The sequence below is a fragment of the Phalacrocorax aristotelis genome, chromosome 9 (assembly GCF_949628215.1).
Source record: "Phalacrocorax aristotelis chromosome 9, bGulAri2.1, whole genome shotgun sequence".
NCBI classification, from domain to species: domain Eukaryota; kingdom Metazoa; phylum Chordata; class Aves; order Suliformes; family Phalacrocoracidae; genus Phalacrocorax; species Phalacrocorax aristotelis.
Window position 1 is genome coordinate 20189166 of NC_134284.1, and position 204001 is coordinate 20393166.

The window sequence follows — 204001 nt, forward strand, 5'->3', positions numbered from 1 at the left end:
CAATTTTAATCTTCATAAACTTCATTTCCCAGGTAGCATTAAGTACTTCCAGTCCTCAAAAAGATGAAGCAAAGGTTTTCTTTCCTGCCCTAGTGATGCTGGAAAGCAAATGAGCCAATAAGGAGAAAGCAGGGGGAAGAAGCAAAAGAGCTTGCTTCAGAGAAATTTAAGAACAAGGCACATGAACCCTCACCCCTACTAAAATAAAAGACCAAACTGCCAGTGGCTTCAACAAGGTAAGCATTACACCTCCAAACAATACAATTATTTTTATGTTTTTCAAACTCCTCAACATATATATAGCTTTAGCTTAGCACTGTGAGGCCTCAGCTGGAATACTTTTCACAGTTTTGGGCACTGCACTTCAAGAAAGATGTGAACCAACTGGAGAGAATCCAGACAAGAGCAACAAGAATGATCAAAGGTCCAGAAAATGTGATGTATGAGGAAAGACCAAAAGAATTGGGTTTGTTTAGACTAGAGAGAAACAGTCTGAGGGGAGACATGACAACAGCTTTCAGACATGTTAAAGACTGCTGCAAAGGGGAAGATAAACTGTTCTCTATTTCTACTGGAAGTAGGCTGAAAAGCAATGGATTTAAATTACAACAGCGGAGATTCAGATTAGCCTTTAGGAGAAACTTTCTGTTGGTTACAGCAGTTATACCTGAGAAGACATTGCCTATGGAAACTGTGGGATCCCATTGTCTGAGGTCTGGGTACTGGTGTAGTGGGGTCTGCTTTGTGGCAGAGGCATGAACAATAAGACCAGAACGAGTCCTTTTCAGCTTGTTTCCCCAATGTTAGGGACGTAGGAGAGAGACTGCATGTGAACAGAACAATTCATTTTCACTGAGAAATTTGGACAGGTCTGAGCTGAGTGGTCCTTGAACAGATTAGCTGCAGCCTTAACTACAGTTAGTATCACTACCTTATAACCACTGAAAACTGTTTGCAACTACCACACTCAGGAAAACAGCGAAAAATAAAGTTCTGCTTCTCATATGCTCTGATGTCCCTGGACACTATTCTGGCAGTGGAGGCCTGTGTCAGAGTCTGGGTGTACATAAGCATAACACCCTAAACTTTGTAAAACATATCAACCAGTGATAGATTTCTATGAACTCTGTTATATAGAAAGATTTAATACAGGAAGGAACCCAAACATGTGACATTTCTTTAGAAAGTAGAAGATTACATAGCACAACATATAGTTTGGAATGAATTTGCAATGAATTTTAACTATAAAGTAGAATCAAAGAAAAAACAGGTGAAACTAAGACAAATGCAGGGTGAATTGAAACAAAGTGCCTGACTGATAATTCCAGAGTTAATTGGGAATGTAAGTTAGCACTTCTGAGATCCCTTGTTTCAGTAGGTGGCTTTTTGTTTCTGCTTCTGCGTGTTTGTCTGCTTTCCATTTATAATTAAAAAAAAAGGCAAGATTGCAAAAGCCAGCTTTTTCCTCAGTTTCTTTGGTGCTTTTTGCTAAGCAGCCTTGGAGCTACAAAGGTTCACAGTCTTTCAAACATAGACTCATACCCTAGAAGTGTTTACAAGGGAAGGAATAGTCCTTAAAATATATGACCACATAGAGAATCATATGGGATCTGCTGACGATACATCTTCAGATGTCTGCATCCTGGTAGGGACTGTGCATGAAGAGGCCTCCCTCCTCAGATGGGCATAGGTCACCGGGTCTGTGGAAATACTGGTTTGGTTTAGAGCTGCTATACGTACTGGCTTCTGAGGAGAGAGTTCTGCAGAGGAGGAACCGTCTCTTTTATTTTAATGTTTCCAGGGCACAAACTCAAGGTTTAGAAGGAGTACTGTGATACGTATATCCTCAGCCGGATGACAGAGCTTCCCCTGAAGTTGATGACGGTGTTAACAGTGATCATTTCCAAGTCCAACTGAATAGTACGGGGCCCCTTCACGGGACGGGTCATCACCAGAGTAGCGCTGATCGGTCCCGTTTGCTGTGCACAAAACAAGAGGAAACAGGTGAGATTTGAAAAAATGGCTCTTGAAAACTATCATCTCAGGTGAGAGTGCATTATGCCATTGTCTTTGAGCAGCCAAAATTGCACTTTCTGCTGCACTGTTAGAAGCTACTGCAGTTCATGGGAGAGAGTGCTTCATTTCAGCATTTGGCTCCATTTCAGTGTATGAACTGTCACCTTCTAAAGTTTGTAAAGCCTTTGGGAGCCCTGCTCATAAAAGGAGCTATTGAATATAGAAATTTGCTATTGTCCAAATGGAGAAGGGTGAAAACATGGATTTAGGGTATGCACAAGCAGTGACAGCTTTTTAACATTTTTTTTCTGTGTGTGTGAGATATTATTTTCTTTGATGTAAACAGCACTGTTACTTTGAAGCAGTGAACACCAAGAAGGGGTTATGTTAACAAAGCTTGGAGAACAGCTGTTTGTAAGTGAACAGGATCAGTATTTGATGCATAATTATATATGTTAATGTTGCAAGACCTTACCCTCTGAAGAGAATTTTGAATCTGTGAAGACACCTCAGAAAAACCTGTCTTTGAGTAAGTGGAAGCAGACCTTTGAAATATCTGGCCAGAACAGTGGATTATGAGCAGTTAAAAATCAGAGCTGCTGACTTTAAAACCAAGTGCAATTTGTTTCCCAGCAGAAACGCAAAGCCGGACCTGTTTTACCACAAAACGGCCCTTTGCATTACCTCTGCTCAGAGAAGCCTGGCAAAGCTGCGAGGAGCGCCCCGCGGCCCCGCTGCCCCCCAGCGCCCCTTCCCTCCACCTGCCGTGCTCCTGCTTCCTGCAGGAAGGAACAGGCACCACCTGCCACCTGCCAGCCCAACGCGGGGATGAGGCTGCTGCCAGTGGAGGGAAAAGGACAGCTTGTGCGAGTGGAGTCGTGTTTGTGACAAGGGAATGGGGGTGTGAGAGATAAAGAAAAGAAAACTGGCAGACTTAAGCAAGGATGCTGGCCGCTGGAGCCTTAGAGTCTGGTGGATCAGCCGAGAATGAGGGGAAAATGTTGGTGGGATCAGTAATGACTTTGCAACAGGAAAGCTCTTGCAAGATACAAATGATCATTCTTGGTCCACTTGTCATTTTGGAATTTTGAAACATTTTATTTTTTTTTTAACAGTGAGAACCTGAGGTTCTCGGGAGGAATGCGTATTGGAATCTACCAAAGCCCATCACGCTACTGGTTTCTGTGAGGAAGTGTGGGAACCGTCAATAGCCACTGAACATCACTTAAGGTGAATATCAAAGCCAGGTTTTGCCTAGGGTTAAAAATCAACCTTCTGAATGCCACCATCACTGGTGGCTGTGCCTCATTCTCTGCAGACACTTCCCACCACCCCTGTGTGTCAGAGGTGCCATGAAGGTGACTGGGGAACAGAGATGTCTTCTGAGGAAAATTCAGATTAAAAAAAAAAAGTAGTTGCATTTTCTCTAACAGTAACAACATAAAATGTGTGCTCAGTGAAAAAAAAACCATAACAAATGAAAGCAAAGAACCCAGAAAGTCAATTCATGGGATAAAGGGGAGGTGTGGGGGGGTGCTTACTTTTTTTGGTTTTGGGGTTTTTCAGTTTCCAATGAAGAGTTTAATAAAACAAATGAGAAACATCAACTCTTTTAGTGATGATTACTGATTATCCGTCAAATAAAAAAGGGTTTGGCACAATAGTTTCTCTTGAGCGTGGGAGTCTGAGCTATTCGTAGGCATGGGTACAGCCCTGGACTTTCCTGAACCTGGTTAAACAAGCGTGTTTGCTTTGGGTAGGTTACCTGCCTGAAAGAGCCAGCAGCCCCTGCAGAACAGAACACTACTCTGCATGTCTGCATGTAAAAATGCCTTGTACTGAAGGTTTAAATGATATTCATTAAAAAACCGACTTCTGCTATCAGAAGGATATTCAGCTAACGAGAAGATATTCCATGTTTTCTCTCAGTGAGCACCAGACTTACCCGCATGTAGAATTCCCTGCCCTCATTCCCTGATTTGATTTGGAAGATGTAATATGCTCCAGGGTAGCGAGTTGTTGCTTGCATCTGAAAAATGTCAGAAGGCACAGACCGTCCGGACACCATATCCATCACTCTGTACAAGATGGTGAATGGCTGATCTCTGCAACCGGCATTTTCAGCTGGGCACATGCAGCGGCTAATTGTCAGAGAGAGGATTGTCAGGGGTTACAAACTGCTGTAATATTTGATTCATTATATGCAAATACAGTTGCATAAATAAATAGATAAATAATGTTGTCGATCAGCTAAAAGAATCAATGACATTTGTAATGAATTTTCTCATTTTTAGTACTCTGTGTTGCTATTCTAGCCTACCTATATCCCTGCCTTCTTTTTCTTGCCTTCTAGGCCAAAATATCTTGGAATCCTTTGTCTCCTTAGATCACTCAAAAACCTGTACTTTCTTTAAAGCAGTGCTACAGGTGTAGAATACCCAGTACATGTTTGTTCTGACAGTAATTTAAACTGAACTGTCCCCAAAATAATGGTAACTATTGGATCATTTCACTGGTGGTGCTACATAAATGTTGTATTCTTTGTTTAACGATCTTTTATATACTACATTAAAATAGACAGTGAGACATCCTGGATCAAACCAAAGCTGTAGCATCAAATGCAGAGCCTTAAGGAAGAGCAGGACAGCAAGCCAAGCATCCGACAGTTCTACCCACAGCCTCCAATTGTTTGTGACTCAGGAAAGTCTTGAAACAAAGATGTCTTCTGTATATTCATCAACCCTTAATGCATTTCTTATCCACCAGCTTGTCCAGCTTCCCTTTACACCCACATGAATGTTTGGCATCCACAGCCCCTGCAGCCAGAAGCTCCACAGCCCCCTTCACCTCTCTCTGCACTGCCCCTTGCTGACTTCGTCTGAGGCTCACAGCTCTTCTATTGAAAGGAGAGTGGCCAGTCAATCCCTCCTCATCCTCCTCACGCAACTCAGGGTTTCATATGTGAACCTGTTCATGGCTGAAGAGTTCTAACTTAGTTGTTTCACACAAGGAAGCTATTCCATACTTTTGATCATCCTCATTGCTCTTTGTGAACCTTTCTCCAGTTATATTTCTTTTGAAAGGAGGGGAAGGAACCGCACAGTCTTGAAGATATGGGTATACAATGGCATGTGCTCTAAGGATATTCTCCACATATCAACACCTCAAATTCAGATTGCTTTTCTGACCTCTAATGAGTACTACAGACCATGGAACTATCTATAGCAACCCTCAAATCTCAGTTTGGACAGATAATGATCAGATCAATGCCCTTTATTTAATTTGTGAATTTGGGATTGTCTTTTTCCTTTACATTCATCTAAACTGAATTTCATCAGTCATTTTTATTGCACGGTCATTGAGGCTCCTTCTGCAATTCTTTTCTGCCCACCCTTTTCTCTACTGTCCTCAGATACTGCTGCAGACTTTGCCCATCTCATGGTTTATCCTCTTCCCCAGGTTGCTACACATGTCGGACAAAGTAGATCCAGCTCAGACCTCTGCAGAACTTTACTGTGAAAGTTGAAAATTTAATAACATACTCTATTTATTTTTTATCTTTCAACCTCTTATTCTTCTGCACCAGGGACTTCTCTCTTATGGCTGCTTAATTTCAATAATAACCCTATGTGAGGTTCTTTTCAGAAGCCTTTGGAAACCCAGACAGCCCATGTGCCCTAGCCACATGCTGCTGATTTCGTCAGAGAACTCTAACAAAGTTGTGAGGCAGGATGTCCCTTTACAAAAGCCATGTTGGAGAACTTCCTGGAAGAGTTGGGTCTTTTTGCCTATTTTTTCTATAACCTCCATTACTGACACGAATTTCAGACAGTTCATCTGGCACATCCCCCATAAAAAGGCTCCTGGCATTACAAACACCCAATTCGTTCCACAGGAAACACAGATGCAAGGAATTCACTTGGCTTTTATACTGACCACTTCTAGACATATGCCACAAATTAAATGCAGTCACATCTAGACGGAAGCCAAAGCCACCAAACACAAAGCTCAGAGATCAAGAGCTCTGGTGCAAGCTGATCTGCAAGGACTCTATGTTGGGCTCTGGGGAGTTTAGATACAGACGCTTCATATATTTCAAATTCCAGTTTAAGACTCGACCACCTCTGAAGGTAGGTAAACCCAGAACTGGACAAACAGAATGTGTCCACTCCTCAGCTGCCATAGTTCAGAAAGCATTGTAAAGACATGAATAAATTATAATGGAAAGAAGCTGATTCTTCATCTCTTGCCTTCCTGTAAAATACATTAGGCTACCAAGCAACCCCAAATAACTGGGTTTAGTGCAAACACTATGGGTGAAATACTTTGTGCTGCAGTATATAGAGATCTGTCTGGAGCTGAAATATTTTGAGCCCCAGGCAAATAACCTACAAAAATGTAGAAGAAACAGGTAATTTTTAGAAATGTGGGATTTATTTTTTCGCTTGCTCAAATAATTTCAAATTTAGGCAGTTACAGTGCTAACAGCCCCATCCAGACATACCCAATTTCTGGACAAGACAAATCAGTCTGTGGACTTTTCAGAACTTTTAACCTGTAAGCAGTAGGAAACTTCTTATATCCTGCTATGACTATCATCTAATATTTCAAAGTACGTCCCAGACATAAGCTAGTTAATATTTATGGGAAATACTCATAAACAGGTTGCGTTTGAGCATATATGAAGTCAGTTAGTAATGTAAGTAAATGTCTCTTATGACATTACAAACCTTGCTGTTTTCTCTACTCACTAAGTGTTTTTCCAGTCTAACTTCCCACACATCTGAGTATCATATCATATCCCACCCGGTGACCTGGTAAGGAATTGCAATTTATTATTTTTATAAAGCTTACCAATGGTAAATGCAGCAACAGCATGTATGCATAGCTCTCTAGACACACTGCACGGCTGTGTTGTAAAAATGCAGCTTATTTCATTCATTCTAGATACACTTCACATGGATAGAATTGGCTTTTGTGGCTGTGGGTATGTTACTCACTTCTCATTAATCTGGATATAAGGATCCTCGCATCTTACTGGGTCTAAACATTTATATTCTCCTGGGATATTGAAACACGTTTGCTGCAGAGTGCAGGTGAAGTTTCTGGTTTCACATTCATTGATATCTAAAACACAAGAAAGAAGAGAAAGTCTAAAGCAGAGAAATATGTGCAAGACACCACTCTTGCAAACCAGTCTCCATCTAAAGGAATTGCCCCAAAATTCATAACACTTGCATCATGAGAAGCAGCCTTTTGATAACTGGCCCCTCATTTAAGATCAGTTTTTACTCCATGCATTTCTACTTACTGGAGCATTCCCATATGCTAAGTGCTGCAAAAATAGAAAAGAAACTGGCTGCTCAAGGTCTCTGACCTTAAAAAATGGGAAAACTAGAGAGACATGTGCAGCATAGAGGAGAGCTTCTGAGGGCTTTCCTGTGTTGCTGTTTCCTAATCAGTAAAGTCTTGCTTAAACCAACACAGCAATAGACCTCAGTGGGCCTATTCATGTGATGACATTCTTACCAGAATTACATAATTGTCCCCTACAAGTATTTCACTGTGCAATGCCAAGACCAAGGATCTTGATCCTTGAAAACCCTTTCCAGACACAGGACCTATTTCCTGGTCCCCTTGGGTTTTAATCAGCACAGGAATGTTCTTACCTTGGCAGCTTCTGCTATCATCAAGCAAGTTATAGCCCGAAGGACAGGTACAGTAGTAAGAACCAGGTGCATTCACACATTCATGCTGGCAGAGGAACTCTGAGAAGCTGCATTCGTCCATGTCTGCATTGGTAAAACAAAGTTTAGTGTCTTTGGCTTTACAGTCAAAAGAGCAGTCCCACAGGCCATCCAGACTACGTGCCCATCAACCCAGCTGGAGGTTGGCACCCTCCAGCTCCCTAGAGCTCTGCAGCAACCTGGCAAAATGCTATACAACAAGTTCTTGGTTAAACATTTTTCTCCTAGGGAAACCAAAGCTACTGCTGAACACAATGCATGGGATTTATTTATTTATTTTTCTTTTTTAATACCTGTCACCAGTTGGCCGTGTTTTCAGTTCTGTTTTACGTCAGAGATAGAGCTACTCCAACAAAAAAGCTGCAACTGTAATTTGAAAGGAGAGACTTGGCAGTAGTTTTCTTTTCTTTTTTATTTTTTCTCTTTTCTGGAGAGCAAACTTCCCTTTCCCAGGGCCACATGGGTCCCAGCAGAACTCCAGCAGCCAGCCCTGGCTGTTTTATGTTTCTTAGCCTCTAGCCAGTTACTTCCAAGACATTCCAGCGAGACTACAGAGCTCATCCCAGCTTGGGTCAGACCTATTGGAAGACCCGGCCATTTACCAGATACCTAGGAAGCTAAGCAGTCTGTCAAATCTCTGACTGAAAGCACAAATTGCACTCTTTTCCCCTTGCACTCATGAGTTGACCAGTCATATTCTGCAGAGCTGTGCTCAAGCGAGAAAGACGAACTTCAGAGCTGTGCATAGAGGCATGGTTGGCAGAGGGGAAAGCACATGCAAAGGCGCTAGACTGAAGAAGGCTGCAGTTAATAATTTCCTTATTTCCCAGTTCAGGGGAAGAAAGAAACAAAGGCCAGAGCCCCAGCCAGGAACTCCCAAGTTCTTATTCCCAGCTCTGACATGTTGACTCTCCCAGGCAAATCACTTTTACTCTTCAGACTGAACTTCCCTTTCTTCTAAATTTGGCTCAGTCCACTTTGGTGGCTTTATAGCTGCAACCACATTACCAAAAGGGAGATGAAAGGAACTCTACACCTATTCTACACCTTCTAGGCCATGGACTAATACAGCGGCTGTTGAAGTACATCTGGATCCTTGGTGTCTCACAGGAGTGTCCTCCTAACCAGGCATTCCATTTGCAAGCCTCAGCAATGTCTAGTGATTGCTTGTGAAGTGAAAGAAGCTCATCCAGAGAAATTTTACCTGCTTCGACAAGCGTTTTCTTACACAGATTTGTCAGGAAAAGGTTTTCTGCTCTAAATCTGGGTGGTGGAAAGTCCCTTTTGCTGGCTTGACTCTCAGACACGAATGAGGCTCAAGCACCACCCTTCCTGTCACCATTTTTCACTAGCAATGTTTATGTGACATTTCATTGAACTGAACTGGTTCAGTCTCCCAGCTAGCTCACAAGCACATAAAAAGATGCAGGAGTCTAACTTAGAAGCAGAAACTCCATTAGAAAGTAGAAAACTTAAGTTAGGTGTTGCAGCTCTAAATGTTAATTGCATAAGACCCTTTATAGATTTAAGTCTTTGTTCTTTCCTGTATAATGAGGAGGTTTGCAGGGAAGAACAGCTTTGGAAACACTGATCTATACACATACTGCATATCACATGTCTTCTCTCTCAGAAACAGCATGTTACATCTGTTCACTGTAAATTATAAACCAAGTATTTTCCAGGGTGTTTTTCCTCTCAAGAAATATTGGCGGGATTCTCTAATTTTATCAGGCTGTGGGAACATTAAGCACAGAAATAAGTTTCGCCTTCAATTAAAATAAAGCAATAAAATAAAAACAAAAATGAGAGCAAAAAATACGGTGACATAAGCACAGTTTCTTCTGCTATGTGCTGAACAGATTAGCAATAGCTGTACTAAGAAATCCAATATTTTTTCTGAAGTGTAGCTGGAGCCATACACAGGAAACTGGGGAAGTTTTCAGGCAGAAGTGTGCAGTCATAAGAGCAAGAGGAAAACATGCATTCAACAGACAAATGGAAAAGTGCTTTATATAAAGGTATTTCTTTAATCATGGAAGAATGTTCCAGGACTATCCTTCCTTTACTTGCTCTAATAAAGCTTCCAGTTCAGCATTACAAAGCATTTTCTTATGTTTTGCTGTTATCTTGGAGCTATTTCTTTAAAACAATTTGCAGCCCTCCTCCATTGTCCTTTTCTGGGTATGTGCTGTGTGCTTTAACTGGAAAGATCATATGAATTGCAGCTATCCTGCTGCTAACCATGGACCAAGGCAAAAATCTTTTAAAAAGCATGTACAAAACAATACACTGGAAAAAGAAAACTTAATAGAATTAAAGAGACCAAAACAATAAATAACTAAAGACAGTTACCACTGCAGTTAACTCCATCAGCTTCCAGTTCATAGCCAGGTTCACAGCGGCAGAGAAAAGAGCCGTAGGTATTGACACAGGTCTGAGTGCAAGGGTTTTCACTTGTACATTCATTCACATCTATGGGAAAACAATGCCCAATGCATCAGTGACTTCTCCCCAAACTCTATTTTCAGTTCATTACTGTAAAGCATTTCAAAGAGATTAGCTGTACAGTCAGAATGATTTGTTCTGAAAAAATATAACCAAGTCAGTATTGTTTATTGGGATTCAGACTGATGCCTGGAAATAGCATGTTGGAAACACAACATAGGTGAAATGAAGCATCTTGGGAATGTCTTCAATCAAAAAAGTAACATGGAAGATGGGGATGAAATATTTATTGCAAATGCTTCTGTCTTTATCCTGCAATTTTAAAACCATTGAACTGATTTTGACAGACCTGAGACAAAATGCAGCAGGATATTCCTGAGGAAGATAATGCAATGAGGAACGGTCCTCATGAAAGCCTATGGCTAAGACAAAACCAATTTCTTTTTCCCTTCTAGGACATTAGGAGCTTCTGGACATCATTAGCACAGACCATTTCCTCTGGCATGTGGAAAGATGCTCCCTGCTTAGCTAGGGAGAGGTTTTATGAAGAGGTTGTGTTGACTTTGATTGAGGTAGCACATCACAGCAAAAGGTGGTCTTATGCTCAGGACCCTAGTTTGGAAATTGGAAGACTCAGATCTAATTCACTTATCTGACAGTTTTCCTGTCTTAGGTGAGTCACACAGCCTCATATTTAAAAGTGCCTATACTCTTGGTAACTTCAGTGAATCGGGTAACCCTAAATTTTAGGGGGCTTGAGCCTCTGTTCATATTTCTCCTGATACACTGGTCATGTTGCACCTGTACCCCTCCGAGGTACTGCGAAACTACAGAAATATCTCAGGTTGACAAACCTATGAACATTTTCAAAAGCTTGGGAAGTTTAGTTTCAGAAGTTAGGAAGGTTACTTGTATCCTAAAAACTAAGCAAGTTTTGAGGGTGTTGCTGTGTTGGGACTACCGACTTCAGTCATGGTTTACCATACACAGTACCTTGGCATGATCTTCCATCGTCATTAAGGGTAAAGCCTGGGTTGCACGTACAGGAGTAGGAACCGGGCACATTGGCACACAGCTGCTGGCAGTAGCCGTAGCGACATTCATCTATGTCTATAGGTGGGAAAGACGAAAAGAAGAGTGGTCTGCATTTTCACATGCAGGCACAAAGCAGCAAACACACTGAGTCAACGGTACCAACAACACAGAAAGAACCCAGCATACTGGTTACAGATATAACAGCCAAACTTTCAGGTGTTCAGACCCAGAGTTATAGTTAAAATACATCTCTACCCAGAAGAACGTAGTAATGTGTTTTTATTCACAACTGAAATCTGTCAGTATATCCTATGAACTGTTTGTCATTGCTGTAATCTTCAGCTTAATGTGATGTCATCGGGAAGCCCATAGTCAGTCCCTTTAAGCAGCTATCTCGAAGCACACCTGATAGCTGGCATAGCCTGTCAGCACAAGCACAGCCAATGTCATAGCAAAGTTTTTTACCTCCACATATACCAAAACTAGTCCCTAGAAAAGCAGTAAGAATTTTTTACTAAATATTTCTATTTTTAGAAAGGATATTCTTTAAAGACTTTTTTCCGAACAGTCACATTCACATTTTATATGAATTTTTGACTGACAAGTTATAGACTCTAAAATGTAAACAGTAAATTTAATGCCAAAATAGCAGTTTGGGCTGAATTGCAACATTAGCAATACATGTAACTGACTGTTATAAGCACAAGAAAATGCTGTAAGATACGTACGATGGTAGGTGCTAGATGAATTTTGCCCCTGGACTAAGAACTGGAATGAAACACCTGGAGTAGTTGTCATTTCCAAGGCTTGCATTTCCTTTGGTATCAACTGGCTTTTGATTTACAGAGATTTTTTTAATGGCTACTCTCAAAATGTTGAAGTTAAGTTTGTGCGTAGTATCTCCAGTCAGTTTGCCAGAAGGGGCAAAGCAGGAAGGCATGGTTTTTGGTGAAATGACCCCCACCATAGGTTTCAACGCACGTGAAAATCAAAATAATGGTATTCTCCCTATGGTTCACACGTATACATATATATATATGGATGAATTCCAGCAGTTCATTATTTGTTAGCTAAATTGACTGCTTCCTGTTTTAGTGTTAAATATTAAGAATGTGTTGAGAAACTGAATGCTTGAATAACTTCAACATTTACATCATGTGGTAATACCATAAAAACAACAATGTTGTGAATTTGTTGTATAAGTAGCTACATCCTGCAATTCAAGTTTATATTGTTGGCCTCATTGGGGCAGTTTTGCCATAGAAAGTCTCAGGAAACCATTCTGAAAATGTCAAAAGTCTTGGAAAGACTCTCTCTATGTAAAATAACAAGGTCACCGACGCTCAATTTTACCCTTACTAGCCTTTTTCCCCACTGCATTCTAAACAGCAAGATAACCTAAAGGCCAGCATCAGCTATGGTATGTACACCAGCAGTAGGCTTGGCCCAAATCCTGCAAAGAGTGACATGGGTTTTAAGTAAATTAATACCTCATTTCACTGACACAATACATTACTTTAAATACATGCTTTGGCTTTTGCAGGACTGTTACCACAAGAGTGCTACTTTTTGAGGATAAGGACTTTTACAGGGCTGCTTCTTGTGAGTGGGTTGTGTGGATACTCCTGTACTGGCTCTTCCTCTATAAACTTTACTGGGATAATTTCGACAGATAGAAGTGTAGCTTTTTGTAACTGTGGTTTAACTAAGAGTGCACCAAAAAAACTTGTCTCTAAAACCCAGTCCAGCCCTCTGATTACAGTATATGGTCTTTTATTGCTTTATGTCTGCAAAAATCACTCCTCCAAGGCCAATGGAAAGTATGGAAAACAGACATTTTTTGACACTTAGGGAAAAACATAGCAACTCTAAACACAATTTTCTTTTAGCTCTTTGCATTGCCTTGTAATAATCCACCCCATGATTACTTAAAGTGGGATGTTATTGCCTATTTTAAATAGCATAAGCAGATACTTGAATCAGTTCAGCGATGCAGCCCTTTCAGATCTCTGGTATAACCATCAAGCAGTAAAGTACTTTAGATCGATTTCCAAATCCTGAATGCTGCACACAACCCTTTTGCTTGAGCTGTAACTGGGAGAAATTAATGGGTAACAAAACAAGTGATGCAGGGCATCACTTGCCCTCCCTCATCCCCAGCCTATCACATATGACTGCACAACCACCAGCACAAGGTTTTTTTGCCCAAGAGAAGAGGAATTATGAGAGATTAAGGAGCAGGGGGCTTGGAGACTTCATATCCTAGGGGAACTACAAGACAGTGACTCCCCAAAGCAGCTATGGCTGCATAGACCCCAGCTTGAGCAAGGCTCAGCTCTGTTCCTGCCAGGTGACTTACACAGCAGCTGTTTACAGTAGTTAAGAAAGCAGCTGTGAGTCAGTCTTTCACTGGAATTGGTACTTGGGAGGAGAAAGTTGGAAAATAACTAGAGAGGCTCCAGGGATGAATGGGCAGGGAAAGCCCGTTCTCCTTCCAGAGGAGGTGTTGTGACAGGACAGCCCAGCTCCGCGGAGCTGGCAGGCAAACAGCCTGCGCCAAGGGGAAAAAAAGAATAATAAGCATACTTAAAAAAAAAAAGTTGTATCCTATCTCCTAGGTCCCATCTGTGTATCTAAAATTAACATCTACTTCATTATCCCATGAGCATGTCAAGTGAGGGGAATGGGCTGCAGGAGAGGGGAGCTAGAAGGTTTTCCCATGCTGTTTGTTGAGCGACCTTTTTTTCAACAGGGCTGAGCTAAAAGGATGAACATTGCTGCAAGGAAAATAATAAAATTGAAATAAAACTGCTTGGAAGCTACTGAAACAGCACCCACTTCAGAGGTAATTTTTTTCTCACACCCAAGCTAAAGTGTTGGTTGAATCTAGGGATTTACCATCCTGTTTCTTGGTGTCAAATACTGATCCCATTGGGTCCACACTGCCATGGTGTGGAAAGGACAGGTCTGTTTGGGAATAAATCTTTTTGTATACATGCCTGTGATTGATTTTAGATGAAAGGGAATCCTTCAGACTGAGAATATGGAAATCCCACGTGTTACATGGATGCTAATCATATGGCATTTATATCTACATTTTTGTTCTGCGAGAAAGTCTCTCTGCCAAGCGTACTGTTGGCCCTTACAAAGATAGAAGACAGTTTCCACGTAGCTGAAGGTTTAACTGTGTACTTGACAAGGATGCTCAGTGACATTATTTCAGCTATTCACAAGTATGCATACACAGATGCTCAAATGCCGTATTGCACAAGGTTTTTACCTAAACACTGGCCTTCTAACAGCCAGTAGCCTTCAGTGCAGGAGCAGGTATAGCCGCCCTCAGTATTTATGCAGATCTGGGTGGGGTTACACTGGTGAGAATCTGAAGCGCACTCATCCACATCTGCAACGCAGAAAGAGAGCAAGAAAATATTAGAAATGGCAACAACAAAAGATTGTTCACAGGGACTTGCACTGACAACGTATACACTGGCTCCAAAGTGTGGTGGAATAGAAACGATGACCATAACCTGAAGTAGAATTCATAATAATAAATTTCTGAGGGCAGTGAGAACTGAGGGTGCTCATCAAACCTCTCCCTTCTGCAGATGACCCAGTGGCTTCCAGAGCTCCTCAAGAAAGGGATCACATTACCTCGAGCTTTTAATTACTTCCATATTTGCTTTGCCACTGAGCTGCAATTTCTGTGCTACAGGGCAGTGTTCAGCCCTAGGGCAAGGCTGCTAGAAGGGCTATATAACCCCTCTGTGGAGTAAGAGATGAACACAAGTGTGAAAGATGTATAAACACAAATCAGACGTATAAAAAAAATTACTTCCTACCCCCACTGATGCAGATTATCTCATTGTAATTTTTCTGACAGAAGGTTCAACAAAAATCAACCTTTACCTGACAAAAAAAAAAAACAAAAAACCCACCAACAAAAAACTGGCCTGGAATCAATTTCCTGACAATAAAACTCTTTCATTTTGTTTTTACCATCCTTACTGTTTTTAATGTATTTAGGTTTTTATTACAAACCCTTAGGATGTTTTTGTTGTGGGCTATTTTTTTCTTTTTTTCTTTTTTTTTCCTTTTTTTTTTTTTTTTTTTTTGTGAAGGAGGTGAATGCATTCCTACATTTACATAAACCAGGACCCTGGAACCTAACTGATTAAAAATGCCTTCAGAGTCAGAAGTTCAGTTTGAATACCTTCTTGCTCAATCTTTTCCCTGATGTTTCTGGCATCAGGTTTGCCCCTAGATGTCGGAAATGGAAATATGAAAAGATAAATTGTGTCATTTTTTCAGCCAAATCAGATTTCTATATTTTATTTATTGATACCTAAACTATTTTTTATCCCAGCATGCTGTGCACTGGCCTTTGCTGAAATACTATATCATCCAAGCAATGCTACTCCCTTGATCCCCCCCTGATTCTTATGAACCCAGACTTTGTTGGGTCATGACTGAAAGTATCTCACAAACACACTGGGCTGGAGCAGGCAGCAGAGGGCAGGAATTACGTTTCAGTATCTGCCCCTGAGGCACCTAGCACAGCCAGTTGGCTGTAAAATAACCAGCAGGCATGAAATAACTGATCCAATCTACCACAGCAGCATATCTAACATATTCAGATATATAAATAAATACATGCATATTAGATATATGTAGAGAATCTACAGTTCGTATCTTGCAAACATCTGTACCAGAGCAATTTATGGTGAGTCAAAGCTGGTAAGATAACAAGAATGGCACAGTTAGAGGTAATTCACTCTGTCAGAAATCAGTTCCCATGTATTTATTGGCCAGGTGAAGGTTGGCAAAATGGTGGGGGAAGTGGGAAAGGGGTAAGATAACAAGTCTAGACTATGTAGGTACATAGACATGTTGTTCAGTTCAGCTATTGCTTCTGCAATTGGGCTAAAAAATCTGGATCCTCCCTTCACACATTGTATTACATATAATTGGTAGCATTTGAACGCAGATTTTATCTAACCATAAATTTAATAAGAATGACATCAACATTTTCTAAATGAAAAAGCTTACTAGTTGTCATGCTTATTGTTTTAGGAGTGGGACCTTGGGATCTGGCCAATTACGCTGTTTCTAGCCTACCCCAAGCTTAAAAAGGAGGTTTTCATTTTCCATGCTCCCTGCTTCCAGTAATATTAGTAGATGAAGCACAGTGGAGACAAAGCGAGGGTCAGGGTCTTACCACCACATATAGTAGCAATACTGTTCAAAGACTATAGATCCTCCACTCTCTGTGGTGCATCTTTCTTGCAGGGGTACAATATGCATCCTTCACCAAAAGCAACAGGTGGCTATGTGATTGGTTTTGTTCCTGAATCATCTTTGTAGTAGTTGCATGAACAGCAGTACAATCTCTCTGGAAAAATAAGGCATTGATCCTCTTTTCTTTGCTATCTACCAAGAATATTTCTTTGCTTACTCCTAGTCTTCACCTTTTGTGGTGGTATTGGAGACATATTTCCATTTGACTGCAAAATTTTTTACAACAGAGCCTATCTGTGGAGTTCCTGCTGTCCCTAGAAAACCCGGTCAACGTGAAGTTGTCTATGCAGAACACCTGGACTCCGCACATTTTACACTGAATAACACCTCCCTGACTTCATTAATGAAGTTTCATGCAACCAACAGGTATAAACAGCTTTACTGGTAGCATCAAATCCTTTTGTTTGGGCCTGAGCGCACACACCCAGTTCTATATTAGATGTCTCTGGCTTTCTCTAAGATTGCCCCTTACCATGATGCACCATTAAACTCTGACAGACCCAGCCAATGCAACCAAATCAATTATTTTTGGCAAGCAGCCTTCTCAGTTCAAGCAGGTAGTATAATCCCAGACTGCCTGCCAGGTGTTATTTACATTATATGGGATCACTAAGTGAATATTTGCACACTGAGAAAAATGACGGTGCAACAATTGGCTAACCATTAGGTATCCTCCTGAAGAATATCAAAGCTGGGAGGCAGAGGGTGCCTTGCCCAGTCCATTTACACAGTGCAGCATACAGTGAGAACTGGTGTGGTTGGTAAAGTCAATAGTAGACACTTGACAGGGAAAGGAAAATAAAAACCCCAAATTATTTCCACTAGGGAGAATAAAATTTTGAGATGTTGTTGATAATGGATTCACTAGACTTAAGTGCCTATAGCAACTATATCAAAACACTCCCAAGGCATTTTTGGTTGAGTGGAAAATTGCAAGCGGAAACAATCTGACAGCTAGTCAATAATGTGTAAATCATTTCTTATTCTGGTTGCACAGCTTATTTCTGTCCCATCCAAACATAAATCTTAAGTGTGTTCATGCCCTGTGAATATCACTTCCAATCTCATTTGTACCACCTCTGCCCTTGTGATGGGTCATACACAAGACTAGAGTAAAACTGTGGTGCTAAATGTACATGATACTAAACTGTCAGTCGTTTTGTAGGCTCAAAGCAGATAAGACAAATTCAGAGAATAAAAAATTGTAAGGACTACTCAATACAAGGATAGAACATGTGGCTAACAAGTCCCTGAGATGCAGTTTTCTGAAGCCTGGAAAAATGCCTTTGACCCAGCATAACTTGTGTTGCAGGTCTTCACCATAGAAAGACATACAGCAATGAGTTGCCTGACCTCCAAAGTAAAGTCGAATCAGCTGGAGAGCAGAAGAGTTACTAAAGTGAAGCAAGCTAGCAAGAAACCCTAGAAACACCACTGCCCCCCATTCAGGGTGTTAATAGATTGTGATATTTGATTATTTCAGCAGCAATACCACAGAAGCATCAGATGGTGTCACCCACCACTGATTTCCAAGGATTGTTTTCATTATACTGCACCTGCTTTTTAGCACCTTTCATCGCCAAGATCCTTAGAAAACATTACTTGCATTCCACAAGCATGTCTAGGTTTTACTCATAGTTAGTGTTATTGAATACCTCTTCTGTGATTTTGGCTGGATTACTCAGTATGTGGCTACAAGAAGAATTGCCATGAGGTGAACTAGGAAGCAGATATAAATTAGACCTGTCCTCGGTAAAAACAAAGGTGCCTAGTAGTTGCTACAAAGGACAAGAAACTAGCATGGTGGCAGTGAGCACACTGTAACTCAGGTGCTGAGAATTTACCCCGTGGGGACTCATCCTTGCCCTTCATCTTCCACTGCCCTGATTTCTATTTGAAAATGTGGATTACAGAATCTCTGCAGTCTGATGTGTTCATAGCCCCAAGCTCTCTAGACCCTGTTGCTTACTAACCAGGGATTTGAAGGGATTTTCCTCTTTCTGAAAAATATATTTCTACTAAAGTTTAAAACTCAGTGCTGGTTCTACAGCACCTCTTCTCTTCTGTTTGCATACCAAGCCTGTCTTCCCTTGCTCCGTGTCGGCTTAAAATCAGGACCTCTCTGTTTAGTATCTAAAACTGTTCAGGGCAGGGCCTGTCCTCTTATATACAGAGCCAGTTCACAATTAGTCCGTTTTCATTTGAAGCCATCCTATCCTAATACATGTGAAACTATACTATGAAACCCTGCAATGTCCAGCATGGTGATAAATACCAGTGCCCCAGGAAATTCAAGACTAAGGAATTAAAGGACTAGCCTGTGACCACTCAACAAGACAGAAGCAAGAACAGGTCACAGACTTTTATGACTTGTAGTCTTTCTGTAGCCCAATACAACCTGCTCCTATTATGTGAACACTTAAAGATACAACTTTTTCAGAAATATTGTGCAGCCTCTACATTGGCAAATGACATCTTAAGTAAAAGATAAACCATCATTCTGAAACAATTTTGTTCTACTCGGAGACCTCAGAGGTATCAAGGGCTCTTTCAACTAAACCCACAATGTTACTGTTCTACCCCACCAATGGTACATTGAACCTCAAAGTTTCCAGTAGTTACTGAAACAGAGAAAAAACTATTGACACAGTCAGCGGCAAATTGAAAGATTTATCTAGCTACCACACCTCTTCTTACCCTTACTGTTGCTGTGGAATTACATATGAAAACAAGAGGATGTTAAAGATCGTTATACCTAATCATTTGGAGTAAGTCAAAATTTTCCCAAGAGACTCGTGACTCTGGGTGACTCCTTAGAGGTTCCTGATTTTGAGAGAGCAGCCATTCAGCACTTAAACACATACTAGAGAACCAAGGCAGGGCAGGATGGATCCCTGTTCAAAACTTCTCTTGCCAAGGAGTGCTTGGCCAATGCTGGCCCTGGATGTCTTGGCTCTTGATTATGCTGCTGTGTGCTATCAAATTAGCAGTCATCTATATTCTCTTATCCATCCTTTCCGTTGTTGTGTTCACATTACTGCTCCCACAGCTAGTTCCAAGGGCAGAAGTTAGGGCAGAAGTTTGGGCAGAAGTCCAGACTGAAATTCAGATTTGATCTGAAGTGGGAATAATTAACTTTGTTACTTCCCAACTGAATCCTGAGAGCAACCCCACAGCCCATCCAGACCACTGCTCTCTGCCTCCTAAGAAATACCACCTAGAATGAATACAGGAGCCTCACGGCTTGAGGTCATGAGATGAGGTCATCTTTGGTTTACTGACTGAATGAGAGAATAGGTAGGCAGCATCTCCTTATACATTTGTCAGGAAGCCCTTGCTGCAAGAGTCTGAGCCGGAATACTACAAAATTAACCACACCCCTCTCCCTTAGCACACTGTGTCTGCCTTAAAAATTTATGGCTGTGGCGGATGGGTCTAGCAACCCTGGGGTGTGATGTTCTGTTTACTTGACATTTTGACAGAGGTGAGGTGGCTGGGCTAATGGGGCCTGGGGATTGGAAGGGTGGAGAAAGATTTTTTTTTTAATTTCTGGCTGACTGGCTGCCTTTTGTGGGATGTGATGTGCTGATGCTTTGTTTTTATTGGTACCAATTGTATTTTTAATGGATGGCAGGAAGCCTGGTGAGTGGATAGATATCATTTACAATGTCAAAAAAATAAATGTACTAATTGTGTTTAGCATGCAAATTACTGGATTTGTGTTTTATTATCTGTAAAAGCTAGCAGTAATCTTCATGGATTCTTTAGAATTTAGCCACATTGTAGAATGATGAATGAAATTTTTAGTTCATTGCCCATACATTTTAAAAAGCTGAAATAATTTAAAAGCCATGCATACAAAAAAACAGGGCAGCATATTAATATAATCAGAAAGAAAACCTAGATGTCAAACTGCAGCATAACAACACATCTCACCAGGGATACTAATTCTATCAGAAGACGTAGTGATGTTTTATACTGACTCATGTCCGCAAAGAATGCAGGACCGAGTCCACTCTCATGTGTATCAATAATATCAAAGACACTGCAGCATAAAAAGAAAAACAATATTCTAATCTGTTGAATTAAGACCAGGCGTATTCAATATTGCTCAAACAGAAGAGGCTAAAACTAGGAGACTAGAAATCTCAAGAGAGAATCATAACTGTGGAATCATGCTGTGAGTGTCTACAGGATCCTGAGGATCTGGGTTTGGTCAACTGTTTTCCACATTTGGGATAAAATGCAGATGATCACAAGCTAGTGGATTTACTAACCAAGAAGTGAACAGAACTCTTATATAGAAGTAATTTGCTAGGTATGGTGGGCACATTTGAAAGTGCTTTTCAAGGCAGATGAATGCAAGGTCAAATCAAGAGCAAAAAATATTGGTCATGAAAATAACTCTGGGGTCATTAAAGATAATAACTTGAACATGAACTTTTCCTGACACAGTGTTGCTGAAAGGACAAGCATAAACATGAGAACACTGAGTAGACACAGGAAATTGCTCTTACCAGTGTATATTGCATTAGTAAAATAATTACTGAAATACATTTCTGGTGTCAACATTTCAAAAAGTGATATTGCAAAGAGATCAGGAAACCTCCAAAGAGTAATTCCAAGTCACAAAAATTTGTGTTAGAGAAAAATAATGCTCTAATAATATATTTAAGAAAATGTTCAAGTTGTATTTGCCAGTGATCTCTATACATCTTCATGGAAACAAAGTTTTTAGCTGGAGATGGTCACTAAAGCTAACAAAAGACAATGGGATGAAATTCAGTGTTTAGGAGACAAATTCAAAATAAAAATAAGGCACAAACTTTAGTACTACTACTGATTACTTTAGGGCCTTATACCTAAGAGTATTTCTTATTTGGAATATGCTGTAGCAAAAAACTGTTCTTGGAACACCAGTTGCTGGGTAAGGTTCTATGGCATGTGTCACAAAAAAATACAGATTATATGGTCAAAGTGGTGTCTTAAAGTCTTCATTGAATGATTTAATATCATTCAACATTTCATTATTTTTATCTATATCCATAACAAACACATCAGAGATTTTCTGCTTACCTTACATCTCTTTTCATTTCCCAGGCCATTAGGAGATCTATCGTGGCCAGTGAAACTACTGAAAATGAGGACAGGAATTTGTAAAGTTCTTCCAAGTAATTTCTCCTTTGCAAAGATTTAAATGTACTCACATGCCACTTTTTATTTATTGTTTGTACTTTTATCAATAAATTAGAATTTTAGTGAGAAATATTGTACCTCTAATGTTTGTAGTAACTGCAGAAAAATTATGGAAAACTTAGAAAATGCTGATAACGTTCTTATGCTAGAAGACGTTGAGTCATCAGTCTATGGATGCTGGGCATGACAACCACCTTCCTTTCATGACACGTAGAATGATTGCATCTTCATGAAGCATGAAGCAAGATAAAGAGGAAGAATCCAAGATATTACCACAACCTATTGAATCAAAGAACCCAGAGAGGACTAAACTGCAGATTAGGGGAAGTGGATGTTCAGGAAGTAGATTGTTTGGCAAGTCAAATGACTTTAAGAGGTGGAAAACCAGTGGAGAAAGCCAGCAGACAAAAGAATAAGGAGCAGAAGTGCTTAGGAACTGGACCCACATGCTCGCTGGAAGATGAGGTTCAAAAACTGTAAGCAAAGACACTGTTTGCCTTTCTTCTGCTCAGAAGAACAGGACTTTTTGAATAAAAAGGACTTCATGCATTAAAGAATCCAGAAGGAAACACAGTCCTTAAGATCAGCTCATCAGTGCAGACACAATATCAGACTCCTTCAGGAAAAGACTTTCCTAACAAAAAACTATTTTTAAAAGGAAAAAAAGTTACATAAATATATTGATGAGTTTCATTTCGGTACTTATGAGCATGTGGTTATATAACACATGACAGAGTAAAAGCTTACCAAAGAAGCTCCATCCCAAGGAGCTGATTTGCACCTGCCACTACAGGAACAAGGAAGACTACTGCCTTGTTACGTCCATCCACTGGTGTTGAAAGTGGTGGGATTTGTGACTATGCTTATCTGTCCACAGGCATGATCCATGCTCCGGGTGCTGTGACCATTCCACTCCCTCCATGACAGCTCCTTTCCCTGTTGGCTGGCAAGGTGATAATGCACCTACCAGAGAGCTATCATGGAGGGACATGGAGTTACCATCTCTGAGCTAGAACCACATTCTTGAAGACTTTGGCGATTAGAAGGGAAACTTTGCTTGGACTCTATATTCAAGAGGGAAGCCAATGTGGACAGCAGATTTCCAAGACGATATGCTTTTGGCAATGTGCACTGTTTCGCAGATGGACTGTTACATTTTGTTCTATTTGGAACATATTTAGCATGCATGACTTCCTTTCTTAAGTAACGAATTCTGATAATCGTGCCACAAATTTCTGTGGGTCACAGTAGTAGCTGTGGTTGTGTTTCCTTCTTTTGACCAACCGTTGACAAAAATAGGTAAGTTTTTGCTGTCATGATTATATGAGAGCCATTAGCACCACGGGGTTCAACACAGTAAGGGTGAAGATTAATTTAACTGTTGTGGGAGCACAGGCCTTGCAGATCAAAAAAAGTTTGCCACGGGAAGTTGTCTTCGCCCTTCTAGTAGGAGGTGTGGGTGATTTTGGGGCCTTACTTCTTTATTTTATTCTGTCTGTGTTTTAGTCCTGCTGTTGTATCATCACAAGCACAGGAGCTCACCCTGTTCTCGAGATGCAAAGTTCTTCCAGAGACGCTCAAGGCTGCTATCTCATTCCAGAATCTCTGTCTGCTCAAACACTGAAGCTCATTCAGTCATTTATAACCCTCAGGGCTCCATTTTTAAATAATACAAATATTGGACGCCTATTTTTTATAGGAATAATTGCAAGCCAGGACTAAACATCCGAGCTCAGTAACATGGGTATCCGTTCCAAGATTACTTGGAACAGACACTTTCCCCAAACTTCTCCCCCATTCCTTATTTGGACACTGAGAAATAATTTCCTCAGTAGTAGATTTTTACTCAGTGAAATCACATGTTTTCTCAAAACTTTTTTTTCTCAAGATAATTATATTTGATAAGAAAAGGGGAGAAATAACAATGCCACATTCCTAAAGTGCAGACTGAAGCCAAATTCAAACTGCTGCTGTGTGGGGTCAGTGGTTTTTTCCAAGGATGACTGACCCTGCTGAGCTTGGACACAATCCAAGACAACTCCTTAAACACCTGTTTAATTGCATAATGCAGTGTCTGAGGACTGGCCATTGATTGCTGAATTCATTTTCTATCTGCATCCTATACCCATTATGTTATTGGTTGATTGCTAAACAAGGATTAAAGTGTTTTTTCACATAGATGGTCAGCCTGGAAGTAGATACTAAATAGTGTGAGGCACAAATCTGTAATGTTGCTCCTTCTGCCTGGTATGAAAATTGCTCAACATGTGTCACAGGTTCTAGATTTCCTGCCAGCTATCTGAGCCTTTCCTTAGCTAGCACACTTTTAACATTTCTCAAAGATGATAAACAACAGCTAAACTGTGAAGGGACTTTGCTCTCTGAGCACAGCTCTAGTCTTGCTTTTGTGATTGAGATTTACAGGACAGCCATGCAGATAAGTGCATAGCAAGGGGACAAAAGGGGCAGCAGTCTCTTCCCCTGCTGCTCAGAACAGACCTGTGTGTGGTTCATACACTTGGCAGCACCTGCATGACCACAGCTCCTCGGTCCCACCAATTACCAGGGCTCCCTGTTGGTACAAGATCACACTGGTTCTGTGGACTATTTCCAGTGTCCTATGAGAGCTTTTGCACAAATGCACAGCCTGCATGTTAATGTTGGGAAAAGAAATGAGACAAACTACTGATTTCAGTTAAGGGCTTTGCTTAAACGTGGAAACTCCATGGACTGGAGCATAACCCTACTCTCTGGAGCTATGATTTCCTGTTGCAGGTTCTGCAAAACTTATGAAATCCATGGTCAATGCATGTGACCTGTGAATCTCAGTTATTTCCCCACTGCACTTACGCTATTCCAAGTAGCTGTGGTACAGCAGAACAAAAGTGACCCAAGTACCCCACTGGAGTGCGGTAGAGATGTGTTAGCATCCCACTGATGACACTGAACCTGCTGAATTAGGAGGTACCAAGCAGTTGCTGCTCAACATAGTTTTGCCTTCATCAGCAGGAAACATAGTTTTCAGCTGAATAAATGGAGCCTTACTCTTATATTATCTCTTTCTCAAAATTACCTCTTTTGTATGCCCATATGCTACACTGAGATATGGGTGGTGAGAAGAGCCAGTGAGCACTTACTGAAAATACTCCCAGCTGCTGGGAGGTTGTGAGTGGCACTTTCTGTTGCAATGGAAACCAAAAAGATGTGCAGTCAGAGCGAGGAAATGCACACTAAGAAATTAAACCATACTTCTAGCAAAATGTCCTTACAGTCCTCCCTTTGCTGCATGATATAAAACAGTCTCATGCAAGAACCTCTAGAGAAGGCTTATAAAATATCACAGGGGAGGAGTAGAACCGTTAACACTGAAAAAGTGAATTTTCTATGGCTGAATTGTATATTTCTCTGCAATTCTATGGGATAGTTTAAAAAGGCCCTGTAAAGAATAAATATATTAAAAATATAGGAGTTTAAAGCACTATTTAGAAAGCTTTTAAACATGTCTGTGAAATCCTATTGGCTTCTCCTCCAATAAATTCTTTCAAAGGCTTTTGTGTTAGGGTAGAGAGCATGAGAGAACTAAAAGAGAACTGCTATTCCCACTTCTGCTCCCCAGGGAGCTTTGAGAAATCACTAGCACAAATAGTCCAGCCAGATGGTTTAGCCAATTGGTGGTCAGTTTACATTTCCTCTAATAAGTGAACTTCTTGACCGTACATTTTAACTGAGTCATTAAGAGCTCCTTTTCCAAGTGTTTTGGCAGGCTAAAGAGATCTGAGACTGTGAAAAGACCACAATAACCAGTAAAGAAGAGAACAGCCCTACTTTTGATATGGCAGAAGAAATTGATCCAAATGGATCCAGAAATTAAAGCCTCAATGAAAACAAAGGGATCCAAATATCCACCTGCAGGATATAACAGAAACTTCTATTGGAAGGGTTGCTTTGGACGTGTGACATGGCAGAAGATTTAACCAGTGCTCAAGCATGTTGTGCAAACAACTGTGGCAGTGAAGTATTGGAGACCAGAAAATACAAGAGAGATTCTAGGTGTGCAATATGTACATATCCCTAACGAGAATTCAATATGGATTCTCTAGTCACTCTCACAAGATACCTTGGATATACACAAAGCATGTGTATAAACAAGGGATCTCCTTTAGGGGAAACTGCAATAGTAAATATGAGATTCATCACTAATCTCTCACAAAGCTTCAGCAATCATCACCAGCATCTCATTCAGGAATGGTGTGGATTCAAAGCTGCTCAGTTTGAGAATGCAAGGAGGCTCCAGCCAGAGGTGGCAGACCTGTAGATTGCCTCATATCACTTGAACTGTGTCAGTGAAACACACATGCAATAGTGACTACAGTGCTTTTTCTTCCTCCAAGAATGTAAGTCCCTATTCCCAGAGCCTAGCTGATAAAACCAGGGGAAAGAGCCTGGCTGCACCAACAGTGCTTGCAGACCATGGTCTGGACAGTGAGGCAGTTTTATACTTGCTTTAGAGGCTCTGTAGAGCTGACCAGTTATACATGACTCAACATTCACATCACTAGTCCACTCAAGCATAGCCACAAGGTCTTCAGGCAGTGGGAGTCAGAAGCCCTTCTTAGGAAGGGAGAGTTTCAGATCTCTGCCCATGGCAGCAACCCTTGCCAGCTGCTCTAGGAGCCGTCGTGATTGACTACAAAGAGAGTGTTATGCTTGGCACTAAGGGCATTGGGGAGCTTATCAGGGGAGAAAATTGTTTTTCATATTTCATCTGAGTTTCAAATCTGTCCATGTGTCAGCATGCTTTATAACAATCTCAAAAGCACCACAAAGCCAAGGTAATTCTTCTATAAATGTTAGGGCTTTTTGGGCTCTTTTGTAAGCAAAGAATGGGTAGTGGACAAAAGCCAGTGGAGAAGAAAAATCTTTGAGACTTATCCTCTGCAAATACTGGCTTCCAGGCTCAGGCAGCTGTGTCCTCATTACTGTTAATAGCAAAGAGCTATGCATGTTGGGCAACATTCCCCTTTGAGTGTATACATAGCAAGCCATCTATTTATTTATTTCTGTGGTGGTGATCACTGGAAAATGCCTATAATCCCTGCTCAAATAACTGGCTTTAACTCAGGTTTGGCATTCACTGGTTTGTAATGATTGAGCCACATTTGCTTGCAATGTTCCAAAAATTGCCACCAGCCAACTGGATTGCAAACCTTCCTAGCTAAATAAAAACTGTGTGGATATGGGAGGTTTACTTCGTTCCAATTAGTGTGCGATGTGGACGTCTACTGGCAGCTCTCCTGCTCTTCTTACTCTCAGTTCATGGCTCCTTGGAAAAAGAGGTGTTTCATCTCAAAGGGCTTCCTTTTTCCTTTTTCCTTTTTCCTTTTTCCTTTTTCCTTTCCCCTTTCCTTTCCTTTCCTTTCTCCTTTCCTTTTTCCTTTCCTTTTTCCTTTTTCCTTTCCTTTCTCCTTTCCTTTCCCCTTTCCTTTCCCCTCCTTTCCCCTCCTTTCCTTTTCCTTTCCTTTCCTTTCCTTTCCTTTCCTTTCCTTTCCTTTCCTTTCCTTTCCTTTCCTTTCCTTTCCTTTCCTTTCCTTTCCTTTCCTTTCCTTTCCTTTCCTTTCCTTTCCTTTCCTTTCCTTTCCTTTCCTTTCCTTCCCTTCCCTTCCCTTCCCTTCCCTTCCCTTCCCTTCCCTTCCCTTCCCTTCCCTTCCCTTCCCTTCCCTTCCCTCTCTGTTTTAAAGCCCATTCAGTTGCCTTTATTGCATAAATTAAGAAAGAAGTTTTCAAGATTTGTGTAATCCTGAGATAACAATCCCTCAAAGCAGATGTGCTGAGCCTTTAGAGACAGAAAGTTGTGTTTTGTATAGCTCCAGGAACTGCCAGGTTTGAACAGGACCATGAGAGGTTCTGGATGTTTGTGAAACTCACTGGCAAGACAAGATGTGAGGCTGAAACTACAGCAAAGAAAATTTCTAATAAAAGTCACCTAACACTTGCAGGAGTCCTGTCCCCTGCCTGTCAATCAATAAATCAATCAAGATAAAGGAAGATCTTCTTTCCCTGTACTGATCCTGGCGTAAAACAGATGTGTTGATCTGGATGGCCTTGACTGAATTTGCACTCCGTGAAACTCAAGATTCACTTCACTGAAAAGCTGAGAATGACATCCTTCTCTTCTGATTATTGCTTCTACTTCACTATATCAGCTTCCATCCAACGATCATACAGCACTTTAAAATCAATGCTAAATCTCAGGTCTATGTGACAAAGAGAATATTACTTTCATTTTATGGGAGTCTTAGATCAGTTAAAGGCTAGAACCAGTATCAGACACAGGCTCCTGCACTTCAGGCACTGCAGTCTCAGAACCATTGCACACAAGGTATGTTGGAGTTGACCTCTGGAAGTCATCTGGTCCAAGTCTCCACTCAAAGCAGGGGCAATTCCCTTGCGTTTCTCAGGGCCTTCTCCAGCTGAAGTTTGAAATTCTCCGAGGATACAACCTTTAGCCATAAACTTTATGAATCTCTGTTCCAGTGTTTGGCCACCCTCACAGTGATAAAATTTCTTTTTATATCTAATAAGAATTATCTATATTGCAACTTTTGCCCGTTCTTGTCCATGTGCACCTCTGAGATGAATCTGGCTTCATCTTCTCTACACACTCCCATCAGACAGTTGAAGACAGCAAGCAATACAATTCCCTCACCAGCCTCACCTTCTTAAGGCAGAGTAAACCCACTTCTCTCAACCTCTCCTTGTACGTTATGTGCCCCCTCCCTCTAACCACCATGGTGGTCCTTTGCCGGATACCTTTCAGTATGTCCATGTCTTTCTTATACCAGGGAACCAGTATGACTGGGAGAACTGGGTGCCTGTGAAGGCAACAGGAAACCACTGCACACTGAACTCTCTCCTGGAGGTAGCTAAGAGAAGTTACTTAGCATGGATGTATATACAGATGAGTTGTAAACCTTGTTATCAGTGTGGTTCATCACAGCTGCAATATTTTGTGAATCTCTGCCTAATTTCTAGAAGCTGTTGAGGTGGGAGAACTATTTCATTGGATGCTGTACAAACACAACTAGAACCAGGACTGCCCTACTCACACATACAGATCTGCACATTTTTGTCCCCAAAGCTTCAAGGTAAGTTTACCTGCTTTGCATCAGAATTCAGAAATTGCTGACTAGTGCTAAAGGCTGAACACGTGGACAGTCATATTACAAACATCACAGGCAGTCCCACCGGCTCTTACAGTACCCATGAAAGCTCAGAAAGACAGATGTTCACATCAAGCATTCCCAAGCCAAAGGGTTCAATTCCAAGTAGCCTCACCTGAAAAAATGTGTTCTGTTTAGGTAATAATAATTTAAAAAGAGTAAATAAATAACAAAAAAGGCAATGTTCCCAAACAGCAGGAACATTTAATGTCTGTGGTTGTTCCTGGAGAAAACTCCTGCTCTTACTCTCCAGAAGGCACATCCCAGTGAATTTTCCATCATGTGGGCCTCCTCTGGTGAAAAGCTAAATTAAATTTTTTTCCCTTTATCACATTACTTTCCTTTATTAGCCTCTTATTAGCACAAGGTCTCTTGTCATACTCAGTCATGGAGGAAAGCAGGTACATTTTAGAAGGCACGACCTCCAGCACAGAAGCATGCCTAGAAAATCCTTAGCATGATTAGCATTTTACCATTTGTAGTCTTTCCAATAATCTCCAGCCAAATACTGCAGACAGTGCTTAATTCAGCGTCTCACATCCCTCCCCAGGTCAGAGGGAATGAACCACAGATGGATCATGTATTTATGAAAAGTTTTCATGTCCCAAGCTTCTAGATGTCAGCTTGAAATTTTGGTGAAGCTGAGTGTGATGGTATTTTGTATTTTGTGATGATGTACATCCATTATCAGCTTCACAATGCACATGACCTGCTGGGCCGTTAATGGACATACTGCAAATTGTCATCTGCTAGTTATATTTAGAGGTATTCTCCAGTCTGTGTAGGACATACCTGTGCCATAGCTCTCTGGGCTCAAATCTACACTCAGGTTTTCAAAACTGGAGATAAAATTTTCACATTTTTCAATTAAAATCATGGGCAGTGTTGGAAGTCTTATGTGTAACCCTGCTAAAAAGTCTTATTTTCTTATGCCACTTTTCATCCATGACTAGTTAAACCTCTTGAAAATGTCAATGAGCCAAATTGTCATGTTGTGAGCCAAAAAAAATTCACTGAATTCACTGAGAATTTTGTCCCAAAATGCAATGTACTACCTGAACAACATAATACAGGTTTTGCAAAACCGCATCTTCAAATAGCACTGATTTAGTGGGGAAGAACACATCCTTTCTAAAGCTGGCATGCTACAGTCTTTTGGGATGACTGTATGAAACCAACGGATAACTGTCAGTGCACAGTTCTGGGCTATTCTGTCACAAAGTCAGCCCTGCTTTTAATTAAAATAATTTCAATCTGCTTCTGAATTAAAGCTCCAGATGCAGTGCTTAGTGATTTGCTGGCAACATGTGTTGTATATATTGCTGCAGCCTGCCGTTGAAATACATGATCATGATACAGGGCTGCTCCAGCCTATGCCTAGTTTGGGATTCCCCACAGAGTTAGCAATAGCAGGAAATCAGCAGCGTGCTATCGCTTTTGGATTACATCTCCTCTCCCTGGCCCAGGAGTAAGGATTGGCAGTCTGGCAAACTGACTCTGCATTGCTCCAAGATTCCTCCTTTGGAAAGGGGATGTCAGGCTACCCATTTAAGCTATCTCAGCTTTGCATTGCTTCACCATAGTGACAGTAACTGTTATTTAATGGGTGGAGGCTCTATGAACTTTTCTCTGCAGTGTTAGATAAAGCAAACAGTTTTCTTTTGTGCCTCTGTGCACACTTGAAGCTGGAAATACATCAAAGGACTGGAAAGTACAGTGACTTAAAGATACCTGGTAACATCTATCCCACCCCCAACTTGTGCAAGACTTCTTGCTAACAACTGTTCCAGGCAGTTTTTAAATGCTTCTGCTGATACTTTTTCTACTGTTCCTCCACTACAACATACCCAGTGTGTTCTTGTATAACCTGATATGCTGCACTGTCATAAAGGGCTTTACTATGTTCAATCTAAAAGTAATTTTCCTTCATTTCAGCGAATTATACCCTATTCAGGTATAATCATACTTTTGTACCTCCCACCATACAAAACTTCTGCTTCTCTGACATTTACAGTTTCACTTGCGGTCATCTTACCCTAAGCTTTACAATATACTTAACTCTTTTAATCAAAGTCAGCCTCAATAATGCCCCAATTTACTGTTACGCTATACTGAGATTTCCATAAACTTATCTATGTTTATCTGGTAGTAAAGTACTTACACTTAATGTCAGTAGGTTGGATCCATTCACTGTAGAACATATTGAAGGACTATTCCCTCTCTGTTCTGGGATAAGAATTCTTAGGAACACTGCCAGAAACTGCCCCATGCTACACTGCTCTTGATGTCCCTGACTTCTACTGTTCATCTTCCATCAGAAGACCATGTGTTAGGTTATCTTTTCATTTAGTGCTGGGTATCTAGCCCCTTAGTTTCCTGACCACAACTGTAGCTTTTCTATACTTCTGTGTATTAGTGTTTGTACAATCTTCCCAATCAGTGTCACCTATAGATACATTGGGGTGGTACTGCAAAACAAGTTAATGCCTTTGATCCAGCCAGCAGTGTACTGGCTCACCAACTAATGCTTCATTCACTCAGGGGACTGGCTGGAAAACAAAAAATTCACTTCACACACAAAAAAATTAGAAGGTGGAAACAAGCTCAAAATATTAGAACAAAGCAGACATTAAAATTATTTCTGTTTGTGGAAAACAAAAAAAAAAACCCAAACCAAACAACATAGTGTCAGATCAAGCAGAAGATCATAGATTCATTAAGATCCTGGAAGTTTATAATGCATTCCTCTCTCCCTCCTCCAAGGCTCTCCCTGCTATCTGAAGGACTTCTTGTATTTTCAGTATCTGAATGCCTCATGAACTCAAACAGATTTATTCTCACCATAGTGGCATGTTATTGATGTAGAGCTAAGCCACAGAAAAGCTAAGGACATTTTCCAGAAGGACTTACGAGTTTGCACATACGCACTTGCAGGTACCCAAATGAAGACACCCTGACTTTCAGAAAGTGCTGAATGCCTCTGCCTGAAAACCTAGACCCATCAAGGGTTTTCAGCTGGTTGCTCAGATATTGAGATTTGTCAGATAAGTAGTCAATTCTGAAAGCAATATTGAGCAACGAGGTCTGAGGTCATACAGTCAGCCTGTGGCAAAGACTGCAGGCCAGATCAACAGGCATTTACATGCTAAACTTCCACTGAGGATGAAGGTCAGTGAGAGCACGGGACCTAACCAAACTCTGGGGTCTTGGGCCTTCATTTCAGCTGTCACTTATACTACTGCCCTGTCAGCTGGACCATCCTTCTCCTTACACTGCAGTGTAGCCTCATACTACAGGGCACCTGCAACCATGAGTTAGGGTTGAAAAGAACTAAAAGCGGAGATGTTTTTGCTGGTGTTAAAACTGAAGATGGACTTCAGTGCATCTTGCTGTCCCCAGTGGGCAGCATGTCCCAGCCAAGAGGCAAAATGCTGAAACTACTCCCCTGAACAGGGTTGGTGATGTGTAACTCCCATTCATCTTCTGGTAGCTGTATTTTCTTTGAAAAATTCTCTCATCTCATTGAAGTACTAAAGTGGGAAACCAGTCAACTGGCAGATGAAGGGGTCAAAGCATGTTAAGCTCCACACAACACCAGGCAGCTCTTCTATTTCGGCGTGGCAGCTCTGTCATGGGCCCGCTGTCTTTGGGACAAGACAAAGGAGCAATGCCAGCACATTACCTCTGCCTATAGAGTCTGGCAAAACATACAGTCCATCTGGATGGTTTATATTGGCAAAGGAGCCAATTCATATTTTCTATATATTTTGGCTTAACATCTTGATTGTGACATATAACCATGGCCAATTTCAGGCTGGAACCAGGCAAAAAGAAATAAAGCTGACCCAAAAAATCTAAGGGATAGGCCAAGAAAAACAGTGACTTTTAAGTCATTGAGAACACTGGCATCTCTAGGCACCGTGGGTGCTGCAAATATATGCAAAAATTAACATAGGCCTGAGCTGAGTACTGGTGCTACGAAGGACACTGAAAATAAATAAGCCTTCCAGGTAAGGAGAGACACTCTATCACATACTGAACCCTGCACTTTATGCCACAGGGAGGTAGAGAAGGCATCACTCATGCAACCAATGTCCCTGAGGGCGCCAGCAGAAAACTAGGCATGGACTGTCATCCACAGCCAAAACAGACACCTATATGAAAATGAGAGAAGAACAAGCCACAGAGCCAATGGATTGGGGAAGGGTCTGTCAATCTTCCAGCACCGTTAAGTGACTTAATTTTCTTCTAAGCCCTCTAATTTTCTAGTTGGCGGGACTGCCTTGCATGACAGCTATCCCAGAAAGGAAAGCTCATGAAATCTGCTCCACAGCAGACAAAGCTAATTTGTACATAGTGGCTTTAACTGATCTGGCACTGCTGAAATCCCTGGAAGTAAGACATAATAAAGGCAAGGTGGCCACAAAGCCCCATGTATCAAACTGCTGTTAGCAGTGAGTCTAAGGAATCATTCAGAGATTAACAGCAGGGGTGAGAGCCCTGGCTTGGCCAGCACATACCTGAGGATATGGCAGGCATGATTACTGCTCCTCTGAAGTGAGTCAGATATAACCTCTTGCCACTTAGCTCTTGGTGACAACTGAAGTCTGTTTATTATCTGGCTAAGAGCCCAGTGATCAATAACCCCCAATTCAGAGACCAAGCTTAACTGAGGCCATTAAACCAACCAAAACCCAGAGTATCAGTTAAACCTCTTTCCTTGCATACCCTTTCCCTCTGCAGTCTACAAAGCGTGAGGGAGATGGGATTCCTGGGTTCTTGCCACCTTCTGTACCAAAGTAGCATACAATTCCAAGAAAGAGGGAAAACTGAAACACATCATGAAATAGAGAGGTCAAAGTCTAGAGAGATTTTAACCCTCCTGTGTCTGGACTGTGGCCTGCACATCTAACAAGACATGGACATTGTCCCTTCTGTGCTTATGACCCTTCTCTGCATACACAAACTAATGACACATTCTCATTCAGCTGTCCTTCACCATATGCCACGGTGCTTCCCTCCTGGCTCCCAGCCTCAGTACAGAAGAAACCAGAAAACTTTTAATCACCCCTAATAAGCAGGTGCACACACTTCCACAGACAGAATAAGTTTAGCCCAAGCTAAAGCTGAAAGCAAATTTAAACACTATTAGTGGCCACCGTTTTTAATCATAAGGTGATCTTTTTGACAGCCGTCTATTCTTCCCTCACAACATCTAGGAAATCCTTATCATGGTATCAAGGGTCTGGCAGGAGGAAAATATGTTACCAAACTCCTTGACCATAAGATAGATACTTATGGTCAGTGTCTTAGGCTCAAGACAGGTTAACTTAAACCTAATAAATTCACTGCAAAAATTTCTGCTCTGAGATCCTAAAATCTTCACGAAGTCAAGGGGGACCATAATCAGAGGTCTAAGAGTTTTTGGTCTCCAGTTGACTATCCAGCTATCTACCCAGTATGACTGTAGTTCAGTCAAGTTCACTTGTGGCTTTTCTGTCATTGTGCTTATTTTATTTTCCCTTCTCGAATCATCACACACAAATATAGTCTGTCAGTGACGTGTGAAAGGCACTGACATGCAGAATGATGGACTTGCACATACAGTTACACTTTGCCATACCCAGAAGCCTGCTATTTTTCATTCCAGAACACAGAGATGCCAGTTTTCTTAATAACAAGCCAGCCTTCTTGGCTTGCATGTTATATTTCTTGGTTCAGTTTTACTCATTACGTTCTGAGTAGTAGAAGCTTCACAAATAAATGAAGCACTCGCCTGTGCTTTAACCACCAGACTGTACTCCTCCCACACTGCACTTAGCAAGGAATGAAAGAAGGAATAATCCAAGCCACAGAAAGCTCAATTTACCCTGCTACAGACAGATACGTACAGCAACCTTTTCTATCAAGCCAACTTCTCCACCACAAATGGAATCACTGCAGTGAAAAGCAGTATTTCCACCCTCATTCTCCTTGATAAATTCTGTTGGGGCAGGATACATTTATTGATAGTCAAATTTCTGTAGGAATGACCCTACTGATGGACCCTACTGTAGGGACTAACTGAATCTTGCCTTTCCTCAACTATGGCCCATCCTCCATGTTGGTGCAACGTTTCCTGTGGGAGGAAGGAGCTCTGAGTGTTTTCAGATGTATGTTTTTGCCCATTAATATTTTATAGTCAACTCGTGATTACTTTTATGAAGATTGTTGGGGTTGTGAATAGATCAGGCCATTAGATCAGAAGCACTGGGGCTGGACCCAGCAGAATTACAGTCATGTTTGTCTGGAGCTGTACAATGTGTGTTTATCCAATGGGACAGGGCTATGTTAAGTATGTCTGTACTCTATGATGTTAATCAGCCTTCTTCCATTAGTCCCCTGGCATATGGTATTCTGTCTTAATGACACAGTTTGTATTTTCCATGTCTTTATTTTACCTGGCTTGTCTAGTCTCATTACATTAGATAATCAAAGGTCAGCCATCTTGAATTGTGCTAAAACATGAAATGAGCACAGCATAAGCAGATGCTGTGCAAACTCCAGGATCAAATAATCACTGAAAGCTTCTGCAGCACAGGTATTCCTGAAGTAAATGAGAGATACTGGTAAAGTTCTGGGACTTCCCCTCTCCTCTGATCTATGCAGAAACATAGCCAAAAGTGCCCAGTGATTTCCGACCAGTTTAGTGCACTAAGTTCCACATCTCACTTTGAGCTTCACTGTTGTAGGATTATTGAACTGGGACTTTTTTCTGCCTTTTACATATTTTTACATGATAGTTGTCAGGGAATTATCTCAGCATCTATCATCTACTTGTGAAATTAACCTTGGTACAATCCTGAAAATGAATTATTATTTCAGTTTACACAAAATGACCAGAAGCCCCAAAATACCCAGCACATTTATCTATGGCAAAGTCAGGAACAGAATGCAAAATCCTCCAACCCAAGCCTTAGCCACCAGCTATTGCTTCTTCCTGAGACGCTTCAGAGGCAACTTTTCTGTTGCTATGGCAGCATGTGGTCTGAATTTGTATTTCCCCATACAAAGCTCAACAGGAAAACCATCTTACAAATAAAGGCTACACATCACGGCCCTTAATTTAATCAGGAGTTGTCGTCAATTACATATCCTTTCAGGAGACTGCCCTCAACCTCTTGCAGAACCTATTCTCATGCAATCTTTCCGGTTTTTCTAGTTAATTTGGACATGAAGGCAGTGCTTCCTTAACAGGGACCATGCATAACCTTCAGGAACTGGCCCTCTGGAGTAGCAAAAGAGATTGTCTCACAGGCCAAGAGGAAAAAGGAAAGACGCAGAGCTGAAACAAACAGGGTTAAAAAAGGCCTTGGCAGGAGCGGATTCTGTTTGGTTTTCCTTCACACAGTGCCTTCCAGGTCATAATCTCCTTGCTGCTTCTCCCTCCTTTTCTTCCTCCTGTTTCTATATGCCCAGAAATGTCACTATAAAAGTCACTATTAGGAGGCAGCCTGGCTTAGTGGCTAAGCCATTGGATAAGGAATTCTGAGCTCTATGCCCAGCATAACCATGGGCCTGCCACAAGACCTGGGCACCTCCAGTCAGTTCCCCGTATCTTTATTTCCCTCCCCTCTCCTCAGACACGTGCATCTGGTTCCTTTATTTTGCTTGAAAACTCATCTAGGCATAGGCTGTTCTTAATGAGGTTGTACACAGGGCAGGTGAGTACAATTTCAGGCTTGGATGTGAGGTTTAGGTATGCTTGCAATATAAATGATAATGATCTAAAACCCATCTGTGCAAAGGTAGTGTTTTGAAGGAGGGAGTTTCTCTCTATGAATGTAGGGCTGGGGACCTGTAGGAGGGGAATGTAGGAGGTTCTGGCAGTCTTTGAGAAATGAGGGAAGCTGAATCAATGACTACTCCATTGATGAGGCTTTGAAGAACAATTCTCTTACACTTGGAAAGAGCATCTTTCCATTTCCCTCTCTTTTCATGCTTCTTCCTTGTAGCTTTTGTTTTAAAATCAGATTATGCTTTTTTTTTTTTTTAAATTAAATCCTCTGGCCTCTTCTCCTCTTTCTGTCTCTAGCTCATAATCATCTTTCCTTATGCTCATATCTTTCCTAATACCTACTTCTATGTCCTTGCAGTCTGCTTTCTCTGATCCCTCGATTCAACCCTCTTAGATACCTTCCCACCCCCACCCTCACTCCTCACATTGTTAATGGGAGAGAAAGCAAAAATAAAAGCCCACCCATTACAGTTCTTTCCACAATGACCACAAGGATCTGTGTCTGAGGCATGTTTTAAAGATCACTGTAAATCATGAAAGAGCAAGGTGAAGGGAAATTGGAAAGAGCTCTCAGTTTACATATATAATACATATAATACATATAATACAAGAATATGGGCCCTCGCTCCAGTTTAATCTTGCCAACAGTTACTAGATGAAGTTCCTTGAACAAGTTATTATTATGACTAACCATTCTGTATTTATAGAGAAGTAGTGTTAGAAGACAAACAGTTCAAACAGCGTTCTCGCACTAGATGTTCTTTGCTTTTTCCTGTATGTGGTCTTTTATTCCAGCATTAATTATGGTTATAAATCATTCCCAACCTGCTTTGGAATGCGTTTGCACAGACTTCGTGCTGTTGAAAACACAGCACATTTATACATACAAGACATAAAGCATTCAGCAACTCCAGGGGTAAAAATACTATGTATCAGGAGTCAAACCCACAGAAAAATTAAAAAGTAATAATCATTAAAATATTTCTCTGCCTGTTGCCACAAATGGCTACAGCTACTTCTGCACCATGCAGAGGACACTGGAGTGGGCAAAGTGTTCACTAACGGCTGTCTTTGAGAGGCACTTGTGCCAGGAAAGGTTTTGTTTTCACAAAGGATGAGATCTGGAGGTAAGAGTCTTGTTAAGAGTGAGTGGTGAACAGGATGGGGAAGGACCATGGACAGCTAGCCCCTGTCTGTGACCATCCAGGCCAGAAAGGATGAGGCCACAAAAGCCTGAAAGGGAAAAGAATGGCTTATATTTCTTTTATTGCTGTGTTGGAATATATCAGCCCCCACAAGGGGGAATGTTATTTGAACCTCTGGGGGTGCAGGTTCCTCTGAGAGTCAGGGAACATGGAGCCTTGGCAGGCAGGCCAGATGCCAGGCTGGGACAGAGCAACCCTCTCACAGCCTTCCAAAGTTTCTGCCTGCTCTAGCAAATGGGGGGAGTAAAAAAAAAAAAAAAAGAGCTTGTTAAGTCTTATACGGCTTTCAGACCAAATTTTTATCCTGTTTCACTTTGGAAGTCTCTTGAACAAGCTCAGTGCTTCAAAGCTGAGGCTGCAAATCTCCCAGGGAAGGTTCCTCTGTTTAATAAGCTGTTTTGACTGGAATTCAAAGAGAAAGTAAAGATTTCTGTTGGCCTAGCTATAGAAAATGTGGCCCAGACCTGTAACTCCATATCTGACCAGACAAAAATGTGTACTCTGTTAAAAATTGGGGGTTTCTCAGAAACATTGGCATTAGAATAGCTCTGGTTCCCCTGAAGTCAACAGCAAAAAGTCTCATCATCTCTAATGGAAATACCTGTGACTAATTCTATTTGGAAAGAAGGTGCTCAAAGGTGGTGCCAGAACACCAACATAACAAAATTGTAAGTTATATAGTGGCTTAGCTACTGGACAAAATAACTTACAGTTCACTCTTTTCAATGATTCCACCACAAAATTAACCCTTAAAGGATTTTGGATCCTAAGAGCATGCTGAATGCTAACAAGCAGGGAAACACAGAGCAACTGAAATACTATTAACATGATGCAATGCTTATAATTAACTTATAATAAGGTGGAGCCATGACTCATGCAATTCAGACTTTCTTCAATGACCTGAGTGAAATTGTCGTGGTTTCTGAGTACCCTGTCAAGGTTCCCTGGCACCTCATCTCCCAGGCCTTCAAGCACAAGGCTGCAAATCACCCCTGTTAACTGCACCAGAAGTCCTGGAAACAGGGGATCAGTCCTTCCTACCACCACTGCAGTGAGACATGTACTCATACCGCTTCCCCTGGTGCTCACACTTTCCACCCTAGGGCACACAGATACAGAAATGAATACTGCATCAAGACAGTGAATGTCTCCACAGGATTTCACTCAATGAAAAATGAAGCCTAACCCCAGCAGAGACCCCTTCACTCTGACAGGTCTTGTTTTCTTTAAGTTTTGTTTTTCTTCCTCTAACTCAAATATGATCCATCATCTGTCCAAATTCAAACCTGATGTAGATTTTCAAGAACTGCTTCCATCTAACTGTGGTACTCAAATGGCAGTCAGTCCTTTCCCATCTATTCTTGTTAATGTCTCTATTCACCAAACTTTCTCTCAAAATTAAATTCCCATATTTGAAAGTTACAGTGACAGAAGTGAACAGACCTGACTAAAGAAAGCATTAGTCCTTGCATTTCTGCCAGCATGGATAGGAACATATATGCCCTTTGCAGGCTGGAAAGTCCACTGTTAAAGTTTCCAAAATCCACCTGTTTTCATTAGTATGTTTTGCATGCAGCAGGCAGAGAGAGTAGAATATAGGCTTTCATTTCCCCTTTGATTTCAGCAGTTCTTTTCCACTAGCTGCCCCATTTCCTGATTCATCTACATCAAAGTTAGCAAAATGAAAACACTCCTGGAAACCTACAAATCAGGAGATAAAATAACTGAGATTGATCAATTTGCTAAAAACAGGACTAGTTGCAGTTTTCAAAGGACTGGATAGTATACATGCTTATTTTTACAGCAAACTTATCAGTTATCCCAGGATTTCAAAAATCCTCATTAAAAACCAGCTTTTTAAATTTTCCAGTAGGTATTACTACTAGTGCTGGTTAGAAAATACATTTTTCCCACGTTGGAACATACTGACAGCAATTATTCAAATACAGAAAAGTACACTCCAAAGTAGCTGAATTTAAATCTAGACTCTCACAGCTCCCATGAAGCATCATGGTCTCACTAGGGAAGCAAACAAAGTACATAATCTGAAACCAAGTCCTGCCAGAAACTCCAGCCAATAGGGCAGAATCAGCCCAAAAGACAAGTCAGTTTTAGCTCTTGCGTTGTTGTGCAGCAGCATTCAAAAAAGAAATGTTCTAACTTTTTAATGGAGTTCCTTAGTCTACAGACAGGCAAAATTCTGTATTGAAAGCTCATCTCTTATGTAGTTTGGGCTTTTTTTCTTGTCAAAGACCAATCCTATTTAAAAAAAGATTTTGATAAAAACCTTCAGAGAATTAGCTACATACAACAACAACAACAACAACAGATAAAAAACTCACTTTACCATTAGGACAACTGAAACACAGAAATAAGTAGTGGTTATAGATTAGCTTTGTGGTAGACCTGTGGGCTCTATCTCCAGCATTTACCATGAGCAGCTGCAAATGATCAGTTTGATCCTGACCTCTTGATTCCAAGTTTGGCATCAAAATAAATATTTTGGCCAGTAGAATTCACTTTAATTTAGTTCAGAATTTTTCTCTCCATTCCTTTGCAACATGACAATCAAAAGCAAGAAAACCAAAGGGATATAATCTAAATCTCCCTCAGATTTGAGTAACACAGTATAAAATGGAGTAAGTGGAATCAGAATCTAGCAGAAGATGCAAAAGTAGAAAAACTACCAACACAAGAAATTTTTCATAGGGTTTTTTGTTTTTTGTATTGGAGATTGGGGAATATCAAAGTGCTAAGACAATGTCAATGCCTTGCTGGGGCAGCGATTCTTTCCCTGTGCGACTGCACAGTGCCTCGAACAAGGGAGTTCCAGTCTCAGCTGAAGTCTAGACTCATTAAAGCAATAGTAGCTCTAACAGTTGTGTACCACCCTCTAGATAAGCAGCGTAGGTGCCTCAAAGGGCTCACAGTCTAAGTGAAGAATGCAAAGCATGGGAGGAAACAACCCTTATTTATACCATTTAAAGGCGAAAGACTGAGGTCCAGAAATTGGAACAAGGTCACATACTGCCGAGAACTGAATCAAGGTTTCCTCAGTCCCCATCTAATGCCTCAGATGGAGGGCCATCTATCACCTCCCTCAAGGACAGAATCATAAATATAAAAGGCATGCCTTTGATGCACTGACAAATCTCCTGCCATCAGATGGTTGTTAATCTCATAAAAACATTAATTCTTTCATAAAAGTGGGTTTCCTAATTAAATAAAAGGAATAAATCATAACTTAGCTTGCATTGAATAACGACTATGTGAAATGTAGAGCTCATATCCTTTAAAAAAAGTAGCTGAACTTCAAAAGACTGGGCTTGAGTGATACAATAACTAAAGGACAACTGCAGGACAATTTTTTCTCCAATGTCGGACAAGTTTTAATATAAATAAAAATATAGAATAAAGTTTTCTACTACTTACCAGCACACTGATTGTTTTCATCCAGCTGGTAACCAAATCGACAGATCAGAGGTCTTGTAACAGTAGGGTAGTTAGGAACCGGGCCTGGTGCTGGGGGCGGTGGATAAATATTTGAATAAGGATTCAGATATGGTGACCGATACACTGGGTTTGTTCGGGGTACACATAAATAGCCACCATTCTGGTTGACACACACCATATCTCCTCTGCAGGCCTCAGGAATAGTCCGACATTCATCAATATCTGGAAGGAAATTGCAAAAGTTAAACGAGTGATTGCTTCTTAATGGGACCTATCCAAAAACAGTTACATGTTTTTCTCAAGACTTTGCTAAATAAATTTGGTACTCTATTTGAACGGAAAAGCTAATCCTTCCTTGTGGAGCCTTACTTTGAAGTTAGATCATACTAAAACAGAAAACTTCCCATATTTTCAACAGTTCCTGTGTTCTACTAGTTTCACTTCACTATTAGAAGATAGAGGGAGAGGGGGAAACCTGCTTTGTTATTCTATAAATGTTTGGTTTAAACACTGATTTACACATGGCTACAGCATGCTACTGCCTGTTTCTGCTAGAGGGTCTGTCCAAACCACAACATGCAGATCAGGATTTCAAACACTGGTGGTTTGGTTTGCCCAGCTGTGAAACTTGGATCCTGATTTGGAACTCCCAGGCTCCCTCCCACAGAAAAAGTTAGGGATGTTCAGATCTAGGGATGTGGTTCAGGCCTCTTTCTTGCTCCCATTGAGATTGTTGCTGAATTAAATTTAGAAAGATACAAATGGTTTAGCCAAACCGAGCATTTGCTTGGTTCTCAGAGCACAGAAGAAGTAGGTTGCTATAAGAGGGCAAGCAGTCTGTTGCTGTTTTTTCCCTTACAGTTTGAGCGGCTTTAGTGCACGCAGAAGATACTGCCCTGGAGACTGAATGCCACTGATAAAACGATGCTATAGGGCAAAGTGTGTGTTTCCCTATATTGCCTCAACAATTTATTTGGAGTTTCAACTCTAAGCAGTGATAGACTTTATGTGAGCCTCCAGGTGTAGGCTGCCAGCACAGATAGCAAATAGTCTGGAGGAGAAAGAGGAGGGTAAACAACCCTTGTCATTTGGCAACCAGACTGAGCTGCCGAACTCATCTCAATGCATCACAGCTATTTGAGAAGCACTGACAGCCAATTAGTATCTCAACAACATCAAAGATCGGCATATACTTGTGCTATGTAAACACACACACATCTTTTTATATATATACACACACGAGTGTTTTTGTATATACATATACACAAACACACATACTCATCACACAGCAAGAATTTTTCAACTAAAACAACAGCACAATATTAACTCAATAAAATCAGGATTTCTGAACCCCAATTTAAATGTATTGATTTAATTGAAGTCCTACCTAAGCACTGCCCAGAGGCACGGTCCAGGTCAAACCCATTAGTGCATTGTTGCTAAAATGAGAAAATAAAGGACACTCAGTGACAGTGAAATGAGACTGTTGCAGAGTCAAATGCTCACCTCGATTATTTTGCTTAGTACAATTGTTCAGCAGTATACAGCACACCAAAATAAAGTCCCTTCCCCAAAGGACAGTCAGCAAGGCATGAACCTGAGACCTCAGCACATATGCCAGCCCCTTAACTCAGGTCACCTTCAGGTGATGATAGTGTCAGGCTGTTCATCTCCCCGGGGTAACCAACATCTAATGTGCAACGGACTCCATACCAGTTGTTAAAAAAGTACATTCTTCCATTCTGGGGTCTTGTTTTTGCCTGAACAGCTAGGCACAGCCAAAAGGTACTAGCTTACTTCTCTAACAGGCTCTAAAATGCCACATATAGACAATTCAGTACATATGTCTTAACATGTTAGCCACCTGACTAAATTGAAGCCATGGTTAAAACATAACAAGCTTAATAAAAGTGAGGCTTTTACTTTATACCAAACTTTGTGGGTTTTAGAGGATAAATCTTCACATGACACATATTCTAGGCTTGCAAGCTTACTTGTTCCTTCCTGTCCTATGGTGCTGACCTTTATCAGGGCTGCAACCGGGAGTTGTCAGCACCCCATCAGTGACCCCCAGTAGTTCTAAAACAGTGACAATCCTGGTGTTGATTTTGTCAAAGCCCATTAAAATGATTCCCTGCTCTCCATAGCTTTTGACTGGGCCTCCAGATATTTAGGAGTGGGACAAGCAGTTTTCACAAGCACAGGATGCTGCCAGTTAGCAGATTATACTGAGGAATGTAAGCAAGAGATATCCAGAAAACAGGAACCACTGAAGTAACCAGAGGGCAGAGAGATGGAGTATGTTCAAGGTTCTTCCTTTTGTTCTGTTGTTCTTAAATGGTAAAGACACTTATTTTGGGGCTTTGTGGAACAAATCAGTGAAAGAGTAAAGTACTTGGCTTATGTTTGGAAAAGTAGTACATTGTAGATGGGAAACAAGGGGTGGGATGGGTAAGTCCGTGGAAGCAGGCCATTGCAGGAACTAGGGAGGGGACGTGAAATGAAATGCATTGCACTATTTAGACGGCACCTGCCACTTGCACACATGAATACACAAAACCACTAATAGAAGCGTCAAACAGCTATGAAGGAATTCTGCTTTCATTTATTTTGGCATTCCAAGATGCTTTGGCATCATGCTGTGGAAAGCCAAGATATTCTGATGGGAAAACGTAGAGTCAGCCTCAGGTTTTAAAGAATGTGTGTACTCTACTTTTTGTTCTCTTTTCTGTGCTGTGGTGTATACACTACACCTAGGTTAGCATGAAAAGTTAAGAGAGGTTTTAACAAAATTATTTTCTTTTGGACAGTAAACGATGATTCAGAAATACTGAAACTACTGTAGAACTGGTTTCAACAACTTCCTAGAACTTCATTCTAGAAAAGATTGATTCCAATACTGTTGAACAGTTTTGCTATCTTCAGAAAGAATTTGTTGCTGTCATCTTGGTTTCAAGTTGCTTTTTGCTTGGACTTCAAAATCAATTTACGGTACAAGGTGTTTTTATAAAAATAGAAATGGAAACAATATTTTTAAAATTACAAAAATCTCAAAAATTCTCCAGGGGCATGAAAAGCATTTCACATACAGATGCGATATTCACAAAAATATCAATAAGCATGCCATGTGCAGGAAATTTTCGACGTAATAGAAAAGAAACAACTACATTTCAGAGCCTTTTGACAAAGATATTTTGAATCACAGCTCTGGACACTGAGTATATCTGGATTATCAACTAGGAATTCAAACTTAACATGCCTTTGGGAACTGTTTTTCCTAATTTAAAGTCCACTTGGAGCCCAAGAACACAAAGAACTAATGCTTCTGCTATTTCAAGAACTGGACTGCTTTACTTCCATCCACCCTCAAAAGCCCTTCCTCTTAAACAAAAATGGTTTCAGGCATAAATTTAAATGAAAACTAGGGTGCAGTCATTCAGGATCACAGTCCAAAATTAAACAGTCTTAAGACAAGATCCTGCCATAGGCAGAAAATACCTACTTATAAGTTTTCCAAACATGGATGTTCCCCACCAAAGAACTGAGCTGTCCCTGCTCTCATGGGATAGATTTTCTTATTTCCTTTTCTGGAAATAATAATAAGCGTTCAGTTCAGAGATAGGATAGAATCAGGTTTTCAGTGAGGCCCAGGTTTCTACAGGGATATTTTGCTGAGCTGGCAAGGACGAGTCAATAAGCTCAGTCCATGTTCAACTCCAGATTCCTGCTGGCTCCAAGTTCTCCCCTCTAAACCCTTAGACCACACAGCTTCCTTTTCATGTAAACCCCAGACCACAGAGCTTCCTATTCACCTGCTAGCCAGTTAATTCTCATGCCATATATCGCTTCAGTATAAAAAAGTACATAGATCTCTGTGTGCACCTCTCACCTGTGCTTTTCCAGGGCTTGAAAGGCAGACGGCCAGTGTGAAAGCAGTCAGTATCCTGTAACGTGCATAGAAAATAGGCTGAAAACCTTCTGATATCCAGGCTCATTATGTAGAATTAAATACACATGGACAAATTAATTTCTAGTGACACTTCAGTGTATTCCACAGAGATTTGCTAACATGAATTTAGCCTCTGGAGAGGGAGTAATAAAACTATGGGCCCGATTCAGATCTTAGAGTCACTAATTTTACTATGGTTTTATGCAACTGGGATCAGAATCAGATGGAACATGTCTATTAACTGATCTATTTGTTATGACACCCCTTGCAGCAACTGCTTATATGAACATGTGCATAACAGCCAATAAAGTATTTTTGCCCCTCTCTGACACCTTTCTTTTGAAAATATCAAAGTTTTTCTTGCACATTATGCACATTTTACAGATGGGTAAACCAAAGCACAGGCCCTGCTGAACCTCACAGTGCAACGCATTGGCAGGGCTGCAGATATGTCATGCAGGAGGTCCTGAATCCAAGCCAGTTGCTTTAACCGCTAAACCACATTTCATCCCCAGGAGACTATATCTGAGATTAATCCATTTTCTTAGGGCCAGATTCTGTCCCTTTACTCAGTCTTGAGTAATACATTGCTCTGCAAGTAGAAACACTGTGCCAGGTCATCAGCTACTAGAAGTTGCTATCTTCAATGGAGCCTTCCCCCCTTAGCATCTAGTGGGACCTGCTGGGTCTCTTCACTGCAACTGAAAGAAGATCCCTCGCTAACAGAGCTCTATGGCTGTAGTTGGAACTCCTTACCTGTAGCATGAAAATCCTGGTCAATTAAGCTGCCACCCCCAAGTATTTACTTATAGACAGAAAACCAGGAAAGGATAGTAAGAAATTATTTTTTTCTATGTACTATGGGTTTCAGTGCTTTGCCACTGCCTTATATAAAATTTCTTCTCAATACAATTAGACCTACATCTTGCTTATCTTGGATTCTAGTTCTGAATGGCCATTGTATACAGTACATTCCCACAAAACCAGTACAGGAAGCAAAGGATATTTTAGGTAGCCTTAGTTCTGCTACCCAAGCGAGCTGCCAACTTTCTCTCTTAGAGTTGTCTCTGATTTCCAGTGCAAACTGAGCTGCTGAAAAAGATCTACAAATGCATCAGACAAAACCACACACAAACAGTGACCAACACATTTGAACAAATTTGTTTTAAATGAGGAGACAGGCAGAAGCTCTGAAAAGTAAACATAAACCCTAAAATGGTTGTTCATAGTGCTGCAGAGCCAGATCATGCTTGTTGGCAGCTTTTGAGTGACAAGGAAAGGCAAATTCTGCACAAACTTTTCCTTAGAGTCAGATGCAAAATATTCAAAATACAACGCTATCGATTTAGGTTTGACCTTCATTTATTGATTTCTCAAATCTTTTTGAAGATATTTTAAAGCATGCACTGGTATAAAGACTGTGTACTCATTTTGCATAAAGCAAGAACAGCACTAGAAGGAAATACAACAGGTTATAGCTGAACATTAACATACCTAGCAACTGGGCTGCGCTCCACATTATTGCAGAGCAGGGCACACTAAAAAAATCCCTTATAAAACTGGTCAGACGAAACTCATACGTTTCTAGACAGTCTTTAGTTTCCGTCGTTGCAAGATGATATATTCTTTCCGCTTGGTGGGGGGGTGACCTTACTGCCTTGTAAGTGTTCTGCCTGCAACCACCATCTCAACTTGCTCGTTACTTTAGATCCCAAATCCCCTCAAGAATTAAAAGACATGCAGCACAACCTATCAACACTATATTCAGCTGGTCACAGTAGCTTGCCAGGCAGGCAAAATATTTTAAACTAGTAATTAACTTCTGCAACAGTAACTAATTTGCTTCAGATCAATCACTGTAGCCAGTGGGATCGTTTGCTGTTGCAGTTCAGTACGCCTGCAGATGCTGGGGTTCCTAAAGCACAGAGTATAAGCACAGATCAAGAAGGAACTCATCAGATACACCACAGCTTTAATAACAGACAGATTGTCTTTCCCCACCTCTGACCATTGAGATCCCGTTTCTTTGCAAATGGCTTTAGCAAGTGGATTGGCATACCGAATCCCTGCCACAGATATTTTCCACAAGTAGGTTTCCCTTCAGCAAGTAAAGACATTTCATGCATGCCACTTACCTTTTTAATCCTTGCATGTCCAAAACCGTTGGGGAAAGGTAGAAAAAAAAAAACAACAGAGTCTGTGCTGATGAATAACTAGAAAGTTTTTCCAAACATTACCCTCTGCTAGCACTCCAGTTCCTCAGTCATTTATAGTCCAAAGAATGAAATAGCAAGTAATGGAGAAGATCGGGAGCCGTCTGTACCTCCTCAGACACTGGAGAGAATACAGAGAAAGCACCTGGTTTTGCTTAGTTCTCTTCTGTAATTCAGCATTAAACCAATTGGAGGAGGAATGTTAAAAATGAACACTTCATTTTCTAAGTATGTTAAACAATGCAAATGGGGGCCTCAGCCTGGGACAGCTGGTTTAGATTACAAAGCTCACCAACTGGCTAGACTCCTCACAACAACTTCGAGAAGCCTGCCAGGATAAAACACTAACAGCTTGAAGGAAAGCCTCTCCCGCTGCAAACTTCACAGTTAAATGTGCCTCAGAGCAGAGAGCACCGTTATTGGACAGAAACCCTTATCAAGGGACTTGAAAAGGGAAGGGGTTGTTTTCCTTGCTCTGAGAACAAAAAAAATAGTCAGGCTTTTTGGAGGCCCTCTAGCCGGTGTCTTGGACGATGAATATGCAACACTTGCTGCTTCGTGCCAATGGCATCCTGATGAAAGGTCTGACCCTCTGGGAGGTGAATAACTTGAATTAATGATGAACGCAGCTACAGGAACTATATTGCTTGGGGATTATTTGAAAACAGGAATAAACAAATTAAACACTCAGAGGAAAACAAATGGCTTGTCTACAAACACTGGTGCTTTTTAAACTGACCCCACACTTAAGGGAGCAGTTTATTAAATGAAATATTTCTCAGGAAAGACATGTCTTGCAAATCTTCAGTCATGACTGAAGAGGAAGGAAATAAAGTACTTTTTCAGGTGTTTGCAACTTTGCCGCAGGCAGAGCTTTAGTAGGTCAAGCAGAACATTTATGAGATGTGAGAGGTAAGCAATCAGATGCTGTGGAGATTATGCTAGATCCAAAGATGAACACCAAAATTAAATACAGACATAGATATTAAATTAATACTTTCGATTTCTGTTGAGTCTTCCATTTGAGGAAACCTTTTATTCCTAAGGAATATGAAATGTCCGACAAGATAAAAATCTATCATACTCCTCTCTGTAACAGATTGAGAAACAGAGAAACAGAGTTGTTATAACAGATATTCATAAAACTGGCCTCTAAGCATGGCTACCCAGATTGTGATACAACGATTGAGCTGCTTCAGGATTGCTGAGCACCCACAAGTCGTGTTGGCGCCAATGGGAAGTGCAAGACCTCAGCACCTCACTAACTGGCTGTAATCATCCAAATTACTTTTCAAAAATGGCAGCACCAGATGCTCAGTGCCATTTTTGACAGTTTGCCTCTCAGTGACTTACATCACTTGCATTGCATGGAAAATTAAACATTCTCCTATAATTATTCAGATGCTGTCAATACATTTGCAGATAAACAAGAACAAATTAACTTATTTTAAATAGACTTCCCAAAAGCTTAACAAAAACTCATACAAGGGACTTCTGAGGAAGCTTGCTGGGCATATTGTTAGAGGAAAGTTTTGTCATGGGTCAGAAAACAGGAAAGTGACAGGAAGCAAAGTCTGGGCAAATCTTAACTGTGGCAAAAATTTAACAGTGAGTATTCTCATAATGCTCCAAGTCCAATGTTTCTCAATACACTCAGTGATCTGGAGAGGGAAGAAGTCTAAAAGTAGCAGTGCTTGCTCTATGTTAGGTGTGTGAAGATCTACCGAAACTATGAGAAACAGCTCTACAGCAAATCAGATGCTCTGAACATCCGTGTGGATGAAGAGCTTCCTTCATATACTTGTTGATGCTTTACTTGCTGACCCACTGAAATTTTCTCACCATCACATAGTAAAATCTTTGTATGTGTGCCAGAATCATTGTATGAGCACACCACCAGCCTGGTCCCAAAGAATTGCCTCAGACTAAAGAGTTTGATTCATCAGCCAACTGGCAGAGGCTCTCCAGTGCTGGAGACAGGAGGTGAATCCAGACCTGACCACCTAAGGGGCTTCATTAAGAAGGACTACTGTACAGATATTTTGATTTTTTTCCTGTCTCCGTCTTACAGCTGGAGTGGATAAAAACAAAGTCTAAAAAGTGTACCAAACCACAACTTGGGCTAGTTTACAGCACGGTGACTTTTTTTCCCCCTAAATTTTGAAAATTTAAATTAATTTAATGGAAAAAATGAATCATTTTGGAAAATAAATAGGATTTTATGTTACGGCTGAGTGGAATTTCTGCAGCACCTCTCTATAACTACCATCAGCCACAGAATAATAAGATGCAGCCACACTCTTCTCACAACTCTCTTTTTGATATGGAGTTGCATAAAGGAAGATGTTGTGGTACATAAAACTCTTTTGTTGGCCCTAGAAAAACACGGACAATTCCACATATCTTTCAACACCATCTGCTGACACCTTCAGTACTTATGCTTAGGATGGTGGCTGAACTTCAGGCCTAGTAGTACTTTCACTTCAATGGCCTCAACTATCCCCCCGTTATAAAATCCACTAGTTTATTTAGATTACCTTGACAGTTTTTTTGACTTCATGAAGAGGTGCAGAACAGTCCACAGTACAAAATGGGGCTCTGTTAAGTGTCTGAGTATGTTCTTACAAGTTTGCTCTGTGCATAGCTGGGGTTGAAACTACAGATCTAATCATGTTTGAGCCTTGGATTTTGAAGACTGTGTAATATATAATCATAAGGGGCACAAGCTATGTCGTGTAACCTTAACTCTACTCCCCTTGGATGAGACGACTGAATGTATGAATTATGCCATGTGCCTGCAGACAGCGCACAATACTCAGTTCACAGGGACCCTCAGCACCAGAGAACATACTCTAACAGCTTCTGAATGCTAAGACAAAAGCTGTATTTAGGTTGGGGAACTCAATAAGAGCTAACTACACTCAGCACTCCTGAAAAAAATGTCAGCTTCACAGAAACAAGTCATCTACTAACTTTTACAACACTTCATCTCCTTTTTTAATTCTATCTGAAATTATACTTACACTTCTCCAGAACCATGTCTGCCAAACTCCCTTAGATGTTGTTGTCATTTTTTAAAGTTCACCCTCTCTGAATATTCTCAAGGATGTTGTCAAACTGCGGAAGCAGAGTCAAATCACACAGATCTGTACGGTGATAGGTGTGTGAGCCCAAAGTCGTTGAAAGTGACAAGTCTTAGATGTGGCTTTTACACAGCCATACAGACCTAAATTCACTAAAGGCCCTTGCCAATAACTGACACTTTAAGGGCCTATGTCCAAGCTTTAGATCACCCATTTTGCTCCTACCAAACCTTATGGAACCACATTTTCTACCAGCAAAACACTTCAGAGCACAACTGCTGGGCATTTGCAGGAACAATTGCATTTTGATAGCACCTAAGCTCCATGAGATTCACAAGTTGGGCTTTCACCTCACAATGGAGATTGATCTAAGTGTTCCTGGAGACTGCTAAATAAGCAAGCTTATATCACAAGTTGATATAATACATGACAGGCAGCAATTTGAACTACATACATCTCACCCTAGTGCCACATGAATAGCACTACGGACATGGGAAACTTGGTCTCAAACCCTAATTCTGCCTGAAAAAGGGTAGGACTTGTTTCTTCCACCTCCCAGGACAGAAACCCGATTGCGAGCTCTCAGTGTTTGGGGAGGGTTCCTTATGCTTTTTCAAAGATGGACTACCTTATGCTAGCACCTGAGGTCTGCTTCTTTCGGTATCTGAATTGTAATTGCCATCTCATAACATGAACAATGCAATAACCTGTTCCAGATGGCTGTGGCCAGAAGCTCAAAAGCAGTGTCCCACACATTTTCCTTTCCTAGCCAAACACAACACAAGCAAGGATTAACAGTGAAAATTAACATAATATGCAATTTTAAAAACATCGCTAGTGCTAGCTAAAACACACCGTGAACAGTCTCTGAGATGTCTTTTCAAGTTGCGTGGATTTGCAGGTCACACTGTTGTTGTTAGGAAGGAGAAAGTGTAACAGTTCCTGTTGTGCTGCTGTCTCCTGGGGCTCAGTTGTCTCAGTATGGTACAGTTATTGCCTATGTGAGGTATCCATGGAAAAAAGAGCTAATACAGCATCCCTCCTTCCCTCCTGTATGGGGACGTCACGCATCTGTCTGAAGCATGCATTTCTTTGGGATGACAACACCGCTGATGATAAATAACACTGCTTCCCAAGAACAATAAGCACAGTGCCCCTTTAATGCTGTAGCAGGTGCTCTCAGAGTACCCTGCTAGACAGACCACATCATTTAAAGTTTTTGCTTTGCCTTATCTAACTTTATGTCTTATAGATGTAACTATCTTTACAGGTCTGTGGTCACTCTGATACTGGTTTCTAATAACACATTTTCTTTTAGGAAAAAAAGTAATCAGCAGAAAATCCAGGCACCACTGGATCCATTCTGAAATGTAGCAACTCTAAACATGGACTGGTATCTGACTCCACTTTATTGTTTTGAGAACATATTAATCATCCCATTAAATGAGGAACAGTAGGATCTAGCAGGTACATACTGAATCCCAAACAGCTTAAACCTATGCCCACTGAACTGCATCTGCTGTAAGACAAAACTGCCCCAGGTATAGCTCCTTTAGCGAGATCAAGTTTGATGTTCATGATTGCCTGTTTAGCTGTAGTGTTTACTAGGAAGGTCTAGGAAGGCTGCCTGAGGCAAAAAAGAGTAATATTCTTGGAAGAATGCTTCAGTATGGTTCAGGATTTTTTTCCCCCAATGAAAGTAAGGTAAGCAAACAAACTAAAAGTTTTTTATAACTTTCCTAGGAAAGACAAAGAGTCTTTCACATCATTTTTGGTGCGTGTGACAACTCTCAGCAGGTCTCTTCATATTGCTATTCATTTGCAACAGTATACAACATTCTTCTTGATTTTTCAATCTTTAAATGACTGGCATTTATGCTTTTAAAACTCTTTTCCTGTAGAAATTGTATAGAACATCATCCTGTAACTAAAGACAAAATATCTCTTTGAGAACTCACAGCTCCCCCTTGAGTTGTTGTGAATATCCGAGAACATGGTGCCCCAGCCACTGTTAATACTTTTTTTTCTGTTGAATCTCTTCCTTGAGAACAGCCTGGTAACTGCAGTTCACATTTTTCCTGAAACTAAACAGATATTTTATTTTGTTTTTGTTTATTTATGAGACTAACATGTACATATGCTAGGCTGTGGTCTTTTCTCCTCTGCATTTTTGTCAAATGGTCTAGACAGCATGGCTGAAAACGATGTTCTTTTATCTTGCGACAAGATGCTTACCAGCCCTCTTTACTAATAAGCGTAAATCCTTTATGGCCAGTTTCAGCTGAGAATGACCTTCCATAATAAAGACCTAAAACTCTTAATACTTCTGGACCAAGACTACAGTCTGTTTCACTATTTGAGCAAGCCAACATACAGTCTTTGCAAGTGCCTGTGATACATAAACCATTGGTCTCCAATTATGACCAGACAGTTAGAAGTATGTATAAAACCTCCCTTAGAAATATTCAGGACTGATTTATTTTATGCTTAAATGACTTAAGACAGCAGTGTCTTTTGTAGTTTCTCAAGTTCTTTACTAACTTATGCTCCACACTGCACACATCTGGCACAACAGCATCAGGCAGCACGTTACAGCAGCTGACTGGAGACCGTAGTTCACCCTTCCAAGTTAACCTGGCCGTGTTCCCTGTCTGCTGAGGCATGTGTGCTAGTAAGACATCAGCTTCACCTGTGCTTCCTCCTCTCCCACGTCTCCCAGGTACTTTATTTCCATCATATGGAATTTACATTTGTGTGAGGTTTTTTCAGATTTAGTTGAGGATCCTTTCTCTTTTTTCTTTTTCTTGTTTTTTAGATTTCTTTTAGTCTGCTTAGGCAATTCACTTTGTTTTTATCCAGAGCAAAAGACTACCCTCGGTAGCATCGAAAATGTTCTACAGTTTCCATTAAAACACTTCAGGTTCTGCGCAAACCCAAACAAGTCTGTGGAAATGCCATCTCTCAAGGGGGATGTTTGACTATTCACAAGTATGTGCACTATTTTTGTAACGGCACCTGCCAGAGCCCTGCTGATGAATCCAGAGTAGAAAAATATTTGACGTCAGCCCTCTCTTCCAGAGCTTCTCTCTTCCCAAGTGGTGGAAAACATTCTCTTTCTAAACATGTTTCACTCTTACAGGTGCACATATAAGCAAGGACTTCTGGTTTCTTTTCCCAATAAAGCAATCAGCAAAGATGCCCACATTTTTTGATCTTTTCTGTATCTTATGATTGTATGGCTGTATGTGAGACAAACATAGGAGTGGCAGAAAGTTTCCATATGAGGAGAGGGATAATTTTGACTGATTTGTATGTATGCAACTGCTTTCCTAACCCCAGAAGACATTTATAAACTTTTCTTCAATTTAAAAACTGCTACACTTAATTTACTTATTCCTGGAGCAGGGATTACACCATTTCACAATTTACCTGTTTCCTTTTGGGGTGCTGTAAGTTAACTATGTTGTTTGGAAAAAGATTGGCTATGAAACTGAGTGATAAAAATTATGTGTGTTGTCTCTTTGTTTTCAGACTCATTATTCACTGCTCTGCAGCAATGAGGGCTGCTATAAGGAAGTGATTAAGAATGCCATAGACAGCAATTCCACTGGGCAGGCGATGTACTCCTGTTTGCTAGTCTACTGTACGCACGCTGCAGTGCTTATGAAGTCTTGCAAAAGGATGCAGTTTACAGCACAGATTATTTCTTTCTTTTTTTTAATCTGACGGTCTTTGCTTTGACTTGTGCTGGTTGTCACAGCACAAGGAGCTCAGCAGTACCAAGAGTTCCCCCTGCAGAAAGTAGCCTGGCTGTTCCCAGGGGCTCCAGTCCGTTCAGGTGCTGTGGGGACCAGAACCTCAAGCAGCCATGTGAAAAGTCAGTGGAACTGGACCCTTCTCCCACCAGAGGCACTTGTACTGCTAACTGAGCTCATAGCTGGAGTCCGATCAAACAATCAGGCCCCATTTTGTCCACTGTTTCAGAGCAAAATTCAAGAAGCTGAAGTTGTGCCTGATGTAGAAAATAGAAAGGAACAAAAACTCTGACAGGTTAAATCTAAAAACAGAATAGCAGGCCAAGAAAGTTGGAGAAACAAACCATAAGAGGCATAAAAGCTAATAATAAATTCTTTTTCAGACACACCAAGAGCAGGAAAGCTGCCAAACAGTCTGCAAAGCCAACAGATGAACCAGGTACAAAAACAGTGCTTAGAAAAGATAAAATCACAGTAGAAAGTTAAGTGATTCTTCTTCATCTGCATTTGCTAGAGAAGCTTCAAGATGTTCCCATAGTGAAATTTTTTAGAAAAAAAGAAAGTAAACCCAAAAAAAGGTCATACTTGGGAGTATCTGCCTAAAATTGAAGTGCCAGCAGAGGAGGCTGTAGAACAAATCAAGAAAATGAAGAGCAACAATTCATCAGAACTCATGTGACATTTAGAAATCAAGTGTTGTTACTGAATTAAATATGAAGGTATGTAACAGCTGTATTATTTATCATAAGGGTAATCTCTCACAAAATTGCCTTAATGCTAGAAGAACAGAAGGTACCAAACAAATACTTTGTTTCCATAGAATGCTTAATAAAATACAGAACAGTAAATCCAATATATCAGGCAAATCAGTAGCACAGCACAGGAAACTTAGTGTTGATCTTTTAAGCATAGATTTTCTTGGAGATTAGCCTTAACAACTATGTATCTCAGAAAACAGACCCATGGTATATGGATTTATTTTTACATTTACTCTGTTACTGCATACAGCAGAAACTGGCTCCAGCCAACTCCTAACTGGCACCTGTAAATAGCAAACATGAACTTTTCCCAGCAAAACTTGGGAATTTGGGTATAATAGTTGCTGGTTCTTTCCAAGTCTAGGATTTAATCTACAGCCTTTGTAGCCACCCTTGGTAGCCCATGAAAGGGACCAGGGAGTGGGCACTGAAGCTGCGTTAGATGTGGCTATGACTCCCAGTGGTCTCGGCACTGGAACCTGCCATTAGGAGGTCTGCTGAGATACCTTTAGAAGACAGGGAGGAGGGAAAGAGGGAAGGACCCAAGAAAGTACGTCCAACTGTTTTTTTGAAGCGGAACTTCTCAGCACTAAGCCCATCTCCTCTCCTCTACACTCTATTTTTTGGTAGCAGTCATAGATTCACCAGTACCCTGGGCAACTGGGGGATTTAGTGCCAAGCACTAAGTCAAGACCATGTCACTGTGACAGAGCACATACAACATTCTTCCTGTGAGTTACAGGCTCAATTCAGTCTCAGTTTGGCCTCTCAGAGTTTCATTTATACCTCCAGAACTGGAAGGTTGGCCCTTCAGGTTTTGATAAATTGCAATGATTTCTGATGTTCCCTATTCCAGTTTAGTTTCTAACGAAAATCCTTTCCTTCATGAATTAGATTTACTAGTCACATTTGACCAGGGCAGTGCAGGCTTCAGGCTGCCTGCAAAGCATCTGACTATTAAAAGTACCAGTACAAGAAAGTTTGAGCCTCTGGTTGAGTTCAGAAGAACATCGCGGCCAGAGTTCTGAGAGCTCCCTGAATCCCCTGAATAGGCAGGTTGTGGGCAGCACACCACAGTCATCGTTCTGTCGAGTCCAGTAAAGACAGAGGTACCACCTACAAGGGCTTTGCCTGCAGGTGGCACTCTGTAGGTCCTTGAGCCTGAGTACTCTGCAGACAGTGCGCTATTCAGTCTGGGTTTGGGTCTAGACAGATCTGGCAAGCCTAGTTATGACTCATTCATTTTCTTTAGAATCCTGTGCTCCTCAAATTTTTGTAGTTTCATAATAAGCCTCCTCTAAGTTAGCTGAAAATTGTTAAACACATCTGTTCCTGCTCCTATTGTCAAAAATAAGGCAGTCTTCTGTTTGCCTTCATTTTTATTGGCACCCACTTCTTGATCATACAGGGCAAAAGCAGTCTAAATATTTTCCAATTATAGTTCCAGAAAAAGTTTCCTGTTTTCAGTGCTCCAGTCTACCATTCAAGCCACTTTCTTTACTATATTTTTACCCCGGTACAATTTAGTATTGGATCCATAGTATGGCATGTAAATCAAAACATATGGATGAACCAGAATCAACTCAATGATTTTCTTGTAATTCTGAAAGCAATCTTTTATTACAAACAAAAGCATCACTCAAGTACTTTAATACCTTATAACAATAGAGAAAACTGCTGCAGGAGATGGGGAAACATTTTTTTACATAAAGGTTAATTTTGCAACCAACATTTCATGTGGCTGGCTCTCCCCATGACTAGCTGAACGCTGAATCCTTTATTTCCCTTCCTGTATGCAGTTTCTCAGACACCTGCACCTGAAAGTGTTCAGGATCACTCTCATGGTCACTACTAACTCTCCCGAGAAGTAAAGTTTGCAGCTTTCATCTTTTATGCATGTTCCCATTTAGGAACTAACATTTTTATCCAGCTCCCCTTATTTCCTCAGAACTGCTACTACCTCTTACTGTTGCACTATTTACATCCAGTCGCTGCTCTCTTGCTTAGGCTAAATATATTTTTAGTGATAATACTATACTTGCTGTTCAGGAACCACATGGATTCAGGGTACCTTTATTTAGTTGTAAAAATCCACTTGCCTCTGCCAAACTTTTCATGGGCTTCTGTCTCTCTGGGCAGCATCGAAAGGCCAAATTCTCAAAACCTTAGCATGCCCTTAGCTCCCTAGTCCCTAATTTATAGAAGTTTAAATTTGAAGCATTATAACTTTTGGCTTCCTGTTCTCAGAGGGCTGTGTTGAGCAGCGCTTCCCATTCCAGGGAGTCAGGAGATAGCACTGGTCTACTTCTACTAGGTCAAGATCAATCACCCGACTTTGCTCGCCTGATGGAATAGCCTTCGCAGAAAGCTACCAAATTATAAAATACACACCATTTTGAGTCTTATGTGCTTTTTTTTTGCCGACCCCTTGGACTATTAATTATTCTATCAGCAAACATTAGATAAAGTGGCTGTACTACAATCATGGCTAAGTTACTATTTCATAATGACATAAAAGAAATAGTTCCTAGCTGCCTCAAAGCTGTAAAACCTCTGTGGTCTGTGCCCCAAACCTGGTCATGTTGCAATTCAACCCATCCTGCAAGACCATCTTGAAATTCACTGGGGGGGGAAACACATGCAGCACCTGATGTCGCAATGAAAACCACACAGCAGTACTGCCCGATTCTCCTTACCTTGATGATACTGGTTGATATTCAAACTGTATCCAGACAGCTCTCCAAAGTTAGGTTTCCTTTACACTAAGGGAGACAGAACAACATTCTAGGTTGTTGGTACAGCAAGGCTGCTCACTTTGTTAGCAAACACAAAAAATAGGCACAAGTAGTTTGTTTCCCTGATACCATTGATCTGTAGTCTGTCAGTGCTTGTTGAAATGCCACATGCAATCGCTTCTAAATTCTGTTCTGTCAAATCACTGACAAAAACCTCTAATAATAGTTGAACATAACTCAAATAAATTAATCTTTTTCCACTTTTCCCACAGACTAATACTTTCTAAATGGTTCTCTCATTAAAACAAATTGTTATTTGCAAGCATTTAAAACTAGATTGAGCTGTGGGCAAATATGATTTCTGGTCTATTCCCTGTCAAACACTGCATACAATTTCTTTCAGTCATTCATACAGTTCCTACCTGGTACACATGCAAAACTCTTTCCTGCTGGCAAGTTCAGCAGCCACATGAAGGACCGAGACTAAACTGCACCACTGCTTTCTTGGTAACAAGAATGGTCTTCTCAAAGCCTGAGGCATATTGTCAGGGCTGTTAAAAAGCAAGTATTGAGTCTCCAGCTGTATTCCTCCGGGGACAAGCAGAAGACCACAGCCTGTCTCTCACACTTCAGCAGGAGCAAATGTACTGACAAAAGTGAAGCCAAGAAGGTTTTTATGCGAGACACACAAGAAATCCGCTTTTATTACTATTACTACCGTTGTGGGAAGCTGTAGGAAGACAACTCTCATTGCACACACCGAATGATATTAGTTATTTTTGGTTTTGTCAGGATACTCACAAATAGCAAAGTACAATCAGAAAGACATTTTCTAGTCCTGGTGGCGAAGAACACCTCCTCTTTGGAAAAAAAAATTTACCTTCAAATTTTCTGCTGTCAGATGTACGTTTTAGTTAGACTTCAGTAAAAGAGTGTGGATGCTAGCAAACATATTTCATCTTCTCATCCATTTGCAGGAAGTGCACACAACCTCCTTTTTTCAGCAGACTAGGTTAAAGTTCAACTCACACAATAAGCATACAAATTCTAAAAGACATATGTGATTGATCTGCTCAGATGTATGCCCTGTACAAACATTACAGCTGGGATTCGCTATTGTGTCTTCAATCAGGAAATCTGTTGTTCCACTCCTTCGCCAATTTGACTTGTTTTCACACCTTCATGAAATGTGTTAACTCCTTTTCACTGACTCTGCATGTACTTGCCAGTTAAACCATAAAAATACCCAAGAGAATGTGGTGTTGATGTTCCTTCAGAGCAGGGGGTCTAAGTCCCAAGACAGGCTGAGTCTTGCCAAAGCAAAACTGAACTTCATTAAAATACACTATGCTGAAAGTAGATGACTGAGGACTCCTGTGTACACACAAGCTTCCTTCCTGGGTCTCTTCAGCTCACTGAACATTAGAACCACAATCTGAGATTGTAAAGGTTTACACTCTTTCCTACACAATTCAAATGGTAAGATGTTTACTCCCAATATTTGACAGCAGACTGATGGTTTGATAAAGACCAGCTATGTGCAGTATGATCCAAAGTCTGCCAGTCACTTAAGAAAATGGAAAGTTGTCTCTACCAGTATAAATCAAAACACAAGGATCCAAAGAATCCTCTCTCTGTGATCTCAGATAAGGAAACAAGCTCAGGCCATGCCTTCTGTTGTTGAAGGAGATGCAGCCAACTTTTCCTTTCCTTATCCATTTAGGGCAAAATTCCAGCAAAATGGAACACTGCTACAGAGCTTTGTGCAGCTGCTACTGTTGGTGACTAGAAACTGCCCACTGAAAATGCGATTATCTGGGCTGCTGTTTCTGGGGCTCAGCTCAGTCCACATGTGGTTGAACAGTCCTGAAGGCATAACCTTAGCTGTGAAGTCTCCTCATTTGCGTATTCAGCAAGGTTCCTTCAAGCTTGAGATGATGTTGAGTCTGACCTTTTTTTAAATGTGGCAAAGCTCCAATCCCTACCAACAGACACTCTATCTTTAAAATAAGAATTATTTTTTCATCTTACAAGCATAATTAATGGATTTGACTTTGTCAGGGTAATCAATGTTAAATTTGATCGACATGTAAGTATACTAAGTTTATCAGATCAATTTATTCTTACTTCACTCAAAAACAAGTCTTCTGGGACCATGCTATTATATTCACGTGTTTTCCTTAACTGCCATGTTTTTCCAGTCCACCTAATAAATGACAACAGAAATACTGCAAGGGTGTATCATCTATGATGTCCCATACCCCTTTTTTTACCTTGAACTTTTGAGTTGGTGTGAAATATGCCTCTCTCTCCTAGCCATTTGAGATGTCACTCAATTTCTACATGCAAACATTCAGAAGACTTTCTTATCTCTAGTTAGGTGATCTAGTAGCATACACGCGCAGCTTCTGCAACCACAACAGCCATCCCAGCTGTGGTACTACAACAGGAGGAAATCTAAATAGCATATATTCACACTGGAAGAAAATATTGCTGTCATAACAGGAATAAACAAAATTGACAGAAACAGACTTAAAAAAAAAAAAGCAGCACTTTCTTTCTGGGTGCAACATTTCCTGAACAATCCAAATAAGCCCCCCAAAACCTAACAACTCAAGGTGTAGAAGAACTCAAATCAAACTGACTACAAACAGAGAAAAAAAGGGGTGTTTTCAGTCTGCTTAAGATGTCTGGGAAATGTTTTTGGTGTTACTGTAGATATTTACAGTAATATTTATTAGATGACCATCACAGACCAAAAAAAGTTAACCTTTCCAAAGGCAGTTTGGCACAGACTGCCAGACACTTGAGTGCAAGCAATACTGATTTTAAAATCTAATCTGTGAGAAGCTGTTTAATGGCTATCTTAACACAAGAGTAGAGGAAGATTAATTCACTATCAGTGCTCAAGGATGATGTACATCATCTGTGAACATTTTAAAAGAAATTAGACTTAACCAGCAATGCCACAAGCTCAATAAGAAGGCACAGAACAACTCCAGATTACTTAATATCACAGAATCACAGGTTGGAAGGGACCTCAGGGGTCATCTAGTCCAACCTTTCTAGGAAGAGCGCAGTCTAGACAAGATGGCCCAGCACCCTGTCCAGGCGACTCTTGAAGGTGTCCAACATGGCCGAGTCAACCACTTCCCTGGGGAGATTATTCCAATGGTTGACTGTCCTCAGTGTGAAAAATTTCCCCCTCATGTCCAATTGGAATCTCCCCAAGAGCAACTTGTGCCCATTCCCCCTTGTCCTCTCCATGTGACTCTGTGTAAAAAGGGAGTCTCCATCTTCTTTCTAGCTGCCCCTTAAGTACTGGTACATGGTGATGAGATCCCCTCTGAGCCTCCTTTTCTCAAGGCTCAACAAACCCTGTTCTCCCAGCCTATCCTCATATGCCAGGCTTCCCAGACCTTGGATCATCTCGGTGGCCCTTCTCTGGGCCCCTTCCAGCCTGTCCACATCCCTTTTGTATAGAAGGGACCAGAACTGTACACAGCCCTCCAGGTGTGGCCTGACAAGCACTGAGTAGAACAGGATGATGACTGCTTTATCTCTGCTGGTGATGCCCTTTTTGATGCAACCCAGCATCCTGTTGGCCTTCTTGGCCGCAGCAGCACACTGTTCGCTCATGTTGAGCTTTCTGTCCACCAGGACTCCCAGGTCCCTTTCCACAGAGCTGCTCTCCAGCCAGGCCGATCCCAGTCTGTGCTGCACTCCTGGATTATGTTTTCCCAGGTGCATGACCTTACACTTTTCCTTGTTGAACTTCATAAGGTTCTTGCTGGCCCACTCTTCCAGCCTATCCAGATCTCCCTGCAGAGCAGCTCTCCCTTCTGGAGTGCCTACTTCCCCACTCAACTTGGTGTCACCAGCAAACTTCATCAGGCTACACTTGATGCCATCATCCAGATCACTTATAAAGATATTGAATAACATTGGGCCCAATATCGATCCTTGAGGGACTCCACTAGTGACAGGCTGCCAGTTTGAGAAAGAGCTATTTACCACCACCCTTTAGGTGCGGCCTGTCAGCCAGTTCCCCACCCACTGCACAGACCCCTTGTCTAGGCCATAACACATTAATTTCTCCAGCAGGAGACTGTGGGGGACTGTATCAAAGGCCTTGGAGAAGTCTAGGTAGACAATGTCCACCACCTGCTCTATGTCAACCAGGCAAGTCACTTCGTCATAGAAGGCCACCAGGCTTGTTAAGCACGATCTGCCTTTAGTGAAGCCATGTTGGCTTTTCCCAATCACGTGCTTCATTTGACTTGTGATGGCCCCCAGGAGGATCCATTCCATAACTTTCCCAGGGACTGAAGTAAGGCTGATGGGCCTGTAGTTACCCGGATCCTCCCTCGGGCCCTTCTTGTAGATAGGGGTAACATTTGCCTTCCTCCAGTCCTCTGGGGCATCCCCTGTTCTCCATGACTTCTCGAAGATTATGGAGAGCGGCCTTGCGGTGATGTCAGCCAGCTCTCTCAACACCCTTGGGTGGATGGTGTCAGGGCCCATTGATTTGTAGGGGTCAAGCTCCTGTAGTAGTAATTCATATACTAACTCTTCCTTCACTGATGGTGGGTCAGTGTTTGGATCAATTGGCAATTTTGTTCCTAAAGCCTGGGACCCAACAGTGCTGGTAAACACAGAGATGAAGAAGGTGTTGAGGACCTCTGCCTTTTTGGCATCATTGGTGACTGACTCTCTCCTTTTCCATTTAGCAGTGGGCCTACGTTTTCCTTCTTTCTCTGCTTATGGTTGACATACTTGAAGAAACCTTTCCTGTTATTTTTCACGTCTACAGCCAGTTTCAATTCAAATTGGGCTTTTGCTTTTCTGACTGCGTCTCTGCACACTCTGGCAATGCCCTTGTAGCTCTTGACGGATAATCCTCCACTTCTCCATCTCTGGTACGCCTCCCTTTTGGATTTGAGTAGACCCAGGAGGTCATGGCTGAGCCACGGGGGCCTCTTGCTCCACTTACTTCCCTTTCCTTTATAGGGGATAAATTGGCTTTGTGCTTCCAATAGAGTCTCCTTGAATAACTCCCAGCACTCACTAGCTCCTTTGTCTTCCATGGAAGCTTCCCATCAAATCCCTCCCAACTGAGCCCTGAGTGAACTGAAGTTTGCTCTTCTAAAATCCAGAACCCCTGTCTTAGAGGTGACCTTCAGCACACTCAGCAGGATCCCGAACTCCACAACATTGTGGTCACTGCAGCCAAGGCTATCACTAACTGAGATATTACAAAGCAGGTTTTCTCAGTTTGTGAATAGCAGGTCCAGCCGTGCCTCATTCCTGGTTGGCACATCTAACATTTGTATCAGGAAACAGTCCTCTATACATTCCAGGAACTTGGTGGATGACACACGAGCTGCTGTATTGTTCTTCCAGGATATGTCTGGGTAGTTGAAGTCACCCATCAGGACCAGGTTCTGTTGGCCAGAAGCTTGCTGTAGTGCCCCAAATATCACTTCGTTGTCATCGGCATCGTGGTTAGGAGGTCGATAGCAGATGCCCACTGTGAGGTCCTGCTTGGAGATGACCGCTTTGACTTTAACCCAGAGGCATTCGACAGAGCAGTCACAATCACCATAGTTGACTTCGATACATTCAAGGTTTTCCTTAATGTAAAGTGCAACTCCTCCACCTCTTCTACCCTGCCTGTCCTTACGAAAGAGCCTGTAACCGCCCATTGCGATCCCCCGGTCATCTGCATTGTCCCACCATGTTTCAGTTACTCCTATGATGTCATAACCTTCTGAGTGGGCACGGAGCTCCAGTTCCTCCTGTTTGTTACCTAGACTGTGTGCATTTGTGTACATACACTTGAGGTGATTACTCTTTTGTTTCACCTCTTGGGAGACAGCTAATGAACCTTTATCACCACAATGCTTGGCCTGACTTACCCCCGTTGGATGCGCTGGTGTGAGAGTTTTCGCAACAGATCCCACCCCCCAAGTCCTTCAGTTTGAAGCCCGCCTCACCAGGTTAGCCAGCCTACTGCTAAAGATTCCTTTACCCCTTTTAGACAGATGGATTCCATCCCTCCCTAGGATGTCATAGTCATTGAAGAACACCCCATTGTCATAAAAGCCAAACCCCTCATGGTGACACCAGCCACATAGCCAGGAGTTGATATACATTATTCGCCTGTTTCTGGCTGCTCCCTTCCCTCGAACTGGCAAAATGGAAAAGATCACCTGGGCGCCAATGTTTTTCACTTGCTCCGCCAGGGCTCGAAAGTATTCCTTGATTTTACCCAGGTTACAGCTCTCAGTGTCGTTCATGCCTACATGAAATAGTGTTTTCCTGATGAGTTGTGGCAGCCTCTCAGCAACGTCTTGGACCTTTACTGAATGATAAATGTCCATTTTTAGGTATGAAAATTTAAGAGTTATCTTCCAACTGTTACTTCCTACAAGGAAAACAAGTCTTTAACCACTTGATACAATATATTTCTGCTTGGCAAAATGTTTGAGAGTTTTAGCAGCATGGCTGAACTCTTAGTTTGGAATAAATTTGTCCGAATTAGCTTTTCAACACATCTAACAAAACCAGCAAACAACAGGCACGTTCCTGGCACACTTATGCTGATAACATACTTTAACGACTGCAAAATGTATTTCAGAGTTAGATACGTGATGCTTTCAGATACCGAAACTTAAAATATCATACTTTTCTGTAAGCTTGAGAAAAAACAGAATAGTCCAAGACTCTGTGTTGCTACCACTGTAAACAACATGCCATGTACAGATTATTTTTTCCTTAAAAAAAAATGCCAGCAGCTGCCTATTCCTTCATTTTTTATTGAAGACTGGTTTCCATATTTAAGCTTTGCGGGGCTGCAAATAAATTAAGCAGTATATAATGGCACAACACAATAGAACAAAAATTATAGGCTGGTAATTTATATATATATTGTTTTCTAAGAAAGCTAATTAGAAGCCTTTCACATGAAAGACGACTACTCAAGGCAACAAAATACTAACTTTACTGGAAGGGGGAAAAAAACCCAAAATATAACTAATGTATACAATGTTTTTAATTCCTCAAGCCTTACTTCTACCACTGCCATATGTGTATATATACATATATGTATTTTATGTGGGGCTTTTTTTTTTTTTTAACATCAACAAAAGTATATTGACACAAAGACTACTTTGGTTTGAATGTATAGATAAATCAAAAACTCATCTGTTTGAAAGAATGTATGAAGCTTTTAGCCCTGCTATTTCCATAGTATAAGAATGTCTCTCTATATTAAACAAATATTTGTATTTTTTCTTCAAGTAGCTGACAAAAAAAGAATTTAATTTTATGCCAGTTAACTCTACTCCCAAACTGGGGCTGCCTGGGAGGATGTGACATCAAGTTCACAAGTATGTCTACTTTAAAAAGTTGAGAAAATTATTCTTGAACTTTTATAGGATAATGTGGCAACAAAGTAATCAAAACTGACAGTAAGAAGACAACAAGGCTTAAAATTGCAAAGTTTTCACGAGGTATGCAATAATGTGAAATACTTACAAGGCAAGCATCTTCCATTTGGCTTCTTCCCCTTTATGAATCAGTCACTGCTATGTATACTCCTCCAGGTAGCCTGCCTTATTAGTAACTATTTATGCAAGATGGGTCAAGAACATGAATAAGAATCAATAATAAAATGCAGGCTGGGAACTGACATTTGGTAAAACAACTTCTTTCTGCACTGGTCACTATAATGTGACAAATTATATGGCTGTGTCTAAATGGCTTAATGCAGGAGTTTAACTAATTACCTGTGCATTCTTTTACAGTAACAATTAGGATGATCAACCAGTTACTTCCTTCTCTTTGCACTGAATGCAAGATGAGCAAAGAACAGCAAAAAATGAAATAGTCTAAAGAGGAGAACAGAAAATCCTAACCCTTATTTTGCCCCCTTATATCAACTTCGCAAAATAAATTCCTTACTAGAGTTCTGTTACCTTACCTCTAAAGATAACTGACAGCTTGTTAGACCAAAACTAGGACGACCATACTCTTTTTTTCATTACAAAAGCAAGGTGAAAGAGAACAATTAAGTTAAATGAAGAATGAAAATTTTTAACTACTGCACCTGCCCATAAATTCCAGAGATATTTTTTTCTCTCCCCTGCTGCTGTGTGAAAGACCCACATAATTAACAGGATAGACTACATGGGTCTCGTACATACATGTGGGAAACTGGTATGGTAAATACATATGAAACAGTTATCAAGCACAAAGTAAACACAGACGAAAACTTAAAGAAAAAATAAAACCACTAATCTTTCCATGAAAACAAATCTTGAAGGTTTATCACAGTCTGAGAAATAGTCTAAGACAGACAAGAGAAAGAAGGCAATGAAGTTGTTCTACACTTTTCAGTGGGAAAGTACTGGCCAGAACACAGAGCACATTTGATTTCTAGCAAAGCAACAAAACCCACCAATATAGTTGTGAATAAGCCCCAGAACAGAAACCTGTAAGCCATGAGGCTTTTCTCCACAGTTCAGCAGATCTGCTAGACTTAAGGACTGAAGCCTCTTATATCTCTCCAGTAGAGGATTTTCTTCTCTCCAAATTAGCTTAACAAGGAACTCTGAAGTTCTTCAATACCTTTGCTTGGTTTTAGATTTCCCTCCTCAAACTCATAGCTTACTGTGTAAATCAGCTCTATTTACAGCATGCAGAAATAAATGGTGTTTCATGTTTTATTTATTGGCATTTATAAAGCTTCCTGGAAAAGAAACAAGTACATATTAATTTCTGTGCAATTAAAGAAAAAATTTGCCCCCAAAATATCTGCTCAGTCAGTATATTCAGAGGATAGTCAGCAGCACGAGTCAATCTGTAATTTATAATATGTAAGTAATAATTTTTAAAAACTAAACTTTTCCTTTATTTGGCTCACCAAAAGGCAATTTTATTCTGAAGCAACTATATATCCTTAAAGACACATGACTATGAGAACCAGAGAGACTGCACAGAAGCATCTGATTTCAGTTTTCTTTATATTTGTTACAGCCTAGTTTAAATGAATATGTACATTTGAAGTACCAAACTGAAATGTTCTCAGCCAAGGTAATTTCAAATTCTCAATACATTTATTATGTAATGCAGAATTTATTTGGTATACTATGTGTGGCTGCTATCCTTTCAGAAATCAAACTGCCAAATTAATTATCTTGTGTATAATAGAGTAAAAAAATTGAAAATAAAAACTCAATATGGTCAATCCACTTCTAAATTTGCATAAGTCTCCCATGGAACATTAACATACTGGAGAAAAGGGACTTAAGCAGTTCTGCAAGTAAATACAGTAATTAAAAAAAAAACTTTGCTAGATTTCAAGGCAACAAAAGAAATCGACTATTTGACCCCTATATAAATAAATGCAAAGATTTCTTGCATTATTTTGGTTGATACTGTACAAGTTTCAGTAATTAATTTTATTTAAATGTAACTCTTACAACAATTTCATCCAGGATCTTAATGAAAATGGGAAGTAAAGGTTGACAGTTCTAATATAGAACTTGCACAACAGTTATCTTAACACTGACTAAACAAGGAATGGCATATAAAAAGATTCAGAAATTACACATTTTAAACTGAAGATGTTTTATCTCAGATTCACTATGAAGATGACTTTTGCAAGAGGACTTTTATCCTTTAGTATGCAACTTCATTCTTTACCTGCCAAACAAAATGTACAAGTTATCACAGCAAAATTTACACCACAATTGACTTTGGCCTTGGTCTTACAAAGACCTATTTACACATTTGAGATAAGTAAGCATCTTCTTCCCTTTAAAGTCTATACATGTGTTCAAGCTTTAAGCCTGTATTTGGATCTACAAAATCCTGCAAGATAAAAGAGTCTCTCAAATATACATCTGAGACCACTAGAGTACAGTGTCTTTATATAAGTGAACCTACCTTTCTTTTGCTATATTACCCACTCTTCATCACATGGACACCTTTAGAAAATGAAGCACTCCCAGTTAACTCCTTGGTGCCGATGGACTTGACTGCTGAAAGCAGCTATTAGTCTGTCCGGGGGGGGGGGGAATCAAATAATTATGCAAAGAAGATATTAACATGTCTCAAATTGCCCCCAAATGTGACCAGTCCAGTAAATGAGAGATACATGTCCTAGTGTACATGAAGTAAATGTCATAAATCATGTGGGAAGACTGCAAGTGCTCAATAATCACACTCCCATGTGCTGCCTTATTCTTTGGAGTTTGTGTCATTAATTGATCACTTCAACTGAGATCAATTTTGGCTGGAGATTCTTCCTGAGGTTTTTGGGGGCTTCTTCTTCCCCCCCCCCCATGCTGGTTCTTGAAGATCTGCTATTGGCAGTGGGCCATTTTAATGGAAAAACAGATCGATACCGAAGAGTTAACACTGTCCATGCATAACCAAAACAACTCAGAGTATAACTGAAGTTTAAAAATCCTTCTGTTTGTCTTGTGACAATCTAGCAACAAGACAGATTTTTCTTTTTCCCTCAGTTTAAGATTCAACCCACACCCAAAATGAATGCCTGCTATAACTGGTGGCAGCTATTCATGCCACCATTAGAATTTCCAAAGCACTGCTTAGTTCATAATTAGAAGAAAAGCAAAGTACAACTGCAAAAAAGTACACAACTTTTTACAGAAGGCCTCAGTGTGGTAAGTTATATACAGCATAGTGTCTTCGTTTTCCATAAAGTGCTACTATCATCATGTTGATACAAGATCATCTATTGTTTTAGGAGGTCTTTTAGTACAGCACCAGCACTGGCATCAGGGGACACTGGCAGCGGTGTAAAAGTAGGCAATGCATCAGAAATAGGTTTCATAAGCAGATGGCCAGAACTACCAGCAGGTGTTATGAGAGGCACTGCGGCCGATCGAGGTGCTAAAAATGGGTTTGTATCTGGTCTTCTGCTCATTCCCAAGACTGCAGAATCTGAAATGTAAAATAAATTAAAAAAGGAAAAAAAACCCCAAACCCAACAACCCCAAACCAAAACCCCAAACCCCCCCAAAACAAAAAAAACACACCACAAAAAACCCAAACCAAAAACAACAAAAAAACCCAAAACCCAACAAAAAAACCACTTTGTTAGAAAGCATTCATAAGCCCACCCATTTTACAGCAATTGTTCACAAACACGTTCTAGAATTGCCTGTTACTTTTGCAACATGAAAATCCTATCTTCTTGCTTCTTTGACTGTAGACTGTTAAAGACTTTCATTATCTTCTCTCATCTTGGATCCGATCTGCCACTGCTTCTTTTGCTGAACAATTCTTATGTCTACACTTCAGGCCACCAGTTACAAGACTTGTGCTTGTTGGCAGCTCAAATTCAGTAACAGCTCAGGCTACCCCCAAAAAATCTATACATTTCTGTGACAGGCAACATGAACACCCTTTGCCAAGGATCACTTCACGCCTGCAATGTCAGACATTAAATATTTGTCACGTTGACTCCAGCACTATGCAAAGGCATAAGAGCTCTTGTGCATGCACTACAATGCAGCACATAGGTAGGTTTCCCATCCTGTGGTGTATTGGCACAGCTTCCCCAGGGACAGCCCCAAGAAAACCCCTGTAAACACTCCAGACAGTGGGTCACAATTTACCCCGAGACAAAACTTAACATTTGCTTATTAGTCAAATTCTAACAGAATTTTAGTTCTGATAATGAAAAGTATTAATAAGCTTTTTTTTTAAAATCTAACAATCAACTTGCCCCTCCTCACCTTCTCCCATCAAATCCACGCTCAGCTCCAGATGTAACCTGTTCTCAAGGTTCCTACACTGGATGTAGAGCAGAAACTAAACTGACATTCCCATACCATACTAGTTATTTGGACAGCTGATTTTACTCAGATTTTTTTCATTTTAAAAAAGGTCTTTCATCCTGTAAACATCCTAATTCTCATAAATGCATTTCTGTAGATGATATACTGACACTCATGTCCAGCACTTAAAAAGTGCTGGAAGCACAGAATCATTGAAATCCCCTTGAAAATTCTACCTTTAGTTATGTTCTGTGTCAAGATTCAAATTTTCCTTCAAATGTTACCTTGTATTTGACTGTTGAATGGAGTACTGCTAGTGTTACCCGTTCCTGCTGCTCCTAAAGGTTTCATATCATGAACAGAGAGCTTGGGTGGAGGAAGGCTTGGGCAAGACTCTGTTTCGAGGAATTTCACAAACAGTTCTGAAAAAGACTACAAGAGGCTACTAGTTATTATATTTTACTGATGCTCGGTTGAAAAGTAAGTTAAAAATACATATATATTAAAAAAAAAGCTGTCAACAGCCTCCAAAGAATTTTGTACTGGTACTTGCTACTAAGTACTTAATACTTGCTACTAAGTAGTCCTTAGTGAGTGACAATGAAATTTATTTTCAAAACACATTTTTTCTTCTTGTCTCAGTAAGTGGTATTTATGTGAAATTGATAAACTCTAAAGATAACACACATAATTCCACCACGGTTCCATTATCGATTTAAGCCAATTGTTTCAAGAATCCCATGCTACTACTGACATCGCAGTGTTTCCTGTGTGCTCAAGCAAATCACTCCTCCAGAAACACATAAAACTTAAATATTTCTCTTAAAACCCATTGCTTTCTTTATTTGACAAAAAGTCTTGAGTAAAGGAAGCATGGAATGATTAACATGTCAGTAGCATCACATGATAAAATTTTGCTTAGTAAAGCCTGTACTATACATACAAAAGCCTTAATTTTCCTCTTTTATGTCTGTAGTTAATCAGACCACAATCCTCTGGTGGCCTAAGTGTATGCACTATTTTAGTGGGCAAAAAACAATCCCTACACTTCAAGGTAATTTACAGGAATCAATTCTCAACATATTTTTTTAGCTCAATGAGCAAAAACTCAAAGCTAATCCAAAAAGCCCAGTCCCTCACTGCTCTATCCTTGAATGCATTATTTTACTGGTCTGCAAAATTGAAAGTTCCATAGTTTAACTGCTCCCATGGACCATGCTATGAGAACTGTTGCTTTACAGTATTTGAAACTTAAATATCAACTTTTTATGTTGTACATAAGAGGCACGAGCTACAGCAGCTGAGAAAGCTTTTAAAATGAAATTTAAAGGACATACGGGAACACAGTCATTAAAATACACTGTCATCATCTTTTACACTGCTGAATATTGTAGGATTCCAGACTCCCACATTTATTTAACTTCCAACACTGCCAGTTTGCAAGAATAAAGTCCATACTGTAAGAAGTCAGTGATCCCACGAACCAGTGGAACGGTAACCGACTTTCTGTATTAGCCCAACACTTATTATTGTATAATTTTCATCAATGCATACATATTTATTTAGTGCAGAAAAAAACCTTATGCCAAAGCAGTTGCACATAAACAAATAATGCAAGATACGGTAGCATCGGTAAATGAAGCTCAATATACTGGTGAGCCAAACATGGCATTAATACGCAACTGCCCCATTTTTTCCACTCAAACGTAGAGAATGCACAATTAACTCTTACACTATTAAAAATGTTCTGATGAGTTGGCCTCAAAGGTGTACTAGGGACACTCTTTGACCCAGCTCCTCCACCAAGCCAGCCAGTCACCCATCTTGTGACTCCTCTTTGGTCTTCAGACAATAACTAGAAAGCATTAAAAAAAAAAAGTTAGGAAACCAAAAATAAAGCAGCAGATAAAAGAAACTGCAACATTGTGCTAATTACAATTATTCGCCATAACTATGTGGGAATCCTACATAAACAAAAACTTTATTCACTGTCAAAACCTTATTCTCTGCCTCCCAAAGACTGGCAGGCTAAAAACCTGGCTCTTTATTTGACAATATAAGCCCCACATTCTTCACAATTCCTAGTGGTCTCTATAAAACTGGCTTACTTTTCTGTAACTCACATATTACAGCTATTATACACAACAGCACAAAGTTAAATCCCTTCCTTTCTGCATTAACATTCCTCAGCAAAATGAGATCCATTCTATTAAAATAATATTATCAAAAGATTCCATTAAGATCAGCATGTCCCGCAAAAACAATGAATTCAAAGGACAGAACAAAAAAACCATACTTTCTCCACAAGAAGTGCAGGGACAGTCACATTTAGTTTAGCAGCAAGTCGTTCTATTTTCAAGTAGGGATATTGCAAATAAAAAAGGAATTCTAGTTTTCTGCAAAGTATTACCTGATCGAGTTCTTCCTTTTTTATTCCTAAAATACTTCCCATTAACCTTAACACCTCGGGACGTTTATTTTTTGGAGTATGAAAATGCCCAACAAAGAGATTTCTCATCAGGAGCCTGCAGAACAAAGGAAGCTTGTTATACAATCCACTCTTACAGTGATACTGTAATATTGATGCATTTATTCCTCAGAATCTTGTCTAATTTCCAATAATCCAAATAAATCTAATACGGGGAACTAAAAGGATACCTCACCAACTTCCTTCCCCTACAAGTTATAACACTTCTTATACAGTGTCAATTTGGACAGTATTAGAAATATTGTATGCAGTAAGGTGAAACTGAATTGTACATGAGCAAGTCTTGATGCAAGTACTACAATCAGGGAGAATGCTTATTTTAAGATCTTGACTCAAGAGAGTGTTTAAACAGATTCCTATGAACAGTCCCAAATCAAGATGTAAGGAAGGAGAACCCATTTGCCTATCCCTGCTTCAGTTCTAACGGGTAAAGGGGGGGGGGGGGGGGGGGGGGGGAACCACCACCACCAAAAACCAAGGAAGAGAGATATACACAACATCCAGGCCATACATGAAAGGTCTTGCTGTTCACACATTAGACATTGTAACAGATGTTCATTGAGAACTTTTATCTCCATTTGCAGAGCTCATACTACTGAGGTGCACTTCTACTTAAGAAACATATCACTAATCCAAATTTACACACATGTTAGTTTTACTAATCAAAATTACTATTTACAATAACTAAGGAATTAAAAAACGTCAAAATAATCAAAGTATAATTCCAAGATCATACACAGAAGCCCACTTCTGCACTACTCTTGCAACCGCGTCAGTAACATACCTGTATGCTGTGAGGAATGAAAACCAAAAACACACCCCAAGTCCTTCATTAAAGACTTACTTGTCCACTTTTCCTTCCGTGCTGTTCATAAGATTCATTAGTTTATTTTGTACATCTTCTAGCATTTCTCTTCTGATCTCACCTATAAAATTTTATGTCACAGCAAATAAACAAAACTTGAAACTTTGTTGCAAAACTTATTAAAAATACAAACTTCAAAATAAAAATATGCTAATATTGTTATGGTGCTTTTTTTAAAAAAAAACAAAATTGGCTGGATTTTTTATTAAAAAGTGTCAACTTAAGTTATTATTATTTGAAATCATAAGCTAAAATTTCTGGCATGATACTCAATGTTAAAGTACAGGAACACAGCAAATAAATCAATTGCAGAAGGTCTGATGAACTGCTCTGCTCCCCCTAGGTAATACAGAACTGGAAAGACACTATTGATCAAGGTCTATAGTCCTGTGGTGGCAATCTTTTTCACATTCTAACCAAACTGCATGTTGGCATCAGGTTTTTTGACCTCAGTACTTAACCTCAAATATTTCCTAAACACAGCTATTCTGCATACTCTACTATCAGGTTGCTAAAGCCTTGAAGTACTAAGTAGTTCTCCAGTTTCCCAAGAGAATTACCAGCTAGCAAAGCAACATCAGTAATTTTTTGTGGGTCTCTTCTGTTAGGACCTTTCCCGCTCCTGTTAACAGATGCAAGCTCTTGAAACAGCATGCTGGGACACGCTAATGCATCCTAGAACCAGTGCTGTGCTTCATGATTCAGTACACTGGCAAGAAAGGTTCTGCAGATATTTATGCAAGATTCCCTCTGGAAAACTTCTCGGCATACAAATATTCAGATAAAAATTGCCGAGATGAAATGCCACAGCTACCATGAACCAAAAGACAAAACTGAGAGGAAAATAGCAAACACTTTCAGTCAGGTATCGTGTCCTGCAAATTAAGTGAATAGGCCAATATTGTAACTTTATTAATATGAGGTTGTCTAGGAGTGTGCTACAAGTCACTACACAGATTTTCTGCCTTTTTCTCCACGCCGACTCCAAGATCTGATATGGTCCTGTAGTGGCTGCAATGGAATCGATTCACCTAGGATATCACAACACTGACAATGACATTCTTGGCCTACACAAAGGACCCTATTTCTCCTCTTCACAAAGCTGAAACAGGAACTATTAGAAGAGTAAGAGAGTTTAGATTCTGCATTCACTAGTGCTATAAAACTTTTCAGCTTTCTGAAATTCCTGACCTTAACCAACGATTTGTCTACTACCTATGCACTCAAGCCTCACACCATCAGAGTGTCTAACAAAGGAGATACAAATTTCATTAAAAAGGAGTCATGGCATGATATTGCTATATTCACTCTTGCCCCAAAATTTCACAGCACCAACTTCTCTACAATTCCAAAATTCCACTAACATGAATTACTTGTTAGCTCAAATACAGAATATACCCAATTACCCCAATCATTCTTTGTCAGTAACTCAGGCTTTCTCTGACCTCCCACAAAATTCATAAAAATAAAGCTCATAATAAAAAAGTTCTCCTAAAAGTTTTATTTGCCGTAAATATTTTGCAACAATCTGACTGTAAAGAAACATGGCACAAAGCTTTTTATAAAGAGAAACTCAGATATACTAGAAAACTGATAAAAGTATCTGATGTTCAGGTCTACACAAGTTTGTACAAACAAAACAGAGTAAAAAGTGCTAGAAAAACTCATCTCACTTAAATCCCCAAACACAGGATTTAAGAACACTGGCAGTAAAAAGTTCTCAGACAAGAAAACAAATAAATACAAAGTACAAAGAATTCTTAGAAGTTAAACTACAAACGGCTTCACCTCAAGACAGCAAAAATACAATTTTTCACCAAATTGGTGTTCTGCTAGACACCACACCTTTGAAGTTACCTTTTTTCCTAATGAAAGTACAAGTAAGTCTTAATCACACACAAAGGCTTGACAAATATATTATAACATGGACTGTCCATGTGAAGACCAACTCTACCCTACAGTTACGTAGCAAAAATGATGAGCTTTTTCTCCTCTCCCTCTATACGGTTGAATGCTTATCCTCAAATCCTATGGAAAAACTGCTGATCACCTTAACTTCCCTACCATTTTAACACTTCTTGGGCTTATACTAATTAGAAGTGCTTCATTAAAAAAAAAAAACACAACAAACCAAAACCCACAAAAGATACAAGATAGATACAAGTGCAGTGTAATTAATTTCTAAAAAGCCTTAACATCTTTGTAAGAAAAGGGACTTTTATGAATTTTTTATACCTTTCAAATCATCTGGGATGCATGAAAAACATTCCACTCTAGTTTCCACATGACTTTCAATCTTTAATAAATGCATGCCATAACTACGTTGACACAACGTGGTTCTCAATTAACATGAATAACACCATGAGAACCAGCACAGAGTTTTCATATATACGCACATCAAAGTTAGGCTGTGAAACAGATACAGCCTAATATGTTGTGTTCTCTTTTTTCCTGGCAGAAAGATTTTGTATCAAAGAGTATCAACTTATAAGGACAGCTACACAGCTATATTCCGTCCACAGTGACTATGCAACTCTATCATTAAACATATTTTTTAAATGGAATACTTCCTTCTAAAACAGAATCTTATAGTTGAAAAGGACTTGAACATGTACTTCATGTGCACGAAAAGACTGAATAACAAAAAAGACCTGAGCCAAAATTCAGCATGGACTGCTGTAAACCAGACATTTACAACAGTCTCCAATAATCTGTTAACCATTTATGGCAATCCAGAAAACTGCATCTGGTACATCTTACACTTTTCCCTTAAAATCACTTCTCCTGCCAAAAAAAATCCATAAAGAAATCCTTCAAAAGATTTGGCCAACAAAGCTGTGTCTGGGAATGTATCTGGCCAATTTTCAATAAGACATTATAAGCTTTCTTGTGTAAATAGAGAAAAAGGAGTGGGTTTTTTTCTTTTTTTTTTTTGTCAATAAAAGTTATGATTTATTCTACAACATTAAAATGCTGCTTCCTTTATGCAACAATCCCTTTTCAATTTTTTTAACAAGTAAACCACTTGCCAAAACAACATAGCCTGATAAAACACTGGGATTCAGTTTCCTCCCAAAGTTCAAACTCTTCCTGCTTTCGTATGCAAAGGTTTGCATTCAAAATTAACCAGTAATGAAAAGCTCTCCATCTGAGAGCGCCATATTGGCCTATGCCAAAGTTAATTTCAATCCAGGGTGTTTGAAAACTTTTGCTGTGAATGTCTGTAGTGAGACAGAGATATACAGATCAGTCAATTCAAAAACAAATCAGTATTTACCTGTACTTTTATGAAGCAGCTTGAAATTGTATTTAGCTTGTAAAATTCATATGTGAACTCAGGGAGCACTCCTACGACACCCACCTGGATGCCAAATTGCACTTACACACAACCAAATTTAAATAAGTACACATTAAATTATGTAAGCGAAAAGTAATAACTTTTTTTGTAGAGTTCTTGCTGAAATTGTGAAGACTTTCAAATGACCTTTCATACCATCTGATCATAAGCAAGTATGCTTTAAGAAAGTATTGTTTCAAGAGTAAAACAGACTACAGTTTAAAAATTAATAGCAGTAATTAGTTGTGTATGTCCAGAGCAAGAGTTACCACTGCATCCAGCGGAGATGATGTTCAAGGTCTTCCACCAGCAAGCCTTAAAGACATTCATGCAAAAATTTCCCACCAACATAGAGGGAAAAATTCAGAAAGTGAGAGCTGTTAAGTAACCACAGAGACTGAGCAAACCTCTGCTCTTCAAGCTCTCTTTAGAGCTGCTTCTGGGACCAATCACAAATTTTCCTCTGATTTTAGATTTATCCCATGTGCTCAGTGAAAGCCTGGCCGTAACAGAGCATGCTGCAGTAACAGCAAAATATAGTGACCCACAGAAATAAAGAGGGAAAGAGAAAATAGGACTCAGCTGGGAAAACGGAGGAGGAAAAGACAGATGAAGACAATAAAAAAAAACCCCTAATATTCCCTCAGCAGTCAGTACTGTTAATAAGTTCACCCATATCAGAACTGTCATGCAACTAGACACAGAGAAGTAACTTTCCCTCTTGGCTCAACGAAACATTGCACACAAAATTACAAGTTAGGCCTGAGATGTAAGTACAGAAATCCAGCAAGTCCTGCTTTAGCTAATGCTATGACCCCTTTCTCATGAAAACTAAAATTAATGAAGTAATGAAAAAAAAACCCCCCACATCTTATGTTACTCATGTAGCTATTTTGTCACCTCCAAGTGAGTCTCCGAGCTTAAAAATCTTACTGATGTTTGCTATCCAAATACACTGTATAAAAGTTACCCTTTTTTTCCATTTGATTAGACTAAATAGTGTAAGGCCATAAAACAGACATACACTGAAATTATATCAGTTTTTGTTAAAGGTTATTCTACCTTTTTAGGCTTTTTTAGACTTTTAATGCTAAACGTGTTTACAAAAGAGACGGCTATGGACCTCTTACACAATTCATTTTTCAGTGATGTCAGGAAGGGGGAAAAAAAACCCAACAACAAAACAAAACCAAACCACCCACCAAACAAAACCAAAACATGACAGAATCACAAAAATCAAAGAAACATTTATGTTGGAAGGGACCTCTAGATCATCTAGTCCAATGCCTCTGGGCAAGCAGGGTCATCTGCAGCAGGCTGTCCTAGAGAATGGCCAGTTGGGTTTTGAGTATCTCCATGGATGGACAGTCCATGTCTCTGGGCAACCTATTCCAATGTTTGATCACCCTCACCGTAAATATTCTTCCTTTTCAAAACTGTTTCTTCTGGCAAATTCGTCTACCATCTGGACAAGTTTTGCCTTCAAATCCGAAGTAATGACATTCATCAAATATTAGAGTACTTAGTCTGAGAAGAATATGAAAGGCATCTCTCTAAATATGAACAATCAGGAAACTTATTTGAAATGAGATCTAAAAACGCAATCTAAAGATGTGTCCAAGACCTTCCACGTAATCTCTTCAGTCTTGCATCCGAGCAAGAGCTGCTCCCTCTCTTACCAACAGCACACCCTTTCTCTCGACCTCGCTGTATTCCTGTGTCTATGTCAAATATATTAAGTAGTTACTTTGGAAAATCTGACAGTATTTGGTGTTTCACAAACCTTTTACTCAAGGGCTTTGGTATTTACAGGGGGGAAAACAACCCCGACTACTACAAGGCGTTCTTTTGGAAAAGATCCCTAACAGAGGTAAACTTACTTTTTTTCCCAAATTTGCTTTATAAACAAGAAAGTCCTCAAAAGGTGGCACAGAATTACTCTTCTCCTCAAAGGAGATGAATTTTGGTGAGTTTCTAGGAATACTACATTGTCTCCTTAGCTGCATGGAATGTTTTAAGCAGAGATTAAAAAAAAATTACTTACCTTCTTTCTTAAGCTCTTCGATCTGCTCCTCTTTGATGTCAAGCTGCTCAGTAAGCCTCGAGGCTGCATCCAGTGCAGCATTTGCTTCTCCTAAACTTTCCTGAGTAGAGGGCAGGAAAGGGACAAAAAGAGAAGCAAGGGAGTTCGCTATCACATATACATTAACACCATACAGATAAAACACAACAGATGCAGAGACTTCAATCACTTCTTTAGAATAACTGTAGACATCCTCAGAATATGGATGGTCAGCAGAGGAATGCTACTTTGCTGACCACCTTTTAGTGCTCCCCTCTCTTCTAGGGAAGAGAGAATAATTACATAACTTAATGTTTTCTTAGACAGTAACACTTAACACAGCAGTTAAAACCAAAAAATTCAGTCAAGAATTAGCATTCAGTTTCATTGGGTTCAACTTCATTATTCAGCCCACCTGCAGTGATACAACTTTTTCTTCTAAGCTTTCCGCTTTTTTCCTCCATTCTGCAGTCTGTTTTTGGTGTTTCTCCAGCTCTGCTGAATACATAGCTTTTTCTTCTGAAGGGTTGAATATACAAAAACAAAAAATCTTGATTCACAACACATAGCTCTCTTTGGGATTCGCAATTGCAAAACCTCAGCATTATCTAGTCTCCATGAGGTAGAGGTGGAATTCAAATTTCATAAATGGGATACTGACCATCAGTTTTCATGGGGCCAGAATTGTTTTTATGTCTTTTTTTTAAAGACAACAGGTTCTGAAATTCAAGCTATCAAAAAGGAAACCAAGTAACTAATATTTAGAAAGTACCAAAATATCGTAACTCTGCCAGTTGATAAAGGCTTGTTGCAATCTTTGCTATTTTTTGACAAACTTACCCTGTTGGAATTGCTCTAGTACCATCTGCAGGTTGGCCAGTGACAATGCATACTGCTTCACTTGGTCCTGGGAGATGGTGAGCTGTAGCACAGTTTCATCTCGCTGCTTGGAAACCAGGTTTAGTTGCTCTTGCAAAGATTCAACCTGCAGACTAGCTTGATGACTTCATGAAAATAAAATACATTATTGTCTTCATAAATAACAGAAGTCATCACAAAGAAAAATAAATCCCATCAAAAAATAGCCTACCTTTAATTTTTCAGATCAATTTATAAAAATTAAGGCAATTTTTTTCCCTGATCCCTCTTTAAAAACAAATTAACAAACAACAAAAAACCTAACAACAGATTTTAAATAAGTCTGTTAATAAAATTTTGGCAATAAAAAAACCCCAAACAACAAAACAACCTACTTTTGTTTGAAGTGCATTAGAAAAAGAAAAACCTAATCTTTGTTGTTCATTATTGTAACAGTATCTTTACCAGAAAAAAAGAATTCACACCTTGCTAATTGTCTGCTTCAATAACTACATGAATCAATAGGTCTTTCTATTAATTTTTACTGTTAAAGCCAGTCTCCAGAAGCTCAGTATACCTTGCTCCATACTGACCACTGAACACCCCACTTCCCATTATGCAGAAATATTATGAACTGGATTTACTCCTATGCCAGTCTTTTCAAAGACTGCATATCAGGTGAGAAACTGGCAGCACTTCTTGAAAGGTATTTGACAAGTTTGATGAAGAATTAAGAAACATCCTGATGAACAGTTTTTACAAAACTTTCTCTCAACTCTTCCATGTTCTCTGAAGATTTTCAGAACTAGTTCTGCTCAACTCAGAAATATCTGCTGAGGAAGAGCAGAAGCTATTTTTGGCACTTAAAGAAAAGAGAAAGACTGCACCTGCATACTTATTTTTTGATTCAAATACTTGTTCACATGACGAACTGTAATAAGATAAAAAAAGAATTCTTTTCCCAAAGTAACCAACTTTCCTTGAGTAACCAACAATATTAAAGCAGTCAAGATAGGCACTGAGTGATTTTAATACTTGGGTTTTCGTTGTTCTGGCTGAAAAATATGATTATGGCAAATAAATTTAAAAAAATCACAACTGGCTCTAGCATCCCAGATTCTGCTATCCATAAGAACTTCAGTGCATCTTGCTTTATATATGTGTGTGTGTGTATATATATTTTATATATATTTACACACTAAAAAGAAAAAAGCTTACAGCAGTTTATGCTTTCCACAGTATCAGGTATGAAGTAAGGATGCATACTTGCCATGCTTTGTGAATTGCTTTTGAGACAAGTATGCACTGAAGCGTATAAAATAAGACTCTTTCTAACTGAATGAAGCCTTCACTTAGAAGTAAGCTAAGTCCACCTTTTCTCATTTGAGAGACAAGTAAATTGATGGGTTGAGGGATTTTTGTTGTTTCTAGTTCTAAGCACTGTCAAAGATGCGAGATTTCAATAAAGTATTTGTACTTTTAGTAGCAGTTAAGTTCTCAACAGTAGCCAAGTGTATTTCAAATCACCTTCCTGACTTAGAGTAACAAAAGTTCCTATCTTTGTTTTCTCAAGTGCTTAGCATGTTATAGAATGGTAATTCAGTAAAATAAAGCCATCAGTACCAGTCTGTGATTTTTACAGCCAATACCATTGCTGTATAAATTAAAAGACTACCTGGCATTCTCCACTGCAGTAGATGAGGACACAAGTTTTTCTTCCAAAATCAAAACTTTCTTTCTTAGCTTGACCTCTCTGTCTTCTGCAGCTAAAGCTTCTCGTGTGTAGGAGTCTTCCATTTCTAACAGGTGATTACGTAACCTCTCCAGTTCCTGATTTAGGCGCTGCTCTTTCTCACGCAAATGCTGTATCTGCATAGAACACACCTTAAGTTGCTCATACTACCATTTTTCATAAAAATAATTTAAGCAAACATAAAACATGTCAGTTGAAGCACATTCGACATGGATCCATTCTAAATGCTTTTTTACAAGTGATGGCTACCAAAAATAATGCAGAAAATACCACAGATGCAATTTCTTATTCTCTTTAATTTCTTGCCACTGTAAATTATTTGGTGGTGTACCTCACTCTGCAGGGCACTGCTCTCCATTTGCTTCTGTTTAAGTGCTACCATGACTTGGTCTCTCTCTTGCTGAAAAGTAACGGCCTTTTCCTGCATTGATTTAACTTCATTTAACAGTTGATTCAATTCTCCTGTCTTGCCCTGTTAAAGATGCAAACAAGCATTTCAAATGCGGCAAATAGTTTTACCAATGGAGACATAGTCCTTGCCCAGAGGAGCATAAAGACAATGCTGGTCTAACAAGGAAAAGGGCAGGACACCCATGGCCCTACAGCACAGAAAAACATTCAGGGAAAATATTATTTTAAAGTTATTTCACTTACAAGTTACAAGACAAAGTAAAAGTTATTGCTAAGAGACGCTATATATATGCACAGTCTTAACTGGCTGCTATGAACAAAGAGAGTTGCCTATCTTTAGATGAGAGATAGGTATTAGGGACATAATGCCTCAGACACTTGTATTTTTCACAATTTAACTCCCCCCCCAGTGTTTGGAATCTATTCTCTGTGATATCCGTTTATTAGGCCATGCACATGTAAATCATCAGCCTAGGTAGGTCAACTTGTCTGAACTTAAAAACTAAACACATGAATAAATCTTTCAAAACAAACCATACGGTGACCTCAGTGCCAAAGATTAGCCTTCAGTGAATCACAGCAATGTCCATCACATTTTCAGAGGTCAAATTTCAATGCATAATGTTCCCACTTACATGCAATTTACTACAACTTTACACTAGCATATCAAGGAGAAGTGTATGTCAGTTACATGGAATTCACATGTACATGTGAATGCATTTTCAGTTATTTGAATCTCCTCAGTATGCTCTTCACCTTTTATCTCCTATGTTGTTGGAAAGCAGTTACTTTTATTGAATACATTGGATAAAAGTAAATCAATCTTTGTTTTTATCACTAATACTTATGACCTTCAATTATTTGTTTTTATTAATCAAATCTAATATAGTCTAATTCCTTTTGCAGTAGAACCATAAGCCTGCAGGCAAACCTTCTCTTTTTATGCCACGTTATCATCTGACACACACAAAATACAACACTGTTTGAATACTATTTTTCCTAGTTCTCCATGGTGAACACAAAGTGTGTAACAAGAACTTCACAGAATCACAGAACGGTAGGGGTTCAAGGGACCCCTGGAGATCATCTTGTCCAACCCCCCTGCTTGAGCAGGCACACCTAGAGCAGGGGGCACAGGACCACATCCAGGTGGGTTTTGAGTATCTCCAGAGAAGGAGACTCCACAACCTCCCTGGGCAGCCTGTTCCACTGCCCTGGAACTTCCACTGCCCTGGAACTTCCACTGCCCTGGAACTTCCACTGCCCTGGAACTTCCACTGCCCTGGAACTTCCACTGCCCTGGAACTTCCACTGCCCTGGAACTTCCACTGCCCTGGAACTTCCACTGCCCTGGAACTTCCACTGCCCTGGAACTTCCGATTTTTGCAAGAAAAACGTCCAGACAAATGTTCCATGCTTGTGAAACTGAAAACCTAAGCCACCAGCAGTGAGTGGAAGTCTGCAGGCCAAAGACATACAACATGGAGAACCTAGCCAGCCAATACAGATTTCCACAAGTTAGAATAAAAAAGAAAATAGTTGGAGGGTGAATTTGTGAAGTATTACCATATTTTATATGGGCAAGACTGATGAACGTAAGTCTCAGTAGTAATTCAAAGCTATTTTTCACAACATAACTGTACTTTGAGAAAATAAAACTTCTCATTGCAATTCTATAGTATTTCTTTAGAACAGGATAGGGAAACCTCTATTATGAGCAAACAGAGCTAAATATCTGTCCTAAGTCAAGCGTCTCAAAAAAACCCAAACCCTAGTTTTTCTACATACATTATGTCCAAGTTGACATTCCCAAATAATAAATATGACACATTTGTTAAATGTAGTTCATATTTTGCTTTTCCAAATATATTACATTGCAGATTTAGTTAGCAGTTTGAAAATGCTTCAAATAGATGTGAGGGTGGTGAGACACTGGAACAGGTTGCCTAGAGAAGTTGTGGATGCCCCATCACTGGAAGTGTTAAAGGTCAAGTTGGATGGGCCTTTGAGCAGCCTGGTCTAGTGGAAGGTGTCCCTGCCCCTGGCAGGGGGTTTGGAACTAGAACCCAAACCATTCTATGATTCTAAGAATTTTTTTATTATTCTTATAGCAGGGGAAAAAATTAATGTGAAATTACTTAGCAATGGTTTGCATAAATACCACACTCTGATAACGGGCAATGCTCATAACTTTGGAAGATGAAAAGGGATGCTAAAGGCAAGAATAAGAACAGTACACATGGAGGGGGACAACTACAAGAGAAGACTGAAGAATGGCAACCAGAACCACCAAGACGAAGAGAATGGGCTCATGGACAGTACAAGAAAAGGAAAGAAAATTATCTGTTTGGAATTAATTAACAGAAATGACTGCCCACTAGGATATATTCACTTTCAGAGCCTACAAAGCAAACCAAAAATATCTACAACCTGGAGTTCTACTGTCAAGCGTTTGTCAAAACTACAGGCAATTCATACATTACTTTGTTAACTCCAGCAGCAGCAGTTCATACAACATGCTGTTGAGCTGCATATGAATGATGCCACATAATTCTTTGCTTTTTTAAAGATTCTTCCTCTAATTAAATGGGCAATTATTAATAAGCCGCTGCAACTTTTACCTGAACATGCACTTTGAAAAAAGTATATATTTCTCCATATGTCAAATTGTAGAGAAGAAACTACTAATTTAGCTTGTCCTAGTGGTTTGTCCAGCCATAAAAGCAAGGTACTTAAACCCATTCATCTCACAGGGATGTTGTGAAGCAATCACATTGCAATGACAAACACTAGAGGAAAGCACACTGGAAATTTAGTCCTGCTGGCCAACTCCACAGAAGTTTGAGTACCATACAATAAAAATAATATAGGACACTTAATGAACAACAGGGCCAAAGCAAAATATTAAGCACCTTTTCAGTAAATGAGCAACTTCCAAACAAATGAAAAATGTAGTTTATGGCTGCATAATTAACAGGTCACATTGTAAACCACTCACGTGCTGACTTTTAATTTCCTAACTTTGTAGGGGGAGGATTTTTGCTGTAGGTAATGCAGTACGGAGTCACAAACGGATTTCAGACAAACACTTGATGGCTACATATACACATAAATGCATTACCATGTGACTAATTTTAAAAGATATTAATAAATACAAATACACATACCTGTTCCTTTTCTTTCAACAGCTTCTCAAAAGCAAGAGCTTTTTCCTTCATTGAGTGAGACTCAAATTCTTTCTCTTTCAGCATCATTGAAAATTGCATATTGGTATCCTGAAGCGCTCGGAATTCTGTTTCTTTTTCCCTACAAGTTGCAACTATTTTTTCATTTTCTTCTTTCAGTTTTCGAATATCCATTTCTAAAATTAAATTTCTTTCTTTAAGATTAGTCACAGCTTGCTTCAAAAGTTCATTTTCATTTTCTTTGTTACTAAGATTTTCACTCACAGAAAGTAACTGATCACTTTTAGATTTAATTAATATGTCTTTTTCCCTAAGTGATTTCTGTAAGACATCATGTTTTTCTTTGATCTGCCTCATCTCTGATTCAGTCCCTTCTTGACTCTTCCTTTCTATCTCTGATGCTGTAGCTACAGAATCAGATAATCGTTGGTTGTTTTCCTGAAGAGTCCTAATAGTTGCATCTTTTTCTTGCAGTTTTTTTTTCAGCTGTTCCAACTCCTTTTGAAGGAGTTTAGATTCGTCACTGAGTACTTCAGGAGCACTGCACTGAATGCCTGAAAACTGTGAAATGGTGGAAGCCGCTGCCACAGAGGGTGTTACCAAATCAAGTTTACTCAGGAGAAGATCTTTGGTGTTATGAAGCTGCCCTATGCTGTGTTGAACTTGTGCTAATTCCTGACTAAAACTTTTCAGCTTTTTCTCATTCTGTTCGTAACTCTGAATCAAGCCATTATAATCTACCTGCAACTTTGAATTACTATCACTTTCAACTGAAATTTGTCCTTGAAGCTTGTGTAACTCTTCTTGGAGGTGAACTGACTCATGCTGCATGTTCTGAACCGTGGTTATTACTTGTTGCTTCCACTCTTCCATCTTTTTTACTTGCTGTTTTAGTTTATCCCGTTCTTGTAGAAGTTCCTCAAACTGATTACTGTTAACACCTCCTGACCCGTTATCAGTACCTGTACTGGATGTCTGCAAGACAGTCAATAATGTTTGGCATTTTTGACTTAGAGCATCTATTTCAATATCTTTTTCTCGAATGATACGGGATAGATTCTGAATAGTTTCTCTAGACATGTCTTGACTGCTGTTTTCAGATCTGTTACATAGCTTTTGATTCTCCTCTTGCAACCTTACCAAAGCTGCTTCTTTAGCAGCGACCATATCCATGATATTACGATACTCTGTTTTTAACTGACTGTTTTCTCTTGTCTTTTCACTTAGAACTGCTAGTACTTGTTCTCTTTCCATAACATAAGCTTGCAGCTGCTGCTGAAGAGAAAGAACATCCTGCCTATAGGCAGCTGAGGAAACTCTAGCATTGAGAGCTTGTATTTCTAAATCCTTCTCTTGAATGATGCGAGTAAGCTTGCCAACTTCATCCTTGGACAACTGATCAATTTGCTGACTTAGTGAAACATTCTTTTCATTTAGAAGCTTAATCTCCATCTCCCTTTCTTTGATACCTTTTACCAGTCTCTCAATTTCAGCTTTAGATAGGTCATGTTTTTCATTTCCGTTTTCTCCATTAAGAGTCTGAACTTTGGTTTCCTGAAAAAGATCAGAGGAATCAGTCTGAATAATCTGTCTCTCTTTGTGCAACTGAGTTTTAATTTGTTCAATTGTCTTCTGCAAATTTTTTATTTCCTCATCTTTCTCTAAAGAAAGTCTTTCATGTGTGACATTCATTTGCTCACACTGAAATTTAGACTCATCTATTTCTTTTCTCTGCTCCTGCAAAGACTGCTGAAGTTGCGCTGTTGTTTGATTCTGATCTTCTATTGTTTTTTTGTGAACTTCTATTTCTTCTTCAAGATTATTCTTTATCACTTTTAACTGCGTTACCTCACTTTCAAGTTCAATAATAATATCTAAAGTTTTAGGCTCAACCATAGGCGTAGATCTACTTTGCTGATCCTTAAGGCGTTCAATTTCTTCTTTCAAATGATTATTTTCTTCCTTCATGACTGCAAGACTTCTGTCTTTTTCCTCCAAGTTCTGTTTTAAGACATCCTGCTTTTTTGAAACTTTTATATATTCCTCAAGTTCCTGCTTCACCTGTAAAGCTTGATTTTTAAATTTTTCAATAAATAGCTCTTTTTCTTTTACGAGTTCTGTCAACTGCTTTTGTCCTCCTAAGCTAGTAGTCAACATCTCTTTTGTTTCTTGATGGTCAATTTCCATCTGCTCAATGCTCCTTTTAACTTCAGCAATCTTAAAGTCTTTCTCTTGATTGAGTTTAACTAGGCGCTCATGTTCAAGCTGCAATGCAGTGGTATCCATACTACGAGCATTTGATAATTCCTCAATAGTTTGGTTGTACTTATGTGCTTGTTCCAAAAGCCTCTTTTCCATCTGGTTTAATTCACTCTCTAACTGTCTTTTTTCCATTTTCAAAGCCTCCACAACAGTGTCTTTTTCCAAGTAAACTTTACTTTTCTCAGAAATGGCATCACTTAACTCCTGCTTTAGTTTTTCAGTTGCTGCTATCAGCTTTCCATTTTCTGTTCTGAGATTAGACAGAGATTTCTCTAAGTCTTCATTTAGTTGTTTATTTTCTGAAATGTCATTCTGTAGTTTTGCAATTTCTACTTCTCTTTCTTTCAGAACTTGATCTTGACAAGTGTACTTAGATTCCCAATTACTTTTTTCTGTTAACTTGCTCAAGGATACAGAAAGCTCCTCCTCTCTTTCTTTTAGCTTCTGCTGCAGTTCTCCAATTTCTTTTTTATTATGCAAATTACAGTCCCAGGCTTTCCTTAATTGTTCCTGAAGATCTTTAATATTATCTTGAAGCTGCTGCTTACTTATATGCAAATCATTGAGTTCATATGAACATTGGCTTAGTTTTTCTTTCTGACTATCTAATTCCTTAACAGTTTCCATCTTCTCAGATTCCAATTCTGACACTTTCTTTCTTTCAAAATCTATGTCAAATTTCAGCTGTTTGATGATACTGTCAGTTTCTGTGTGTTGTTTTGACAGCTGCTCTTTCAGTGTAATCATGTGCTGAAATGAACACAAACAATAATTCATTAGGAGAGGAGACCCAGACGAAAAATGCGTTTCATTCATTTTTATCCTCTGGGCAATTAAAAAAAAATTAAGAGGAAGCAAAAATGTTTCCTAGTTGCCAACGCAACTTGGCAAGTACATCACCTAGTCAATGCTGAATTAATTAAAACCAAGTTTCAAATAGGGATAGGTTTCTTTTCACTAAAAACAAGAATACCATTTTTCCCAAAAGAACCCTAACTACCTCAATCACGGAACAAGAAGAGAACTACCTCAGAACAATAACAACAACCACCACCCGTCAGAATTTGTCAGGGCAGCTGGAATGGGTATGCAGCAAAAACACCATTACTTAAAAAACAGGGAGGCACTAAATTTAAAATAACACATTACAGAAGTAAATGCATATCTGTATATTCTATTTTCAATTTTTTGTTTGAGCTTATTTTTTAAACACACTTGCTGGGACACATTTCATAGGAACACACTTTAAATGTTCAATTCCATAAAGTAAACCAATACTGCAAACACATGGCTAGCAACCGTATGTTTACAGGTCAAATATATCAGAACAGTGACAAAAAGGTATCATTCCATTTTGATTACATATAATTGTTGACCTTTTTTGCTCCACAAATGCTCCTATTGTGTAGAACTTGTAATAAAAGTAACTTAATTATTTAACATAATTAAAAATAATGAAAGGAGAAGAAAGTATTTAAAAAGTCATTCATGACAGCATGCATAACATAAGACAGAGGTCAAGATATTAGCAGGATAAAAATTGTCAAAAGTCTTGCAAGGAAAACTCAAGTAGTATTTAACAGGACTTCGGAAAATAACATCCTGTGTGGACAGCTGACATGCAATATTATTTCTTTGTTCACAACAAGTGGGTTTCCAGCACTTCAGAATTTCACATTGAGATGGTAGATCTGGAGAAACACAGATCCCAATATTGTTTTTAAGCCTCAGAGGATAACTTGTATTTCCCTGATATCTATGTTCAAAGATCAACTTAAAAGATAAAAAACACACACACAAATCTAAACGTTTTAGCAGTTCAATAATTAGTTGCAATATTTATTACCTGAGTAGCTTCTTGATTCTGCTTGTCTAGTTCTTCCAACTCTGCTATTAACGTTTCTCTTTCAGCAATACTTTCATTTAATTCATGTTCTTTCCTTTCCAAATCTTGCCTTAACTGACTTAATTCAGAATTCTGATCCTCAGTATATGCAGAAAGAATAGTCTCTTTTTTATGTTGTGCACTTGTCATTTCCTTCTCAGGTCCCTCAAGTTAAAAAAAAATATAATCTAAATATTAGACTTTATGTTGCTGAAATTTATGAACTCTTGATTTGAAATGGTTTTTCCCCATAACAATTAAAAGGAAAGCATGCATTTTTACATTAGAATCTCTAACTCTACATGAATATTAACACAGTTAAAAATTAATTGTTCTTTACAAGGACTAACTCAACCTTGCCAAAAATTAAAGGTGAAAGGTGTGTTCCAAAGAAACTGTACGTTATACTGCTTAACTTCATCTATAAGATGGAATGCAGTATTATTAGAGTACTATGAGGAAGAATAGAGATTATTTTACAACTTGTGTCAAAACTGAAATGTGACAAAGTAAAATTTTTCATTTTTAATTTCTTCTAAAGTATCAGTAGTACATTCTTCAAAAACGTACGTTACAGCAGCCTAAGTAGGAATGGGGTAGGTGGAACTCCAGTAGTTTTCTTTAACAGAGTATGCTCTTATGGGTCTTTTCCAACCTTACTGATTCTATGATTCTATGCTGTGGAGTTTCACAAGTCAAAATATATTGTTTATATCAATTCCACACGTAATCACAGAATTAACCTTGTAATCAAGGAAATAACTATAGATTATCTATGTAGGAGTGTGGATGCTCAAAAAACCCATATAGTGCCAGAACATACATTTTCCATCAGTTACTATTGTTATTAACATTTTTGTTGGCTTAATTAAGAAATTGCTTTACCTGATTTAAACTTGAAAGTCTTGCTATTTCATTTCCTGCTTCTATAAAGGAAACAAACAAAAGAAACACCCCATGATTTTACTAGCTTCCGAACAACAATAAAACATTCTCTCACATTGTCCCAACAGAACTCTGCTGCTCAGAACAGAATAGTTTCACAGTATTGTATGATGATAAGCATCAGTGCTGTGAAAGATTCAAATGCACCACCACAAAGTAGAGTGCTACTTTTACAACTGAGTCCACATTAGGAGCACTTTGGTACTACAGTATATCAGTTATGCTATATTAAAAGATTTTCCTTAAAACAAATTCTGAGCATTAAAAGTGAAAGCCTGTAAAGATGTATTAAAAATAAAAGAAAAAAAAAAAGAAAAATAATCTTTGTACCTAAGAGTGCTTGCTGTAGTCTGACAACATCATCTGGTAGGGATGTTTTTGATTGGAGCTTCTCCTCCTGTTCTTTCAGGAGAGCACCTTGTTCTGCAACAGAACTCTGAAGCATACTGAAGTCAGATTTAAGACTTTCATATTCTTGCATTATTTGGATTTTTTCTAACTTTGCCAACTCTTGCTCTTTCAGGAGAATTTTGTTTTCTTCTTTGGCAGAAGACAATTTGTGATTTAATTTTCTTATTTCATCCTCTAGGTCATTTACAACCTGCAACTCTTCTACTTTTCCTCCTAGGCTCTGGGCATTGTTTTTCTGTTCACTAATTTTAGAGTCATCCATGGCATCGGCACTCACACCATCTGAAAAGCAAAAAAGATTGTTTGCAATATTAACCAAAGCCAGCACTGCAGAACTTTTGCTTAAAAGTCTCTTCTTCCACCCCTTCTGACAGAGGGAGATAGTCTAAACCAAAGACATGATCGTCATCACAGAGAGCTTACTTAAATAGAATTAACATTTGATAACCAGCTTTTCAAATACTTACACATCCCTGGCTCGAAATAATTTTAAAAGGTAAGTGTTTCAAGACATACATTGTTCACAATTTAATTAAAATATACTTGATGCCCATCTCTCTTGGTGGGGAGATGACAGAATCTAATTTGTCAGGATTTGGAATCCCTCAATTTTCTAAGAATAATTTATCAAACCCCATCTAATTCAGCCTGATACAAAATCCCTGTTCGTGATTTAATTAAAGTTTCAAAAGTTTGCTGAATGGTTGTTATAGAGAACAATTTACTACAAATTAGTACATCATTGGCTAAATGATGAGCAGTTTTTCACCTAAAGATCTCATTTCCCAGTACTGATGTTTTTACAGATCCACCATACTATTATGACATTCATAGATCTGTACAATCCTCAATGTAGTTTCCAGGTAAGTTACAGAGTATAAAAAGGCATGATCAAAAATGTACAGAAAAAATAATTAAATGAAAGCACACTGCTTGTGTATTCATTTCAGTGTAAGCTCAAACACTTCCCCCACCCCAGTCTGTATTGTTGTCAAACAAAACCAACAAAATAAAAATACAAAATACTGTAATTTTTCAAAAGCTGTGAGCAGTATTCATTTTACAGAAAACTTGTAATGCAAAAGATATGGATTCCTGCCTCTGACTTCATTAAATTGGTCCTGCTGGCGTACGTACGTGCAGTATATACAGTACATGCAGTAAAAGACAGGCTACATCCTAATGAGCATCTGATTTCAAGAAATAAATTCCCTATCAGTACTACCTAGAAATTAAGAGTCTGTGAAAATATTTCCCTTCTTTCCAAGAAGAAGGTGGGTGTCTCTTTCCAAAAGGAGAGTATACACCCTTAAAGGTCGAGTTTTAACACATAATAAAATAGAGATTTACAGGCAAATTTTATATATTTGTGCAAAGAAGCCCCTAAAGGAAACCTAACTGACATGACAATTTTTATGGAATATGAAATACCTACAAGACAACTAAAAGCTCCTTCTGAGAACTACTGAGCTTCTCCTACAATCCAGTCATGCCACAGATTAAGGTGTGGTCCTTATGGCAATCTTTGAGCTTCTGCAAAGTGACCTAATTGGCACATAGTGCTTCTCACCAAAATTATTTTCGTGCTGAGATTTCCCTACCTTCAACTTTGTATGTCTCATCGACACCCATATTCAGTACAAGTTAAAAACCAGGAAGTGTAGAATTTAGAGCACATTTGATCTGTAAAGAAAATGACCCTCTAGACTGATACACATCAGCAGAGGAACTATCATTCTAGTGCTCAAGCCAACCACAGTGAATATAAGATACTAAGACAAGCATGTGTCTTAAACATGAAGCTGAACTAAAGTTGAAATTCAAATTCCTAAACATCATGTATTTGATATCTATTACACTGTTACATACATATTTGATGCTTTAACCAAAATTCACTGTACATTAACTAAAAAAAGAAAGCATGTGGTAATAAAGACCTTGCTGTAACCGATTCTCAAGTTCTTCAATTCTCTCTTCATATTCACTCAGCTCTTCTCGGTGTCGACGACTTATCTCTATTAGCTTTTGCCTGTGTGCATCTTGCAATACTGAAAGTTCATGTTGATGTTCATCTATTTCTTGACTTAAATTCTGTTTGAGCTCCTAAAAACCACCAATAGAGAAACAGAACGGTAAAATACAGAACAGAAGCTTAAGAAAGAAAAAAGTTTTCCCTAGTAAAATTACAGGATTTATTGAAGGATTTCTCACAGGAAAGGTCAGGTTTCTTGCCTTTTGTTGGTTTGGGCTTTTTTAAACATGTCCAGAGACATTCCTTTTAAAAATGTTTACACAAACAGTATGCTCCACACAACAGCAAAGATTAAACCAATGTAGAGAGACTGCAATTCTTCCATAGGAAGTGGATGCACTAGGACATATTTCTAGTAATTTTCAAGGATGACATGCAAATCTGTATTTTGCATCTTCAATGAAAAAAGGCAAGACATTTCTGAAAAGGGAGAAGTTATTTTGTGCGTCTAAAATTCAGTCTCATCAGTCATCAATGGCTTCTGAAAGTGATCTGCCCTCATAAATACTGATGTCATTCTTTTAAGCTTATGTATGATATTCATCAAATCATATAAATACCCTTTCTCAGAATAACTGACTGATTTTCAATACAGCACAGCAACATTTCAGTCAGCAGTACAATTACATGCCCACATGCATTTTTATAAAGAAAATAAGCGCTAGCGTTGTAAATATTTTAACTACATTCACAAGTCATGTGGCTCTGTGCAAAACCACCAAGAATAAAGCATAAGAGAAGACTAGTTTGTCACAGTTGTCATCTTACCTTAACAATATTTTGCAGTTTGCATATTTCACTTTGTTCAGCATCGTTTGTCCCCTGCACTTTGGAAGACTGAGAAAAAAAAAAAAAATCACATAACCATGTGAAAATTGTGATAAATACGTGTATTTTTCATGCAAGTGCCTCCCCTATTGACACTCAGAAGTAGATAACAACAAAGCTAACATGAAGTAAAATTCAAATCTACAGTAATTTTGATCAAAGAAAGAAATTTTAATGGAAACACTTCAATTTTCTGTGTTTTTTTTTATTATTACATGCAAATGTGTAAAAGTTTGGGGTGATGGGTTTTACTGCACCAAGTAAGATAACAGGGTGGCTTAATATTACTTTAATATTTCCACATGGGAAAAGTATACCTCTGAAATCAGGCTATAGCTTGAAAAATGATGACTCAGATCAACAACAGCTTGGAAGTGTATATCCTTTCTTGTCTCAGCAGACCATGATCAAGGACTGAGAGAAGAGTAAGTAAAAATAGTATGCAAGTATCCAGCTATCACTTTGAACAGTATTGTGCAGTCCATAAATAATCAATATCACAGCCAGGAAGAAGAAAAGTATTTTTTTGGCAGGCTGCACAAAAATGAAACCCTGAAGTAGTCTTTTAGGTGAATGTTTAGGAAACCCTTTTCCTAACTTGACAAATCATGCATAAAAGCATCATGAAAAAGCATTTGAAGTTAGTCACTGAATGTGTCTCCTAGTCACGCCACAACAAGAAAAATGACCAAGAGATCACTAGGTTTCAGCTTTTTCATCAAATCATGCTGCTTCTAGAAATTGTACAACATGAACTTTCAAAAGACCCACTCCAGAAACACCAAATGCAATGAAAACAGTAATTTGGAGGAGAAAGGGGAAGGTAAGATAGAGGGGAACCACTCACCAGGGCAATTTGCTTCCAGTGGTCAACCTCAGATTCAAGCCTAGAAACTTCATTGGACAACCTGTTTATTTCTTGTTGTGACCAGATTATATCTCCAAAATCCATGTCATCTCCTTCAAAACCTGAGGAGTGTCTAACCACTGGAACATAGGAAGCTGATGTAGAGGTTGGTGGCAAAACACCAGCTCCCAACTGCGCTGACTGAGCAGCCGCCTGTACTTTCCGCAGTTGCTCCTGTAGTGCATTCTGTCTAGCTTTTAGATGGCTGATTTCCACCTGAATATACAGAATACATTGTTTCAACAAGAAGAATATCAAAATACACTCTACTTTACCCCTTGTGGCCTTATGAAATGTGAACCAACCAAACAACTGCCCCCCATTACAAATTACTGGTCACTTGAACTAAAAAGAAAAGAAAAGAAAAAAAAGCCCAAACACACTCCTAATGGAGAAATGCAGTATTAGCTGATGTTTTACCAAGTATCTCACACGAGGACACATATTACAAGTTTTAATAGTTTTCAGTTAAGTAAAACTTCAGTAAAATTGTTTATTGATTTTTTCAGCAGCCAAGGTACCTAAGTACTACAGCAAGATTCAGGCTAACAGGTTGTACAAAAAACTTAAATATTTCAGATATGAAAATTAAGCCATATACGATGCTCCCCCAGTTATTTATATTACATTTGATTTCTTTTAGACTTAACTTCTCAATGTATTCAAAATTTACTTTTTTACAGGGAACTGAATTTAGTTGCATGAAATTTTCACATAACTCTCTTATTGTATTTAATAAGTAGAATTCTATACATCTCAAAATGCTGCTTCCTCAGTTGCCACATGCATTTACAAACAAAGCAGAAATAAAACTCTTTTTGTGTAATTCTAGGCATACTGGTGACTTTCTTCATTTAAAAGGCCATGAAATCTTACGTTACACAACAGGTTCTAAAGCTGATGTTTCCATCACAAAGAGACACTTCTCAAGTTATGAAAGCTAGTTCTGTTCCCTTTAATTATATACATTAAGATAAATAATTATGACATCTACAGACAATATAACTGCTTCAAATGAGAACTGGCTCCTGTTGCCTTCCTTAAAGATAACTGAATCAGAAATACAGAGCAGTTTAAGTGTCCTTTCTCACAGTGATTCCAGAAACACCAGAAATTCTGATATACGCATGACATGCCCAGAGAGTTTTCTCTTGTCTGAACTATCTCCTGGCAGCTCTGCTTATGTTATGTGATTCAATGAAATCTATGTCTTAGCCTCTCAGTGTCTACATTGATAAACCAAGAAACCATAACTGTGACTAATACTTCCACTGAAAGAGCACAGACACTATAACAAAGAGATTACACAGCATAATACGTAAGTTTTTTGAACATACTTACTCAAATATTTTACTCTGTATCCTACCTCTTTCTGTTGAAGCTGATTTCGGTACTCTATAGATAACTGCTTTATTTGAAGCTCTGCTGCTTCGTGCTTTTCTTCTAAATCACTACAAACTTTTTTCAGCCTCTCGTTCTAGCAAAATTGAGAAATTGACATTGGTAAATTTGGAACAGTTCTTACAGAATTAGAAAAGCTTAAGTCTGCTGAACAGTAAAGAAATCAATTAAATTGTACAGATTTCTCATGTTATTTCACTCAAAGCACACACTAACAGTAACTTCCAAGTGTGGGCCCAAAATCAAGTTCATGTCCAAGCTTTCTCTTTTTGTATGGCATGAACTGTAGCTCGCTTTCAGAAAAAGGTTTGTGGTGACCAGAGCTAAATGCCAAGAAAAATCCAGGGCTGAATTACATCTTAGCATGGTCCACAGGTGGAATTTAACAGCAGCCACAGAGTACAAGTTGGAGCTAATATCCATCCAGTATTCTCTCTCTGACATTGGCCAATAGCAGAAACCAAAAGCCTAGAAAAAGGACAAGCAGGAACAGTTACTCCCCCAAAATGCTATCTTAACTTCTCAAAGCTCTTGAGGGCTGAAGACATACATGGAAGCTGTTGGTTTCCAGCTATAAATGAAGTTGCAAGACCAAGAAGTCCTTTGTAAAAGTACACAAAGTCACTTTCCACAGGGGAACACGGGATTTGTAAGCAGTTTCGGAAGAGCACGAGCATCCGCAGCTATGTCAAAATGACCGTACAGTAGGGCAACACAGACAAGACGACTGCATCATGGAACACACACGCTCTATACTTTGAAGCTTGCTGCAAAAGGCATGCTGTCCAGCATAACTGGGCATTCTAGTTCTGCTTTAATTTGCGGTCATATGCAAAACGCTATAAACCAATTTTAACTCTTTACTAGGTAAAATTTGTGAAAACTTTTCAGAGCCAAGTCTATTGCTGCAGTCCAAGTCCACATGATAGGTTGGACCAGTCGCAGGATGCAGCAGTTAGCAGAAGATGAAAACTTGTGCCACGTGCATACTCCAGTAAACAAATGTGACCCCCTAACTGCGATGCCGGTTTGTCACCAAAAAACAAGAGCCACATCCTAACACCACTGTCACCCTTGTTTCTAGAGCTACCCAGGACGAGCAACTTCAGTGCAACATTTCACCTTGACAAGAAACAAATGTTATTTATTGCTTTTAAAGTAGTGTTCCAAAATTTCTTACTTCAAGCTTTTGTGTGGCATTAATACTTTCTATTTCTCTGAGTCTTGAATTGGACACATGGAGTTCTGTTGCTGCATCTGAAAGAAAGTGAAAATTTTCATTTTTATTAAACTACTTTTAATCTGTTAAGTAGACATCAGTTAAGACCACAGTTATTAATAGGTGTTTTACTTTAGACTGCTTCAATATTCATTCCTAGGTAAATATCAAAAGCTGCTTTTATCAGAACACTGTCAGAATTATTTTTCAGACCAGAGAGTCTTTCTGAACCTAACTTAACTCTCTCCCATCTAGGCTTTAAGTAACATCACAAAACTAACAGAAAAGTATGTATTTAAGCTTTAAAATAAGGGAAATTAGAAGTTTTTACTTGACTATTTCATGTCACTGAATCTGTTTTTCATTTAGGACTTTGCCCCTGACATGACAGTTGTGGGTTTCTCAGTAATCTCATGTGAAGTTTCAAAACAAGAATTAGTTCCATTACACATACAGAGCAGTGGCAATATTTGGCTAAAAAAAAAAAACCAAACCAACCACACAACAAAAAATCCCAAACAAAAAACCCACACAAAAACACACACACACCCCCCAACAAAACCCACAAAACACCAACCCTGCCCCCCACATAAAGGCACAAAAACTCCTTAAGTGCCGCTTTAACTTACAAAGGTGACACAATCTACCATACCAGTTTATCTAATACAAAAAGCACATAATCCTGTCCCTGGGTACTCTTTCCTTTAATGATCAACCTTCCTGAAATAGGCTATGTTTACTCCTCCCATGTTCCACTTTTAATGGATAGAAATACTACATTTCCTTTTATTAATGAGAAATCATCCTGAATTGACTATAAAGCAACCTTAACAATTTTTCAAAATAGGAAATAAATATAATTTTCAAGTAAACACTGTATTTCATCTTTTCATATGTGCTGTTTAAAACTGATGCAGCTCAAGAGCTGCAGAGGCAACCATCTACCCATGAAAACTGCTAAACTGAAGACATTAACATCTATAACCCACAAACACTATCTTCAGATGGCAGTCAACGCAGTGAATGTAAGGGATAATATTAAAAATCAGGAAACTAAAGAAAGGAATGTAAGGAACTTCTTGAAAAGCATTCTTTAGGCCACATACTATTTAAAGGACTTTATGGAAGAGTACTTAGGTGCCACTACATTTTTACACCTTCAAGGTCCCCATAAAAATGTACTACTCTGAAATCTTTAGGAAACAGAAGCTGTTCACAGCAGGATCTAGCAGTCAGGTACACCTGGAAGTAACTGCTGAACATCGGCACATCTCTCTTGCACAAACAGGTAAATCAGAATCTCAATTTATCTTTTCAAAAAGCAAAACACACTAGATGACCACACAGTTTAGCACTGTAAAAGAAGTCTCCAGACTAAACTAATATGGATTTTGGAATATGAAACAATTTTAAGCAAGTCTTTCAGAAAAGTGAAAAAAAGATAACTTTGCAGTTTGCAGAAACATTTAAGATGAGTATTCAGAAGTCTTAGTTGTTCTTTGTGGTTGCTATTCTTAACACTCTTCTCAGAATGCTCATTTTCTTCAAGAAGTTCTAGTTTCAAGATGGTAAACAATGTTAGTGGTATTAACCTATTGATACTTATTACCATATTATACGATTGTTTTACTAGAAATTATTCAAAAACTTGTAACAAAAAGGCATTATTAAAAATGTAAAGACTATAGTCTAGAAAAAAATTACTATTATTTTATTGAAAATCTTACTCTGATGTCTCATCTTTTTTGTTTCAACTGTTTTAAATATAAAACATCCTAACTTCTCATCCCTATAAAACAAGGGCCACACTCTCCTACGTGGCTGTAGGAGAACAGTAGAACCTGACAGGTTTCTCTGGGCCCAGCTGAAATATAAGTAGCAAAACCAACCGAAACACTGGACCTTTGCCTGTGTGACACGTCACACTTAGATCACACCAGTGCCAAGAAAACTCCATACTTCCACTACTCTGCAGTTTTATGAAACCACTCTAAAAGCAGCTAATCAAACGGGGTTTTAGACAACCAAAGCAAACAGCATGGAAGAGCGTTGTTTGTGTGCTTTCGTTACTGATCAACACAGCGCTTCACGCCATTCAGAAACTTCCGAATAAACCTAGGACGGGTTTGCCTCCGCTGTTAACAGCCTCCGAATATGACTGTTTATTCTCCAGATCCCGAGGTCACAGGGGCGCGATAAAAACGAAGCCAGAGCCGACAGCTCCCCCGCAGGGCAGCAAGCCGCGGCCCAGCTCGCTGGCCGCCGGCCGGCAGGTGCGGGCAGGGTAGGCCCCGCCGCCGCCGCCGCCCCCCGAGGAAGCCGGCGGCCGGGGGAAGGGCCCCCTCACCAAACCCGGCCTCTCCCAGGTCTGCGCGCCGAGCAGAGGCAGCCCCGGGGGCCCTGGCCCACCTTACCGCCCGGCCCGCCGCCCCGGCCCCCCTTACCGCCCACTTCCTCCGCGCCCTCCAGCAGGATGTCCTTGGTGAAGCTGGAGATCTGGCCGGTGAGCGAGGACAGGCTGCCGCCCACCTGCCCCAGGGACTGGCCCAGCCCCGAGCCCAGCCCACCCAACCACGACGCCATCGTGGCCGCCCGGAGGGCCCCGGGCCTGGCTCGGCCCCGCGCCGGGCGGCCCCGCAGCTGGCAGCCGCCGCCTCCTCCTCCCCCCCGCTAGGGAGGGCCCAGGCTCCCGCCGCGGGCTCAGCACACCGGTCTCGGCGACCCCTCCGCCAGCGCCGCGCGCATCCCCCGGCCGAGCCCGGCTCAGCCGCTCCTCCCGGCGGCTCCAGCCCCTGCCACCTCGGCGGTCGCCATGACACCCCCTTCCCCAAACACCACCGACAGCACCCGCAGCCGGCTGGCGCGCCCCCGCCGCGGCTGTGACGTGTGGGCGGCAGCGGAGGATGCCGGGATAGTGGTGGAGCGGCGGGGGGGAGTCCGGAGCGGGCGGGCGGGTGATGACGCCCTGTCATTAACGCGAACTCGAGCATTATGACATAGGCATACTCGGGCCATGCGTCATTAGCAAAACATAGCGTGCAACTGCTGCAAGAAGAGACATTGCATATGTGAATGTGTGTTTTTACAAACTAGGCACGTTCCCGAAGCACTAGGCCGCTTCTGCTTTGGCTGCAGATGCGGTGGTGCGTGGCTGGATTTCCAGCCACAACCCCGATGCTGCGCCAGTTCCGAGCTGTTTTTGGTTTTGATCAAATGAGGTACTTAAAATTATTGGGGACTACAAGGGTACTGCACTATTACAGCAGTATTAAAACATGAACAATACTGACAAATCGCTGATACTGGAAATAAAATAGCAGCTAGCACATTGCTAGTTTCAAATTAACTGCATAAAAAGATTAAAGCACCAGATCAATGGTAAAATGAAGTTGAGAAGAAAGAGCATTTCACAGGAGAAATCTTAATATTTCTAGAGAGGAGCTGAGAATGCAGCAGGCAGAAGACACACGCTCTGGACTTGGAAGCTGTCAGACATCGCAGCTATGCAGAAATCAGCCTATTGCTTCCCAAACAACCATCCAGGGCCTTGCGAAGGGCTCAAGGCTGCCCTGCAGCACTGCCCGGCCTTCTGGGCTTTGCTGCCCACTGTCACTCAGAGGCAGCTGAGGTTGGGCATAGGATGTAGTCCAGGAGTTCAGAAGTTAAAAGTAACTGAAATAGCTGCCAGGTTCAACTGTTTTCTAATAAAGATTGCTCTGCCTTTTCTTCAGTGAAGAATTTTATGACCAGGTTTATACATTACCAAATTTTACGTGTAATAGTGTATTTACCACCCTTACAATTATCCATAATAAAAACAACCATACACTACTTCAAATCTAGTTCAAGAAAACCACCCATGCACCAGAATTGTAGGAAGTATTAGTACTGTGATTTAGCATGAACCTTAATCAGTTGGGTTTAATGGAGATGAAAAGTTTACAGTGCTCAAAACACCCTATACCATAGTTTAACAAAACCATATGGGTCCACAGGAGATAGAAGACGTGTCATCTTTTCCAGTAGTGTTCAGTTAATTGATTTTTATGGGAAACTTGTCTTAACATTTTTCAAATAAGGTTGGGGTGTCCTCCAGACTTTTAAAAATGTTTAGAGATTTTAAAAATGTCTCCTATTATGGTTCATTTTATATTACCAAGTAAGTCAAGAAGTCAATAAAGTAGCACAAATGGCTTTTTTCCCCGCTTTTTTTTCATTACTAGCCTTGAAAAACTAGAAACTGACTATTTCACATTGCAACTAATTTTTTAGCTGGCTGGCTTCATCTACTGTTGATAAAGGTACACAGAAACCATCTAGTAAACTCTCTGCATTGACTAAGCTACAAAACCAGTACATTGTTTCAGAAAAAGAATGTGTATTCTGGCAGCAAAACAGGAAACATAAGCTTATTTTAAAATTAGAAAGCATACAATTTTTAAAGATGTACCAGAAGTATAATCAGCACCAACTTTCTTCCTAACAGGGACGCCTTTACGTAAATGTTGAGTGCCAACAGATGAAAAGACATCAGAGATGATGAAATGCCAGTTATGAGCAACAGAAGATTACCCCACTGTTAATGTATATACACAACATCTGGTGCAAAGCCCACTGATATTAAAGATGAAATTTTAATGTTTGATGACTCTGTTCCCAATCCACACATAAAGGAAAGCACATATGCAAATACTCGGGTCAAGAGAGAAACATTAGAAGCCATAATCATATTTATTTAAAAAAAGGGATATCAAATACAACCATATATATTCGTGCTTATTTGGAGAGCATTTTCAAAATATCAAACAGCACTGCCATTTTCCAGTCAAAACAATTACAAAGCATTTCAGCTTTCCTTTTTTAAATCTTTTTAGTTTTATATATGCTTTATATACCCAAAATAGAAACAAAAATCGTACAGGAATCCAGAGCCAAAGACATGATACTGAAAGCAGAGTCTCAAAGACAAAAAACCCCTATTACTGAAAATACACATTAGGCAAGAGATGAAAATTATTCCCTTACAAAATCTATCTCTACACTGTTTTGTACACATGGGGTTTCATGTAGCAAAAAAAAAAAAAAAAAAAATTATCAATGCTTGCATGCTTTAAACACAATATCAAGGTTTTTCTCCTTTTTTTGTGCAGTGGCATTTAAATATTACATCCCTTCTTGTTCAAACCCTTTCATAAGTTTCCCTTCCTGAATTCACAGTGGCTATACTGGAGAGTGGGGGTGAAAAAAAATGTAGGCGTAGTAACAATTATTTGCTTTTCTTAACAAAGAAAATAAAGTAAAAACCTTTTGATTGCGTAAAAGCAGTTGGAAAGTCACATATACTCTAGTGTTCTGAAGAACTGTAATTGGGGAAGGAAGTGACTATGGCAGGTTAAATACTAAAGCACTCCCTCCATGTCTGAAATGCAAGGAAGGCAAAACGTGTGTATACAAGTTAACATTTATTGCAAAACAGCTCATGCTTTTAAGGTGCAAACCTGGATACAACACAAAAAAGCTACTAATTTGAAACTAAAGAATTGAATATTTGGACTGGGCCCTTTTGAATGTATTAAGTATTGTCCTTACTTGAACTGATTATGTGCATGTGGGGAACGGGTATTGGCTGTTAAACTTTTAATTATTTATGAGGATTTCCCAGGAGTTAAGTTTATTTTATGCAAAACAGTAATGGCTTACCAAGTGAGCAACATAATTTTATATCTAAGCCCTTAAAAACATTTTTCCACTTCAATTTGTCTTTTCCTTGGGTTCTCTTTTCAATTCCTTCAAAAGTATGTGCTAGTAACACGAATTGTACAATAATACTTCTTTGTAAGTCTGAGTTCTAGAGTTCTACAATCCCCTTCCTGATGATATTTTGCAGTAAAAAGGTCACCATTTGTACATTTTCATCATTATTTGAAGCAATAACTAATTTCTAGAAAATTTCACATTTTAGAACTGTAACATGTTCTTGTTCATTTTTAAAAGCCTAATTGTCAGTTTTGTAATAAAACATCTTGCAAATGACATTTGTCTGAGATACAGAAATAGAATTGTTTACTAGACATGTGCAGAGGCCATTTTAGACTCCCCACCATTTTACTGATTTGTAATAGAAGCAATAGTCCAACATTAAAACACATTGGAGATTTAACTTTGTATTGGTAATTTTTAAGTAGTCTGCAAAGTAGTAAGTATGAAAATATAAGAGTACCTTTGCTGAAAATTACATTTAAACTTGCAGGAGTTGTCTGAAGGGCACAAGGAGCCCAAATGTTGGGAGAGTAAGACAGTATTGTATCAGCCAAGTTTCAAGCCCAGAAAAATGTGAGCATTCAAATAGCTTGTATTTATACCTGATGTGCCTAACAAGAATTGCATTCAAGCATGACTGCATTACACCACTTTCCTCCTGCCCTCATTACAAGACCATGAAAGGAGTTTACAGAATGATATTACAGAATAATATTGGAAGACCTTTAAGGTAAGTATCACTCATTCCCTTACCCCTTTGATTTCCATAGGCAGTAAAACACAAATTATGTCACATGGACAATTCACTCTGAGGAAGAGGGTAAAAATCTGTTGGATGAATGAAGTCTGAAATTCCCTCAAATATGATACTGTAATTAAAAATCAATTTCTGCTCTTTTACAGTGGACTTTGGCCTAAAGGTACAATAACACAGGGAAAAAAAAAAACTTCAGCCTGACAGAATAGATAACACTAGAAATAGGCTCTAAATTAGTAAACATGTTATAAGCGTAGTTCAGCCACGTTGAGAACTGTTTATCACTTAAAGAATGCACACCAAAAATGAGATCAGATTTTTATTGACAGCTTTTTGGCAGGTCCACACATTTTGAACTTTAGGGATGGGTTATAAAATATGTACTGTCAGCAGTTAGTATTAGTCTTTTCCCCTGGTGCAATTAACATATCTTAAATTGCTACCTCTTAACTGCTTGACTAGGCAGATACGCCTCCTTCATTAAACTTGACATTCCTCTGCAAATCAAAGCAGCATTTGTAGAGTGACAGTGTTTCTACACAGAAAGGAATATGGTTAGCCCTGTAATCATTGACAGGGTTGTGCTTTTCAGGCACTGTTACTTTATACTCCTTACATGGTAACACACTTGGGTGATGAAATAACTTACAAAGTGACATGAAAGTTCAAATGTAAACCTCCGTGCTTTAGGGATTATAAAAACATGTCACTGTCATGGGTTACAGTTAATGCAATTCAAGGGGCTTAGATTTTTTTTTTAAGCATAGGGCTGCTACACTACATAACTATAGAAATAATACATTTTTATTATATTCTTATAATAGAGGATAAAAGATCCAAGTTCCAAGTACTGATATCAAGTTGCCAGCCAATACCTACTTATAAAAGCGAGTGTCTTATTTCACAGTCAATTTATGGCACAACAGAAGAAGGGAAATTAAAGCTGTGGATAATCTACAGACAAGTGAAGAAATAATTCAGTGCTTCAGAGATCCCTCTCCTATTTTCAGTTTCATATAAATTTTAAACTGAAAGCAGAAATTTACATCCTAAGCTATCAAGAAACCATTGCTGTAAACAAGTCTTTACTGAGAGGTAAGACTCCTTTCATGTGTAGTACTACCTGATGCTGAATGTGTATTTCCATCTAGCTACCATTCATTTCATACTAATTTTAACTGAATGTTACTATTGTGCAATGGTATCACTTCAGCATATTTTGATAAAGAAATTTGGGGTTATTTGGGACTAGACTCTTTTCATTAGTGCCCAACGACAGGACAAGGGGCAATGGGCACAAGTTGGAACACAGGGAGTTCCAGCTAAACATGAGAAAAAACTTTCCTGTGAGGGTGCCAGAGCAGGGGCACAGGCTGCCCAGGGAGGCTGTGGAGTCTCCTTCCCTGGAGACATTCAAAACCCACCTGGACGCATTCCTGTGCCCCCTGCTCTAGGTGTGCCTGCTCAAGCACTGGGGTTGGACAAGATGATTTCCAGAGGTCCCTTCCAACCCCCACCATTCTGTGATTCTGTGATTGTTATCTTCAAAAGATTCGTAGAATGCCTGTGCTGTTAAATGCATCAAGTGGACTACAGCTTACATAGTCTATGTACAACATATTTCTATATAATTTAAATGTAAACAGAATTTGAATTTCAAGCACCATTTAGGAAAATGAAACAGATCTTAATTGTTTCACTAAAGTTGAAAGTCAGGTTTGGTCACCCTGTTACACATTCATCCTGGATATCAAAGCAAATGTCTAATACCATAACCTATCTCACAAACTTTGCTCCCCAATTTTTCTCAGGATCAGAAACAGCATAATAAAAATATTTTAAGGTGCGTGAATAAAGGCTATTCCTGAAAAAGCTGCAATATTCTGACAGACACTCATAAAAAGCATTTTCGAAAGAACATCCACACAGACATAAATATTCATTCTTAAAAGAACTATTTGTGCAGGGGTCATTTCAGACTGCAGGAATGCACCTTTGTGTGTGGCACTGACTTTATGGCACCTACATCCCCTCCTCCTTTCTCCTAGACTCAGTTACAGCTCTTTCATACTGAAAGGCCAGAATGAAGGGTTGAGCTTGAAGAGGAAAAAAGACTGCAGAAGAGGTAGAAAAGAAAACCTGTTTAACCCAACCAATTATATGCTACTTTTATAGTAAGGACAGTGGCATAACTACGAAGAGCATAAGAAAACAAACAAAAAACCAAACCAAAGAAGGCAAGTTATCTGCCAAAAGACAATAGGGCAATGCAAAAATCCTACTTAAAACATGGATCTGAAAATTTTACAGGTGGAACTGAAAGTAAAGCCAGAAAGTGTTAGAAGGTCAGAATTCACTGAAAGATTCAGGAGTAACATCACAATCAACAATACACTGAAGATTTTCTCTTGAATTGCAAAGTATGAAATTTATGGATTCATGTTTCTCCTGTAGAATGGGTCACTTCAAAAGTGGACAGCAGGATCAAAAAGGTGACATTAAGTCATTAAGAATAAACAATCACAAAATAAATTATCTAATATAAACAGATTTTAATTTTTTCCCATTTTGAGTTATTTCTTACAGAGAACTTAATTAATGAGCACAACTTACTACTTGTATCTATTTTTCCGTAAGTACTGAAGGAAATCAGTTGAAAATGGTTTTCAGCACCTTTTGTACTTTCTATAGAATTCTTCAAAACAAACTTGCTTTTTAAGTGCAAGCTACAGCTGCTACACATGTTTAACTTTGTTCATCTGAATAGTTTAAGTAATTTTAATACAGCTAATCTTATGAACAGATGTTCTGTAGTAGGAGTGCTACAGTTTTCTAAGTTAGTGCAATTTTTTTGTATTTGCAGATTCCCTCTAAACTGACCTCCCACACCCTTTCATTCCTGCTTCCAGAACTCTGAAATGAACCCTGCTTGTGCAACATCCACACAGTAAAATTATAATGGAGACTTAGTGTTTTGACAATAAGGGGAAAAAAGAGTTATATCATTTCTCCTCTTCTGTATTCAAGTGGTTTCTAACAGATTCCAGAGACATATTCATGGCTGCTTGAAGCATGTCTTCTTCACTCATATCACCTCCTAAAGAAAATAAATGCATGCAAGTAGTAATAAGTGCACAGAGCTAGTTCTCAGCTGTAGTTAAATGCTTTCATTGTTCCTTTTGTCTATACCCACCTGTTTCCACCCACCACCACCACCCCCAAACTGGTTTTGGTTTTTTGGATGGTTTTTTGTTGTTGGGTTTTTGTTTTTCTTTTTAACCATTGAATATTTTACACTTAGCTCTCCATCCACAACAGTCAGTCTGTAACAGGTAATACACATTAATTTGGGATCACCAATACCTAATATGGTAAAGCCTACATACTATGTTCTGCTGAAAACTGGTTCCAGTAATTTTGTCAGGTATTACTCCAAGTTTATTGTATTGTCATAAAAATTTTAAGAGTTATTTAGAAAGCAAATTGTTGGCACAAATGCCATCAAAGATTGTAATTTGTAATGCTCAAGACAAGCAAAACAACAAAAAGCAAACCCAGAACGCAAATGGTCTAATAGTTACACTCTTCACTTTGAAACAGGATATTGACATTCAAAGCAGAACAGGCTTTTCAAGACAGTGATCCTTTCCTGCCAAGAAGAGCAATGGCTGTGATACACAGTCTGAATGGCTGCTGGAGTGAGGAAGTAGACAGACAAGGAAAGTTAGGGAACGGTGCACACAAAGGTGAAAAAGACATAAATACTTCTCTGTTGGAAAGAAGTTTAAAAAACAATACCTGGGTCAGCTTCTGGAGTGCTTGAGCTTAGAGCTGGCTTATAATGTAGGCTTGGGGTCCGATCTTGCTGCTGTAGCTGTTGTTGCTGCCTGGAAGTGTTATAAATTTTTAAGAGTATAAGATTAATATCAGTATAAGACCTGTATCAGGTCTACTTCATTGTAAGAAAGGTGAAGAGTGAGAAGTAGAAGCTGTTTGGTACAATAACACCCTAAAATAACACCCTGCACCTAAAATATCTTCAATTTTTGCACCCTGCTAACCTTCAGACACCTATCTTCCCAATATTATAAGCCACATTACTATTTTCCCAGAATTTGTATGTTCTGCATCTTACTCTCTCACACAAGGTCAACCTCCTCCCATTCATAACATTTCTCCCTGGTCTTTATTTCATCCATCACTAGGAGATGGAAATAAGGAAAAGCTACCACAATACCCCAAACTGGGTATGAAGAAGGTACTCCAGAACAGCAACATAAAATATCATCTAGGATGCTTTCATGTGATGCACATTAGAGGCATCATTACCAGAAGCAAAGTCTTAGCGAAAGAATACTTTTCAGGAAGATAATTACAGAAATTTACAGGGTTTTATTTAAAATACTTCTAACACATGTATGTTTTCTTTCTTCACAAGACTGATGTTTCATTACTAACAGATCCCCTCTTTTTTACAGGTTTCTTTTCTTCATAGGAACCACCTGGGAATAGCAAAGTTCAGGTACTGTTAAGAAAACATGTAAGGAGAGAGAAGTTAAGCTAGACCTCAGACAGAAACCCATGCACGCCCCAAAAGCACTAAAAAATATGACGTGTACTTCTACATGCAGTTTTCTCTCAACTACTTTACTTTTCAAAATACGCTTGTCTTCTCTTTCGCAGCTCTTCTGAAGAAAGGGAGTCTGTCTGACTGGTGTGAGGCGACTGAGGAACATTCTGTGGTAATGAGACTGAGAACTCGCTTCGACGACTACCTAAAACAGAACATGCCATATCCTTCTAATTACAGTAAAATAAAGTTAGTAAATTAAATATAGTTTAAGAGAATGTCTTCAAAACTTGAGAGGAAGAAAGAGACTTGGAGAAAGAATAAGCACGTAGGCAAACTTCACTTCATCCTATCTCTCCTCCTCACCTTAGGACTGTTTCCCTTCCCTCCTGCCACCCTTGCTTTTTTGTTCTTGCTTCCTAATGATCAATGTTAAGATGAAAGTTAAAATTTTTCAAAAAGCAGAAAGAAGATAGCTACAGGAAATTCTGGATTGTTCTTTCATGCCTCAAAGCTAGTCTTTTCAGAGATCTTGATACATACTGGAAAAAGTGGCTGACTGAAACTGATTTCAGCAGCTGCCTAAAGCATAAGCAACACAAACACTGTAAGAGAGAAACTTAGATGAGCACTGTACCTTGCATGCTGAGTTGAATGGCTCTGCGAAGATCAGCTTCTTCATCCTCCATATCAATTTCCTGCCTACTTAGAGCCAGGGCTCTCTGAAAATTCTCTTCATCTTCATCTAACACGCCTGTTCCATCAAAAGGATGGTTAACTTCTATTGCTTGGTCCACATCACTTCTGGGTAGCCTGGGAAATTGATACAATTATGGCAGAATTCAGACAGAAATTATATTAACTTTTACTGTGAGATTTAAAGTAAATATTTTCTGCTGATTTAACTCCACTTTTTTTAACTTTGGAAAATACTTTTCTATTATGAAGATCTATTATATAAACAAATATTTTCATTTCTACATGAAAAAGCACTGCAACTCTGAACTCATGCACACATTGACAAGAATCTGTTTGATAGGATAAAATTCAAAAACAATAAGCCTACAAAAAGCAATAAGACATGTTATCTGAACCTATTGCTATCTAAACAGTGAAACCAGCAGCAAATACTGCATGTGGTCTCCTCCTCAGGAAGCTCTGATGACCACGCTAGAGCAACAGACCCTCTGTAAACTACACACACTTTCCATGTTACTGCCAAGTAGTTTGTGTTTATTCCATCAATTTACAACACCAGTTTACCTTTACTAAGGGGAAGAAATACTGGATTCATTCATCTGAAAAGCCTTAAGCCTTTCTATCAGTACACAATTTAGTCACTATGAAAAGGTGATAAAATTATTGCAGAAGTAGTACTTTATATGCTTGCAAGGATGTTTTATATTAGCAGCATGCATCACAACAGAGCAGCACCATAACGTTTACAGTGAAGTTATTCCAAAAGGGAATGCTGTATGATTTATATGATGTGGAATTCAGATATGGGTTTCTTGTTCTTTTCTACTTATGACAGAATGCATAAGCCAGTCTTAATTATAGATTACTATTAATGTAAGATTTGCTAATGCATTTTACTATAATTGGAAACATACTGTAATCATGAAGTTAAAAGTCTGCACTATACAACACTTACACATATAGAAAGATTGAGGCCTTATTAAGGTAGTTTTTGCCAACTTAAAAATACACCATTTGCATTCTACCAGCTTGCTTTTCCTGTGTGCAACAGTAGTAAGCATATTGCACTAAAGGTCCTTCTAGTTACTTCTTAATGTCTCCATGTAGGCATTAATCATGGAAGTCGATCATACCGCACATTATTAAAATGAAATCTCTGTTTACCTTACCTCTGATCTCTTGACTGTGCTGTCTCTTCTCCAATGAGTTTTGGTCGCTGCATCTGTTGTACCCGAATCATCTGCAATAGCTGATCAGCCTCACAGTCTGGCAGGTCACCTTTTACTACAAATATGGAATAACCTGAGAAAAATAAATCGTAAGTCTACAGCATTAAGGTGCATGCATAAACTCTCTAAAATACATACTATATCAACACAGTGTGCAATTTATTACAATGTAAGGCTCTACCTTTCATTATAAGGACTTGGGTTATTTCACTATTTCAATCATAAAACTAAGGGTAGTTAACTGAATACATAAGTTCTAATAAATAATGATTATTACCTACTTTTAATTAATGAGATTTAACATCTGCAAGTTACTATTACCTTCCTGTTGTAATTGAGCCAAGAAAAGTGCAAGATATGTATCTGATATTAGTTCTGGACCCATCAAGAGAGAGTTCAAGTTAAACCACTGTAATTAAGAAAAAAAAGGTTTGAGAGAACAAATTAGCATAAAGATTACTTGGTAATCCATTTCTGTACATTGTGGTCATTTTCTATGATGGAATATCCAAATAAATCTAGTAAAATAAAGTATCAAATTAGAAGTCTTTCGATGCACAATACCTATACTGCTAAAGGTTACCCTTCAGAAAGTCTTCAGCTAACAGGAGATCTGAATGGGGAAATACTGCATGCTCTCTCCCATTACTCAACACTGTTACCAGGCAAACAGATTAAAACAGATAAATCGAAATATAATGGCAGAAGAATTATTTCAGACATCGTTCTAAAATTCTGCTTAATCCTAGTTTTAAATATGTTCAGAGACTAATGAAGGAACAAACCCTTTCAAACTTAATGCTGTATCTTAAGAAATTAATAGATACAGGAAACAGAAGCTGAGTTCTTTCCATAAAATACTTTCATTAGAAATTCTGCCTTTAATAGCTGGTGATGCTGAAAACTAATGTTTACTTCTGAAATAATTTTTAAATGTAAAAATTAAGAAAAACTTGAATTTAATATGCTGATGGTACAGCGTAATATTACAATAGAGGACACTTGAGATAAATATACACAGATCATTTCTAGATCCCTGAAGAAGGCAACTGTCATTCTTCTTTTAGAGAGAAGATATATTCAACACTGACAACAAAATAGTCTACCTTTAAAACCCCACGTATATTGCAATCGATCTGAAGAACCTTTTTTATACCATGCTCATTCGATATTATCCAATTTTAACCAGAAAGCACCATTTCAGATAGTAGGAGAATTCTATCTCCATTCTCACAGAAATGCATTCATCTACCCAAACTTCCGTATACGCAGTCATACACTTGCCGTCAGGCCCATACTATAATTCACCTGGAATACAAGTAAGTGACTATCTACCATTCTGACATCCAGTCACTTAATTTGTCAAAAACACCCTCTGCCACCAGGAAAGACTAAAACGACCAACAGTATAGGAATGGGGAATAAAAAGTTACGTAAACGAATATAATGGACAGATTACAGACAAACTTTTAAAAGGCAATATGGAAGAGGAAGATTTGGTGAACTAATTTTGCTTTAACTGTAACAGAAGGGAAGCAGGTCAAATCCAAGTTGACCTGTTTCGTCTATCTTTTCTCATTAGTCTCTAGATAACAGACACCTAGTGTTGTCTTCGTGGGGTTATAAGCCGCATGTATAAGCAAAAGACACCCCCCCTCCACCTTAAGACTTAAGACATTTTGGGCTAGCATACTATCTCATAAAACTCCACCCAACATGGTTGTACATATAAGGAACATTCCTGTACTTTTAAGAGATTGTTCAGCCTTTTTGATATCAAATATATATAAAAATACCCTGTAAACATTAGCTATGCTTTTAAACTAAAGCAGAACAACAGAGTTTGTTTACTCACAGGTGAAATTAAAAAAAAAATCCAAACAAAATTTAATTTGGATGACAACATAGGTAGCCACCACTTGCAAAATGAACCAAATGGGTAAAGAGACTCTTCTCCGCTACTGTCGGCTCGAAAAGCTTATTTCATGAACATTCTATGACAAAAAAAAAAAACCTGAAAAAAACAAACACCAAACCAGCTTATCTTGTATAAAGCTTATGTAGTATGATCCAGAACAATGATTGGCTACTGAAATAAAACACTGCATTGGTGTTACAAGGGACACAGATATGACTTGAGTTATCATGTATGTACCGTATATTTGTATGGCCATCCCTTACCTTTCCTATTTCCTGCTTTTAATGCAACTATTTCAGAAAGTCTTCTAAAATAGTGCAAAGTTGTGATTCTACTTTCCCCAACCTTATACTGATGGATAATCATAAACATTAATACATTTGGAATTTGAACTTTTTCTTATACCTACTGTCCATTTGGATGAGCAAAATTATTTTTACAATGTCAATAATTTAGCGCATTAAAATAAGTTTGCATTCCATAGGAATCCTAATCATTGTCTAGGAGTCCTCCCTCCCCACCCCCCATACAATTTTTCTGCTATTTTTCATGCAGAAAAGAAAGAAAAGAGCTTAAGATATCACAGAGACTCTACCAGAGCTGCAACTCCCTAGAGGACAGGTTTACTGGGGAATTGATCCTAGGGTCTTTCCCCAGGCTAACATTTATAAAAAGCTGTGTGGCATTTTTGTGTTATAACAAACATTTACCGGTTTTTTTTGTTTGTTTGGTTTTTTTTGTTGTTTTTTTTTTTAAATATGGCATACTATTAAAGCAAACTGCAGCAGAAGCTTGTAAAGGCCAACACATGGTCTACTCGCAACCACTTTTCCACCCCCAGTCTGAAGTCAACTTTTAAATAAAAAGAGACAATGTCACCTGTTTTCCTAACTTTCGAACTGTAAACCAGTGTTCCTTATAATTACAAATAAATGATTTTTCATTTCTGTAAAAAGAAAAACAAAAGGTATAGATAAAATTAAATACTCTAATATTGGAATGCATATTAATGTTTAACTTCTTTGCTACCACTAATTTAAACTTCTATAATAAAATTTCAGTAATACAACTGTTGATGTTAAAGAGTACTCAAACTGCTTTTATAACATTTATGAAATTGTCAACAACAGTGAAATCTCCATATACCTGTGATGCCACAGATACTGAGATACCATGAAGGCACAGAGGACAGATGCTTATATACACCCCCAAAAGGAAAAAATTAAAGACAGAGGAGATAATAAAAACACCAGAATGCAACGGAGCCTGAAATAATATATTAAAGAAAGATTTAAATCATAGATTAAGACTACTATTTTTCTGTAAAATGAAAGAGCAGGGTGCTAAGAAAAAAAGATGTCTTACATAGGGTCGATCCCAAGCCTCTGATACTCTGGACTGTTGAAGAGGATTAGTTCTAAACCCCAAACTTTCAAGGCATTGCTTATAACCTGTCAAAAAATAGCACTTTTCGTGAGTCAAACCAGTCAAATCCAAACTTAAGCAATGCAACCATCTTAGCTGCTATGAACAATTATACTGTTCTCATAAAACTTAGTTTTCAAAACATTGCTAGGAAACCTGGGAATCACATTATTCAAAACATAACTGTCATGACTCTACATGCAAACATAACACACATACTACATCTAAGGGGAAATAACAAAACTAGGATTTAACTGAAATGTGTTAATAAGCTTACTCCCCCAGACAACACTGCAATGCCTCTCACAAATGCTTCATAACTTGTCATCTCTCTGCTCTCATTGTGCTGCTCTGCCCTCCCTCTCCCCCCAATACAACATCATCCTTCCCCACAGTAACCACAGGAAATTTTGCACCACTGGTTTGTCACAGGATCAGCCAGGTACATTAGCACAAACCCTTTTACAATAACTCTTTAAAGCTATCTGAAATAATGCTGTGAGACATCTTCCTTGCAGCAAGCCAACTATGTAGCAAGCAAGCAAAGCAATGACAGGGCAAAAAAAGGTAGGATATGAGGAAGCATTTTTTCCAGCTTCAATACTGAAGCAGCGCAATGAAGAATGCAAGAAATGCCAAATTTTTAATGGTTTTTCATTTAATAGAAAAACAGCCCTGTCCCACCATAAGGAAGAGAGATTCCGAAAGGATTCTGGAACATTGAAAAGCACCTCTGAAAGCCCGGGAGACAGCCAAAGGTGCAAAACATTGCCTACAGCTCTAGTCTAGATGCAAGCCCCAGTTTGGTGTTTAATACCTTTTCTGTTGTTGTTCTGGTTTAAATATTTCTTATTAATTACTTTTCCATTATGGTCCTTTTTTAAAAAAAAAAAAAAAGAAAAGGAAAAACCCAGCTCTAAAGTGTCTGGAGCATGTTATAAAAACTGGAATGCAGGTATTGCAGCTCTTTCCATTCTGTAAGTGACTGTGATAACCCTGTAGCCATTGCCAAGGGCTGTACAGTCTATAATTTGAGAAAACAATCTCAAGGCTGCTTTTTCACCTGTAGTCTGTGGAAGCCAAGGTCTACACCTGAAGTACCTATAAGCAGCAACTTGGAAATCAAGCTTATTGCCAGCAGGTGTCACTTCACAGCTCAGGAGTCCATGCTTCTACTATGTTTTTAAGGGCCCTTGAACTGAAGAACTGCAAGTCACTGCTCTTAATGGAAAACAGTCTGAAGAGTTAGAAGTTCAGCACTTAATCCCATTAAGCCTATAGACTGGAAACTAGATGAAAAAGCTCAGTGCCATTTAAATTATATGAAAGAACATATACTGCATAATTAAATTCTGTCAGTATAGAGCCACGCTTACTTGAATTGAGAAGAATCCACTATCATCCATGTTTACAGAAGGCTGCTGCTCAGTGTGAGGTTGGGAAGGAAAAGAGGGGAAAACGGTATAAGCATAAAAGGTTGGAAATAATTCAGTTTTGAGAATAAATATAACTGCACATAATTAAAGCAACAATTAAATACGTCCTAGTCTGTAAGGCTGTTTACAATACACAAATAAGCTTATTAATTAAAAACTCAAACCTTTCAATTAGAAATGCTCAGTGCTTGAAGGACAGATGGACACGGGAACTCCTGTTCCTATCTCTGCCACTGGCTTACAAAAACAAAAGGCAAAACACCAATCTTCCTCCTCACCATGCCTGACCTTCCTACCTGTAAGATGATGTAGCTTTTTGTAGAATTATTGTAAAACTGTACTAGTAACATTTGAAAATGCCAGATTTAAGATGCATGAATGAAAAGGCCTATAAATTTAGGAAGTTCTAGCACTAGGAAATTAACCTTCTTTAGCTATGCAAGAATAGCAGGTCTGCACTACACAGTGTTAGATTTTAGGCAAATATCAAGCAACCTCCAATTAGGAAGATTTTACCTGTAAAAATGTTCTATATTCTTCACTAGACACTCCTCCCTCTGCCATTCGCATTCTTTCTTCCTCATCCAACTGCTGTGCAATAGATGATAACTCAACAGGACTAAAATATTCCCCTTGTAGCAAATTATTCAGGCAGTGCTGAGCACACAACGAGCCTTCTTGCTAACATTGGAAGAGAAAAAAATACCAAAGACAACAACAACAAAAAATCACATTAAGTTTTTTACTCTAAAATGACTCAACCATTTCAAACTTCCTGCCCTCCCCACTCACCCAGAATGCCATATATTCTTTGGATGTCTTACACTGCAAACTATAGAATACAACCCTCCCATCAATTTGATGGGGAAAAAAACCAACACACGTACTATGTTATTTCCTCAAATGAAATAAATTTCTTGTTATTCAAAAACGTTACTTTTGAAAACACTGTAAAAATTGCCAAAGGCCTGACCAAATCACACAAGAACTCTGCAGCCATCAGGACAATGGATTCTGTCCTCTTCCAAATTACCACCACGTGAAAATGAAATGGTTTAGATATCTACTTCCTAGTAACAAGTGTTTTCTGCAACAGATGCTTTCATTCTCTTTAAACTTTTCTTCCCTTCTAGATGTGGCTGTTGGCAGTCTGGTCTCCACATGTAGCTAATGAAAAGCAGATTTTTAGGACTTTGGAGAGATTGAGAAGTATACATCTGCAGAATTTATTACCTTCATTTCAGGTTACTGACCCAGTTCATGTTATAACCAATTTGTTTATTGCTGAGAAAGTGATTAGGAGCTGGAGGAGCAGTAAAGCTCATTTTCCACATGAAATCTATGTATAGGAGCTAGATAAAAGAAGCTAATAGTACTGTTTCTAAAATCTTGATGGTGATGATGAGGTGACAAGAAAAATAATGAAATTCAGCATATTCAACAACAAAAATATTTTTTGTTGATAATCCATTTAAATGGAAGACACTCGAAATATGTTGTTATACATCCAGCACACCGGAGAACATTTTTAGACTGTCAACCCAAATTAGAAATGAGTATATTAGAAATGTCAGTCATGACTTTGTAGCACAAATTAAAAAATATCTAATTGGAATGAATGCATATCAAGCTCCATCATTTTCATAAGTGCAGATAAAATACTGCCTGTGTTAAAAAAAACAAAACCAAAACAACCAGCTTCCCATGAAAAGCAATCTTTCTTTACAAACAACCAAACTACAAGATTAACAGCAGTTTTTAAATCCTGCTTTTCTCTTGTTTTAATCAGTCCCCAATTTTATTTACGTTAAGAACTCTAATGTGCATGCACTCTATTGAAAACAAACTAAAACTCCTCAACAAAAAAAAAAAAATCAAGACTGTCCCTCCCTCCTGCCAAACCCACAGAAACTAAGAATACAAGAGCATGCTTTGCAGGAATATTCTTCAAACTTCCACGAAAGCGTCATACAGATTATATGCAGAAATCTCCCATGATCTCCCTTACAGCAGGAATCTCTAAAATTCCAGGGTCCAACAGAATCCAGAAACAACCTCCAGCTCATGTCCTATCCACAACAAGAAATTCAAGACTAAATGACAACTCCTGTCCCTTCGGGACCACATCCCTACCACTGGTCATATGATAAAACTATAGCAGAAGAACCTGCTCAAGAATCACAGGTCTCTCCACCAGAATTATATGAAACCAATTTAGGAACAAAGAGGTATTAAAATACCTTTGAAAATGAGCTGTAGTGCAGGCTCAAATCTTAATTTCACTAAAAGGACCTTCCTGTATTTGTACAGTTTTATCTTAAAGTAATAAACATCACTTTTCCTATGTACCATCGGTATATATTAAGTGCAAAATGCAGAAGAGAAAACTGATCTTACAGTTTTTAACAGACATTAACTTCAGGGTTTTTTTCTGCAGAGAACACTACATCCTTCCATAATCTGAAATCCCCCATTGAAACCTATCTTGATGTAAACTGCTGCCCTGCTTTCAGTGTTTTAACCACTTTTAAAAGATACAAGAAAGGGCCAAATTCTAAGATACGGGCTCCATAAGCCCTGCTTTCTGCAACTGGCATTTCCCTGTTAAAAACTGGACATTGCTTAGGTTTTTGTTTTGTTGATCTCCTTTACAAATACCATGTTTTTCATGCGTTTTCATTGGAACATCTGAGGTGTGCAGATTCCAGTGGACAGTGTGCCTGTACATGCAACACTTCAAATATTTTGACAGGAAGTGAGAAAAAAGAGGTTCAGTTAAGTTTTCACTAAAATAATAGTATAACGAGATAAAAATATTTGGTACTCCAATTTAAAACAGGCATTCAGGTGTAACTTTTTAAATGCATAACTAACTTAGCAGGAAAAACTTATGTTTCACATGTAAGATACCCAGGTCTATTAACCCCACCCAAAACCTGTAACAACTACAAATTACAATCAGCTTATAACTTTGAACGTATTATGCCCTGTCAGTTCAATTTCAACAGTTGTCATTAAACTATAAAGCAACTTAATCATTAAAAAGTTATCATTTCATTATGCGATCAGCTACACCACATAAGAGAAAAGTACACTTGTTCTGAACTAATTTTCAAATATAGACTAAACTGAGGGTCACTGTAGCACAGGCCATAATGGCTGAAATCCAACGCTCACCCTCTGAACAGCAGCTGTTTAACACCACAATGCTTGTCAAGTTTTGCTACCCAAACCTAGTTTGAGAGACACTCCTCAGGTTCTGTGGATTTCAGAACAGTAATTTTATTTCTTTACGGAATTTATACAGCTCTCTTGCTTTATTTGCTAAGTCAACCAACCATTATGCATAAGAATAGGGTATAAAAACTAGTATTAAACTTAACGCATAAAGGCGCAGAGATGTTGGCAAAGAACGTGGAAAAATATAATTATATTTTAATAGTTTGTATCTGTGAACCTGGCTAAATCACAGCAGTTCATAGAAGCATTTGTCCTCCAAAACAGGAAGGACTGCTCAGCACACAGAAGCACAGTACGCAAATTAGCATTTCCTTAACAGCTCTCCTTCGCTCTGCCTCTTACACAACCCCAACCACGCCAGGCGAGACGAGGCGAAGAGATGCGTCCGAGAGCGCAGGAGCTGCCCTGCACGCTCATTTCTCAGCCACGCGAGTTCTCTTTCAAGAGCCAGAGGCAGGCGCAGCCTGCACCTTCCCATGCCTCGGGTATGTTCCTGAGGACCCCGGAAGAGCTGTCACCGTGCGAGGGAACGCCGAGGCTCAGCCCTGAGCCTCTCCGGTCTCCAGTAACAGCACTTCCCCATCCCGCCGAGCCGGCAGGCCAGGCCGGGCCATGGGTCCCTGCTCTCCCCCGGCAGAGGGAACCGAGCCGCCGCCTACGGCCCGCCGCCGGGAGGGCGCCGGGGAGGGGAGGGGCAGCGCAGCGCAGCGCGGCGCGGCCCGGCCCGGCCCGGCCGGAGAGGGCAGGGGCCAAGCGCACCCCGCGGCAACAGAGGACTGCCCTGGGGGGAGACCAGGTCGCCGCCCCGAGCAGCTCCTCAGAGAAAGCACCCCTAGCCCGGCCGGCCCCCACAGAGAGGAGGCGGGAGGAAGGGAGGGAGCAGGACCCACCCAGCACTCACCCGCTCGTGGAAGATCGACTCCATGTTTATTGTCAACGGCCAGCAGCCTCCGCCTCACGTGACCTCCCCAGCCAATCAAGCCGCCCCCTACTCGATGGCCCGTTGCAGCCAATCCGCGCAGGGTCGCCTGTGGGCGAGGCCGGCGCGCGGCCTGGCGGCACCCCCTGGCGATACGGAGGCCGCCAAAGGGGTCCGCGCAGCCCGTCCCGCAACGTCCCCTGCCCAGGGAAGGAGGGCTTTCCCCACAGCACCGGGTTTAGCCAAAGCTCGGCAGCGCCGCCGACCCTCTTCTCCCCAGCTGCCCCCCCGGCGGCAGTGCCTGCTGGCTGCCATCCCGGGCAGCCGTGCCGACCGGGGAAATCGGGAAAGAAACTTGTGCAGATTCAGTTAAAAAAAAACCCAACCAACCATCGACCACATTTCCTGGTCTATGTTAAGCATTCCTTCAAAGGCTAGTTCATAAACTGGGTATAAACACGTGAATACCACACCGTACATATCAACACCAATCAGTTTTGCATAGTTTTTCTTTATTACATAATTTTTCCCCTGCTCCAGAGTATGACTCCTGGGGACAAAAGTTTCTCAGCACTTATGGACTAATGGAATTCCTGGACACAGAGTAGTCATGTAATTAAATAATTTTCCAAAAAGTAAGGTTGGAAATTAAACTGGTGCCCATGAATTGCAGGTGGCCTTTTCTGGACCTTTACATATTCTCTCAAGATTAAAACCGTAATCCTATTCTTTCAACATGTGAGCTAAGATGATGAACCAAACAAAAATATTTCCCATTTCAGCAGCAGCCTTTATTTCCATGTAGCTTCTTCACCAGGCTTCAACTCTCTGTGTGGAAAGAAAAATAAAATAGAGGAAAGAGACTAAAATTTGAATATGTTTTGTAAAATAATTACTAATAGAATTAATCATTCTACAATACTTTGAGTTATGTATAAATTTAACTTTCCTTACAATCCTCATCAGTTAAAAGTCTTTCAGTACTGATAAGCTTCCTCTTTTCCTTCCAAAGCTTCAAAGGACTGAGTCCTCTTAACTCCTGTTCATTTAAATGGAAGCACAGGACAGCTGGCCTCTGAGGAGTTAACAGACTTCTTAGATAATGGGCTCCAAAAGGAAAAATTCTACTTCTTTGAAACACGATAACTCATTACTTTAGTGGGAAGAGAACTAGGTGTGAAAGCAGAGGGATTTTTGCAATATGCTGAAATGCCAGCCCAACTTCACCAGCGCCTGCAGTAAGAAAAGCACCCATGTAACGGTGGAGTGGGTTTTGTCATAAGGTTACTTTCTTACTCAGAACTAACTTAGTGAGACCAGAGTATTATCAGTTTGCATCCACCTGCAAACGGATAACTGATAATAACATTCCTACTATTAGTCTCTGCTATGCAGGGTGGAGTTTTTTCTCCGTGTTGTTTCATAAGCTCTGTGGTCTAATATAGAATTAGGAGAACTGACATAAATAAGGCAATGCGTTATCTGAATTCTCCCTGAGAAGCCAGCCCGTAAGCCCAAACGGATCAACGTGTATCATCACATCCTCCAGTGAAGATACAGCAGTTGCCAACATAAAGGTTGTGTTCATTTTCAAAAACTTAGTTATTTTTAAATAACACAATTATAAAAATATTTACTTAAAAAGTGCTGTGATGATTTTAAATTTAAGACTGAAGTTTGCTATAATCCACTGAAAAGCTGAAAACTAAAATTCAAGCACTGAAGTTTTAGAGAGACACAAAATAATGGTTTCCACATTTCATGACTAAAAACTTGACAGCAGTTAATGACCCTTTCTTTCATGACTAAGATGGCTCCTAAAGCCCCAATTTTCAGAAGGCACTAGTGACCTAAGTCCCTTGATGAATGGTTGCTGAAATTTTTAGGGCTTTCTTCCCTTTAATATTTTGACAGCATCACTGATTTTTTTTTATACTTAAGGACTCTCAAAACAAACAGAGAAGTACTTTGCAAAATAACAACATATTTATGTAAGAGGCATCATAAAGCAGACCTTCTATATAACAAACTCTTGTTTCTGAAGGCAGACAGTTTTTCATCATTCTTTCTGTCCAAATAGCATCCAATCACAAATCCTAAGGGAACAAGGATGTGAACCCAGTGGTCACGCACAGCTTGGGCGAAATTCACCATGACTGCTAAAAACAAAAGCATAAAAGACAAGAGTTACTGATAAATATGTACATGGAAACTGTTGTACATCTGGCACCTTTAACCTCACTTACTAGGACCCTACAGCAGCGTAACAAACATGAGGGCCATCAAACGCTTCCTATGAGACACATGTGGTTCTCAAAACCACAAACAGGTTTCTTAGAATTAATCCTAACTAACTCTTGGCCCTGGGAAATAGAATTTTGTCCTAAAATGGGAGAGAAATAGAACATCTCTTTAAGATATCCCATGTGAAATAGTTTCATTTAAATGTTGTAGGGCAATTTACCCATTAAAGTAACTCTAACAATTCTGAAGTTTGTGTTGTAAAACATTACGGATGCATTTATAACCTAAACCACTGCAGACGGACACTTTATTATCAGTAACAAGGCCGAAAGGTAAGCTGCACGTTAAGCGGGGAACTGGCAGATAAGAAAGGATATTGCTAAAGCCCACCGTGCATTTTCCAACCTAACCAAAACCCTCCGGGTTACCGCCTGCCTGGGAGTTACAAGAGGCGCCAGGGAAGCCACACAGCGCCGCTGCCCTCCCAGCCGCCGCGGCCGGCGGCGCACCGGGCACCCGGGGCGGTCCGGGGGCTCACGGTGGCAGGTTCTGCCCTCCCCAGGCCGGCGCCCCCGGTACTGGCTCGCGGGAGGGCCCTGCCGGCCTTCCGCCTCCACCGCGCACGGACAGACCCTGCCCCCGACCTTGCCCGGGAACGCGCCGCCCGCCGGAGCCCGCGGGGGCAGGCGCGCCGCCGCCCGCCCCGCCGCGTCCCGGCCGCAGGGGTGGGGGAGAGGGGGCAGCTGCCGCCGGTACCATGGGAAGCCCCCTAACCCCCCCAGCCATTGCCATTACCGGTCCCCGCCGCCACCAGGCCCACGCCGCCTCACGCCAAGGGCAACAACGGGCGGTGCCAGCGGGCCGGACGCGCCCACCGGCTGCGCAGGAAGAGGGGGAGCAGGGCTCTCCCCCGCTGGCGGCCGGGCGGTGGTGCCGTCCGGTACCCTTCCACCTCCCCTCCTTCTTCTCCCCGCCTCTCGCAAGATGGCGGAGGGAGCTGTGCGGGGGAGAGGCAGAGGCAGCGGCGGAGGGCGCGTGCTCCGGTGGGCTTGAGGGAGGCCGGCGCGTGGGCAGCCTGCGAGGCAGGTAACGGCAACCGCCGGCGGCGGGGGGAGTAGTGCCTGCTGCCGAACGCCCCTCTCCTCCCCGCGGGAGCCGGGCTCGGCCCGGTCCTGAGACGTCAACTGCTCGGCTGGCCCTCTCCGGGATCGCCCTTCTCTTCCTGCTCTTCCTCCTTCTCTTGCTCCTGGGACTGGAACGGGCGGAGGGCTCGCCCCGTTATTGCTGGGCCCGGCCGGCGAGGATCACCCACCCCATCAGGGCCGGCCGGCGGGGCCCGACTGGGCGCCGGAGCCGCCGTGGGGAGCCCCCGGCCCGCCCCGCCCTGGGTCCCTCTCGGGCAGCCGCTGGGCTTGGGGGTCCTCAGCGCGGGGTGCGCTGTGTCTGGGTGCCCCGTCCGGCCCCCGGAGGGGGGGAGTTGCTGTTAGCTGCGCCGCTCCTAGTCATCCGTATTGTTAAAAAAAATCTTTAATAACAAAAGACCTGCAACGATCACATTTATCCAGTTTAATATCTGAGACTTAATTGATATCTGGGAGCTATCTTTAACAATATTCACAGTTGTACTCTCAGAAATACATGAAGTTCCATCTAAATAAATAGGCTTTTGCTTTGGATTAGTCAGTGAAACACTTTTCCCCCATTCAGGTTAGTTCTTTTGGAGATTAAACACTTGGAGAGGAAAATGACTTCGATTATCAAGTTGACAACGCTTTCAGGGGTGCAGGAGGAATCTGCCCTTTGCTATCTGTTGCAAGTAGATGAATTTCGTTTTCTTTTGGACTGTGGCTGGGATGAAAACTTTTCTATGGATATTATTGATTCTCTGAGGAAGTAAGTAGTTTAGTTCATACACTTTTTTTTGTTTAATAGGTCTTGTCCTTTTCTGAAAGTTTTCAAAATATATCCCCATACATGTACCATTGCATGGTTAAATAAAAATTTTTTTCTTTTTTTATTTGAGTATATTCTACATGAAAGGAATTATGGTGCTGAATATTTTCCATTGAAAGCTTGTTTTTTCTCTTGTGAGTCTAATGAGTTACATCTATTAACTGTAATTCTCAAACTGTTTTGCGTTTGTTTTGGCTTGAATGTTTTGGGTTTTTGTAAACATGACACAGAGCAGAGTTTATGGGAGACTGACCTTGGCTCTAAACTAATTCAGAATGGTTAACTGAGTTTTAAATGAAAGAGTACTTAGTGTATGTAGGCTGAATACAAAGTGGTTCAACTCTCGCCTCTTGTTTCAAGTTGAATAGACTGTGTCAGTCAGGAAAACAGCTTCTGTTAGTTATCCTAGCCCTGCAAAGAAATAAACCTGTCTAGATGTTAATACTGAACTTCTGCAGGTTTACAGCAAGGAGATGGGCTGATGCAAGCTTTGATTACAAGGTTAGGATGGAAACATGGAAATTCCTGAAAGAAACTGAGCTTTGTGATGCTGTTTTTATAGATTCATTTCTCTAGCATTGACACACCTGTGTGTTTGAAGTCTTTTAACTGAGGATTATTATGTACTAAGGATAATTTGTAAAACTTCTGGAGTGTCTTATCTGAGAAGCAGTTAGATAAAATCCCCTTTTTAATAACAGCCATCAAGAAGAACGTGTGTGCCCCAGTTACTGTGTAAGGGAGAAAAAAAAAAGCTTTCAGCCCAACTTGTATTTTTACTTGTTGCATATGTTTTATGCCCTCAAGTTTTTAGATTATGACAGGTAGGAAGTTTTTAGTCTGAACAACTTCACAAGAAGAAAAAAAAATCTTCCTTTTTTAAAATTAATAAAACCCCCAAAATATATGTGCCATTTTTCTTAAATTAATGTATTTGATACTTTCTGTTTTTAAAGAAATATATTTTGATTTGATCCTTACCAGTTTAAGGATTGTTGTGTCTTTGGTCCTGTTACTTGGCCTTTCTCATCAGAAGAAAAGATGTAGTCTGTTTTAGGTTTTCAGGTGTCTAAACAATTTGTAGCATGTCTGCACTGATAATATTTTTGGCCCTTCAGTTAATGTACTTTCTGGTGTCCAAGTATATATTAAGGTCTCTTCTAATCAAGAACTTTATGTGAAACTTATGTCTTCCAGATCTTGAAATTATTTTTCATAAGTCACTTGCATTTTTAACTGCTTGAATGTTTGCAAATACCTGTAACTTTTAATTAAGATTTTAAAGACTTTGTTCTAAACCTGGAAGGATTTAAGTTTTCTTCTTTGGCATTCAGACTGTGTATGTATTCTTGAAATAGCCATAATAGGGAGTATATATCCTCATACAGAGTTCTTTTCACCAACTTTTGTTGTCGCTCTTTTTGTAGACATGTACACCAGGTTGATGCTGTTCTTCTTTCTCATCCTGACCCTCTACACCTTGGTGCTCTTCCATATGCAGTTGGAAAAATGGGGTTGAATTGTGCCATTTATGCAACTATTCCTGTATATAAAATGGGACAGATGTTTATGTATGATCTGTACCAGGTATATTTAAGTTGATACTTTCATACACAACATCTTTGATGTGGTAGAGTGCTCAGGTTCTTAAATGCCCTATACTTCTTATTTGTTTTAGTCCCGCCATAATACTGAAGATTTCACGCTCTTTACATTGGATGATGTAGATGCAGCCTTTGATAAGATACAACAGCTGAAGTTTTCTCAGATTGTGAATTTGAAAGGTAAAGTTGTCACCAAAGTTCCAATAAATTACTTCTACTGAAAGGCATCGGAGTCATTGAGTTAAAAGTAACTTTTTTTTAAAGGGATTAAGTTTTGAAATGTGCCTTTTGCAGGTCTGAACTTGGAACTCTTCAGTAACCAGTAACACAAAGGAAAGGTCTCTAGAGAATGAATAGGTTGCAGAGATTAAGTTACAGCATGCGGATGATTTAATGAGGAGGTCGTCATTGACTCTGAATGATACTCAGTGTAGCTTATTGCTAGAAACCATGGCATCTGGGGAATCAGGAGGTTCTCACTCCTGTTGAATTCAAAGACCAGAATGAAATGGAAACCCTGTTCTTGAACAAAAACATATAGAAGCTGACACCAGAAGCTTGTCTCTGAGATGCAGTATCTCCCAGTTCTTGAATGATGCTTGCCAAAATACTTGCCCTGTAGTTTGGAAAATAGAAATGGGATGCCATCCTTGAAAGGCTGCTGACCCTTTTTTACGGTATTTGTAGCAAGGCTATGTCTGTGCTGCCAACTTTTACATCTTGGAAGTAATTTTAGTGAACAACTTTTCAAAACACCATTCTTTTATCATATTTAATGAAGTGATTCAAAAGGACTTGATGGATGCATCTAAGAAAATGTATGTTTTCATTATTATCAAAGCTGTGCACTTCAGTTCAACTTGTGGAATGCAGCAAAGTCAGTGAGTAATGGTCATGGGTCATCTAGTTTTACTCTGACAAAGATGCAGGCTAGCACCAATGACAAGGACCAACAGTGCATTAAAAAAAGGCATCAGGTGCTGAAAAGATCTGTCATGCCTGACTGCAGCACGTGAACTTAGAGTCTGTGTAATTTGTATGTGTTTTTGTAAGGTCCTAGACAGGGAATGGTACAGTAAACATTTTCTGTTGCCGCAGAGAGGGGTCTGCTTTTCACCAGTGTAACTGCTTTCATATGGTATGTTTGTAATATAATTTACTGTTGTTTAGGTCTGTAGTTATATCAGTGCCTCTGAGTACCAGTGGGAGGCAGAGGGAAGACGTGATCTTCAATTTCTTTTTCTGGAGGCAAAAAAGAAGTGAATTGCAAAGAATTTTTAAGTTACTCGTTAGATGGGAAGGACAGATATGTTACTGATTTTTTCATAGTTTATTTGACTTTTTTCCCCAGTAATAATGCTGGTGTTCAGTTGTTTAAAATTACTGTCTTTTTTTCAGAGTTTCAGAGATTTTAATACATGTAATGTGCCTCAAATATTGAAAACTTTTGTAGGGAAAGGACATGGTTTATCAATCACACCATTGCCAGCTGGCCACATGATAGGAGGCACGATTTGGAAGATTGTCAAGGATGGAGAGGAAGAAATTGTTTATGCAGTTGATTTCAACCACAAGAGGGAGATGTAAGTTCGACTTAGCCTTATATATTTCTTAGACTTTGTGTTCTGTGTGCATCATTCAGTGTGTGATAAACAGGTATGGAAACAGCAGTGCCTTTCCCACTCTAAGACCACTGATTTATCTTGCATTCAGATTAATCAGTTTGAAACAAGCATTAGCTCTGGGTTTCCTCATTCCACTCAGTTTTATTTATTTGTAAGTTTGAAGCAGGAAACATTCAGCTACTGAGGAGTTTGATTTCTCTACATGCAGACATCTGGAAGCTAGCTGTCTTATTTTGCAGAATGCAAAAGTGAGATTTTTACCTTTTTTTCTGCAGCCATCTGAATGGATGTTCCTTGGAAATGTTGAGCAGGCCTTCATTGCTTATTACAGATTCATTTAATGCTACTTATGTACAACCCAGGAGGAAGCAAAGGGATGAACAGCTACTGAGTATGTATTCTCTTCGGGCTTGAAAGTAGCAGTAATGGGCTTTATTAGCCACCGCAAATCGTTTTTCTATGAGAAATTGATCAACATCCAAACTAAGAACCTTTATTAAAATTTAATAAATTTTGAGTTATCTTTTCTGATGGTACTGTTCCTGTGGGTTAATCATTTTCCTGAAAACAATGAACTGTATTGGAAAGAGTGTATTTTACCCAGTATCAATCTCTTAAGGGATTTTTAAGTGATGGTCCTCAGCACATTTGTTTTTAACCTTCATCTTACTGTTGTGTTTTTGGTTTTGTGTTTTTTTTTTTGTAAAGAAGTAGTAGTTTGAAGGCAGTGAGACCTCCAGAGCTACCAAGAAAACTCCAGCTCCCTTTAATTTTGGTGGAACTGTGGTTTTGGATCTCTTTTGAAGCTTATTTTATTTCTGTGTTTAGTTTGCTTTTGATTATGATTGCTAGTGTGATATAACAAATAAAAACACCTGAGCCACAAACATTCTAATTTTGGTTCAAAGTGTAAGTAGGGTTTTTTTTTTGTTTTGTTTTTAATTCTTCTTAGCAAACGTTTTGGAAACATTACGAGGTGATGGAAACGTATTAATAGCTGTGGATACAGCAGGCAGAGTTCTGGAACTTGCTCAACTTCTTGATCAGATCTGGAGAACAAAAGATGCAGGATTAGGAGTCTACTCTCTAGCACTTTTGAATAACGTCAGCTACAATGTAGTGGAGTTCTCTAAATCACAGGTTTGTTTTGACTGTAAAATAAGATTATGAAGAGGATAACGGAACATGTATGCAAAAGCATCTTGGTTTTCTTTTTAACAGTAAAAAATGGTGAAATACTAGGTGTGGTCCTTATTCTAGAGCGCATGTTTGTGCCTCAGATCTTTCAATCAAGTCACAAAGTCCAGTCATGGCTATGGGCATGTTTGTTGGTACTCATGTCTGGTTTTATAGCAAGACTTGTTAGCATAGTTTGTAGCTGTTAAAAAAGAGGACTTAAAATACTTGTTTCTGTGTTGCTTACACTCGGCACTGTTTCTACACTTGCTGAGAAACATTGATGTAATCATGTGCATATTGCATCCTGTACTTCATAGAAGGTTTGTACATTATTGTTGAACTTGTATTCTTGTAGATAACTTTTTCTTAATACGTGTTTTAGGTTGAATGGATGAGTGACAAGTTGATGAGGTGCTTTGAAGATAAAAGAAACAATCCTTTTCAGTTCCGCCATCTGTCCTTATGTCATAGTCTGTCTGATCTGGCTCGAGTGCCTAGTCCGAAAGTTGTTCTTGCCAGTCAGCCTGACTTAGAGTGTGGGTTTTCTAGAGATCTTTTCATTCAATGGTGCCAGGATTCCAAAAACTCTATAATTTTAACTTATCGCACTACACCTGGAACATTAGCACGATTCCTGATTGATAATCCTTCTGAAAAAGTTATAGATATTGAGGTAAGAATTGTTTGTATAACTCAAAGGTCTTTATTGTGGGCTATTTGGGGGAATATGAGCAAAACAGATCTTTTTGATCTACTGAAAATGCATCTAGTGGCAGAGAGAAATCTGAAGTCTGTGTGTTGCATGTTTAACCAATTGTGGATAAACATATAAAAATAGCTCTCAGTAGGAACTGCAAAATGCTTTTTGGTGGTGTGGCAAAATTAATACTTAATAGAGATGAGCATGAAGTTACTTTTAGATATTTATCTTTAGACAACACTTTGTGGGTTTTTTTTGTAATAGAAAAAATTCTGCTTGCAGTTGACATGCAGATCACTGTATACGGTGGATTCTTGATGGAAAATACTCTGGTTTTGGATGAGGGGAGAATCAAGTCAAATTAATATAATATATTCCACTAGAATTAGAAAGTTTAGCAAAATATATTTAATTTAATATTTATTCATACTTTCAAATTATTTTCAATAATTTATATATGTGTCTACTTCTCTCTGGTAAACATCGTTGATTTATGGGAGTCCCCTGTGATTGCAGTGATACATTTTCAATCCTGACGATGCAGCTTTATTTTAGTTTTCAATTGGATTGGAAGCGTTGAATTACAGTATTAGACTCTTCCTAGAATTCAGTATAATTCAGTGACTTATACTCCAGTGATTTTCAGAAAACAAGAAACAAAACTTGTCGTCATTTTGTCTGCTGTTATGACTTTACCAGGTTCTTCTGGTTCGATGTTAGTGACAAAAAAGTTAAAACAACACTGCTCGTCTCAGAATATTTGTATTCACTTATTGGAGGGATATTTCCTGGAGATGTTTTAAGAACTTTTTGTAAAGCTAATGGATTTTAAAATTTTTAGAAATGCTTTTCTGTTAAGGTAGACTTTAGTGGCTCATAATGTTGTCATGATCTGGCCATGCCAAGGTGCCGCATGTTTGCGTAATGCTGCCTTGTATGTGACATACAAGGAGTACTTGTCCTTGGGACTTACATAAAACTATTCTTGTCAGCAGCATGTAGGAAAAGTATTAAAATCATGTCAGCTACTCACAATAATACTAATTTTAATTATATCTGAAGTTGAGAAAACGTGTCAAGTTGGAAGGAAAAGAACTTGAAGAATACTTAGAAAAGGAGAAACTAAAGAAAGAAGCAGCTAAGAAGTTAGAACAGTCTAAGGAGTAAGTATATTGGCTGTTCTTGCATTCTGCTGTCATGGTCAGAGCTGAGATTTCTGTTTGATCATTCTGCTACTTCAAAAATTTACAGGGATAAATGAAAATCATAGTTTTGATAGACTTGTCTGAGGGCACTGCGGAATTGAGAGTGGTTGTCTTTAATCTGTTGTTATGACAGACCCGTTTCATCTGCTGTTTGACTGTGAGCTCTTTCTCAGAAACATAAACTGCCCTTGTCATTGATTAGTGTTATGTCAGCTGTTATTTTCCACACAGTGGGTATAGGTAGTTTTAAACCTGAAGAGAAAAAGTACTAGGGTTTTTTTGTTTTTGTTTTTCTGGAATGTCATTTCAGGGCAGATATTGATTCCAGTGATGAGAGTGATGCTGAAGAGGATATTGATCAACCAACTGTACATAAGACCAAACATGATTTGATGATGAAAGGTGAAGGCAGCCGGAAAGGAAGCTTCTTCAAACAGGCAAAGAAATCTTATCCAATGTTTCCAGCCCCTGAAGAAAGAATTAAATGGGATGAATATGGCGAGATTATCAAGTAGGTGGTGGTAATGCATACTAACATGTAGTAGCTATGAAATATTTTAAAAATAGAAGTAATAAAAATAATAATTTTGTCTCTTTTGCAGCACTATTACGTGCTTTTCAGCCACAGTAACTTTTTGAACAGTTGGGATAGTCTGTGCTAAGTCTCACATGAAGCTTATGATAGGATTAAAGCTGCAGAGTGCTGATCCTTGGCCTGTGTTCACAGCTCTTAGGATATGGTTGTTTGGTTTGGTTTAGTTTTTTCTTTATCTTACAACATAGAAGATTTAATTTTACTTAACCTGACATTTTTCTGCTTTAGGTTATAAATTTATCCAAATTATGTGTAATGAGAGGAAAGAACATTGTTCATCCTAGAAAAATCTAGTGATACTTGTTCTATTTGCATAAGGAATACTTGCTAGAAAACCTCAACTTGCTAGTATTTCCCGAGATACCAAAGTTGTTTTTTAAGATAGGAAGGTGATATTTTCCAAGTGAATTCTGTTCAAAGATAGAAATATCGAAGGCAAATGTAATGAAATTACTGGCAATAGCAATTATAAAACATCTCAGTAGTAATAGTCAGCATTGATTATATTATGTAGTGCTTTGGTTTTACTGTAAGACTACTAAAAGCAAAATGCCTTTCATCCCTTAGACCTGAGGATTTTCTAGTTCCAGAACTTCAAGCAACAGAAGAAGAAAAAAGCAAATTAGAATCTGGTTTGACAAATGGAGAAGAGCCTATGGACCAGGATTTATCAGATGTTCCTACCAAATGTATTTCTGCAACAGAATCCATGGAAATCAAGTGAGTGGCTTTGTTCTTGTCAGTTCTGCTGGAGTGGTGGCATGGGTACAGTGCAAATTGGGTAAAAGGCTGGCTTGGAATTAAGAAAGTGGGAAAGGGCATGCTTTTTGGGTTTTCTTTCTTCCCCCAAGCTAAGTTAGTTTTTTGCTAGTTTTGTGGGAGCACAGTACAGAGTCTTATGACTCCCCACTCTTAAGAATTTCGCAGTTTGTTTCCTGTCTGATGGAGACAAGTGAAAGAGGAAGAAAAAAATGATACAGTAGTGTGTTAGCATAGATACTCAAATGTATATATCTTTTGTTAAAAGAACTTATGCAAATATGCTTATCTCATGTTTTGCTTAATGATGTAGGTGAATTTTGGGAATTTATAATGTTAAATACGCATACAAGATGATATTTGACAAATCTGTATTTTACTGATCCATAATATACCTTGTGGTGACAGCTTTTGCTGAGGTAGAATAATTTCAAAATATCTTCCATTTTTTAAATGACACATTTTGGAGCACTCGAAGGTTTAATCTTTTAAACTAAAAAAATGTTATTCTTGGGTTTTTAATTCAAACTAGAGCCAGAGTTACATACATTGACTATGAAGGACGCTCAGATGGGGACTCAATTAAAAAAATTATTAACCAAATGAAACCAAGACAATTGATCATTGTCCATGGACCACCTGAGGCCAGTCAGGACCTTGCAGAATGTTGCAGAGCTTTTGGTGGCAAAGACATCAAAGTTTACATGCCTAAACTGCATGAAACTGTAGATGCAACCAGTGAAACTCACATTTACCAGGTAAGGGACTGGAATTTGTTAGGTGTGTAACTACTGTGACCAGTAGTAGAGCTGTACTGGCAGACTCTAATTTGGCCCTCCACTCCTTGGGAGAGACGGTACTTCTATGTGTACGCTTGGTTTTGTGTGATCAAGACATTAGTAGCCTTTTTCTATCTTCCAGGTAAGCATTCTCCTACTCCTTATTATTCATAAGAAGTGTTTAAAGGCTTAAACATGAGATCAGGGCGTTTTTACCTGTAGTGCAAAAGGCAAGGTTTGTGTCTGCGGGTACATCAGTTTGCTTTACTCAAGTCTGAATAGATTTATAATGTCTATATTTAGAGCACCACTGTGGACTACTTGCAATTCAGGATTCTTTTTGGAATCTGAAGGGGAGCCTTAGAGTGCAAAGAGAAAAAAAAATCCTTTGTATGTAATAGTACCTAAGAATAGATATGTAAAGTTAGGAGCAAGTTAATGTCGAAAATAAATAAGACGCCTCTCCCCCCTGCCCCTGAAAAATATTGTTAATTTGATGGTTCTTGAGAAGTGAGGTTATACTAGTGTGTTGCACTGTGTTAATATATTGCATTTAATTTTCATGGTTAAGCTCTAAATAAGAAAACTTGGATAATTTGTGTGGAGTATGTGAAAATTGTGTATGGTCTGATTCAACTTTTAAAGTTGTTTAGAGGAAATTCTCTCACATGCACTTTAGGCATTAGTCCTTTATTCCTTCTGTCCTTTTGAAGTAGATAGGAAAACATCAGTAGAACTGTTGAAAGAGGTGCTTCTGCTTCTCTCCAGAGAAAAATCTTATACTGTAGGAAGTGGAAAGTTCCAGTTATTCAAAATTATCCAGTTCTGACAGTCTTAAAACAGTGGTTTTTTGTTTGGTTTCTTGCTTTTTGTTTTTGTGTTGGGTTTTTTTTGTGGGTTTGGTTTTTTTTAAGCTATGGGGATTGCTAGTGTGTAAGAAATGACACAATTGTGACTTTTCACAAAATATCTGAATAGAATTGTAATTTCAGGGATTTTTATATGAAGGGGAAGTTCAATCTTCTGTATAGCTTTAGTTTGTTTTTTTCTCTTGGAAGCTTTCTGAACAGATGAAGTACACAAGAGACATTGAATTAGAAAATAATAGATGTAAGTGGGGCATCAGAATTCCATTGTCTCTTGAGTTGACTGTGCTGCAGGTGGATAGTTAGTTGCAGTGTGCTTCTTACAATTGCAGCCTTGATTCCGCTGTGGGGATCATGCACAATGTGGATAAGTCTTTCAGAGTAAGGCTCTATTTAATGGGTTAAAGCCCTGGAATGCACAGAGGAATCAGCGTAATGTGATGCTTGGTTACTTTAAAATCTGATATTTACAACTTCCCTTCTTACAACAAAATGTTAATTATAATTTTTTTGGAGGGTTGAAATTTGAAAGTGCTGTTCAGTAACCTAAATGCATCTATAGAAACTTTCCTTAAATTTGCTATGGCCATCAGAGGAACTCCTTGGCTGCAAAAATGTTTCTGATGTTTTAAAACTATTTTATTGCTCTTGCTCTAAGTTTAACTTAGGTTGCAGTCACATAGTGGGTTGTTTGGGGTTTTTTGGTGGTTTTTTTTGTTTGTTTGGTTTGGTTTTTTTTTAACCAAAGTAAAAAAAGTATTGATCTCCACTGCTTTTTAAGTTGAGTAGTGACATGAGGGTTTTACAAAATATATTTTGAAAGTATAGAACATCTTGCCTTGGTGATACCAGTTCCCCCCTTTCCCTCCCCAAAAGAGTATGAATGGAGCCTATGTGGAGAAACAATGCAAGGAAAACTGCTAATTTTTAAAGCTCGAAGTAAGAACTCTGTTTTCCGTCCAACTAATAGTACTTTTATTTTTGTGCAACCCAGGTCAGATTAAAAGATTCTCTTGTCAGCTCTCTTCAGTTCTGTAAAGCCAAGGATGCTGAGTTGGCTTGGATAGATGGTGTTCTGGACATGCGGGTTTCGAAAGTGGATACTGGAGTTATTTTGGAAGAGGGAGAGCTGAGGGAAGATGAAGACTTAGAGATGCAAGTGGATATGCCTTCTTCAGACTCTAGCGTCATTGCACAACAGAAGGCCATGAAAAGCCTCTTTGGTGATGATGACAAGGAGATGTGTGAAGAGAGCGAGATCATTCCTACTTTGGAACCTCTGCCACCTCATGAGGTACAGAAATTGTGCTGACCTGGACTTATTTTTTGAAGAGTTCTGTATTCATTTGTCTTTTTCTAGTGCTTCGAGGTTGATGCTGTGATCTTCCTCGAATGAAACCCTAACTGAAACTGGGTTTTCATGTTTGGTTTTCTCTTTGTTAAACCTGGTACTGTTCTTTGTACAGATTTTATGCTTTTCAGCAAGGATGATCTCTTGCATCCACTAACAGTGCCTAGCATACAGTACCATCTATTTCTGAAGATTTTAGTTAGCATGTTTCATATTTGTAATTAGTATTTGCAGATTTTGAAATTAGTTGGCCTTTAGCCACCCTTGGATTTTACTGTGTTTTGTTGATGCTATGGAAAATACTTCATATACTTGAGATACAGACCTTTAAAATTCATATGTCTCTGCTTCTATAGTAGTGATTTGAGAGTTCGTGAAATTAATTTTTTCTGTAAATTTACTCTTAAAATACTTCACATGTGAGTAGATATTATTTTATCTTTTCATTGAATGATTACAATGCCTTCTAATCCTCGAATTGCTTTTTAAGATACTATTGCACAGTCCTAAATGTTGCCTGCTCTAGGAGCTAGATAAATGTGGAGACAACTGTTCAGATTCATGACAGCTGTAATAGAAGTGTGTACTGCTGATCAGTACAGCTTACTGCAGCTCTGTCCCTAGCATAATGTGGCTTAGAAGAGGGATCTTCAATGACAGCTTTCCCTTTGTCTTCAGTATGTGAGCAAAGAAAGGAACTTCTCCTTTACTTGATGGATAACTTCTAAGGCCTTCCTGTCCTGGAAAAGTCTTGCTGCAGGTGAACAGAAATAGAATCAATTTTCTCACTCACAGTCCTGTAGTCTAGGCCACACTGCTGCCAACGCAGTGATGAGATCTCTGGAAAACTGGCAGGTATTAAGTAGCAGAAATATTAAGACTGTGCATGTTGTTTAAAGGTTCTTGGACATCAGTCTGTGTTTATGAATGAGCCAAGACTGTCTGACTTCAAGCAAGTTCTCTTGCGAGAAGGTATACAAGCCGAATTTGTAGGAGGAGTGCTTGTGTGCAACAATCTGGTGGCTGTTCGCAGGGTAGGTGTTCTGTGCCTTAAACTCTTTGGTAAATAATATTCTAAATGAAAACTAAGTTTCTGATTAGTTAAAGATAATAAAATGAAACATGTCTTTTGTTTCAGACTGAAACAGGGCGCATTGGATTGGAAGGCTGTCTCTGTCAGGACTTCTATAGGATAAGAGACCTTTTATACGAGCAATACGCTATTGTCTGAGGAAGGTGCTGCAAAGATATTTTTACTTGAACTTTTAAAGACAATGGAGAATTCTCAATTTTGACTTCTTGTAGTTTTCTAATTCATACAGGGGAAACCTAACTCACAAAGATCAGTTAACTACCCTGAACATGTAAATAACTGCTACTGTCATTCTTCATAAATCTGTTGGTACATTCCATGTTGTTGACTTTCAAACTGTTATGACTTGCTGTCTCCCACATAACACATTATAAACGAGTTTATGACTATGAACCCTTCTCAGGAAAGGTTCAATTTGTCAGGACATGTTTTTGTTTCATAGATGCCTTGCCAAAGAGTACAAAATACATATAAATCATTCTTCGGTTCTAAAATAAGATTAGGTGGGGAACTGTGGGTTTCTTTGCTTTTGTTCTCTTTTGGTTCTGTTTGGTTTTGTTTTTGTTTTTTTTTTTTCTTCAATAATTTGATTTAGGGAACAGTCTTGTGGGGTTTTTTTTGGGGGGGTGGTGTTGGTTTTTTTTTAAATGGAGTTTAGTTAATGTACATTTTTAATAGCCCACTTAAAGCTAGACTACCTAAACTTTCCCCTGGTGCTAATCTGGCTGCATCTTAATGTTGTATCTGCTCCATCTTACTGATTTGTTCCAGAACAGCATTTCATATTCTATATAAAGTATTAATCTGCAGGATCAAAAAATTATTTTGGACAGGTACTCTAAAAAGACAGGATAATATTGTCAGGCAGTTTAAAATCCAGTAATTGTGTGCTTCAGAATAACTTCTGTACAAACTTATAGAATTTGTAACTTCTAGGTTTTGCAAAGTTATGCCAACTATAAAGTCTTTTTTAAGTTCTGATCTTAATGTTTTCAGAGCCTTTATCGATGCACCACTGTTGGTTCAGAGTGCCATGAGCTGAGTTCAGGAAGATCCTTTATCTTGAAATCTGAGTTCATGCGATGTATTTAATGCTTTTGTGCCATGTTTCGTTCTAGTTGCATGTTCTGTGCCATTTTTCATTCTAATTGACAGTGGGACTTACTGTAGTTGCTGATGCTAGGAATTGACCTTAAGTTCTAGGTGAAGATGAGCACAGTTTAGGGCGCCTTAATTTCTCAGAAATTAATTTATGCAAACAAATGGCCTCTTGAGAGTTTTAATCCATTTTTCCCCTGTCCACATGTGAACCACCAGCTTCAGCAGTGGAGGGTTGCTTGCTTGTTTTTACATACAACAGCAATGTAATATGTGCTCTCTGTGTGTATGTTTAAATAAAATCTTTGAAAAAGTGGCAAAAAATAGCCCTGTGGGCTATCAATGGAAAGATAATTTACTTGGCAATTCATTCTTGACAAATAGTTTTCTATCTGATGTACAGATTATTTATTACGTTTACAATAGTAACTTAAAACTGAAGACCATGTTAAAAAAAGTAACACAAAACCAAAAAAACGAAACCAAACCTGCTAGAACTATATACTAAAAATGTAAAAACTTGAAAATTTAATGGTGAGTGAGAATGTATTTTGTTACATAAAGAAAATCTTGGCTAGGAATGACTGAATGGCTCAATGCTTTTTTTTTTTTAAACAGTGTAGAAGAATTTTTGTTTTCCATTATATTGACAGCCAGAACTTCATAGAAATGTTCTGGTTTTGTACCTGTTTTGTAGCAATGCTATGTAAATTTATATGATACTGGATGCCTGTTGGTGAATACTGTTGTATTACTATTGTTGCTGATATTAATGAACTTTTATAAAGTGAGTTACTTTGTACATTATCATATTGGCCCTAGGAATTTTAACTAGAGGGCTTAGGGTGGGCAGAGATTGCACATGCCTGTATGGAATATGCTAATAAAGGAAATACCCCTTAGGAAATCAAACTAAAAATATTGCTGCTTTTAAGAAAGGGATAAAGACAAGACAGTGTGATCATAAACTTTTCTGTCAGTTTTGTTTGGGTTTTTAAACTGTTGATTCAAATCTAGCTAAGTTTAACCAAAGTTTAGTGCTATCAGTCACTAAATTCCCATGTGTTCTGGTAAGGAGGTGAGAACCCCAAATTAGTGCCATTGCTAAGGAAAAGGCTCAAGTATGAAGAAAACAGTGACTGTTCTAGTCGATTCAGCATGAGTGTGGCTTGAAATGAGACCTGGAAAGCTGATATGCAAGGTGATAGTCATCTGAGTGCTGGGACTGAGGAAAGCTGGGTTTGTGGACAATTCTGGTGGTGAGAGGGATGAAGGGGAATACAAGGCATCTATAGTAAATTTAGGACAGGCTGCAGTTGCGCTGTGGAGCAGGTGTGATCCTCAGCTATGCATTGATTACTTGTAAACAGTGTGGAACTGAAGCAAATATCCATGACTCTTCCGTAGTCTGCTATCAGTTCTCTGATAGATTATTGTAATTCTGTTTTGTTGTTGTTCTTAACTGATAGGCTTTATACAATAACAGAACTTCTCTCTGTAAGTTTCAGAGTTACTAATGTGGTTCTTGTTTGTATTGGAAATGAAAGATTAATTTCCCCTTACCTCCACAGAATGTCAGTGCTGCCATGGACTGTAAGCTGTATTTTCTGACTTCTGTATTTTCTTCATTAGCAGTAAAAGTTTGATAAAGGACCATTTTTTACTCTTTGCTTTGTTGCTCTTGAGGGCCAGAATATTAACTTCAAATCAAACCTAGGTTTGGTACTTACTGACCATTTAAAAATATTTCCTTCCAAGGGTCTTGGATAATTCAGATTCCTCAGCTAAGAAGAGCCAAGAGGGTTTGGAGACACAGGAAGGGCAGAAACTTGCCTTCTCCCATCCCCAAAGTCTGTAGTATTTGTGGATAAATCCTAGCTTTTGTATTCTTTTCTTCCTGTGCCTATGTAGTAGAATATGAAGACGTATTTCAAAAGATTCAAGGAATGTAGAAGCAGATCTCTTGAATAATAATTAAAAAATCGCTCTAGAATTAATTGTTAAGCTGTTCACATTGTCTAAACATAGTTTTACCCTGAAGTTATTTAACTTTATGTGGGTGATAGTCTCATTTATAATCATTTTACTTCAACAGTATGTACTGGAGGTGAGGTGAAGCTGAAAATCTTTCTTTTTCCCTGAACAATATTTAGACTTAACCAGATCCACTTCTCAAAATATGCTGTTAATGGAAAGGTAGCATGCCTTGCATTCAGTCAGAGTAACAGTCTCATGAGACCATTTGAGATCTATTTGCTGGTAAAACGTGCTTGGAAAGGTAGGAATTCTCCTCTATCTGTACTAGCTTTTAATGGCAGTCAAACACGATTTGTTTGAAATAAACAAGCAGAACCACCTTACCAACACCCCCCAACCCCCTCCCCCAAATCTAAAAAATTGTTATAGGGGGTTGTACCCTAAAACACTTATGTTGTGCAGAAGCAAGATTTCTTTGATAAGGTATGACATGTATTAATATATTTCAGTTAGAAAAGGGCAGTGTATTGCCTGGGGAAAAGACATAAACCACTAAAATTTTTTGACACTTTGGCAAAATAGATCTTACAGTAAGGATCTGAACATTGCATAATATTCTGTTCCATGGCTATTACAGATGATTTCATAGTTTTAAAAAGGTGGTGTTGGGGAAGATGATCTTGCGGTCAAATCTGATAAAGAAATGTGTCCAGTAAACAGAATTTAAGTCTTGATCTGAAAACTGTATAAGGAACCGATGGTAGCTCAAGATAAAGAAGTGAGATCAAAAGAATCTTCAAAATTGCTTATTGAAATTTATTTTTTAAACTATTTTAAACAGTCTTAAGTCTTCTCTTCCTGAGACTCAGATTGGAAAAGAGGTATGACACAAAGATCAAATTTGCATCACTAAGACTTATTTTGCAAATGGGAGGCGGTTGCATGGGTTTCCTGCAAGTACAGAACAGGGTAGTTAGCTGAGGCTCTTGTGAGCAGTGTTAATCTTAGAGTATTTTTACTCCTTCCACTGAAGTCGAAAGCTACCATTATCATAACACAAGCTTTTGTAGAAAATCATCCTTCACAAAGTTTGCCAGCAGGGCAAATATTTCGCTGAATGTTTTGGATGGTCTTAAATGGCATCCTCCCTCCATGATAAGCAGTATATGTTGTGAACCATTAGTGTACCTCACACTGCTTGACCAGTATTAACCAAGGGATGAAAGAGTGCATTGTTTCACATTGATCTAAATGACTTTAATTACATTAGTGAAATTCTTCATTCCTTGTCCTAAAAGGTATCTTATTGTTTCTGGCAGAGAAATTCTGAGAAGTGGTTGCAGTTCTGTGTAAGTGAACTGATTGCTCCCTTCAGCTTAGTAACACTTGGTCACAGTGGTAGAAGGGGAATATGTGTTGTCTTGTGTAGCGAGTGTGGAAGTTTGATAAATATTATTTTATAAATATGGGAGATATAAAGATATGGGAGAACTAGAATGTTTAATGCAGTACACTTTAAATTTAACTCGCTTGATAGATTATATATTATTGCTGTGACAAAAAGTAAAAAAAAACATGACTCTATTTTTGAGTCAAACTTCCAATAAGTCATGTAGCTGGTTTCCTGGAAAAGAAGGATCCATAGAAACTCAAAACATTATGAGGACACAAGTTTGGTATATGACCTTTAAGCAGTAATAACCTGCCTGTTGTTGCATAATCCTCTTAGGTGATGTAAGGTGGATCTGTGGTTCAGCAGATGAATAATAATGCCCTAAGCATCTGCCGAAAAGTAGAGTTTGTAACTGCACTCTGGTATTTGCAAATTTTGGTAATGAGCAAATACATTATTTCAGTTGTATAGGCTTTGCTTAAATATTTGTCATTTTCAGTTAAGTTTTTCTGAAGTGCTAACAACTTCTCTAAAAGGTATTTTTAACAAACGGTTCTAAAGAAATTTGCAGTAATGGTAATTTCAGTTAAAAAAGAAAAGAAACCCAAACCACAAACTCTCTGTCCAACTTAGCTGAAGGTTGATAGCAGTTTTTGTAAAATTAACTTTGGAAAATTACATAGGGAGATCTATGGACAGAGTTCATTGTGCGGTAGTGGCTATGGTGCCCTTGCGGGTATTTAAGATGTAGAAAATAAAGCATAATATTTAATGTCAAGTAACAACATTGGAACTTTTGCAGCTAAGTAACTATTCCATCTCCAATGTGTTAAAGGATTTTTTTAGATACAACCAAATTTATTTTTTCCTTTGTAGCTAATTAGTTTATAGGAATATTTAGGTGTCCATTATGAAGAAAAACTCAGCAACACAATTGTTAAGCAACAGCACTTGGAGTGATCAGTTTCTCAAGCCGATGGTTTCATCGGTACCTTCTTAAAATTGTCACTTAACTGCTGCCTTGTCTGCAAGGCGTCTGGTTTAGTTGTCTCACCAGTTCTTGTGACAGAGAGCACAGTCATTTTCTAGGGTGCTTTACAGCAAAGTAAATCAGAACAAGAGCTCTAATCTAGAGTGAGCCTGCTTAGATCACTGAGATTCTGTGAAGAAAAAATTAATAGCTTAGAAGTTGGAAGCTTTTATTGGGGTTTGTTTGAAGTTGTAGTTTTATGTAAAAAACAATTGCAGTTAATCTAATCTGGAGAAACTACTGCTTCTTCTCCAGTCTGTACACTGTTGCAGAAGAACAACTGGCTTCAGAAGTGACTGGGTATTGGTGATAATACTTGCCTTAAGGTATATTTTACAGTAATTGCTTCAGAGTTAGTCTTTTTTGTCTCTTTTAAGTCAATGTGGGTAAGTTTTATAGTGTGCTGATCTTGGCTGTTACTACCAGTGTTTCTCAGAAATAATTCTGAAGGGGGTAGGTAATATGCCTTTATCAGTAGTAACATTCGAATTGTATAGAAAAATTGTACAAGAGGATTTTCTAAGATCCTTGATGGAAAAAAACCTGGATGCAGATAGAACTTAGTCATTGCTAAAACTCAGTAGAACTGCTAGCCATTTAATTTCTGTATCTGCTAGTACTCAGTGCTAGAAACAGGCTTTTAAGGAATACTTTGTGATGGCATTGTGCAATGAACTATTCAAGTAAAAAAAAAAATTACCCACATTCAGCTAACTGGCCTGTTGCATATGCTTCAAGATGTCAACCTGAAAAAGTTTTCATGGTGTAGATTACGTATCAAAAAGCAGGAGATGGGACATATAATAACATTGCCACCTATTTTGCAGATTTACCACATGCCTGGGGCAACAGTTGTTGCTTATCCAAGTAATTATTTGTATGAGGACATAATTGTTATGTCTTCTGTTGTTTTCAGGGAACTTGTTTAGCTGCTCTGGAGGAAAAACCCTGAGCGTGATGTGATCCGTTATAAATTATTGGCAGGTATTCTGCAAGCCATAATAATGAACTATCCTTAAAAATCATCAGGGAATTATCTTTTTGCCATTTTGCAGCTCCTGAAGGAGTTGCACAGCTGGCAGAGCATATTGCCCGTCACCATGCCAGACTTGGCATTTGAAAGCCTGACAGACTGCTTTGTGCTGGGGGGCTAGCCATGGATCAGCAGTGTGCAACAGTATGAAGATAGTAAGCGTTGTAGTTTTTGCCCTTTGTAGGATCACACGAGTTAATGCTTCATTTATAGAGAGGCCAAACTGTTTTCTGAACCTACCACGGACTTGTGTCACATCACGTGGGCAGGTTAGCCCCCATGCTGCAGGACTCTATAGAGGAATTATGTTCTTGATGTATTCTGGTAAAATTGTCTTAGTATCAAAGTTTGGAGTCACTCTGTATAGCCTGCTTTTCATGTTTTATGTGATTTTATTAAGCTTCAGTATTTCTTTCATAATCTCCCTGATTTTACTAATGCACAATATTGCAAATGCAGTATAAAACTAGTCAACAGACTTTAAATCATTTGTGTATCTCTAAACCTCTTACGCTGATTAAAAGTGTTAAAGCTATTAGTATTTTTTATGTAACTGGATCTAAATTTAGTTTCTGTTGCAGTCAAAAAACTCTCTGGTGTTGCAAACCATGATCCTAATCTGCTTCCTCTTGGAGTCGATGGCAAGAGTTCTTCAGCGCAGCTTTTGAGTTTCTGTGTGTGGATGACTTGAATAGTTAACACCGTGTTTATCATAGAAATTCAGTAGCAACTTTTCATAGTTCTGACTTCTCTTCCAGAAGTGTCAAAATACTACTTTTGTTCTTGTGTGAAATAGGATTTCAATTACTTTTGGGCATTGTTTTCATTAATTCTTGACTTTTTAAAATGGGATAGCCCATTGGCTCCCTTGGTTGGGAGGAGGGGACAGTTGATATTTTCCCTTATGTTAAATTCTTCTGGCTCTTGTATGGAGAAGCAAAAAGAAAAATAAATGTTAAATTGGGAAAAGTAGAAATCATGTATGTAGTCCATACCTTCCAAACTGAATAGCTGTAAAATACTTGCATGATAGCCTTATCCTGCAAAACTGCACCTCTTTGTTCATTCTGTGTAGCCTGTTCTCACTGTTTTAACAACTTAATTATTATGGAAAAGCCATAAAGTCATTAATATATGATGGTATGACTTTATTTCCTGCAATATTGTGTATTGCCGTTGGTCAGTCAAGATGCGTGGTCTTCATTTCACATGTGCACAAGTTTGTCATAGCTGACAGCTTGCTGTAAAGAACCATCTTATTAAAAAAGAAAAAACAAACCCTAAGCATTGGTAATTGAAGTATTAGATTATATAGTGAAGGAATTCATCAGCTTTGTATTCAAGGAACCCGTTGGAAAGATTGAACATTTGACTAGTAGCCTTGATGCTGTTTATATATAGAAAAGAGTGCTTTTAAGCTGATGTACAGAAATGGGTAATTTGCATGATTTTTTTAATACAAAATTGAAGGTTATTTTTCTAGTGCGTGTGTGCATGATCTTAAAACCAGCTAGAGACTGCATTGCGTTAGCTCTATGTACAAGAGTCAATAGTTATATACCTAAGAGTACAGAACTTGAGTGCTTCACACTTCTGGTAATTTTACTCCTACATTTGCAGGACTATTCAGCTGATTGTTTCTAAGAAAGAAATAGCTTCCAAATTATACAGTTATTTGTTTGATCTGTGAATGGAATTTTCCTTTGCTTGTCAGAACGTGTGCTCTAATATTTTTGAAATTGTTCTAAAATAAACCTTCTAGCTATGGGGGAGAATACTTTAAAGAAAAAGTTAGGCTGCCTAAAGAAACTAACCATCTCCTTGAGACTGGGGAAGGATATCTGCCTTGGTGTTCTTGGTTTGGAAATAAGGCACAGATGGAGTGAAGAAAGAGCTTTAGACAATGTGGAAGGTAAGAAGAAATAACCAAAACAGTGATGACTTTTCTAGGAAGATGTTTTGCTTTGCTTGAGAGGGTTATGGATGTCTTGTGAACTGTTCCCCATAGAATTTGGCACGAGTTTAAGATTTGGGAAGGGAACTGGAGAGTTTTACTGGCAGATCTTTCAGTGTCTGTAAGCCTGTTGTGTCAGATAAAAAGAACGGTATATGTTTTTTTCCAGGACAAGATTAGGTTAGGATTATGAACAGCATCAGAGTGAGACTTATTCATGGACCACACAGCAGGGTCTGCAAGTCTAGGTTTGATGGCTGCAAGTGGTTTATGAAATATTCTGTGCTGGGTGGTTTGTTTTATTTGATTTACAGTTTAGGTTATGGCTAAGGACAAGGTTAGGGACACCATGGTTGCAAATCTAAATTTTGTAGAGCTAGACTGAGGCTTGGTATTGATAATACAAACGGGGTAGAGCACTGAAGGCAAATCATAGGTATTCTTGGCAGCTTGCACCTTATCAGTTGACACTGGGTTGACACCAACAACAAGGGGTTACAAGACTCTTTTCTTGTGTATTCATAAACTTACATGTGACACTCCATTCACTGTCACTGGGCGAAGCATTGCTCTGTAAGGTTTTGAATACACAGCTTTGTGTAACTTGTTGGACTAAATGATACTTACTTCTGCTTTTTGTTTCATTGCATTGATCATACCATTCTGCTGCTTAATAATTCATTAGATAGAATTACGTTGCATATGATTAAACTATGAAATCCAGAATTAAAGGCAGTTTTTATAGTTGGGCTCCTAAATACTGAAAAATCTTCCTACTATTCAAGGACTTTTCATTATAATATTGACTTTTTTTTAAATTCCTTGAGCTTTCTAAAATTGCGTTTGGCTTCTTATTGCAAGTGCTCTGCCACATCTATGTATTGTGGCTCTAAAAGGGCAGATACACGGAAGTCTCTGAGCAGGGTATTGGACTTCGAAAGTCTGCTGCTTACTGATGTTTGTACAAGTGTAAAATCTATCAGCATTGCAGCACACTTCTTACTGCACAGAGCTTTGACTTATTTTGTGTGACTGAACTGCTGAAGCACAGCATTTTATTTTTATGTTATTTTGAAAACTGTCAAGTCAACTGCTTGGTTTTGACTCCAAGGTCTCTTTTTTCATTGTCTAGCAAATTTGTAGTCCTGGAGTTGGTGGCTAGCTTATGACTCTATACAGGCAGCTGAGACTTAGCTAGCAAGGTACCTTTAATGTCTAGGCTGGTTGGACATCTGTCTATGCTGACAAAATGGGATGCTTTAGGGAAGACAAGGGGGAAAAGATGGAAGTGGTGAAGACAGGCAGATTCCTACTTGGTTGTCTAATACTTCTGTGGAATATGCCTAAGAATGACTTTCTGGATCATCAGCTTCACCCGCTTTCTGATTTATGTTTATAATACTCTGCTTTAGCATAACTATGTCCTCGAGCACAGCTCCTTTTTTTCTACGTTGGATTGTACAAGTTGTCCACTGTTTGATGTGCTACAGTGTGTGGGGAGAAGAGCAGTTACTCTTAGTAACACCAGGTATGTCATTTAAGTGAATAGGAGCCTACTGTTGCCATGCTGCCTATGGAGGATGTGATTCAGAACATTAGAACCTGAGGTCTTCCCTTGGTATCAGCTGGGTTTCTGCACAGGTCTCCTGAGTTATTTGTGTATTTCTTCCCCTTAGGAGTCTCTGTTCACGCATGGATGTAGTGGACGGACGGTTGTGTTAAATGCTTGCTTTTTCAGTGGGGGGACTAAGCTCGAGAGAAGAGTACATTGAAAGCAGCATACTTTAATTTCTTACTCCATTTTACAGTTCCATACATTTTTCATACATACTTTTTCAGATTTTCCTTTAGGATGTTCAGCAGCTCTGCTTTTTGTCTTTTCTGTGAACTCTTTTACTAAACCAAAAATGCTTTGTTGTTTCCACTTTTCTAGGCTTTTCAGCTTGTGGAAGTGGCAGTTCTGAAATGAAGCCTGAATTAGCATGTAGAGTCTCAGTAGCTCAGAAAGCTTGGGGGGTTATCTCTTTAACACTCTGGCACGTTGACTGCTTACTGAGAGAGGAGCTGCTGTTCTTTGGGGATGTATGGATGCCTGTATGGGGCAAGGCTGTTCTCAATTTGAATTCTTCAGTGAAGAAATGGGACATTAGGCTAATGGAAGTTGTCTGCCTCTAAATTGCTGCTAGTTCTTTAACCTTGCTGTCTGACTAAATCAAACTGGAGCAATTCATGGGATAAACATCCCAATAATCTAATCACAAAATCTGTAAAAGTTATAAAGCCTCTGTCATGCAGTGTTTGAAGCATGAAGTCTTTACTCCTAGAAAAAAACATAACTGAGAAAAAATCGTCTTGTTTTCCATGACTTCTGGTGAAATTTGATGTGCAGAACTGTTAAAACCAACACCGTCTTTTCAGAACATTGCATTCCTTATGATAATGTGGAATCTTCTTTTGCCATCTTGAATGATAAAATATCAAGGAGGCCCTAGATTTTTTGAGTGCTCTTCATCATATCCAATAGCTGTAGAAATGAGTTATTTCAGAATCCTCTTTGCTAGTTACTGCTAGCCACATCATTAAAGAATATGGTAGAAGGCACTGTAGTTCAGAGATGAAAAGTACATTCTCTTGTTACAGTCAGATAAAAGTAACCGAAGAATATCAGTGCAAACATCTCCTCTGTGCCTTCCCTAGGTTTGAAAAGAAATCCCAATATAAATGAGTGCAAGTGCAAGTAATTTGATTTTTAAAAAGAAAAAAAGGCAGTTGTGATACCAACCCTGCAGTTGGCCAGAAATAAAAAATGGTGTGGCTAACGTTAGTGAAGACCAATCCTGTCATACAAACACAATTAACTTGTCTGTACGTCACGTCTGGGTGTGATGTGTTGCCTACCACCTTCATCTCCTCAGTTTCAGGTTCTGTGCTGCAGTACATGCAGCGCTGTGACGCAGAGCCTGTGCTTGTGGGCTCAGGGCGTGCCTTGTCTCTCAGCAGTGGTCTGGGGCTGGAGCTTTGAAGGCCAAGGTGGGACATCGATGGTTCAGCTCTGTGTGGTCATAAAGAAGCTTCTTTGGAAAAGCAGGATGTATGTGTGTCTCTGTGCCCAAAATAAAGTCTCTCTTTGGGAAAGTGCACAATTAGAACCAGAGATACTTTTGTGTTTGAAATTGCATTCTGCATCCGAGCAAACTCCTCTGTTACAATCTTCAAGTAATTTAAGAAGCCTTACTTCTGATACCCCACTTAAAAGGGTAATTTTTTCTTTTTTGTTTGTACAGATATTTGAAACCTCCTGCAGAAAATATTAATTTGTTTTCAGTATGTGGGGTTTTTTTAAAGCATGAGTTCCTTAGCAAGTTATGTGATCCTTTGCAACAAAAGCAGCTATAAAAAGAAATCTGAATGAAAAAAATTGCGTAGTAATAGCAGCCCAGTTCTGGTATATATACTAAAACAAATGGAAATCTACAGGAGGAAAAAAATATCACAAATCTAGAACAGATAAACAAATCCAAAGTAAATCACAAGAAGGTTTTCCACAATTTCATGTCAAAGACTGCTGAAGTATTAGTGCTGTTCTACTTTAACATTTGGGGTGGGTGACCCTGGCTGGATGCCAGGTGCCCACCAAAGCTGCTCTATCACTCCCCTCCTCAGCTGGACAGGGGAGAGAAAATAGAGCAAGCTCATGGGTTGAGATAAGGACAGGGAGAGATCATTCACCAATTACCATCACAGGCAAAACAGGCTTGACCTGGGGAAATTAGTTTGTTTAATTACCAGTCAAATCAGAGTAGGGGTAAGGAGAAAATAAAAAGCAAATCTTAAAACACCTGTACCCCACCCCTCCCTTCTTCCCGGGTTGAACTTCACTCCTGGTTTTCTCTACCTCCTCCTCCACAAGTGGTACAGGGAGGTGGAGAACAGGGGTTGCAGAGAGTTCATCACATGTCTCTGCTGCTCATTCCTCCTCAGGGGAGGACTCCTATCACTCTTCCCCTGCTCCAGCGTGGGGTCCCTCCCATGGGAGACAGTCCTCCGTGAATTTCTCCAATGTGAGTCCTCCCCACAGGCTGCAGTTCTTCAGACTGCTGCAGCATGGGGTCCTCCACGGGGTGCAGGTGGATATCTGCCCCACTGTTAACCTCCATGGGCTGCAGGGGGACAGCCTGCCTCACCGTGGTCTTCACCACAGGCTGCAGGGGAAGCTCTGCTCTGGTGCCTGGAGCGCCTCCTCCCCCTCCTTTGTCACTGACCTCAGTGTCTGCAGAATTGTTTCTCTCACATCTTCTCACTCTTCTGACTGCTGCTTAGACACAAAGATGTGGAGTGGCAATGGAAAACCAGTAAGAAGGAAAGAGCAGCAGGCGAGACTGGTGCCACACCACCCTGAGCGCCTGCCTCATCCATCGCTTTGATGGGGAGGTGGGATGTGCTGACTGTAACTGGCTGTTGGCCCAGCAGAAATTGAGCCTAGAAAGGGGGAGGAGAGCTCCTCATGGGTGTGTTTATGTTCTGCCCCTGCCCCAGTACTCAGATCAGTGATCAGAAGCTGGTATCAACTGGCCATAAACCACACTAAAAACAGCCCCAAGTCCCCAGGCTGTTCTGCCTGGGGCTGCCCACCCGGAGAGGGCCCCTTCAGGCCCGCTGACCCAGCGAGCCAGAGGGTTGATTACAGGCTTGTGTAAATGTTCAAAATTGTGTCAGCCATTAGTGATTGATTAGCAACGTTACAAACCTCATCAAACATCCCATTTGTTATGGACACCCTTAAGAGGCTTATGCAGTGTATGACTTTTTTGCCAGATAAGTAAATTACATGTAACATAGCGTCTCTTGGATCCAGACTGCTGTTGGGTGAGTCGCGTTGCTTGCGGTGTGGTTAGGCGGGCATGAGCCAGCTAGCATCAAAGCAACAGATAAACTTGTCATTTAGGAACAGACACTAACAAAGTGTGAGCTGCAGCCATATGTGGAGCAAATATCTTTACAGTGTCAGTCGTGATTTTCCCTTTGCTCTTGTCAAGCTGAGCACTGTGGTGCACTGTGTGCTCCACAGGAGGCACATGGAGAGATACTGGCTGGGGTGAGCGGTTCCAACACAGCACTGAAAGTTGAGATTTTACACTGAAGTTTTGGGAGACGTGGGATTTCTGACAGACTTGCAAGAAAAAGTTGGGGTTTTTTTCAGCTAGTACTTAGAGTCTCAGCTGTAAGGGGTCCACTCAAATTTCTGTATGCCTAAATTTGGATTACAGCGTCTTACTGACTTTTTAGAATTGCATTGCCTACCATATTGTTAAACATCAGAATACATTTAGCTACACATCTCTTGCATCTTTCATGATACTGGTGCTTCTCTTTGGTGGTGTTATACCTTTTGCGGTTGTGCTACTATTAAACCTGTTGGACAAAGACCTAATGGTTTCCTAGGGTGGTGGATAGGAGAGACAGAATGTTTATGTCAGGTGGGAGGTGTTAAGGTGGCTGCTGGAAAGCCAGAACCTGTCCCAGGCAGACTGCAAGGTGAGATGGTGCTGGCTGTAACAGTCCCCCCACCCCTGGTCTGAACAAAATTAATCTTTTACCTTTTCTGACAGCAGAGCTGTCATGTCAGCTCTAGCAGTTTGCTGAAGAAAGGGAAGAAACCTACCTGGTCAGGGAGAGAAAAGAGGGCAAGGCCCACTGTCAGGCCTACTAGCTTCTGTCTGTATTGGCATCCTAGCTATGGGGAACAGCGTCAGACTTTTTGGACAAGGTAATACAGAAATTTAGATACTGTAATATAGTAATAAGCTTATCATTATGATATCATGTATGCTTAGGCTTGATGTAAGTCTAGTCGATTGTTGCCTGTTGGTTGTGAGCTACATGTTCTGATTAATTGCCTGATGAGAATCTACAGATGTTTTTCTCTGTTGCTGCAGTTGATGTTTTAAACTAGCCAGTCTGGCAGGCCACGGCTCGATCCTCTGGCCAAATATTTACCCAGCTTTTTGGATGCATTTTCCAACCTCTGCTGAGTTTTGTGTTCTGCATTAAAATTCTGACTCGGATAGAAGGTAACTATTTTTAAGACTAGTTGGCTGCAGTCATAAAGGTAACGACTAGTGATGGTCCATGCTGCTGTGAGTACTAATGTGGTCAGCTGTCAGTCACTGGATATGTCCCACCACGACACTAAAGCTGGGTGTGATCAAGATGCATGGGTGAATGTCAGCTTTAATGTAAGCAAACTGGACAGGAACTGCAGACTTGTGGTGGGTTATTGATAAAGTAAATGGGTTGTATTGACAGAAAGGGACTGCTTGCTGCTGCATTTTACGTTGGCAGGACAGGGATGAAATATGTGTCAAATGATTTAATCTAGCTTTCACAGTCTGGAGCTGTTCAACTTCATTTTCATTTTGGGATATAATCTGGGCTCATATGGCCCTGGGTTGGTGGAAGTGTAAAGGTAGCTTTAAGTGCTAGATGGGCCAAGAAATGGGGCCTGGACTGAGGAGAGAGCAGCATTTTCTGTTTGTTTGGTGTTTTTTCTCTACTTTGGTTTTCTTTCATTTTATTAAATGAACACAGATATGCTTGCAGCTCTGAAGTGACTTCTGGGATAGGTACTAAATTTAGCTGGATAGAAATGGGGGAAATAGGAGTTAGTAGAAGAGTTCCACATAACCCTTTACTTCCTTGATTGACTCTCACATAAATCAAACATGAATAAGAGATGCTGTTATACAAGATGTGATTTCTAGCAACTCTTTAAATCTTCCCAGCATGTCAGGTGTTCCACGAGTCTTCTGACATGAGCTGTCCTAATATTCATCTGCCTTGGACTCAAGTGGTGAGTGAGTTACAGGTACTCATGCATTAATGTAGGGCATATGGAAAAACTCTGGATTTTTAGACTGTATTAAATTGTGTAGTCATGGCCTTTGTAAATGACCTTCAGAAATCAACAATTGGATAGTGCAGCATAAATGTAGCTGCTTATAATGATCAGAGGAACATTTTATATAATGAAAATTAGCCTGATCAAAGTGATTATAGTGATGAGATACAAGTGTATTTTTTATTTTTTAGCATGTAGGTAGATGGTTTTCTCTCTTACTTTTTTTTGCTTACTTTTGTTTCCACAAGACTTTAAAATCAGATATTCATTCTGATGGAGCAAGTTATCAAGCGTCATTACAGTGACTATGTAGTGAATCATTCACTGGGAACCCATGTGGATGAGTTACAGTAAGGTTAGAGTATAACTGTTGTCCCTGCTTCCTCCTGTCATAGCAAGGAATTAAAATTAGGTTTGATGAGTAAGTTCAAAGGGATAGCCTCTGACAAAGCAGGCACCTCACTGCGACTTGTAGCTACGGCCAAACAATTAGATGAGATGAAGAACAGTCATAAGAACTGAACGGAGAACATGAGCCCTTTCCCCAGTAAATTGTTATGGTATTAGTGATACCACTTCAGTTACATGTTGATGTGTGAAACAATTTTTTGCAGATGAGCCTGAATTTTAAAGTGGTAGGAGATAACTTCTAAAGCAAAAAAAAGTCAGCTGGTGAAACCTCCCTCAGCTTTGCAATCAGAGGCTTTAAAACTATGATGTCTGTACAGGGGCACTGATGTCAGAGCATTTCCTCAGCAGAAAGCAAGCACTTGTCCATTCAACCCTAGGGGATAAGGAAAATCATTAGGAAAAAAGAAATAATGAAAAATTGAAAAACAAGGCCATGCAGTGTGCAGGGAGTGGACTTAATTGGTTGCATTGGGAAATCATCAAGAAAAGACCCTTCCTTTGATTTGACTCACTCCAGACTGTCTTTCTCAAGTTGTCACTTGCCTCTGTGTGTCGTGGATTAAATGGCATCTGTTTCATTTTGCTGTAGAAGTATGCGTGAACATATGAAGTGAAGCGTTTCGTTGATCACATTTATTTTTTTTCCTAGTACATGGTCTCCAGGGTTCATCCAATAAAATCTGGAAAGTGCTAATACTAGAAATAAAAGCAGAGCCCTCGAAATCAAATGAAGCTTACATGTAATTATAAAACCCACACAGACATAGAAAACCAAAGCCAATTAGCACATGTTATCATTTGCCTCTCTCTGGGATTTTAGCTTACAGTCTCCACTCCTTGTTAATACCAAACGTGAATGTGGATTTTAATGTCCGTTATGCTGTACCATTTTGCCTAAAGAAATAAGATACTGTGTGCTTGCGGGTGCCTATTTCAGAGACAGAAGTTTTCCAGATCCTGGTGTGGTGGGTTGACCCCAGCCAGCAGTTAAGCACCCACACAGCTGCATGCTCACCACCTCCCCCAGTGGGGGGGGGAGAGAATAGGAAGAACAAAAGCAAGAAAATGCCTTGGTCAAGGTAAAGACAGTTTAAAAGTAGGGGGAAGGTGCTGCAAAGGTGCACTCGACGTCTCTCATGATCAGACCAGCTAGTCCTTGCACAATGACTATGCTGGAAGATATTCCACCCCCTATCCCAAGTGTTTTATCACTCAGCATGATGTCATATGGTATGGAATATCCCTTTGGCTGCTTTGGGTTAGCTGTCCCAGCTGTGTTCCCTCCCAAATCCCTCCCCACCCCTGGCCTGCTTGCTTGGGTAGGCAGAGTGACAAGCAAGAAAGCTTTGATGCTGTGCAAGCACTGTTCAGCAATAGCCAAAACCACCAAAAACACCAGTGTGTTATCAACACTGTTTTAGTCACAGATCCAAAACACAGCAGGGCATGGTCTGCTACGAAGAAAGTGAACTCCATTCCAGCCAGATGTGATGCACCACTTTTGGATACCATCTTTCAAAATGAAGCAGTCCTTCCTTTTTGGGTGAATTAGGTGCTGCAGGTCTGATGACTGATGAGGAGGTTATTAACATTTCTGGCTATCTGAAGCAAGGTAAAATAAGGATAGTCTGGAAATGGGTGAAGTACGAAAAAAAGGACGCAAAAAGGTAAACCTTTACCTAAACTTAGGTTAAAAGTTTCACTTATTTTTTTCTGTTTTTTTGTTCTCAAATGCTTAACAATTTTGTGGAAAAAGCTTACAAATAGGTCTTAATCAAATGTCATGATGATTAATAGACTTTCTGATACATTTCCGAGGATAAACTCCAAAGAGATGAGGTAATATGTGAGCACTGAGAAGAGGGAAGGACTCTTTCTCTCTTTATTGCTTAAAAGTTAAAGTTGAGTGAGAGGCAAAAGGAAAAAAGAAGGTGAGAGAGAGAAGGAAAAAAGGCTTTTCTGATTAAATCTTACTAAACTTTCTGAACGTGTGACGAAATATCTAATCAAAAAACAGTGTCTGTAGGGAACAGAAGATCAGATTGACTGAGAGATCTAATACTAATTTTCATCCAAAGGTGGCACTAGTCTTTTGCAGTTGGAGTTTTCGTTGAGAGATGGGAAATGCAGATACCAAGAAGCCTTCAACTAATCCAACGCTTACCATTAATCCCAAACAAACCATCATTAGTATCTGGTTTTATCCTGCTTAGTCCTTGCTGGATAGTGAATTATGTAACCTTTGTTTTATTAACGTTTAATGGAAGCTTATTATCAGTTACCTCCAAAAAATGGGAGGGGGAAAATATGTACATTTGCTGCTTTGCATTCTTTATTGTTTGTTTGAGGGATTTTAAAGGAAATTCTTAAAGAAGTGAGTGAGTGGATACTTCATCATAATTCCATAAATAAACTAGCTTAAAACTTACCGAGCACATTGCTTGGCAAAAAGCAGCTGTTTGAAAAATTACATTGCCCTCTTCTACTTAACTAGCAGATGATGTTGATAAACATAACTTAGAAAAGGACTACAAAAACTTAACTTTATGGTACAAGAGAATTTGATCTGATATTCAGGTGCAAAACCAGATACTTTAAAGTCTTTTCAATGAATGCCTGTCCTTGTGTACTCATACGTTGTTGCAGATTGGTTTTAGTAGGTAGTTGCATCAGAGTAAATGCTGATGTAAAAGGAGGAAAAAAGCTTTGTAACCCATGATGGAAACGTGGACGCTGAGCAGCAGGTACTCTGTGTGATTTGCGCACATATGATGCATGATAAGACAATGTGTTTAATTCCATTTGCAGGTGTTTACTTTCAATCTCTTGCTCATTTTTCCCAAATGGTAATGGTTAATTATTAATTTATCAATACTGAGAACATGTTGGCAAAGCTCCAGAGATGGGAGAAGTCACAGCAGTCAATGTACCTAACTATTTCATGCCCACACTGAAAGAGATGCAATAACAGAGACTCTACTATGGCAAGTGTTGTTGCAGTGGTCTCACTGAAACCATAAGCTGGACAGTCCTGACTTAATGTGAAACCTGTGGAAGCTTGTTGAAGATCTCACTCAAATGCACTTTCAGCTGTTGTCATTTGTGTCCTTTTGATCTTACACAGCAGTTTAGCTTCTGCAAAAAGCAGATTTTAATTGCTGGAACAAAATCCAAAAAGCCCTTTTGCGGTGTATGAGATGTTTCTTCAAAGTTGTACCTGCTGTTGATTGCCACATCTGAGATTATCACCTGACACACTTTGATAAAGCTTAAATGCCTTTCCAGAAGTGACAGACTAATCATAAGGAAATTAATTTTTAAAGCTCTTCTTGGGATATTTCATGCTTGGTGGTTTTTTTTTTTTTTGTTTGTGTGTTTTTTTGGTTTTTTTTTTTTTTTTTTTTTTTAATAAAATAAAAAAAGCCAGTCATTCCACTCACATGGTAAATGGCTGACATCTTGAGTGCTGATGAAAGAGCACTACAACTGTAAATAATAATTCCTAATATTGAGTCAAACTTACAGCCTGTATCTTCTAGGAATCATAACAATTTGAGAATAGTGTAAGGTTAGAGGAACTTCCATACAATTTTGAAGGCAAAGTTTGATGTGAAGAGAGGTAGAAAAGTTCTGAGGAATATGTTTGCAACTACCTTTCTGTTTTACTACTGCAAAGAAGTTTTGTGATATTTGAATGAACTAAAACTGACTCAAGATATTTCAAAAATTTGGTAGAAAGAGAGCAGCTCTTATTAGATTAAGTGAAGTCTTTTGAAAATGCAAACTTTTTTCATAAATACATAATTTTTTCTAAAAATATTCTGCTTTTACCAACAAATTTTACCTCTGATGTTGTTAGACCATCATACCTACTGCAGTGGTATATAGCCATGAGAAACACTTTGAATCATACAGAATGCAAATGAAGGTGTTTTGATGGTATCTTCAGAAAGTACAAGTTTAATCTATTGCAAAAAAAGCATACTAGGAGAATCAAACCACCGAATTATTGGGAAAAATGCCAGCAATTTCATGACCTAAGTAACACAGCATTACATGAACTTTCCTGTGCCTGCTTTTATCTGCGAACATTAAGTGTTCATTTAGTTTATTTTGAAAAGCTCAGACCAAAACAAAAAGTAGGTGTTTTCCAGATACTGCCAATGATTGAATGTGCTTGATTTCAGCAAATATATTGTAGGGCATCTAGAGAACTGTGGATTTAGCACACTGGATGACTTAAAAAACCCTGGTGTTACTGCTGATTCTCAGATCAGATGAATCAAAGAATTGTTTCTGCAAATAATTAATTTTGATTTGACCATAATATGCAGTAAAACTCATAATCAACATTTCTTATCCTTTGAATCACAAGATACCTTTGTATTAGTTTATCTGAGTGAATGCTTTCCTAGCTGTTTAAAATATTGTTTTTATAATGCATATATTCTTCTACCATCTTGCACTCTGTATGCTCATAATTTCCAACACATACCAGGTTGTTGTGTAGGGAGAGAAGCAGAAATGTTGCTTTGTTCTTAGGAGAAAGTAGTGTAAGGGACAGAGGTTTGAGTATCAAGATCCTGCAAGGCATGCTTGACTCTGCTATGTTCTTGTTTAGATTTCAGCCATATCCCTTCTTCCTCTTTATCAATTGGAAAATAGGAATGCAGGAGTGATAAAAATATGGTTAGCTTAAAGGGAAGGTTAAGTGATAATTTATTCAGCTGAACATCCACATTGTGACACTTCTACCTAATAGCATGTGCTTTGCTTGGCAGCCTAAGGGACAATAATAGCCTATCATCTCTTAGAAATGAAATTACACTGGAGGTAAGATGCAAAATGTTAGCAGTGACAGCAGTTAACAATTGAGTGCAATAGCAGTTGACAGGGTGGTTTCCCCACTGGGTAGAATTCCAAATTGAAGCTGAATATCATGTGAAGGCTTGCTTCAACTCAAAGTTCTGAGCCTTATAAATAGTGGACTCAGAACTGGAACAACCACGTGAAATCCTGTGCGCTGAGTACTTGTACGGAAGATGATGGTAATGTGGGTCTCAGCATCCCTTAATAGGGAATTGTGAACATGAATTATTATGCCTAATGCTTATAGTGTGTTCCAGGAGCCTTGGCTGAGTGATAAAATAATCACAATGAATTATTATTTCTGTCTACTTTATATCAAACTAGATAAACTACTTCAGTTTGAATTGATTCTGTCTTTACGATTATCGAAAAAACTGAGAGTGTAGGGTAAACTTTCTACTTTTGATTATTTTTTGGTTTTCTGATATACATGGATAAAAGGGTGAATTATAAAGAACCTGGACAGAGTTAAACTGTTGCATTACTAGAACAAGGATTCACCTCTGATCCATTAATTCAGAAAGATTCAAAACCTTAAAGTGCCAGGAACTCATTGATTCTGGGAGTAATATTGGGAAATCACCAAGGATGTTAGCAGAGTCAAGTTCTCTAATATAGCAACTGCATTCAGAAAACTTGAATTCAGCTGGGATGTTAGGTTGTTTCCTGCAGGTGGAGTTGGTGCCAGCAGCATGTTGAAATGGCAGTGTGCTTGGAGTAGCTGGCAGTATGCAGTACTCTTTGGGTATGGGTGAAAACAGTGTCATGCCAAATCTTACAAAGGTCTGTGTGTGCCAATGTTCTGACATCCCCAAAATGTGGAGGATTGTTTTGATTTTAAATAATTCAACAAGTTCCCAGCAGCAGAAGTGCTAAAATATGGGGTTTATTCCTGCTCTCCCCACCTCCCTTCTTTACTATAGGAATTACAGTAATGGAGACAGATGTTCTATAGAATTCAGAATCCTCTGTCAGTGGTTTTGACCCTGCAGTGAAATGCAGGAGACACTTTGTTGCTGGTATGGACTTCCAGACAGAGGTTCAGCAAAAGAAACCCACTCTCATGTAACTTGTATGAATACTCACATAACTTTCTACAGATGTTAGTAGAGGTGACACTTACGGAACCTTCTGTTTTAGGGAGTTGTGCCATACTCTCTTACTTTATTTCCTAAACAGCAGGTATCCTCTGCCCCAGATTTGACAACACGTTGGAATAATGTTGCAACTGGAGAGAGTCCCAAGGTAAAATACTCAGGCAGAGCAGAGAGCAAGGACTTCTTCACTAGCACCAGTTATATGCATAGACTGTGCTAGGTAGTGTGGAAAAGCTAAGTGTGCAGCCCACTGCAGCTGCTATTAACAGGATGGGTGACTCTATTAAGAGATCCGCACTAAGCAACAAATGCACGTGAAGTAGCAGGTGGTTGTCTGAGCCAAGTTAAGAAAGATGTGCCTAGGCACATTAAATCCAGCTCGAATAATCTTCATCAGTGAGGACAGCAGATTTATGTTCCTATGAACAGGCTGTGTCTGAAATAGCGGACACGGCTCCCAGAAGGGATTTTCACAGGCTTTGGCAGGCAGCCTCCAGAGGGATTTTCACTGGGTGGGTGTTCCCAGAACAGATCGTGTGCATTTTTTTAAGGGAAAGTTAAGAAATGAAAGCATTTTCCCTCTACTCAAACAATTGGCCAGGATTGAAACCCTTCCTTGTCAGGTTCCCGCTCTGCTGACCTGGCTGCAATATGCCTGACAAGTGCAGATGTGGCTGGAAAACGTTCTTGCAGTTTAATGCTGGCTGTCCTTGTGTTAAGTGTCCACAGACTGTGCTACTTCTATATGCCTGTGATAGGGTCAGTAAAGCTGAATGGAGGGAACTGGATGATGCTGGAGGAATGGGAGAGTGCTTTGTCCCTCCTGCCACAAACTAGGTGTGCTACCCTACCGTAAGTGTGCACAGTCAGCTATCTTGAGAGTGTCTGTGAGAGCACTGAACAGTGACTATTTTCTAAGCCCACCAGCACAATCACATGGTAGCTGAGCAGAGGGGGAAGCAAGCTGGCAGCAGCACCGAGCACAGAAGCAGCAGAAAGGGAGAGCGTCTGTCCAAAGGCCACAGCCTCCCTCCTCTGCCCTAAACACATGGGAAACTTTCTTTGCCAGTAGCTGCTTCCCATGGCTCTGTCCCTAGTTGCAAACCATTCATTATGTTGACTACCGAGAAAGCAGCTCCCAGTTGGTTTCACTACGTGTCCTCCCCCCCACACACGATGTTCCCATCGTAGCTGTGTGCCTTCAGGCCAGCCTGGGCTCTGCATCATTACTGTGCAAAATTGGATCTTGCCCTCATAAGTTAATGCGACTGATCTGGCACATGATTTTCAGGATCAGTTCTGATAATGCCAGGTAGGTGAGGCAGTGCAGACTGTGGGAAGCCAGCAGTGTTTGGGAGTTACAGGGGTTTTTTTTTTCCAGGGCCTGGGGAAATTTGGGAAAAATTCCTTCAGCCTAAATCTGATTGCTTCTTAATTCACTCTTTCTTGTCTATACAGTAAATACGAACAACCTCCAAACCAAGCAGTCTCCATGTCCGCTGGTATCCTGCAAGTGCAGTGGCTGGTGCATGGCCACCGTGTCTGTAGCTCCCAACAGACAGTGCAGCTGACTCCCACTGCAGCATTGCTCTGAGACACAGCGCCCGGGAAAGCTGTGTCAGCTCTGAGTGGTACAAGGCATCATTTTGTTATAGCTTCAGGAAACCTTAGTTTCAGGAAAAAGCAAAAGTGTTTTGTTTTGTTTTGTTTTTGTAAGGACTCTTGCTGTGCCATCTGCTGCCTTTTATTCTTGAACCTGTTGAGTGCCATGTAGGTAACCAACAACTTGGCTGCTTGCTTTCTTGGTAGCGGTGAGGCCCTGCAGCTGCAGGCTGTGGTCCTGAGGCTTGTGCCCTGGAGTAGCACTAGCAGGACTCCCTTGCTTTCTGGGAAAGGTGGCCAGGTTTTTTCCATGCTGTGTGATCCATATGTGTGTCATTTTACTCACCTGTACTTTGAGGGTTTGGCACATTCATTCATGCTTAAAAAGATAGTGTGCCTCAGCACCCTGCTAATGTAAACAGGCTCGAGTCCCTCGGCATTCGAGAAAGCTGGTTTACACTGACTGGCAAAAAGGTGCGTAGTGTTTAAGACATCGATAGCCACAGGCAATGATGTTTTACATTCTCTGTGATCTGTAGAATTAAGATGAGAGGGCTTGTCCCACTCTTGTGCTCATTTTACCTACATTCAGTCACTGGTTGTGGTAGGACTATCCTAGGTTTGTAAGTGCATGTGAGCAGACATGGAGGCTTCCATTCTGCCTCACGTTACTCAGCGACATTTGCACCTTACTTTCACCCATTTAAATCCTGACCAGAAACTGGGAAATCAATGGCAGACCATTGCACTATACTGCCCACTGGTGTGGTTTCTCACGTAGTTTTATGCCCCATTCGTTTTAGGACATAGTTAACTGCTATTTAAGCGAGATTAGTTTTGAACGCACCGCTGCTTGGAGAACACCTCAGGATAATCAGGTAAAAAAAATCTGTCATACTTCTGAGAACTGACTGAAAGTATCTCCTAAGAGTGGCTTTCCAATTTAGCCAACTGGAAATATCAGAAAGCCTCTGCACTCCTTCATAAATGGTACTCAAGTTTTGAATTCGTTTCAACAGTTGCCTTCATGTGTAGTAGTATTCTTGGCTATTTTGATCTAGTATTTGTTGACTTGAGTCTCCCAACAACTCTGTGGCCTAAGGAAAGTCCACAGACAGCAATGACACAGAAAATTGACCTTATGGTCTATTGTCTATACTAGAAAACTCTTCTTGAAGGTATCCGTGCCAGGTGTTTCTGTCAAAAATCATAAATCAGGCCTGGCAAATACATGTTTTGTGTTCTTTTTTATCTGCGTTTTGGCTTCTGAACATCCTTCCCAGGGAGGTTGTGCGATCTCGAAATTTGGAGGCTTTCAAGCCCCAGCTAGACAAAGCCATGGCTGACCTGTTCCAGTGTGGGAAACAGTCCTCCTTTGAGTGAGAGATTAGACAAGAGCTGTCTGGGGTCCCTTCCAATGGGCGTTTCTGTTATTTTGAATCTGAATTACATTTATCAGCTTTTCCGCAGTCATGAAAACTTGCAATTAACTTTTACAATTACATGAAGTCATGAAAGCATAAAGGAAACCTTCTAATATATTGAGACTTGAAATAAGAAGCATGGCAATGCCAAAGGACAGTGGTGCCTGAGATTCACTTGAATGCAGCCTCAGCAAGTTTCCAATTTGACCTTGAGAGCTAGCCTGAAAAGAGACACTTTGGAACCTTATTTTAGGAACATTGGACTTGACAAAGCGACTGTCTGTCTTGAACATATCCAGTGCAATAATGAAGATCAGCCCCAGCTGCATAACCTTAGGACTCTGTCCAGCGGGGATTCAGGAAGAATAACTCCCTGAGTAACATGGAGTTCCTATGAATACAAAGACCTTCCTCTTTATAGAAGTATGTGGAAAAGTAAGGCTCTTGGCTATATAATGTGCTGCGGAATCACCAGCATAACAATTCTGATCAAAGCTGACACCTCCCATCTGTTTCTATATGCAGTCTGTTCAGCATAAATCATAAACAGATGGTGTCATGGTGTCAGTGTCTCACAAGTCATGCTGCAGTCACTGGGTGTTAGCTAGGGCTCAGTTGATGCCTAACTTTGCCACTTTACCCTTAATTGTTGAGTGTGTTTCATCCATAAAAATAACCTTTTATCTACCCGAAGCCAACTGCTTGCTGGTTTCCATGGTGTGGGTGGCCAGAGAACAGGTTTTTCCACCAGCCAAGCTGTTCATCTTCCAAAGCTGCCTGGCTGCAGTACCATTGTCAACAAGTTTTGCAGAGGATCAGGGGCTGGTAATGCATACTGACTCCCTCCAACCCATTTTCCATCTCTTTACCACCCACATAGATAGTTAGCCTGATTCTCAGAGCAACACATGCTTTCACTCTCATCCCTCTAACTCATTAGCTGGGGTAGCTAGTCATCTTGCTTTACTCCACTTGATCTTGCAAGCTAGGCAGAGTGTTGGAAGAATAGCCTACCCTCACATAAAAAGCCTCCCATCAGTCAAGGAGTTTGAAGGATTGGATAATGGTGATGTCGGGCTTAACTCTTATTATTTGTGACTACTATTGAACATCTGTCACTTTAATGGGAGTTGCTTCTGGCTCAAAATCCAGTCAGCTAAATTCTTCCTCTCTGATTTCTTCCTGAAGTTGCAGCTGAGCATATTCAACTGCATTTGAATGACTGAAATTAATTTTCTCCTTTGTGGTTTCCTCTTTGGCCATATCAAGGATTGAGTTTGAAATTCATCTCTCTGTTGCTCTGATACAGAGCCCAATCAGCAAAGCTAGAGCAAACTCCAAAGTTTCTTAATTCTCCTTGATATTGTTGAGATCCAGAGTCCTGGCTATGTCCTGTTGGAGGTTGTTGCTTCGAAGTTTGGATATAAGTCTGGACCCAATGAGCTCGAATGGCTGAAAATCATCTGTGCCTTAGTTTAACTGATATATCTATCAGACTACTGGGCAACCACTTCTAGGAATGCAGCTGCAACTCCGTGATGTGACATTTGCTATTGACAGCTCTGTACCAGAGCCAGTGGCATGGGATGGACTTTGTCCAAAGTGGAACGAGCCTTCATGTGCAGAGGCGAAGCTCCAGGAAATTAATTCCTTGCCTCAGCAGCAGCTTCAGCTCTACTTGGATTTCCCCAAAGCCTATGAGAAAACCACCCTGTTAGTGTCAACAACACCTGAATGTCTTGCAAATCAGAACAGCCAAAGTTCAGCTGCTGTCCTTTCGCTTTGACATGCCTGTCTGTGTTCAGAAGTGAGGCACCACATCAGTGGTATATTTCAAATAAAGTAACAGCAGACAAATCTCCAAAGCAATTTTCAGCTTAAGTAATCACTGCAAATTTGCTCCAAATGTTGAACAGATGGAATCTGTATATGACTTCTCTGAGTATAAACACAGGCACCCTGTCATATTTCAATTGCTGATGTAACAACACAGTGTGGTTCTTTCTAAAGGGAAAGTACATTAATTTGGGGGTCTGATTATTTGTTTTCTCAGTGCAGTAAAAGATCTGGTGTATTCACTTGCAAATAACACATAAAAATTGCCAATTGGTTCCACTCCATTCAAATATTTGCTCGGCAAAGTGGTAGTATGAGTTCTTTGCAAAAGGTATATCCTTGATGTCAAAACCAATTTATGCTTAATTTGGCTCTGCTATTGCGACATTTGTCACTTCTGATAGGCAAACCGGCGTGAGAACAGAAGTGGAAGAGAGGGGGTCTTCTTGAGTTGTGGCCTCCTGTCTGGTTGAAGAGGAAGGAGGCCTGGCAGCCCCCAAACAGGGCTCTCCTACTGTCTCCTCACTTGCTCTCTGGCTTTAGGAAAGTTTCTTACCAATTCATGCCTGTATCTGTGAACTGAGAATAGGTGGTTATTTTCCTTCCATAAATTATTTTGAGATTGTTGATGAAAAATACAAGTTAATATTCTTATTGTTATGGCTTAAGATGGGGATTTCAAATGGGGAGAGTGAGGCTCTGTTCTACCTCTGCTGCTGGTGTTTGTGACCCTGCATCATCACTGTAGTAGCAAAGGAGGAACGGGGTAAGATGCTCCCCTACTCAAAAGAATGACTGCAGGCCCCACAGGCTTCTGGTAGGTTGTCTGGGACAGGTTGTCCTGACCCTTCATGGGTGTTCCCCAGAAGGGACCTGTGCCCTCCTCCCCAGTGCCTCCATAGGTGACTGGGATCACAGTTTCCCTATGAATGTGTGGACACTGTTGCTCTTCCCTCCCTTGATGCTTGGCTTTACTCTCTGTGTTTTCCTTCTGCTCCGAAGAAAGAGCTGGGATATTCCTCCTACCTTCTTGCCTTCCACTGCGGTGGGTTTCCTCATGCTGTTTTCACCTCCTGAACACCTGGGATCGCTACCCCTTTCTTTCTTCCCCCTCTGCCAGCTCCAGACCTGTGAGTGATGGGAGGCATCCCAGTACCACCCCCTTTGATGTATCACCAGTGAGCAGGACTCTTCCTTCAGAAAACTTAGGCTGCTGCAGACAAGTCCCCTTAGCTTTTCCTGCCACCTTTTCCCAGTTGCATAAATTCATTACATCCGCAACATATCCTGAATGGAAGAGGGGTCAAGCAGCCAGATGACTGCTGTAGCTGATTGCAGTGTCTGCTAGAGCCTCACTAGTATTTTAGCTCTTGGACGTAGACTAGGTTTGTATATAGTTGTGGAATAGATTTGCTAGTTTCATTTGCTTCCAGCAAAAGCTGCTTTAGGCTTACACAAGTGAGGCCGAGTACCCTGAGGGAGGATTTAACATGGCAGGCCTATGTGTTAATGTTTTACATAATGTTTAATAAGAAAACCAGCTGTCATTTGCTCTTAGTCGTTTGACTGGATCTTCAGCAGTTTCCAATACTTATGGCAAACTTCTTTCCTGCTGGAGATGCTAAAGTTGTCAAAACCTTACACATAGTAAAATGTTTGGGAAGGTGCGATATTCTGAAATGTGCGCAGGAATTTCCAGCTTCCGCTCTTTCTTTTTAGATCCTGCTAATATCATCTATATAAATACACAGACATGCAAATTTTCACACCTCAGACTTCCTTTTACTTCTCTGTTAGCATCCTCCTCTTCTTTTTAAGAGATGTCTTAAAACTCTTCACTGTCGGCAGGTTCTCATCACCAGCCTCCACTCTAGATCCAGTTATATCTGCCTGACTTTTTTTCTTTTTTTACTCTTTTCCACCTTTTTCCCTCCACTAGAAAAAGAGAGGAGGGGAAGGAAGGTTAGAGCAGCGTTACCAGTACAGATCTCCCAAGGGACCTCTCCTCTTGTGCCTGTGGAGATAAGTTGCTGGAATCTCTCAGCTCTGCCATTGCTGTCACAAAGTGCAGAAGTTGGTCTGTGAGCTTCCTGTAGTATCACTTGCTGGCTTGTTTGTGAGTTCTAGCTGATCTGATATTTATGACAGGGGCTTGCTGTCTCCCCTTTGAAATCTATCATACTGAAGAGCTGTCAAAATATTTATCAATAATATTGGTAACTGAGAAGCGTGTAGTCTAGGAGCTAAGTAGCAGTTTGCAATTTTGTTTTTTCACCTCTGCTATTCCAAGTCTGTCCTCTGTGTGTGTGTCCCCTTTGACGTGTGAGCAATTACCTTCACACATACAGATTCAGTCAGATTTTTGGTGCTCTGAATTACTTTTTGCTGTTTTTCAGTGATGGGTGGTGTGTCATGGCTTACCAGTCACAGGATGGCCTCCTGATTCTCACATGATCAAGTAAAGGAAATTTATTTTAGTGCCCAAAGCTGCTGCTGGTCCCTGCTTGCTATATACCTTTTTCAGTTACATTCTGAGTGGCTGCATAAACCTTTTCAGGCCATGTCGTTGCTGAGCCTCAACATCCTTTAACTGGAACCTCATCACACTAAATGCGCTTTGATCTTTGCTGGCTTGTTTCCATTTGACATTCTGCTGCTGTGAATTGGGAACTGCTGAGTTTCATCCCACTGTTGCTATTGGGTAGATTTAATAATACTTTGCAACCTGATACAGCAGTTTCCCAATGCTAAGCTAGGTAAATCTTCTAGTAGTGCGATGTATGAGAATTAAATGACAGTATGTTCAAAGATACAGCCATCTTCTAAGTGACAGAAAAGGATAGTCTTGTTTTTCACTCCACTCTGTGACAGAGAAAGACACAACTGAAAAAAATGCAGACTTTAGAAAATCAGAGTGATAAAATCTTGTCGAAAATATGTTCAGGGCTAAGTTTGTCTTGGACCTTTTGTAATGAATTCTGTGGGGAAGGTAGTAGCAAATGTTACTGCTCTGATGCTGTATTTTAGAGCTTTATCCCTCCTCAATATCGCTGCCCAGGGTAGTCTCCAATACCACGGATCTAACTCATACTGCTTACAAAAGGGCCAGGCTTTAACCCTGCATGTCTTTTAACCTGCTCCTGAGGGAGGGGTCTTGGCTTGTAGGATTGATCTGGTTTAATTTTTCAAGACCCAGGTCATAAGCAAATATTTTTCCTCTTCAATAGTGCCACTGAGAAAGCATTCACTTTTTCTTTTACAGCTTGGTATCAGATGGAAGATGCTTTACTGAAGAGCAAGGAAGGGCACGCCCCTGGGGACCTGACCTCTGTAGATACCGCAGATGTTGCTGAAAGAGAGACTGACCACTTGAAAGATCATGAGATTTGTGTGATGCTTCATAAGCTATCTGCTTGTTCAGCCATGTGAAGCATAGGTAAAAAGGTCATATTGTATTGCTCTTCCAAATTTAGAGTGTAGTTTTCTAAACTATGTAAGTTGCTCTGTATGCGTTTTGTCATCTGAACAATAGTTAGCCCCACTGGCACTTTTTAACTTTCTTCGTATTTTAAACTGCTGCAGATTTTTAAATCCTTCCTCCTTCATATAGCTTTCACTGTTGAATCCTTGAAAAAAACTTGAAGTTCCCTTTACTTACACTTTTGAGAGATGAAGGTGTGCCAGAATGCCTTCACAGATCCTAAAAATGGTGATTAAAGAAATGGAAGTTTCATGTATGCACCAGGAACCTGGGGAGCCACAATGTTTCTAGCTGCAAATAGATTAATGGCCTAGGAAAAAATAGCGTGGTGACGTGATAACAGAGAGGCATATATAAGAAATGTGGACCAAAGCAAGTACTTTTCTTTCTTTTCCTGTTGTTATTGCTATTTTCATTATTACTTTTGGTCACACATGGCTTCTCAGAGGAAAGCCCCCATTCAAGTCTCTTACTGGTTTCTACTCTCTACAAGTTTATGTGACAATCTTAGCTATGGAAGGAGGGGAGAAAGAAGGGCTATAGTGGGGAGAACAGGACCAGAAGGCTGCTAGATAAATGAATTCCAACTTAGACATGGTGAGCTCCATGGAAAATGCTAATTAAAAATAAAATTCGTTAAAATCAGTGTTGTTGTTTTTTTTTCATTCTTAGCAACTGAAGTCCAGGAAACTGCCAGTTTTTCACCTTAGTCAAGTTTATCTATATTTTGGCTTTCCAAATAATTTTTTTTTTTTTAAAGAGCTTTACTCCGAAAAGTATTTGGCTGAAACATGCTCTAGTTTCTCTTCAGATCATATAAATCTTTCACATAAATTGTATATTGTCTGTTGAAAAAAAGTTTTGAAATAAGATTTCTGGCCAACCTCAGTCTTTGTACTCAGCACTGCAGCTGATCTGAGGCCTCGAATCAGACTGAACATAGATTGCAGTCATGCTGCAAATAACCTTTGTCCACCATTTCTGAAGGTTGCTGTTTCTTCACTGAATATTTTTGTCCTGGTAGCTCCTAGCATGTGGCAGCTTTGCATGTTACCAAAGCATGTCTCCTGTGCTATATATAGCTAGCACTGCAAGTGCTGTAGCTCTAAAGGGAAGAAAGCAGGCTGCCTAGGAGGATGAAAACCTAATGCCTGGGCATCAGGGCCAAGTTGTACTCAATAGAGGAACCTGACATGCATAAAGAGGGCCTAACACAGCTTTTGCTATGCCCAGGGTCTTGATGTTCTCCTAACAAGTGTTAAAACAGCCTCAGTGCTGCTCTGGCTTGGCCAGGCTCATGATCACTCACAGCAACATGCTGGTTAGATCTCTCCAGGGCCCTTCTGCAAGCACTTTCTCCCTCTAGGATGTGTACCCTGGGCATTAACAGCACACAGAGCTTATCATGTCTTCTGAACACTACCTAAAGATTTCTCCATGCAGAGACAATGCGTACCTGCTTCTTGGAACAGGTTTACAGCTTCTTTGTGTTCCTGGAGCTGTGTACAGGTGCTGCTTTGACAGCCAGGATCCACTCCAGAGGAACTCAGTAAGACAGCCATGAGATCAGCTTCTCTCTCCAGTGAGGAATTTATATTAATGTTTGTATTTTCATCAAATATGTGACTTAGAGTGAAAGGACACATTTAACTTATGGTGTCTAGAAACACAATCCTGTCTTTGTTGAGTTGTGATGTCACTGGTGATAGAAGGTCTTGCATCATTGATCTTAAACATTTTCTGCAGCTAATCTTTGAATGGATGAGCAGATCCTCTAACATACACCCTGAAAACATTTCCGTATACTCTGAAACAAATTTAGTAGTTTGATATTTTTCCTAACAAATGATGAATTATTTATGATAATTAAAGTAATTGTTTTATTCTTCTTCCCCCATCATCTTGTTGTAACTAATTTCTTTAATCTATCACACATCTGTTGAAATCACTTGGAGAAAAAGAAAAACCTAAAAAGCCATTGCACCCAAAACGCTGCTCTGCCTCACTGATTGTTCTCACAGCCATCTGAGAGAGCGACTGTGAGGCTTCTCAGTGCCCCAGTTCAGTGGAGATGGCCTCTGAAAAGATTTCTGTTGTTTTCTAGAAACCTTTTTGTAAGAACAGTATCAAAAAGATGACAGAGAACATCCACGTATATTACTGACTGTTAATACCAATACCCTCTTTTGGTCTTTTCATAAGCGACACCAGTTGAAGGAATCTGTGACGGCCTGCAACAGAGCAACCTACTTAGCTCTGCTTTGAGGTGGGCCTGTTCTTAAGTAAAGGACAGCTCAAAACTTTTTCGAACACTATTCAGTAGCTTTTTTTTTAACACAGAGACAGCATTGGGTTTTGTAAATACTTCCCATACCTGCAATTGCTAATAATTTTTCAGATTATGGAAAATGGGATTGTGTAAGAAACTTTCACATGTGTTTCTCTGATTGCCTTTTACATTTTGCCTACAAAAAACTCTGATCTATTATTTTAATTTTTAAAAATAGCCTCTCTGCTGCCTGTTTCCTTTGTAGGGCCATATACACTGGCACATTCGCACATAGCGTGCTGCTATTCACGTGCTGCTGTCTGCATCATTCAGCTGTGACCCTTCTAAGAAAAACAACCTGAAAAGATAATTCCAATTGCAGATAATTGCACTTCTAGATTCATCCTTCTCCACTGTAGATAACTGACCTTACAGGGGTTTTATGTGGATCTTACAAAGTTGTGCCTCATTTCTCTCCATTAGCAGTAGAAGCCAGGGGTGACTGATCTCCTAACTCGTTTGACTCAAGTGACATGTCTGAAGTGTGGTGGCATGAATTCAGGTTACTGCTTCATGCCCTTTGTCCATCTGTAGTGGAGTTAAAAACAGCATCACACAGCACAGGACCCAGTCTTGTGCGTTGGAGTCTGCTTTTGTTATTCACAGTAGCGTTTGCAAAAGTACTTCCTGTGTGCTCTTTCAGTCCCCTCTGAAAGCAGAACTAGTGTTTTCTGGGCAGGCTTTTTCCGGGTGCTTATTGCCCTCTCCAAGCTCTGTGGACTGCAGTGAATTGATTGCCCCATTCCTGGTTTGCTATTATCTTCTTTTTGCTGATAGGAAATCGAGGGAGGGAGAAAGTAATGGCAAAAATATCCATGAGATTTGAGCTCTTGGGGTAGCAAGGTTATCTGCACTTTTAGGGCTAGTCCCTCTCTTGCTAAGATACAGCCCTTTTCTGGGAAAGTGTTATAAGACTCTGTGTCCATATAGCTAAATAAAATAATATCCAGTAGTGAGCTTAAGCACTGGACAGTAATTATCAATATCACTTAGTTGGCAGGTTACTCCTGCCGTGGCAGGGCTATGTCAGTTGGCAGTCAGCGTGACTAAACAAAGATGATAATCTGGAGACCATCCCTCATAGGCAGGATGAAGACACCGTGCAGCATCTGACTCCCTCCTCAGTCCCCTGACACGCTCCAGCAAGCCTTGCTTCCTCAAACACTCCTGTATGCCCTATGCCATGCTGCATGGCACGTGTATTTCACAAGCACTTGCTATAAAATTATCACTCTGCTGAAATCACCTGATGTGTTTAGGACATGTGATTTCAGGCATTTTGAATTAAACACCATCTCCTGTCCCAATAATGTTGTAAGGCCACAAAGCTTAACATGAGCCCCAGAGGCAGTGCACAGCCATGTCTATGCAGTGTGACTGTGACTCACTGTGGGTCACTTGGCCTCAGTCTTGGTCCTGTTGTTATTTAGCAGTATGGATATAGGCAGAGAGGCTGGAGGTCTGGAGCCAGGTACCTCTGTGGGGAAAGGGCAGGTGATGGGGATGCACCTGTAGGACTTGGAGCTGAGGGAGCTCCTAGTGTTTAGGACAAATGGAGAAGAGCCGTTTGCACCACAGAGACACTGGCAAAAGGCTCTTCTCTGAGCCAACAGTAATGTCATTTTGGGATTTATGCAAGCTGATGGTGCAGCCAGAAAGCAATGCCCTATAGGGAAGGTGAAAACAGCCGTTGCCTGTTGGGATCTCTGTGCTAGTTGTCCAGTTCTCCAGCTCCTAGTCTAGGGCAAAAGTCACATCATTCATATGTCCTACTTTAGGTGTCTAAAAGATCTTTAGATCTTAGTGGAGTGAAGCACACCCTGAAATCAGGTAGACAACTACACTTGGATAAATGGCTCTCCTCTTTCTGTTGGGAATTCTGGGGAAAGTTGACAGGCTGAGCCTGTTGTGCCCCCCGCCTCCCCCCCCCCCCCCCCCCCCCCCGCTATTTGGTACCAGATCTAAATGCAGCAGAAGTTGTGCCCATTTCTTCTGCACATTTGACACTTCTCTGAGCTCTGGCACTGACAGCTAGAACAAAGCTAGGATGAATGAATGTGATCATAGATGTGAGTATCTGCTTCTATCAGAACACCCCAAAAAAGGCAGTTATTTCTGACAATTTTCCTTCATGCAAGTCTGCAAAGCTTTTCCCCCACAGAAATAGAAAATGGGAGGTACTTTTTGGTCAGACATGTCCTCTGTAAATTCTGTGGTTTGTACTCCTTACAACTGTAGTTACTGACTAGCAACAAGTGGTCACTGTTTTTGAAGCCAGCTACTGAAGTCAGTAGCTCATGCACCAAGGTCTGGTATATCTGGTAATATTGGCAGGAGTTGGGTATATATGTCTGCAATGCACGGAATTAACAGCAAATCTCAGGTGACAGGTCTTGCAAATAAACCAGATGTGACATCTGTAGATCACAACCTGTACCAAAACCCAGTGGCTGTATTTTGTAAGGCTCACTAGGAGTCATAAGTCTGAAATTTTCAGTGGTAGCCACTAGCCTTAGGCTCTAACAGCTGGAAATTATTGAGACTGTTATCAACTAATGAATGCAGAGGTAGGCCATGTCAACAGATCACTGAATGCTAAAACTTTACTCCTGGCTTTGCCTTTGCAATGCTGGGCAGTGGGAAAGGTCCTTTTGTAACTAATTTAACTTTTGTAACTCCATTTCCTTGTCTGCAAAATAGGACAGTGGCTGATCTTGTTTGTGGAAAAGATCCACTGATGAGAAGAACTAGATTACCACTTGGGTGTATGGTTGTCTGCCCACATGCTGTGCAAGCCTTTTCTTTGTTCTTGCTTTGTAAGGGCTTGCTTGTCCTTTCCTTCACCTTGCATGTGGCATTCCTCTAAAGGGAACCTCTAAGGCAGGAAGGGCCATATGAGACAGCCTCAAACGCACCTGAGTATTATCTGTTAGCTGACTCTAGAAGGGTTTCCACCCAAACCAGTGACAGGCTCAGCAAATCACTCTTTGGATGTGTCTTGCTCTTTTCATTGACTAGATACAGCATCAGTTCTTTCCCTCTGAATACTGTCTATAATGTGAAAGCAAAAGCCAATACCCTTATTTTGCTTGTTTCATGAAAGCTGAGTGAGAATAATGTTTATGTGGCTTTCTTTTGGAATCTGAATTCCACCAGGTTCACTCAAATGTTTAATCAGCATTGCTCAAATGTTTTAGCAACTTTCTACTGAACCTCAAGACTATAATAAAACCTGAAACTGAGCAATTTATTTGCAAGCCTTTAAGACAATTCAGAAAATCATCTTCTTTTCAGAAATGCATCCTCCAGGAGCACAGAAAGTAATAGTTTTCCATTTCACTTGCAAAGAATAATTAAATTTCATTTTTAGTTAGACTTTTGCACGCTCAAATCCTTCCTCACTGCTAATAGTGACAAAGCTTTCCAAGCTCCCAGAAGGAAGCCAGAAAGGACTGTGAGGAGCAGATGTTTCCATACGACATCAAGGTTACCCACGTAATGCAGACATGGCCCATCTGTAGCTCAAACATTGTACCAAAGCCTCCTGCTCCAACAGTGCAGCCTGCCAGTGCAGAGGCCCTGGGGAGGACCAGGGGGTTTAGATGGGTGCTCTGGTTCCCTTCCACCAGTGCAGCATGCACCAGATGAAGCTGAGCAAAACTCACTTACTTTCCCTCCTCAGTTCTGCCACCATTTTTGAACCTTAACCTGCAAGAACCTCTGCCTTAACCTTTGCTGGGCTAGCAAATGCCACTGTCTGTTGTTTTATTGCATTTATACAAATATCCACTAATGACTAAGCACTCCATCTACAGAGTAATATAAGACCAAGACACAGAAAGGACTAAGGCTGAACTTTGGTGCTCAGTTCCCAATCTGCAGGAGTGAGGTTCATCTCTGCTTCCTCTCCCTGTCAATTCCTTCCTAACTTTGGAAGTTTCTAACCTCCATAGGTATCTGCTTCTGTTACTAAGATGTTCTGCAGATACCTTCAAGTTACTTTTGGCAGGGCCAAGCAGGAAAACTGCTTTGCATATGTGACAGGCTGTACTGGGTCTGGCTGGGATGGAGTTAATTTTCTTCATAGCAGCCTGTATGGTGCTGTTATGAAAACCAGATTGCTCAGAGGCTTGTTCTGGTGGTGTATTGTGTGTATATGGCAAGGTTTTGATACTAGGGGGTGGGAATGCAGGAGTGGCCTCTGTGAGCAGAGGCTAGGGATGCTCCTGTGCTCAATGCAGCTTGTTCCAGCCAGCCCCACAATGGACCCACAGCAGGACCCAACTGAGTTCACCAGCCAAGCTGGCAGCACCTCTGGGAAAGCATATTTAAGGCAAAAAATGCCACAGAGAGGAGGAGGGAACAAAAGGAGTGAAAAACTGCAACAGGAACACCAAAGTTAGAGAAGGGGGCAAGGGGGCAGGTGCTCCACAGTGCCAGAGCAGATATCCACCACTGTAGCCCAGGGAGGACCCAAGACAGAGCAGGGGAGAAGTGTGACAAGGAAGAAGCAGCAGAGAGAAACTCCACTGTGCCACTTGGGGTGAGGGGAAGAGTCTGGAGTGGAGTAAAGTTGAGCCTGGGAAAGGGGACAAGAAAGGCGTTGGTTTAATGTCTGTGTCCTTGTTTCTCACTCTACCTAAATTAGTAATTAAATATCTATTTTAACTGGCAACAAATTAAGTTAATTTAGAATCATAGAACCATAGAATCAGAGTCACAGAATGGTTTGGGTTGGAATGGACCTTTAAAGATCATCTAGTCCAACTCCTGTGCCATGAGCAGGGACATCTTTCTAGATCAGTTTGCTCAAAGCCTTGTCCAAACTGACCTTGAACAACTCCAGGGATGGGGCATCCACAACCTCTCTCTGGGCAACATGTCCTGGTGTCTCACCATCCTCATAATGAAAAATTTATTCCTAATATCCAATCTAAATCTACCTTCTTTTAGCCCCTTGTCCTGCCACTGCAGGCCCTGCTAACAAGCCTTTCTCCATTTTTCTTATAAGCCCCCTTTATATATTGAAAGGCTGCAATAAGGTCTCCCTGGAGCCTTTTCTTCTCCAGGCTGAACAATCCCAACTCTCTCAGCCTTTATTCATTGGAGAGGTGTTCCAGCCCTCTGACCATTTTTGTTCCTGTTTTTCCTTTCTTACCCCAAATCAAATCTGTTTTGCCCATGACAGTAATTGCTAAGTGATCTCCCTGTCTTTATCTCAATGCATGAGCTTTCTTGTTTCTGTTTTGTTTCCTATTTTCTGCCACTGGGAGAATGACAGTGGAGAGTGAGCAGCTGGGTGGGAGTTTGACTGTTGGCCAAGGCTAACCCAACAGATGTAGCATCTTTGGAGCACATTTAAAACAGAACCATAGAACAGGTTTCAGCCAAAGTGGCTCCTCTTGTGGCTGGAGTGTTTGCTTGTGGCATACATTCAGTCTCTTCCTCTGCTTAAAGGGAGTCAAAATCTTACCATCCTGCTCTGTTGGCTACATCCAGGTCTGGCTTTCTGCCTTGCCTGTTAAAGTTGTGATTTAAAAAACAAGATTAAATGTTGGCTGGACCAGAGGTGGTAGGGAAGAGTAAGTGGTGCACTGACTTGGCAGGTTGATGCTGGCTACTGTCTCAACCATTCATGTGGACAAGTCATTGAAGGAAATATATAAACAGTCCATGGAGCAGAGATCAGGATCTGGGGGATCCCCTCATGCACCTGTGCAACGGATCTGCTCAGCAGGCCGAAGAGTTGAACTCCCTTTTTGTCTCCTGGGGGATTCAAGGATGTCAGTGTTTGGTTTGAGAGCTAGTAATGCAGGGAAATTATTTGGTGAAAAAAGATTCTGTCTTCTAGGGACTAGAATTTCCTAAAGTGTCTTTGGCATGCAGCAAGTCTACCGAGCTCAAAGAGGTCATGCAGGCTTGCATCATGCAGTTCAAGTCCTTGCTCCAAATCAGCCAAAAGTGGTTATTTGAAATTATCTACTTATTAGCTGGACTTGTTTCTGGCTTTAAATAGCCAGTCTTGGAAATGGGCTCACAGCTGACATTTCTAAGCAGACAGAACTACATGTTCTTCTTAGAGGCCTTCCTTGTTGCCTAGGCTCAGACAGCACTTTGGTTTGCCCATTTCCAGTGAAGCCAGCTCCATTTTCTGCTGCTCCATGACATTACTTGGGGAGCCCCAAACACCCTACCCAGAACTGCAAGATCTCTCCAGTTCTAATTCAGTTTCCCTCTGGATTTAGCCCTTATGTCAAAGTATAAAATTTATCTTCCTTGTGATTGATCCTAGCTTTAAAAACAGGACTCTAGAAAGGTGAAACTTTAGTCCATTGTACTCTCTAACTTTGCACATTGCACAGGGGCAGGTTGAAGACTGCAGCCTCTGAGATAAACAATTCTGAGACAAACTTTTGCAAAGACCTAAAAGCATTCTCAGAGTTCCCCCCTGAGTCCTCTCTTCCTGTGCTAATTCAAACAGTCTTTTAAAAAGTCAGGAGGCTTGTACTCCTCTTAATCCCAGCAAGACTCTGCTAACCATGCTGCATTTCAGTACTCTGGGCGGTATCTGATCAATTGTCTTCTCATGGAGAAAGGGCAGATTTTTCTTGTGTTACCATCACTTCTGGAAAATAAAGCATGGAATAGACTAGAATAGACTAGAATAGGCTGTTTCAGTTGGAAGAGACCTACAGTGATCATCTTGTCCAACTGCACGACCAATTCAGGGCAGACCAAATTAAAGCATGTTATTAAGGGCTCTGTCCAAATGCCTCTTAAACACTGACAGGCTTGGAGAATTGACTGCCTCTCTAGGAAGCCTGTTCCACTGTTTGACCACCCTCTCAGTAAAGAAATGCTTCCTAATGTCCAGTCTAAACCTCCCCAGGAGACAAGGTATGCTAATAAACTACTTTTGCCATGCCTGTAGTGTGAAATAGCTTTACTTAATTAGCTCAATGGATGACAACATTTACTCACAATCACACATAGCGGCACACTTGGGTTTGGGAAAAGGCTATGTTGTATGTGGAAGGGTTAAACTGAATCAATTCTTCCTGCAGAGTAACCAGATGTGGTGTTTTCCTCTCCAGGCAGAGAAGCACAGCAATAGCCATATGAGGATATAAATCACTGTGAAGACTTTCTGTGAAACTCAGCAGTGTGGGCTGATATGACCCCGGTTTCATCCTTGATCAGCTGTGAAGGCAAGTCAGGCAAGGATATGGTCTTGTGCTACTTGCAGGCTTGTTTGGGTTTTTTGGGTGATTTTTAGCTTCTTCATGTCTTAGTTCCAAGTTCCCAAGTCTTGTTTAGCTGTTGACTATGGATCACTAGTTGAAGTAGTGTCTGCTTTCTGTGAGTTTCCTCTGAGTCATAAAGAGTTGGACAGTAAAGCAGCTAGCACTGGAAGAAATAACCAGAGTCCAAGGTGCTACTTATAGCTTCTTTGGATTAGTTTTTGTAGTTGTCTTTTTAGAAATTATCAATTATTCAGACACTAGCAAAAGCCATAAAGTACATTTTAAAGAATTGAGTTTTCTGTTCTTTCAGCAGCAATGGCTTTCTGTATATAAAAACCCAGAGAGATTGGGTGAAAACCAGTGCAAACAACAACATTACTTTTCAGCCCCTGGTGACTGATCAGATGAGCACAAGCAGTTGGCCCATCTCTGCTGCCACTCTTTCTCAGCAGTAATGTATCTGACTAAAAACTTTGTTCTCAGGTTTTGTGTATGGCTTGAGTCCCTCCCTCTGGGAATGTGCAGCACCGAGCCTTGCAGCTAATTTTTTCCAATTATTCCAGTCATATTTCCTAGATCCTAAACTGTCCTGATGGCATATGTGCCTGTTCTGGCGTCATCATACCCTTTTGCTTGACTCTGATCAGGCATGTATGTGCTGCTTCATAAAGATCAGCAAACACACCCCTTCTGGACTATTAGCTCAAACTTGTGTTCTGTTCTCTTCTAATTTTGGAGTTTGGGAGAAAAGAACCCCAACTCCTGTGACATTAACTTGGTGAATACTTTTGTTAAAGCTGAATTATCTTGAAAGGCAGAAGTAGGTTGGAAGTGAAACTTCACAGCTGAAATACTTCGATTATATGTATTTTGTTGGGCTGTATTTTGTTGGTCTAAGTTGAAGGTAACTTAGACCCACTGCATCTTTAGTTAATACTCAGAGAGTTAGAGTTACACCTATCTTGTGGAAACACAGATTTGATTCATATACTAGTAATATTTCTCTTCCATCTTCTCCATCTCGCTTTGTTGAAAACTTCTGTTATTGGTCTGCATGTGCCACTTAATAGAAAATTTCTTTGGCACATCCACATGAAGCTTGTGGATGACATTTACTGCTCCTCAGGCTGTAACAGTGGTTATACATCAAATGGCAGAGTGAAGCCTCTGGAGATCGGAATTTCCTCTAAAGTATGAAGCCTGTGACAATGCTGACAACCTTCTAAACATGTACTAATTACATATGTATACATAAACTTCTCTCTAGTTTTATTTATATGATAAAAAGATCATTTGTATTAAATCTTGTTCTGATTTAAGCATTAGTTCTTAAATGCTATCTTTGGAAGTCAATTATTTAATTCTCACCACACAAGGAAATGCTTTTACCCCAAAGTACAGATGGGAAAACTGTGAGAAAGACCTCCTATGTGGTTGCCAATAGGGAGGACTTGGTGAATAAGAGGCAGAGGAAGGCCATGTGGGTGTATGGCTGTGCTGGAATCCAGTCTACCCAAGCAGAGCTAATGGGTTTTGAACTGAGGTGGGGGAATCATTGGTTCTCATACCGCTTACTACAGAGGAAACAAGGGGCCCTCACTCTGCTGTAAACACAACTTGAGGGCCTGGATAGTGCAGAGCCAGGATGATTTAAATTAATTATTTAAATAGATACAGTGAGTATCTTATTGAATCTCCATGAACTGTTTATGTGTGAACCTCTGTTTGAAGTGTTACTCCTAATCAAACACCAGGAGAAAAGAAGCATTTACATTTTTGTTGAGCTCCAATGTTTCATTTTATCTCATAATAACAGTTTCTCTATTTTATTTCCTTTGTATTGAGCCTAAGGTCAAAGCAATAACTTTGTTAAAAAGCAATCAATTTTAATCAATTCAATAATCAGCAAAGGAATTGCTTTGACTAAATGAAAAGCTTTTAGCCAAGTCTCTGTGGCTATCAGACTGTGCTTGCTGGCACTGCTCTGTGCTGCGTGTCTCAGCTTCCCTTGGTCCCTGTCCCATTCAGTCCCTGGGCAGTACAGGGCCTGCATCGCAGCGCTGCAGGTATCTGTGTGCTTTTCCCACTCTGGGATTTTAAGCAGCTTTAATCTATTCAGCTCACACAAGAAAGGCCTGAATAATTACACCTTGGAGACTTTCCTGGAGCAGAGGGTAAACAGCAGGCAAGCTGAATTTTATTCACTTCTGATCTAAGCAGAATGTACCCAGCTCTTGGTATCCAACATGGAACATTTCAGTTCATTACTTTTTTCACTTGCCACTGTCCAGTCCAAAACCAAGCAGCAAGTTGGTGCATGTGCTCAGGTCATTTACTTCCTGGGGGTTTCACATACCAGGGCCACATTTCTGGAATTCCTCCTATTCTTTAAACCATAAAGCTCCAGCTACCTGCAAGCTTCTGGTGTTAACTATGTTCCAGGCACCAAACTTTACCTTTTTGCAGAGCAGTTAGGACAAGATACTGCTCCTTCAGAGTAAGCTGCTGTGAGCAAGGTAGACCACAGTTCAACAACTTAATTTACTGTTCAAATTGTGCAGCTCATCTGGAATGCCAGGCAAGAAGGCAATGACTGGCACTTCCATTAGCCTTAGCTTCAAGATGGGAAGCAGCTTTTGCTGACTGGTTCTGCCTATTAGCTCCCAAAAGCTATTTCTGACATGCACAAGCCTGCAAAGAGAAGCAGGGTAGAAAAAGAGGGAAGAGCAAAATAAATACATAAGACAAAGGCTGAAGCATCTGAAGACCATCATGTGCTGTAGCCACAATTCGGATTAGCTAGTCATGCAGGAGACTCTGGCAGTGCTGTGGAGAGATGCACTCTTTGCTGCAGCCAGTGCAAATTTTGCACTAATGTATATATCCTGGTTACATAGGTGAAAATTTTTGTAAAAACAATGAGCATTTTTATTGCATGGCCTCAGAATTGCCTGCAGAAAAGCACCCCCAAAACCCTTTCAGGCCTCAAATCTGACTAATTACTGACCTCAGCAGTGACTTAAAAGACAAGAAGAAAACTTTTATTTTGGCCTCTTTTAAATTAGAACAGTATTTATCAGACCTCAGATATCTTTGGTGCAAAAGCACTATTTTAATAGTTTTAAAATGATAAAATCTGACAAAACCTGGTAGAAAATGTCCTTATTATGTATTCACACATGATTTTGGGAGGACATTTGAGAATTATTATAATGATCTATGGAGCTTGTACTCGAACTTAAAGGCAATAAATGCCAGCATTGCATCCTCAAAGGAGGCCAGAGAGTGTTTTAAATGCTGTCAGTGGGAGTTTTAAACCCACTCAGGAGTTTGTTAGTGTTTGCATATTTTGTAAGACATTCAGATACTACTAAAGTGATGAGCAGCAAGATAAAACCACAAAGCAGTCGTAGTAATAGCTGTAGCTGGGTCAAGGACAGCCTAAGTCCATTTGTCAGAAGTACACTGTTAAGAGTTTACACTCACCTGGACTTATTTGATCTAATAGACTTCTGTGGTGAGTTGCCAGTAAGGTTAGCTCTCAGAAACTGAATGTTAATGCAGAGTCTACGGATTGCGTTGCCAATGAGATATAAGTCCCATCTGCTTCATGTTATCAGTAGGGGTTTCAGAAAAGCTTATCATGACCTGTATATGTTTCAATTGCACAAACAGATCTCAGACCCACACAAGAAGCAAGTGCCTTGTAAAATGAGATTTTTGTTCATTACTTTCAAAAAAGTATATAAATAACCCACAGAATTCAATCCCATTGAAGGTATATATCTTAAAGATCCTATTCCTACCTCTTGGACCTGATGTGACAGTCTTCAAAACACTTCTTATTTAAGAGCTATCCCCTACCCCCAAGGTGAATTAGGGGTAACCATGCTTTAAGGGTTGCCTAATTACATATTTTACTGTGAGGCCAGAGCCCTTCCATCTCTTGGGTGATAAACCTGCCTAAAATACATATTGATCCAAGATACAACCTCTTAAATGAAAGCTCAGAAATTTTCTCATTAGATACCTGCCATTGAAACTAGAATAGCTCACAGGGGTCTTGTGGAGAACATTGCAATGGCATGGAAGATTTTAAAACAGAACTGAATGCAAGAAAAGGAAATGTCTTTAACAAAGGGCCCAATGCAGCTATACTTAATGAAGGAAGGTGTCTTGCCAATGCTTTTGAAAGAAAATTGAATTGAGCTTGGATAAGATTGGAGAAGTTGCTGATGGATTCTGATGCTGCTGTTATAGTTTTTAATCGCATAGTTAGGCTGCTCTGACAAGAAGGTGATCAGGAGCAGTCAGCATGGCTTCACCAAAGGGAAGTCATGCTTGAGCAACCTGATAACCTGATAACCTTCTACTTGAGTGTCTTGGTAGTCAGGGGCAGGTCTTATCAATGCATGTAAATACCTAAAGAGGAGGGAGTCAGGCTCTTTTCAGTGGTGCCCAGTGACAGTACCAGAGGCAATGGGCACAAGCTGAAACACAGGAGGTTCCCTCTGAACATCAGGAAACAATTTTTTGCTGTGAGGGTAACTGAGCACTGGCATGGGTTGCCCTGAGAGGCTGTGAAGTCTCCCTCCTTGGAGATAATCAAAAGGCATCTAGACATGGTCCCGGGTAACTGGCTCTAGGTGGCCCTCCTTGATCGGGGGGTTGGACCAGATGACATCCAGAGGTTCTTCCTCAATCATTCTGTGACCTTTCCCTGTAATGGACTGTGAAGGCAGAGAATGAATTTATAATTTGATTCAAATTTAATACTGAGCATCTTTGCTTTAGCTAACTTGATATAAGAGAACAATTTATGGGTGTAATTCTTTTTCCACATCAAATAGTTTGAACTGAAGTGTACTAAAGGAATCATTTACCTGAGACCTTTGAGAAACACCCATAGGAAGAAGAATGCCTAAAAATAGACATGGCAGACAAACATGAGCATTTCTGGGTGCCAGATTACATGTTATATAATCATGCTCATCCTTTGCTACCTACAACTTCCTCTGGATGCACACCTTGGCTTGGGCAACATGAGAACAGCATTGGGGATGTTACGTTTTTCTTCTTCAAATGTAAAAGGTGTGAAGCAATTCAGCCAAAGGTTAATCTCAGACAGCTGATGACTGGGCAGGCCCAGGTGCAACAGGATACTGTGAGGCAGCCTTACAGAAGGCAGAGCTGTACACAGACACTAAGTAGTTCTTTACATTTTTAAAGGTCTCATGACATGGCACTTGGACTGGGATTTTCAAAGTATGCTCTGCATAATTGTATTTTTCATTGAAAAACTATATAGAGCTTTAGTACAAGACTGTAATCAATCAGTGCTGTGTTTTCTGATGTTTGCTAATGATCAGCTGTGAGATGCTATTTAATATGAAAGCAGCAAGTGTCTGCATCATTTTGACTCTAGATTGACACTGAATAACCTGGCAAACATATTAACCTCTTCATTTGACTTTAGTTCATCTAAATGCTTCAATCTAGGCTGTGAATTCTTTTACTCAGAAAGCATTTATCTCTTTTAAAATAGAGGACCCTGCTTGACTTCCTTTTTGAATACTTACACTATAAAACAGTTGCAAACACTGAAGGCAAACTAGCAAGACATTGTGAGAATCATCAGGTGAATACTATTATTTTAAATTTACTTTCAGGTACTTTTCCTCACATATCAGGTATATATTTCTTGTATTTGATAATGCACATCTTGCTGATAAGCCAGGTACTAATTAACACACCCTGCATTTAAGATTCCCTAGTGACAATCAAAGAACAAAGGCCTTGGGAATGATTAACAATCAAAGCTAAAGATAACAGTTAACTTCAGATCAATCTGATCTTCACCAGAATGCATTTGGCTACAAAGACATGAAGTAACCCCTGTAATCCTTTAAGTGAGGTTACTCCAATCATAAAGAGGCCATAAAAATAGCACTTGAAATTTAAGAGGTTTACAGTGGTCAGCGCCCTAAACTAGTTGTTCTGAAGAAACATCAAAGGAAAATATTCATTCCTCATAAAGCCTGCCTAGGCTCGGGAGGCCATTTAACACCTAGAGCACAGCTTTCAAGCTGGGGAAAATGCACTTTTTTCCTATCCTCTACACAACCGGTTAACTCTCAATTCTGTTTCTTCCTCTGCCCCCTCATCTTCAACAAATACAAGAGATCTTCTCTTATACAACATTTGGATTACTTTATTTCTTTAGAGTGTGCTGTTATACTCCACTGTAAATATGATCAACTCTTTGCTTTTTCACCTGAACGTTCTACTTTAACTATGCTGAATCCTAAAGCATATTCTATTTTGGGAGCACCCTAGCCTTTGGCATGCCTATATATCAAGTCCTCAGCAACCTGAAACTAGAGTGATGGTTAGAGTGCAAGGCTGCAAATCAGCTTAGCTTGGCTGCTGATAGATATGACAGAAACATGTGTCTGCAACTAGTAATTTTCTCTTGCCAGGACGTTTTCAGGGGGAAAAGGAAGATTTTAACACATCCAATTGAAAATCTCTCTCAGACACTTTATCTACACCTTCTTAACATACTGTTCTGGGGCTGTTAGTGTAGAAAGATCAGGAAGAACAATTTAAACCTTACTGAAATCGAGCAAATTGGATTGTGGTGGCTAAGTTCAAGTGAAAGCTTCTTGTATATGAAGAGCTTACAACTATTTGGCTGGCAGAAAGCCATGCGATCTTACTCTTATAATTAGAAGGAGACTTCTAGATGGTGACAATTCCTGCTGCTCCACTGGCTGCACATGTGCAGGTGCAGAATCAGAGGTACTAAGATGAATAGTGAGGGATGAACAGCAAGAAAGGAAGTCAGGATGCCACTGCTCTGTTGAAAGTGCTGTCACTTGCTCTCCCTGTGAGGATTCTGTTACTGTAATTTCCACTCTTATTTATCACCTTAATGCCAAAGACTTGGGAATGATGGACTCGGTTCCCAGTGTGGTAGGTGCTCTGCAAATACAGAACAAAAAGGCAATTTCTGCCTCTGTGCCCAAGCTTGCCGTCTAAGAATAAGATATGGTCCAGCAGGATGCAGACAGCTAAATGGGAATAATTGGGATCCAATGGAGACATTATGCTTAGTGTCAGAGGCAGGAGGCTCCAGGTATCAGTAGCCTAGCCAGCTGGTAGCATTTTGGTGACATCATGGCAAAAGAGAATTTAAGAAATATTTGAGGGTGCACATAAGCATGTCTGTGGAACTTCATAGGCTGCCTATCCTGTTTGAGGAACAAGAAAAAGAGAGATGATGCATGTTAGAGCTTCAAATAAGTGGGTTCTGACACACATTCTGATTAGAAGCACGTTTTGATCCCTCTGAGAATGACTACAAGACAAGAGCTAAGATAGGGTGGAGGGTTCAAGAGCTGGAAGTGAAAAGATGAGAAAGAAAAGGCATTCATGCAATTCAAGAAGAGGAGAAAGTGAAGGATCCAGGCAGCAGTATGAGAAAATTATTTTCTAGAAGGATTTTGAATGAGAGAAGTAGATAGCAGGGATACTGGTAAAAACCTGCCAGGCTGAGATGTTGCCTGGAATGGGGGCAGGAGATGAGACATAGAATGGCAGGGCTGAGAAGATGCCAGTGTTATCCCAACTGAGCTAGAGAAAAGGAAGGAGATATGGTGGGACAGACTGTAGTCCTGCTGACTTTGTGTTAGAGATCACATATGTATAAGGAGGTATGGGAGAGAGACAGATTTGCATGCAAATGAAAGGCAAGCCCAGATGGAATAAAGCAACAGATCTGTCAAATACCTACACACAGACAGAAAGTGTATCAGCTTGACTAGTAACTGGTGAGATTACCAGGGAACAATTATTGATGGAGAGCAGACAATCAAGAATGCAGCTCTGGGAAGGGTGCCCAGGTGACTGCTGCTGCAGAGGATGCAAAGGAGGAGCAATTAGGGAGGGAGGGGAGAATCAGAAGTCACTGAAGCAAAGCTATGAAGAAATGTGTGTTCAGCAGGAAGTGGCAGGTTGCAGTGGAGGAGGCTGGTTCACAACTTCTCCTTGAGCTGTGCTTTGAACCAGGCTGTTAGACATCCCAGTGAATACAGTGCTGCCATGTTTTGTCTTCCACCACCCTCTCTTTCCTGGCACACCAAGTTCTGCTGGGTGTGTTTCAGCAGGAACAGGCATCTGGTAAGGCCTTATTTCATGCACAGCAGAGGTGCTGTCCTAAGGGCATGAGCTTGGCCAGCCACAGTAGACAGCAGAAGTTTTGTCAGAATTGTCAAGCGAAGCCCTTGCACTTCCCTGCCACTGCCGGCACCTGTTATCCCTTTCTTTTCTTCTCCAGCTGACTACTGGAACGAGCCAGTGGAATAAGAGAGGGATCAGCCTGGAGAAGAGAAGACTGAGAGGGGATCTCATCAATATTTATAAATATCTAAAGGGTGGGTGTCAGGATGATGGGACTGGACTCTTTTCAGTGGTGCCCAATGACAGGACAAGGGGCAACGGGCACGAATTGGAACACAGGAAGTTCCAGCTAAACATGAGAAAAAGCTTCTTTCCTGTGAGGGTGCCAGAGCAGTGGAACAGGCAGTCCAGAGAGGTTGTGGAGTCTCCTTCTCTGGAAATATTCAAAACCCACCTGGATGTGGTCCTGTGCCCCCTGCTCTACGTGTGCCTGCTCAAGCAGGGGGGTTGGACAAGATGATCTCCAGAGGTTCCTTCCAACCCCTACCCTTCTGTGATTCTGTGATCAGACACAGAGTTTGCCCAAAACAGAGCTGCTTCCTGGAAAGTTTACCCACAGAAAGTGACTGTGTTGAGTAGGACCAAGGTGGGAGAGAAGTATTTGTGGAGAAGTGTTTGTGGAGAAGTGCTACTGAAGTGCTACAGAAAGAGGGCAGCATTTTTATTGACGGAGGGCCAGGAGGAGAGGTAGAGGACTTCTGGTTTTAGTCCAAGTGCAGTTCATGGTGTGAGTTTGAGTGAATGTCCTACCCTCCTCTACCCTCCCTGTCATTCAACTACCTGTATAAGGTAAGGTTAATTGGATGGTATGAGGTTTAACTGATACCTGTGCAGTGCGTAGAAACCTCTGCACGATCCTGTTCTCAAACTGCAAAATATTATTTACCCCAATCTTGAATATATATTCTTTCCACTTTTCACAAGTCGTTTTGGCAACTAGATTCTTCCACTTCCAGACACCTGTTGTTGTTTCATTGCAGGTAGAAAAAAAACCTGAACCACCAACTAGCTCCATGAATTTCAAGAATCTTTGCTTGTCTAAAGGACCAGTCTGAAGACCATGAGGTTGGGGGAGATGAAGATCTCTTCAGTTTTCTTTCTGTAAGACACCTTAATCTAGCCAAACTTCTCACATGCATTAAGCCAACAGACTTCCAGTGGTTTCCCAGGTTACAGTTCATTAGTGTCTGTATCGCAGAGAACGAGGAAGCACGCTAAAATAAGGACACTGCAGATATTGTTGCGTGGTAATAACAGAGAACTTGCTTCTCATACATATGATCAGACAGGCCATGGTACTTCAAGTATTTTTAACTTGTGATCTGATGAGAGTTTTAGAAATAGGAGACCTGGCATAAAGGAGTACACATAAATCCACAGCTCAGAGCATAAGGTGGTGCTCTTCCAAGCTTATGGCATGTAACAGCCACTGTAATATCAATTATACCCACGTGTGGGGAGGATTAGTTTGCCAAACACTCTGCTGGACTCCTCTTTCTAGAACCTGCATGCTGGCAGGTTTTCTGGCTACAGGAGGGATGGCTTGAGGCCTGGGGAACTGCTGGAAAACTGGCACTGTGGGCTAAGACACCTACTCAGGTGTGTGGTCACAGAAAATAAACACCTTTAGCACTCTCCCCACTCCACTCCAAGGAAATAGCTCCTTCAGCTACATGACAAACAATGTGCCATTTAAAGGTCACGGGGAGACTGGGGAGATTTTCTACATGTTTGTGCATTCAGAGGACCCAGTCTTGAAAGGTGTTTCCTGCGGGAAGACCACAGTGTCTGCACAGGGCTCCAGCAGCCTCAGTGGCCACCTTGTAGATGCAGTGATCCAGGCACACAGAGCACCTTCCAAGGACCAGGGCCATCAGTAATCAGTCTAGGAGCTGGGACTGCTGATCTGCTAGAACCAGTGTTTGTAATACTGCCTAGTGCTACTTCCTTGGTCCCTGTACTCTGCTCCCTGGGTGTATCTCACTGGCTGTCTTGTTCTAGCCCCTAGGGGCATGCAGCTTTGATTAACAGTGTTTAATAGTGCCCAACACCACGGGCTCCAGCACAGTATTACCACAGAGCAACAGCAGGAACAGAAACAGGCAGGAGGGGACATTGCACCTTTTGTGCTTGATGCTGTTTCAAAAGAACTGCACAGCAACATACACTAAATAGCCGGAATCTGACTTCAGAGACATTAAAAACTAAGCTTCATAGTGCTACTTCAAAAGCTTCTGAAGGACAAGATGAGCCTGGAAAAAGAAAACAGGCTTCCTCAATCCTTCTTCCAACTGTCCCGTGAAGGAGGAAAAGGAATCTGGTAGAAACTCTCTAAGAGTATATTCCACCCCCAGTTACTTTCCTGTGATGGATGGCACAGCTCACTGCAGAGGTTATTGGTACATTCAGACATCAGTTTTGTAAGCCTATTATTACTGGAATCTGTGGGCTAATTACTGCTTGCATGAGAAGTTAATGAAGGACAAAGATTCTTTACTGCTGATGGTCTCAGTGAAACAACTGTCTGGAACATATGAAAAAGCTATTGTCAGTAGCAAATCACGATCAGAGAACCACATGACTATAAGTCTCTCAGAAAAGGTGACATGCTCTTCATTTTGTGGCTCTTATTCTAATAGTGGCCCTATGGTTCGTGTGCAGTATTTCCCTGATGCACCCATTTGGCTTCTTGGGGGGTGTCTGTACAGTTCAATGTCTCATCATTCTGCAGTTCTGGCAGAGTCCGTTTTACCTGCCACCTGAGATTTACTCTTCTGTCTAAAAACTCCTCATCTTTTCTCAGTCTGATTTAACTGTGTCATGACTCATATGATCCCTGAGCCAAACCCCTGAATTCAATGCCAGCATTTTAAGCAAATTAATGTCATTGTGTGTCACTGAGCAAACAAATGTCATGTGCCCTTCACCTGTGCAAGGTACTTCTCTACAGTGTTGCTAACTTTAGCTTTCATTTGGGTGGTAGCTTTATGTTTCTAGTGGATACAGGCCAGCAAATCCTTGGACATGGACTTGGAGGTACTTCGACTCCTATCTGGTAAACCAGACTGGATGGGAGTGTGCATTAGAGCACAAATCCTGCTTGAATCCAGGCAAACTAAGAGTAACAGGACACAGAAATATAGGTCTGGCTAACAGTGTTAACGTCATCTTCAGATGGGATTGTGTTTGCTACTCATTTTAAAAGAAATGGGACGTACAAGCTAGGTATCACTGAAAGCTACTACATTTTCAGTTCCTTTTTTCCTCTCTTGCACATTAAAGAAAATATTATGTAAAACAGAATTGCTTTTCCTTCCAAGAAGAAAATTATAATTTCTGCTGAGTTCTACTTAGCTGGTTGATGAAATTACTTTCCATGTAGGTCATGATTATCTGGCTGGGTATGAGCCTCACCCCATCAGGCTGTGATTATTCTGAGGTTGCTACAAATCCCATAAAAGTCCATAAACTCTGAGTTTTACCATGAGATTTAAGTTAGCTTAAAGATATGTAAAGCTGCCAGGGGAAAGGGAGCTCCTTGTTCATTTGATTGCTTGCGAAGTTCTTGTACATTGTTTATCCCTCCTGGTATGTGAAACAGCTTGCAAAGACAAATTGGTGCAGGGTTTTACTTAAGTTGTCTGTGTGTTGCTCAGGGTTAAACCCTGAAAATGCATACTAGCCAGGGAATATGCCTTGAATGTGGCCAGTCAAGCTCTTTCACATAAAACTAAGCCTACAATAGAGAAAACTGGCTCATCCCACAAAAATTGTCATGTACTTGAGGCTATAGGTGACCCTATAAGAATCCTCCTCATTCTGTTTTGGGAGGGCAGTTCATGTGTAGACCTGCATTCTGGATCAAACATTTACAGTGTCACTTTTCTTGGTCATTCTTCATTGATCTTCCTAAGACAGGAGCCCATACTTTGTTTGCAGAGAGGTTACTTGTATGTAATTACTTCACAGTGGTTACAGTTAAGGGAAAAAGTGTTCTACTGAAGAGGAAGGGAAGGGCTGCAATGCTTCTGTTAGCATCTTCAGCCAGGTAAGGGCACACAATGTGCCCACACAATCCCATCTGTATATTTTTTATATATATATTATTTTATATATACACACAGGGACTGTATCCAAGACTGGTTGAAGTTTTATTGAAAGCTTATTTTGAAAGTATCTTTAATGTAATAGAAAGCAAAACTGGCTTGAACTCTGCGTAGCCTTGAGAAGGAGGAAGGGAAACAATGGGAAGATTTTTTTCTGTCCTGTAATGGATCTGATTCAGCTTGAGGGGCAAGATACTGGTGACTCCTGCTGCAAACTTTCTTGGCTTCATAATGGTCCCTGTGCATCTGTATCACTATGGAGCAGTCCTTTTTGGCATAAATACCACAATTAAATATTTAGTCATCTTGGTACAAACAGGATGAGTGACTCATCAAAGGTCATGCAGGTAGTATAATGTTGAGCAGGGCACTGACCTGTGGTTTTCAATGGGCACTACCCCATATAGGAGAAGCTGTTGAACGATTATACCTCAGAGTTCAGGGAATTCTACTTTCAGGAAGTGCTAGATGTAACAGAGTAATTGGAGAAAAGACTAGCCCGTTGCATGGCCTGGGATGTCTTTTGTAATACTGAATAGCACAAAGGGAAAGAAGTAAAACTAGTAAAGAAGTAAAGTAGGAAAGAAGTAAAAAAAAAAAAAAGAAACCTGATCATAGCAACACCGTTGATTTTCTACCCCTGCAGGGCTGGGCTTAAGGGAGGATCAGTTTAGTAGCACTAGTATGTAGATATAATGCAAATCAGAGTAAGCTCAGCCACACCATCAGCCGCAATTGGTAAAAACTGCTACATGTGTTAGCAGGTGCATCGAACCAAGACAAACTATGTAAAATCCTAGTGATGCTTTTAAAATCATTTAATCTTTCAAAAGATGTTATAAATAAAAGGTTTCTTTGTGAGAAAAGATCTGGAGAAACAATAGACCAGCATATTACAAAATAGTCAGCTCCTGGATTGTCACTTCTTAAAAGGTGAATGTGTCAGAAATGATAGGGACAAGACGAATGTGCTTGACTAAGACTGTTCAGGTAGCTCACATTAACTTTACTAGGAGCCATAGTCATGTACATGTGAACACATTCATCTGCAAGTGCAGAGCATAAGCAGTGAAGAGAATAAGGTAATTAGTTTGCTCCTGAAAAACAAGGAAAATACACCAATATTTGTGCAAATGCAAAAGGCAGAGAAAACAGACTGAATATAAAGGAAAATATGACGATATGATGGAGGGGAAAATGCTAGTGGAAAACGTCATGTTCAATAATTATTGCAGAGTTTACAAATAAAATAGTAAAATAAAAAATAAAAAAGCACCCTACTAAGACAAAAAGCAGCAAGACAAACATGAGATTTGATATGTATATGAAATGATGGAAGGTAAATAATTTTCAAACATCTGATTGACCTTAACTGCAGAGGTCAGGCAGTGATACACTAGCAAAAGTAGCACAGCATCAAAAAAGAGTAAACAGTTTCTTTAAGATCAAGAGGAGAAATGGGAATTATCACCTAGCAAAAATGAGTCATGTAATGGAGAGAACAGAGTGACACAGATTTTCAGCCACAGAGAGGATGGGTAGCTTTCACATCAAAGTCAAGTAAAAGCTTTCTATTAGGAATGCTCAGAAAACTTCTGTGAACTCAGCAGAGAGCTGTAGACATCGGGTTCTGTATTGCCAACAGAGTAAAACTACCCTTGACATGATGGAGGGTATCCCGCCATAGTGTATTTCCATGTTAGACTTACAAACCTAAGGACAGGGAGCAATTCAAAGCACTTCAGTGTTACCACAAGGAACCCAAAATATTTTTTGAGAATGCTATTGGAACTGCAAATCTGCTCTACATTACAAGAAAGGGAAAGATGGGAACAGACAGGCAACTGTTGTCTTATCTAGAGCAGCCTTCTACTATGAAAAGACAGCAACAGAAAATGAACTATGCAAACAATACAGGCACCACTGTCTTGTGAAATGACAATGAACCAGCAAGAAGAACACAGTATCTGTACAAAGCTGACTGACTCTTCATACCCAGATATTCTTTCAAGTATACCTCCAAATCACTCAAACATTGATACTTGGAAAATGAGCTATCAGTTTTCCAGGTACATTGGTACATTGGTACCTGGAAAACAGGAAAGTTCTTTACTGAAGCAAGATGAGCAAAGATAGTGGAAATCTAATGAACTAAGGTATGGATATCTGGCAAAATATTAAGGTGTTTTTAATTGCAAAAGGTTAAGCAGCAAAAATACCTCATATTTCCAAAGCAACAATGTTGACTCAAGAATGGGCAAAGCTGACCAGGCAGATAAAATTGCTAAGATTTTTAGAGAGTGCTGCAAAAAGCAAAGAAAAGGGGCAATAAGCTACTCCCACACAGGGGAACATTTTGAATAAATATCAGTAAAAGTAACCCAGCGCAATGGCTGATACTGTAGCTGGGACTACAGTACCAGCACTACTCCAGCTCACGAAGATGGAAGAGAGAAACTTGCCAATCAGTAAACTAAAGCACTGTGAGAACAGTGGGGTCATGTAAGGATCTATTTTGGCGAAAAAGGATAGACTTATATTTCATGGGGTCATGAGTATGTATAGTCACTACAAACATGAGGCAAAAACATGGCGATGGAAGATGGTGAAGTATTAATTGTCTTGAGATTTGAGCATCAGCTCTTAGAAAAGAAGTAGGCCAAATAGCAGCTCTTGTAGGGAGCACTCAAACCAGAACTGCAGAGGCAGGACCAAGTGCCAGGGATTTCCTGCAGTTCCTAGAACCACACAGTCTTGCCACAAGTAACTTATTGGGAAAACTATAAGGTAATAAAGCATGAAAGAGCTACTGTTCTAAACTGGGAGGAAAATATTCTCTGTTGCTAAGGGAAGTCAAGGCTTGTTAACTCATCACATTTTTCATAGTGGATACACATGTATATGGATACAGAATACACCTCATGATACACATTCAGGGAATGATCGCTACATGAATTTATCAACTCCTTTAGTATATAACTCCTTTCATAGACATGATATTCATGTTAATTTTGCTAGTTACATTCTAGTAACTGCCATTCTTGACTACAGTGCATGGAGACATTCCTTTGCTAGCTTTGGGCACTGGATGCTCTTAGCAACGCAGCTTATAGTTTGGTGCCAGCTGATCTGGGTATTTACCTGGCTTCTTATGCATGTGATATTTAGCCACTGGGCTGTTCTTCTTACTGATGTCCCTTCTTTAACTCAATTTTCATTGAGACAGACAAGAATTCTCCTTCTGCATTTTGCATTTTGCAAATACGTCAATTTTAGGTAACAATTCAGCTCTTTCTGGGATAAAGAAGTATCATCTGGTGTAGTGAAAAGTCCAAACCACAGGCACAGTGACAACTCTCCAAATTTTTTTGGCTACTAGCCTTCGACTTTCACTCCCAGGCAATATCTACACCCTAATATAACTACAATGTAACAGCAGCACTTCCCTTTTGCCTTCTTGATACTGAGGAGTCTGAGGCTTAAAATAGTGATGTGCTTGCTGCATGATAGTATTAGATAGGCAGATGGTATGCTGTTCTCTCTTTGTAACCATACAACCGATATTTCACATGGACCTACGCAGAGAAATGCGTATCAGCTACTGCCTGGTAGTCAGCATGTGAATACAAAAGGTTAACTTGCTAGGTGTGCCCTGGTAATTAGAGGATTGTCAAGTGTTTTCTGCACTGCCAAGCACATTGGTGTGTGCTGATGGTTTTCTAGGGTTTTAAAAATATATATTTCTCTTTCTTTTAATAATTCCTGCTGGAATGGAGAAATGTAACAGAAACTGATGTGCACACAAAAGAGATCTCCTTCTCCCTTACTGTTTGCAACTTGGAAAGTCATGTTCCCCTCATGCATTGTAGTTGCGAAGTTAATTAGTGGCATATCCTATAAATGAGGTCTAGTTTGCAGGGGAATTGTTACATTTCCTTTGAGGCTCCATCTAACACATAGACTCATGTCCTAGTCTGTTCTTTGTTACTCTTTTTGCATTAAAAATTTCAATCCATTTTGTAAGTAATTTTCAATAGCAGCAATATCACTGTTTGGTTTAAGCACCTTTTTAACTTTGCCAGGATTATACGACTTGCTTTCCCAACTGTGTAAGCTCTGTAGCAGTTGTTTTTGTCCCTTTATTTGTAGCTAAGCTTATCTCAATGTGATTTCTCTTTCTTCATTTCTGAAATGTTACCTTTATTAAACTTTTGCTTTCTTAGATAAAATATGAAACAAGCATTGCAGAGGTGCATAGGAAGATCTATTGTATAAACAAGCAGTATCTTTTTCTGCAGATATGGAAAAACTCTTTGTTTAGGGAATTCCTTAGATATACAAAGGGAATGAAACTCTGAAGTTTCTCTCCACACACACTCTATTGGTTTTGCTGGGGTTTCTCCAAATAAAACCTCAAATTTTAGTACTGGGTTATTACCCAGAAATGTGTTGCCAGGGCTTTGCAGAAAAGTTTTCCTTAATTCCCACTTCTCTGAAATAGTCTTGTTATACAAGCCTCAAAAATGCTCAAACAGAGCACTGGGAAAACTTGGTGAGGCATATTATCTTTGATTTTTTCATGTTGCCCGGTGTACAAGTTTATCTAATCAGATGGTGATTTCACAAGCATGGATCCATCACAGTTGTTAACATCAACTGAGGTTTGCTGAGTCCTTCCTTTCATCTCTTTCAGCTTGTCCACAGACAGCAGCTTCCAAATTGATCCAAAGCAGCTATTCTTCCTGGAATGACTGTAAGAAATAGTTGGATAATGATGATTGGGCAGAATTAATTTATTACTCTTATTCTTTTCTGCATTGTCCTCTCTTTTCCATGTCTTGCTATGGTGTAAGGAAAAGCTCTGACTCCTGTTCAGAAAAAAAAATCCCATTGAATTCTCTAGGTGCTGATTCAGGTTCTGTGCCCCATTTTAGTCATAACCTTGTCAGGGTCCTGATCGCAACAATCGGTGCGTTGAACAATGCAAATAGTGTTCTAATGCTGAGAGCTGGAACAGTTGCTGAACTGACAAATGAATCCTCACTTTTTATGTTCTTCAAAAATTTTGTAATATAGGGCTAGGAGCCATTCAAAGTTTCAGTGTTTTGCTGGCTAATGAGAGCTTTTTATGGCTATATGGTTGTGTGTATGTGATGGTATGGATCAAGGAAAGATATCAGCCATGTAAGAGACTCTGAGTCCCATCTGTATTCTGCAGCACACAGCTCTTGTTCCCTATGTATCTTTTGTAGGAAAGTATTTTAATTCCTACTGGAATTCCTACTGTGAAATCACTTTTGGAGAAGCAGAGAAACTGATACTGCTGCAGAGACTAATGCATCTGCCTTGAGGCTATTCTTTGTTTTTCTTTTTTTAGCACAGCCAGCCTAGCCCAGCAAAGGGAAATACGATGTTAGAAAAGGTAAATGGTTTGTTCACACCTTGCTTTTATAAACACAGAGGTCTCCCTCTTATGTGAATTACTGAATAATGCTTTTTCCTGTGACTAGTTTAAAGACACCTGCTAATATCTCTAATCTCTAACTAGTGAACCCATGGGAAAGAGTGAGAGTGATTTATGTGGTGCTTCTTGAAACCGAAGGGCACTCACTGGGTTCATCTGGGGTTGCTTCCATCAGCCTCTATGTAATTAATCCTCATTAATACCTGTGTGAAATCAAAATCAGCCCGCCCCCCCCCCCTTGTTATAGTAAAGGGGCATTCCAGATACTCTTAACTTGGGAGATATGTAGGAAGTGATTAAGTTTCTTAGTGGAATACAATAGCAGGAACTATGGGAGGCATTGCATGGAGACAGATGTGCATGACTGGTCAAAAATTAGTGTTTGCCTGGGGACTGATTGTGAATATAGACACTCTCTGTGAGAGCAGAAGAAGGAAGGAGTAAAATCATGTGGAGAGGATGAGAAAAATGAAGAAATAGCTTGCCAGAGGGCATGAAGAGTCACACCGAGAAAGACTTTGGAGGTAGAAGGCTAACCAGACAGGCGAGTGTCTGTTGCAGAAGGAACCAGCCGCCTGTGGCTTGGGGTTCTGATGTGATCAGCAGGCCAGAATTTCACATAGTTTTTTAAGTAAATCTAGAAAACCTCAAATGTGGATGAATGGCTGCAGACAGAGAGTTTGGAAGAAAAAAAAAGACAATGTACAACAGGAATAGATATTATGTTTTAATAAAAATGCAGCATTTTGTAAAATATTCTCAATAGCTTTTCCAGTAGATAAAGAAGCTACAATATTTGAAGAATCTGAAGTTAGCAGTAGACTCGGGTCCAAAAAAAACTTCTGAAATGTTTGTGGATATGCACATTTGGCTTACTACTGGTCAAAACACATTAGGCTAAAGTCCAGTGACATGGACTTTGTGAATGTCCGGTGACATCACCGGGATGTCATCCGAAGAGACCTGGGCAAGCTGGAGAGGTGGGCCTGTGAGAACCTCATGAGGTTCAACAAGGCCAAGTGCAAGGTCCTGCACCTGGGTCAGGGCACCCACCCCCCATATCAATACAGGCTGGGGGATGAAGGGACTGAGAGAAGCCCTGCAGAGAACGGCTTGAGGGTACTGAGGGATGAAAAGCTGGACATGAGCCAACAATGTGTGCTTGCAGCCCAGAAGGCCAACCATATCCTGAGCTGCATCAAAAGAAGCGTGGCCAGCACGTCGAGGGAGGTGATTCTGCCCCTCTATTCCACTCTGGTGAGACCCCACCTGCAGTGCTGCATCCAGCTCTGGAGACCTCAGCACAGGAAGGACATGGAACTGTTGGAGCAGGTCTAGAGGAGGGACACAAAAATGATCCGAGGGCTGGAGCTCCTCTCCTACGAGGACAAGCTGAGGGAGTTGGGGTTGTTCAGCCTGGAGAAGAGAAGGCTGTGGGGAGACCTTATTGAGGCCTTTCAGTACTTAAAGTGGGACTATAGGAAGGATCCGGACAATCTCTTTAGCAAGGCCTGTTGTGGACAGGACAAGAGGCAATGGTTTTAAACTAAAGGAGGGTAGATTTAGACTGGATACAAGGAAAAAATTTTTTACAGTTTTTTACAACGAGGGTGAGGAAGTGCTGGAATGGGTTACGGAGAGAGGTTGTGGAGGCCCCATCCCTAGAGACATTCAAGGTCAGGCTGGATGGGGCTCTGAGCAACCTGATCTAGTTAAAGATGTCCCTGCCCATGGCAGAGAAGTTGGACTACGTGACCTCTAAATGTCCCTTCCAACCCAAACTATTCTGTGATTTTATGATTCTATGACATCAGCAAAGCAAGGTTTGGTAAGATCAGGATTCTAGAGACAAATGCATTTGAATGTAGTTTGTGTACTGAAATGGAAAATTACAGAATTAAAATGTGTAATTGCAAGGGTAATAAGATAAGAAAGGAGACTTCCAAGAGTAGAAAGAGGTAGATATATATATATATATTTCCCCCCCAACTTTCTCTCCCCTACTGGCATTGACAAATGCATCCCTGAACCCATGTTTTTTACTCTTGCTCACAGGGCAGGGTCACAAAGACCCAGAATACATTCCTCTGCACTCCAACCCTCATCCACCCTCTCCAAACCACAAAGACATGTGCTCAGTGATGACTTCTAAGTGCCTATTTCTCTTTTTCAGTTATGGTGAAAATGAAGTGACTAATTAGGACAATGCAAAATACAAGAATCACTTGGTTGCTTATATCAATGCTTTAGTGAAAAACACATTTCACCACCCACTGGATCAAAAATACTAATCCAGTCTATGATACATCAACCTCTGCTACTACAGCACTGTGTGAGGCTCAGGGATGATATGGTCAACAGAAGTGCATATTCTGCCATCTTCGGCAGTCTGTTAAACTAATACTTCAACTCCCTTCTGAGAAGACATGTAATGGTGAGGAAGATGTCCAGCAGATCATGCAAGAAATCAGCCTTTCCAAATTTCTCTGAGGAGATGCCATCCTGGAGAAGAAGGTTGGAGCTTCCTAGAAACAAGCAATGGACGAACCTTGGTTTTCCTAACATCCAGTGTTTTCTCTGACTTTGCATTTGGCTCCCTCTACTTCCCCATCTTCTTCACCCTCCACTTGGACCGCACTCTATTCTGCCCCATTACGTGCACAGAAAGCTCCACTCTAAGGCACATGCAAATCCAGACCAAACATGAATGCTCCCTTAACAGCATGGGACATATGCTGGGTCTCCGTGGAGCAAGAGGAGGTGTGCTAGGCAGGGAGTTACTGCTCCCAAGCTCTCATTGAATCACAAGGCTGCAAAGTTCACTCAGGTGGGTTTCCAGAGTCTTCATGAATAGCATATAGTGGAATTACCACTTCTCTAGTTCCCAGTTTTGGATTTCCTTCTGCCCTGCACTGTTCTTTTGCATATTTCCGTGTGAAAGAGTACGTATCTTTCTGCATACAGATTTTAAAAATAAAACCCACAAAACCCAGAAAACTACTGAAGGATCAAACTCCTCCAAGTTTCAGGATTTAAACTAACCTCCAGCTACCTGGCATTAAAAACAAGCCTTCTTATTAAGACTCAATTTCTTCAACTATCTTTTGCAATCTCCAATACTAATTGGTGCTCAAGATACATGCTGGACTAGATGGATTTTTTTCCACCTGCAAAGCCTCTCCCTATCTTTAACACATTACATTCTTCAGTCCTTTGCATGGATGGATGATCATTAATACTGATTTTTACTAAACCTCTACATACACACACACACACACACACATGTATTTACAATGCGTGAATTACTTTAATTTTACTTGATCGAGTTACAGAGTGATCTATTGAGACATGACAGTGTGTGCATGTTGTAAATAATTCAAGAGTGCAAGAAGCTGCATGAGCCTTCAGAATAAATATCGCACATCACCTAAAATCAGACATTTGATTTCAGTTTCTTAAAATTCCTCAAGTAGCAAAATAAATGTGATTGAGAAGTTAGAAGTACAGTTTAGCTACAGCTAAAACATTTTATTTCCCTCCCCTCTAAGCCCGCTTCTCAGAGAAGTCTGAGACTGTAAAATGTTTTACTTGCTAAATAGCAGTAGATTTTTAAAAGCGTGATGATGCCTGAATACCTTTGAGTCCACCAGAGAAATCATGAACATTCTTACCAGGCAGATATTTTCTCAAGGCAAAGAACAGATTATCAGTGTTTTGGATTCTGTGGTAATGATTTTCTTGAACGGCTTTTTTAACAGCCTATAAGTAAGAAAAATAGCAGCTAGGATATTTATCTGTTTTAAGTTAGCATTTGAAATCACTGGTGAGCATGCCAATAGTCAGTGTCTGTTGGTCACAAGTAACTCAGCGCAATCCTCTCCACAAAGCTCTGAGCCAGGGGCACTGTGTCAGCGACAGCAAAACCTAGGCTGGGTTTTGTGTAACTCTACTCACATTAATTGGTTCATCTGCCTGTTGAAACATGGGAAAAAAGTATCAGACCTTGGGCATGATTATTATCCTGTGAGCGACTTTAAGTATTTTTTTTCTGGATCACTGGCTTGCTCAGAGACTTGGTGATGAGCGGAAAGATTTTTCTTCTCTTAGGACTTGGTCCAGGGTCCATCGGAGTCAGTGAGCAGCAACTCAGAGAGAAACACTGAGAAAAGCAGAAAGGTAAAGAGAGTTTTCAGACAAGACATGAAAGGGGTCTTTGTTCACGAAGGGTACTTGATGTAGACATTCAAAAGCAGTGATGTTTGTGCTTATTAGCTTCCTAACTGCCACAAACCATGCAGATGTGCAAATCCCGAAGGCTGGGGATTGCCGCGTTCCTACCTCAAGCAAGTGGGCATGACAGGATGTCTGCCATGGCAGCTAACGCAGCTGTGGCACATGGCAGGGTTGGCTGTGCCAGGCACGGAGCAGAGGGAAAGCAGGAGGCAGCCTCGCTCTGGAAGCTTCTGATCTGTTCTAGGGGAACAAAAACAACGAAACAAAGCTGTGCGCTTTTGCTTAGTTTTCATAGCAAACTCATAGCTAAGGCTCTGGAGATTTTGTGGTTTTGCTTTGCATATAATTAAAAAGTAATTAATTAGGGTTAATTTTAACACTGAGAATAAAATTTTAAGGCTACTTAAATATTCCAGAATACTTGGGGTTTTTTTCCTTAATTAATTTGTTAGAGTTTGGAAGGCTAAGGTAGGAAATACAGTTCAGTTACACAATAGCTTGCTATATAACATTCACCTCAATGATCTGATATATTTCCAGCTTATCAACCATCTTGATAATTTGGGCAGGAAAAGTATGATAGATTTCCAACAGTGAGAAAACCAAATTGCATAAAACACAGTCCATCTCTTCTTTTCCTTTGCACAGTCAATGCCAACAGCATAACTAATTCTGTTATGCTTGAGACTCCACCAGTCACAAGGCTAAATGCAACTCAGTAGTTTTTAAAAATTATTCTGAAATGGACAGCAGATCAGTTTTCTCCAGATAAACTTTTATTTAGCTGTACTGTTATGCTAGTTCAAAGAGATTTGATATACTTTTTTTTGTGTGTACAGAATTGTATAAACTATCTTTTATCAAAAGCTGTGAATATATTTTATGATGACCATTACAACCTGTCTGATGCCCTGTCAGCCTGTTGTGAATTGGCCTCGCTGTTTGCTTGCACGTGCTTCCATGCCAGCTGGGTATGCGTAGGATCTGCTTCTCGGGGTTTGCTGGTATCGAGGTCCCACCAGTGTCCTAAGCCTCAGTAGACCAGTCCCCTCATGCTCCCTCATAATTTACTCAATTTGTGGGCTATGTGGATATCTCATTTACTATCTGATCCTCTGCCTAACCCTCCAGGATGAAGGCACTCTCAACAGTGCATGGTTAAATCAGTGGTTCAGGCTCATAGGATCTGGCCTGCACCCTCTCTCTTCAAGGCACTCCTAATGTGCAGTGCCAGTTGTTTACCTGCACAGAGGCTGCCAAATCTCTGAACAAGAAGAATGACCAGTAATGCTTCCATCTCCTTGTGGATCCATGCGAAGATGAAAACCATTGTTCCAAGGAGAAAAACTCTTGAGAAACTGGAAGTCAGTAAAAAACTCAGTTGGTCCCAAGGGTGACGTTTTGAGCAGGTGCTGGACACCCTTTCTAAGGAGGGCAGCTGTGGAGTCGATCCTATAGGCCACCCTGGGCACCAACAGCCAGGTGCTCAGTGTACAAGTCAAACCACAGCTGTCAGTTTGCTAGAGACGTATCCTACTCTGCCAGTGTGCAATGATAGAATTTTTCTAGTGGCCAGTGATGGTAGGAACAATTCTTCTTTTAATCATCAAAACAGTTTCCAGCCCTAGGGAGAGATTTTAGACATCCCCTTGGGGACTTCCTTTGCTCACAAGTGAAAGTACAATGGTTTTAAGCATGATCTAAAGGGTTATGAAGAGCAACTAAAGCTCAAGTCTCTTATGATCTGTTTCCAAATCTGTTCTGAACAGAACATTTTGCGTGGCATATTTAAATGTATTAAGTGTTTCTGTGGTCAATTTGTCAATGAGTGAAGTGAATACTATCTTCATTACAGGGCTTTTTTTGAGCTTTCCTTGCCTAACACATAGTTGAAACATTGGATTTTCCTTTGTTACCTTCACTACAGACAACATATAGTTCAGTAAAGCTAAAGCTGTGCACTCACAGGAAATCGTTTTATGATGTGAGCATAGGCAGTAGCCAAGAGTTGCTCCTTCCTAATCTTGAGAAGGGTAATTATGGTATTTCAGGATATATGGTGACAGATTGACAAAGGTATGCTTTTATATTTATCCACAAGGATAATTTGATACCCACTTCTGAGCAGAATGGCTCTATGTATTCATTTGCATAATTGGAAAGGGCTTGCCATATCTAGCTGCACTTTTACTTCTACTAATGCTGATCTTTTTCCTGTAGTCTGATAAAACTTTGTAAATATCTTGGATCACAACTCTCCAACATGCACAGCCCACTGCTATCAGTAGGGACTGATTTGTTTGAAGAAGCTGGTGTTGCTGACCCTTAAACCATACCTTTTCAGTTCCCTGATCTTGCTGATAACTAACACTGGCGGTCATCTCTAAAGAGTGGTATTACCTCTTGTGCCAAAAAGAACTCTAGGTACTGAAAATTCTGCACAGGGAAATTTTATTTTCTTGTCACAGGCAAAAAGGTGGCCTCTTGTCACTTATAAGAAAGCAATAAGTATGAACATATGCTCAGCAACAGCCCAGTTAATGATACGTTTTTTAATTTCAAGTTACCCCAAAGCATGTCTCCGGATTTGCTGTTGGGTGACTGTCTTTCATGTTTAGCTGCCTCCTCACTCCATTGTTTCCATGGTAACACCTCTGAAACATTGCTTCTTTCTGAGGAGGTGAAACGTAAGGTGGCTGGAATATTTGAGTGTTTAAATATTTAAATGAAAACAACAAAAAGATGGTGGGATGAGTCAGATATGACGGGTAGGTGACACCCACAATAGATGCTATTAAATTGGACTATGGGGTACTGCTACCTTTGCTGTTCTACTACAAGCTGAAAAGAGCAGACAGCTCAGAGGAGCTAGGCTGAACCTGGGCTATCCTGGTGCTGAGAGGCAGCTGAGCACAGTTAGGACCAAGGCTAGCTGAAAGAGCCTGCTGCTAACCTCTACAAGGAGTTAGGAATAGCAAAGAAGTTAATTTGCAGGAGTACTGTATTTATTATTTGCCAGTGATAAACATTTAATGTTAAAATCAGCACTAACTACTAATTGTCTTAGTATTTTACTGTGAAGTCTGTTAGGAAGTTAACGTGGAAATACTGTAAAAAGTGTTCCTGCCAATGCTTGAAAATATGCCAACGTTTGCTTTGACCATGACTTTTCATTAGTGGTAATGAATATCAGTTATCTGGGTTTGGAGGAGGCTGTGCTGCAGATGTGACAATTTTTGTAAACTTAAAGGGAGCTTTTATGGAGGATGTTCTTCTTAAAGTACTGCAGCTACAGCGATGTCTCTCTCTCCTGCTGCACCGACACTTTTCAAATTCACACTACAAGACTTGGTCTTCAAAGTGGATGCAGTGGTGCTCATTTCCCCATTTTAGCTTGCTTTACTTGTCCTTCCGATCCGCTTTGATTACAGTTCCCTTTGTCCGCTCCCACAGATGGCTGTGCCTAGCCCACTTTCTTAGAACCATCTCCCTGTTCTTGTGTACCAAAGCTCTCCTTTCCTTCCCTTAAAAGCCTCCTTAGACAAACACCTTTCCCCTTGCTGTTCTGAATCTGGACTCTGGACCAGCCTTCTCTGTTCTCCCCTCTCTTGTCTGATCATAATGGGGAGCAAATTAATCCTCCTTTCTTATCCCTTCCACAGGAGACAACATGAAACAGCAATGAAATAAATGACCTGAATTCCTCATACAAAACACTCCATTTAGCACTGTTCCCGCTCACTTGATTTCTCTGATTGCCATTCCCTCTAGACTATCATTTTACATGATTTTATACACTGAATTTATCTTCCCAGGGCAAGGCTGTTTTCTTCCTACTCTCTATAAAGAAACATGATTTCTACTAGCTTTAAAGAAATAAATGGTAAGAATGAATATTTTTCCCCTTCTCTGATTGACAGCTTTAACATGATAGGTTTTCAATAGAATAAATTCCTTTTTTGAAAATCTGTGGTCAGATGAGGGGGAAAATTCTCAGAACTCTCCAAGCTCTGCTCACTAACAGTGTTAAAAAAAGATGCCAGCCAAAGTAGGAGGTGTAAATTTTCTTATTCACCATCATTTTATTTTAAAAGCTTTGATAGTCAGTCAAACAGCAATTTCAGTATCAAGATGGATATTAAGTTTCAGAGCAAGCCCACTCAACATTAGGGAGAGTTGATATTGCCTTAGAAGAAGAAAATGAACAGGATGACCTTTCCAGGTTCCTTCAAGCATATGTTCTACAAGTCTCTGAATAAAGACAGTTCTCACCTTTTCAATATTGTTTCAAGGACATCAGTTGCCAGGACATAGATTCCTGCACCTACTTATATAGCGTTTGGAGTCTGCAGTGTGTTTTTTCCACAGTCACTAAGGATGAATGCTTGCTCTTCTTAATGATTTTGATGGACTAATCTAATGAGGGAAAGGAGCTGCTCTGCTGAATCTCCCAGCTACCCCAACAGAACTTTCACTGAATCTCTTCAGCCTCCAGGCTTTCAAGCACTGACATCCTCTGAGGCTTTTCATGTGTGAGAATTCTCCACAGCTTCCTCCTGTGTATTCATAAGATCACAGCAGTCTGTGGTTTGGGCTAAGAACACATAGCTGTTGAAAATTTTCTCACTGTAATGGATCAATTTTTGCTTAGTTAATGATCCTACTCATTCTGAGGGGCTAGCAAAGGGTTTTGGAAACAGATCTCCATAGGTATGAACGCTGAAGAGAAGTGTGGTTGATTGAGGTGTGTGAGGATGTCTCCTCAGTAGCTGTTTCGAATTTCATTTATTTCACAGTCATACAAAAACTTTCCAGACAGAAAAAAAATGGAGAGCATTTTATGGAACTGAATTTAGTTTCTTTATCTGGGAGAGGAATGAGATTATGGAACACAAACAAGGGTGTTATATAGTGATGGAAGAGAGTGCTGCAGTTAACCTGCAGAGCTCTGACCAGCCAGGTCATGTTTGGCATGATGTCAGCTAACCCCATTCCTCACAGTTATGGGTAGGCACAGCCAGATTTCCCCAAGCCTCTGGGAATAGAGCTTAGAATCAATACTAAGATCAAGCCCACATGTAGATTTCAGGGGAGATTTGAAGAGGAGGAAGGAATTCTATTTACAGAGTGTGGAACAAATGAAAAATTTGCACTGGGCCTAGAAGGTCGGGAGGTGGGGGACAAAGTTATGTGGAGCAAACAGAGGGAAAGAACAGGGGAAGCAGAGAAGCAGGCAGAAGAGAAAGTGACTGTGAGGGCAGAGAGGAATAGAAAGTCACTGGCAAAATGTAAACCCAGTAAAATCAACTGAGGCTGGGATTCAGTGGCGATAGCAAGCTTCAGAAACTGAGAAAGACAGAAATGGTATGTGTGTTGGGGAGGGTATGCTGTGTAACAGAGTCCCTGTAATTTAACCCCCATTTTGGTACGGCTTTATGCATGTGCATGAGTTCTTCAAATCTGGCAAGCATTTAAACAGATGCCTATATCCCTGCAAAATCTAGTGGGTGTTAAACATAGATGCTGTGATGAATTTGGAGGGCTTAGACAATGCTGATTTAAGGAGACAAATATTGAGGTTTTTCTAACAAACTCCCTTTTTTAGGTAGATATTGATTGAAATCTTATTGGCAGAAGAAGAACACATTGAATCCTACTGATGTGCATAATGTCTTTTATTCTGTCCTGCAAGTAGACATTTTTGTGGGCTTCGAGAAATAAATAGAGCCAATGCACCTAAAGTAAAATACGTTAACAGCACATGTGGGACATCAGGAGTCAACTGATCTTATTTTCTTGTAGCTTAAAGTAAATTACATCAAAAGCCTAGATCTGGTTGGTACCTTTTATTCTTATTGTATAGCAAGAAGATTATAGGTAGCAGCCTGACCTCCTTCCTGGGCTTATGTGAGGTTGTTTATGGCACATAAGATGAGGAACTCTTGCTTGGAGCACTCCTGCATACTGTGGGAGAATCCCATTATTGTTAAGTGACTATTGTTAAACTTCCAAGTAGGGTCTGGGTGAGTGTGTGGCTGCTAGCTAAGTGTTGAACGTGGCGTGTAACCACAGATGCTTGTCAGAAATAGAAAGTACTGTTATCCAAGATTTTTAAAGAGAAATCAGCAGTAAGAAGACTGCAACATATAGAACACAAGGGAGGAGTTGGGTAAGTTAAAGGAAGATGTAGTTCCGTATTACAGTGTGAGACAGACGACTTCTTCATAGCATTTAAATTCCAGTTCAGGGTTGAGTTTTTTATAGCCTTGGAACCAAAACAAAGGTCTGAGTTAAACTACAAAATAACTCTGTATTAAGGAAAACTTCTGCCTTTGAAGCACACAGAAGTACAATATGATAACACAGCTGGCAACTGTCCACTAGAACTGGAAAATGGATGGGAGATAAAAATCTGAGAACAAGCAGAAAGACATTGAGAATCTTAGCACAAGGATGAGTCCTACAGTTGGAGTTTCTCTGTAAATCCAGTGGTCCCAGGTTCAGGGTTTACCTGTCGCAGAGTCTCTGGCAGAACCCTCAGTGCTGATGCCAACAATGGATCTGCTTTCTAAATTTCAAGTATGGTTCAGCAAAGCACCTTTCACCAATGCTTCAAGAGCCACCTAGGTATATATCTAAGGATGTATGGTAGCCTGAGTTACAGTTCAACATTTAAATATTGATGTGCTAATATTTGCTTTCTGCAAGCTTATATTGTCAAGTCATATCAGTGTGTGCTTCTTTGCCAGGGACTGGGTCCTAAATAAGCACAGGATTGTCCCCTTCTTGACAGGCAGATGACTGTGGACAGCACCAAGCTAATGTTCTCTCCATGGCTCCCTCATACAAACCACCTTGACCAAATAGCAAAAGCAGGATCCCAGTCTCCTCCCTCACCAATGCCTCTTCTCTCAGTTGAGTTTTTATGGCTTATGGGAGATTTTTTGGTCTTTTTTTAAGGAACACTGTTGGCTTTTCTTTGATACTATCTTGAGCTTGTGGACAGAGAGATTGATACTGGGATGCTGGTTCTATCAGTTGGAAAAGCTGGACTTGAACAGACTCCTAGGGCTGGTTGGGTGCCTGTTACAAATGATGACCTCCTAATCCTCTGGGCTTCTCAGCTGATGCACTCTCAGCTCTTCTGTGCTGGAACAGTCTGCGTTGCCAAATAACAGGGTCTCAGTTTCCAGTTACCCTGCTGTGCTGCTGCTACTGCTTTTCCTACTCCTTTTAGGGGGTGCCATAAAGAATTAATCCAAACACTATACTTCTCCTTTGACTTTCAGCAGTATCAATATTTTCTTCTCATATGAGCTACTTTCATGGATCTCCTGTGAGACGCTTCCCTAATTCAAAGCCTGTTGGCTGTTACTCAGTTGAAGATACTAATTGTGCTTGAGATGAAAAACAAGCAAATTTGGCAGTGCTAGATGAAGTTAGCATTAGTGTGTGCTTCTAGTAAGACATTTTAGCATGGGACATACATGAAAGTTAAATGACCACAATGAAGCACAGTAGTAAGAAAGACAGATTATGTCTTGCGTCTGGCTTAGTTTAAGACAAGTGCTATTTAATATTTTCTTCCTCTATGCTTTGTTTTGATGGTATTTCTCAAATACCTCTACTTTCCAAAATGTAATTCTTTCACTAGAATTCCTAGATCTAGTCTGGAAAACATTTTGTTGTGATTATAATGGAAACAGAGAACATCTACAGTATCACCAAACTACTCACTGTGAAGGCATCACTCAGAAAACCATGTGTCTTATTCTTTTCTTTTTTTTTACTTTTGAGACTATTAATGGGAAGACCCCATTGAATTTAT

The 204001-nt window shown here is 39.9% G+C and overlaps 5 protein-coding genes across 10 annotated transcripts; 1 reads left to right on the forward strand and 4 right to left on the reverse strand.

Annotated features, from left to right (window-relative positions):
- Positions 1-1125: 1125 nt before the first annotated feature.
- On the reverse strand, positions 1126-47729 carry FBLN5 (fibulin 5). Its single transcript, XM_075103734.1, has 11 exons — positions 47477-47729; positions 45282-45336; positions 42780-42831; positions 41372-41614; positions 14524-14646; positions 11202-11318; positions 10116-10235; positions 7686-7808; positions 7017-7143; positions 3962-4157; positions 1126-1979 (listed from the first exon to the last, which is right to left on the reverse strand). The coding sequence occupies exons 1-11, from the start codon at positions 47491-47493 to the stop codon at positions 1818-1820; spliced, it is 1335 nt and encodes a 444-aa protein (XP_074959835.1). The 5' UTR covers positions 47494-47729; the 3' UTR covers positions 1126-1817.
- An 18868-nt stretch (positions 47730-66597) lies between these two features.
- On the reverse strand, positions 66598-99356 carry TRIP11 (thyroid hormone receptor interactor 11). Of its 2 annotated transcripts, XM_075103735.1 has the most exons (20): positions 98992-99356; positions 96509-96585; positions 95294-95404; positions 93868-94143; positions 92961-93029; positions 92098-92263; positions 90080-90442; positions 89690-89730; positions 88766-88969; positions 84640-87669; positions 81393-81533; positions 80984-81177; positions 79291-79454; positions 78866-78969; positions 78433-78532; positions 73031-73112; positions 72109-72223; positions 71431-71553; positions 69983-70130; positions 66598-68859 (listed from the first exon to the last, which is right to left on the reverse strand). In XM_075103735.1, the coding sequence occupies exons 1-20, from the start codon at positions 99128-99130 to the stop codon at positions 68651-68653; spliced, it is 5856 nt and encodes a 1951-aa protein (XP_074959836.1). In that variant the 5' UTR covers positions 99131-99356; the 3' UTR covers positions 66598-68650. The 2 variants fall into 2 exon arrangements, with proteins under 2 accessions (XP_074959836.1, XP_074959837.1); XM_075103736.1 differs by lacking the exon at positions 88766-88969.
- A 4014-nt stretch (positions 99357-103370) lies between these two features.
- On the reverse strand, positions 103371-118563 carry ATXN3 (ataxin 3). 2 transcript variants are annotated; one of them, XM_075103741.1, is made up of 11 exons: positions 118483-118563; positions 114858-115022; positions 114282-114326; positions 112846-112931; positions 112360-112426; positions 109884-109971; positions 109503-109617; positions 108272-108447; positions 107716-107839; positions 106863-106951; positions 103371-106161 (listed from the first exon to the last, which is right to left on the reverse strand). In XM_075103741.1, exons 1-11 carry the CDS (start codon positions 118504-118506, stop codon positions 106067-106069), a joined length of 1074 nt encoding a protein of 357 aa, XP_074959842.1. In that variant the 5' UTR covers positions 118507-118563; the 3' UTR covers positions 103371-106066. The 2 variants fall into 2 exon arrangements, with proteins under 2 accessions (XP_074959842.1, XP_074959841.1); XM_075103740.1 differs by having other exon boundaries at positions 109503-109635.
- Positions 118564-118991: 428 nt separating this feature from the next.
- NDUFB1 (NADH:ubiquinone oxidoreductase subunit B1) lies at positions 118992-121647 on the reverse strand. 2 transcript variants are annotated; one of them, XM_075103742.1, is made up of 3 exons: positions 121540-121647; positions 120515-120659; positions 118992-119328 (listed from the first exon to the last, which is right to left on the reverse strand). In XM_075103742.1, exons 2-3 carry the CDS (start codon positions 120652-120654, stop codon positions 119292-119294), a joined length of 177 nt encoding a protein of 58 aa, XP_074959843.1. In that variant the 5' UTR covers positions 120655-120659; positions 121540-121647; the 3' UTR covers positions 118992-119291. The 2 variants fall into 2 exon arrangements, with proteins under 2 accessions (XP_074959843.1, XP_074959844.1); XM_075103743.1 differs by having other exon boundaries at positions 120515-120656; positions 121540-121638.
- Positions 121648-121695: 48 nt separating this feature from the next.
- CPSF2 (cleavage and polyadenylation specific factor 2) lies at positions 121696-165198 on the forward strand. Of its 3 annotated transcripts, XM_075103738.1 has the most exons (16): positions 121696-121830; positions 122452-122637; positions 124125-124284; positions 124376-124481; positions 125755-125884; positions 126202-126317; positions 126879-127066; positions 127488-127778; positions 128868-128968; positions 129321-129521; positions 130173-130325; positions 130897-131122; positions 133004-133303; positions 134260-134394; positions 134499-134596; positions 164338-165198. In XM_075103738.1, the coding sequence occupies exons 2-15, from the start codon at positions 122489-122491 to the stop codon at positions 134589-134591; spliced, it is 2349 nt and encodes a 782-aa protein (XP_074959839.1). In that variant the 5' UTR covers positions 121696-121830; positions 122452-122488; the 3' UTR covers positions 134592-134596; positions 164338-165198. The 3 variants fall into 3 exon arrangements, with proteins under 3 accessions (XP_074959839.1, XP_074959838.1, XP_074959840.1); XM_075103737.1 differs by lacking the exon at positions 164338-165198 and having other exon boundaries at positions 134499-136358; XM_075103739.1 differs by lacking the exons at positions 134260-134394; positions 134499-134596; positions 164338-165198 and adding an exon at positions 134039-134101.
- Positions 165199-204001: the final 38803 nt, after the last annotated feature.

Coding starts and splice junctions, on each gene's coding strand:
- FBLN5 (XM_075103734.1), bottom strand. Junction 14,647..41,371: donor TGAAAACAATCAGTGTGCTG/GTAAGTAGTAGA, acceptor TCTGCGTTGCAG/ATGTGGATGAGTGCGCTTCA. Junction 10,236..11,201: donor CGATGGAAGATCATGCCAAG/GTACTGTGTATG, acceptor GTTTTCCCATAG/ATGTGAATGAATGTACAAGT.
- TRIP11 (XM_075103735.1), bottom strand. CDS start 99,130: ATGGCGTCGTGGTTGGGTGGGCTGGGCTCGGGGCTGGGCCAGTCCCTG. Junction 89,731..90,079: donor ACTACAGCAAGCACTCTTAG/GTACAAAGATTA, acceptor TTTCCTTTATAG/AAGCAGGAAATGAAATAGCA. Junction 73,113..78,432: donor CGAAGAGCTTAAGAAAGAAG/GTAAGTAATTTT, acceptor AAAATTTTATAG/GTGAGATCAGAAGAGAAATG.
- ATXN3 (XM_075103740.1), bottom strand. CDS start 118,506: ATGGAGTCGATCTTCCACGAGCGG. Junction 112,932..114,281: donor GTGGATTCTTCTCAATTCAA/GTAAGCGTGGCT, acceptor ATTTTTTGACAG/GTTATAAGCAATGCCTTGAA. Junction 106,162..106,862: donor CACTCCAGAAGCTGACCCAG/GTATTGTTTTTT, acceptor TATTTTCTTTAG/GAGGTGATATGAGTGAAGAA.
- NDUFB1 (XM_075103742.1), bottom strand. CDS start 120,654: ATGGTGAATTTCGCCCAAGCTGTGCGTGACCACTGGGTTCACATCCTT. Junction 119,329..120,514: donor AAGAGTTTGTTATATAGAAG/GTCTGCTTTATG, acceptor CTTTCCACACAG/AGAGTTGAAGCCTGGTGAAG.
- CPSF2 (XM_075103738.1), top strand. CDS start 122,489: ATGACTTCGATTATCAAGTTGACAACGCTTTCAGGGGTGCAGGAGGAA. Junction 122,638..124,124: donor ATTATTGATTCTCTGAGGAA/GTAAGTAGTTTA, acceptor CTCTTTTTGTAG/ACATGTACACCAGGTTGATG. Junction 127,779..128,867: donor AAAAAGTTATAGATATTGAG/GTAAGAATTGTT, acceptor TTATATCTGAAG/TTGAGAAAACGTGTCAAGTT.